This window comes from Arvicanthis niloticus, chromosome 29, assembly GCF_011762505.2.
Source record: "Arvicanthis niloticus isolate mArvNil1 chromosome 29, mArvNil1.pat.X, whole genome shotgun sequence".
Lineage (NCBI taxonomy): Eukaryota > Metazoa > Chordata > Mammalia > Rodentia > Muridae > Arvicanthis > Arvicanthis niloticus.
Genome location: NC_133437.1, coordinates 24,632,879 through 24,890,208, shown reverse-complemented (window position 1 = coordinate 24,890,208; position 257,330 = coordinate 24,632,879). Strand labels below are relative to the sequence as shown.

General features: G+C 48.0%; 9 protein-coding genes, 1 long non-coding RNA gene, 1 other non-coding gene and 2 pseudogenes across 31 annotated transcripts; 6 read left to right on the top strand and 7 right to left on the bottom strand.

The window, feature by feature from the left end:
- Positions 1-2,393: 2,393 nt before the first annotated feature.
- Positions 2,394-21,006, bottom strand: Napa (NSF attachment protein alpha). 3 transcript variants are annotated; one of them, XM_076927315.1, is made up of 11 exons: positions 20,678-21,006; positions 11,773-11,852; positions 10,184-10,300; positions 6,665-6,711; positions 6,138-6,215; positions 5,923-5,978; positions 5,768-5,852; positions 5,040-5,144; positions 3,988-4,056; positions 3,638-3,688; positions 2,394-3,062 (listed from the first exon to the last, which is right to left on the bottom strand). In XM_076927315.1, exons 1-11 carry the CDS (start codon positions 20,773-20,775, stop codon positions 2,961-2,963), a joined length of 888 nt encoding a protein of 295 aa, XP_076783430.1. In that variant the 5' UTR covers positions 20,776-21,006; the 3' UTR covers positions 2,394-2,960. The 3 variants fall into 3 exon arrangements, 2 of the variants coding, with proteins under 2 accessions (XP_076783430.1, XP_076783431.1); XM_076927316.1 differs by having other exon boundaries at positions 20,716-20,890; XR_013108148.1 differs by having other exon boundaries at positions 2,965-3,062; positions 3,638-3,739; positions 20,678-20,872.
- Positions 21,007-23,110: 2,104 nt separating this feature from the next.
- On the bottom strand, positions 23,111-71,497 carry Znf541 (zinc finger protein 541). 10 transcript variants are annotated; one of them, XM_076927302.1, is made up of 15 exons: positions 70,803-71,492; positions 46,728-47,131; positions 43,321-43,561; positions 40,095-41,946; positions 38,189-38,265; positions 37,777-37,936; positions 36,074-36,392; positions 29,633-29,696; positions 28,985-29,127; positions 28,575-28,678; positions 27,112-27,187; positions 26,561-26,649; positions 24,175-24,315; positions 23,856-24,037; positions 23,111-23,765 (listed from the first exon to the last, which is right to left on the bottom strand). In XM_076927302.1, exons 2-15 carry the CDS (start codon positions 47,032-47,034, stop codon positions 23,597-23,599), a joined length of 3,924 nt encoding a protein of 1,307 aa, XP_076783417.1. In that variant the 5' UTR covers positions 47,035-47,131; positions 70,803-71,492; the 3' UTR covers positions 23,111-23,596. The 10 variants fall into 10 exon arrangements, 9 of the variants coding, with proteins under 9 accessions (XP_076783417.1, XP_076783415.1, XP_076783418.1 ...); XM_076927300.1 differs by lacking the exon at positions 24,175-24,315 and adding an exon at positions 24,357-24,506 and having other exon boundaries at positions 70,803-71,491; XM_076927303.1 differs by lacking the exon at positions 24,175-24,315 and adding an exon at positions 24,357-24,506 and having other exon boundaries at positions 38,189-38,247; positions 70,803-71,490.
- A 228-nt stretch (positions 71,498-71,725) lies between these two features.
- Bicra (BRD4 interacting chromatin remodeling complex associated protein) lies at positions 71,726-149,304 on the top strand. 6 transcript variants are annotated; one of them, XM_076927295.1, is made up of 17 exons: positions 71,728-71,929; positions 96,045-96,085; positions 97,207-97,307; positions 121,376-121,476; positions 124,039-124,084; positions 124,204-124,246; positions 127,469-127,534; positions 130,822-132,792; positions 133,182-133,358; positions 140,554-141,189; positions 141,347-141,527; positions 141,756-141,865; positions 143,606-143,667; positions 144,667-144,815; positions 145,015-145,109; positions 145,280-145,382; positions 147,423-149,304. In XM_076927295.1, the coding sequence occupies exons 5-17, from the start codon at positions 124,044-124,046 to the stop codon at positions 148,526-148,528; spliced, it is 4,740 nt and encodes a 1,579-aa protein (XP_076783410.1). In that variant the 5' UTR covers positions 71,728-71,929; positions 96,045-96,085; positions 97,207-97,307; positions 121,376-121,476; positions 124,039-124,043; the 3' UTR covers positions 148,529-149,304. The 6 variants fall into 6 exon arrangements, with proteins under 6 accessions (XP_076783414.1, XP_076783410.1, XP_076783409.1 ...); XM_076927294.1 differs by lacking the exons at positions 96,045-96,085; positions 97,207-97,307; XM_076927296.1 differs by lacking the exons at positions 71,728-71,929; positions 96,045-96,085 and having other exon boundaries at positions 96,256-97,307.
- LOC143440465 (uncharacterized) lies at positions 126,905-139,774 on the bottom strand. Its single transcript, XR_013108147.1, has 3 exons — positions 139,645-139,774; positions 135,998-136,136; positions 126,905-127,036 (listed from the first exon to the last, which is right to left on the bottom strand). It is a non-coding gene; the product is annotated as an uncharacterized LOC143440465 (long non-coding RNA).
- A 3,277-nt stretch (positions 149,305-152,581) lies between the features above and the next one.
- Positions 152,582-171,434, top strand: Ehd2 (EH domain containing 2). The gene is made up of 6 exons (XM_076927291.1): positions 152,582-152,665; positions 155,839-156,298; positions 156,726-156,823; positions 162,367-162,779; positions 167,687-167,851; positions 169,650-171,434. The coding sequence occupies exons 2-6, from the start codon at positions 155,895-155,897 to the stop codon at positions 170,199-170,201; spliced, it is 1,632 nt and encodes a 543-aa protein (XP_076783406.1). The 5' UTR covers positions 152,582-152,665; positions 155,839-155,894; the 3' UTR covers positions 170,202-171,434.
- Positions 171,435-174,379: 2,945 nt separating this feature from the next.
- On the top strand, positions 174,380-182,343 carry Nop53 (NOP53 ribosome biogenesis factor). 2 transcript variants are annotated; one of them, XM_076927292.1, is made up of 13 exons: positions 174,380-174,631; positions 175,126-175,190; positions 177,161-177,269; positions 177,720-177,919; positions 178,252-178,322; positions 179,853-179,948; positions 180,264-180,368; positions 180,442-180,642; positions 180,808-180,983; positions 181,093-181,159; positions 181,653-181,729; positions 181,839-181,895; positions 182,289-182,343. In XM_076927292.1, the coding sequence occupies exons 1-13, from the start codon at positions 174,408-174,410 to the stop codon at positions 182,293-182,295; spliced, it is 1,455 nt and encodes a 484-aa protein (XP_076783407.1). In that variant the 5' UTR covers positions 174,380-174,407; the 3' UTR covers positions 182,296-182,343. The 2 variants fall into 2 exon arrangements, with proteins under 2 accessions (XP_076783407.1, XP_076783408.1); XM_076927293.1 differs by lacking the exon at positions 182,289-182,343 and having other exon boundaries at positions 181,839-181,899.
- LOC143440526 (small nucleolar RNA SNORD23) lies at positions 181,200-181,308 on the top strand. The gene has a single exon (XR_013108174.1). It is a non-coding gene; the product is annotated as a small nucleolar RNA SNORD23 (small nucleolar RNA).
- A 13,655-nt stretch (positions 182,344-195,998) lies between the features above and the next one.
- Selenow (selenoprotein W) lies at positions 195,999-201,030 on the top strand. Its single transcript, XM_076927290.1, has 6 exons — positions 195,999-196,150; positions 197,928-197,952; positions 198,050-198,103; positions 198,289-198,363; positions 198,449-198,547; positions 200,682-201,030. Exons 1-5 carry the CDS (start codon positions 196,122-196,124, stop codon positions 198,530-198,532), a joined length of 267 nt encoding a protein of 88 aa, XP_076783405.1. The 5' UTR covers positions 195,999-196,121; the 3' UTR covers positions 198,533-198,547; positions 200,682-201,030.
- An 8,324-nt stretch (positions 201,031-209,354) lies between these two features.
- LOC143440257 (argininosuccinate synthase pseudogene) lies at positions 209,355-210,131 on the bottom strand (annotated as a pseudogene).
- Positions 210,132-212,707: 2,576 nt separating this feature from the next.
- On the bottom strand, positions 212,708-215,758 carry LOC143440459 (homeobox protein Crxos-like). The gene is made up of 3 exons (XM_076927289.1): positions 215,383-215,758; positions 214,061-214,200; positions 212,708-213,084 (listed from the first exon to the last, which is right to left on the bottom strand). Exons 1-3 carry the CDS (start codon positions 215,402-215,404, stop codon positions 212,860-212,862), a joined length of 387 nt encoding a protein of 128 aa, XP_076783404.1. The 5' UTR covers positions 215,405-215,758; the 3' UTR covers positions 212,708-212,859.
- A 3,085-nt stretch (positions 215,759-218,843) lies between these two features.
- LOC143440256 (homeobox protein Crxos-like) lies at positions 218,844-220,715 on the bottom strand (the record flags this gene model as incomplete). The annotated part of the gene is made up of 2 exons (XM_076926956.1): positions 218,844-219,618; positions 220,506-220,715. Coding segments are annotated over 2 exons (399 nt in total), but the record flags the coding sequence as incomplete, so codon positions are not given.
- A 4,380-nt stretch (positions 220,716-225,095) lies between these two features.
- On the bottom strand, positions 225,096-233,129 carry LOC143440255 (large ribosomal subunit protein uL6 pseudogene; annotated as a pseudogene).
- Positions 233,029-251,818, top strand: LOC143440458 (cone-rod homeobox protein). 4 transcript variants are annotated; one of them, XM_076927285.1, is made up of 5 exons: positions 233,029-233,144; positions 239,249-239,476; positions 245,044-245,176; positions 247,227-247,378; positions 249,760-251,818. In XM_076927285.1, exons 3-5 carry the CDS (start codon positions 245,077-245,079, stop codon positions 250,405-250,407), a joined length of 900 nt encoding a protein of 299 aa, XP_076783400.1. In that variant the 5' UTR covers positions 233,029-233,144; positions 239,249-239,476; positions 245,044-245,076; the 3' UTR covers positions 250,408-251,818. The 4 variants fall into 4 exon arrangements, with proteins under 4 accessions (XP_076783400.1, XP_076783403.1, XP_076783401.1 ...); XM_076927288.1 differs by lacking the exon at positions 239,249-239,476 and having other exon boundaries at positions 233,031-233,144; XM_076927286.1 differs by lacking the exon at positions 233,029-233,144 and having other exon boundaries at positions 238,729-239,476.
- Positions 251,819-257,330: the final 5,512 nt, after the last annotated feature.

Here is a 257,330-nt window from a genome sequence, read left to right as displayed (position 1 = left end):
ACAACTTTAAAATCTAATTACTACTGTTTTGGATAAGCACATTTGATCTGCCAATTTATTTAAACTCATAAGCAAGCTGAAGCTGATGCACATACCTAATCTTTTTACTTTTAGAGACAGGATCTTACTTTATAGCCTTGGTGATTTACAAATCAGGCTGGCCACAAACTTGTGACAATCCTCCTACCTTTTATGCCAAGTGCCAAGATCATAGGCATGTCCTTCTAAAGTAGGTACTCTTAATATTTTTAAAACATTTATGTATATGCTTCTGTATGGACACACCTGTATGCTTCACCTTCTGGGTCCCAGCGATTGAACTCAGGTAGTTAGGCTTGGTAGCAAGCACCTTTATCTGCTGAGCCATCTTGCTGGCCCTAAGGTACTCTTAAATCTATTATATAGGCCAACTGAGGTAAGTAAATTCTCTAAGACAACAATGAAAGAAGCAGCCAGTATTAAACCCAAACAAATTACAATGTCATACTCAAGTAATATTAAAATAGTAAAGTGTATTCTTATACCAGGAGAAAGATAAGTTAACCTGTCCATCCTGGTGGCAGAAGAGACTACCTGCTTTATTGAACATTCATAGTGACAGTCTGCAGGACCCATGGCTACCTTGTCCACTCAGACTGCTCCTGGTGTCATCACACCCTTTAGAGAGTCCCTCACAAACTTCTCACCAGCACTACGCAAAGAGCTTTATAGAGGATGAGCCCAAAGCCCAGGGAGAGCAGGATCTGGATTAATGGTTCTCAGTGATGGAGATGGGCTATAAGCCAGGTGCTCCTAACTATGAGGCCTTCAGGGGTCCTATATCTGCCACTTCAATCAACCTCAGCACCTGGAATGCATAGACTCAGACACAAAGTAGACTCAGTAGATATGCTAAAACACCTGCCAACTGTGGGCCAGATAGACGGCATAGATTGAGAAGGGGGCTTGCTATGCAAGCCTCGCAGCAACCCAAATCCAATATGTGAAATTCATGTAAAAAGCCAGATGAAGTGGTGCACATCTGTAGTCCTAGTACTCCGTTGGAGAGAGAGAGCTGGAAGCTCATGGACCAGTTAACTTGAAGTACTAAGTACATTAGCAGAAAAAAGACCCTGCCTTGCCCAGCATGGTAGCCCATACCTTTAATTCCAGTACACAGGAGACCAGCCTAGTCTACAGCCAAAGCTACATAGTGAGTCCCTGTGTCAAACAGGACAGAAAAACAAGACTCTGCTTCAGTAAGGAGTTAAGGATTGACAATGTCCTCTAATCTCCACATGTGGGCCATGGTGTATGAGCATACACGTATTTAGAAACCTCCAACTATGTGGTTAGCCAGCATGTTAGTACTGAGACTTCCCCTGAGCTGTCTTTAGACATAGTGTGGCTATGAAGTGAGGAGAAGCAAGGAGCATTCCAGATTCCTGGTCTGGTGAGGAAGAACTCCCTGTGGACACTTAACAGTTGCTTCATGAACCATCCAGAATGGATGGGATGTGCAGGTCGACACGGCCTCTTGTTTTTTATTATTTGTGCATGTAACAGAGGTATCTTGTGCATATCCATGTACACGGGAAGATGGTTATCAATTGCCATGTTTTGTCACTCTTACTCCTTTGAGACAGGGTCTTTTGTTGAGGCTGCTGCCAGGCTTCTGGCCACCAAGCCCCAGCAATAGTCGCTGCCTCACCTTGCAGGCTTACATGCATGGTCACACCAGTGTTGTTTTTTTTTTTAACATGGGTGCTGAATATCTGAACTTAGGTCCTCCTGCTTGTTGCAGTTAAGTGTTCTTACCCACTAAGCTCTACCCACTTTCCTGGCTGTGCAGTTTGTTCTCTTCAGGCTGCTTCTGACTCATGTGGCAACTTATAAACCATGTTCACTTATATTTTCAACCCTAGTATGGATCTGAGCCACTTATGAAGCTTCCAAAACACCAGGATAGCAACCTCTGTCTAACCAGAGCACCAGGCTACAACCCTGATAAATGGGAGATTCTCACAAGCCTTGTTGGCAATCCCATGGTAAAAAATAGTCTCCAGTCTCAGGTTTCTTCAAAGCTGAGGGCCACTCAAAGTTATCAACTGAATAAAGCAGTTGGGGGCTCTGGAGGGACAGAGGAGCAGAGCAAGGTGTCTGGAAGGCCAACTTTTTCTACTAGGTTGTCTGCTTCAGTTAGGGCAATCCCACAGGAGGAGCCCAGTCCTGGCAGACCTCCTGTAGGGTGAAATGGGTATCAGGCCCATTTCATCATGGCCCGTCATCTCAGGCCAATCCATAGTTTCTAGCAAGCACTCTGATTCTGAGGCTCAGCCGAAGAAACCTCTAACTCCCCCAGGACAGCCAAGGCTCAAAGGGAAGGAGAGGGCAAAAGGGATAGCAGAAGAGACTCATGCAAAAGTGGCAGGTTTTATTGTCCTTCTTGGGCCAGCTGCAGTTTCAGGTCAATGGACAGACCTGGATGCAGGGAGAGAAGCAGGCGCAGGGCAGGACCAAGGCACCCTGTGAGCTCCAGGGCTGGGTCTAACCTGAGAGGTTGGCGTTGTAGGAACAAGAAAAGGCTCCAGGGGCAGGGGTTACCCCCAGCCAGGGAGAGAAGTCTTAGAGCTACCTGTGTTCTTATCTGTGCTAGGGGGCAAGGTAGGAGATTTGGAAACAGCCTTAGTACACTGCTGGTCAGATGGGACCGGATGCTGACCCCAGGTTCCTGAAGCACACAGAGAAGTCTGTATTGGAGAATCTGAACCCAGGTGGGTTTTCCAGAGCAGGACTCCTTTGGGGGCTTAAATAAATGGCAGGGTGACGGATGCAGCAGGCATAGGGTGACCAGCCATCCAGGAAAGCTCGCCTGGTGCCCTGGAGATGTGGCCCGCATTGCACCCACTCCTTCAGACTCCTGGTGGGAAGTGTTGGTTCCACCTCTGGGACAGACTGGGTGGAAGGCAGTGGCTAGAGGCCTAGCGCAGATCCTCCTCATCGCCCTGAATGGTCTTCTTGATGCGTAAAAGCATAGTGGTAAGCCACTGGTCCAGTCTTGAGATGGAGTCATATTCTTTCACCTGTGGCACAGAGAGGGTGAGCCATGACACACTGCTCCCTCCTGGAACCCTCCCTAGCCCCAGTCCCAAGGTTTCCAAGAGAGCAAGCACCCTGTCACCTCAGTCTGCAAAGCTTGGAGTATGAGTTGGCAGTAAAAGACTTTGTAGTCTAAAAGAACCTCTGAGTGTCCTGGATTTGTGGGTGGAACTGAGGCCTTGGAGGCATGAAAAAACTGTCTCTCCCATCTCTGTGCCAAGTGGGATATAGCCAGCTTGACCTCTGCCCTCAGGGGCCTGGTTACTAAGGGCACCTGGAGAGTAATGTAGCGGCAAGTACTGGCTAGAGAACCAAGGTAGACACAGTTGGACACAAACGTTCAGAGTGGAGTGAGAAAGGGAAACAATCCTGCAGGGCAGCCATGTGGTAAGAGCAGCAGCAGAAGAGTTCAGACAGCCTTGCTGTCCACAAGGGCTTGAAGACATTTTGGTTATCGGGATTAAAGGGGTGTGCTACCACTGCCTGGCTTAAGTAGGGTAGAATTTATGAGCGAGCACATTGGAGGAGATCCACTGGTCAGGACTTCTGTGCCACTCACCGACTCTGTGTAGCTGTCCACATTCTGTTCCTCATGGGCTTCTAGCAGCTTCTGCAAACAGGGTCAGGGTCAGCCAGACTCAGCGGATGTTGTGGGGTGTAACTGCAAGGAGGACCCCACACTGACAGGTTCTGGCCCAGTCAGGACATTGTGGTGCATGTGCAGGGGAAACCCCAAGCTCCTAGTCCTGCCCACTTCTCTCCACTGTCCCTGCATTAACTGTACTTGTTTCAGGTGGAGAACTGAGCAGAATGGCAGGAGGAAAACAAATCAAACAGAGCCCCTCTAAGCAATTTTAGTGGTTACCCCAGCTGAGACCCAGATCCAGGCGAGCCAGATCCAATGCTCACTTTTATCAGCTTGCATTCCCGGGAATCCGAGAAGGCTGGGAACAGCTCCTCATACTTCTGAACAGCAAGCTGAGCAACAGGAGAGAGAGTGAGAAAAGGTAAGAAAGACTGGGGCACCAAAAACACTGGCTGGCAGTTCTGATTTGGTGCTCCATGCCCTGGCCTCCGGGATCACCTGACTCACGCCTGATGGTGCCATCCCCAAGTCAACTGAGTCCAGTTGACAGAGGTGGCTGTAGGAAGGGGCAGGCTTTCCAGGCATGGACTGGGGAAGGAGGCAAAAGAGCCTACTGTACATGCCAGGCCTACAGCTGTGCTTTCACACATGGAACCCTTGTGAGAGTCTTGTGCAGGTCAAGTGGCAGTGGAAAAACTTACTGAGGATACTAGGTGAGTTGAGTGGGGTGCAGCCTGCTCTGACAAAACCTAACTGCGTGCTAATAATTCATCAGTGCAGCTGGGATGTGGCTCAGTGGCAGAACATTTGCATAGCAGGCATGAGGCTCAGGTTCCATGCCCACCACAGAAAGTAAAAACAGCAAACTGTTCTACTTCCCTCAAATGCACAGCTGCCAGCTATACTCAGGCAGGGAAGGTGACTGTGGGGCAGCCACACATCATGTAGCCTGTGAGGCTACCAGATGACTGAAAGCCAACACGCAGCTTCCAGATTCTTCCAGATCTATCAACCATTGCTATCCCTACCCCTGACCTCTTGCCCAGAAGCACTGAAATTCAGTGGGTAGGCACAGAGCCAAAGGTAAAGTCATGCCACTAGGAGTCCCAGGTCCTGGCAGGAACTGTGCCTGGGCCTCAACAGCTTCTGTACCACAGTTGAATGGGACTGTCAGGATATACATATAGTAACCCATAAAGGGGACAGGCCAGCAAGGAGCGAGCCAGCAGCTGGGAACTCACAAAAGCATCCAAACCACTTTCCATCCTAACCAAAGAGTAAGGGATAAATAGATGAACTGGCCTCTAACACTGAGGAACGTCTTGGCCTGCTGACAACGGCAGGCTGGAAAGGCAGCATGGCTGGGGGGACTCACCTTGGCATTGAGCATGTCGATGCAGAAGTGGCAAAGAGCCGCCTTGAAGAAGTAGTCTTTGGCGCTGTACTTGAGGAGGGGACTGTCCATGGCACTGGTCCCCACCTGTAGCCACATATCACCATGAGCTTAGGCAGACAACTCAAGGGTAAAGGTCATCGTGGCACTAAAGCCTGCTGGGAGCTAAACCCATATTCTACTGTGAGGTCTAGAGACCTCAGGATGACAGTGAACAAAGACAGCTCAGCAAGGCTACGAAGTGTTGCCTGAGTGACCAGAACATGATTAAGGGTGTGGGTGAAGTAAGGGAAGCCAGGTGTCTGTGGGCCTCTCCCCAAGTCAGTGGGGGAGGAGGCACCACTGCCAGACATACAGAAAATTGGCATTCAGTGGGCAGAGGGGTGGCAGTTGTGGGAGCATGAGAAGTAGTGCCCGCCCGCCCGCCCTCCTCTGGACCACAGCCTGGTTCCCCCAAGCAGAGTGTTACATGACATTTGCTACTTCCCATGGCTCAGGGTCCCCCCTCTGCTGATTCTTCTCCCTCCTGCCCTACTTTTTCTGCAGAGGATAACCAGCTCTGGGGACAGCTCCCATGAGGAGGGGCAGGACACACCTAAGACAGGTTGCAGGTGGAAGAAGCATTTGGTGGGAGTGGCCTGGGAGACAGTGCAGACCAATTGGGGCAGGCAGGGTGGGTGGGTGAGAAGCTGAGAGCAGGCAACACCCACCTGCTCATAGATGTCAATAGCCTTCTGGTACTGCTCCAGCTGTGCAGCGTAGCCAGCCACCTTCAGCAGACACTTGTTGGCTGAGCTGTGGGAAGGAGGGGCATGAAGGGACAGTAGCAAGTCCCACAAGGAGGGGTAGGCTGGGGAGGGGCTACCTGTTGGACTCTTCTCCTTTATAGTAGTCTGCAGATTGCTCGTAGTGGGCGATGGCCTGGGGAGACATTAGAATGGGGCCACTGAAATGGAGGACAAGGTGGAGCAGTGTCTTAACACAGCCTCCCTTGCCTTCTGAGACCACAGGCAGGGCACCATGGTGGGTGGGAACGGGTGCACCAGAGGCCCGGGCACTGCCAGCCTGATACTTGCTCACCTTCTCCACATCCACCAGCTCTGTCTCATAGATCTCAGCAATGGAAATGTGGTGCTTGGCTGCGATCGTGAATCTGCCCTAGGGTAGGTAGGGGGAGAGCACAGTAAAGGGATGTGACCAGAGATGTGTTCCACACCAAGTCTCACCCCAATCCAGTCTAGCCTCCTTGGCTTCCCACCTCGGTAAGGGGTGTGACCACACATATATGGAGATAACTTGTGAAGGGATGGACAGCAATGGGCTGACAAGAGCAGTAGCCTACTACCTAGCAGCTATCTCTCAGGATGGTAGCCTTACTAGAGGGCAAGACAGCATTTCTCAGGTCCTAGGGACACCAGGGGAGGGCCAAGCAAGGGAAGCATCTGCATGGGCCCTGCAGTCACAAGGATCATGAAGGGCACAGAGGCAGCATGCTAAAAACGGACAGCTCATTCTGCAGCTCAGCTCAGCGATCAAATCCCTGGCCCCTAAAGCACAGCATAAACAGGATGGGACAGAGCAAGGCAGGATCAGAAAGCAACCCTTACCATGTCTGTATAGATCTCAATTGCTCTCATCAGACAGTTAATGGCCTCTAGGGAGGAAACAGAAGATGGAGAGGTCATTATAACAGGTCCTGAAGACAGGAGGCAGACTGTATTCCCTGAGGGAAATGACATGCACATGGTTGCCTTGGCTTCAGGGCTCCTAGGATCTCCAGAGCAACCGGAAGGAAAGGATGGGAGCCCTAGGCCCCAGTCAACCTGGTCAGATTGGGTATTTCTGAATACAGAGATGTGCTGGGCACATCTCCCCAGGGAGGCCCTCTCCTTTAGGCAGCCATACTTCTAGCTTTCAAGCAGGATCAAGGCACAGTGGTATAGGCGGACTTCCATAGAGTTTGAATCAGACTCTCACAGCCCTGTTGTCAAAGGGCAAACTGATGGCCAGTGCTAGGCTGGGGCGGAGGCTACAGTGCTCAGCATCTGTCCTTGAAGACTTTACCTTGAGTAAGCCCTATCCTTGGTAAGCCATGGCTGACTGGCCTCTCCTGCAGAGAAGGCTGGATGCAACAAGCACTGGGACCTCTGCACCCCCAGCTGAAGAGCACTGTCCTCTTCTTAGTGTACTGAACACCAGGATGGCACCAGGCTGCCTTCGTTGTACCCTTTCTTCTTCTAAGATTTTAAATCGGGAAAAGGATTTTTTTTTTTTTTTTTTTTTTTTTTTTTTTTTTTTTTTTTTTTTTTGTGAACAAGTTATATGGAGGAGAGAAGCATGAGTGGGAGGCATTTTCTAGCAGATGGAAATGAACTCTCAGTATCTTTTAACCACCATCCCAGGAGGGAAGTACTGGACAACGAGTGGAGTTGGGGGAGTCATAGGGTTGGTCAAGGATCTAGACGGGCTACAGAACATGTGCTAGGAAGGCTCCAGGGCTGACAGGGGACTGAGCTCTCTTGGGATGAGGATGCTAAGGTTGCTTCCTGTGGGGATATCAGTAGCTAAGGCCTGTTGGCATGGGATCTGTTGGTGGGTGCCTCTGTGGGAACAGAGGCAGGTGAGAAACATGGATTCAGAACATGGATTTGCAGGGCTTTGGCTCCTTGCTTGGGGAACAGCTTGGAAAGTAGCAGGCTGCTGGCTGACACCCTAATCTGCTCTCACCACAGGGCTTACCTGATGCCATAGATCTGTTCCTACCCACCTGGGTGTTCAGCCTGTAGAGAGCAGGTATAAGGTAACAGAGCCCAGCTCAATTCTGCATCACCCTGATGTCCCTGGCCATACGTAGATCTAAGCAAGCACTGTTCACAATAAACCAGGAACAAACTGCCAGCTCCAATAAGAAGAGGGGATGGATGGAAAGGTGTCAGGTGTCTTGTACATAGTAGGCATCCAGGAAACAACAGTAGGCGTGGGGTTAGATAGAAGACATGTGAATTCAGACTATGTTCCTGCCTATGCACATACACACCAAGCTCCTGCTATAAAAGGGTTAAATTCCCAGGCCATCAGCTGCTGCTAATGGAAGCCTGGGTGAGATTCCTAAAGAGCCGATGGGTGAGACCATAGGACAGGTGACCGGACAGATCCCTCATGAACAAACTGGGTGCTCAAGCCTCCCCTGGCCTTCCGGCTGTTTCCCTGGACACTAGCCACACGGGGGAAGCACTAGAGCTCAGGGTAGCTCCCTTCTGGAGATCAGCAACTGTTATGCACACCTCACAGTAGGTCTATGCTATCTCTGAGGAGAAAACAAGGCCAGAAGAGTGATGGGGCTAGGATGCAGTTTCATGGTGCAGCACGAGGCCCTGGGGTTCTTGGGGAGAGGGCAGTGATGCTCAGGTTACCCAGCATGCCTTCCCCTGCTTGGTCACTCTGTGAGTCCTGACTGGGCGCAGACAGAATGGCTGTCACCTGTGCAAATGCACTCCTTTCCTCCCATCTGTGGGACTGGGACTGGGAAGGGCACATGGCAAGAGGGCTGCATGTCACACAGCTGTCATCTCTTCCTGTCCAGCATGAGGCCTAAACCTTAACATCAGCTTTCCGCTCACAGCGGTGCTTTCCCTACCCTGGAAGGCCTCTAGCAGTCTACCCTCTTCACGTTCACACCCTTGGCTGCAGCATCCTTACTATGCTTCCATGTTAGTCTGCACTTGTTGAGGCCAGGCCCATGCCTGGGTCTCCAGATGAAAAGGACATGACCACAAGCTGGGAGGTACAGTTCTGTTCAAAGAGCTCATGATGCTATGGCATCCTGTAGGTAGCAGCCATTACCACCCAGGAACTAGTTAGTCCTCCCGGCCACTCTGGATGGAACAGGAGCTGAGGGGCACAGATGCCAGGCAGTATCTCCAGGCCAACAAGTTCCCCAGGGAGCAGGAGGGGAAAGCATGAGGAGGGCTGTGTGGAGAAGAGGACTGCCCTGAGCTGCTTAGTGTATCTAAGTCCTACCCAGCCGAGAGGCCATCCGTCTCTCTCTGCTTGTCAGGCCTGAACCCCACCACATCACAGCTAAACAAACAGGAGTGACCAGTCAGCCCAGGGACAGAGTCAACATAGTCATCTGTCTAACTGGGAGTGGCTGTGACAATAATGGCAACTATTCACGGACACTGGAGAGGGTGGAGGGTGCATGCCTTCTCCCTAGAGGCGGGCCTTTATCCAAACACTGAGCACCTCCACTTCAAAAGAATATTCACTTCTTTTCTAGTCTCCTGGTGGGGGGGAATCCTAGATATTTTAAAAATTTATTTATGAGACTTAGTCTCACATAGGCCCAGGCTTGCCTCAAACTCACTTGTAACCAAGAGCTGAGGATGGCTTTGAATACCTGATCTTTCTGCCTCTACTTACTAAATGCTTAGATGATAGGCACATGCCACCATGACTACGTTAGACACCTCTGCTTGCTGAAGTTTAAAGTTAGCAATCTATGTGGCTCTAAAATTTTAAAAAAGCAGCATTCTGGGAACGACATACTCTCAGCACACCAGAGGACCAGGCTGGATCCCTAGCATCACAAAAATAAATGAATAAAATTATCGAAGCAAACTTCCCAGCCCAGGAAGTCTGACTCTGGTGTCTATGGGCTGTGCTGTGTCCAAACCAGGCTCCTGTCCCCATAGGCTCTGCTTTAAGGAACTGGGCTCTGGCAACTCTCTCTGCTTCTTCCTGGAGTGCAGGGAAGCAAGGTCAAGCTGATTTCCACTTTACTCGGCTCATCTTGGACTGGCCTACTCCCTTCTGCATGCTAATTCTGACAACTGAACAGCTTTGCCTGGCTCTCTGGCAAACAGTGGGTCTGAAATGGAACTCCCACTCCCAAATGCTCAAACCCCAGGAAGAAGTGATGGTTGCACACCAGGGTGGGAGAGGTGCCACCTGTGGGGCAGTATGTCAGTGCCAGCTAAAGACCAGCCAATTCTGAAGTTAGGGCTTGTTTTGCTCCTGGCCTATCATGTGTCAGTCACTGGCAAAACCCAGATCTGCATAGACACCTGAGGATGTGGGGACAGTACTCAACTGCTTTGCCATCTGTGGCTCACATAGGCCCTTACCTTGGGGGTCAGCTTTCTTGAAAGCGTTGCCAGCATCCACGAAGCAGGTGGCTGCATCATGCTTGCTTTGGAGCTGTAGGTGCAGTTGGGCAGCCTGGCAGAAAGCGTTCCCAGCAGCTAGAATAGAACAGATTGTCCCAGCTTCAGTCACTGCCCCAGGAGGCACTTCGGGCTCTCAAGAACACAGCTAGAGTCCCAGGTGGAGGCCAAGATCAGACCATTCCAGCCCAATGGTAGCCTTTGCAGAGCTTTCTGGTAGAATGAGGATGTCAGAAAGCTGTCTTGGGAAGCCTAGTCCCAGGTATACACAAACAACCAGGGTGAGCCCAGTACCAACCCCATACTCCACACAGCCTGTGCCAGCAACTCTAGAGTCACCACTTCCACAGAGAGAAAAGAAAGGCGGGCATAGCTGAAGATGGCAAATACACAATATCCAGGCTCTTGGGTTCAGAAACTCTCCCCTTGAACAGGGAAGCCCAGAACCTAAACAGAAAGCAAGGTGGAGATGAGGAGGGAATAAGGGGTGCTCTGGGAAGGTAAAGGTAAGATTAACCCATGTGACACTTCCCTACCCACTTCTTTCCTCAACTCCCCAAAGCTCTCAGGTGTACCCTTACTCTGAAAGGGAAACAGGACATGCACAGCAAGAGCCAGAGTCCATGAAGACAGTGCTCATGCCTGAGGGCCAGGACATCTTGTGCTTGTCTGCACTGTCAACACCCACAGGGCCCACGCTACTCTGCTCACAGACCTCCCCCAGACTGGCCAAGGGGAGGCAGCAGGTCTCCCCCACGGTGGGCAGTGCTTCAATATCACCTCTGCTCAGCTAAGGTGCTACCTCGAATGCTCCTCCAGTCCCAGCTGAGTAGGAGCCTCCACGCTGTGGGAGGACTGGCTTGCTTCTCACCTGAATATGGCAGGACACACAAAGCCTACCAGCTTTGCCCTACTATTATCTGATCGTATCATCAGTAACAGTAGCAGTATTTGTCATTGTCACTGAAGTGTTTGGTTTTCTGAGACAGGTTCTCTTTCATTGAAGAATAATCTCAAATCCCTAATGTAGCCCAGGGGAGACCTTAAACTCCTGATCCTCCTGCCCCACCTCTGGAGTGCTGGAACACATACTAGGCTCCTGAATTATTTTTAGGAGATCTCTAAATAGTTAAAAATAAAAGTTCAAAGCATGGAACAAATGGCCTAAGACTCCTGTTTTGAACATGGAGAGGGGCAGGCATACAACCTGTGATTAAAAAACAGGCTCAGAGTGCTGGATTTTGGGAACTCCACTCACAGGATGTGGCAGTAACTGAGTCTTCTGTCTTGTAGCTCTGAATCCTACCAATCAAACTTGCTAACAATGGAAGCCATATTATAAAATCTGGCTTAGCAGGCTCCACACAGTGATGGGCTGCCCCAACAGATCTCATTGGGAGGCAAGTGAAATGTCCTCCATGCTTCCTCTCAGAGAGACATCCTACCACGCCCCCAACTCAAGGGGCAAAGCATCCCATTTGGTCTCATGCTGTGGCCTCCTGAGGATGAAGAGGGGACTTCAAGGCCACACTGGGCCTGTGGGCACGCACCGCTCCAGTTCTTGGCCATCTTGAACATGTTCGCTGCTCTGGCATAGATCTCGCATGCTTCCTCTATTTTGGATGAGCCTCTGGAGGAAAAGGGAAGGGAAGAGGTGAAGAGACCATCCAGTCCTCTATCAGAAAGCAAACCTGTACTCTGCCCTGCCATTAGCTGAGCAGTGCCCTTAGCCCTGCATATAGGCAGTCTGCAGGGAGGAGGTTGTTAGTGCCATCCCTGGAGGGGAGTGTGTGGGTGCCCATGGTAGCACGATGCTGATTCCTGACCTCCCTTGCTCCATAGCCTGACTCTTCAGCCTCTTCTAATTCCTGTCTATGTGGTAGATGACCATTTAGACCTAAGAAATCTACAGATTCCTATACTTGAGGAGACTGCAAAGCATTCTGGGGGGATCCTCAGGACCCTGATCCTGTGCCTTGCACATGGCCATGGTTCCAGAAAGGCCTTAATACAGAGTATGTTGTCAAACTTCAGAACAAGGCAGATATGGCACATGACAGCCATATGGAGGAACACTATCACAAGACATAAATACAAAATGCTCCTGAAAGACACATATTTATATAAACACTGAATATTTCTGGAAAAATATACCCAAACCTAGTAATAGCATTGTTTGTTGAGGTACAGCCTGTAGAACTGGGGCTGGGGGTGGTGGCTTATCCACTGTACACATTTGCACTGCTAATTTGTTTTGCACCATCTGCACACTTTATCTCTTTCCGAAAATTTATGTATTTTATTACCTTATTTTTAACCAGGCTTTCTTGTAGCCTAGGCTGGCCTCAAACTGTGGCTCTTCATGCCAATACCTTCTGAGTGCTAGGATTCGTTATACACCACAGGTCCATGGGGTCCTGGGGATGCATGTGGTCTCATGCATGCTAGGCAAACTCAGCTCTATCTCCAGCCTGAGTGTTTTATTATCAGGATTTATATTTGACCCTGCAGCCCAGTAATGAACAACACCACTTGCAATTTATCCTAAGACACAAACCAGAAGAACTGCAAAGGCATTTGGCATAGCATTCTGGAAATGTAAAGCCACGCTCCTACGCTCACGGTGCCAGGGTAGAAGCCTGGGAGACACATAAGTAAAGAGGACTTTTGGTCTCTTTGCTGAGTCAGGGTCTTATACAGGCCAGGCTGGCCTCAAACTTACACAGTGGGAGGTGATCTAAGACTCCTCCCTCTATGGGCTTGCACCATCACATCTGACTTTGGCTGGACAAGCAAGTATTCTGCCACTGAGCTACAACTCCTACCTCAGTTCTTACAATTATTTTAAAATAAGTGGTACCTCTTTGGGCTTTACTCTTGCTTCTCAACCTCCAAGAGGTTCATATGAACCTTCTCCTGGGCTGGGGGGCTTGCAGGGGAGGGGAGCTTCCTTACTGGCTTAAACTTCTAAGTCCCTTCCATTCTGTCTTCCAACGAGGACATGAAGACTGTGACCCGACAACTGTTCAAACTCTCATCACCCATATGAGCAGTCGATGACATTCTCCAATATCCCATCAAACTAATTTCAAACCTTCTCAAACTGGTAGTGATTTAAAAAACAAAAAGGAATATTTCCTCATGAAAAGTCACATGCACTATCCTCACCACCTGTTCTGGAACCCTCCAAATCAACAGATGCAACGTGAATGGCACTTGGGAACTTGGCCTTATCACACAGCCATGGGGGCTATTGTGTTTGTGTGTGACCAAAGACAGTACAGTCATGATCAGTGTGGGGCAGCACCCATGGCCCTGAACATGCCTGCACATGTGCTCAGTACTGTGCTAGGCCAGCAATGGTCTGAAGATCTCCTGAATCCAAACAGCACCAGGTAAAATGTTTTCTCAGAGTTCACCCTCTTCTGCTCTGGCACCACATCCCTCTCCCCCACATTACTGGGACCCTGTCTTCTCTTGAGCCACTCCTGGCCATGGTGAGGTCAGAAATGTTCATGTTGCTGTTGGCACAGGATAAATCAGGAAGGCCCCTTGAACCTGGATGTAAAACACCCCACAAGGACCTTTGGAATGTTTTCTCTGGATGTGCTAGAGATACAAGCCAGAGCCTGGCACATGCTCAACTGCTGTGCCACTGGCACCCTGAGCCCTAGGAATATTCATATTCTGTGTCTCTGATGGAGTCTCATGTATCTCGACACCCAGGCTGGCCTTGATCTTGTTACATACTGAGGTTAGCCTTTATGCTTGATTTTATGTGGTGCTCAGGACTGAACTTGGGGCTTTGTCTATGTCAGGGAAACTCACTACCAACTAAGTTATATTCTTAGAGTTTTTTTTACACTTATTTTATGCATATGAGTGTTTTGCCTGCATGTATGTATGCATGCCATTTGGGTGCCTAATGCCTGAGGAAATCAGATGAGGGCATCAGGTATCCTGGAAGTGTAGTTACAGACAGTTGTGAGTCACCATGTGGATGCTATGACTGGAACTTAGGTCCTCTGGCAAGAGCAACAAGTGCTCTTAAATGCATCTCTCCATCCTTGGAATACTGTCTGAACAGTCCATGCTCATAGACATTAGCCACAGATCTTTCAAACCCAGGAATCTCCCAGTTAATCCTTTCTTGGTGGGTGGAACTAAGTTGTATGTGGCCCCAGATGCTCCTGGTAGAGCAGATGTGTCCAGTGTCACCAAGAAGCCTGAGGCAGAGTGGCAATGAGCAGTCACTGCTGGCTAGGTTGGCTTTAGCTCAGCACAACAGGCAGACTCAGCACAAAGTCTGTCAAGCTGCTGGCTGAAGCTCTCTGATCCCACGCTAAGCTGAGCTGACCTGTCTACTGCAGGGAAGCCAGAGGGATTTCTGATTGCTCTGGCCCCAGGCTGCCTCCTGCCCTGATACCATGGTCCTTGCCTTGCCTCTGTGAGGTGACAACAGAAGATCTCCAGAGTCCCAATTCCTTTTGCAGATAGGAGGATCTACACTTATCTACACAAGGGATAAGTCCACTTGTGTAGGTTACTCAGTAAATCCGGAAACAAGCTGTATGCACACTTCCTTAGCTGTAAAAACAAGTATCCGAGGATTTGATGATGACTCTTCACAGAGGAGGAAGCCTGCTGTCCACATATCAGCATGCTTGCTCACTTGCTTGGCACGAGGGTTGTACCTGATGGGATGAGGCCAGGGCTCAGTCCTCAGTGGCCAAGGAGCTACCCCGGAAGTGGGAGGGGCACTAGAGATGAGATGCGCAGCATGTGCAGAGGCTGAGTCAGAAAACATGGTTGAGGAGCTGAGGAAGGGAAGTCAGCAAAGTGAATAGGACAGGGCGTGGCACAACTAGGCTGGAGCATGCAGGACGAGGAAGAGCAGAGGGCTTGCTCTGGCTTGAGAGAGAGTGGTTGGAAGGAAGCTGCCCTCAGATCTACCGTGCTATGCTGCTCCTCTGCTGACTCACTAAGGCTTCCCATCCCAGCTTGGGGAAGCTGTTTCAGTCACCTCTTTACTGTGGCCTGACTAGAACTGCTGACCACTGAAAGGATGCCTCCTGCATGAGGCACCACAGGCTCTCTGGCAGCCTCCTGAAGGGCCTGGGTAGAGCTGCATGTGACAGCTGACAGGCCTCCCCCACTGACCTCCTCCAAGCTGCCTCGGGTGCACTCTTCAGCCCACAGTTCCATGCCTCACTGGGAATAGAGGGAACTGGTTGGGGCTGGCCTGGTGCAGGCTGTCTATAATTACCGCTCAGCTCTGCTCCCCCAAGAGGCGCGGAGGAAGCAGCCTCAGGCCTCCCAGGCACAGCTGCCATATGGAGTGCTGAATGGTGCCAGGGAAGAGCAAGCGCTGTTGGCAGCAACCAGGGGCTTCTGCAGGACAGGCATGGCCAGGCTGCCTCCTGCCTTTCTTGCTTCCAGAACCATGCCATTTTATTCTCCCTACACAATCCCAGTTTGGGTCTGGAGTCTGGGACTCTCCCTTCTGTCCTTCTGGCAGCCACAGCCACTGGTTCTCAGTTCTCTCCTAGGATTTAAGGCTCACTGGCCAGATTTTCCACCCAGGGTACTTAGTTTTCACTAATACGACGGACCCACGGCCTGCCCTGCCACAATCACCCATGGCTCCCAGCATGGCTCTCAACTGGTGACGCTGCTGGGAGACCTGTAGGAGCATGAGTAAGCTGACACTGCCTGTCCCTTGGTGAGTACCCCGGAGTCCTCCAGAAAATGAGGAAGGTGGACAGGTGCATGCCAGCCTTGAGTGTACAGAGAATAGCATGCACTTCTGGGCTGCTGACAGGACAACTCTGCTCCTTGCTGGAGTTGCCAAGCATCCTCTAGGTAAGAGACACATTATATAGCCAGCCCTCGCAGCTCAACACAGACAGAAGGACCCAGAAGGAAAGGATCACCAGCTTGCCACCATGTCCTCAAATCTTCTTGGAACCCTCTCACATGTCTGTGACCTTGGGCTAGTACCCCAGAGCCTGCTTCTCCTCAGCTGCACAATGGAGACTGAACATGACCTGGGAGAAATCTGAGAGACAGCACACTCAGTCCTTGGCCTAGGCACAGTGCCTGGGAGGTGCTCAGGTGGCTGCAGAACAGAGGAAACAATCCCCTCCACAGTGAGCACTTTCAGAGTGGCTTGTAGCGATGCACCCTTGCCTTTCCTGTCACAGGGACAGGGCTCATACCTTGCTGGTGATGTTGTCGCTGTCATTAGACCCCACAGAGTCAGACTAAGGAGTGTTTCCCCACCTCAGCAGCTCAGCGTGGGCTCTGAGGCCTCCTCCTTCCAGTGAGCTGTGCACACCTCCTGTTTCTAAAGTCCCAGGTCTCCCCTTCCTGCACCAATCTGCCAGTGCTGACAGGGCAGTGGCCTACATATCTGGGTCTGTACCCATGGAGTGAACCCATCAGGATCACGAATGTTCTAAAAACCTATACCTGCCTTCAGTATGTCCTAGCTTCCCCCATGTCACAGGGGAGGAGGCAATCCTTCCACATTGACATTGCATAAGGGAGTAACTTGCAAGTGACTCAAAGGGTACAGGGGGTTTATGTAAATGCTACCCCTTCTCATGGAAGAGATCTGCACAGATGCTGGTGTCTGTCTGTGGGGGTGGGGGGAGTAGTTAGGGGAGGACACACTAGGACAACACTGTACTTAACAGCGAGTCTACTGTCTCATGAAACTGACAGCTCAAGGAGAGGTCACAGACGTTGCTCACACAGCCTTTGTGTGCCCTGACAGAATCTCACTCGTCGTAGCCCAGAATGCCAGCATTTGCTTTCCCTAAAAAGTGCTGAGGATGGCCCTGTCCTCTCGGCAACTCCTTCCACACAGGAGGTACCAGCAAGTACCTCTGTGCAACCAGTTGGCAGAGGCCATCCTGTGACTAAGACAGGAGCTCCTGGATTCCCCCACAAACCTCACCTGCCCTGCAGACTGGGCAGGAGGTATCCTGCCGTGTATTTCAGCTGTGTATCCTGACAGCTGGTGAGCACGGTGGCTCCTACTGGGAAAGATAGTAAACTTCCACAGATGGCAAGGGTCGGAATGAGGCAGAGCCTGGCCCACAGGCTCTGCAGAATGCCTGTGGGCCCAGTTGGAGACACCTTCCCTCCTCAAGCAGGAGTCCTGCTCATTTCCAAAGCTGGCCTTGCAGGCACCTGGTGCCCGCAGGCAGCTCAAACGGAACCAGCTTGTCAACATGTCATCTTGAGGAACTGACTATTTGTATACAGAACACTCTGCCACCTCCTCCAGTTTCCCGCGCCTCCAGCTCAACTTGCAGCGGTGACACCAGTAAGCATCTCATAGTCACACTCCGAGTCAACAGTAATCACCATGCTCCAGATCAGCCTGCTTACTCCATGGAAGAGTGCGGGGAAGAGGGGTCACTCCCCAACCACACTGGCATCCTATAGGAAATGGTCTGCCCTGGAATTCCCTATGTACACCAAGCTGATGTCAAACTTCCAGAGATGTGCCAGCCTCCGGTTCCTAAGTGCTAGTCTTTTTGTTTTTGAAGAGAAGGCTGTAGGACGAAGTTAGGGATCAAGAAGAGGCCTACAAAACAGAACTGCCCTTCAGGAACAATTCAGTCCCTATGGTGCACAGCAGAGGAGCAAAAGGAGGTAAAGGGTATTCAGACTCTCAGGCAGGCATGCCCGTCACCAAGGGAAGGTGCTAAAAAAGGCTTTGACCCTAAACTAAATGGTGTTTCAAAGCTCCCTAGTGTCTACCAGCCCAGAAATCGAGGCGTGTGAAGATGGGTGAGAATAGCCTACTTGACCCATGAAACCTGAGCAGAGGCTTCTTAACTTGGGAAACTTTCATCACAGACATTCCAGAGAACAGAATAAGCCTCAGAGAGCAGCTCAGTGAAGGCTGCTTGTCTATTGTTTACCACACAGCCCCAGTTCCAAGAGGTGGGCCAGAGCAGAGCCCATGTGGTGGTGGTTTCTCTCCAGATGATCTTGGGGTACTTCCAAGGTCCCCAAGTTCAGTGGGCCTTGCTCACTTCCCTATAGTATGTCCTCCATTCTTCCTGGAATGACCAGAAGAAACTCACCTGCTCTTTCAAATGTTTGTAGACAACTACTGTGGGGGCAGGCAGCAGTCTAAGGGAGGCAGCACCCCAAACTAGTCTGCTAACACCCTCCCTACATGCACTGTTCACAAGCAGGCACGAGTGTCCTGGAGTCCCTGGGCTTCAGAGGCACCAGGCTAATGGAGGGGGTGTGGAACTACATGGGCCAGGTGTGACTACCTGGTGCCTCCTCTGCTTCCTGTGCTGCTAGACAAATAAATCAAGTTTAGACTGCCTCCTTTATCCTTTACCCACCTCCACAGTGATCTTGTGGGGACTACATAAGATTGACAGCCTGGTCCAGGCAAGGCTGGGCAGCAGAGTGAGCAACCGGCAGGCATGATCCACTCTCACTGTAACAGGATCCCACATACTGTCCTACAGCCAGCTGTTGTGGGTTGTTTTTTGTTTTTTTTTTTTTGTTTGTTTGTTTGTTTTTGTTTTTGTTTTTTTTTTTTTTTGCTAAAGGGTAAAAGAAGAAGCCACTGCAACAGGCCCTCACTAAAATCCTGCAGGGTCCCAAGTACCTCAAGTCCAAGCCCATGCTCAGGGGTCATCTACATCCAGACTCCCCTTCCCCCTTTAAAGTCACAGTCTGACTTGGAACTCTGCCTGTACTAAGCCTTCCTTCAGCAGGCAGGCTTCTGGGCCTCTTCTCAAGTTTGTCCCTTCTGCTGCTCTTCAACTGAGAGACCCCTAGATCTCCTGCTCAGCCCTGAGATGGGAGCCCATACTCTAGGAAGCCATGTCCCATCATTCTGAGCAGAAGTTCTGTCACACCAGAGAGAACTTTATTCCCTCATCCCTGCTGCCTAGACTGCCCACCCAGGCCACTGTTCCCAGCCTCACTCCTCAACAAGAGCCTCCCTCAAGCTCTCAGAGTTTCTTTTCAGCTCAAGAACTTTGTGTATGTGATACAAACTGGCCCTTACACCCCACAGCTCTGCTCTGATAGAGCTCTCAGTGGTTGGGAAGTGGTTAACAGGTGGGACACACAGCTGCTCCCCTGGGAGCTGCCCAACTCTACACTTATCTCTCTGTGCCAAAGAGACCAGACACTGAGCCATCAGGAAAACTACTGCTGAACACTGGGCTGGAGGCGACACCCCAACACCACACCTAACCTGAACTTCTTCCCTTGTGGAGACCAAAGAAACTCAGAAACACACACACACTCACTCTTTTCCTCAAATGAAACAAACATTCTCCTCTAACTGACACAGCCTATCATCAACTGGATGTCTGTGCAGTAGGTACAACGTTTGTCAAGTTCCTTTTCTAAACATTATCTGATGGAAAACAACAAGGGGTGGTTTCATCCTCTCCCTCCCCTTCATGTCTTTCCGTCCTCACTCAGCTCCTAACAGTCGCTTCCAGAACCCAGGCTTTTCTCCCAGCCTTTCCCCAACTTCCTGGTAGTCTTCCATCTTCTTCGAAACTTGTTTTGGAGGCTTCTGATTTTGTGTCCTACCCCTCTCACGGCTCTTCCTGACACTTGCCTGTTCCTTCAAGAGCCTTGCCTGCTCCCATGCAGTGTCATCTCCCCCTACCCTCCTACATCCCAAGGCTCGGGGCCCTCACGTTTTCCGGTCCTACCATCAAGGGTCTCCCCATGAGCATCTTACACTCTCTGAGCCTGCTTTTTCCTGGCTGGTGAGCCTTTCGGAGGGCCAGACTCAATTCTGAGCACATAGTTTATACTCATAACAAACTTCTGCAGTCAGTTTTCACCAATGAATCCTTTCAGGGACACCTACTCCCTTAAGATAAAGAAACCAAGGACCCGCATCCCAAGCATGAGTTATGCGGCTCCTAAGTTAATATGGCTGAAGATGGCAAACTTGCATAAACTCTGTGTGAGGTATCTGCCACCTCCTGGGTGTGTTCAAACCCCAGACTTGAGGAGCACCTAGTAGGGCCTCTACCCTACTGATTCTCTGTGTGCCTCATCCTCCCATTGCCATTTTCTTGGCCAAACCAGTGTCACTGTCCGTTCATGTCTGCCCCTCTACAACCAAGTCTCCACCTCTGGTCCAGGTCTCCTTGCCATCAATCATTCTTAGCAAAGCCCCACTCTCCCTCACACCTCGTAATCCTCAGCATTCACAGGGTCGCCCCTGCCTGGGTCCCCTCGGTCTGGTGTCCTCACCCCGGCCGCCTGGGCCGCATAGATCCACGGGCACCGGCCTGGGAAAGGCGCGGCCACCATTCACCGGGTGTCGTCAGCCACAGGGCAACGGCCAGGGCCTGCAAGGCCGCAGAGGGGCTCCCAAAGTGCAGAGAGCAGAAGAGCCCGCTCTTCCCCGCCTTGGGCCCAGCCTCGCCCGCTGCTCACCCAAAAAGGCCGGAGAAGAAGGACTGCGAGTTCTTCACCTTGCGCTCCGCTTCAGCCAGCAGCGCCATAGCCTCAGCCTGCTTCCCGGAGTTGTCCATGACGTCGCACAGCTGCTCGGCTCAGGCCCGACACAGCCTGGCGACGACTCACAGGCCCCGGACACCGCGCACCCAGCGGAGCCCCGCCCGCTGCGTTGACGTCACCCGGGCCTGCTACCCCACGTGAACCGTGAGAGCCAACCAGCGGGCTCAAGCTGCGAAGCACCCTCCTCCCGGCACGCCCCCTCCGGCTACCGCACTCCGCACCTTGACCCGCAACACGTGAGCACACGCCCGCGGTCTGACGCCGCTGGCCTCCTAGACCTACGTAGCACACTGCCACGTGACAGCAAATAAGCCAATCATAAGCCCGCACTGCCAAGTGCCCTCACGCACCCCCCCCAAGCGCGACCTTTGACTTCCTCCAACCAATCAGAAGGCTCTGCAGACTTGTTCCGCCACACCTCGGCGGAACTGGGATACACTAATCAGCAGACAGGGTTGCGGCGCTCACGTGACGCCTCGAAGTCCGCGCTCCAAGTTTGACAGACCCAGCAGTTTAGCTCCGCCTCCTGGCTCACTTTATGTCATAGTCACGTGGGAAAAAGCTGTGTAGTAAAAAAGAACCTTCTTACTCCCTCTGGCGATCGTCTCTAGAACTGGCTTGGGGAGTCCAGAAGGTCTCCATTTCTAGCTGGATGGCTCAGCGGCTAAAGACATTTGCTACCAACTTTAACAACCATAGTTCGATTCCTGGAACCCACATGGTGGAAGATGAGAACTGACTGCCCCCAGTTGTTCTCTAACCTACATTGTACTCTACAATGCCTTTGGAGTATCTTGCAGTGCCACAAACAGAATGGCACTGGACACCCAAACCCATGTAAAAAGCTGTGTGTGTCAGCGGGTAACTGTAACAGGAATGGTGGGTGGGAGACAGGCATATGCCTGGAGCTTGCTGGCCAGCCAATCTGGCAGAGTCAATGAGCTCCAGGTCAGAAAGAGATCTAATTTCAAAAAATCAGATGCAGAACAACTGAAGAAGACTCCTGACACCAACGTCTGACCTAAATACACACACACACACACACACACACACACCATTGTTAAAAATTAGTGAAAGAAGTCTAAATAAAGCATGGGCAGTCAGTTGACAGTGGTTCAGTATCTGTAGTATACACTATGCTATAGTAAGAGTAACGTCTTACTATATGAGAGAAACTGGGTATGTGGGAACTTTTGGTACTATGCTAGTTTTCTGTAAATCTAGTTATTCTAAAGATCAGCCCCCAGGGCCCTGCCCACAGTGATTCCAGTCCTAACAGTGTGCTGTGCTGCAGGAATCTGTATCTGTTCTTTACTGAACTTTACTGAGTAGCAGAGAACATTTGAGGAAAGTGTTATGTGAGTTGGGTGTTAGGGACAGGAAAAGGCAAGACACCTTCCCCTGACCCTCTCCCACTGAGCGCTTTCTCAGATGTACCTGTGCTCATGACTCTACTCTGACCCTGAGCTGGTGAGTCTGGATGGCCATAAGCTATGGTTCCACTTCCATTTGCTGCAACATGTCATCCTTTTGGAACAATGAGCTATGCAGCAATGGACGACTATATTACCCTCAACCCATAAGGCCAGACTTTGCATTTCTGCTCATGACGTTGGGTCGTTCAGGGTAGAGCAGTGGAATGCTCACTGCATAGGAATTCTCAGGTCACTGGGAACACCCAACAAGCAAAGTGCATTTCCTCATTTACGAGCTACACACATTGGGAAAAAGTGTTCAAGTAGGAAGGAAGACAGCCATTCTGGTTCCTGGGGGGTCCTGTACCCCTCATTTCCCTCAAACAGGTTATCTCAACAGCTCCAAAATCAATTCCCTCCCTGCCTTTAAGCTTTAGCTGAGATGTTGAGACCTTCTCTGTAGTGCTGGGATGGCCCTGGGACACAAGAGGTGAGGCATGGCTCTTGCAGGTTGGGGTTGGTATAGATGTCCCTGACTTTACATGGGCTGCAGCCAACGCACCACTCTGCCTGCTGTTAGGGTCCTTCTCTTTCATCTCAGGTTGAACAGTTAGATCTACACATGCTTTTCTGGCTTCAGTCTAACCAACCCTTCCCATTATCATAGCTAGATCATGCCTACTGTCACTACCTTTTCACCTGAGCGCTCATTCACAGCTGCTACAAGACCCCTCCTAAAATGAAGCTCGATGATGAAGGGGCTTTCACTGCTGTGTGTGTATATGCCCATCTACAGACTGAGAAGAGCTGGTGTGTGCTGCTAAACAGCACAGCTGACTGTGCCCACCTTCTCCCCTCTCTCTGCTCACTCCTGGACCCAGATACGGCCCCGAAGCTTCTGCAGAGCACACAGGCTTGGAAGTTGGAAGACAGCTCTTTAAGAACCCAATTTAATAAGATACAAGCAGACATGTAAAAAATACACCTAACAATATACAGTCATTGCAAGACTAGGGATGGTGGGAATGCAGGGAGGCCCTGCCCCAAAGGGCCCAGCTCACTGTATCTCAGGTGTCCTTACTGATTCTCTCTAACCAATGTCAGTCCCATGCCTACAGCTCAGATCTAAATGCCACCTAGACCAAACCTTCTGCCTCCCAGGGTCCCCTGCTCCAAGTGACTGGGACTACAAGTAAGCAACTATTAACCAGGAGAGAATGGAGCCTCTGGTTATCCACATGACTCCAGAGCTACCTTGAGAGCTTCTGCCTGTTGATGTCCAAATGCTAGCCAAACTTGCTAGCAAGGATAGAAGTGGGAGGACAGAGAGGGTAAGAGTTCCTCAAACACTTCTGAGGGGCCCAGGGCACTGGTTCAGAGATAGATCCCCTCTCCTTGCAGACGAGCTTCTAGCAAGAAGTCACCACTGCAGGGGGCCCATGTCGGCCCCCAGCTCCTCTTCTTCCTCCTCCTCTTCCTCCTTCAGTGGGTAGGGCTTCACAGGCCACTTCACCCTAACAGGTTCCACATGCTCCTGGAGGCGGTGGCGCTTCATGTGGGCATTCCGACTCTTGATCTTGTCGAACACCCTGAGGAGTCACAAGGATGTGGGTCAGAGACAGAGGAGCTAAGGAAGCAAGCCAGGCCAGAGAGTGAAGGCCCAGAGGGAAGGCCAGTACCTCTCACACTCTCTGCAAGGGAACACGCCCTGGCTCTCCACACTCCCTGGAGGCTCAGGGGTGCGCTTGGGGGCTGCACTTGGGCTGGAGTGAAGGATAGACTCCCTCCTGTAACTCTTGGTCTTTATCTTTAACTCAGGAGTTGGACGGTGGGTAGGTCTCTCTCGAGGGCTGCAAGTCACCTACAGAGAGGGTAAAGATGACTTAAGATACTAGTGTGGGACCGTGTCTTCTACAGGGAAACCTTCCCTTGAGAGCCTCCACCACCCTCTAACTGGACCACAGAAGCACCCAGACCACGTCCTCATGCATCTTCTACCTTGTCTTCAGTCCTTTCTACCTCATCCAGCTCTCTTCTGCCCCTCTTCTCCAGCCCAGGAGCTCGGCCACAGTCAAACTTAACCATCTTTTTCCAGATGTAGTAGTACTCAACACACTGTGCTACACTTTTAGTCTGGATCTAGTGGGAAGGAAGATACAGAAGCAGGCTGTGGGAAGTACCTTACATGTGAATTCCACCCTGGAAATCCCTTCCCCAACATCTCTGCCCATGGCTGGGCAAAGGCAGGGATCTTGGTCTTTCCAGGTGGTGAAGGGTCCAAAGTGAAGCCACAGAGTAGCCATCAGCACTAAGTCCAGCATGCTTCTTCCCTGTAGGAAGACACACAAAGACCCACAGGTAAGGAGGCTCACTGTGACATTACAGCAGGCAACAGCCATACTTGGTGAGATTAAGATTAACACAGAATGCCTTTTCTCTGTGGTGAGCTTTCAGCCACCACAACTAAACATAGCCTAGGAAGTCCTCCAGGGAAATTGGCCCCAAGGACAGTTATGACTGCACATAGCACTTAAGCCCAGTCACTCATTCTTGCAAAAATATGACTCCTGGGCTGAATGTCATATTGCTTGTCTCTGGAAGCAAAGGCAGCATGAGAGTTCTAGGACAGGCTGGGTACATAATGAGTTCCAGACCAGTAAGGGATAGAGAGCAACCATGTCTCAACAAACATGACTTCTGGTGGATGCCTTTAATCCCAACACTTTGGGAGGCAGAGGGCAGCAAATCTCTGTGAATTCAAGGCCTGTCTGGTCCAGAAAGTGAGTTCCAGGACAGCCAAGTCTACACAGAGAGACCCTGTCTTAAAAAACAAAACACCAATCAATCAAACAAACAACAAACCAATGACTTCTAGAGCCAGGTGTAGTGAGTGAAATAGGACCATAATCCTAGATCTCAGGAGGTTGAGGCAGGAGGACTGAGGGCCTGAGGTCAGCCTGGGTTACACATTGATTCTTTATATCAAGAAAGAAAGAACCTCTGGATGGTGGTGGAGGAAACAAAAGTGAAGAGCTGGAGGTGAGACCTAGTGGTAGAGAGACTGCTTACTATGAAAGAGGATGTGGGTTCCATTCCCAGCACCAAGAAGAGGAGGAAGAGGAAGGGAGGTAGGATGGAAGGAAAGTTCAGCTGCCCGGGAAACTCTTCCAGGAAATTAACTGGCCAAGTGAGTTCCTCACTCCAGAATACACTTTCTCCACATGAACTTGGAACTGCCTGTGTGCTGTCACAAACTAGAAATCAAGCAGCATATACTCTGCTTAGGAAATAGCCCCAAGTTAAAAGGAAATGGAACCTGGCTTCTGCTTCTGAGAAAGATAGAACAACAGGAACAAATTCACCTTCCAGCCAAAAATGATGAAAGAAACAGTGCTGGGAAGGGAGGGTAGTGAGCTCTGAGAGCAGACCTTTCACATGATCTTCATAACCACAGCATTTAAGGAGGGTAGTGAGCTCTGAGAGCAGACCTTTTACATGATCTTCATAACCACTGTATTTTATAATTGCCCAGACTGGACCCCCTCAAATGCCCATCAACTAAGAAATGATTAAATACAACTCTAATACATCCATGCAGCACAGTATTATTTAGCAGCAGAAAGGATGAACCATTAATAAATGCAACACAAATGAACTTCAAAGTAAGTATATTGAGTATAAGCAGCTAGATGAAGTGTAGAACACAAGCTGTTTGAATGCCATAGCGATACAAAACTCCAGAAAGTACAAACTTTCTTACAGACCAGGGCTGACCAGGGACATGGAGGGAGGCACAGTGGCATGTGTGATGATAGGCTGCCAGGGAAGAAAGAAGTACTGGGCATCACAGAGAAGTTGCTATCTTGCCTGTAGTGACAATCCTACAGATTCATACATATATAAAATATAAAATATTCATCCTTGTACCTTGCTTATGTGTAGTTATATGTATGTCATTAAAAAAAAAAAAAAAACAGAAAGAGAGCTGGGTGGTAGTGGCACACCCCTTTAATTCCAGCAGAGGCAGGTAGATCTTTGTGAGTTTGATGCCAACCTGGTCTACATAGTGGGACAGACAGAATTACATAGAGACCATCTCAAAAAAACAAACAAACAAAGCCACCAAAAACAAACAACAAAAATAGAAGAGAGTACTAGGTTTTATGTTCATGTATGTTTCAGCACATGCACAGGAGTAAATCAGGACATAGAAAGGCAGCAAGTGCTGAGCTGGAGTGAGCAGCACTTACTGAGGAAGAAGCAGGGCAGCAGCAGGGCAGCCTTCTAAGGTAACAAGCTGCTTATAAGGTACTGAATGTGCTGCAGGCAAGTAGGGACAGTTGTGCGAGGCGGGGCTTGCTGCCCCAGCCTTCTGTCATCTTACCGTCTTGTGTATCAGGTAAAAGTCCTTCTTGTGAGCACAGAATGCCTTCTTGAAGAGCCTCTTCTCCATTGGGGTCCAGATGTCTGAACCTGCCAGGGAGCACAGTCAGGGCAGGGTTTTTCTCAAGGGACCACAGCCTGACTGACATTATGAACACTGATGATGTACTATTTTCAGACAGTCTTTCCTAACGCTACAAAGCTGGGGGCGCACTATCCTCATGTTATAGATGTGAGCAACTGGCTGTGGTCTTAGTACCTAACAAAAGCAGGTGGGCTCAAGCTGTCTGACTTTGATGTGCTAGTCCATATCCCTCACCATCGTTAGGAACACTGATCTTGCTGGAAGAATGATGGAACAGGACTGGTGGGGTTTAGTGAATGAACTTAAGACAGTGCTTGTTGAGTACCCCTGGAAAGAACAGGCCCCCCAGGAAGACAAACAAAAGCCCTGGAAAGAAGGCCAAGGGGAAGAGGCAGAAGTGAAGTTTGCCATCAGCCATGGCAGAGATCAGCCAGGTCCCAGTATCAAGCAGCCCTTTCCCCAGTTACCTGTGTAGCGATAGTCAGCCAGCGGGTGAGTCCGGGGCTTCTGGGGTCCTCTGAGTAACAGAGTCTCCAGGGCAACCTGGAAGGACAGGAGGTGTGGGCCACTCACAAGGCCTGGGATCAGGGGCTGTCTCTATTCTTCTTTCTTTCATTGAAAAACAAATGTCTCTAAAGTCAATGTTCAAGGTGACTTACAGGTACTTGGTCCTTATGCTGGTGAACAATCTGTTGGCCCATGATGACCTCACTAAGCACCTCTTTGAATATCATTTTTGCCTTCAAAATATGACTTTTTTCATGAAGAACAGAGTGTGTGGGTTTGTGAGGCACATTCTCCTACCCACCAGAGGCTGCTGCCATCTCAGCCAACATTTCACTTTATCCCCTCTTCTGTACTCCATGCTGGGCTACTTCTTCCTTTCAGCGGAGCTGGAGCTGGAGCCTGGGCCTCACATATGAACACCACCGGCCTTTGACTTTTTGAGACAACCTCATACTGTAAGCCAGGCTGGTCTTACTTATTCTAAGAACTGGAAGCACAGGTGCGAGCAACCACAGCCCTCAGCAATATACTTTTAAAGCTTTTGACTCTCTGAAATTATAAGCCCTGTGAGGCATGTGCTACTCTAATCCCAGTGAGAACCAGACCTTTTTTAGGATCTGGTACAAAAAACAAAAATGAGAATTTCCACTGAGTGGTGGTGGCGCATGCCTTTAATCCTAGCATTTGGGAAATAAAGGCAGGTGGATCTCTGAGTTCAAAGCCAAACTGGTCTACAGAGCAAGTTCCAGGACAGCTAGGGATACTCAGAGAAATACTTTCTCTGAAAACAAAACAAAACAAAACAAACAAAAATACCCCCAAAGACTTTTCACTCAGAAAGTCTAAAGACTCCCTAGATAAGGACAATGAAGTATTAAGACAAGGACAGAGCCCTGCGTGACTGAGATCCAGTGGGTGCTCAGTATACACATGCCAGAGACTGCCCTCAGCTTGGCAGAAAGCATGGCCTAGGATTGAGTGAGTCTCAGGTCTTAAACACAGGTCCTCCTACACTGCCTCAGAACCCCTTCTCCTGGAGTAGTGGTTCTCAGGTTCTCAACCTTCCTAGTGCTGCAACCCTTTAATACAGTTCCTCATGTTGTGGTGACCCCCAACCATAAAACTATTTTCATCGTTACTTTGTAACTGTAGTTTTGCTGTTGTTATGAATCATAATATAAACATATTTGTTTTAAAATGGTATTTGGGTGACTCCAAAAGGGTCATGACCCATAGGTTGAGAACTGCAGTCCTATAGGGTCAATAATTACCAGACGAATCCTGTAACTGACCAGCCTTTACTCCCCGACGCCGATATTCCAGCCTCAAAGCACTGCAGACTTGGACCTTCAGCTTCCCTATGCTGGGCTATCCAGATCCCACAAAGCCCAGCCTCAGGTGTGCAGGGTGCCCAGAGTCTCACCTGAACACTGCCCTGGGCATCATGCAGGCAGTGCAGGGCAAGCTCCAGGTTGGTGCCCCCTCCTGGCATCACGCTAGAGCATGCTACGTTGCAGAGCTCCATAACTATGGTCCCAGCAAAGCCGAAGAGCATTAGGAAGAAGAAATGAAGTCAGGGGTGTGAGGGAGGTAGCCTTCCCCATAGCACAGGGGCTTCTGGTCAATTCCCCTTTCCTTATATTCCCAAGGTGTGGGCAGAGTAAATAAAGGGAACAAAAAGGAACCATAGGAACCCTGGCCTGGCACCTGCACTGGCAAGTGAGAGGTAGGAGAGGGAAACACAATGAGGGAGAGATGCTGGGCCAAGGGTACATTTCCTGGAGTTGGATGGGAAAGAAGGAGCCTTGGGATCTGACTCAAAGCCTCAGCCACCTCTGTCCTGGGTCTCTGGGTTGGTCATCACATCTCCCCATGGCTTCCAGACCAGAGAAGCTACATTCTCATCCACTCTGGCCAGCGGCTTCTCCTGCAGTTCTGGGATCTCTGCCTGAAATCTGCTTCCTACGTTGATATGTCTGAAACAAGGCCACACACAAACATTGAGATGCAAAGCTGCCTAAGCCAGGAAACAGCAAAGATGTACCATGTATTCTGCTCACAGCCACAGCCTACTCATGGCAGTTTGCTGCCATTTCTCAGACATGGTGGCTGTTTATTACCTTCATCGCCAAAAAGACACAGGCATTTCAGAACACTCTTTCTATGTGCTGACACTGACCACCTGTGTCCAGCCACAACCCACAAATGCCCTTGCCTCCTGCACTATGCTGTCACCATTTCTGTCTAGAAACCCAGTTCCACGGCAGAGATTCTGTCCCACTCCATGCTCATCTATGTTACAGAAGTAACACAGCAAAAACTTTTGACCTACTATTGGAGAAACCCACAACTTCTGTATAGAATATCTGCATCTGGTCTGTCCTTCCCTCGGAAGACAGGCTTGGGAAAGGGGCCCTGGAAGGCCAGGCTGGTGAAAGCACCCTCACTAGAAGGTCTTGGGCACTAAGGGTTCCAACTCACGGTTCGATGCTGATTTTAGTGTCATCCTTCACCACACAGATGCCAAAGGAGCCGTCCACTTGGTCTAGAAAACACAGAGGGAAGTGCCTCAACAAGACTGATCTAACAGTATCCTCTAGGCCTTCTACCTGCCTTTGTGGATATGGTAGACAAACAAACTGTAAGGCCCAGAGGGAAAGAAAGACCTCTGAAAAAAGCAAAGAAAAAAAATGAGTAATTTAAAATAAAACAAACAAACACAAAACACCTGAGATGGGCAGATGTCTATGAGCTCAAGGTCAGACTGGTCTCCACAGTAAGGTCCAAGACTTCCAGGGCTACACAGAAAGACCATGTCTCAAAAAATCAACCAACTTTTGAGACTGGTGAGATGGTTCAGCTGGTGAAGATGACACTAAGTCTGAAGAACTTAGATTAATCCTTGGGGCCCACATGGTGGAAACAGGGAACTGACTGCTACATACACTCCCTCATCTCATGTGTGACCACACTCAAGACAGACAGATGGACAGATAAACATAAATAAATAATAGATGGTTAAAAACTAATTTAAAAATTCTCACACATATTAAAATAGTTAACAGGCTACTGAGATTGTCAGGGCATAAAGACACTTGTCCTAGACCATTTGATTCAATTACCAGGACCCATTAAGTGGAAGAACAGCTCTGACTCATGAAATGCATTTTAAACTCCACACATGGCACCCATGCACATATGATTAAGCACATATAGTCAATCAATAAATATAAACTTTAAAAAGTTTTTAAAAAAACCAATAGAAACGACTTTCTCTTGATAAGAATCAGAGTCTGTGAGTCCTGAGCAAGCAAGGTTGACTCTCTTCCCCACAAGCTCCTGGCTTGGATAATTGATGCTTTCTCCCAAGGACTTCACTCAAAGATGGGGCTACCCCACAACATACAACTCACAGGCTTAAGGAAATTGCAGAAAGGCCTGTGAAATGATCCAGTGGGTAAAGGTGTTTACTGCCAACCCTGATGCCCTGAGTTTGATCCTGAGGCCCCACATAGCAGAAGGAAAGAACTGACTCCTACAAGATGCTTTCTGACTTCCACATGTGCTCACACGCACAAATAGATATATTTTTTTTAAAAAAAAGAAAGCAAAATTTTAAAACTGTACAATTAAAAATTCTTGGAAGAAAAAAAAACACCCCAAAATTCTTGGATGGTAGAACGATGAATTCTCATCAAGGAATAACTTTAAGAGGTGGAAATCTCGTGACAAAAAGTACAATGGCAAGCTGGAGAGATGTCTCAGCAGCTAAAAGCACTGACTGTTCTTCCAGAGGTCCTGAGTTCAATTCCCAACAACCACATGATGGCTCACAACCATCTGTAATGGGATCTGATGCCCTCTTCTGGTGTGTCTGACACATCAGTGTACTCATATACATACAATAAATAAAATCTTTAAATAAATTTTTTAAAAAGTACAATGGCCCAAGTTAAACTCATCAGGTTTGTCTGAGTTGGTAGAAGGGAACTGATCAGCAAACCTGGAGCAGAGTGAATTAAGAATCTGCAGAGGGAAAAGAATGCAGAAGGATGGACATCACTGAAGGCTGAAACCACATGCAGTGGATGCCCCAGACAAAGAACAGAAGAGAATGGAAAGATATTTGAAGAGAGAATGATAGGTGAGGCCCCAGACTTGATGAGAAGAAACAATATATACATCCAATAAGCACTGTGGTTCTAAATTGGACAAACACAGAGGCAAAAGTGCAAAGTCCAAGATTAAAATCTCAAAAGCAAAATGAGAAAAAATAAAAAACAAAAAATAAGCCCACCTCACCCTATGCAGAATTCCAGTACATAGTCGACTTCTAATAGATTAGTGGTCAGAAGATAGGGAGGGGCACAGCACTGTGCTGAAAATAAATGTCAAGTCTTGTACCAGAAAGTTAACCTTAAAAAGCAAAGTGAAAAGAGATCACAAGATTTGAAGAAGATTGGGGAAAATCTGTTGCTACCAATTTTGCTTATGAGAAATATTATAGGGGGATAATCTTCACCCTTAGGAGAAAGATACCAAGACATCCCACAGCACAGATGGAACCTGAACACGCCTGGGAGTAAAAGAAGCCAAGCATAAGGAACCACATACTGTGATTCCATGTGTTTGAAACCTTTGAAGCAGCCAAACCTACAGAGACGAAAATTGGATGAGCTTAGCCCAAACCTGGGCAAGAGAATGGGAGACTAAGAGTGGCAGAGAGTGGAGCTCCTTTCTTGGGTCAAAATGTTTGAAAAGCAATTATGGGATGATGATAGATGGTCCTGTATCATTACTAAGAACCACTGAACCATTATGAAGTTTAAAATAAGTTGTAGGGCTGGAGAGATGGCTCACATTGCTTTTGCAGAAGACCCAAGTTCAGTTCCCAGAACCTACATGAGGTAGCTTACAACTACCAATTTCTTCAGCTCCAGGAGATCTAATGCCTCTAAACTAAACTACACAGGCACTTGCACTCTCATGTGCATATAATACTCACAAACATATTCATTCATTCATTCATTCATTCATTCATTCATTCATTCATACATACACACACACATACATACACACACACATACACACACATAATTTTAAAAAATTAAGCTAGGATGGTAGTTCACACTTTAATCTCATAACTCAGGAGGCAGAGGCAGGCAGATCTCTGTGTAAGGCCTCCCTGTCTACATAGTGTGGTCCAGGCTATCCAGGACTACACAGTGAGACTCTGCTGCAAAACAAACAAGGATTAATTGTAAAGTATGTGAATTGTATGCCATTAAAGCTATTATTACCTTCATTAGTCTTTAAAAAGAGGTTGTAAAGAAGCAGTGGTGTGGCTCCACCCTCCAAAGGCTGGCAGAAGTAATTGTTCAGGTAATTACAAAAGGTAGTGTAATTTATTGTAATTTACTTTCTCTTCCTAATTAACTTAAATATCAGCTGCATAAGGCAATGTATATCATGGGCCCAAAACATCTAGAAATGTAATGTATGTTACAGTGACAGTACAAAGGACCAAAGCTGTCTTCTCTGGAGACGGCACGGTCAGTTTGGAACTCCTCAGCTAAACCCCCAGAATGCCAATAGAAAAACAAGAGAAAACAAAACTAAACGAAACAAAAACCTGTGTGTTGGGGGTGCATATTTGCAAACCCAATGCTGTAGGGGCAAAATAGAATCCCTAGGTTCACTCGACAGCCAGCCTACTTTGTTCTGTGAGCTCCAGACCAGTGAAAGACCCTGTCTCAAAAGAAAGAAGCATTGACAGGTTTATCTTCTAGTCTCCACACATGTGGTGGTTTGAGTATGCTTGGCCCACAGAGTGACACTCTTTGGAGATGTGGCCTTGTTGGAATAGATGTGGCCTTGCTGGAGGAAATATACCACTGTGGGCATAGGCTTTAAGACCCTCATCCTAGCTGCCTGGAAGCCAGTCTTCTCCTAGTGGCCTTCAGATGAAGATGTAGAATTCTCAGCATCTCCTGCACCATCCCTACCTGGATGCTGCCATGCTCTCACCTTGATGATAATGGACTGAACTGTTGAACCTGTAAGCTAGTCCCAATTAAATGTTATCCTTCTAAGAGTTGCCTTGGTCATGGTGTCTGTTCACAGTAGTAAAACCCTAAGACAACACACAGGTGTACCTGTATATATATGAACACACACAGAGACTGTATGCACACACACAAAGAATAGCACCCAATGGTAATGGCCCTATAGGAATTACAGAAAAGCATAGAATGGTAATGAAGTGTACAATAAACTCAGCAGTGCTCGCTTTCTTCTATTGCTTTGACTTCATGTGACCAAATCTATAAAATTGTACATAGAGTTGTGAAGACAACGGTTCAGAATGAAGTCTGCTGACAGATCTGCTTAGGAAACAGATGGAACAGAAAAGGTCCATGAGATGGAGAATGCAGTGTCTCTGCTCTTCACCATTGCTACATGAACACAGATCTAAATGGATTCTGCTAAGGAAAGATGTCTATTGCACAGCAAATGGTGGCATATGCCTGCCTTTCCACCACTTGGGAGACACAGGTAGGAGAATGGGGAGTCCCAGGCCAGCCTGGGCTGTATAGAGATCCTATCTCAAACAACAACAACAAGCAAAGCTATGTAAGACACATACTGGGAAAAATGAGACAAAAATGCAACAAGTCCTAAGTAAATGGGAAGATGGTCCAGTCCATCATAAATAGAAAGGTCTAAATTATTTAGGATAGTAATACTTTCTAACTTATCTACATATTAAACAGGGTAACTATCAAAATCACAACTGATTCTAAAATTCCACAGTAATGCAATGGACCCATGACAGCTAACACAATCCTGGAAGATAGAACAATGTAAGAGAATTCAAATACACCTATTTGAAAGCTTACACAAGTCTACAGTAGTCAAAGCACTATGGTACCAGCATAAGAATACACATGCAGATCATAGAGAAGAACTAGTCTGAGGAGCAAACACATGCACTGACGATTAATGGAGGTGTGTGTTTGTGTGTGCAAGTGCACATTTATGCAGAAAAGCATGCAAGTGTGTGTGTGGGGGTGGGGTATGGGTAAATGTCATATGTTATTTCTCAGACATCACTCACCATGTTTTCTGAGACAAGATCTCTCTCTGGCCTACAGCTCACTAAACAGGCTGGACTGGCTGCCAGGAAAGCTCCAGACTCCCTAGTGTGGAGAGTACAAGTGTATGATACTACACTAGCCTTTTTTTTTTTTTTTTAATTCACTAGGCTCTGGTGAATGAACTCAGGTCTCCATGCCTTGGTAACCTGATTTTAATAAAAACAATTTGCTAAAACCAACTTGATAGGAATGATATTTTCAGCAAATGATCCTGGAGTGAATGGAATCCATGCAAAATAATGAACTTTGATCTTTACTTCATACAATACCCGAAAGCTAGTTGGAAATTGATAAAAGATGTAAATTTAAGAGTCAAAATTATAGCTGGGCAGTAGTGGCACATGCCTTTAGTTCCTACCCTTGGGAGGCAGAGGCAGGTGAATTTCTATGAGTTCAAGGCCAGCCTGGTCTACAGAGTGAGTTCCAGGACAGCCAGGGCTAAATAAAGAGATCCTGTCTTGGAAAACCAAGCCAAACCAAACCAACCAACCAAACAAAACTATAAAACTCTCAAAAAAGATAGTATTGTGCATCTAGCTGATCAAGAGGCTGAGGCAGGAGGGGTGTGATCTCAAGGCCTGTTTGGCCTACAGAATAAAATGGCTCTTCATTACTCTGTGCCAGTCAACTGGTCACATATAAAACCCAGTGTACAAATGACACTAGGAGAATAAACAGATCTCCCTAGTTTATAAAGGACACACCAACAGCCAATGAACACCCAGCAAGATTCTAGGCACCAGTAGCCATTAGGATAACACAAATCCAAACAAAACAATAGGCACCTTTAATCTGACAGGATGGCTAGAAAGAATCGCAGTCTATAAGTGCAGGTAAGGGGCAGAGGTATCAGGACTCTCCTGATTGTTCGTAGGAATCCAAAATGGGACAAACACTCTGGCACATAGTTTGGCAGTTTCTTAGATGGTTAAACAGATTTCCATGTGACCCAGTATTTCTTTCTAGGTATTTACACAAAAGGAATTGGTACATAGACCCCCACAGGAAGTTATACACAAGTGTTCTTACAGTATTATTTACAATAGCTAACAGAAAAACAATACCCATACCTATCAACTGATGATTAAAAAGAGTAGTCTGGCCATTGGGTAGACTGTTACTCACCAACAAAAAAGAAGTTCTAACACACACTACCACCTAGTGAACCCTGAACACATCAAACTAAGTAAAATGGGTGACACATTAAGAGCCACACATTGTATGATGTCACTTATATGAAATACCCAGCATAGGCAAGGCTATAGGGACAGGAAGTAGATGAGTGGCTCCCTGAGGCCGGGAGATACATAGGACTGCGAGAATGAAAGCAAGAAGGATGGTGTTGCCACCCGGAGTACATGCTTCTGGAATGGCAAAAACCCTATAAAGATAGTGAGTGTGCAGGGAAGCTCAGAGGCCAGAGAGCAGCTCAAAGTACAAGCTTTAAATGGCTGATCTGCATGGCAGGCAACCATGGTGTGAGTCTCTGTCTCCATAGAGTAGTTGTAAAAATGAACAGAAGAGGGATTAGGCTGAATGGCCTCTATGTGTTCTTTCTGGCTGTTGGCAAACAAACAAACAAACAAACAAACTAAACATCAAGAAGAATCATCTTGGTATGTTTCTAAGTAGCAATAAGTCCCCCAGAACAGGCACATACAAGGCTGGAAATAATGGCTGGATCATATACCACAAGGCAGAGAGATTGTTGGCCATAAGAGAAGCACCTTAGCCTAGAACAGAGTAGCTTTCTGGCCCCACTCACCAAGTACAGGGCTGATGAGGTGGGGCCCAGCCCTGGATGTGGAGCAGAGGGTATTGAAGTACAGCCCAGAGCCCTCACGAATCGGGCTAAGCATAGGCGGTGGTGTGTAGGGAGAGCACTGAAACAAGCCCTTCAGGAGGTGGTCCACCAGGAACACAGGAGAGCGCAGGCAGCTCTGATGGCATCCTCCTGGGCCTGGCTCCCCAAGGGCAGAGGATGCAGGAGGGGCAAACAGGGCCTTGGGCTGGGGCCGTTTCTTCCGCTTTCTGTACTGACTGCTCTCCTTGCTGTCTCTCTCTTCCCCATCTTTTTCTTGTCCCTGAAAAAGAGAGGACAGAACCACAGGTGTCACCTGAGACCACCTGTTGCATCAACTCAGTCTTCAGCTTGTTCAGAGATGGGAAAATGGGGCTTGTCATAGGGACAGAGGAAAAGAGGATATGTATGTCTGCCATGGCCATACCCAGGGTTTAAGCACAAGAGGCTGAGTAGGACCTTCTGTTCATAGTCCAGCCCATATGAGCCAGAGCTGACTAACATACTCAGTATGGTGACATCCTGAGGCTCATACAGTCATATAGGGATATACAGGGGCAGTTCAGTGGCTCAAGTGACAAGCATTCCAAGAGTGAGGGTCAGATACAGGGTGTATACCTTTGATCTCAGCACATAGGAGGCAGAAGCAAATTGGATCTCTGAGTTCAAGGCTAGCCTGATTTACATAGCAAGTTCTAGGTAAGGCAGGGCTATAATTGAGACCCTGTCTCACAAAATAAATAAGCAAACAAAAAATCCCAGAAAACAACAAAAATATATATAATAAGGAAAAAAGAATGAGAACCAGAGACAAGAGTATTATGGCAACAAAAATGTGTTCTCCTAGATGCCTGTGTCTTTTATGAGCCAACACAGGCCTAGCACTGACACAGAAACTTCGGGCCAGGGTCCAGTAGTAAAGCGATGAGACTCAGGGAGATCCATCATTACAATCATCATGACCTTTCATATCTTCTACTGTTCCTTCCTCCCTGACAGCCTTCCTTTTCTTCCAGGTCTTAGCTCTGACATACCTTCCTGCCTGGCCCCTCAGCCTTCCTTAGTTTCTTCTCTTGCATCCCAGCCCTGCAAATTTTGGGTCATTGCTGACTAGGGTCAGGACTTGGGATGTCATTATCACTGCTGTCATCAGCACTCACATCATTTGGCCTGACATGAGCTCAGCCAGTGCTGACTGTGGATACAAACCAAGGCTTCTAGAGTGGGGACTTATGTGGGCTTTGGTTTGGGGTTTTCCTAGGACTTCCACAGCAAGTGGGAAACAGCAGATGGAGAAGCAGCCATCTTGGCTGAGCCCCCAGCTATGGCTATGCTTTCCAAGGACATTTTGGCTCTTGGGGGACCCCTGTCCCCAGCAGGCCTCAGTGCAAAACTGTGCCAAATACCTGAGCATAGAGAGTTAGTAGCTCTAAGATAAAGAGCAGCCAGGGAGAAGAAGTGACTCCTGGTGACAGAGAAAGTCTACAACGCTGGTTCAAGAGCCAGTGGGGCTGCTGCAGGCCTGCACAGATGGTCCTGGCCCTCATGTCACTCCATCGTCCTTGCCAGGATGCTGTCTTTAACCTGAGATGTATGACATTGTCTCTCCATCCATCCCCAAAGCCTGTCTAACCCTGGACTACAGAAGCCACCGTTTGCCTCTTCACCTGTTGATCCTGCTTCCCTCGAGGTGATGGCCACTGGTCACTATGGAAACACATGTGGCTGCTCAGCCCTTTCTCGGTGTAAAACATCTGGCTGCAATTCTTGCACACAAAAGTGCTCTTTGACTCCATCCAGTCTGTGGGACCCCCATTTGGCTGATGGCTGTAGACAGAAAAGGCAGAGAGAGAATGGGTGAATGAGGCTCTAACCCTGACTGCTTTGTTGTTGCTGTGTTTGCTTTTGGTTTGGTTTGGGTTTTTGTTGTTGTTTTTGTTTGTTTTTTTGCATGTAACCCCAATCCACTGAAAACTCATACTAAACAATAAAAATGAAAGACCATATTCAACTTTCCAAGGGTTGAAACATCCTCTGCAGGGGTATGCCTTGGTGGGGCATGAGGGCTTCTGAACTTACCATCCGCCTGCCAAGCTCTCTTCCTTCACTGGATGGGGGAGTCTGTAGATGTTTCCACCCTGGAGATGAGAAGACATCTGAGCCAGCAGAGCCCAGACAAGGGAATAGGGAAGACAGCATGGGGAAGTATGCTCGATGGTGCTCTGCGCAATGGCGTCTCAGATCTGACACCAACGCAAAGCAGAAAACCCACAGACACACTGGACTCATTAAAACCGAAAGCTTCAACCCCACAAATATTCACACATAAGATGAAAAGGCAGTCCACACAAGGGAAGAGAAAGCCACATGTTTGATGTACATACAGAATGAATCTCTCTCTCTCTCTCTCTCTCTCTCTCTCTCTCTCTCTCTCTCTCTCTCTCTCTCTCTCTCTGCAAGTCAGTAAGACAGCAGTTCCCAAGTGGACTATAAGCACATGGGAGGATTCTAACATCAGCAATGCCAGGGGCATGACAGTGGCAGCACCAGCAGACACCATTGCATAGCTGAGTGTGACAGCAAAGAGCATGAAGAAACCAGGGCACTTGTGTACAGCAGAGACACTGGAAAACTGCTGCTTTCTAGAAAGTAGTCTGGCTACTCCTTAAACACTGAGCAAAGAGACTCTGTAGGATCTGGTGATTCCAGCCCTTGGTCTAGCCAAGAGAAACAAAAACACATGCACCCACAAAAAAAGCAATACACAGCCTTCCCAGTAGGTCACGCACATGAGCCATAGTGGAAATAGTCCACTAATGAATGGCAAAATAAAATCTGGCCTGTCTATCCACTGGATATTGTTCAGCCAGGAAAAGGAGGAATAGGGTAGGTAGTAAGATGGTGGGGGCTGGGGGCTGGGGGCTGCGGGGAGAGGCACCTGCTGCCAAGTCTGCTAATCTGGTGGAAGGAGAAAACCAGCTCCCATAGGCTGTCCTCTAAGTTCCACATGGCCTCTGTGGCATGCTCATGCTCATACTAACACCTACCCTCAACAAAAAATGTGCCAAGTGGCACAGGTCTTTAATCTCGACTCTCAGGGGAGGCAGAGGTGGGCTGATTTCAACTGATCTCTGTGAGTTCAACCTGGATATTACATAGCAAGTCCCAGGCCAGTTAAAGTTACACACCCTGACTCTAAATAAATGTAAAAATTGTTTTCAATTTCTAAAAAAATGAAACACTTACAGATGCTGCCATATGAATGGACCTTAATCATGTGATACAAACAGGTAATGCCCACCACAAACCACCACACAACATCTGATTCTACTGACATGAAATGTCCAGAGCAGTTAAGCCATGGAGACAGAGGATTTGTGGGTACCCAGGGCTGGAAGGATAATGGTAGAGGCACCAAAAGACCAGAGTGATTACTAAGGGATGCAGGGTATCTTCTGGGAGTGATAACGTGTTCTGGCCAACAGTAATAGTTGTGTAAACTTGTAACTATACCAACGTCTGCCAAAGCACCAACTTTGTAAGGGTTCATTATACATCATTTGGCTTACAAAGATGTAAATGTTTACAAAGTGGTAGCTGTGAGATGGAGGGAATGATGTTGGTTTCACTAAGAGTAGTGGCTAAGTGCCCAGAGCAGATGGTCACTGCATGATGCACAAAGGACTTGGGTTCTGTGCATGTGTGGGGAATGCACAGCCATTGCACATAGTTAACAGTTAAGGGAGGAGGCCTGTACCTTTATCTCCCTCAAGAGTTGAAGGAGGGAAGTCTAGATGGAAATACGAGGCAAAGAAAAGCAGGGAAAATAGCTTAGTGAACAACAGCAATTAGTGCCTCTTATAAAGTCACATCTGAAGACCTACTGCAGTGGGGGAAGTACCTGGACAGTTAACCAATGCTATGCATCTAAGGAAATACACATAGCCCTACCACAGCCCAGGACATGATAGAGGGCTACAAATACCTGGATTCTGTTGAAGATTGTCAGCTTGGACTTCATGTCTCTGGGTGGATCTGCCACAGGCCCAGCCGATGAGAAGGAGGCCATGGCCACCTGGCTGGGAGAAGCTGCACAGCACACATCCATCTTCACTTTCTCCTTCCGGAAACCTGAGAATCTCTGGGCCCTAGGGTGCCCTGAGAAGAGCCTGTAGCCTCCACCTCGGGGGCAGGCTGGGCCCTTCTCACCTCTCATGGCCCCTGAAGCTAGGCCATTCTCTCCTTGCCCCTGTTTCCCAACCAGCTGGGTTCCAGCTGGCTCATCTCCACCTAACTGGGACTGCCTTGAGCCTGCACTGGGGATAATGTCCCCTAGGTCCAAGGTCCCTTTGGCCAACGAAGAGCTGTCTGGATTCCAGGAGGGGTGCAGAGCTGGTCCTGTGAGGGATGGTGGTGCAGAGGCCACTTTGGGGCCTCCTTTTGTGTCTCGCCTAGGGCCACCAGGAGATGTTTCTCTGGACACTGCAGGCATGGTTTTCCTCCTGCGGACTGGGGATCCCTCTGACTCTGAGTGTCCAGGGCCTATCTGGAAAGAGTCTACAGTAGGTACTGGTGGCAGAGTTTGTGGTGGCCATGGCCCCTGCAATGGCTTCAGAGTGGACTGCTTGCCCTCAGGCCCTGGTCTCTGGGCTGAGGCTGTAGCCACCTGGGTATGGGAGAAGATCCGCTGGGACTTAGCAATCATCTGGAGCACCTGCATCTGCTCATGGCTTACCAAAGACTCCTGTGACTTCATGAACAGCTGCCGAAAGAGAGGTGTAGCATCTGAGGGGAGCCCACCTGGGTTCTGTGCATCTTGGAGCCCAAGTTCGGTGGGGTTCTGCCATGGGAATGACTCACAGTCCGGTTTGCACTTTTTGGGAGCCCAGGTTTCATCTTCCCCAGCTGCCTGCCGGACTTCACTGGAGGCCTCACCAGGAGCCTTTAGGAGTGCAGGAGGAAATGGCAGCAGGTCCTCCTGGCTGGTGCCCAGGCTGGGTGAAGGCTCCACTGAGGTAGGGGTGCTGCTGGGCCCAGAGCCTCCCTCAGAGCCCTCCCGGGATGCCACTGCAGGGGGCTTGTGGACCATAAACACATTGCTTCCTTTGTTCTTGGGACAGGCAGGCAGGTTCCGGAGCCACTGGAAGTTGTGGCTGGAAGGCTGGGATCCTGAGGGGACAGAGTGACCTCTGAAGAGAGGCAGGCAGGCAGGCAGAGAGCTGCCTTCTGGCCAGCCCTCCAGGGAGGATGGCCGTTGAAGCCTTGGAGACTCTGACTCCAACTCTGACTCTGGTGGATCCGGATCACCGTTCTCAGCTGCTCTTGACTGGACACCTGTGAACACTTCAGTGGCAGCTTCCTTCCGTGGAGGATGAGTTTCCTCAGAAATCTCAGAGCCCAGGGTTCCTGGGGTCACTGGAGTGCTGGCTGGTGTACATAATGATGACCCCAGTGAGGTGGGGCAGGCACAGGCTGAGCTCCTTGCTTCAGTATCAGAAGGCCCCACTGCTGGGCCAGGAGAAGGAATCTTCTGGTGGACGATGCTGCTCACAATACAGCGAAGGAGGTCTCTGTTGGGCAAGACAGAGCCAGGGGACCTAGCTTCTGAGGGCCCCAGGGACCTCAGGCCACTGGGTGGAGGCTGGTTGGGAACATCATGGTTGTGGGTCGGGTCTCCATAGGCCTCCTCTTCTGGTGGAGCCTCCTTCAGGATGCATACTCCATGCTGGACTTCATAGTGGCGGCGTAGCGAGCGGTAGTCACAGTAGCTCTTGCTGCAACCCTGCTCGATGCACACAAAGGGCTTGGTCTTCTGGTGGGTGAGCATGTGTCCAGTCCTGTAATGAGACATGGAAGGGAGGTCACCAGGAAGGCCCCACACTGCAATAGAAAGTTCTTGGGCCCCCTACTTTGTCTAACCAACTGGGAGGGACTCACTTCTCTGCCCTCATCACTAACAAACACTGAAATCCCATGGAAGCCAGATCAGGTTTCCCAGAGTGGGTTCATAAGAGACAACAGTTCTCTAGAGATAAGGTCTGGGACCCTGGGCACAACAGGGATGTATTAAAGTATGCATGCACACACATGCACACACACCACTTTACTTTGGTGGCTCACAAAAGCATTGGGTGTGTGTATGGGGGGTCATTTTTAATTTCTGCTGTCATATAGCTCCACCAGCATTCCTGAGAAGCAGAGCTCTATATTATACATTTGAGGGCATGCCAATCTGGGGCTATCACAGTACTGTCTATGGTGACAGCTTCCAGGAACAGCTCCCCCTTCAGCCAAGAAACTAACTTACAGAGAGATAATAAGACATTCCTAGAGCCAAAAGGCAGTGTGTCAATAATCTGTGGAAGTGTAAATGCATGTAAATATATGTTGTGCCTACTACTGCTTATGTGGACAATAACAAAGTGAACAATGAGCCCTTACCCTTGGAGCCCTAACAGTCGAGCTTTGGACAATCCTAGTGCATATGGCTGGGATATTTTGATGACTACTGTCTTTCTATAGAGAATGTCCATGCTCTCATGAGGGAAGGACTCAAAAGATCTAATTCGCACTAGTCCTTTGCCTAAGGTAAGGCTGGGCCAGAGAGTGGAGAGAGAGGTAGACTTATCAAAACCTCTCCTCCCACCCATCCCTCTAGCTAGGTATTGTCCTCTCCCATTCTTGAGCCTCACAGCAACAGAGACATTAATAACAAGGGAACTTTGCTCTAAACTTGTATACAGCTCTTTTGCAGGGGTAGGGGTGTTGTAGACCTATTGTCCTTAGACACCCCCTAGGGACTTAGGGTATCTCTTTACCAAGTTAGCCAACTTCATTTGTACTGTTTTTTTCTTATGTAATCCAGGTGGGCTTCAAACTTGTAATGTATGTAGTTGAGGCTGGCCTTAGACTCTTGCCCCTCCTGCCTCTACCTCCTCAGTATGCCTGGTAATTCATCATATTTATAAACCACAAGAGTCATGTCTGCAAATAGAGGCTGGGATTTCCTCACTGGTGTAATTTTGGAGGCTGAGTAAAGAGACAGACAGTAGCAGTGTGAAGAGAACAGAGTTCACACCAGAGGACAAGGGACACACATCTGAGGAGCACAGAAGTGGGAACTCAACAGAGGACCAGATGGGTGGATGAGAGGGTAGGAGAAGGACAGGTGCATGCCCCCTGCCCTTCTCCTGGCCAGATTCTTGACATACAGGTGGTCCTGACGCTTGAAGGCCTTGCTGCAGACTTTGCACACGTGTTTCCTCTCCTGGCTGTGCGTCAGGTAATGCTTGCTCAGGGAGCTGGCGCTGCTGAACACTTTCCCACACAGGCTGCAGTCCAGGAGTGGATTCTGAGGGGAACTGTGCTGCCGCTTGCCTTTCCTTGTACTCCCAGTGGCCCTGCCTCCTTCGTCAGCCTCTTTAGTCACCTTGAGTGCGCCCAGCCCCAGGTCTAAACAAAGGGAGAAAGCACAGGTTACATCAAGATAGAATAGGGGAGTGCTAAAGCAATATACACAGAGCCAGTCCAAGAAGAGTCTGAGACTCTTCCACCTCAGAAGCTCTGCACAACCAGAAGACAAGGCTTAGCTAGAAGGGAATTGAGGTCTAGAGCAGGCCTTATCTATAGGACTGCATAGGGTCTTGGTGCAAGATGTGAAGGTATGGAGATGGCATCAGGTTGAGCTTCTAGGGCAGCAGTATGATAAGACAAGCAGGGGTGGAAGCCAACCTACCCACACAATGTCTAACTGGAGCTGCATTATCCAAATCAAAAGCACTTGCCATCTTGCTCTGCTCTTGGGTTTTCACCTTTTTATAAAAATGTCTACCTGCTGCTGCCTAGATAGTCACCTGAGTTTTCTAGAAAGCAGTGTTGTGAAGCTGAAAAATTGTGAGCAGAATGTTGTGAACCAATCCAAAAGGAAATTCAGTATGTAAAAAGCTGTTCTCCAGGAGCTGGAGAGAAAGTGCGCTGGCTACTCTTGCAAAGAACCAGAGTCTAGTTCCCAACACCCATGTCAGACAGCTCACAACTGCCCATTATTCCAGCTCCAGGGGATCCAATGCCTGCTCTGTCCTCCACAGACACCTACATATATGTATAATACACACCCACAGGCATTCACACAAACACAAAAATAAAATATTTTTAAAGCTGTCCATAGAAACCCTTCAACAATCCAACAAGACTATGGTATAACAACACATTAGAACATCTATGACAATAGCAATCAGTCCACTCTCACATAAGAATCCAAACACACCAAGCTTTTAAACAGCAAACACAATCATATCAATTATGTGTGTACTGTTGGATATTGGAACTCAGAGCCTTTAATGTATGCTAACTGTAAAAACAACAACAACATATACAACAACATATATCTGAGAAATTTCACCCATGACTTTGAAGATTTATGAGGTAGACCTATTGGTTCAGACCTGTAGTTCCAGCTAAGGCAGAACTGCTGAGTTCAAGCCAGTCTGTAACACACAGTGGACAGTCCCCACAAAACAAAACAAAAAAGTATGTGTGTACTACATAGCTTGGAGTGTTTTTTTTTTGTTTTGTTTTGTACTATATTTTCTATAATAAATACATTTTCCTTTTTTCCACAGAGACAGGATTTCTCTGTGTAGCCCTGGCAGTCCTAGGACTCACTCTGTGGACCAGGCTGAGTATGAATTCATAGATCTACCTGCTTGTGCCTCATGAGTGCTGAGACCAAAGGTGTGCACCAACATCTCCCAGCACATTTTACTTTTCTAATTAAAAAAATTAATATAGTCAGGAGTGGTGGCTCATACTAGTGGTCATCAGCACTTGGGAAACTGAGACAGGAGAATTACTCAGAGTCTGAGGACTGCCTGGGCAACACAGTGAGACCCTGTCTCAAATAAACAAATAAAAGTAAATAAAAATTGGGCATATATTACATGCCTTAGTTCTAAGTATTCGGGAGGCTGAGGTAGGAAAATCACTTGAATCCAGGCATTCAGGGCCAGCTTAGCTTAATCACTACCATAGTAAAATACCTTTCTCAAAAGAAAAAGAAAAAAGAAGAAATGGCATATGCATATTTACTTATATAGGCCGTAATTTAAGTTTTAAAAGCATAGAGTTGAAATTTAATGCTTGGGCTAGGGACAATTTAACAGCTGAATACAAAGAAAGGCTAAACTAAGCAGAATCCTAAGAATAACTGATGACAATTAAGGTTCCTGTGTCCAGGAAAATGCACACATCACCACAAGCATTTTTCAGTATCACCATGGCCCAAGGTGAGTGCCATGCCACAGCCCTGAGTCTGGCTAGTGCCACAGTCAGTCTTCCCATGTGAACTCTCCTAAGTTCCTAAGACTTGCTGCTCTGCCATCATTCCAACACAAACACAGGCCTGTCACTGCTTGGTAATCTTTGGAGTGGGGCCTGCAGAAATCTTTCACCGTAGCAAGTTCTTGGAGTACTTCCTCAGACATAATCCCAACAGATTACTGAGTTTCAGGGCATTTAGATGTGGACTTCCCTACGAACAGTGGGATTATAAACTCCCTGGAGCTCTACCCCAGTCAACCCATTAAAGCAACTTGCCAGGAACCAATAAAGAGGGTCAGAACCAAACCAAACCAAAAATAAATAAAAGAACTCTCTTCCACAGGAGGCCAACAGCAAACAAATGAGACTTACCTAAGCTGCTCAATTATTTCACCAATTCTCTCTTGTTCTTCCATGATTGAAGAGAAAACTTTGGAACTGAATCAAGGTCCTAGTTAAGATCAAGTATTACTGACAGTATTGGTTGTAAAAAAAAAAAAAAAACAACTAGCTGGGCATGGCACAATCTATAGTCCTGGTTCCTGGACAGACTGAGGCAAGGGGTCTGCTGGAGCCTCGGTGCTCTGGAAAGATGGCAAGACCTCTCTCTTTTAAAAAGACAAAGCAGGAACTAATCAAGCACCTAATACCTGTCTGGTGCATTATGGTCTATGGGAGGCTTTAGCAGTCTTCTCTTTTTTTCACTTCTCACCACTGTTGTTCTGGAGCAGGGGGCATGAAAGGATTGGGGGTCCCCTTATTTTACTGGTGAGTATATGAAGCCTGGAAAAGCTAGAAGAGTACAGAACAGAATGGACAGGATCCCCACTTATTCTGGAAGAATGCCCTTGAGATATGGCAGTGATAGAAAAGTCCCCTACAGCCCTGACAGTCTACCTTCACACAGATAAAAGGTTGGGACCTCAGTCTGTCACCGTGTCTCAGTGATAAAGCACCTGCTATGGAAGCCTGAGGACCCATATTTAACCCCAGACCCACAAGTTGGGAACAATTCCAAAGTAGGCCAAAAGCCTCCTGTAAAAAAAAGAGATTTTTGTTTTGCTTTTCTTTTCCTTCCTTCCCTTTAGTTTACCATGTTTGTTTTGGGAGACAGGGTCTTAATATGTAGCTCCGGCTGGCCTCAATTTGTAGTGTTCCTCCTGTGTTTGTCTTCTACATGCTGAGATTATGAGCAGGCATCACCATGCCCAGCTAAGGAGACCTTCCTAATCAATGCCAGCAGATTCAATTTCTGTCTCCCTGAAGGAACCGTAGGTGCTCAGTCCATAAGCAGCCTCACCTTGTAAGGAGGTCTGTGATTCGGAGTCTGCATATTCTTCCAGCAGCTTCACAGAGTCACTGTCCTTCCCTGAGTATAGGGACAGAGTGTCCAGATTGTCCTCCAGCACTTCACTGGGCATATCTGATGTGGAGAGACTGGGGTCAAGGTCCAAACCGCTTAAGCCAGCATAGAGCAGGTCCCGCGTGCTGGGGCCCAAGTCCCGGTTGAGTGTGTCACTGCAGTTGAGCCCTTGACTCTCAGAGAAGGATGGGAGATGCCCTTCTGGTGGCAGTGCTCCCTCTTCCCCAAGACTGTATGGCTCCATGGCTTTCCACTGACAGGTCCTGGCTAGAGCCCGTCTCCAGACAAGCAAAACCGTGTCCAGATTCAGGAAGGGAAGAGCCCTTGCTGGCAGCTAGCTTCTGAAAATAAACAAGGAAATATTAGAATTAAGAGGTGGTAGGTGTAGTAGGCAGAATGTGGACTTGAAAATGGAGTTGCCTAAATGGGTCTGTTCTTAGCCATTTAACCTTGCTGCACGACCTTGGGCAAGTTCCATGAGCCCCATTTCTTCATATGTCAACTAGACAGAAGAATAACAGATCAGGTGGACTGCAGAATCCTCTGCCTCCAGCTACAAATACTAGAAAGATCAGATAGACTTTAATGTGTGTCCAGGCAGAAAATATAAGCAAGGAAAACCACAAGGCCAGCAACAAGAAAACTCAAAGCCAGAGTTTGTGCAGGCACAATTCAGTCCACTGGGGCATTCAAGCCCAAGTTTAAGCCTAGGGATGCTTTTCCACTTGTCCCATGTGGCCAGGAGACACATGAAATGCCACTGCCCAAATGGAGGCTCACCATGTGTGTAAAACAGCCTGGACTGGCAAAGTCTCATACCCCACCCCCCAAATAAAAGTAAGTACAATGGGTTTTAATATAGAGTAAATGTTGAAGTCAGGTTGGGGGTATAGCTCAGTTAGTAGAATGCTTGCCTAGCACACTCAACGTTCTAGGCTCTACCCAGCATCACATAAACCAGGCATGCCAGTAGTCCCAGCACTTGGGATATGGAGGCAAGATATCCTTGGCTAAATAAGATAGTGAGGCCAGCCTGTGTTTCATGAGATGCTGTCTCAATAATCCTCCCACCCTGATCCCCCAAGAAGGAATAAAAGAGGAAGTATTACTAACCACCTTCTAAAAAAAAAAAAAAAGATTACAAGAAAGTACTATGAAGAACTGTGTTTAGACAGTGTACTCACACAGTAGATAAGCTACAATACACACCCAATTATGTTAGTCATTGAACTCAGATTCAAAAAAAATCAACAAGCTAATTTCTAGCAATAGACAAATTATCAAAACTCACTTAGAAGAATATGTGAATGATCTTATAACAAATAAAAGATTAGGGGATATGCAGCAGTGCCCACCTATACTCCTAGCATGCCAGAAGCTGAGTGCGAAAAGCCCTTGAATCCAGAAGTTCAAGACTGGCCTAGGAAACACAAGCAGGAGAAGAAAAGAGAATAGGGAGAAAGGAAGATAAGGATGGAGAGAGGAGAAAGACGGGGAGGGGAAGGAAAGGTAAGAAGAGGAGCATTATCGAAATGAAAGCGGAAGAAAGAGAAAGAAAAATACTAAATTTAAATTGAATTCAAATAATTCCCACTCATCTTACCACACAAACACAACACAAAACAAAAAACTGTATCAGGTGTTGATAGAACATGCCTTTAATTGCAGCACTTGGGAGGCAGAAGCAGATCTATGTGAGTTAAAGCCAGCCTGGTCTAAAAAGTGAGTTCCACGACAGTCAGGACTACACAGTGAAACCCTGTCTTGAAAACCAACAAAACAAAACAAAACAAAACAAAAACAAAACAAAACAAAACAAAACAAAACAAAACAAAACAAAAATCTTTATCAAAACTCTTAGTAATGATGAAAGGTTCAGAGGCCCAGCAGGCCTTTACAGGAAAAAATGACCTGCTGGATGGAGCACAGCTCCAACTTACCCTAGCCCATCCCACTCCCTGGCTCAGCAGTGGTCTTCAAGAGTTAGCTATTTGTCTGGTATGGATTTCTGGTGCTGGAAGAACAGAGTAGAATTTGTTCTTAAAGAAAAAGAATGAAAGCCTCTCATCTGACCTGTCCTGGTTCCCTGAACCCATGGCAAAGATCTTGACCTTGTTTTACCTAATATGGGAACTCCTCAGGGTGGAGATGAGCTGCAAGAGGGCAGCTGCTACAGCTTGGGGCAAGGGACTGACTTGCTAAAGCCAAAGAGAAAGCTGGGGTGTTGGTGCCCTGCAGGATAAGAACTCTGAAAAGCTTTCATCTTAGGTCTCTCACAGCGCTAGACACAATCATATCACACCATCCAGCAACCGCTCTCCCAGGAGCCAACCTGTATAGCTCAAAGTACATGACCACACAAAAACCTGCACATGCACAGTTCTAGTCATAGATGTCAAACCTGTTATTAAGAATCACAGGTGAATGGACCATTATTCAGTAGTGAATATTGTGCATGGCGATGCATGTCTTTAATCTCAGCACTCAGGAGGCAGAGACAGGAAGATCTCTATAAATTTGAGGTCTGGTCTACACAGCAAGTTCCTAGCCAGCCAGGGTCACATAGTGAGACCTTGTCTCAAAAACAAACAAACAAACAAACATGCAATAACCAGGACTGGATATAGCTTGGCAGTTTAAGAGAACTGACTTTTCTTCCAGAGGAACCGGGTTCAATTCTCAGCCCCCACATGAAAGCTTACGACCATCTGCAACTCTAATTTTAAGGGATCTGATGCTCTCTTCTGACCTCCATAGACATATACACAGTCAAAATACCCATACGTGCAAAATAAACCAAATTTAAGAGATTGGGAGCAATAAGCTAACAAGCCACAAAGGAAAGGATGGACCAGAAATGCAGAGATTATAGGAGTCAGCATAAAAAGGCCAAATATTGTATGACTCCACCTATGTGGCATTCTGGAAGACAATGCTTAACAATGATATTTGTCAGGTTGGGACACACAGAAGGCATTAGTGTGAGGGCAGTACTATTCTGTGTAGAGAGCTGTAGCAGTAATGGTGGAGACATCACATTAGTCAGGAACCACAGAACCACATAGGGTGGGCACTAGTGTAAACATGGACTTAGTTACCCTCTCTCTGAAGCAGCTCCATATAATTCTGGGAATTTAGAAGGCTATGAGTGTGTGCTCAGAAATGACCTGACAAAGCCCCATATGTCCCCTCTAGCCTGTTTTGTTTAAGCAGGGAGTGGAGGCTAAGGCAGAGCTCCTGCCTAGAAGTACTGAAGGGTGCTCCATACTCAGACAGGGGTCAGCTGCAAACACTGGTTGTTTTGGTTTGGTGGTTGTTGGGTTATTTCTTGTGGATATTGAGCCCTTTTATTGGAGGCTGAACAACTCTGTCACAGGAGTAACCTAAGACCAACAGAATCTTTGTCATTACCTTACTATTGAACTGACAGAACAGAACTGATCAAGCATGAGGGCCTGATTTCAACTCCTAGCACTCACATAAAAAGCCAGGTATGGCAGTGTACCTGGCAGTGCACACCTGTGATCACAATGTTGGGAGGTAATGCAGGCAAATCTGGGGCTTGCTGCTTTGCCAGTCTAACCAAATTGATAAGCTCCAAGTTCGGGAAGACTTTGTTAAAAAAAAAAAAAAAAAAACTAATGTGAAGAAGAGCGAGGATATGGTTTAGTATAAAGTGTTTGCTGTACAAGCCTAAGAGCCAGAGTTTAGATCCATATAAAAAGCTGGGCTAGTATGGGTTCTCACTAGCTATAGGTCCTTCATTATAAGAAATTTGAGACTTTTAACTTGCTATGTAGTGGCCTGGAACTCATAATCTTCCTGCCTGTACCTCCTAAGTGCTAGGAATGAGACCACCCATATTGCTTCTAAATAATAATCTCATAACTTTCTGTTTATACTCTGAAGATAATCTAAAAGAAAAGGGTCTAGTAATATGTGAATCACTGCATGACCCCTAGAACAGCTCTCAGCCCTTCTAATGCTGCAACCCTTTAATACAGTTCCTCATGTTTTGCTGTCCCCCCAACCATAAAATTATTTTTGTTGTGGGAGAGGGTAGGTAGGGGTGAGGCAGAGGCAGGCAGATCTCAGAGTTTGAGGCCAGCCTGGTCTACAGAGTGATTTTGAGAATAGAAAAATCCTGTTTTGAAAAAAATTATTTTCATTGCTACTTCTTAACTATAATTTATGTTATGCTACCGTTATGAATCATAATGTAAATATCTGTATTTTATGTTGGTCTTATGTTACTCCTATGAAAGAGTTGTTCAACCCCCAATTAAAGGGTTTGATATCCACAAGTTGAGAACTGCTGCCTTAGAAGGAAGCACTACTTTCTAATCTGTCTTTGTTCTCTATCTAGAAAGCAGCACTGCTTTGACTGTTGCAGAATAAAGAGAAGAGAATACAAGTAGATTCAGCTAACTGAGGTACAAGTGATCCAGTGACCTCTTCTGGACCCCACAGGCACCTGTACACGCATGTGCACATATACTCACATACACAAAAATAAATCTTTTAAAAAATGAGAAAGGGGGGGGGGACTGGAGAGATGGCTCAGTAGTTAAGAGCACTGACTGCTCTTCCAGAGGTCCTGAGTTCAATTCCCAGCAGCCACATGGTGGCTCAAAACCATCTGTAATGGGATTTGATGTCCTCTTCTGGTGTGTCTAAAGACAGCTACAGTGTACTCATATAAATGAAATAATTTTTTTTTTAAAAAAATGAGAAAGGGGGTTGGAGAATTGAGGCACTGTAGAGTATTGGCTAAAGTCAGAAAGGGCCAGCAGAGCAATCAGCAAGGGAGCCCTTTCCTGGAACATTAAAGATGCATCGATAAAGATAGCCATCCCCTCATTAAATTAGTGTATGCAATCTGATTAAACTGGCTGGGCTACCTTGTTTGCATTTCATTTGCAAATTAATTTTGGCTTTATAGCTGCATAAAGGCTGGGAGCTTTAAAACCATAAGTCTTGTTTTAGCATCATGAATGCCTTGTTGAATGGTTTAGAAAACAGTTTAATTCAACACTGGGGATTCAAAGTAATGCTTTTTTTTTCTTTTAAAAGAGGCCTATCACAAGCTGGGTAGAGGGCTGAGTTGGTAAAGTGTTTCTGGTGTGTGCATGACAGCCTGAGTGTGGATCCCTGAATGATTATAAAGCGATGGGCACATTGGCACACCCTATGAGTGGAGGGGTTGGGGATAGGGTAGAGACAAGGTCTCTAAATCTTATTAGCCAGCCAGCCTAACTGAATGGATGAGCTTCAGGTTTCATGAGAGAACCTGCCTCAAAAAAATAAAGGTAGAGAACAATTGAAAAAAGATGTGTCTTGTCATGTCATACAAGTGCATAAACACACATGTGTACAACTTACACTAAAAATATAACACCCACCAAAATAAATGCCCATCAGGTCAAACATGATATCACAGTTGTGATCTCAAGAGATACAAAAGATTACTGTAAATTTTAGGCCAGCCAGAGTAATGCAGTAAGAACCTATCTCAAAATAAACAAACAATGATTATAATAAAATAAAGCTGTGCATGGGAGCAAATGTTTGCAATCCCAGAACTTGGGAGGCATAAGTAGAAGGATCTAGAGTTCAAGGCCTGCCTTAGTTATTATATAGCAAGTCGACATGAAACCGTGTGTCAAACTACATACTAATGAATAAATAGGGTATATTATAAACTATAGACCATTTTCTTTGGCCTATACTTTTGTTTAAAAAACGAAGAGATATTTTTCCCAGGCACAGTGGTGTTTGCTGTAATCCCAGTACTTGGGCACCAGGGTCATAAAATCAAGGCTAGCCTGAGCTACATAGTGAGATTGTCTTAAAAAAAGCAAGGTCTGGAGACAAGGCTCAGTAGTAAACCACTTGTATAAATACACAGTCCTTGTTCTATTCCCAGAACAATTAGAGAGAATTTTCCCCACAATACAGATTTCTCTCATCTCTTAAAAACTATTAGACTTGATACTCAGTGAACAACAGGACAGAGCCAGGTATAACTGTCCTCTAGCCAGGGCTCATAGTCTCCTCTGCACATAGTCCCAATTTGTCTCCCTGGCAGGCCCTTGTAATAATCATTCTCATGATAACAGCATGGGCATTTTTGAGGTCTTACTATATGTCAAGTACTGCTGAGGTTAGTCTCATACCATTTTTAGTTCCCTCAACTCCTTTCTGAGGCATGTGCTACATTTTTAACCTTGTCATGGGTGACATAAAGAAAACCTAGATAATAGCTCATCCCAATGCAGAGTTAGAGTCCTGCCCTGAGCACGCTGATCTTGACACTTCAGCACTCCACTATGCTATCATCCCACACCTGACATTGGGTTCTGCCTTGCATTCGGAAGTTGAACAATCAAGGAAGACCTCCTCCTCCAGCCATACAGTCTTAACCAGAGGGTTGACTAATTTCCTGTGATCACTTATTTAAAGACTGGATTTTGTCTGATGACTGTATTTCTAGCACATGGGAAACTGAGGCAGAGGACTAAGAGTTTAAGGAATCTGAAGGATACTCACAAAGGAAAACCCTGGTATTGAGTCAACTAAAGGAGAAAAGGAGACATCAAAGTCCCTTCCTTCCCAGGAGTTGGTCCTTGCAGAGAATGCAAAGAGGCACTGAGATCTAGAATAGTAATCAGGGTGTGGTGGCACACACCTCAATCCTAGTCAGTGGGGTGGGGTGGGTGGAGGCAGGACCACCAAGGGTTCAAGGTCATTCTCAAGAGTACACAATGAGTTTCAGCCTAGTATCCTGTTTCAAAAAGGCGGAAAACACAAAATCTAGAACAACATTTTTCTTTCTTAAAAAATATAACATGTTTATTTTATGTGCATTGGTGTTTTGCTTGTAGGTATGTCTGTGTGAGGGTGGGTGTGAGATCCCCTGGAATTGGAGTTACAGACAGGTGTGAGCTGCCCTATGGATGCTGGGAATAGAACCCCAGTTCTTTGGAAGAGCAGCCAGTGTTTTTAATTTTTGTTTTTTGTTTGTTTTGTTTTGAGATGGGGTTTCTCTGTTTAGCCTCTGGCAGTCCTGGAACTCACTCTGTAGACCAGATTGGCCGAGAACTCAGAAATCCACCTGCCTCTGCCTCCTGAATGCTAGGATTAAAGGTGTACATTTTTTTAACAGGGTAAATACAGAAGACCCCTAGGGTCTCCCAAGAATCTTTCGGGAAGTTCAGTGGTCAAAGCTATTTTATGATAGTATTCATGTGTTTATTCTCAGTGAAGATACATGACATGGTGTCTCAGCTGAGTGCTGAGACAGATGAGACTCCACATGACTACAGAATTATAAACCAACATTATTCTTTGCACTAAATTTCTATTTTATAGTTTTAAATTGTCATTTATATTAATAAGCAACTGTTCATTTATTATTGTACTTTGCCATAAAGAACAGAATGTATTATTTACTTGTTTTAAGATAGGGTTCTACTGTGTAGCTTTGGCTGGCCTTGGACTTACTACATAGACCAGGTTGGCCTTTCACTCACAGAGATCTGTCTGCCTCTGCCTCCCCAATTGCTGAGACTAAAGGCAGGCACCCCTAATGCCTAGCCTATTCTTGTTTTTCTGACATGGTCTTACTATGTTTCCCAATCTGATTTCAGAGTCAAGCAATCTCTAGCCTCTAGTGACAGAGGAATTACAGGCCTGGCCTACTGTGCTCACTTGGATTTTTTGGGCCCTGATCTAGTTCTTCTCATATATACTTCATACAAACAAACAAACTTTCAACAAGCCACATTTGACTGTATTTAACTATGAATCTCCTGAGTGTCTGTGCTGTTCCCTAAGGTCTTGTCACTATCTTAATTTTTGCAATGCTGGGGATCAAACTTAGTGCTTTGTGCATGGTATACTATTTGCAAATTTACAAATCCAGAAATGTTTGAGCTAATACCTTCAATACATTTAATATCTCAGAAGGTTGGATGCAGATACCCAATAATTTAATTGAAATTCTAATAGAAAACATTGATCTGTATATTTCATATCAAAACTCTGGGATCCTCGAGTATGAAAAGTTTTTGTTGTTTCTTAAACAGTGTCCCATTGTGTAGCCCTCCTTAGCCTCCTTAGTTAAAGATTACTGGTATGTGCTACCTTACCCAAACTAACAGGTTACTGAGGATCAGAGGTTCAACACCTGCTATTCTAAAGAGAAAAAGTCCTCTAAGGTGTTTAGCCTGGTAAGTGTGTTTCCAATTGAAAAAACGCTACCTCTGGTGACAGAGTGTTTGCTTAGCATGCTCAAGGTCCTGGGTTGGATTCCCAGCACTGCAAAATTAACAAATTTCCTAAGACTAAGACTTCAAATCTGGGGGTGGGCATATCCATATCTATCTATCTATCTGTCTGTCTGTCTGTCTGTCTGTCTGTCTGTCTATCTATCTATCTGACTCTTGGTTCCTCAAGACAAAGTTATTCTATATTGCCTTGGCTGTTCTGGAACTATGTATGTAGTCCAGGCTAGCCTTGAACTCAGACATCTGCTTGCTTCTGCTTCCAGTGCTAGGATTAAAGCTGTGCACCACCATACCCAGCCCAAAACATATTTTCTGAGGTCTCACATCTTTTTTTTTTTTTTTTTTTTTGAGACATGAAAAAGTCCAGGCTGGCCTTGAACTCTCAGCAATCTTTCTGAGTACTGGGGTTACTGGTGTAGAAAATACTCTAGGTTTTTAACTGTTTTCTTGAGACATGGTTATATTTATCTCATTTGTATGCTTCAAACTCAAAGAAAAGAATGACCTTAAACTTCTGATCTGCTGGCCTCCATCTCCCAAGTATTGGGAGGATAGGTGTGTACCACCACACCAGGTTTTCTGTAGTGCTGGAGAGCACATCAGGGCTTCGTGCATGCTAGGCAACTATTCTCACACCTGCGATACATCTCCTGGCCTGCCATTTAAATTTTTGAGTATGGGTGTTTTGCCTGCATATATGTCTTTGCACCATATGCATGCAGTGCCCAAGAAGGCCAGAAGGTGGCACTAGTTCCCCCCAACTTGGTTAATGGATAGTTACTGAGCTTTTTGAGTGCTAGGAATTGTCCCCTGATTCTCTGGAAAAGCAGCCAGTATTCTTAGCCAATAAGCCATCTTTCCAGCTCCTGCCATTTAAACTATTAAATTCATTGCTAGCATTAGTAATTTAACTTTCACATAGAGACAGTTAATAAACCAGAGGCCTCATCTAAAACCAAAGTTCTTGCAAACTTGGACTGGTATTTTTGCTTGGCTTACCTGCACTAGCTGCCATCACTCAATGAAGAGAATACAATTTGAATTGCCATAATCCCTACTAGTATGATCTCTCACTTGCTTGTCCCCGTAGGGATGAGTTGTTACCCTGATCTGGCAGAAAAGGTAAAAAGTTTCTTTTTTTTTTTGTTTGTTTGTTTGTTTGCAATGAACATCTTCAACAAAAACATACTTCAATCTGATAAAAGTCTGCGTTCCTCAGAAGAGGTCAGCTAGCAAATGCCCTGTGTTCTCTTCCAATGACTTTCTTATGCTTACACTTATCCTTCTGCTGATTTTGCTTGCAACATGTATGGTCTTCACACTAGTGCAAGGATGCTCAGAAAGGCTGGAAAGTGATCCACACAACACAGCAGGTGCCTTTGAACAGGTACAAAAGAAGAAAACTCACCAGAAAAGCAAGTGAGTGACTCTCCAGGAAACAGGAGGGCCTGGCTTAGGCCCCACCGGGAAGGGGTTTCAGGTGATAATCAGGCCTTCACTATCTCCTCCTGGAAGGGTGAGGTGGTCATTTTTGAAAACTCATCCAATATCTTTTGCCCTGAAAACAGGTAGTGAAAAGCAGGGGAAGTCAGAACTTGGGTCTCAAAACAAGCAAGGACACAGGTATGAAACTGAGGAGAAAGACAGTTTGGGGAGGAAGTGAAGCAATACTAAGCTGGAGAGAAAAATGTGGAAGAAATTACTATGTCTAAAAAAAAAAAAAAAAAAAAAAAAAAAAAAAACCAACTTATTCCTTTCCCACCACCCCAGCCAGGTAAGAGGATCCTAGAGGGTCTTGTGGGGCAAAATCTAATTGGGGCAGAACTGATGAAAAGGAATTTTTGTTGGAAAAGTGAGAAGGGAGGGTTAGAGAGGGAAACACATTAGAAGAGAAACTGGAAAAAACATAAGATGGTTTCTTATAATTGTGTAAGTATTCCAAAAGGGGAGATTGTAGCCTAGATAATATTTTTTTGCTGGAAACTAGGGAGAGCTTGGCTGAAAAAATAGTACTTTTGCTAGAAAAAGCACAGGGAGAGGCATGATCAAGGAAGAGAGGAGAGTTTGATGTTCGTGTTGGAAGATCCTCGAAAAGAGATACATCTGGGTCCCCCAAAGAGGGACACCTGAGGAGGTAGGGGGCGGTCAGCAGAGGGGCCTGAGAATGCAAGGCCGCGGTGCAGAAGGCGCAGAGGTCGGGTAGGGCCCGCGGCGCGAGCTGGGGCACTGCGAGGGGGCAGTTGGGGGATCTGGCAGGGACCGGGTAGGAAATAAAGGTGGGTGCAGCGGGCCGGGGGCACCCCAAGAGTCTTCTCCAAGGAGGAAAGGGGCTGCGGGGGTGCAGAAGGAGCGTGCGCGACGCGGAGCTGAGCGGCGTCCTTGGACAGGAGCCACACAGGCCCGCGCTCAGGGAGGAAGATGAAGCCAAGGAGAGGGTGAAGAGGGGTTGAGGTGAGAGGAAAGGGCAGGCAGGCAGGGCTAGGGAGAAAGGGGAAAGGGGAAAGGGGCAAGGGCAGCAGCAACCGGGTTTTACCCGCCCCCGGGGGCTCGCGCGCCGGGCCTCGTGCCTCGCGCCTCGAGGGGCCTTCCCAGCGGCCGCCCGTCAGCCGCGAGGCGCCCGGACGACGCCCGGCGCGCACGCGCAGCCCGGTCCCTGCCCCTGGCGCGTGCGCCTGCCACGGTGTGGGCGCGCAAGCATGGCCCGGCGTCGTCGCGAGCGAGCGAGCGAGGCACGCGCGGCCCGGGCTCGTGGCGCGTGCCCCTGGGCCAGACTCCGGGAGGCTTAGGGGAATGGGGCGTGGCTTCTGCGGGCCTGGACCCGTGGAGGTCATGTGACCCGCCACAGGGCGGGAAAGGAGGCGGTTGGTCGCCATTTTGGGAGGCGGGCGGTTGGAAGACAGGGAAAAGGGGCGAAAGGGGAAAGGCGGCAGGGGGAGGGGCGTGATAGAAGAACTGAGTTCTCATTAAAACAATGCCTGGGAGCACTGGACACCCTCCAGTATAGATCCCTGGTGACAGCAGTGTTCCCTGAGTGATGGAGACTACTAACGCTGTTCTGTGCATGCTCGTGGGCAGGCTGATCCCTGGGAGCCGAGATCATGTGCCTGCTGCAGGAGTTGCAGGACTGGCTTATTTATTTATGTATTTATTTATATTTTTATTTTTATAACAATATCATGGATTGAATCCGGGGCCTCGTTCATTGTGAGACAAGCGCTTTTGCACTGAACCACATCCCCAGCCTTCAGAAATTCTAGGAAGGGGCACTACCACTGGCTCATGCCCCCAGCCCCTCACTGGGGGAGATTCTAGAGAAGTTCTTTGCTGCCGAGGTCAGGTCCTTAGTGGTAAATTCTGCCTTGGTGCTCTACCACTGAGATATCTCCTCAGCTCCCTTTAATAAAAAATTTCAGGCATGGTCATATTCTGTAGCCCAGGCTGGCCTCAGATGATCCTCCTGCCTCAGCACCTGAAGTCACTTTGATTACAGTCCTTCCCCTCTGTTCTTGATCAATTTTTTAAACTTGATCTATTTCCATCCCTGAATTACATGGTGGAAAGAGAGGAGAGAACCAACTCCCAAAGTTATCCTGTAACCTCCACATACACACTGTGGCACACATGCATAAACACACAGAGATGTACACATTACAATTTATTTTAAAAAATGCTTAAAAATACAGATTTGGTGCTGCAGAGATGGCTTAGTGGCTAGAGTTTGTTGCCATTGCAGAAGACCAGGGTTTGGTCCATAGCCTCCATATCAGGCAGATACAATAGCTCGTGTCTTCTTCGAGAGCAATACACTCTTTTTAACCACCATGCCATCTCTCCAGGTTTTCTAGTCCTCTGCAAGAGCAGCAAGAGCTCTTGAACTCTGAGGCATCTCTCCAGCTCCAATTAAAAAAAAATCCTCAAAACAAAACAAAAAAACTTTCTTTAAAAAACATAAATATGGGGGCTGAAGAAATGGTTCCGTGGTTAAGAGCACTGGCTGTTCTTCCAGAGAACTCAGTTTCAATTCCCAGCTCTCATGTCATAGCTCACACTGTATGTAAGTCTAGTTCCAGGGGATCTAACACCCCCTACACAGACATACACACAGGCAAAACATCAATGCACATAAAAAATTTTTAAAAAATCTTAGTGGAGTGGTAGTGGCATACACCTTTAATCCCAACACTTGAGAGGCAGAAGCAGGCGGGTTGTCTAAGTTTGAGGCCAGCCTGGTCTACAGAGGGAGTTTCAGGACAGCCAAGGCTACATAGAGATACTTCATCTCAAAAAACCAAAAAAAAAAAAGCAAAACAAAAACATAAATCTGTGCGCTTATTGAGGAAACCAGTATAGAGACTCTGAGAAAATTGAGATTCCTGTTTCAAAAGAATTTTGTTTTGTGTTGATTGATGTTCAACTCTTTGAATGAGCCAACAGTTCAACAGTATTTGCTAGGACTCCAGTGTGTGTCTAGTGATGTACTAAATCTAGTGGCCCTGATAGGTATGAGAGGGTCAGACACAGGACAGACAAGCTGACAAGCATTCACATGTGTGTCTCTCTGGACCTGTCTTGGCTTCAAAATTTAGCTCAGCAGAGACATCTTTTTAAAAACTTTAACTCACTCATTTAGTGTGTGTGTGTGTGTGTGTGTGTGTGTGTGTGTGTGTGTGTGTGACAAGCACAGGTACTCCAGTATGCCACAGTGTATGTATAATGGACAGAGGATAAATTTCCAAAGTTAGTTCACATTTTCCACCATGGGTGTTCCAGTTAACAAATCAAACTTAGTTGGCAAGCCTCTTTACCTGATGAGCCATCTCACTGGCCCAGATGGAACCATTTTGTTCAGAATTTCTATAATGAAGTTGAGACTTGTTTTTGACCAGAACTGAAATCCATTCATTGAACATAAAATTCATGGGGCCGAAGAGATGGTTCAGCCATTAAGAGCACTTGTTGCTTTTGCAGGCGACCCACATTCAGTCTCCATCACCCACATAGTTCACAACCATCTGTAACTCCAGTTACAGGGGATCCAATGACCTCTTCTGACTTCTTGAGCACAAGGCACAATACATAAATAACTGCATTCAAAATAACTCAGAAAATAAATAAATCTAAAAATATACGAAATCAAAAACATTAAAATTCATTCTGTGGGAGGGATCCAGGCGATGCCTCAGTGGATAAAATGCCTGCTGATCAAGCATCAGGCCCTGGGCTAAGATTTCCAGTAGCCATGTGAAAAGCCAAGCACAACTACTGGTGCCTGAAATCCCAGTTCTAGGAAGGCTGGATTGCTGAAGCTCTTTGGCCATTAAGTGATCTCTAGGTTAGAGAGAGACTTTGTCTCAAAACACAATGTGGAGAGCTGGGAATGGAGCTCAGAGTTAGTCAGTATTAGAGTGTGCATCTCTGCCTCGGAGATACACACACACACACACACACACACAGAGGAGAGTGAGGGGATTTCTTCTGTATATTTAAAATCACATTTTGTTTATTTTGGAGGGGCTCCCACATACACAGCATTTGTGTGGAGGACAACTTGTGTCAGTCAGTTCTCTCCTTTTACCATGTGGATCCCATGGATTGAACTCTGGTCCTTGGGCTTGGCAGCAAGCACCTTTATCCACTGAGGCATCCTGCCAGCCCCATCTGTGGTTTTATTTAACACATACAGCCATTAGCATTTGAATTAAAAATGGTCCCCTGCAAACACATGTGTTGTGTACTTCTTTCTCAGCAGATGGCACTGTTTGGGGAAGCCAAAGTGATGACACTTTGAGGGGACAGCTATTTGTCAGAAGTAGGTCACTGGCAGACAGACCCCTAGTTACAGTCCTTCTCTACTCTCTGGTCTACCATGTTGTAAACAGTCTCCAGCACATATTCAGATGGCCATAGACAGAACTGTTATACCCTAAGCTAAGTGGGGAGAAGATGGGGAAATATGAACATGGTGTTTGTATCATGTGACAAAACATGTAACAGAAACCATATATGGGAGAAGAGTTAATTTTGGATCACAGTCTTAGAGAGATTTCTTCCAACCAGTCTTGTGTCTGGTCTCAAACTCACTAGGTAGGAGGATAACTTTGACCTTTTGATCCTCTTCTACTTCCCTAGTGCTAGAAGTACAGGTATGCAACACCAGACCAGTTCAGTGGGAATGGAACGTGGGACATCATTCATGTTAGGCAACCACTCCACCAGTTAAATGACACCCTCAGCTTTTCCTGGTTATTTCTTTGGCTTGTTTGTCTTTAAACTTTTTAAGATTTATTTATTTCACATGTATGAGTGTTGTGCTTGCATGTGTTAATGTGTACCTAGTTCCTGTGGAGGTCAGAGAGGACATCAGATGCCCTGGAACGGAAGTTACAGATGGTTGTGAGCCATCATATGGGTACTGGGAATCAAACCCTAAGTCCTCTGGAAGAATATCCATTGCTCTTAATAACTGAGCTGTCTCTCCAGTGCCCTGAGCATAGTTTCAGTAGAGCAAGTTATCCATGGGTCCTTCAGCCACATGAGCATATTGGGGAGACAGGGCAGAAGAGGAAAGGCTTAGGGTACCCCATATTTGCATTCTGAGAATGTCAGGCCTTGGAGAAACCTACCAGTGTGGTCACTGACAAGGAAGGACCAAGGAAATAGAAAAACAATCGTACAATGTACAAGGTAAAGACCAGCTCCAGCAGCACAGGCCTCTTCTTGGCTATCTTCTCCTGGGCACTGCTCGGCCCCTCCTTTGGTGACTCATCTTTTGAATCACTTCCTGTAAGCACCCTTAGCTTCCTCATAACTGGTCTTCCCAGGTACTCGTCCGACCAAACTTCAGCTTCCTGTCTTCTCCAGGCTGGCTGAACCAACAGGAGGAAACTACTATGCCAGCCTGATGGGTTCTACTTGAATTTGAAACCTTAGACCTTTGGTGAGCATGGGACAGTCTCTCCCAGTAAACTGGAAAGAATTGAGCTGGTGTGGCCTGATATGCCCTCCTCCACTGACCCAGCCTGCTCTTCCCAAGCAGGGAGAAGTCATCGTTTGGAAATCCTTGCTACCCATCTGTGGAGCACAGAGCACAACCCATCTTCTCCTCCCTGTCTGCCTCCCAGGGGAAGCTATTTTAGGACCCAAGCTCTAGGGTCCAACTACTTTCAAAAGCTGATGTCAAGCCATGTGTGGTGAAGCACACTTTGAATCTCGGCACACAGGAAGTAGAGACAGGAACACCAAGAGTTCAGGGACCTCCTTGGTTTATACTGAGCTTGAGAGCAGCTTGAGATACAGGAAACCCTGTCTCAAAACACCAGAATACACACACACACACACACACACACACACACACACACACACACACGGGCACACACGGGCACACACGGGCACACTCCAGCGCGTGCGGAATTGTGGGAGAGGTAGAAAAAATATTTTTAAAAGAGTAGTTCTAGGGGATCCAGCGCCCTCTTTGGTTGTCCATGGGCACTGCATTCAGGTAGGTGATGTAATTCACAGTCATATAATACAGGCAAAACACCCATACACATAAAATAAAAATAAATAGAGCTTTAAGAATACAAGAATAATTTGGGCTGTAAGATTAACTCATCAGTTGTTAAACAGCACATACTGCTTTTCCAGAGGATTAGAGTTTGGTTCCCAGCACCCAGGCAACTCACATCCGCTTGGAATTCTGGCTCTGGAGGACCTGATTTTGGCCTCCAAAGACACTGCATTTGTGTGGTGTACACATATGAATGCATGTGAAACACTCATGCATATAAAAAGTAAAATATTTTAAAAAGCATTGATCTGAAACATTTTGTGTGAATTTGTTAATGGAATTTAAAAACAAAAGGTTAAAAAAAAAAAAAAAAAAAAGATAGTCTGGTCAGAGACTATGCCCAGAGGTCTGTCTTGACTTCTAGGTGATTCTGGATACTGTCAAATTGACAATTAACACTAACCATCAGTGTGTGTGCTCGCACACTCGAGTACATGCATGTGTGTGTGTGTGGTGTGTATGTATGTGTGTATGTATGTATGTGTGTATATGTGTGGTGTGGTATATGTGGGGTGTGTGTGTGTGTATGTGTGTATGTGTGTGTGCATGTGCACACCCACATTCACATGTGCATGCAGATGCCAGGACATGTATGTATGGAAGACAGGTTGACATCTAGTGTCTTTCTGTATTGCTCTCTGTCTTTTTTGTGTGTGTGAGAGACAGGGACTCTAACTAAACCTGAAACTTGCTCACTAGTCTACCTAGCAATCCCCAGAGGTCCACCTGTCTCTGCTCCCTCCCCCGCAGTAGGGTAGCAGACATATGGCATCACACCATCTGACTATAATCACACACACACACATTGTGTGTATTGCTCCCACAGTGTGGTTTTACTTCCCTAATGACTAATGATGCTGAACATTTTTCATGTACTCTCTGGTGCTATGCTAACCACCATTTGCAAGCTGGCCTCAGTCTCACAACCTCCAGAACCCTCATACTCATATTTACCAATCCGAGGGCCTAATTTTCATTCTTCCTCCTCTCAACAACCTTACTCCTACCACAACTATTCCTTTTGGTTTGTTTGTTTGTTTGTTTCTGAAATATTTACTTAGGCTGGGTATGATGTCACACTCCAATAATCCCATCACTGGAGAGGTAGAAGCAGATGGATCACCGTGAGATATTTGTGAACCACTGGGGACTGAACCTGGGTTGTCTGGAAGTTCAGCCAGTGTTCCTAACAGCTGACTTACCTCTCCAGCCCCATGGTGAGATTTAGCAGACTCAGGCAGATCTCTGAGCCTGAGGCCAGCCTGGTGTACAGAGTGAGTTTCAGGACACTCAGGGCTACATGGAGAAACCTCATTTTGGGGGCTGGGAGGGGGAGCTTGGGGAGAAGACCTAGGAAAGTGACTTGGTGATTAAGCCTTCTAGAGGACTTGACTTTGGCTTCCAGCAACTTACACCTGCCTATAGCTCCAGCTTCAAGAGATCCAGTGACCTCTTCTGGTCTCAAGGGTATCTGCACACTCCAAGCATTTATTCTCACAAACACACAGGCATATACATAAATAACAATACAAATAAATCTTAAAAAGCAAAAATAAAATCCCAAGGCTGGCAAGATGGCTCATCAATAAAAGGCTCCTGCTAACAGGGCTAAAGACTGGAGTTCAGTCTGCACACCAATATAAGGGAAAGAGGGAATGAATGTTTACAGCTCAATAGCGAGCCCACAACACACACACACACACACACACACACACACACACACACACACACACAGAGGAACACAGATACACACACACATGGACACACAGGGACACGGACATGCACAGATGCAAAGTGTCATTTAAGAAATGAAAATAAAATATAAAAATTAGTGAAGCTGGATGTGGTTGCGCATGAAGTTGGGAGGCAGATGAAGGTGGATCTTGATAAATATGAGGCCAGCCTGATCTACATGGTGAGTTTCAATCCAAGTGACATAGTGAGAAAACACACACAAAAAAATCGGTTAACTTCAAAGTAACTTTTATTAAGTATATTGTTATAATGTATGTATTTTGCTAGTATGTATGTATGTATGTATGTATGTATATATGTATGTTTTTGGAGACAGGGCTTCTCTGTGTAGCCCTGGCTGTCCTGGAACTCCCCATGTAGACCAGCTTGTTCTCAATTCACAGAAACCCACCTGCTTCTATCTCTCAAGTTCTGGGATTAAAGACATGTGCTACTACACCCACGTTATGTAAATCTCTTTCAAGGGCCTGGCTTAGTTACTTTTCTATTGCTGTGAAAGTTGTTTTGGTTTGGTTTGGTTTGGTTTGAGGGGGTTGTTGTTTGTTTGTTTGTTTTAGCTTCTGGTTCCAGAAGAATGAGAGTCCATCATCCTCACATCAGGGAAGGGAAGTTGAAAGTAGGTTCAGCACTGGACATGGAAGCTGGGACAACAAACTGGGCATGGTACAATCTTTTGAAACTTCAAAGCTACTTCCTTCCAGCAAATCTACGCTTCCTCCCAAACTTAGCCAAACAGGGCCATCCAACTGGGGACCAAGTATTAAAATACTGGAGAATATGGGAGACATCTCATTAAAGGACCACAATGACTCATTGATAAGTTAAATTTTATCATAGACACCTGTATAGAATTAAAAATAGAAACAGAAGACAAACTTGGCAAGTGTCAGACACCTGTAGTCTTGGAAATGTGAAGGCTGACCCAGGAAGATTGCTAGAAATGAGAGGCCAGCCTGGGCTACATAGTGACTTGAAGCCTAGCATGGGTTACAGAGTAACAACCCATGGAAGAGCTCTTGTTAGCAGGCACAAAATTCCAGGTTCAATCTGGTGACACCCAAGGTTTTAGTGCTTGGGAGGTAGAGGCAGAGAATCAGGAATGTATGTTTTTGAAGACAGGGTTTCTCTGTGTCCTGGAACTCACCAACTACTCAGGTAGACCAACTTGTTCTCAATTTCCAAGGCTAGCCTTGGCTACATGAGACCCTATTTCAAAATAATTGAGAAAAGGACTATTAAATGTTTAGTAATATCTGTTTTCAGGCATCCACAGAAGGCTTGGAATGTGTCCTTTGAAGATGAAGGGTGGACTGGAGAGATGGCTCGGTGGTTAAGAGCACTGACTGCTCTTCCAGAGGTCCTGAGTTCAATTCCCAGCAACTACATGGTGGCTCACAACCATCTGTTAATAGGATCCGATGCCCTTTTCTTGTGTGTCTGAAGAAAGCAATGGTGAATACATTAAATAAATAAATATATAAATCTTTAAAAACAAAAAAAGAAGATAAAAGGTATTACTCCTACTATAAATAATAAATCCACTCTCTTCTTTGGCTCTGCTCCAGCAGTGGTGGCCGATGGTTAATAAATACATTTACACTTCCGCTGTGTAATTTTCTCACACAAGAACTAAGACCTGGTCTTCAGAAGTTAATTTGTAATAATAATAATAATAATAATAATAATAATAATAATAATAATTTTGTTCTTAAGACAGGCTTTCTCTGCATAGCCCCTACTGTCTTGGAACTCATTGTGTAGACCAGGCTAGCCTTGAACTCACAGAAATCTACTTGCCTTTGCTTTCAGAGTGTTGGGATTAAAGGTGTGTGTCATCGTGCCTGGCTTAAATTTATATTTTATTTATTTTAATTTACAGTATATTTATTTAAGTAGGCGATACAAATTTCTAACTTTACAAAATTACAAAATGAGGTGGACAGTGGTGGCACAGACCTTTGATCCCAGCATTGGGGAGGCAGAGGCAGGCGAATCTCTGTGAATTCAAGGCCACTCTGGTCTACAGAATAAGTTCCAGGATAGCCAGGGCCACACAGAGAAACACTGTCTCTAAAAACCAAACCAAATAAAAACAAACAAAAACAGTTACAAAATGACCTAGGATCCACCCAACTCCTGTCCATTCATTTCCATTTTGTAAGTTATTCTGTGCAATTCATCAGCAAATTATTTGTGTCTTTTCATCCATACTTTTGGCATTTATAGAACTCCCCTTCTCCTTGAGTGGTTGCAAAAGCTGTTGTGTCACTTCGCGGTTTCCTTGTTTATTACAGTGACTTCCTGTCCCACTGTGGGCCTGGATCATAGCTGATTTCAGAGTCCTTCATTGTTGGGCAGCTAGATTGCATCTGCTTTTTAAAACATATTCATGGGTTTTTTTGTTTGTTTGTTTGTTTTGTTTTAGGAATTTTTACGAAAACATGCACCTCAGTTTCTTGGCTGGCCTTGATTAAGGAACCTGACAAACACCCCAAAGGGATTCTTCAGATCCGAAATCCCATCATCATTAGCGTTCCCTTACTCTAAGAGCTGTCAACCGCCCGCCCCGCCCTCCGAGGGCACGCCTCCGAAGCCCACCCGCTCGGCCCGATTCAAATCCAACCAATAGAAGCGTGTAAACAAACATATGCCACGCCCACAGCACGAATAATTTCGAGCACCAGGGCGCGAAGCCTATTTTATCTTGTGTGTGTGTGTGTGGGGGGGGGGGTTAGTAAGAGGTGGGGCGGAGCTGTGTCCACGCCTCCACATTGGTCCAATCAAAAGCCAGTCTCCGCCCCTCGCACTTGCGGCGCTGAGGACCCCAGGCCGGGCTAGGCCAGTAGCTGCCTGATTTTGCTGCCGGATTACTGCCTCTGATCGTTGCTGTCCTCGGAAGTGGTACCTTACAGCCACAGTGGAAGGGCATGGCTAGAGGACAGAGACTACGGAGGAATCGGTGCCTACTTTTTCTTATCTTCCCCTTCCTGACCACTAAGACCCGGGCCCCTGAAAGTCTCGTGAAAACTCTCTTCTCAACCTTATTTAAGGCAACCTGGAAAGGCAGGAGTGTTTCAGGACGGGAATCGGGCTTTGGTTGTTGAAGTGTTATATGCAAAATTAAAAAAAAAAAATGCATCAATCGTGTGACATCAGTTTCTTGGATAATCAAACAATTGGGGCGCAAAGTTTAAAGCTTCCATTGCCTGACAGGAGCCGCGGGGAAGTGTTTCTACTTTCAGTGGTAGAAGCCATTATTTAAAAACCGGAGGTGGAAGAGGGGCTGATGAGGTGGCTCGGCGAGTAATGGCGCTTGCTACCAAACCTTGATCTGAAATTTATCTCCAGAAACTACGTGTTGGAAGGAGAGAAACAACATACACACACTGAAAAATAGAACTGGGGATGTGCAGTTGGTACTTAACCTAGCAAGCAAGAAGCTCTGATTTTCACAGTACCATCCAGGCATGGTGGTTAAAGCTGTAATCTCGGGAGGTGGAGGCTGGGTTTTTTTTTGGGGGGGGGAGAGGGGGTCAGGAGATCCAGGTCGCCCTAGGCTACATAGCAAGACTGAAGCCCACCTAGGCTATTAAACGGATGCTATTGACACCATCTGTAGACAGATGGCGCTGATGAGGTTCTTCTGCGTAGGAGCTGGGCTGTAGTGATCTGAGTTTCTGAAAGGCTCAGGGCTCTGAGCATATGCAGAAATGTACGAGAAAGAATGGCTGGAGGAGGATTCAGAGAACAAAATGATGTCAGGCCCTTCAGGCAAAAAAGTTCTCCAATATCTGGACTAACTGTTCACTGTTGCTGAGGAAGCTGAGGCTGGAGGATGGCAAGTTCAAGACCTGAACTTCAGCAACTTAGACCTTGCCAAAATAAAAAGTGAACAAGAAGGCTGGGGATGGTGACTAGAGCCCTTGCTGTGTGAGACCCTGGGTTTAACCTGAAATAGAGGTTTTTTTTGTTTTGTTTTGTTTTAAAAAAAAGCAGCAGCCATCTGTGCTCTTTAAAAAAAAAAAAAAAAAGATTTATTTCTTCACCATCAAGACAGGGTCTCATTATGCAGGCTGGCCTTGAACTCAGAGACCTACCTGCCTCTGCCTCCCAATAGCTGGAACTAAAGATGTGCTGGGTCATGTGTAGCCCAGGTGAGCCTTAGATTTTATATGTGACTGACTGTTGTTGTTTTTTAAGATTTATTTTTATTTCAAACTATGTGTATGGTATTCCTGTTTGAATATATACACATGAATTCTAGTGCCTACGGAGGCTAAAAGAGGGTATTAACTCTCCTGGGACTGGAATTAAAGGCTATTGTGAGGTGACATGGGTGCTGGGAACAGAACTTGGGTCCTTTTGTAAGAGTAATTAAAAGTCTTAACCACAGAGCTGTGTCTCCAACCACTGATGCTAAACTTTTGATCCTCCTGAATACATCCAGAGTGCTGGGATTATAGGTGTGCAACCACCATGCCTAGTGTATGTGGAGCTAGGATAAACTCTAGCAAGTGAACTATGTCCCCAGCCCCACACAGTGCTTTTTTAATACCATGGGATCTTGTCACTAGCTCAGAAGCCTGGATGGGCTTTCAAGGATGATGGACATTTGATCTCCCAGGGCTGTACCAGCTGACTCACCTTGGGGGCTGGCTTGTCTTGGCTCCTCCACACCCAGCTAGGGACTTCCAAGTAGCATGTGTTTAAAGCCCTTGCCTAAGAAGTCTGGGGTATTAGTCATAGACAGTATCTTTTCAGCAAAGGTTTATTTTTGAGGCAAGCTCTCATGTAGCTCAGGCTTTGAACTTGCTGGACATCAGAAGATAACTTTGAACCCCCAGCAAACCTGTCTTGTGTACTTAGTGCTGAGTACCATCTTAGGGGTAGAAGATATACCACAGTGCAGAAAGACCTGGAACCTAGACAGATGTGGTAGCATAGCATGTGGGAAGCTGAGGCAAGGAAATAGCCAGTTCAAAGCCAGCCTGGGCTATGTAGCAAGACCTCTTTCTCCAAACACTAAATTAAATGAAATCTGGTTGTTGTAGCGCATGATCTAGTAGAGAAACTAAGGCTGTAACTTGCTTGCTCCCTGCTTCACCTAATAAACTAAGGTGGGTGTGCGAGGTAGTTCATGGCTCTCACTGAACTCCTGATGCAGCTAGTTAGAACACATTTTCCACATGAATGTATGCACTCATGTAAAGTCAACCCCTTGGCCTTAAGTCATCTACCTCCTTGTCTGTCCTGCCTCAAGTTCTGAGTTTTCCGGGGCTTGTAGCTTTAGTACAGACACCCAAGTGCCACCCAGGTCAGGTAATTTTGCACAGAGGACATTTTCAGCAGAGGGTTGGGTCCCACTTCCTGGATGCATGTTCTTGGACAAAACACTACCTTTTTGGGAGTCAAAGCTGCATTTCTACACTGTATGAAGATATCTAGATGGGGGCTAACCCCTGCTCCTTTGGGCAAACCGTGAGACTTTTTGAAGCAGGCTCTCATGTAGCCCCCAGGTAGCTGAGGATGACCTTGAACTACTGATTCTCCAGCCCACATCTCCCTAGTGATTCTACATGTCCAGCTCTCTGAAGGGCAGCTCTGATTAGAAACATCCTCGGGTCAATGACCTCTGGTGGGCTGTGGGAAAGGGTGAACACTCTCAGGGCTTCACTTCTGCAATGGATTCTACCAAGTCATCATATGAAGGGAGCAGCAGGCACTTTCTTTTCTTTATGATGGCTCTATAAAACCGGCCCATCACATAAAAAAAAAAAAAAAAAAACCCAAAGACAACACCAAAAACATTCATTACAAGCATAGAGCTCAGAGGACAACCTGTTGGTACTGTTAGTTCTCTTTTTCTACCAATGTGGCTCCTGGGGATTGAACTCCTTGCCAGGTCTGGTGGCAAGCGCCCTTACCCACTGAGCAACAAACCCACAGTCAGCATTTTAGAAAACAGGAAATAGAGGGCACAGACAGATGAAGTAATTTAATTTACATCACATCACACAAGTAAGTAGCCAAGGCCGATTTGTTCAGGGCCCATAGCCTCCAACCTTTTACAATTTTTCATTGTTGCACCCGGACCTCCACATACTAGAAAAACACCCTCATTACTTTAACTATATATATATTCTTAGACTTCACGATAGCAATAAAAAGAAATTAAGCTGGTCATAGTAACACACAAGTTTAATCCTAACACCTGGGAGGTGAAGGCAGGTGGAGCGCGAGTTGCAGGCCAGCCTGTGCTTCATAGCAACCCCTAGTTTACACCCACCCAAACAATTAAAATATATGCTTAAGTATTAAGGCTAGTGTCGCCATGGCATCAACGATAAGGCTTATAAAACAGATCGATTAGTCGTTTATACAACGCATTTATTCGATACCTACTGTTGTGCACCAGGTTTTCTGGAACTCGGGAGAAACAAGGGTATGTGAGACCTGAACGTTAAGAGATGAGGCCAGTTGTGTGCAGAAGAGCAGGCCGGGGCGGTCTGGTTGCGCAGGGCTAAAATGCCCGTTCAGCCAGTGCTCTGGGAATAGACCTGTGAATCCAAGCGTCGCCCAAAGGATTTTGAGCTTCGGATCTGCGCTGACGGCCAGGCGTGAAGAAGCAGGCTCTAGTCTAGAAGGGCTGACCATGGTCCTTGCGCCACAGCGGCTCAAAATCCCTAGGTTCGGAGAGACTTGATACGCCACGTCTGGAGTCCGGGTCAGCCCCAATGTCCGCATCGCCTGGCACCCTCTGGGTCCAAAGCGGGGAAGCATCACTGTCCCACCTCCTCCAGAAGCCTCGACCACACTAGCTTTGCAAGTCTTCCGAAGTGCCCTGGGGCGCATCCTCTCGCAGAAGCCACCATCTTGGGCCAAAGAGCACAATAGTCCCGCCCTAGGCTGGCCTGGCGCAGGGATACGGACACCCACCGACCCTCTAGCTCCTCTTCTACTACCACCAACTCGAATACCAACTTCAGGTTGCGGACCCACGGCACCCCAGCGGAGCAGGCGCTCTAGCAGCCGGGCCCAGCCAGGAGGAGGGGGCGGTGCCGAAACTCCGTACTCCCGCCCACAGAGTGTGCAGCTTTCTATTGGCTTCTAGATCTGCCGCTCTACTGCTCTTCTCTACGATTGGTTAGCTGCCACGCTAGGGGCGGAACCTTCTATGGCTCCTCCTCGTAGCTGGGAGGAGGGGAGGAAGAGGAGGAGGAGGAAGAGGAGGGGGGGCGGGACACAAAACCAGCAAGGATTTTTTTTTTTTTTGCATTTAATTAAAAAAAATTTTTTTTTTTTTTGCATACCCGAGGGGCGCTCCCCGGAGCGGGGCGCGGGGCCGGGCCGCGCAGGGCCGCTTCGTTGCAAGGGCGGTGGCGGGCCCGGGCGCAGCGGAGCCGGGCCCCGCCATGCGATCAGGCAGTGCGCTGACCGGCCCGGCCGGCCGGCCCCTTCTGGGTCCTCCCTGTGCAGCCCGTGCGGGGCCGTCCCGGAGACCCCGCGCCGACGGCTGCTCAAACATCAGGGTGAGTTTCTCACAATGTAGCAATTTCTCTTTAAATCTCTTAACTCTCTCTACCTGCGAGTCGGGGCTGTGACAGGGCGCAAAAGCGAGGGGGGGAGTGGGGCTCGGCGGCGAGGGTGTGTGTGTTGGGGGGGAAGAGCCAGAGCTGGGGCCGAACCCACTCCCCCCCGACACTCCACACTCAGCCCCCCAACCGGGGCGCAGCGCCCGCTGCCGCTGCTCAGGCTGGGCTTTTTTTTTTTTTTTTTTTTTGTGATCGGCGCCCACCACTATCTGCACACCCCCATCCCAGGTCTCTCGCGCCACCGCCGCCACCCCAATCTTGCAGAGAGCTCCCCCTTCATTGCGCCCCGATCTCAAACCTTGCGCCCCGGTTCCCTCCCTGGTCCTTCCCGGGATACAATGCAACGGAGGAGAGGGGCGAGCGCGAACGTCCCACGGGGGGAGGGGCGGGGACCCCCCCTCCCGCCTTGGGGACCCCCCTCCTTGTGCTCCCCGCCTTTTCTGGGGAGAGCCAAGGTCTATAGAGAGGCAGCTGGATCCATCTCCCCTCCTGTCGCGCGTCCCGTGCGCCCCCCTCCCCAAGTCCCTCTTGGGGGTGCCAGGGAGAATCGGGGAGGTCCTCTGTAGGCTTGTAGGGAGGGATGGACTGGGATGCAGACCACTGGGTTTTCCCTATCCATCGCCCCTAAACAATGAGAGGAGTTGACTTGGTTCTCCTATCCCCGGCAGGGAGCGTAGGGGACCCCCGCCCCCTCAGCTGGCTAGTCCTGCAGGAGGCCTGTTCCTAGGGATCAAAGGGAGGGAAAAAGGGAGCCTCCACGCCTGTCACCTTCTGGGATTTGGGGCGGCCCCTGAACTCCCAACTCCGTGGGGCTTGGAATGGGAGGCACCAGGCCCAACCCGGGCACCGCGCTCCGGGTGGTGACCTTTAGACAAAGGCAGTCCTTTCCCCGGAGTGATCCCGGCCAGGTCCCTGCGGAAGGCAGCCAGGCCGCGGGCTTGGAGGGAGAGGGATGGGATAGGATGGATGGATGGATGGATGGTTGGGTGGGTAGGTAGGTGGAGGAGGAGGAGGGAGGAGGTTGAGGACCATCTGGTTTTCCCATCGCTTTGGCTGCCCCACGGCTGCTTCCTCTGCTCCTGTCACCGGCAGCCGCGGGGAGACAAGGGACCAGGGAGCTACCCAGCCAGGCCTTGGGCCTCCGCCAGCCGGAGGACCCGGCGACGAGCCGCGGGAGGGCGCGGGCTCGGGCGCCCGCGGTGATTGGAAGGCATAGTGGCTCCTTCCTCTCCGCGCCCCTTTGTTTTGCTTTGTGGTTCTGAGCAGCTGAACGTCCCTGGAGGTGGGGTCAGAGGCTACCGGGTCAGCTCTCCTGGGGAAGTCTTGGTGACAGGCCCTTCTGTACCCCACCCCCAAGTTTTAAACCTCCATTCCCTTTTGTCGCTACCCACAACGTAGTGTCAAAAAAAAAAAAAAAAAAAATCTGGGGATGTGTGAACATCCAAGACTCCGGGCTGGAAGTCAAAAGATCTTTGGCACACAGCCTCTCCCAACACCTTTACTCTAAGTCCACTCTGACCCCAACCCCCAAGATGAGGAAACAGGGGAAGCTACACTTAGAGACCACCCCTTTCCTAGGCGGCCCCATGGGACTTATCAGTTGTTTACCTCAGTACCCTGCCTTCCTCTGTAGCTCCCCCACCTCCCAGAAGCCGGAAATAACCACTCTCTACCCTGGATTGGTTACTGCTAAATGCCTTCCATCCTGGCTGCAGTCTGAGGAGTGAGCACAATGAGTGTTCCCGTTTTCTAGGCAGGCTCACTGAGGCCTAGAGTAGTTAAAGGACTAGTTTAAGGTCACACAGTTGGGGTCACTTTGAGCCCCAAGTCACAACATCCTACAGTTTATACAGCCAAGCTCAAAACCAGTTGGCCCTCACTTTGTGTTACTTTGTCCCTTTGACTTAAGTGAACTTGGGTTTGGAAGACATCTGCCAGGTGTCTTCCCTGCAGAGTTGATTTGGCAGAGGAGGATGAGGGCTCAGCTCCATGGGTCATTTCACCTGTGTCTGGTGTGTATCAGGATAGGGAGAGCACATGTATCAGCTCAGGTCTAGCTGAATGAAGGCTTGGCATCAGTTGGGACCTAATGCCACCTGTCACCCACCACTTCATCTGATTGGGACTTAGCTTGATTGCTGTCGTTGGACTGTAGGGAGGGAAGCTGACCTGGTTGTCTGATTGGAACTGTCGTAGTGGTTTGTGCTCCTCTGGCCTGGCTCACAGCATACTGGAAGTTCTTTGACCTGACTCGGAGGTAGGAAAGGAGACGACATCTATTTAGTCTTAGATGTTTGGGATGAGGATGACCCGTGTGGTGGAGGAATATCCCATGCTAAGGTGCTCAGAGAGAGAATACAATAAGCAATGGCTGGGGTGTGTGCTCACTGGAGGAAAGCTTACTGTCCCCAGTAAGGGAGGTGATATGGGTGGTGTCTTGTTTACAGAAAAGTAAACCCAGGCCAGGGTATGTGTTCCGTGGCTGAGTTGTGCTGGCCAAGTTGCAGGGGCTCGTGGTGGGAGGGTTCGTCGTGAGGCGCAGGCATAGGGTCTGATTCTAGGTTTGTTGCTCCCCTATTGATTCTTCTTTTTGTAAGGATAACATAACTTAAGGTCTGGGTACACCAGGAAGAGAGGGGCTGCTGGAACGCTGACTTTAGAGATTCAGTGTTCCCTGAGAGGAGGTGCCTGTTTGGGGAAGATGGGAGAAACTTAAATTAGAGCTTCTTTCCTTCCCAGATGTCTCTGGCACCTTTGCTAACTTTTCCTGGGATATTGAGGTAGGGGTTCCCTTAGCCTGTGGAAGGACTAGGAGTCAGCATCAAACCTTTGGGTCACAGGGAGGATAGGGGGAAGGAGGTTCTAAAGTGTATGTGGGGTTTCCTAGCCCTAAGACCAGCTCCCCCTCCTCACTCCCCAAGGCTTTCTTGACTCCTAGTCTCAAGAATGCAGAGGGCGGCTGGGGTTGGGAGGGGGGATGTTAATTGGAAACAGAAAAACATGGCATTCCTTCGAAGGAGCTCGGGCTGCAAGCAGCCAGGCCTGCTATCCCCCACCACCCCTCCTGCAAGTCAGGAGCTGGGGTGGAAGGCCCAGGTCATCTCATCCTGGTCTCCTCCCCTGATTCTTGGATGCAGCCCAGGAGACTTGCACCTGGCTTCCTCTCCCCAGCAGGGCCAAACACCCCCCTTTACCCTCTCTTCACCTTTTTTTTATTCCCCCAGCTATGAAAGATACAGCCACACCATAGCCTCAAGCAAGGTTGGGAATTGTTGAATTGAGTGGTCCCCAAGGATTCCCACCCCCCAATTCCTTCTGTGCCTGTAGCAGCCCCTGTTTAACTGTTCCCAATTGACTGAAGCCTTTGTGTCCCCAGGACAGACAAGGTCCCCCATGAGAGGGCCCGAGGAGCTTTCCGAAGGCATTTTAGTTTGGGGATAAAGAATTTTGTGTATGAGTTATATGTATTCAGGTGGTGGCTGGGGAGGCAGAGTGTCTTTGTTTCTTCAGTTGTTTCCAGCTAAACTTGCTTGGGGGGGGGGGTGCTGTTTGGGGGATCCGCCCCAGGATCAGTGCTGCTTTTGCTGGAAGCCAGGGCAGTAGGAGAATCCTGCAGCAGGGCTTGATTAGTTCTGTCTGGGTGGCCTAAGAAACTCCAAGGAGGAAGTTTGAGCTGTTTTGCTCTCTCTGCCTGCTTCTGATTTTTTTGTTTACTTTTTTTTATTTATTTATATACTACCTCCAATTGCTGAGATTCTATCACACCAGACATTTTTGTTGTTATCAAGACAGGGTTTCTGTGTGTAACAAACCCTGGCTGTCTTAGACTTGCTTTGTAGACCAGGCTGGCCTAGAAGTCACAGAGATCTGCCTGCCTCTGCCTCCTGAGTATGGGATCAAGGGTGTACGAATCTTCCAGGCCTGGTGAGGTTCATTTTCTTAACTGATAAATACTTAAAGGTCAAATTTAAAAAAAAAAAAAAAAAAAAAAAAGCCTGAAACAGAAGGTTATGGTTGTTTGCCTGCCTTCCTTCCTCCCCCCAGCTTCCTCCCTGGGAATAACTTCTCAACTCGGACCTGTGTGTGTGTGTGCTTGTCTCCCAAGAAACTCATTTTGTAGAGCTTGTACCACATTCTCCTATTGTTCAGCCCTTTGCTTTTCCACATTATCTTCCTAGAACACCTTCTGTGTGGCTTTTCTATCTTTGGGGGGGCTCTGTGGTATTCCACTGACCAGATAAGACTTTGTTTCCTATGATGGTGTGGCTGTGTTACCATGTATTGCCAACCTGCTGGATGGAGGCCTGGGATTTGTTTCCTGGTGGCTCTCAGAGAGAGACGTCTGGGATGCTGCCCTGTAAGGAAGTCATTGTCCATGCTGGCTGTTCTCTCATCCAGTCTGTCTGCTGAGCTGCCTTAACCAGCTTGGCAGTATTTGGTCCCAGAACATCTTTGCTTTATTCCCCGGCTCAGAGCCTGTATCACATGTGTAGTCGTGCAGGGCAAGACCTTGGCTCTGGAACCCAGCTGTGGGTCTGAATTTCATGTCTGTAACTTGCTACCCAAATGGGGCTTGCTGGCTCTAGTCCTTCTTCTCCTCCATGAAACCCAGGACCAGCCTTAACTGGTAGCTGTGAAGAAATGTAACTTGGGTGAAATTCATGAGTCACTGTGTCTGGGGTCTGTACCATCTCAGCCAGTTCTTTTTCCAAGCAGCCTTTTTCAACCTAGCTGGGCTGGGAATTCTATAATAGGCCATATTTCTCAGTGTTGGATCTGGAATCCAGAGTTTCATTGCATGCTAATGAGCCATACCTTTAGCCCCTCACTGAGGGATTCTAGGCAGGGGCTCTACCACTGAGCCACGCCCCCAGCCCCCTCACTGGGGGATTCTAGGCAGGGGCTCTACCACTGAGCCACGCCCCCAGCCCCTCACTGAGGGCTTTTAGGCAGGGGCTCTACCACTGAGCCATGCCCCTAGGCCTTCACTGGGGGATTTTTGGCTGGTGCTCTACCACTGAGCCACGCCCCAGCCCCTCACTGGGGGATTCTAGGCAGGGGCTCTACCACTGAGCCACGCCCCCAACCCCTCACTGGGGGAATCCTAGGCAGGGGCTCTACCACTGAGCCACGCCCCCAGCCCCTCACTGGGGGATTCTAGGCAGGGGCTCTACCATTGAGTCACTCCCTGACTCGTCTTTTATTTTAAATTTTGTTGCTCACACAGTCCTTGAACATTTTAAAAAAATATTTTCATGTATATGTCTGATCATGGTTGTATGTCTATGAAAGCCAGAGGACAGCTTCACCTTCCATCTTGTTGGAAGTCAAGTCTCTTTTACTGTTTGCCCCTGTTCTAGGTACTCCAGACTAGTCAGCCCAAAGGCTTAGGGAAGGCTCCTATGTCAGCATTCCTATCTCACCATAGGATGAGATCACAGATGCTCGCCACCTTGTTTGGCTCTTACATAGGGTTCAGGGACTGAGTTCAGATTGTCTGCCTTGCACGGCCATCTCCCAGGTCCCAGGGTTTTGTGAACCATGTTTTGGTCAGCTCCCCAGTAGCTTGGATGGCAGCTCTGTGCCACAACATCCAAGTCGTCTTATATCTTACACAGACTGTGCCATTGAGCTCCACCCAGCCCCCCCAGGATTGGCATTTTATTTTACTTTGTATGTATAGGAGCTTGTAAGTGTGCATATGTGCACATTTGTGTGCAGGTGCAGAGGCCAGAGGGAGGGCCCAAGCCTTATTATTCCTATTATTCCCCTCACGGTATTCTTTGAGACAGGAACTCTCAGCCCGAAACTAGTTGGCAGGAATCCCTGTGTTCAGTCTCCCTCCATTCCTCTTTTTCAGTGCTGGAGCTTTGCATGGTCATACGTGGCTTTTTATTTCAGTTTGGGTATTTGAACTCAGGTCCTCATGCTTGCACAGAGTACACTTTTACTAGCTGAATCATCTCCCCAAGTCTTGCACTTAATTATATATTTGTTTATTGTGTACATGGGGGTACAGGAGTGAGTTTTGCATTTATTTATGTATGTTTATTGTTTGTGTGGAGGTGCAGGAGTGTCACAGTGAATGTATGGAGGTCAGAGGGCAACCTCCAGAAGAGTCAGTTCTCTCCTTTCACCATGTGGGGCCTGGGGACCAAATTCAGGTCATCAGGCTTGGCACTGTGTGTGTTTAAAGTTTTTATTTTTTAATTTTCTTTATAGGGGTCTCACTATTTAGCCCTGGCTGGCTTGCAACTTGCTATGTAAACCAGTCTGGTCTCAAACTCACAACAGAGATCTGCCTCCTGAGTGCTGGGATCAAAGGTGTGCACTACTAAGCCTGACTTTTTAAAAAAAAAAAAAAAAAAAAAAAAAGTGTTGTTCCAGCCAGAGAGTAGGTTTATTAATGGTGCACTCATCTTTAAAAGTGTTGGTAATTATGATTATTTATGTAGAGTTAGAGGACAGATTGTAAGGAGCCATCCATCATGTGGTTTGGGGGATATAATTCAGGCCATCAGTCTTGGTGGCTTGTGCACTGAGCCATTGCAGCAGGCCAGGTATTGGCACTTGAAGTGGAGGGCACCAGGCATGATGGTCACATGCCAGCCAGCCTCAGTTGACTTGTGTGTTGCAGAACTGCCTTCTCCTTGGATGGCTGTGATGTTTAAATGGCTGAACTGCTTCCAGCGTAAGACTCACCTCTGAAGGAGGCTTCTGGGCTCACTTTGTAATAATTATTTTCACATTTTGATTTTTTTTTTAATTACTTTTATTTTTAAATTACATAGACATGGGAGGTGGTGGGATTTGTGCATGTGAGTACAGTGCCCAGGAAGGTCAAAGCTCCCTAGAGCTGGAGTTCATCTTGAGCCATCTGAAGTGGGTGCAGAGAATTGAACTTGGTGAATTTAAAGTCTTCTGAACATACTTTTAACCCTTGAGCTATCTCTCCAGCCCGGATGCTCATTTTCTATTAGAGAAATTTGAAAGGAACCACTTAGAGTTCAAAGTAGCATTTCCTGGAACAGTTTTTTTGTGTTTGTTTGTTTGTTTGTTTGTTTGTTTTTGTTTTTTTCCTGATTCTTTTTTTTGGTCTGTTACCCCTCCTCCACAGTGCATAAATCATTTTTAACTTTTGGTGGGGTGTTTTGGAGGGATCATATTCTAATTCATGGTGTTATTTGTTGTGTTATTTCTGGGGTGCAGACTCCATTTCCCCTTCTCCAGGGGATGGCCTGTGCTTCGAGAGGTGGGTGGTGGCATTAAGTCCATTTCTCAGGTGGGGAAAATGGATCACAGATCATGAGGGTTTGGGCTTGCTTATCCATTCTCCGAGTTTCCCATTTTGGGACTTAAGTGATTTCTCCATCTTGATCTTACCCTATCGAGTGCTGTCTAATTGCCTAGGTTTGGGGGTTCATACCTTGGGTGTGTGCAGTGTAGGGCACAGGTGCTGATATTATCGGCAGAAATTGTTCCCACTTGTTAGGCTTGGTAGTGTGGGCCCAAAATCCCAGCTACTTACAAGGTTGAAGCAAGAGAATCCTGAGTTTAAGTCCTACCTGGGCTCCAGAGGAAGGTCAAGGTCAGGCCAAGAAATTTAGTGAGACTTTGTGTTAGAAACAAAAACAATCTGAGGATGAGAGGCTGGGGCTGAGACCCAGCAGCATGTGGGAGGCCCTGATTTTGATCCATTGGAACATGCTCACACAAAACAAATGCTTTAATGGAAAATAAGAATTGTTCTCATCAAGGAGAGTGGAAGAAGGGGACTGTACCCTTTGCATGGTAGTTTGTTCCTTGGGTGCCCGGGTCAACTGCCTGGGGTTTAGTTAGACCTGGCTGTGCCCCTTCTAACTCTGTGGCTAGGTGACAGGGCTGGTCTTTTCCTTAAAACCTAGGGTAGGGAACCAGAAGCATGAGACTGATAAGACTCGCTTCTCTCGAGAACCCCATTGTTAACTGCAGTCTTGTGTGACCAAGTGCTCTGCATGTGCCAGGCTCCACACCAGCGCTGGGAGTGAAGTGTGTTGGTTACAGCTGGTACCAGCTCTAGAGATGGGGGACAGAGTCCCTCTTTCTGCAGTTTGATTGGGTCAGAGAAATAAATGGCCGATGACTCAGGACACCCTTCCACCACACACTCCCCTCTTGCCAGCCTCAGCTGCTTTTGCACCCTTCTGGTTACCAGCTCCGTCCTTCCCTTTGCTTGGAGGGAACTCATGATTCTTCAGTGACCCTTCCCTAGTTTCTTCTCTAGCAGGCTCAGGGGCCCAGTGAGCTGAGATACCTGTCTAATGCTATGGGACTGTTGTTAATGACCCTGGGGACCTCAAAAGAACCTTTGGGGAGCCTTGCTATCTCAGCATTCCAGGGTACCTAAAGATGAGGTTCCTCTAGCATCCTGAACCAGCGGTGGACACTTCAGCAGCTTGTCCTGATACAGGGTGGGCTGGCTTCCACAGCTTGGATCCCACCAATGCACTGGACCTTAACTTTTCTGTGCCTCTCTTGGGGTAGTGCCTTGAATGCTTGGTGTAGTGGGGAGAGGTCTCCTCAGGGGGCTTGGTAGCTCCTGAGGTTCCTCATGCTGGCTCCTCTACTTCATGGTTTCAGTTATTTAAATTGAGCAAGAGGGGTGAATACAGTGCTGTATGATGCATTGAAGCTGGGCATGATGGTACATCTGTTTTCCGGCACTTGGGGGGCTGAAGGAGGAGGATTGCAATCTAACCTGGGCTACAGAGCAAGACTGTCTTAGAACAAACACTGTAAAAAATCCCAATGTTGTAACACATACTTGGATCCACTTGGTAGGTGGGGGCAGAAAGATCAGGAGCTCAAAGCTATCTTCAGCCATGTAGCAAGTTTGAAGCCAGCCTTGGGTACAAAAAAACACTGCCTCACAAAATAAAACAAATATGAACAAGCAAAAATGGATCAAAAGTACCTTCCCAGTTTGGAGAGATGTAGTACTTCACAAGCACGTGGACCTGCATTAGAATCCCAGCGCTCACATCAGAGGCTGGGCATGGCCACTTCCATGTCAGTAACCCAGGCATAGAGCAGAGTTAGTACTGGGGGCGTTATATTGGCATTTACTGGCTGTTAACTTAGCTCCAAGTTCAATGAGAAACCCTGCCTCAAAAGAGTGAGGCAGATGCCTGGCAGTGGTGGCATGCACCTTTAATTCCAGCACTTAGGAGGCAGAGGCAGGAGGATCTCTGGGAGTTTGAGGCCAGCCTGGTCTACAGAGCAAGTTCTAGGACAGCCAGGGCTACTCAGAAACCATGTCTTGGAAGAGGCCTCGTCAGTGGCAGAGAATGGTGGAGTAGGGCACTTCGTGTTTCCACTAACCTCAGCCACCAACACACACATGTACACAGACACAAAATACACAACACAGGGTGGGGTGTGGCTCAGTCTGCCTAGCTGTGAACAAAACACTCTGGGTTCAATCCCTAGTATCTCAAACTGAGCATGGTGAAGCAAGTTTATAATCTCAGCACTTGGAAGATGGAGGCAGGAGGATGAAAAGTTCAAGATTATTCTCAACTTCATAGAAAGTTTATGTCCGGCCCGAGTTACTTGAGCCCCTGCCTCAAAATAAAATTAAGCTCCTTGGATAGACCATCTTCAGAGAAATAACATTCATAAACTTCTAGTAGACGGTTTAAATTGTTCCATTATTTAACTTTTATCGTTGCTGTGTGCGTATACACATGCCATGGTAGAGCTGTAAAGGTCAACAGACAACTGTGTAGTCTCTTTTCTTTCATCTTTATGGTGTTTCAGGACTCAAACGCGGATCTCCATGCTTGTGCAGCAGTCACCTTTACCCACCAACCCATCTCACCAGCCCTAATTGTTCTAATTCATTTCTGTTGTTATTAATCTCTTGCTATGCCTAACTTACAAATTAGACTTCAGTGTGTGTGTGTATGCGCATATAGAATCTAGAATTTTCACATATTGTTTATATATTCTTGTTTGTTATTGGTATAAATAAATGATATTAGTTGGGTTAATTTATATACTGATTAATATATGTGAAAGATCATATTAGTAATGTTTGGAATCATCCTCTAGAGGTCTTGGACTTTCTGCCCCTCAGGAATGGGGAACTGTTGCAGATCTTCTTTCTTATTACCATTTCTTGCCAGAGTGTAATTTACATACAATAAAATATACAGAGTCCACCCTTGTCTTCTGACAAGTCTTAGCCAGAGCCTGCCACAGTGTAAGTCACACCTCATCAAGACACAGCACATTCCTGGCCCCACCCAGCAACTGTCCCTGATGACCGTCATCCTGGCCACAGCCAGTATTTCACAGTTGTGGAATGCCACCTGTAGAGTGCTGTCCTTCAGTGAGTTGGTAGACACGAGGTCTCATGTAGTCTGTCCCTCCTGCTACCTCCTGAGTGCTGGGATTACAGGGCACCACCAGGCCTGGCTGTCCTTCAGGTTGAATGCCTTCTACGTGTGTTTATGACATGAGTTAGTAAGTGAGCGGGCATGGACTTGCCAATGCATATATATGTATGGAATTCAGCACCTGGGGTGCCCATCCTTTGCTTCCCCTAGTTTGAGGTAGTGTTTTCTGTTTTGCCAAGGTAACAGGCTCATGAGCACTCAGGGGTTCTTGTGTTTCCACCTCCCATCTTACCACAGAATCACTGGAATTGCAGACATGTGCTACTGTGCCCACCCTTACTTGGGACTCAGGGTGGGGGGTTTGAACTCAGATCCTCACACTTCTTCAGCCAGCCCTTTACTTACTGAACCATTTCATCAACCCCTGGGGTGAGCACATTTCATTCAGTATCGGTTTTTGTAGACCCACTACATAGATAAGGGGTATGTGGTATGTAGCTGTTCACATGAACATGTGTATCCTTTTGGATAGAGGCCAGATGTTAACAGCAGATAGTTTCTCAATAACTCCACCTTTTTTTTTTCCTTTAAATTTTATACTTACATTTATTGTGTGTGTGTAAGTATAGGCATGTATGTTTCTTGGTGTGTAGTGGGTTCCAGGCAGGAGCTCTATCACTGAGCCACGCCCCCAGCCCCTCACTGGGGGATTCTAGGCAGAGGCTCTACCACTGAGCCACGCCCCCAGCCCCTCACTGGGGGATTCTAGGCAGGAGCTCTACCACTGAGCCACGCCCCCAACCCCTCACTGGGGGATTCTAGGCAGGGCCTCTACCACTGAGCCACGCCCCCAACCCCTCACTGGGGGATTCTAGGCAAGGGCTCTACCACTGAGCCACGCCCCCAGCCCCTCACTGGGGGATTCTAGGCAGGAGCTCTACCACTGAGCCACGCCCCCAACCCCTCACTGGGGGATTCTAGGCAGGGCCTCTACCACTGAGCCACGCCCCCAACCCCTCACTGGGGGATTCTAGGCAAGGGCTCCACCACTGAGCCACGCCCTCAGTCTTCCTTTTTCTTGGGACAAGCTCTCACTAAGTTACTCTGGCTGGCAATTAAATTGCAGACCTACTTTGGTCTCTTAAGTGCTGGCATCATAGGCTTCTGCCAGGGTTGGCTTGAGGCTCACTATTTTATTTGTTAGAGTTCCTGGCTTCTTATTTGAATGAACAGAGATTTCTGGTGTCCACCCAGACCTTTTCTTTTCTGAGTATGTCCCTTTTCATGACTCTATACTTTAACTTAGATTTAAAAAAAAAAAAAAAGCAAAAAACCAATTTTTTTAAGATGTATTTATTTTTTTTTATTTATATGACTGTCTTCAGACACACACTAGAAGAGTGCATCGGATTCGATTACCGATGATTGTGAGCCACCATGTGGTTGCTGGGAATTGAACTCAGGACCTCTGGCAGAGCAGTCAGTGCTCTTAACTGCTGAGCCATCTCTCTAGCCTCCCCTCCCCCTCAAAAAAAAAAAAAGAAAACCTTTTCAAGTTAAATTTGTGTGTGTGTGTGTGTGTGTATACACGCCACTATATATATTGAGGTCAGGTGATAAACTTCTCTCCACCACGTGGTCCACAGGGAAGGAGTTCAGGTGGTTAGGCTAAGTGGCCAGCGCCTTTCCCTGCTGAGCCATCTGGCTGGCCCTTACTCTGATAATTAAGAAGCTTGGAGCTAGCTGTGCCCCCTTTTGTTGCTGGAAAACATCGAGACAACTTCTGTGCGTAAATATCCCCTCACCAGCACAGCAGAAGTACAAGATAATTACCTAATTCTATATAAATATAGGGAGGGACAGGGGTTCCTCACCAATTAAGAACGCTTGCTGCTTTATTGTGAGGACCAGCATTGGAAACCTAGCACCTGTGTCAGGTGGTTCAGAAGTGCTTACAGCTCCAGTTCCATACACTTACACAGCTACACACATACATAAAGAAAAACAAAGTAAATTATACCGTGTTTGTGTGCTGGAGGAGGCAGACCAGTGACTCAGTTTCTAAAGTGCTTGGTTTGCAAGAATGGGGACCTGAGTTCAAGCCCCAAAACCCTGGCTAAAAAAAACTCACGTGTCATAGTGCATGTTTTTAGCCCTGGCACTGGGAAGGCAGAGACAGGTGGATTCCTGAGGTGCTCTGCCCAGCTAGGCTACCCTAATCCGTGAACCCTGATTCTTCATGATACCCTGTCTGAAGCAAAGGTGGAGGGCCAGAGATATGTGGTTAGAAGGAAAGAACCGAGTTCTGAGAGTTGTCCTCTGACCTCTATACATGTGACATAAAAGAAAATATTAGGAATTATTTTTTTTAAGTGGGCAGTGCCTGGCGAATGACATCCTAGGTTGTCCTTGAACACACATTCACATACACATGTATGCACACACAGAGTGGGCATAGTGGTTCAGGCCTGTAATCCCAGCACTGGAGAGGCCGAGGTGGGAGAATGGGAATTTCAGGCCAACCTGGGCTACATAGCAAATTCCATCTCAAAACAGAAAAGAACAGAATCCCAAGTGATGTATGTACTAGTCCAGGTCCATATGTGCATCTATATACATTACATAATCGGTTATAATACATCCAGAAATGGAATTGCACACACAGACTATATTCTACATCTACCTGCTCAGGCTTCCCCATCACTCTCAGCTGTTCTGGCCTGCGGTCACTCACTGTGTACCTGTGTGGCTCCTCCTTTGCTGTCCTTTGTGGCTCTCTGGAGATTTTGCTGGGTTTAAAGGCTTGTGTCCTTCCTATGTCTTTTTCCCCCAGCTGCCTTTCAAATACCACATGTGCACTCTCTGTCTGTCGCTTTTCTCTGTCTCATGTTCAATGGCTCACAGACACTGCTTGGCTCAGTAGGAGAGCATTTTGCTTTCCCTTTTAAAAACCTTTTTATCACATTTATTTGCTGGTTTGTGTATATGAGGGAATGCATGCCATAGCACATGTGTGAAGATCAGGATTGATGTGCAGCGGTCGTTTTTTCTTGTTTTACCCTGTGGGCCTGGGGGTCAAACTCGGGTCCCCATGCTTAGCTGCAAGCACCTTTTACCTGCTCAGCCAATTTTACCTGCCAGAAGAATATATTTCTTGATGCATGAGACCTGGATTCCTCCCCGGCACTGGAGTGATGATTTGCAGGGTTGGGGAGAATGGTAAATGAAGTGAAGTAGTTGAAAGAAATCTACAGTTTAGATTCCCAGGTTACTTCTGGCCATCTGTCTGTTCCAGAAACAGAGAATTGACTTTTCCAAAGCCCTATGCCAAATTGCTACCCGAGTTGAGATTTGCTGCTAGTTAATTCTAATATTGAAGTGTCCATCTTCCTGGCCTCTGGTGTGTGGCCTTCTTGAGTATGGTGAGGCAGAACTTTGCCTTCCAGGCAGGTGAGGAAGAGGTTCTGGATCCATATTCCCGGACCAGTTCTGAAGGAGGCTTCCATCTGGGTTATGCACCATGGCAGGCTTCTTGAAGTAGTGTTCTCTACAGGCATTGGGCACAGTGACTGGCAATAAGAAGACACCCTTAGACTGAAGAGTTTTGATCAAAGCCACCAGGAGCTTTTAAAAGGAGGATGAGCCTGGCAGATGGAACTGGATATGGGTGTTGTGGTTTTGTGGATGGAAAAGGAGTCAGAGAGCGAGTATCTAGCATGAGCCAAGGCCACAGGGGTGAGTAGCTCATAGGTGGATATGAACGTGGTGTGAGGGGCAGCCCTTCCATAAGAAAGCCCAGACACCCGTGGGTTGGCAAAGGGAGGCAAGGGTGAGGGTGTGTGAGGGCAGCTCCCAAAGAAGGGACTCACCTGGCTGAGAATCAGTTCTTCTCCCCATGCTGTGTGCTTGCGGGGAGGAGAGTCTCGCCCAGGTGTGAAGGTCAGTGCCTCCTCCTGAACAAAGTAGGGAGTTTCCAGAAGCCTCTTGGCTCAGAGGGACTAGGGTCAGGTTTCCTGGCTTAGAGCAGGTGTTCTAGAAGCTCTGGGTCAGGAAGGGTACCAGCCTGGACCACTGTTAGAAACCGAGGAAGATGGGAGGGTGGGCCCTGTGGGGAGGTTCAGTGAGGCTGTAAGACAGAGTTCAAGGCTATCCTCATTATATAGCAAACTCCCTGAAACCCTGTCTCAAGAAAAGTCAAGGAGTGGGCAGTGAGGTGGTTGTATATAAGATGCTTGCTGCCAAGCCTGACCGTCTGAGTTTGGCTATGGGATCTGCGTGGTAGAGAGAGCCAGCTCCCACTCCACTGGTTGCCCTCTGACCGCCACATGACACACTGCACACCACGCATACATGCACATACACACATAAATATAAAAGGGGGTAGAAGGAAAGAAGGAAGGAAGGGAGGGAGGGAGGAAAGAAGGAAGGAAGGAAGGAAGGAAGGAAGGAAGGAGTGAAGGAGTGAGAGCTGCCTGGGTGGGTAGAGGGCAGGCAGAGACAGCTATAAGCCTGGAAGAAACGACAGTTTTGCCACCTCTTTTGGCTCTAGGTTCTCTGAGGTAGAAAGCCCTGTCCTTCCATCCAAAGTCCTTGTACCTGGCTCCTTTGCCTGACCTTATCTCCCGCCCTTTTATCTGCTTTCCCCACACCCAGGCTCCCAGCTCCGTCACTCTCACTACATGGCTGTGTTCAGGGCCACTTCCCCATGCTGTACTGCTGGTTTCTTAAGCAGATGTCTGCCCACAGCCCCCTGCCCTGTTGGCACAATAGTCTCCTACAGTCCCTTCAGGACCTAACACTTAATCAAGTCCATACTTACCAGGCAGAAGAGGCTACACCCAACTTTCACACAGGTTGTGGGTATAGAGGACACCCATACCCCGGTCAAGTTTTTAAGAGTCTGAACAGATTTCTGGAGTGTATGAGACGACACTCTGGATCACCAAAGCTCTGTGTTCCTCCTTGATATAACCAATGTTGTAGACACTTCAAAAGTCATTCCCTGGCCACCCATGTATAGTGGCTGTTGGCATTAAGGGACAGTTAAGGAAATCCAGGGGCATCTGCCCTGTGAGTTGGGTTAAGGGTGAGGAATGTAGAATTCAGTTTTGGATTGACTGCTGATCCACACCACCCCCTGGGAGGGTGGCTGTAGAATTTAATTCAGCTGTGGCATTTAGTTCTGATGACTTAAGGACCCTGCCAGTTGCTCTCTGTCCCAGCTGTTGTTGCTGTTATTATCATCAAGATTTTGCGACTTGATATTGTACCTGCCCTGAAAGAGACAAAGTTAGGCTGTAGCTCAAGGGCCTCAAGCGTTAATGTACTGACATACTCCTTGTAGAACCTGGTAGCCTGTGGTCTCTGAGACACCAGACAGATTCCTTCTTTCCTTCCCTATGGAAAGGTGTATTTTGGCTCACAGTTCCAGGATGAAACTCAGCAGGATGAAGTAAGCATGGCGGCAGGAATGTGAGGCACCTGCAGTCAGTCACATTGTCTACACAGTCAGGAAGCAGAAAGAAATGAACACTGGCACTTGGCTCTCTTCTTTTTATTTGGTTCAGGACTGCAGCCCGGGAATGGTGTTCCCCACATTTGGGGTGAGTCTTCCCACCCCAGTTAAGCCAGTCTGGGAACACTCACAGTCTCACTCTGGAATCCTGTAATTCTAGATCTTCAAGCTGACAGTCACTATCAACCATCACAAGTTCACTTGTCGTCAGCTAAACACCCAAAGATACCAATTAAAACAGATTTTCTTACACTCATTTATATGAATGTAAGAGGTGCTCATGCCATACATAGCACCATGTCAGAGAAAAATGTCTAAGAGTCAGTTCTGACCTTCTACTCTGTGGGATCTGAGATTTGAACTCAGATTGTTAAGCTTGGATGCAAGTGCCTTTACCAGCTTAGTCATCTCACAGTCCCCAAAGATAGTGAAAGATTTATTTATTTTTAATTGTGTGTGCACACCCATTCAGCCCTTGCAGAGGCCAGGTGTGGGATTCCTTGGAGCTGGAGTTACAGGGGGGTATGAGCCACCTGATATGGGTTGTAGGAATTGGACTGGGGTCCTCTGAAAGACCTGTGTGCCCTTTTAACTCATGAGCCATCTCTACAGCCCAAAGGTAATACTTTTAAAAACAGATTTTAACTAATTAATGTGTGCGTGTGTGTGTGTGTCTGTGTGTCTGTGTGTCTGTGTACATATGTATATAGGTGTTCCAAAAGGCCAGAAGAGGGTGTCAGATCTCCTGGAGCTGAAGTTACAGGCAGCTATGAGCCATGTAACATGAATTCTGGGAACTGAACCACAATCCTCTAGAAAAGCAGTAAGCACTCTTAACTTCTGAGTGATCTCTTCATCCCCCTGGTTTGTTTTATTTTTATTTTTTTAAGACAAAATATAGCCCAGTCTAGCCCTGAAATTCCTGGTTGCTGTAGTCATGAATATCATACCAGGTTATGTTTACTATAGTCTTCGATAAGGTTGCATTTAAATCTGTATTGCTGTTTCTCTTTTAGATATCTCTTTGTCTCCATCCATACTCTTTTCTTGCTTCCTACAGGTTGAATATTTTGCTTTGTTTCCACTAAGGATCAGATCACACTTACAGTTTCTAGCATGCTAGGTAGCTAAATGGAGTCCCCAGCCCCTCCCAGATGCTCTACCACACCCCTAGCCCCTTACTGGGGGATTCTAGGCAGGGGCTCTACCACTGAGCCACGCCCCCAGCCCCTCACTGAGGATTCTAGGCAGGGGCTCTACCACTGAGCCACACCCCAGCCCCTCACTGGAAGATGCTAGGCAGGGGCTCTACCACTGAGCCACACCCCAGCCCCTCACTGGAAGATGCTAGGCAGGGGCTCTACTGATGAATCATATTCTCATTTCCTGAATTAAGGTAAGGATTGATATCAGGCTCTGCCTCCAGTCCTTTGGGTGTCTTGTATTGCACATTATTCTGTGTTGAGCTGGCGAGTGAGTGAATTTTTTGCTCTGCAGTTTTCAGTCTGTGTCTTTGGCCAGGACTTGGCTTTGATTCTGAGTGCTGGGATCCTGTAAGAGTGTGGGGGATGGTTAGAGCCTGGGAGTGACCTGACCTGACATTTCTTTTCCATCACTGAACCTCAGATCTCTTATGCAAGAGAGTTTCCTGGGAGAGGCATAGCTGAGGCAGAGGCAGCGTGCCCTTACACTCCAGGAGGCTTGCCAAATTGCATTCCAGGAGGGCTTCGCCATTCTTGCCCCTCACACACACAATCAGAGCTTCTGAGTGGCCGGTTGGTGACAGGCCTGTGCTAGACTTTGGGAACACCAGCAGGCTGGGGCTAGCTGCTTTGTTCTTGAGCCTCTGCTGTGGTCATAGAAAAGAGAGAGGGCTTGGTGCGTGGGTGTAGCAGAAGGAGAAGCAAAGGAGAATTCTAGAATTGTAGCCACATGCTGTGGGTTGTACCGGTGTCCCCAGTACTGAGGAGAGAAGGCAGGAGGATCAGCAGTTCGAGGCCAGTCTTGGCTACAGAATGAGACTGTCAATGGGAGAGAGAAATAGAAACAGGCCTACCTGTTTTATAGAGCCTGTCTAGCCTAGAAGCCATTGGCTTGCGCATTGGCCAACAAAGACTTTTCTAGTAGCAGGAACCACGACCCACATCCCAGCTCCAGCAGATGGTGGTGCAAGCCACTGAAATGACTTCTCAGGCCACAAGACCTGACCTGGAGGCAGGATGGAGGCAGACACTCTTTTCCTTAGCTCCATGTGAATATTTGTACATCTGGCTGGAAATACTCGTGTCTGGTTGCTGGGTGACCCCAGAGCCCACTGTAGAGACACTCTGGGAGAATCTGAAAAACTGCCTTTTGAGAGGTATATGTCATTAGGAAGGGTTTGATTGGTTCTTGCTACATTTAAATTTATGTTTATGCTTTATTTATTTTATGCAAGTGTACGTGTGTGTACATGTGTGCACATTATAAGCCATGAGAAAGTCAGAGGACAAGACCCTTCACCATATTAGTCACAGGGCTCCATCTTGGGGGTTCAGGCTTGACTTTAAGCATCCTTACGCCCTCTTACTGGTCCCTGTTTGTTCTGTAGACAGTAGTAACTCAGATAGCCCAGATTAGCCTTTAACTCACTATGTAGCTGAGGATGGCCTTGAACTTATATTCCTAATAGATTCTACCTGCCTTCCCAAATGCTGCATTACAACCTGTGTTACTGTGCCAGGCTGCCTTGGGAGCCTTTGAAGGCTGGTGTGCTTGTATGATGCAGAATCCCACTTTTCTCTTTGTATACCCCCAGGGTTGTGTTGCATGCTCTGCCTGGTGTCTTCAGGTCTTGCTGTGTTTACTCCTTGGTTCCCCAGGCCTGACAGATTCAGGATGAGCAGGGACAGTGTCTGATGGACCTGTGGTGTGGTTTCAGAAGCTTGCTCTCTGAAGGCTCAGAGCTTGAGGCTAGCTTGTAAGCCTAGCTTCCCTGGTGTTGAGGGAGGGAAACAGAAGCTCCTTGCTGGGTTAGATTAGAAACCAAGTGTCATGGGCAAGTCACGTGGGTCATATAGTTTTATGGGAAGCAAGCAAGGCCAGACCTGTAAAGGGTCCTCAAATGGAGGGATCCTTGAGGAACAGCCAAGGAAGGGGGGGGGGGGTTTGCTCCTCACCCTCTGTTACTCCCACATTCTCTCTCCTAGTCTGATATGTAACTGGATAGGTTCAGTTTGGACCTCATGTCCTTACCCCCAGAAGCCCACAAAACTCAAAATAAGAACACAGACCGGGGTCTAGAGAGATGGCTCAGCAGTTAAGAACATTGACTGCTCTTCCAGAGGTCCTGAGTTCAATTCCCAGCAACCACATGGTGGCTCACAACCATCTGTAATAGGATCTGATGCACTCTTCTGGTGTGTCTGTCTAAAGACAGCTACAGTGTACTCATACACAAAATAAATATAAAGGGAAAAAAAGAACTCAGATCATTCCCCATGAGGTAATTATGTTAGTTATCAGAAGCTCCGCCCTGGGGATTACTGGTATGAGTCTGGCCTAGGTATCATCTTTATTGTGTACACTGGCCGGCCCCTGGTTTTGTTCTTTGTCTTCATCTGTCACTCATCCCTCCCTCCTTGCCTCTCTGGCCTCCATCCCTCCTCAACCAAGACTGAAGGTACCACTTCAGTCCTTATTAGTCCAGGTTGGAATTTACTATGCAGTTGAGGCTGGCCTCAAGGTCACAGTGATCCTCCTGCCTCAACCTCACCCACTTTTCAGCCTATTTAAAACTACATGTTTCTAACTCTTTTTCCTAGAGGCTTTTCACTCATAGCTCTTAACAGTTTCTGGCATGTTATCTACTTTACATTGATGTTGATTTTACCTACAGCCACGTTTGCACTTATGAGTAATGTAATATTTAAATAATTTGATATAGCATATCACATACAGTTTTGCATTTATAGATATAAAATCATATGTTACATTTTAGTCAGTTGATAAAAATCAAATACGCGTAAATTAAATATATATATATATATATATATATATATATATATATATAAGTATATATATAAGTTTGTAATTTGCTAGTTTATAGTACCATTTCCTATGTCCTCTCTCAACCTGCTTTCAGAAATACAAGTGCTAAACTGAATGTGGTGGAGCATGCATAGAATCCCAGGACTTGGGAAGCGGAGCATGGGGTTCCTGTTTCAGAAACGAAGTAGAAGGGCGTGGGAAGTAATGACCTCATGTTTAGAAGTACCCATGTTGTGTGGCTCATAGCTGCCTGTAACTTGGGCTTCAGGGACACGGCCCGTAGGCCCTTTGTAGCAGCCACACTAACCAGCATTAGTGTGCACGCACCCCCATGCACATACTCCCATATGCAAACACGAACGCATAAAGTAAATCTTTAAAGACAAACTGCCAGGTGTGGTGTTATGTACCTTTAATCCCAGTAGCCTGCAGGCAAAGGCAGGCAAGCAAAGCAGATCTCTGTGAGTTCAAGGCCAGCATGATCTACATAGTGAATTCGCCAACAGACAAACAAACAGGGGGCTGTTGAGACCCGCACTAGTCCCTGTTCGGGCGCCAAAAATATTGGAGCCTAGGCTGGCCCACTTTGGGCGGCCAAAAATGTTGCGGCCTTCTCCACTCCACGCTTGGCAGCCACTGTTTCCTGGCCCAAGCTGACGCTCCGGTCTGCGGGTCAGGGTTCAGCAAGAGAGAGAGTGAGGACAGACTCGAAGAATGGAGGGAGACCAGACAGAGTGTGATTCAATCCTGTTTATTCTTCAGTTTCTCTTCTTCTCTCCAAGTCCCAAGTCCTAAGTTCCTAGTTCCTAGTTCCTAGTGCCTCCAAGTTCAAAGTTACTTCTTCCAAGTTCTCTTCCAAGTGCCTGCTTCTCTGTCTTCTCTCTGCTGTGTCTGATTCTCTCTTGAGCCAAGTGTCTTCTACTTAATGTCAAGTTATCTGTTACTTTCTCTGTCTGCCTCTATCCTTTTATATGTCTCACTTCTAAGCCATGCCTTTTGGTCACACCTTTAATCATGCCCTTAGGTCTTGTCTCTAAATCTGATCTCTACACTTCTAAGTCATACTCTTAAGTTACACACCTTTAATCTCACGTACCCAAGGTATCTAAACCAAGATTATCGGAGTGTGCTCAGCTGTTGTAGGCTATTGTAATCCAAGTCTCATGTCAGGGTATATGGCTCAAGATGGCTGCAAAGCTGATAGCCGCTTTCTGCTAAAAGTTGGCCCCCAACAGGGGGTCTGTTATTTGGCTCAGTGGATAAAGATGCTTGCACCAAGCCTGACCACCTGAGTTTGATCCCCAGCACCCACATAGCAAAAGGAGAATCTACTCTGGAAAGCTGACCTCTGACCTTTAATGTGCTCCATTCTGTGGCATGTGTACCCACCCACATATATACACAAATTAATAAAATTAATGTCCTAAAAATCCTAGCTAGGCTCCAGGTGGAGTTGGTGCACGCTTTTAATCCCAACAGTTGGGAGGCAGAGCAGGCAGGGAGGATCTTTGGGAGTTCAAGACCAGCTTGGTCTACAGCACTAGTTCCAGGACAAACCCTGTCTCAAAAAAAAAAAAAAAAAAAAAAAAGAAAAGAAAAAGAAAAAAAGAAAATCCCAGATAGGCTAGGCCTGGTAGTACACACCGTTAATTCCAGTAGTTAGGAGGCAGAGGCAGGCAGATATCTCTCTCTCTCTCTCTCTCTCTCTCTCTCTCTCTCTCTCTCAATCTCTGTCTCTTTTTTTTTTTTTTCTCTGTGTAGCCCTGGCTGTCCTGGAACTCACTCTGTAGACCAGGCTGGCCTTGAACTCAGAAATCCACCTGCCTCTGCCTCCCAAGTGCTGGGATTAAAGGCGTGCACCGCCACTTCCTGGCCACAGGCAGATCTCTTAAGAGTTCAAGGATAGCCAGGGCTACCTGGTGAGACTCTGTCTCAAAAGTCAACCTGATAAATCAATGTAAACTGTAAATGAACAGATAGCTTTGTTGTATTTTAGACTGTTTCTTTAACTTCTAACTGGACCCAAGCATGTAGCCCCATGCCTCAAAATAATTGACCAACATATGAGTGTTGACTATAAAAATATCTTTAGTCATTTAATTATTTTGTGTAGGCCGGTGTGCCAAGTGTAAGTGTCAGAGATCAAACTTGGGTCATCAGGCTTTGTGGCAAGCACCTTTGCCCACATGTGCCAACCCATGAATGTTGATTAAACAGCAAACTTAGATGAAAAAAAGTGTGTTGAATATACAGGAGAGAGTTGAGAACATTAGAAAAAAGACCCAAAGGCTTCAAAGCCAAGCTAAGTGGGCAGGGTGAGTGTATGACTGAAACCACTTCCATCATGCACATCCTGTGTGACTTGGAGTCCCCAGTTTACCCAGTCTGGTCCTCAGGACCTTTTCTGTAAGAAGCATGGGAAAGAAGTATTTATTTATTCAACAGCTATGCATTGCAAATTGACAGTTTCTTGGTGAGCGCCATAGCTGTTACCTGGGGTGAGCGGCTCTACTTCCTTCTGTAAGCTGGAAAGGTACCCAGTTCAGGGGTGGCCTTAAAAGATCAATTAAAAGCTGAGCATGGTGGCTTAGGCACTAAGGAGGCTAAGGCAGATAGATCATCATCCGGGCTATACAGTGAGATACAAAGAGCCTCAGCCTGAGGCCCTCTTCATGTCCATAGTGGCTGATAAATGGGGCTGGACACACTAGCCTGGATCATGGAGTAGAGGACAGAGACATGTGTGCAGTAGGTGGAGAGTCATTGTCTAGCATGTATGGAGTTCTGGGTTTGATTCCCAACAATGCATAATGGTACACATAGCTGTAATTCTGGCATTCGGGAGGTAGAGACAGGAGGATCAGGAATTCAGGGTCATGTTTGACTACATATTGAGGGTTTTTTTGTTTGGGGGGTTTTGTTGTTGGTGGTGGTGTGGGGTGGTAGTTGTGGTAGTTTTGTTTTCTCGAAACAACATTTCTCTGTGTAGCCTTGGCTGTCCTGGAACTCACTCTGTAGACCAGGCTGGCTCAAACTGATCCACCTGCTCTGTCTCCTGTGCCACCACTGCCCAGCTCCATATTGAATTTTAGGCCAGTCTGGGTTACATAAGGCCCTGTCTCAAAACAACAAATGATGAAATAATGTATTTTATATGGTAACCCATGCTCGTACACACACACACACACACACACACATACACACAATTTTTTTCCTTTCTCTTCACTTGTTTAGCTGATGATTGAAGCCCATCAGCTTCGGTTCAGCAGTTAGAGCCTCCCGTTTGACGAACAGAGAATGGTGGCAGAACTATGAGGACTATAACAATGGAAGCCACTCATGGCCTGTTGATAATGCTGTCTCAGTATCCCATGGTCTGGACTCCAGTCTTAGAAGCTTGAAGGGCCACTGGGATAACCCTGAAGGCCAGAACACAGAAAGAACTCAGCCCACTGTTCCCAGGATAGGCTTTGCCCACTGTCCACCCCCACCCCGCTGGGCTGACTTCATTTCCAGTGCCCTCTAACCCCTTTCACAGTAGCGTGGTTGTTCCTGCAACTCTCCAGATCATTCTTTGCACTGGCTGTTTCCTTAGCCTGGGATACTTTCTTCCTGGTCTCTGCTTCAAGGTTACCATTGCTGAGAGAGGTCTGCCTCCCATGAACACCATGTTTAAAATTGACTTGCCACCCCCCCTCCAGGGGGGAGGCGTTCAGTAGGTAAAGGCACACACTGCTCAGCCTGGTGACGTGAGAACTCCATATGTGTACTGCATGTGGGACCCCCCCACATCCTGCACACAAACAGTAATTAATAATAATGGGCTAGACCTGACAGTGAAGGCATTAATCCCTGCATTGGGGAAGGAGAAACAGGAGGATGTTTGTGAGTTCACGGCCAGCCTGGTCTACAGAGTTCTAGCCAGATGGGGCTCCATATTGAGATTTTTCTTAAGAAAAGGGAGGGGTGGGGAGAGGAAGGGAGGAAGAGAAAAACAATAGTAATGAACAGTTTAAAGTTGGATGGTCCCTCCACTCTTACCCTAACCCGTTCTTAGCCCTTCACTTGGTTGATGAATTGGGTTAATTTGTTTTCTATTTTATAATTCTGCTAATTTTTCCTTTACCAGCAATTTAAGCTCTGATGGGGTCTCCCAAGGTCTGGGACATAGTGAGTATCCACTAAATATTTGTGAATTGAAGGATACAACTGGGTTCGTTTTCTCTTTCTCTCTCTCTGTCTCTCTCTCTCTCTCTCTCTCTTTCTGTCTTTCTCTCTCTCTCTCTCTCTCTCTCTCTCTCTCTCTCTCTCTCTCTCTCTTTAGTATTTATTTGTTTACTTTTGAGACAGAGTGTTAACATGAAGCTCTCATGAAGTCCTAGAACTCCCTCTGTAGCCCTGGCAGGCCTCAGACTCTCAGGGATTTGCATGCCTCTGGTTCCAGAGTGCTAGGATAAAAGCCACCACACCCAGCTTCTTTTGCTTCTAATCCAGTCTGAGTGTGGGTAAGTGTAGGAGTGCAGGTCCCTAGGAGGATGAGGATCACTGTGGAGCAGGAGTTCCAGGTGTTGTGAGCTGCCAGATGTGGGTGTGGGACTCAAGCTCTGGTCCTCTGCAACAGCAACGTGTGCTCTTAACGTGTCGCCCTTAGCAACATCTCTCCCGTTTGCTTGCTTGCTTGTTTGTTTTTAGTGCCCACTGTTATGTGACAATATTTTTCCTGGGGAGATGTAACACACATGTCTACTTTCCCCAGATTTAGATCCCCGTGACAGTCCAAAGTATGGATACCACCAAAGTTCAGTTTGGTGAGCCAGTGAGTTTTTGGAGGGTTACTTACAGGAATATGGGTGGGGAGCAGATGATTCAAAGACAAACTGCACCACCAAAGCTCACCCCAGCATGGATGGCGGCTCACAAAAGCTGGGAACCTGGAGCACAGTGCACAGCCTGAGGGCAGCTCCATACCTTAGTTGGTCTAAACCTCTTCCAAGCTGGTCTGGTCTCTGATTCTTCTTTTCAGCTTTTCTCCCTATGAGAGTCTTATTGCTACTTAGCTTCCTTATTCTGGGGTACTCTGAGTTTTTATTGCTTGTTGAGGCAGGGTGGAGCCTAGTGATTCTGGTCAGTTTCAGAAACTTCCAGAAACTACTTTGAGTTGTTGGCTTTCCTGCTTACTGTAGGATGGAATGTTTTACTCTCAGAGGAAACTGTTAGACAGTTCTCTCTCTCTCTCTCTCTCTCTCTCTCTCTCTCTCTCTGGTTTGTTTGTTTGTTTGTTTGTTTTTCAGACAGGGACCCTCTATGAAGTCCTGTCCTGGAGCTTGCTATATAGACTAGGCTGGCCTCAAACTCACAGAGGTCCTTTGCCTCCCAAATGCTCAGATCAAAGGTATGTACCACTATGACTGACTGACTTTCTCTTTTCTTTCTTTCTTTCTTTCTTTCTTTCTTTCTTTCTTCCTTCCTTCCTTCCTTCCTTCCTTCCTTCTTTCCTCCCTCCCTCCCTCCCTCTCTCTCTCCTTCCTTTCTTCCTTCCTTCCTTCCTTCCTTCCTCCCTCTCTTTTCTTTCTTTCTTTCTTTCTTTCTTTTTTCTCTCTCTCTTTCTTTTCTTCTTTCAAGATGTTTTTATGTATATGAATATACTGTCACTGTCTGCAGTAGAGGGCATCAGATCCCATTAGAGATGGTTTCTGGGAATTGAACTCAGAACCTCTGGAAGAGCAATCAGTGCTCTTAACTGCTGAGTCATCTCTCCAGCCCTGGAAGATGTTTCTTAGAGTCAGAAATTGGATGGCCCATGGGGTGTGGTGTGGCAGGAGAGGCAGGGCTGGGAGGTGTGGGACACCACAACCTCCAGAGCCCTTCCAGCTGTGCAACAGCTGCTTGGGAACAGTATGGGCTTTTCTCTGCTTGGTGTTTCCCACTCTTTGGTTGAACACGAGAACCTTCTGTATACTACACAAATCACTGAGCCACGCCCCCAGCCCCTCACTGGGGGATTCTAGGCAGGGGCTCTACCACTGAGCCACACCACCAGCCCCTCACTGGAGGATTCTAGGTAGGAGTTTTATCACTGAACTATGTATCATAACCACCATTACCATAATTTTGAAAAAAAAATTTTATTTTAAGATATCTCATTAAATTGCCCAGACTAGATTTGACTCACTATATTGGACTCTGGAGTCCAGAAGAATTGAACTTTAACCTTTTTAAATTTAATTAAAATTTTTATAGCACTTTTATTTATTTTGCATGTGTGTTTGTACTCTGGAGCAAGTGTGCAAGTCAGAGGACAATATATAGGAGTTCATTTTTCCTCCCACCTCACTGAGGCATGGTTTTTGCTATGGTGATGTGTACTCCAGGCTTGCTTGCTGGGAGCTTCTGGCCAGCTGTCTTTCTGCCTCTCATCTTGAAGACTGTTCTGGGGTTACAGACATGTGCTTTTAAGTGAAGGGTTAGAACTTCGGTCACCAGGTTTGTTCCCAAGCACTTTGGTTTCCAAGCCACCTCCCCAGCCCAAGACTTTACTTTTTATTAAAGTTTAAGCTTTCTTTTTTGATGTGTTTACTGAATTCTGCAAAGCCAGCTCCTCCCCCACTGCCTCCTATGGCTTCTGGTTGGGCCTATTTTAGGCTTTGGGGTGAGGTTGGGGCTGGCAGGTCTGTGGTTTGGCTCTTCTCGCATCACTTGGCTAGCTGTTTCAGAGAGAAGGCAACCCCAGAAGTGCAGCCAGGCCTAGAGGTTGTTGAGAACCGCACTAGCCCCACGTTCGGGCGCCAAAAAATGTTGAGGCCCGGGCTGCCCCGCGTTTGGCGGCCACTGTATCCCGGCCCAAGCTGCCCCTCCGGTCCGTGGGTCAGGGTTCAGCAAGAGAGAGAGTGAAGACGGACTCGAAGCATGGATACCAGACAGAGTGTGATTCAATCCCGTTTATTCTTCAGTCTCTTTTCCTGGTCCAAGTCCCAAGTCTAGCTGTACTCTCTAAAGAGTCTCCCTAAAGAGTATATTTCCTCTAAGTGTCTCCTAAAAGTGTCTCCTAAAAAAAGTGTCTGATTCTCTGCTGTCTGCCTCTGCCTTTTATCTGTCTCACTTCTAAGCCATGCCTTTTGGTCACACCTTTAATCATGCCCCTATGTCTTGTCTCTAAATCTGATCTGTACACTTCTAAGTCACACTCTTAAGTTACACACCTTTAAGCTCACACTCCTTTAATCTCACACACCCAAGGTATCTAAACCAAGATTATCGGAGTGTGGTCAGCTGTTGTAGGCTATTGTAATCCAAGTCTCATGTCAGGGTATATGGCTCAAGATGGCTGCAAAGCTGATAGCTGCTTTCTGCTAAAAGTCAGCCCTCAACAGGAGGTCATGGTCCCTTGTGCCTCCAGTGATGGGGCAGGCTGTGCTCTGTGGTAGAGGATGTGAACTGAGGGAGTTTGCAGCCTAGAGACTTGGGTTGGCATGAAGAGTTGGGGTAACCACTGAAGGGATTCTGACCAGCTTGAATGTGGTGAGCATGGTTCTGGAAGGCCTTGCCCTTCTTTCCCATTCCCTCTGCCTTGCTAAAAACCATTAGATTACATTTTTAAAGCTAGGCACCAAAGTCTATTTTCTTATTTGCTCACTTCCTCCTCCTCAGACTGACTACCAAGGTCCAGCTACCAAAGTAGTGAAGTCTAGCAATCAAAAGGCCCCATTGGGTCACCTAATTAACAAGCTCCAATCAAAATATATTACCGAATCCCAGCCTATTCTAACACAGACCTCCCCTTTCTCCCTTCTTAAACATTACACCTGCAAGGTCATTGGCTGCTGGGTTGGGTTTTTTGTTTTGTTGTTTTGTTGTTTTGTTTTGTTTTTTTGCCTGAGTCAGAAAGCAGACACTTTAACTTCTCTTCCTTGCTTAATGAAGAATCTCTCTGCTGAAAACCGGGTGTTTGGGTATGGTTTGTGCTTCATCCAGGATCCACATGGAACCCCCGCTGTGCAGGGTCCCCTGACAACCATGGTTGTGTATCTCATTCTTTGGTCTGTAAGCTTTTATTTTGTTTGTTTTTGCAATTGTGTCTCATTTAGCCCAAGCCGGGCTTGAACTTTTATAGGTGAAAATAACCTCAAACTCATCCCCCCTTAAGTGCTGGGGTTATTGGCCTGGTTTACGCCATTCAGGGGATGGAACCCAGGCTTTGTGCATGCCAGGCATGCATTCTCCCTCCCCAGATCCCTCACTTAAAATAGAATTTGGTTTATTTATTTATTTATTTATTTTTTATTTTTTTTTTTTTTTGTAAGGTCTCATTCTTAGCCCAGGTTTGCCCAAGAAAACCAGCCTCAGTTACCACTCCTGGCTTTAAATATTTTAAATAATTTTAATTCGTGTCTACAATCCCACCAGCACTCTGTAGGCGGAGGCAGGAAGAATACCACAAGTTCAAGGCTAGCCTGTGCCACCTAGTGAGACCCTGTGTCAGAAAATCAGCCCCCTTGCTGAAAGCTCTATTGGGTCTTAATTCACCTACCATAAAACATGTGTAAAGCACACAGTTATGTGGCTTCCCTCTCCAAACTCTTGCACAATCATCCTGTTCACTGGTGCAGGAACTCTCTTCACTGCAAAGGGAAACTCTAGACCCGCCCAATGCTTACTTCCTCTGTTTCCCGCCCCTTCCTTGGCAGCCCTTCGTGTGTCAGCACTGCCTTTCTCTCCCCTCCTCCGTATACTTAAGATAAATAACACAGTGTAACTGGCAGTCGGTCCTCAATGCAGTGTCACATGGTTGAGGCGCAGGTGTGCTAGCCACAGATCATTTCCTGGCTGAATGGTATTCCATTGGATGGGTTGTGTGGATACCCTGGTTCTTAGTGGAGGAGAGTGGGCTGCTTCTGTGTTGGGTTTTCAGGAATAAAGCTGGCGGGAATATTGATGTTTAACTTTTTTGTGGGTGTGTTTCTGTTTCTCATGGAAGTAGAAACTGGGAAGATTATGTCTGAGCAAAGATGTTCAAGGAAATGAGAAAGAATGCCCTGTATATTTTTAAACAGGAGGGGAGTTGTGCACAGAGACTGGTAATAATAGCAAAGGCCCTGAGGCAGGGAGTGTGGCAGAAGCTGCCTTCAGGAACAGTCAGAAAACGGCCAGGCTGGCATTAGGACTGAGGATTCTGGCACTGGCCTCCCATGTGTAAAGACCAGAGGGCAACCTCTGGTGCCTTACTCAACTGCTCTCGACTGTATTTATTTAAGATTTTTTTGTTTGTTTGTTTGTTTACATTTTACATGTTTTGCTTTTGTTGTTGTTGTTGCTTTTGGTTTTTTTGAGACAGGGTCTCTCTGTCTTCCTGGCTGACCTGGAACTCACTCTGTAAATCAGGCTAGCTTTGAACTCACATAGATCTGCCTGCCTCTTCCTCCTCAGGGCTTGGATTAAAGGTATACACTGCCATGCCTAGCGATGTGTGTGTGTGTGTGTGTGTGTGTGTGTGTGTGTGTGTGTGTGTGTGTACGTACGTGCACACGCATATGTGCATGAGTATGAAAGTCAGAGGACTTGTGGAAGTTGGTTAGGTCTCCTCTTTCATCAGATGAGTACTGAGATAGACCTCAGATCATCAGGTATGCATGGCAAATACCTTATTCACTAGACCTCATCCCCAGTCCCTGGAGATTATTTAAGTGTCTAGAACCTTCCTCAGAAGGTATCTGTATGATGGACCTAGAAACTGAGCACAGAGAAGGGAAGGCCATTTGCTCCAGGTTATACAGAAAGCAAGCTTTAGGGCAGAGTTAAGCCCAGGGCATGTGGTCCCACAGCTGAGCCAGCTGACCTATATGTGTTAACATGATTGTGTATTTCTAGAAAAAATAGAAAAAATAAAATCTCCAACAGGCGATTCCCAGGTTAGATGTAAACTGTGGCTCATGTTGACAGAAAACCAACCCCTTTCTAGCTATTCCTTCTTGATTTGGGATGTGGTTTTTTGAGGGGTGGGAGGAGAGTTCGAGACGGGGTTTGTCTGTGTAGCCCTGGCTGTCCTGGAACTAGCTCTGTAGACCAGGCTGGCCTCCCAAGTGTTGGGATTAAAGGCATGCACCAGCAACACCCGGCTTTTGGATGTATTTTTGGGACAGGGTCTCATGTGGCCCAGGGTGAATTTGAATTCTCCCTCCTCATGACTCCATCTCCATGCCTGCCAAGTATGCCAGTTGTCCTGACCATGTTGTACATGTGGGCTGCATGCTGTGACACATACACACTGCTTTTCGTGGGCTCTCTCTCTCTCTCTCTCTCTCTCTCTCTCTCTCTCTCTCTCTGTCGTGTCTTCTGTCTGAGGTATTCTCCCAGCTTCCTCTTGAGTTTTGGGGAACAGTCTGTTTATGAGCTGGAATGTGGCTCACTTGATAGAGAACTTGCCTAGCATTCTGGAATCCCTGGGTTTGATCCTCAACACCGCATAAAACAGTGTGCCCTGCGCCCATGCTGGAGCCTAGTCATCCTCCACTTTATAAAGCAACTTCAAGGCTAACCCTGTATGTCTTGTCTGTCTAACTGACTTTCTTTGGTGTTGTGTTTTGTTTCGTTTTGAGACAGGGTTTCTCTGTGTAGCCTTGGTTGTCCTAGAACTCACTCTGTAGACCTCAAAGTCAGATCCACCTGCCTCTGCCACCTAAAAGCTGGAATTAAAGGTGTGTGCTACCACCACGTGGCTGAGATCCTGTCTTTAAAAATGTTGGCTAGGCATAGTGGAACATGCCTTTAATCCCAGCACTCAGGAAGCAAAGACAAGTGGATCTCTGTGAGTTCCAGGCTAGCCGGGGCTATAGAGAGACCCTACCTCAAAAGACAAAACCACACAAACAAACAAACAAACACAAATTGTGATCATCATTTATATGCATCTGCAGTGTTCTGAGGTGGGAAAGCCCCACTCTAGAGTTCTGCTGTGTACAATCTGAACAGCTATATAGTTAACCCAGGGGTCAGAAAGTTATTTCCCAGGCATCTGGATACAGACAATAAACAAGATAGGTATTTACTAGATTAGATGGTGAGCATTACAGATAAGGAGAGTGAAAGGTAGAGAGTGAGGTCAGAGATGATCTCAGAGAAGAGGTGGCATGTGAACCCAAACCTGAAGACGGTAAAGGGGTAGGTTGTGTGGTCTTGGGCAACATCAGTCAGTGCAAAGGTCCTGTGGCAGCTCAAAGGAGGCTGATGGGTACCATGCTGAGTGTTCGAACGGGGCCATTTCCTGTGAGGTTGACTATGAACCCTGAGGTAACTCTAAGCCACTCGGGGACATGAGGGGACTCAGCTTCTATTTACATCCCTGTGAGAATCAGGCAGAAGCTGGGGAACCCATGCAGAGGCTGCTGGAGAAGGTCTGGGGAAATGTAAGCTTGGCATATTTTTGACTTTTGGCTGACTGAAGGAATGGTTTCAAGGAAGAAAGGGGTGCTTGTTCTACAAAGAGGGATGAGGAAGAGCTAACCTCAGCTCTCTGAACCTGGGAGGGCCTGCTGTGACCCTGGGCAGGCTTGGAGAAGTTCACCTCCATTTTTATTCTTTTGGGTTTTTTCTTAAATTTGTTGTTATTAAATATTGAGACTCTGTGGTATTATATGGCCCAGGCTGATCTATATTCACTCTGTAAGCCGGACTTTTATCAAACTCATTGCAATTCTCCTGTCTCAGCCTTCCAAGTGTCATCACCTCAGTTTTTAGTCTTTAAAATAGCATAAATCAAAGCTTGGTGTGGCCCGGACACATTGGTTACTTTCCATACTTGTTTAATAACATTTTAAAATTGTGTTTGTGTGTGCATGTGTGTGCCATGAATGTTGGTGTCTGCAGAGGCCAGAGGCATTAGATGCCCGTAGAGCTGGAGTTGTAGACAGTTGTGAGTCGCTGGAAATGAACTTCGGTCCGTCCGGAACATGCCCTTAACCACTCAGCCATCTCTCCATGCCTATTTATTTATTTATTTATTTATTTATTTATTTATTTATTTTGGTGAAAAAATAACTTCGGAGTTGGCAAGATGGCTCAGAGGGCCTGCCACCAAGACTCGGGGTCTGAGTTCTACTCTTAGAGATCCACAGAGTGGAAAGAGAGAACCTGGTCCGACAAGTTATCCTCTGATCACCATACCCAGTTCTCCACAACACAAAATAAGTCAAGAAATGTAATAGAGAAGGTTTAGCAAAAGTAAATTCAAACAGAACTATTCACTCTGGCCGTTACACAGTAGCTCCGCACGGTTACTCTCTGTGACACTGTTTAATTGAGATACATTTGCATATCCATAACCCACCCAGCCAGGCATTCAGCCCTACCTTAGCGGAGTCCTTTTCACCATGAGAAAATTTAGAATAACTTCCATTTCCCCAGGAAGACACTCATGTCCCTTAGCTGCCCACCTCCCCATTCTGCATCCACACTGACCTCTGAAGAGTGCACACACATTCACTGCCTATAGTAACCAGTGCCACATGTTGAGTGGGAGCATACCCACACATTATGTTTTGGGGTTTCTCATATAACTGGGGAGTAAAACCAGGACCTTCTGCATGGTAGGCAGGGGCTCTACCACTGAGCAATGCCCCTAGCCCACTGGGAAATTGTAGTAGGTGAGCACACTACTACTGAGCTGTGTCCAAAGCTCTTCACTTTTTAAAAAGAATCTTTACTTTTAAAACATCTTACTATGTTAGTCAGGCTGACCTTGAATTCACTGTATCACAGACAGGCCTTGAGTTTGAGAGCCAGCCTCCTCGGCCTCCTGAGTAGCTGGATGACAGGCTCAATAATCATTCTGGTCTGGTGGTTATCTCCATGTCATAGTATTTATCAGACCCCCTCTCTGTGGGTGAGTGACAGTGCTTTGTCTAGGTTACCCACTCATGGTTGGTAGATGTTTGAGTTGATTCTCCTTTGAGTTTTCACGAATACCACTGTGAGTATGTGAGTTCTTCCACGAGCATGTGTTTTCATTTATGCTCTTAATGTAAGAACGGATGGGACACCTGGCTCAGAGGCCAGCTCACCAGCCAACCTCCAGATGACTCCCAGTGGCTGACCAGCTTATATTCCCACTGGCCGTGAATGAGAACTCAACTTGCTGACCTTTTCATTATTCATGCCTGTTCCTGTTGGAGGGCATATGGGTTGTGTGGTGTTGGGAACTGGAGTGTATTTTAGGGTCCACATCTCCCCCTTATTCCTAAAGGTGAAATTAGGGCTGGAGAGATGGCTCAGTGGTTAAGAGCACTGACTGTTCTTCCAAAGGTCCTGAGTTCAATTCCCAGCAACCACATGGTGGCTCATAACCATCTGTAATGGGATCTGATGCCCTCTTCTGGTGTGTCTGAAGACAGTGACAGTGTACTCACATACATTAAATAAATAAATGGTGAAATTAACATCGGGAGTATCTGCCTGCCTGGTTCATGTTTGGTTCTCACTGTACATTCTTGAACCTTCTTCATGAATGAACATGGCAGTCTTCCACTGTGCTCCCAGCTGCCTGTGGGCAAGATACCCTCCTATAGACTCCTTGGGGTCCTGCCCTCCATGTGATACATGAGGTCTCATTGGGTGAGTGCTAGGTTTGGAGTCCCTGCTCCCTGGTGTTAACCCCTAGTGGGTATTTCTCCACACTTTTCAGTTGACTTTTGTTTTCTTAAGGTAGGAGTCACAGGTGTTCTGGGCTGACCTGAAGCTTGCTCTGTAGTGGCTGATGACCCTGAACTTCTGATCTACTCCACCTATTAAACACTGGGATTATTCCTAACCTGGTGTTGGCTGGTGAGAAGCCCTGGTGGAAGCTGTATGTCACCCTCCTGAACTATTCTCAAGGGCCAGCAAAAGAGGACACCTGAGGAACTGCCGTTGCAGCAGGTTCCTGCAGACATGGAGTGTCTTTTTTGTGGACCTAGTTTCCTGTTGCTTGGCTCTTTCAACTGTTCTGCTCCCTGGTGGCCCTGGCTGGTTCTGCTGACCCACCTTCACCATCAGTGACTATGGATGGAAACCTGGCATTTGTCTTCCCAGACAAACTGTGTGTCTCTAATCCCCTAGTGGCACCCTGGGCGTGATCCATCCTGTGACCTTTCACCTCCTTTCCTTCAATAGCTGGCAAGTCCTCTTGGGATTCCCTGTGCCTCCTGTCTGAGTGGGCAGGGTACAGTTCTGACAGGCTCCTGTGGATGTCCCATGCCCTGGTCCTGGTCATTTTGGGTCAGGTGCCCTTCATGTTCAGCTCCAGCTGAGATCATGCTGGGCATAGCCCTCCGTCATCTGGTTGGTGTTCAAAGTGTCCAGAACAAGAATACTGACCCGGAGTTCCTCCCAAGGGAGGTGGGCAGGAGCTCAGATACATCATATTTATGGCATGTCAGCCACCCTTTTGGAGAAAAGCAAATTAGGAGAGGGAGTGGCATATTAGGGTTCTCTAGAGGCACAGGACATATGGAATGTCTTTCTATATTGAGGGAATTTATTATGATGACTTACAGTCTGTAGTCCAACTCCCCAACAATGGTCAGCTGTGAATTGGAAGTTCAAGAATCTAGTAATTGCGCAGTCTCACAAGGCTAGTTGTTTCAGCTAGTCTTCTATAGAAGTAGATTCCAATAGATGTATTGGCAAGTAAATGCAAGCAGGTGAAGAGTGAGTCTTCACTCTTCCAATGTCCTTATGTAGGTTTCCAGCAGGTGTAGCCCAGATTAAAGGTGTGAACCACCATGGCTGGATCTGGGATTTGTTTTGTCCCAGTCTGATCTTGAACTCCGAGATTTGCTTGCCTCAGTCTCCTGGGATTAAAGGTGTGTGTACTACCTTGCCTGGGCCTAAGCTTTTCATGGCCACTATGCATCAAGATCTCAATGGCAAGATCTGGATCACAGGTAAGCCCTCCAATTCTGGATTGTAGTTCATTACAGTTATAGTCAAGTTGACAACCAGGAATAGCCATTACAAGGAGTATGTATCATGAAGAAGGCTTGCCCGTCTAGATGCAGTTGGTTTGAGATACTGACCTGGTGACAGCTGGGAAAGGGGAGGAAGGACTAAAGCATTGCAGGAAGTGAGAGCAGTCACAGAGACTCGTGCCTGGCCCTGTGCATGGGAGGAAGACTGAGCAAGCCAGTATGGCTGGGGGGGTGGGATGGAAGAGAAGGGACCAGGCAGACCATTTAGAACTGGTTGCTGTTTAAGAACCTGAGATTTACACTGGGGAGCTGGCTGACAGAGGTGAGCCAGCCTGGGTTCTTTCTGTGTGCTGTACAGGAGAACGAGGTGACAGAGGATAGGCAGCAGGGTTGTGCTGCTACAGCAGGACTGCAGCTTCCGTCCTAGAGCTGTGGTGCGGGGGGGGGGGGGGGGGGGGGGGGGGGGGGGGGGGGGGTGAGGGGAAGGGGGGGGACCTAAGCCCTCAGAGAATGACTGCCCAGGAAAACATCCAGTCAGAGGCTTTTCGCAACAGAGTTTTTTCTGGTTTGGTTCCATAGACTGAGGGGACTGTTGCTTTGCTTTTTTCTGTACTTGAGATGAGACCCAGGTCCCTGAATGTGCTGGGCAAGCATTATGCCACTAATCCCCCAGCCCCTCACTGGGGGATTCTAGGCAGGGGCTCTACCACTGAGCCACGCCCCCAGCCCCTCACTGGGGGATTCTAGGCAGGGGCTCTACCACTGAGCCACGCCCCCAGCCCCTCACTGGGGGATTCTAGGCAGGGGCTCTACCACTGAGCCCCACCCCCAGCCTTTGGTCTTCAGAAAAAGGTTCTTCCTTTACATCCCAGGCTGACTGTGAACTCTTCACCATATCTGCTACTCATGTGTTTTTTTCTTATTCATGGATTGAGGCTTTTCGGACACTCTTCACATTTAGTCAGTCACCTGTCTGCCATCTTTCTTTCTTGTCATGTCCGTGACTCACCCAGCCCCATATTTGATGTCTGGTGACTTTAAGGAGCACCACATGGGAAACTTGTACAATGGACCCAGAAGAATAGCTGATGTTTTTTTCCTGACTAGATCTGGTGATATAGGTTTGGAGAGGCAGACACAGGAGCTAAGTGCCCGTTCATTGCATCGTACCAAAAGTTTGGGGCCTGGGGGTGTGACTCAGAGGCTAGAGTGGCTGCCTAGCAAGCATAAGACCTCGAGTTCAATTCCCAACATCACAGAGCAAAGACTGTATTATGGTTGTGTAAGTGTTTGCATGTGTGAGAGTGCTTGTTTGTGTTTACGTGCATGCCTATGTGTGTAAATTTATGTAGCTCATTGTTACCTTCCACCCTGCAGTTTAGGGATCAGACTCAGGGGATCAGGCTTCTCTGGTGAGTGTTGTAATCCACCAATTAGTTGTAATCTTGCTAGCCCTAATTCCTTGATTTCTCTGGGAACACTGTTAGGGACCTTGTATTATTTTTTTTTAATGGATTTCTTAAAAAAAAAAAAAAGATTTACTTATTTTTATTTTATGTGTACGTGTTTACCTGCACATATGTGTGTGCAGTGTGTGGATGCCTGCTGCCCATGGAGGTCAGAGTAGGATATCAGATACCCTAGAACCGGAGTTCCTGGTGGTTGAGCCACCGGATGGGTGCTGAGTAGCAAACACAGGTGTTTTAAATTAACTGTACAAACCAGTGAGTCCCACAGTGGTGGTGAATAAGTGTCCTTATGCCTTCCTCTATACCTCCTGCTTCAGTGCTTCCTCCCTGCCCCCAAACTCTCTGCTTCATTTCACAAAGAAATACTTAAATTGAGGTTCTGCTTACAAGAGACCTTGTGCAACTTTTTTCTTCCTGCCCACATTGCCTCCCACTCCCTCTCGACTTCTCTTTAGACTAGTTCCCCCCCCCCGTCCCCTCCAAACACACACACACACACCCTCCCGACTCCTTTTTGTGGCTTTAATTAAAGTTGACAGTATGACCCAGAAGTGGCCAGAACGAAACAGTCAAAACCAGGACTGGGCCACTCGAGGTCTGACCCCCAGGAACTACAGTTTCATCCCTGAGTCTTAAGATAATAGAATTAGGAGGAAGGAGGCTAAATCCAGCTGTTTAGAGGTGATTAGCGGAGATCAGAGCTGGGACTCAAGCCTCTCCTGCAGCTTGTGCTGTGGTTGCATAAGGAAACAGAAACTTGGCTTGGTGGCACGTGTCTGTAATCTCAGCCACTGGGAGAAGACGGGAAGCTCAGAGTTCAAGACCAGCTAGAGTTACGTGAAACTCTGAATGGGGGTAGGGGGGTGTAGGGGGCAGGGATATAGCTCAGTTGGTAGAGTGTTTGCCTAATGTGCACACCTTCTCCAGAACCATGTTCACTTTAGCCTTACAGCTTCAATACTGCTCTGATCTAAATCAATCTACCGTTTTTCTCTAAAGTGACCTGCCTCAGGTATCTCATTATGGCAACAATAACCAGACTAATACATGGCATCAGGTGAGGAAGCAATGTTTTCTTTGCCACAGGTACTGTTCCTTTTCCAGTACATGCAAACAGTACCTTGTTTCCCTGCATGCTGGCTGCCTTCTGTGGAGCATTAATTCATATATTAATTACATGATCAAATGAGTTTGTTTGACATTGGGGGTTTGGGTATGAGGAACACTGGAAGTCTTATCAATGAAAAAAGAACACAGAGCCCAGGTCCTGAGCCTGGAAGTTACTCATGCCTAGAATCTTCCAGTGAGGGACTGGGGGCATGGCTCAGTGGTAGAGCCCCTGCCTAGAATCCCCCAGTGAGGGGCCCGGGGCGTGGCTCAGTGGTAGAGCCAATGCCTACTATATGCTACTATATGCTCTGACTCCTTCAGTACAAGCATTGATAACAGTCATCTTTGCTTTGGCTAGTATGCTCACATGACCACAAAATTTGAATAGTGTTAAGCACCCCCAACCAAGTTGATCCAGCTGTTTTAGTGTTTACCAAAAGTCAGAAAATGCTTCACTTTCCTTGTCCCTGGTAGTGTCTCAGGTCCCCATGTAGTTAATCAGTGTGTGGAGTAGTGTGCCTTTCCTTCCAAAGCTCTTATTATATGCAAAGCCATTGAAAAATATACATTCTTCTGCTTCTTTCACCCTTTTTTTTTGTTTGTTTGTTTGTTTGTTTTTGAGATAGGATTTCTTTGTATAGCCCTGGCTTTCCTGGACTCACTCTGTAGACCAGGCTGTCCTCGAACTCACAGAGATCCACCTGCCTCTGCCTCCAAGTACTGGGATTAAAGGTGTTCATCCACATTTTTAATTATTTTTAATAGTGTTTAGTTTATGTGTATACATATGTGTCTGGTGGGAGCATGCACATGATTGTGGGTGTCGGGGTGTCCAAAGGTCACATTCTGTCCCTTAGAACTGTAATTACAGGCAATTCTGAGCAGGCTGGGAAGTGATATGGGGCGTTCTGTAAGTTCTGCAGACCAGACGTCAGCTGTTGAACCATCTCACCGGGATTTCCTCACACCTTAAAACATGTTTACAATTACATTTATTTATTGTGTAAGTGTAGAAGCATGGGGGTCCCCATGTGGAGGTCAGAGCTCACCAGGGAGCGGGGAGAAGACGCTTGTCACCAAGCCTGATGATCTGTGCTTAATCCCTGGAACCCATATACTGGAAGAGAGAGTTGAGTCACGCAGTGTCCTATGACCTTTATGTGTGGTGTGTGTTGTTCTCTTCATCAATATAAAGTAATAAAATGAATAAAAGTTGCCTTCGGGCATTGGCAGAGGAGTATAACTTCAACCACAGTTGCTCTGAGAGCATTTTTGCTCTCCAAAGACCCTCGTGGCTGTGAGCTCCCAACCCTGCCATCAGTAGGGTTCCTGGATGCCACTAACCTGCTTTCTGGGTCTGGACCCAGAACACTACATCCCAGTGCTGTGATCTGCTGGCCTTCAGGTCTGGCTTCTGTTCTATTTCCTGCTTCCTGATGCCTGTGCCAACTTGTCTCCTGGCCCCTCGGCTTCTTACAGTTGCATGATACCTTTATATGGACCTTCATTGGGCTGATTCATCTGCTGATTGGCTCATGATTTGTTTTCACCTCTGACTCCCAAATACAACGTGCTATAAACACGTGTGCACATTTTTGTGTGGACATAGGTTTCTCCTTTTAAGACAGTGTCTTGCTATGTAGCTCAGGCTGGCTTCAAACTTGTTCTGTAGATCAAGTTGGCTTTGACTATGTGATCCTTCTGCCTCAGCCTCCTAAGTAAATTGGTTTAGATTACAGGCCTATGGCGCCACACTTGACTCCACAAAGTGTTTTTCAAAGCCAGCCATACTTGGTTCAATATTTGAGCAATAAGATATACAGCCTTTTAAAGAATAGCTTGGTGAATATGTCAGTGTTATATAAGTGAGCATCACAAAAGCTAGATTCAGAGCATCTGCATCATTCGAGAAGACCCACTCCCTGAGGGCTCCTGATGGTCCATCTTCCATCTCCTCTCTTGAGACTTGCACACCTTTGGTTTTTCCCCAGTTCTAGAGATTGTTACAAATGGCCTCAACAAGGCATGTCAACTCTGGTCTGGTTTTCTTGGTGTCGGTTTATGTCAGGTCCATCCATGTTGCTTCCTGTGGCAGAAATACATTCCCTGATTGTCTGAGCAACACCCAATCCCATGCCTGAGCTTGGTGCCAAGACAGGTGAAAGACAGTTTCGAGGTTGTAGCTTTCTTGTTCACTGGCTAAGCTGAGGATAAAATCCAGGGCATTGTCCATGGTAAGCAGGTGTTCTGTCACTGAGCCACGCCCCCAGCCCCTCACTGGGGGATTCTAGACAGGGGCTCTACCACTGAGCCATGTCCCCAACCCCTCACTGGGGGGGATTCTAGGCAGGGGCTCTACCACTGAGCCACGCCCCCAGCCCCTCACTGGGGATTCTAGGCAGGGGCTCTACCACTGAACCACACCCCCAGCCCCTCACTGGGGGATTCTAGGCAGGGGCTCTAACACTGAGCCACGCCCCCAGCCCCTCACTGGGGGATTCTAGGCAGGGGCTTTACCACTGAGCCAGGACCCCAGCCCCTCACTGGGGGATTCTAGGCAGGGGCTCTACCACTGAGCCACGCCCCCAGCCCCTCACTGGGGGATTCTAGGCAGGGGCTCTACCACTGAGCCACACACTTGGCTTTTCACTGAGGGATTCTAGGCAATCTGATGGACTCTTATTTGTATGAATTAGGAAAAGAGACTTCTTTTTATAGGCAGTTGCCATCATGTCCAAGCACAACCTGAATTGTGTACACTCAACATGTACAACTGTATACAAGGAAATATGTGTGTGTGTGTATGTTTGTATATATGTATATATATTTTAAGTTTGCTGTGCATTATATATGCAATATATAAACTGGACAACAATAATGTTCAGTAGCATTCTAATAAATACAACCATTGTGATTTAAAACAAAAATTAGCCGAGCAGTGGTGGTGCATGCCCTTAATCCCAGCACTTGGGAAGCAAAGGCAGGCAGATATCTGTGAGTTCTAAGCCACCCTGATCTACAGAGTGAGTTCCAGGACAGCCAGGCCAACCCAGAGAGGCCTGTCTTGAAAACACCCACCCACCCATTCTCAAAAAATAAAAAATAAAAACTGGGTATGATGGCACAACCTAACACTTGAAGAAAAGGGGAGCAGGATGGAGAGTTTGGGGGTATCCTTGACTACATAGCAAATCTGACTGAGGCCATCCTGGCCTGCGTGAGACTGTCTTAGTAAAGGACTGAAGAGAAAACAAAACAAGCAAACAAAAAATCAGTGTGTGTCTCCCAGGCTGAGTTCTATCTCTGACGGGGAAGATGGCTAAGGTGGTAAATGGCAGGAACCTGGGCCGCCTCCACTGCTGGGACTTTCAACCCCCCTCACTCATGGCTGGACTTGGGGCCAGGCTGACTTGCTGGCATGAGGAAGGGACTTTGGAGGTGCTTGTGTTCGTGTTCCTGGACAGTTGTGTGTGTTGTCTGCTACTGTGTTGCTGTGTCTCTCAATGTCCAGCATGGTGGAAGGCCAAGTCACTCTGATCGCCTCTGTCTTCCAACTGACGGGTAAAGATCAGGACTTTAACTAGCCAGAGATAGCCGGGTTTGCAGATAATCCTAACAGTTGAGAGAGGTTGAAGCAGGAGGATCCTGAGTTCAAGGTCAGCATGAGCTATAAAGTGAAACCCTAGCTCTACAGATAACTAAGTAGCTGTTTGGAATCAAGCAGCCCCTGAGGAATTATTAAATCCAGTCTCGTTCTCTTTCTTTCTTTTTAAATTACATTTTTAAATGTATTATTTGTGGGGAGGGCGAGCAAATATCACAGTACAAGAGTGGCAGCCAGAAGACAGCTCTCAAGGTTCTGTTGACTGGCAAACGCCTTCACATCCAGAGCTACCTCACCAGCCCCAAACCCAGTCTTTCTCCTTGCCACATACCTTCAGGTGGGGTTCCTACCCTCAAATTCTTTACTTCATGGTGGCAGAATAGCTGTCACAGCTCCAGTCGTGTCAACTCCATTGGAGCCGGAAAGCAAGCTCTTTCTTTGTTTACTAGAAGAACTTGTTCTGTGACTCCCGCTGTCTTACGGAAGCCAAGCCTGTGCACTTTAGTGTGTACTGTGTGGTACCATGGCTATTGTAGCTTCCGGGGAAGCCGAAAGTGATCATAAAGGAGGTAGTATGCCCCCAAGCTTATGCCTCATGTGTCCCAGAATACACCTAGTGAGTACACATGGGACCAGTTGTGCTTTCGAGTGTTTCCATTCTGTGTGCTCTATACTGGTTTTGTTGCTGTGTGTGAGTGTGTGTGTTTGTGTTCCCCTCCCCCCCAGGGATAAGTCTGTCTGTCTGTTTTGGAGAGAAGGTTGGGCAAATTCTACTTTTGAAGCCCAGGCTGGCTTCCTTGAACGAGCAGTTCTCCTGCCTCAGCCTCCACAGTGCTGGGAGGTACACCCACCAGTCTATCTGATTGTTTTAAACCAAGCCTGCTGTTCTGCATTCCCAGCAGTCAGAGGCGGGCCATAGTATGAATGACAGCTCACAAAGGTCTTTGTTGTTGGAGCAAGCAGGCCATCCACAGAGCAGCAGGCAGGCTTTTGTGAGTGAGGGAGCCAGGGAGGAGGAAGCCAGGAGTAGGGGTGCTTTGGGTGCTGGTGGTGGGAAGCAGCAGGTGGACTTGCAGCAGCAGTGACTGAGTTCTGGTGCACTCCTTGTAGGGAACATAAGGATCACTACCATCATTCTGGGAAATGAACAGTAGCCATTCTTTTGTGTTTACTGGAGCCTTTGAATTCCAGATCCCGCCAGAAGGCTGGCTCCCCTGCAGCTCCCGATGACAACGCAAAACTCCAGTTGCATTCCGAGGGGAGGAGGATCCTCAGGGCTTTCTGGAAGGACACCCTGTTACTGCTCTCCCAGACTGCTTGCAGTTGGCAGGCCTGCTGGGGAAGACTCAGAGCTTCAGAGTCATGGGGTTTGAGTTCAAGTTCTGGCCCCACAATGTCCTCACCCCCTGTGTTTCACTATTCTCTTACTGGAAAGCGTGACTCAGTTTTGTTTCTTTGTAACTGTCACTGTGAGGACAGGGTTCGTACTAGGCCTGATGCCCAGGACACACTTGGACAGTGTGGGCTCAGTGGTGTATCCGTCAGCTTTGGTTAGAAGAGATACAGAAACAAGTGAGACTTGAGACTCACACTAACAGAGCAACAGTAATGAACGGGCCCCACATATATTGGTCAGCCTCAGTAGAGAGAGGTATAGGAATAAGTGAGCCCCAGGTCTCTGCAGTTACAGCATCAGAGATGGGTGTACTCCCAGCGTGAGTTGGCAGTGGCTTTTGTCATATATCCACTCTGTCCTGAGACTGAGGCAGAGCCACGACATCGTGGGTTCCATCTGTGTCACTCAGCCCATGTGCCTGACTTCCACAGCAGGTCTTGTCAGCGGGTGCTGCTATTTGGTGTCAGTAGGTTTGCGTACATTTTTTTGCTTTTTCAAGAGGTTTTAAGCAGATGGGCTAGCTGGGAAGGGTGAGAACCCTGGGTGAGAACCACTGGCCATGTGCCCCTCCCTGCCACAGCCGTGAACCTCCCAGGCATCTTTACCTCTCTACTGACAAGAGGCATTCAATGGATGCTCTTTGAACAAAAGAATGCAGTTGTTTACTTAACATCCACTGAGCAGGGCGGTGGTGGCGCACGCCTTTAATCCCAGCACTTGGGAGGCAGAGGCAGGCGGATTTCTGAGTTCGAGGCCAGCCTGGTCTACAGAGTGAGTTCCAGGACAGCCAAGGCTATACAGAGAAACCCTGTCTCGAAAAACCAAAAAAAAAAAAAAAACATCCACTGTGAGTTCATTTATTCACTCTACATTCATTGAGCCTCTTTCTACCGCCACAGATTCAGGGATCTCAGACAGGAATCCGACGACAACCCTGCCCTGGTAAGGCCCACTTGCAGCAGGGAGAAGAGGCCATCAAACATGGGCTAGCTGACCCTACTGTGGGTTTTGTTTTGTTTGGGGGATGGGGCAGGAGATGATTACATTTTTTATTTATTTTATTTTTACATTTTATGTGTATGAGTGTTTTGCCTGTGTGTATGTCTTCGCACCATATGCATGTAAGGCAGGAGTAGGGCCTGGAGTTACAGATGGTTGTCAGCTGCAGTGTGGGTGCCGGGGATTGAACCTTGGTCATTTGGAAGATCTTGACCACTGAGCCATCTCTCCCGCCTCAGTCTGATTTATCTACGCGTATACACTTGTAGAGGGATTGCCAAGCTTTGTGGTGGGTGACTATTCACTGAGCCCTCTTACCGGCCTCTTTTTTTCTGAAGCAGGCCTGTGTGCAGTCTAGGGGAGCCCTGACCTCACTATGTGTCTGAGGATGAGCCTGAAGTCCTGATCTCCCTGCCTCCCAGGTGCTGGGATTATAGCCACCATGCCAGCTCCTGCCTCTTTTCAGCTTTCCAGACTCAAGGTCTGTCTGTGACAGTGGTTCTCAACCTTCCTAATACCATGGCCCTTTAACTCAGCTCCTCTTGCTGTGGTGACCTCCAAAAGAAACATAAAGGTATTTTCGTTGCTACTTCATAACTGTAATTTTGCTACTGTTATGAGTCGTAATGTAAATGTTTGGAGGGCTAGAAGTTTGCCAAAGGGGTTGTGACCCACGCTCAGGTTGAGATCTGTGTTCGTGTTAGCGCTTCCTAAATGTTCCATCATACAGATCCACAGCTCATTTATCTATGAGCTTCCTGTGAGCTGTTGTGGAAACGCTATGGTGGCCTCTGGTGTACCAATCCCTGTTTAAGACTTTTGATTTCTTTGCACATACACCCAGAAGTGGAGTTACTGTGCTGACTGCTAGTGCTATTTTTAATGTTCTGAGGAACTGCCAAACCCTACCACAGCAGCCAACAGAATTGCACTCCCTCCAGCAGTGAGCAAGGGCTCCAGTTTCCCACAGCCCTGCCAACACTTGCTACTTCCCAGTTTCTTCAGGGTAGCCACTCTGAGGGGTGTAGGACCTTGTCTCCTTGAGGCTCTGAGTGCATTTACCCCATGATGAGTCATGCTGGGCATCCTTTTGTGTGATACTGGCTGTATGTTTTCTCTGGAGATCATCCCAGGATCCTTGTGTCTGCTAGGCAGGGGCTCTGCCACTGAGCCACGCCCCCAGCCCCTCACTGGGGGATTCTAGGCAGGGGCTCTACCACTGAGCCACGCCCCCAGCCCCTCACTAGGGGATTCTAGGCAGGGGCTCTACCACTGAGCCACGCCCCCAGCCCCTCACTGGGGGATTCTAGGCAGGGGCTCTACCACTGAGCCACGCCCCCAGCCCCACACTAGGGGATTCTAGGCAGGGGCTCTACCACTGAGCCACGCCCCCAGCCCCTCACTGGGGGATTCTAGGCAGGGGCTCTACCACTGAGCCACGCCCCCAGTCCCTCATTGGGGATTCTAAACAGGTCTACTACCTTTGAGCTATACCTCCACCTCCAACCCCTCATGGGGGAACAATCTCCCAGTCTTCCATCTCCTCTCCCCTCCCCTCCCCTCCCTCCCTCCCTCCCTCCCTCCCTCCTTTCTCTTCTCCTCCCCTCCCCTCCCCTCCCCTCCCCTCCCCTCCCCTCCCCTCCCCTCCCCTCCCCTCCCCTCCCCTCCCCTCCCCTCCCCTCCCCTCCCCTCCCCTCCCCTCCCTCCCTCCCTCCCTCTCTCTCTCTCTCTCTCTCTCTCTCTCTCTCTCTCTCTCTCTCTCTGGTTGGAGACCAGAGAACAACCTATAATAATATCATCCTTCCTTGAGAAAGTTTCTCACTGAACTTGTTGCTCACCAACACATGAAGCCACCTGGCCAGCAAGCCTCAGAGATCCTTCATCTCTGCCTCTCTCATGCTGAGGTTACAAATGTATGACACCACACCCAGACTTTTAGGTGGAATTGGTGCTAGTGATCAAACTCGGGGCCTCATGCTTGCAAAGCCCCACTTTTCCTAACTGAGCCCTCTTCCCCAGCTCGCTTTCTTCCTTCCCTTCCCTCCCTCCCTCCCTCCCTCCCTCCCTCCCTCCTTCCCTTCCTTCCTTCACTTCGTACTGCAAAGCTAGGTGTGCTTGCATGGCTTTAATCCCAGCACTTGGGAGGGGGAGGCAGGTGAATCTCTGTCAGTTCCAGGAAAACTACATAGTGAGACCCCGTCTCAAATACAACAAAGACCTGACCACCACAAAGGAAATCCAGGACTAATGAAAGTTCAGCAGTTAGCCGTTCTGTGTGGTTGCTCTGTGAGGCAGGATGATCAGGATGACCGTTGGAATTAGAGAAAGTGAGGCCAACCTCGGGAACATAGCAGGGTGGTACACTCTTGTAATCACAGCACTTAGGAGGAGGCTGAAGCAGAGGGCTCCCAAGAGTTCGAGGCCCCTGTAGTTCACATAGTGATACCTCCTCTCAAAAAGCAAAGCCAGGCGGGGCAGTGGTGGCGCACGCCTTTAATCCCAGCACTTGGGAGGCAGAGGCAAGTGGATCTCTGAGTGTGAGACTAGCCTGATCTACAGAGTGAGTTCCAGGACAACCAGGGCTACAAAGAGAAATTCTTTCTCTAAAATTAAATATACATACATACATACATATGTATGTATATATATATATATATATATATATATATATATATATATACACACACACACACACACACACAACAAGGGTGGCAAAATGACTCAACAAGTAAAGGTACTTGTTACCAAGACTTATAACCTGGGTTTAATCCCTCGGACCCACACGATGGATGGAAGAACAGATTCTTGCATGTTGTCCTCTGATCACCGCACCTGCTGTGATAGTGGAGTGTGCACACACTCCACCTCCACCAATTACATAAGTGTAAAGACGACAAAATAAAACACTGTTTTACAGAGGATTCAGTGTTTCCCTTTAATTACCCTCTGTGAACCCATTTGGAGATAGTTGTTTGCAGAGCTTGGGCCAAGCCAGAAGCAGGGTGTAGGGACAGTGATAGTGAAGCCACCGTGGGAGCTTGTTAAAGCCTTGCAGACCCCTTGCCATCTGTTGCAGGCAGCATGCCTGGAACCCAGGAGGAGAGGGCCTGTGCTCCAGGGCCTTTGACAAGTGCTGTGTCTCCATCGAGTGGGGATTGACTTGAAGGTGACCTAGCCAGAGCTGTTGTCTTAACTTTCCTGCCATGTTACTCCAGTTCTGAAGCCATAGAGAGAAGGCTGAGGGCCCAGGACAATTTATGGGAATTGGGTCTCTCCTTCTACCGTGTGGGTACCATTTGTTTGAACTCAAGGCACCAGGGTTTATCCACTGAGCCATTTCTCCACTGTGATTTTTGTTTCTTGAGACAGAGTCTTGCTATGTAGTCCAGGCTAGCCTCAAACTCACCATCCTTCTGCCTCTGCATTCTAGGAGATGGGATCCCGGGTGTGAGTCACTGTGCCTGTCGGTGTGGCCGGGCATTTTATTTTCTGATGAGTTCTTTGTTTGAAGTGTGCCCTGGACATTTGTCAGCCACAGAGGCTGTAGGGTGTCTGGCAGAGAGGTTGAAGTATGAGGTGAGCTCCATTGGTGACCTCAGCGAGGGGGCACCAGTACATCTGAGATAAGGTGCCGTTGCCAGAAACCAAGGCCCTACATTGAATGGTTGGTGGAGCAGTTGTGACCACAGGCCTGCATGAACCAGACTCTTTATCCACCAGGACACAGATGCCATGTTTCAGGGACTATTGTGGCTGTTTAATACAACATACCTGTTTCAAATAATAACTGGCCATAGGGCCAGAAGTTGTAGTACACACCATTAATCTCCATCCTTTGGAGGCAGAGGCAAGCCTTTATGAATTCCAGGCCAACCAGGGCTACATAGTGAGGGCATGTTCGTCCCTTATCCTCTAGCCCCCTTCTCCACTCCAGAAAATAGATAGGTTCTAAAAGGCTGGTGGTGTGACAGCTCAGTGGTAGAGCCCCTGCCTAGAATCCCCCAGTAAGGGGCTGGGGGCGTGACTCAGTGGTAGAGTCCCTGTCTAGAATCCCCCAGTGAGGGGCTGGGGGCGTGGCTCAGTGGTAGAGCCCCTGCCTAGAATCCCCCAGTGAGGGGCTGGGGGCGTGGCTCAGTGGTAGAGCCCCTGCCTGGAATCCCCCAGTGAGGGGCTGGGGGCGTGGCTCAGTGGTAGAGCCCCTGCCTAGAATCCCCCAGTGAGGGGCTGGGGGCGTGGCTCAGTGGTAGAGCCCCTGTCTAGAATCCCCCAGTGAGGGGCTGGGGGTATGGCTCACTGGTAGAGCCCCTGTCTAGAATCCCCCAGTGAGGGGCTGGGGGTGTGGCTCAGTGGTAGAGCCCCTGCCTAGAATCCCCCAGTGAGGGGCTGTGGGTGTGGCTCAGTGGTAGAGCCCCTGCCTAGAATCCCCCAGTGAGGGGCTGTGGGTGTGGCTCAGTGGTAGAGCCCCTGCCTAGAATCCCCCAGTGAGGGGCTGGGGGCGTGGCTCAGTGGTAGAGCCCCTGCCTAGAATCCCCCAGTGAAGGGCTGGGGGCGTGGCTCAGTGGTAGAGCCCCTGCCTAGAATCCCCCAGTGAAGGGCTGGGGGCGTGGCTCAGTGGTAGAGTCCCTGTCTGGAATCCCCCAGTGAGGGGCTGGGGGTGTGGCTCAGTGGTAGAGCCCCTGTCTGGAATCCCCCAGTGAGGGGCTGGGGGTATGGCTCAGTGGTAGAGCCCCTGCCTAGAATCCCCCAGTGAAGGGCTGGGGGCGTGGCTCAGTGGTAGAGCCCCTGCCTAGAATCCCCCAGTGAAGGGCTGGGGGCGTGGCTCAGTGGTAGAGCCCCTGCCTAGAATCCCCCAGTGAAGGGCTGGGGGCGTGGCTCAGTGGTAGAGCCCCTGCCTGGAATCCCCCAGTGAAGGGCTGGGGGCGTGGCTCAGTGGTAGAGCCCCTGTCTGGAATCCCCCAGTGAGGGGCTGGGGGCGTGGCTCAGTGGTAGAGCCCCTGTCTGGAATCCCCCAGTGAGGGGCTGGGGGTGTGGCTCAGTGGTAGAGCCCCTGCCTGGAATCCCCCAGTGAGGGGCTGGGGGCGTGGCTCAGTGGTAGAGCCCCTGTCTAGAATCCCCCAGTGAGGGGCTGGGGGCGTGGCTCAGTGGTAGAGCCCCTGTCTAGAATCCCCCAGTGAGGGGCTGGGGGCGTGGCTCAGTGGTAGAGCCCCTGCCTAGAATCCCCCAGTGAGGGGCTGGGGCCGTGGCTCAGTGGTAAAGTGAGCACTTACTTCAAACATAATTATCTGGGTTCAGTCCCTAAAACAAAGAATAATGATACAGAACCAATACTGGGTATTTTATATTAAACTGAAGTATCAGTAAGTGATTTGGTATACTGTGTGCTATGGTGTATGTATGTGTATGCACACCATAGGCCATGTTATTCTAATAATATGTAAAGTTGCTTTGTGTGACTTTAAGATTGAGGTTTTCCGTGTTTCCTTCTCCCCTCTCTTTCCATTCCCCCTTTAAAAACTAAATAACAGAGCTGTCCTGGTGGAACACAGTATAATCCTGGCACTGGGGGCTGAGGAAGGAGGATCAAGTTCACAGGCTAGCCTGGGCTACATGATTATTCTTTGTGTTAAGTAAGCTAGTTAATAATGGATCTTAGTTGTAATTCAGTTTTGAAGCGGTGATTGTTTACTTCTTTTTAAGTTGTTTTGAAACAGAATCTTCGTATGTAGCCCAGGCTTACGTACAACTCTCCATCCTCCTGCTTCAGCCTCCCCAGCATTAGGATTATAAAAAAATAGGCTCCCTTGTCTTTCCCGGCCTCCTCTTTCCTGTCCTCACTGCTTCCAGATTCTTCCCTTCCTCCCTCCCTCTCGCCTCTGTCCCTCCATGCATGTCTTTTGGCAGCTCATGACCATTTTCACTCACAGCTTCTCTCCTTTTTTTCCACAGCTGGCCCCACAAAGGACATCAACAAAGTCCCCAGCCTGGGGCCCTGCGTAGACCTGGAGTGGCCACCCCACACTTCCCTTCATGATTCGTTCATAGCACAGGTAACCAGGGAAGACCCCCAGTTCACTCTTGGAGGTGCAGTTGTTCCTCTGGGTACTTGTGGGGCCCGCTGGCATCTGACTTGCAGAACCTGGTTTAGCAGCCTTCTTTAGTCCCTCCTCTCCAGCCTACATCCCCATGTACAGCTGTAGGAAAGATGTCCCGCAAACTTCACCTTTTCTTTTATATTCTATAATGAGAGGATGTGAGTATAGCTCAGTGGTAGAGCCCCTGCCTAGAATCCCCCAGTGAGGGGCTGGAGGCGTGTCTCAGTGGTAGAGCCCCTGCCTAGAATCACCCAGTGAGGGGCTGGGGGCGTGGCTCAGTGGTAGAGCCCCTGCCTAGAATCCCCCAGTGAGGGGCTGGGGGTGTGGCTCAGTGGTAGAGCCCCTGTCTAGAATCCCCCAGTGAGGGGCTGGGGGCGTGGCTCAGTGGTAGAGCCCCTGCCTAGAATCCCCCAGTGAGGGGCTGGGGGTGTGGCTCAGTGGTAGAGCCCCTGCCTAGAATCCCCCAGTGAGGGGCTGGGGGCGTGGCTCAGTGGTAGAACCCCTGCCTAGAATCCCCAGTGAGAGGCTGGGGGCGTGGCTCAGTGGTAGAGCCCCTGCCTAGAATCCCCCAGTGAGGGGCTGGGGGCGTGGCTCAGTGGTAGAGCCTCTGCCTAAAATCCCCCAGTGAGGGGCTGGGGTGTGGCACAGTTACAGAGCACCTATGAGGCCTACAGCATCCACAATAATGACAAAGAAAGGAAAGGCCTGGAAGATAGTTTAGTTGGTAAAGTAGTTAGTTCCCTCTGTCCTGAGCTATATGTTTCCACAACTCGGGAACTGTGGTCCTCATTGTATCCAGTTCATTTCATGGTATTGCAAGGGAAAGGCCAGCATGAGGCCAGTGGATTGATGCACTGGAAGAAGGGAAAGATGAATGGGTATGTTTTCCTGGGCATTTCTAAAGTGAGTGCATAGGAGTTTAGAAAGATAGTGGAGACAGAGGCACTGAGATGATCACATGGATCTGTGATAGGAGAGGAGGATAGGAGGATGGATGCTGGAAGGATGGAGAGGGGAGGGGACAGAGGCTTAGAAAGTCAGGTGGACACCAAGGAGATAGATCAGTTGGTAAAGTGCTTGTGAGGACCTGTATTTGATTCCCAGACCCCACATAAAGAGCAGGGCGTGGAATCCCAGCGCTGAGGAGGTGGGGACCATATGCTACCTGGGGTTATCTAGCTGGTTATCCTGGCCTGATTGGCGAACTCCAGGCCAATGAGAGACCCTGTCTCAAAAAGGTGGACAGTGGGGATGTGGAGGGCCCTTTGGAGGAATGTTCTAGGGCTGAGGGATGTGCTTAGATGCTCCCAAGGTATGGGCAGCTGATTGCCATGCAGGAATTTTATATGTTGGGAGGCAGTTGGGAAAAAGCAGACACCATCCGTTCCTATTGTGGTACAGGGGTGAAGCAGCCTCTTCCTCCTCCCCGGGGGGCTGACCAAGCTAACCTTTGTCATGGGCTCTGACAATGCTAGCCAGTGGTGAGCGCCAGATAGCTCCAGACAAACGTTAGCCGTCCGCATCCTCATCATTCAGCCGTGGAGGCCAACCCCACACTGCCACCTCTCTGGCCCAGCCTCGTGACCCTCCCTGCTCCTGCTCCCTCAGTCCCCACCGCCATACATCATGCCTGCCACCTTTCTTTGCTTGAGATCCACACTGCATAGGTCCAAGGGATTTACCCAGGAATGTGGTGGCCCTTTCTCTTGATCTTATCCCATCCTCCCTCCCTTGTTCTGTCCCACTGGCCCCTACCACATCTTACGGACCACAGAAAATAGGATAGGCTCAGAGACATGGCTAAAGAACTCAAACTGAAGCCTGCCTGCTGGGAGTCTAGTGTAAGCCACACACCCTGGGAGAACAGCTCAGGTTATTTTGTTTTTGAGACAGGGTCTCACCATTCAGGCCTGGCTGGTCTCGACCTCACAGACATCCTCCCAAGTGCTGGGATCAAAGGTGCAGGCCGTCTTACACCCAGCGAGTCTGGAGTTTGACTCTGAACTAGACTATATAACTCGAAGTAGAATGGCACCCTGGAGATCGGGACAGATGTGTCTGTTCCCTAGGGTTCATGCATGTACAGCCTACTCACTGGAAGATTGCGCCTCCAGTTTCGGTACCTCCAACTCCTTACCCTTAAAGTGGGGGTGCCATAGTTTATTCAGTTAGACCTAACTGCAGCACTTAGCCTGTGTAAGGCCTGTGCCCCATCAGAGACCTTTTAATCTCAATTGATGCCACCTTTATCATCACTGTCAGATGTGGGGGTTGTTGGGCATTAGGACAGGAGGGTAAGAATGCTGCCCCAGCCCTAGTCAGGATTTCTGTGTGGGAGGATACCTGGAAGGTGGTTCTTGTACCCCTCCATCTAGCTCTGTGCACTCCAGAAACAGTTGCTCTGACCCCCTACCCACACTACCTCCAGGTGCCACCTCATGAAGGGGCAGCTGGGCCTTAGACTGCTTCAATCTAATTGTGTCTCCCTCACCCTCTTCCCACCCCCACCCCATCTAGTGGAAATGGATGATGAGGATGGGAGATGCTTACTAGACGTGATTTGGTGAGTAACGGGCTCCCCCACCCACCCACGCCCGTCTCCCACGCCCGTCTCCCACACCCTTCCCCTCCCTCCACTCCTCAGCCTAGCTCCTTAAGGTCTCTTTTCCCTCTCTCTTGCAGTGACCCTCAGGCCCTCAATGACTTCTTGCATGGATCCGAGAAGGTAAGTGCCACAGGCACAGAGGCGTTCCTGGGGCATGGGGCTGGGGGATCCAAAGGAAGGTCCAGGCCCCTAAGTCTCTGCTCTCTTGCTGTGTCATCTTCCTGGTTAATCAGATAAGTCAGTCATTTAAAAAAAGGGGGGTGGGGATGGGCAAAAAGATCTCCCACATTTTTAGTTTGGAAATGATGCTGTATTGGATATACATATTTTCTTAAAATATCATACTATATCAAAAAATAAAAAATAAAAGGTCAGGTATATACCTTTAATCCCAGCACCCAAGAGGCAAAAGCAGGCAGATCTCTGAGAGTTATCTACAGAGGGAGCTCCAGGACAGCCAGGGCTACATAGAAAGACCCTGCCTATAAACAAACAAACAAATAAATGCCATTTACTAGTTAAGGTTTAAATGTATCATGCAGCAAATGACTAGAAAGAAGTGAGAGGAGCTAGAGAGATGGCTATATGGATAACATATGTAAGCATGGAGACCTGAGTTCAAATCCCCAGCATCCATGTAAGAAGCCTGGCATGGCCATGTGCACCTGTAACCTCATATCTTTGGGAAGAGGGTAGAGACAGGAGGCTCGCTGGGGCTTGTTGATCCCACTCTTAGCTCCAAATTCAGTTGAGAGGGCCTGTGTCTGAGGGTAATAGGGCGAGGGTGATGAAGGTGTGGGGGGTGTTGGGCATGATGAAGGAGGGTAAGAATGCTGCCCCATCCCTGGTCAGGATTTCTGTGTGGGAAGGTACCTGGGAGGTGATTCTTCTACCCCTCCATCTAGCTCTGTGCACTCCAGAAACAGTTGCTCTGACCCCCTCCCCCCCCACTGCCTCCAGGCGCCACCCTGTGAAGGGGCAGCTGGGCCTTAGACTGCTTCAATCTAATTGTGTCTTCATCACCCCCCAAGACAAGACAGTGTCTTCCTCTGGCCTCCATATGTGCTTATGCATGTGTATAACATATGCATGCATGCACGCATACACACACACACACACACACACACACACACACACACAGAGAGAGAGAGAGAGAGAGAGAGAGAGAGAGAGAGAGAGAGAGAGAGAGATTAAAGAAAAATAAAGCCCAAAGCTGGAGAGATGGCTCAGCAGTAAAGAACGTTGGCTGTGGTGGTGGCATAGGTCTTTAATCCCAACACTCAGGTCAGGGCCAGGTGATCTGTGAGTTCGAGGCCAGCCTGGTCTACAGAGCAGGTTTCAGAACAGCCAAGGCTATACAGAGAAACCGAGTTTTAGAAACAAAACAGAGTGCTGGCTGATCCTATAGAACCTCCTCTGGCCTCTGACACCAGTCACACATGTGGTGCACAGACACACATTTTTTCTTTTCTTTTAAGAAATTAAGGAAAGATCTCCCTTAGCTGGTGTGGTCAGAAGGGGTCACTCTGAGGTGGTGGCATTAAAAATGACCACAGCACTCTATCTAGCAGGGGTAAAACTGAGAGAGCTGCTAAATTCAGAACTATTATGAGACAGCACTGAGTGCTTTAGACCTGGTTAGGTGGTTTTATTTTATTTTATTTATTTTGTTTGTTTATTGTGAGGCAGTGTCTCTCTTTGTAGTCCTGGCTGTCTTAGAACTTACTAGGTAGATCAGGTTGGCCTTGAACTCAACGAGATCCACCTGCCCTACCTCCCCAATGCTGGCATTAAAGTTACCCACCACCATGCATGACTGATTTATTTATTCTGAACCTGACAGCAGTTCTTGGGGACTCAGATTTAATTTGTGTCCCAGGAAATCTGAGAAAATGTGGCTGTCTGGGGGGACCAATGTAGAACTATTTGTATTCTACAATGGTATGAGAGATTACCTCCACATGGCGACTTAGTGCTTGTTAAGCTTTTGCCTTGTTGAGAATCTGGGTCAGGAATGTCTGGGTGGTCCTGGCTCGGGAACTTCCCCTGAGGTCACAGCAATCTGTGTATAAGAGGAGCTGCAAGCATCTAAGGCAGTGATTCCCAACTTGTGGGTTGTGACCCCTTTGGGGGTTAAATGACCCCTTAAACAGGAGTCAGTTAAAACCATCAGAAAATGCACTGCCATTCGTAACAGTAGAAAACATACAGTTATGAAGTAGCAACAAAATAATGTTATGGTCGGGAGTCATGACAACTTGAGGAACTGTGTTAAAGGGTCAAAGCATCAGGAAAGTGAGAACCACTGTTCTATGGGCTTGTCTGGAGTCAACTATGTATTTAACTCCCTCCTGTGGCCACTGCCAGGAGGCCCTCGTTCCTTTCCCATGGACCCCTCTCTCACTGTTTACATGTCCTCAGGATATGGTAGCTGAGTTCCCTTGTCACAAGCTGCCCATGATAGAGAGCCAGGAGGAAGCCACAATACCTTTTATGACCTAATTTCATGAGTCACACTTGGGAGCTGCTAAGTAAGAGCTTGTAAGTTCAGTCCCCAGCACCACGTACAATGAGGCATGGTGGGGTACACCTGTAATCCCAGCACTCAGGAGGTAGAGACAAGAGATCAGAAGTTTATTTCCAGCTTTAACGGCTAGCATGTTTGAGGCTAGCTTGGACTGCAAGTATCTGCCTTGAGGAAGGAGCCACTAACTCCAGTGTGCACCCTAATGGGAGAAGTAAGCTGTGCCCCTTGAAGGAGAGTACAATGGTACGGTAGAGGGAGGCCAGGCATGGTACTGCAAGCCATGAGTCCCTCCTGCACTCTGGAGGAGGCAGGTACATCTCTGTTCTCTATAGTAGGCTCAATTCCAGTGCCAAGATTCCCCAGGACTCAGCAGGTCCTGTCCCCTAAAAAGCAAACACACAACTACATATTAAGTTAGGTAGAAGGGAAAGACTCAGTAAGAAGCGTGGGACAGGTGTCAGCGGGTGTGTCATTGCCACAATCCCTCCCCCCCCTCCCCCCAAAGGATGTGCTACTAGGAAGGCTGTGATTTCTGTACAGGAGCACAGTTTGGGTGCATACCAAGAGGCCAAAGTCCCAATATCAAGGCAGGCACGTCAAGGGGGCAGAGTCTTAGAAGCCAAGCAGGGGACTTGGACAGTGACTGGAAGTACCCTGGGTGGAAAGCCTGCATCCAGCTCCATTCTTTAGGACAGATGCTATGTTTCCTCCCACACCCTCCTCTTTTGTCTCAGCCACAAATTGATTCCTGCTCTAGTCTGGTCCTGCCCTGTTTATGTTTGACCTTGGGTTGTGGGGGGTGGTTCTCATTGCAGCTGGACAGCGATGACCTCCTGGATGCCCCTGTGGAGGCCCAAAGTGCCTTCTATGAAGGTCCTGGGGTAAGTGGCTGGCCATTGGTCATTGCCTATACTGCTGGAGCAGAAGGAGGTGCAGAGGCTGGAGGGCAAGCCTGGGCATGCCCTGGATGAGGGTTCTGGAACCAAGCTGTCCCACCACCCTGGCCATAGAGAGGGGCAGATGCTGGCTGGCTCTAGTGCTTTTAGGAGATACCATGTGACCCTGGGGGAAGGGCTCCTCCCCGGTGGCTGCAGAGAGCACAGAGTATGTACTCTGCTTGACTGTGCCAAACCCTCAGTTGTTTCTCTAATGTGCAGGAGGTGCATGCGTACATGCGTGCATGTTTGTACATGTGGAGGCCAGAGGCTAGCCTTGGGTACTATCACTTGCCAGGAGTCATCCAGCTTGCTTTATAGGGGTCTCCTACTGCCCTGGAACTTGCCACAGCAGGGTGGCCAGCCAGTCCCTCAAGTCTTTCCTGTCTCTGCCTTCCTACCACAGGGTTTACTGGAGCCTCCACTTTTTAAAAATTATTTATGCTTATTATACGTTAATGTTTTTGCCTGCATATATGTCTGTGCATACTTGTTTGTTTTTTAGAGATTTATTTATTATGTATACAGTGTTCTGTCTGCGTGTACACCTGCAGGCTAGAAGAGGGCACCAGATATCATTATAGATGGTTATGAGCCACCATGTCGTTGCTGGGAATTGAACTCAGGACCTCTGGAAGAGCAGCCGGTGCTCTTAAGCTCTGAGCCATCTCTCCAGCCCCAGCCAGTGCTCGTAACTACTGAGCCATGTCTCCAGTTCCACCTGGCTATTTTTGGATGGGTTCTAGGGATTGTCAGACTTATGAGGCAAGTCCTTTCCTTGCTGTTCATCTCCCAGCTTCCTCTTTCCCTTTTCTTCCTTGCTACTCTGCTGCTCCTGCCCTCATTTTTTTCCCTGGTCCCTGTCATTGTAACTGTCATTGTAACTTTTAACGTGTTACTTTATGTATCAACCATAACGTCATAACCTTTTATCATAATGAATAGGTTTAGAAAAACAACTTGGATTTTTATAGACCCCGTTACGGCAGTGGCCACTCTACTCTGTCTTATTATTTCAAGACTTTTATTGAAACGTATGTATTTTGGTTTTCTGAGATAAGGTCTTATGGGATCCTGGACATCCAGAAATACACTAGGTATTTGAGGGGTAATCTTTAACTTCTAATCCTCCTGCCTCTACCGTCATGTGTTGGGATTATGGTCATGCACCACCAGCCTGTGCTGGGAAAATACCCCAAGTTCATGCTCTCAAGGCAGGTACCTAGGCTACATGGCCAGCTCCAACTCTGAATGTTTCATTAGTCTGAATCTGAGGAGTTGGCCTGCCTCGAGCCTATGTATTGCCTACGGCTCTCTGCACCGTATGCCTGTTGATCTGTGTTTGCCACTCTGATTATGGTCACATTGAGGAAGCATTGAACCCTGCTGAGGATGGCCTCAGGGCCCCCCCCAACAGCAGTTGCTGTGCTGTATGAATGGTCCCCCCCAACCTACCTCACATCAAACTTTGGAGTCAGACACGATTTGTGTCACATGCTTGCCTTCCTGTGGTAACCATATGGGCCAGACGGAGGTCTGGGTCATTACCCAGAACTCCTGAGAAAGTTTGCTCTTATTTAAAATAATAATAATAAAACAAAATTTAAAAAAAGGACCCGAAGTCAGGCATAGTAGTGCCTCCCATGATCCTAGCACTTGGAAGGTGGAAGCAGGGGGATCAGGAGTTCAGTCATCCGTGGGGTCTGGAGGGATGTTTCAGTGGTTAAGAACACTAACTGCTCTTGCAGAAGAATAAGGTTTGGTTCCCAGCACCCACAGGGTAGCTCACAACTGTCTGTAATTCCAGTTCTAGGGAGTCTGACTTTTTTCTGATCTTCATAGATACCAGGCACAGATATGTTGTGTGTAAGTTCACATAGGCACACATACACACATAAAATAAATACTTTAAAAAAATTTAAAAAGTCAGCTTGGTGGTGGTGGTGGTGTCTACCTTTAATCCCAGCACTTGGGAGGCAGAGGCAGGCGGATTTCTGAGTTCGAGGCCAGCCTGGTCTACAAAGCAAATTCTAGGACAGCCAAGGCTACATAAAGAAACCCTTTCTTAAAAAAACAAACAACCCCCTGCACCCCCACCCCCAAAGGTTAGCTATCTTTAACTATAGAGCAAGTTCAAGGTCAGCCTAGACTACACAGTTAGTTCTAATCTAGCCTAGACAAAAAAAAAAAAAAAAAAAAAAAAAAAAAAAAAAAAAAAAAGTCATCCTGAGCTATGATGGTTTGAGACTAGCCTAGACTATATGAGACCTTATCTCAAGAGATTGAGAGCCCATTCTGATATACCTTTAGCCCCGCCATTCAGAGGTAGAGATCTGAGTTCAAAGTCAGTCTGATGTACATAGGAAGTTCAAAGATAGTCTCAACCTCCCCCTTCCAAAAAGAAGAAATTCATTAAATACTCTTGTGAGGGATATCGGAACCACAAATGAGTATGGTAGGTCTCTGTGACTATAGTTTTCTTTGTTTGTTTGCTTATTTTACTTACTCTGTGTGTGCCTGTGTATGTGTGCATGTGCACATGCTTGTACACATGAGTTTAGCAGAACATATGTGTGGAGGTCAGAGAACAACTCTGAGTTAGGTTTCTCCTACCACCCTCTGGGATCCAGGGATCTCAGATTGTCAAGTCTGCATGCAATCACCTCTTATCCGCTGAGCCGTGGTTCAGTTGACTCTAAAAACTGTGGGCGGATCTCCATGAGTTCAAGATTACCCTGGTCTATATAGTAAGTTGTAGGTCAGCCAGGTTACGTAATGAGGCTCTTTTCTTAAAAAAACAAAACACTTCTTTTGCTTATTAATATGACGTGTGTGTGTGTGTGTGTGTGTGTGTGTGTGTGTGTGTGTGTGCGTGTATGATCCTTGTGTGAGTTGGGATACACACATGCCATGGCATGCATGTCGAGGTATAAGGACAGTTTTAAGATGTCAGAATTACCTCTTTCCACACTAGGAACTGGAACAGAAGTTGAGTCATCAGGATTGTGAGACCAGTGCTTTTACCCACTGAGTACTCTTGTTCATGTTCATCCCGGGATTCCTTTTACCTTCTACTTATAGGTGCAGATGGGGAAACTGAGGTCAGGTTAAGCAAGCCGCAGGTTGCAAAGTGAAGCCTGCAACTGAGCCAGGGTTTGGTCTGTGCCCAGTCTTTGAGACCGTGTGTTTCTTTGTTGACCTCAACTCTTGCTTCTTCTCTTGACTGCTCCCAGCTCCATGTGCAGGAAGCTGCCGGCAACCACCTAAACCCTGAGCCCAGCCAGCCTGCCCCCAGCGTGGACCTGGACTTCCTAGAAGATGACATCTTGGGCTCCCCTGCAGCAGGTGGAGGGGGCGGCGGGGGCCCAGACCAGCCCTGTGACATTCTTCAGCAGAGTCTTCAGGAGGCCAACATCACAGAACAGACCCTGGAGGCTGAGGCTGAACTGGACCTGGGCCCCTTCCAGCTGCCCACCCTACAGCCCGCTGACAATGGGGCAGGTGCTACTGGAGCTGCAGGAGCTGCTGCAGTGACTGCAGGACCCCAGGCTCTCTTCCCAGGCAGTGCGGATCTGCTGGGGCTGCAAGCTCCACCCACTGTACTGACCCACCAGGCCCTGGTGCCACCCCAGGATGTGGTCAACAAGGCCCTGAGCGTCCAGCCCTTCCTGCAGCCTGTGGGCCTAGGCAATGTGACTCTTCAACCCATTCAAGGCCTCCAGGGCCTTCCCAATGGCAGTCCTGGGAGTGCTACAGCCGCCACCTTGGGTCTGGCACCTATTCAAGTGGTGGGCCAGCCCGTCATGACTCTCAACCCACCCACCTCCCAGCTCTTGGCAAAGCAGGTGCCTGTCAGTGGCTACCTGGCCTCAGCAGCTGGTCCTTCAGAGCCAGTAACACTGGCATCTGCTGGTGTGTCCCCCCAGGGAGCCGGCCTGGTCATCCAGAAAAATCTTCCAGCCTCAGTGACCACCACACTCAACGGGAACTCAGTGTTTGCCGGGACAGGGACTGCCACTGCAGCAGCCAGTGGGGCACCCTCGGGACAGCCGCTGGCGGTGGCCCCGGGCCTTGGCACATCACCATTGGTACAAGCACCCAGTGTGATTTTACACAGAACCCCTACGCCCATCCAGCCCAAGCCTGCAGGGGTACTGCCCCCCAAACTCTACCAGCTGACACCCAAGCCCTTCACCCCCGCAGGAGCCACCCTTACCATCCAGGGTGAGCCAGGCACCTTGCCCCAGCAGCCTAAGGCCCCCCAGAACCTGACTTTTATGGCCGCAGGCAAAGCTGGCCAGAATGTGGTGCTGTCTAGCTTCCCGGCACCGGCTTTGCAGGCCAATGTATTCAAGCAGCCACCGGTCACCACCACGGGGACAGCCCCGCCACAGCCACCCGGGGCCCTCAGCAAACCCATGAGCGTCCACCTCCTCAATCAAGGCAGCAGCATCGTGATCCCAGCCCAGCACATGCTGCCTGGCCAGAACCAGTTCTTGCTGCCAGGCACCCCAGCCGTACAACTCCCCCAGTCACTCTCTGCCCTGCCGGCCAACGTGGGAGGCCAGATTCTCACAGCCGCAGCACCACATGCGGGCGGACAGCTCATTGCTAACCCGATCCTCACCAACCAGAACCTGACAGGCCCATTGAGTCTGGGCCCAGTGCTGGCACCCCACTCTGGGGCACACAGCGCTGCCCACATTCTCTCTGCAGCTCCCATCCAGGTGGGCCAGCCTGCCCTCTTCCAGATGCCCGTGTCGTTGGCCACTGGCAGCCTGCCCACTCAGAGCCAGCCAGCTCCCACTGGCCCCACAGCCACCACCGTCCTCCAGGGCGTCACCCTGCCTCCCAGTGCTGTGGCTATGCTTAACACACCTGATGGGCTAGTGCAGCCTTCCACCGCAGCCGCCACCACTGGGGAGGCCACACCTGTTCTGGCCGTTCAGCCTGCCACCCAGGTGCCCCCTGCAGTCACCACACCACTGCCCATGGGTCTCCAGCAGCCACAGGCACAGCAACCTCCACAGGCCCCTACTCCACAGGCCCCTACTCCACAGGCGGCCACCCAGCCTCAGGCCACCCCTCCTCAGGCCAGCCCAAGCCTGGCATCCAGCCCAGAGAAGATAGTCCTGGGGCAGGCGCCCCCTGCGGCCACGACGGCCATCCTCACTCAGGATTCCCTCCAGATGTTCCTGCCCCAGGTATGGGGGAGCATTGAGGGAGGGAATGAGGTTGAGTGTCAAATGGCTGAGCTGAGGCAGTTAGTGGGAGCTTTCGGTGATGCCCAAAAGTAGGGCAGACCGGTAGGCCAACTGACAGACTGGAAGGGGCATACTTGGTGATTTCACAGACAAGGGAGAGTATCTCCGTGAGGGTGTAGTACGATATAGATGGGGTGGTGAACGGTGGGTGGAATGATGGATAGGCAGACAGCTGGAACACAGAGGGTGGGCAGACAAAGGTTCCGGGGTCTGCCTGCCCTGCACCTCTTGTCTACTGTTCCCCATGAGATTGAGTGGGGGTGGCAGACTCAGATGGGAGCCCATGGCCTCTGGGGGCCTTCTGACCCTGTGTGGGTGGCCCCTTGCAGGAGAGGAGCCAGCAGCCCCTCTCTACAGAGGGTCCCCACCTCTCGGTGCCTGCCTCCGTCATAGTCAGCGCCCCGCCTCCTGCCCAAGACCCAGCCCTGGCCACGCCCGGCACCAAAGGAGCTGGCCTCGGCCCTCAGACCCCCGACAGCCAGACTTCCCCAGCTCCGGCTCCCCAGGTAGATGCATCCTGGCAGCCTGGTCTCCTTAAGCAGCTCCCCGCTCGCTCTGCCCTGCCTGCCTCTGTCCTGCTATCTTGGGAAACACGCTGTCCTTTGTTCTTCATGCTCATGTTCCCTGAATGTCTCCTAGCCACAGTGCACATTCGAGACCAGGGCCAGCCCTGGAAGAGTCCAGCTCTAGACAAGCACATTAAGTCACAAAAGGATGGGAAGTGACCTAACTGTAGTGGGTAAAACAATTCCTTTACATATCAAAACATACTAAAGTCAGACCTGATGGCACCTGTCTGTAACCAGCACTCGGGTGGGGTGGGGGTGGTGATAAGATCATATTATTCTGGGCTGCATGAGACCCAGTCTCTAGAACAACTAGAAGAACCATAGTGAAATCCTCAGCTCCTCCTGAACAGGACTCTTGCATTTCTTTTCCAATATGGGTGTAAGCATGACCACCCTTGAATGTGCTGTCTCCCAGTTTTACAGAATGCAGTGGAGTGTTGTGACTAGGCTCACACCTTGTGTCTGTTGTTTAAATGGCCTCAGTGGCTGCTTTTTATTCTTTCACATGACCCAGTAGTAGACCATTGTGTGAGTTTGCTATTTTTTAGCAAGTCCTTGTTGGTGGGCTTTTATTTATTTATTTATTTATTTATTTATTTATTTATTTATAAATTTTTTGGTTTTTCGAGACAGGGTTTCTCTGTGTAGCCCTGGCTGTCCTGGAACTCACTCTGTAGACCAGGCTGGCCTTGAACTCAGAAATCCACCTGCCTCTGCCTCCCAAGTGCTGGGATTAAAGGCGTGCGCCACCACCGCCCAGTGTTGATGGGCTTCTAAAGTCACTCCTGGTTTTTCCCTTGTTATGAACAAGGCCATGGATAACATCTTTATGTGGCATTTTGCAGCATAAATTATTTTGTGGTCTGAGGTTTGAACTGAGAGTTTTGTGCATGCTAAGTAGGCGTTCTGCCACTGAGCCACACCCCCAGCCCCTCACTGGGGGATTCCAGGCAGGGGATCTACCACTGAGCCACGCCCCCAGCCCTCACTGGGGGATTCTAGGCAGGGGCTCTACCACTGAGCCACGCCCCCAGCCCTCACTGGGGGATTCTAGGCAGGGGCTCTACCGCTGAGCCACGCCCCCAGCCCCTCACTGGGGGATTCTAGGCAGGGGATCTACCATTGGATTCTAGGCAGGGGCTCTGCCACTGAGCCACGCCCCCAGCCCTTCACTGGGGGATTCTAGGTAGGTACTCTACCACTGAGCCACGCCCCCAGCTCCTCAATTTGAGACAGAGTCAACTTGCTAAATTGGCCAGGTCAGCCTTTAATTTGTGGTCTTTCTGCCTCAGTGTCCCAAGTTGCTGGGCTCACACGTTATTCTACATAACTTGGAATAAGTTCTTTAAACTGAATTTTCTGGGTCTTTAAAAGATGCATGGCTTTCTATTGTAACATTATCTCCAAGCTGCCCTCTGTGGTTTAGCTTTGTCAGCGGTGTAGCTTGCTCCTGGCTTCTCCTAGCCTAGCTAGTGTGTTTGAAGTAAGTGGCCAGTGTGACGGTTGTAGAAGAGGTGCCTTGTATTGATTTTTAAATTGTGTTTCTTTTTATTGTCAATGAAATGGGGCAAGTTTTTATACATTTAAGAGCTGTTTGTTCTATGAAACTGTCTCTGTCCTTTGCCATTTTCCAATGAGGGTTCCTGGTCCATCTCTTGTTGATTTGTGGACACACTCTAGATGTGAGGAAAGTGGGCCTTCAGATCATATATTGGCAAGGATATGGATGGCAGAGTCTGTGTGGCTTGGCCCCTGGACAGCCATGAGTTGACATTTAGATTGCAGCTCATATAAACTTGAACATGTTTTCTTCTGTCTAGATTGAGGGTGAGGAAGAGGGCTTATGTTGAACTGGTGAGCTAATGTGTACTCCACACATTAGGAGTTTACTTGTGTCTGCTGTAGTCTGGTGTGTGTAACTCCATGTGGGTGTGTGTACTCCAGTCTGAGGGATTGGATCCCTGGAGCTGGCATTACAGACAGTTGTGACCCACTGATGGTGGGTGCTAGGAACAGAACCTGGGTCCTCTGGGCAAGCAGCAGTGCTGTCCAGCTCTGTTCTTCTGTACTGTTTAAATGCTGGCCTCAACCCATGAATGTCCTGAGCTGGCAGTGCATGTAGTTGACAAGCCTTGGTCCGAGGGAATTGAGGAGTGTTGGGGAGAAGAGCGCTCTGGCATCTGGCAGCACTTCTGGGCCCTGTGCAACTTGCTTATTTCTCTTTGCATCAGTTTCCTTACCTCGCAGGTGAGGATGGTAATGATAGCAGCTACTTTACAGAGTTAGGACATGTGCACCAACTCATGTATCTGTGAGGTTTTGTTTCTTGTCTTTTCCTCCCCAGACAAGTTTCTCTGTGTAGCTTGACTGTCCTGGAACTCACTCTAGACCAGGCTTGGCCTCAAACAGAGATCCACCTGCCCCTGCCTCCTGAGAGCTAGGATTAAAGGAGAGTGCCACCACTGGTCAGCTTACTTGCTAGTTTTTTGTATGCTGTGTTCTTACACCAGGCCTCACCAACACTGAGACAGCTCTTAACCAAAAGGAGCCAGGCAGCTAATTGTAGTGGCACATACCTGCAAGCCTGCCTGTCCCCTTGGGAGTCAAAGGAAGAAGACTCAGGGTTCAGGGTCATCCTGGACTTCAGAGTGAGTTCCAGTTTAGCTGCAGGACATGAGACTTAGCAGTCATGGTTCCAGCCTTGAATCCCAGCACCTAGAAGGCAGAGTTCTGAGTTTAAGACCAGCCTGATCTATATAGTGAGTTCCAGGCCAGCCTGGGCTACAGGAGACTCTTGTCTCAAGTCAAGAAATAAGGTGTCAGGCAGGGCTGCAGTCATGTAAAAACTTGTTGAGGCTGGTGAACCTGTCTCCCAGCTCAGCCTCTGTGGGCGTCTAAAGGGACAGGTCCCAGCAAGCTGTGGTTGGCTTCCCCACAGCATATGAGTAGCAAGAACCAGCTCTGGGTGGGAGTTGAAGCCTGCTTATGGCATAGTCTCAGAAGAGACATATGTTCATTTCTGAGGAGTTCCTGGTCACAGAAACTAATCCTGGGGTGGGGGTTAAATATAGGTAGGTGGCAAAGGTGGGGGTGTTTTAGAATCTGACAGTGAGTTTTTTTCTACTGGACTTATTTTTATTTTTTATGTGTGTGGGTGCTTTTGCCTGCATGGATGTATTTCACCACTTGTATTCCTGTTGACCACAGAGACCAGAAGAGAGTGTAGATCCCCTGGGACTAGAGACAAGTGTGAACTGTTGTGTGAGTGCTAAGAATCAAACTTTAGTCCTCTGGAAGAACAGCTACCTTGCCAGCCACTACCATCCTTTCTTCTCCCCACGCCATACAGGGTCTCCCTCTGTAGACCTGACTGTTCAGGAACTTGATCTGTATGTAGATCAGGCTGGCCTTGGATTTGTTGATCTGCCTGCCTCTGACTTTCTATCTTCCTTTTAACGTTTGCTCTGTGTGTGTGTGTGTGTGTGTGCAAAGCTAGCAAATTTAGTGTGTATGCAGGACTGCTACCTGATTCAGTTTTGTACTCCACTTGATATGTTTTAAATTTATTCTTAAATTTATTTTGTATGTACATAATTAGAGAGCCTGTGTACCTACAAAGGTTAGAGTCTGTTCTCTTCTCTCCACCGCCCCCCCCCCCCAACCATGTAGATTCCAAGATTTGAACTTGGGTCTGTAGGCTTGTGGACAGGCTAAACCATCTACCCACCATTCAGAAACTAATTTAAACACTTGCTCTGCCAAAGTCTTGTTTTATGTAGCTCTTTCACGCCCTCGTGTGGTCATTCATTGGAAAGGCATTTAGGGTAACAGAACTGGACTTGGGCATCAGAACACCAGTTTGCTCTCTTACACTGGTTTATACTGTGGTTTTTCTATTTGTAAATAAGGCCACAGTGGATAGTCCTGTGAGTAAGAGTGGGGTTTTCTGTCTGTCTTCCTTTCTTTTCATTCTTTCAAGATTTATTTTATATGCATAGGTATTTGGCCACATGTATATCTCCAAGCACCATGTACATAACCTGGTACCTGGTGCCCAGTGCAGTCAGAAGATGCTGTCCAATCCCCTGGAACTGGAGTAAAGAAGGGTTGTGAGCCTTCACGTAGATGCTGGGACCTGAAGCTGGGTCCTCTGGAAGAGCACCCAGTGCTCTTAACTGCTGAGCCATCTCTCCAGCCTTCTTTTTATTCTTTATTTTGAGACAGTATCTCAAATTTGCCTAGGCTAACTGTAAAGTCACTCCATAGCCCAGGTCGGCCTTGCAATTCCTCTTCATTATCTCTAACCCCGTTTTCTTCTCCATTTCCCTCCAGTGCTGGGCACAGAGCCCAGGGCCATGTACATTGTAAACACACACTCTTCCATCGGGTTACCATCTCAGACCCTTTTTATAAATAATTTTGTTGTTTCTACTGATGTCTGTGTGGGTTTGGTCCCTCGGGTGGCTTTGCCTAAGGCTATTAGAGATGTCGAGTACACGGAGCCGCACTTACAGGTGGTTGTGAACTGCCCGGTTTGGGTGTTGAACCAAGCTTGAGTTCTCTGGAAGAGTGACAAGCTCTCGTAACTGCTGAGCCATCTCTCCAGTCCCCACTTTACTCTTTGTGGAAAAATTAAGCTGGGCAGTGGTGGTATACACCTTTAACTCCAGCACTCAGGAGGCAGAAGCAAGTGGATTGCTGTGAGTTCAAGACCATCCTGGTCTAGGGAGTGAGTTCTGGGACAACCAGAGCTACACAGAGAAACCCTGCTGCAATAAAAAATTAAAAAAGAAAGAAAGAAAGAAAGAAAGAAAGAAAGAAAGAAAGAAAACAAAAAAAAAGGGTGAAACATTGTATCATTTGTGGGAAGATTGAGTAAACCAATCAAAAATATTGATAATATTCACAACAGTCATAACTTCAGTTCCAAGGGATCCAGTGCCCTCTTCTGGCCTCTGTGGGTTAGACATACAGGCAGGCAAAACAAAAAAATCTTTAAAGGGCATCAGGACATCTCTGCTTTGCTCTGCCCTGCCCTGCTTTGTAGACTTGGGCTTTCAGATACTTCTGCTCCCCACCTTCCTTCTGCATACTTACGAACCTTTGGATTCTCTGTGTTGTATAAACCTGGAGAAGCAACAACTAAGATAAAAGTTTCTTTTGTTTAGCTGACGGTGACCTTGAACTCTCAACCCTCCTGTCCCAAGCTCCCAAGTGTCGGGATCCACTGTGCCCTTGAACTACTGTGCTGGGCTGATGCTGTGCTGGGGATGTGACCCCAGTCTTTGTGCATGGTAGACAGACAGTCACAGCTAAAGTACATTCCCAAGGAACTGAAGCTTTGAAATTCCTCAGAACAGGCTGCCTTGTGCAGCATCGTCAGGGGTCAGTCCCTTTGCTCTGTTGGCAAGCCCAGAGCTGTTAATGTGCTCTCTGCTTGGAGCTGGCAGGGATGGGAGACCAGTTGCTTGTTCTAGTTTTTTATAGGTGTATTTTGCCTCTTAGTTGCCAGAGGTTAATCAGTGCTGAGCTTGGAAGGGTTGCTCAAAGTGTCCCAGACTTAGAGGTCAGATGCTCTGGTGACTGACTCCATGGGGAGGTTAAAGCAGTGAAGCTAAGCCTCAGACTGCCTCTTAGTATAGAGCTGCGATTCTCAGCCTGTGGGTCGTGACCCCTTGGACTTGATTGACCTTTCACAGGGGTCAAATACCCTGCATATCAGATTTACATTCATAGCAGTGGCAAAATTACAGTTTTGATGTAGCAACAAGATAATTTTATGGCTGGGGATCATCACTATAACATGAACTGTATTAGAGTCACGGCGTTAGGAAGGTTGAGAACCACTGACATAGAATGGAGTCCTTAGGCTCTCTGGTCTTGGGTCTTTGTGTGTGTGCCCATGTGCTTGTGTCTGGGCATATACACAGACTGTATATGGAGGTTAGAGGACAACTTGTGGGACTTGGTTCTTGGTTCACTCTTTCCACCGTGTGGGTTCTGGGGATCGAGCTCAGGTCATCCAACTTGGCAGCCAGTCTTTATCTGCTGAGCCATCTTGCCAGCCCATGATCCCGGATCTTACACACAGACCTTCCCATCGGTGGGTAGTCTTGTGAGGCTGTGAGCAGGACTGGAGCCCTATGAGGACCTTCAGTCCAAGCCCTGCCTCTCCTTGGTGGAGACTCCCTCTCCCTCCACAGCTGTCAGTGCTGCCACTTACCTGTGAGGTGGGTGAGAGCAAGCCACGCTGTGAGACATCCCATTAGCCAGTGCTGGTGGCCTGGTCCATGCTGCGGGTCACTGTCCAGATGCTGGCCCAGTGTTGGAGCTGGCACTCACTGGTTGCATAGTGCATGTTGAGGTCATGACTTCAAGATGACAGTTTCAAGGGGTCACTCTGTGGCCAAGGCCTGTGTGGGAAAAAGTGTGCAGGCTGGGTGTTATGGCTGATGGCCCAGGCACCATGTGGAACTGTCATACATACATACATATATATATATATATGCAGCTGGGGCCATGGGCACACTGAGACAGGCAACAGAGCCCAGGTCCAAGTGCAGTGCCCAGAACATCCACCCACACACTCCCATTTCCCATGGCTGGCCATCCCTCTTGCCCTTTGTCCTTGCTCCTGGGTCACAAAGCCTCCCACACTGGCCAGAAGCCACATGTCCTGAGTGGCGTCTGTGTGATGTCATGCAGGCACCTCCCTGTGCTACGCTCCTCTTGCCTCCTGCTCGGCAGCTTGTGGTGCCCCCGCGACCCCCAACGTCCCTGTCACTGCTTCCTCTGCTGCTGCGAACCCGCACACCCTGCAGGGCTTGCCTTCGTCTGCTGGGTGGGAGTGCACATGGGACCTTACAGGGAACATCGGAGGGTAGACTAGGGTGGGGGGTGGCATTTGGGAACAGAGGTGTGAGTTAGGATGCAGGGGTGGCCGGGTGCAGTGAGGAGCTAGGAAAGGTGAATAGTTAGTTGTAGTGGGATCCGGCCTCAGGCAGAGACTGGGGCCTTTGGATGGGATGATTGAAGTCTAGGTGAAGGGTGGCTAGGGTTACAGTGTCTTAGGAAAATAGAAACCTAGGATAATATGAGTCTGACTCTGCCTCTACCGCCCTCTTCTACACAGATCCCTGCAGCTGCTCCACTGAAAGCCCCTGGCCCCGCCTCCTCCCCATCACTACCTCACCAGGCCCCCCTGGGAGACAGTCCCCACATGCCCTCCCCACATCCTGCCAGGCCCCCTTCCCGCCCACCTTCGAGACCCCACTCACGCCCTCCATCCCAGCCCCAGAGCCTGACCTGCCCCCCCTCAGAGCCCACCCTGCACCCTTGCCCTCCACCCCAGGGTCCCCCAACTCTACCTGGCATCTTTGTCATCCAGAATCAATTGAGTGCCCCACCACCAGCCAGCACCCCAGCCCCCACAGCCCCAGGCCCACCCCAGCCCCCTCTGCGACCCCCATCCCAGCCTCCTGAGGGCCCATTGCCCCCAGCCTCCCACCTCCCTCCTGCCTCCACCCCCTCTGCTGTGGCCTCCTCCTCTGAGCCTTCTACCAGGTTGCCAGTCCCCACACCCCCTGACTTCCAGCTCCAGTTCCCACTGGGCCAGGGACCCCATAAATCCCCTACTCCGCCACCAGCCCTCCACATGGTCCCTGAGCCCACGGCACCCCCTCCTCCACCACCTCGGACCTTCCAGATGGTAACTGCCCCCTTCCCAGCGCTGCCCCAGCCAAAAGCACTTCTGGAACGATTCCACCAGGTAACCATCAGCAGGGACACCTAACTCCCCCACCTCCCAAAACTGGCCCCTTGCCTTTTCCTGTCTTGCCTACCATGTGTCCACACCCCTCCCTAGTGCATCTGGCCACCCCACTGTGATCCCATGTCCCACCCCTCAACTACCTGCCCTTCCTCAGGTGCCATCTGGGATTATTCTCCAGAATAAGGCTGGGGGTACTCCCACCACCCCACAGACATCCACCACCCTGGGGACCCTCACGAGTCCTACTGCCTCTGTGCTAGTCAGTGGACAGGCACCACCTGGGACTCCTGCCGCCTCTAGCCATGCCCCAGCCTCCACACCTATGGCCACCACAGGTAGGGTGAGGAGCCTACCTAGGCAAAGGGGTCGGGTAGAACTGTGTATCAGAGCCCAGGGTGTCACCCACCCTCCTGGTACCAACAGGTAGAGGAAGGAGGGTGGACTGCCCAGGTCTCAGGAATGAGGCACTGGTGGGAGAGCTGTGGGATGGGAAGGGGGCTCACAATGGAAAGGCCTTCATTCTGGTGACCCCTGGGCCCTCTCCTTCCCTCACCTCACCCCAGGCCACCCTCCTCTACTTCCTGCCGAAAACAAAGCTTTTGCCAGCAACCTTCCAACCCTGAGTGTGGCCAAAGCTACTGTGTCTGGGCCAGGGAAGTCCCCAGCGATGCAGGTAAGTAAGGAACCTCGGAGCAACTAGGGATCGAAGAATGAGCTGGCAGGAGAGAAGTGAAGATATGACACTGGGCAGGGGCAGCTAAGATGGTGAGAAGAGCTAGCTAGGAGCAGGGGTGTGTAAATCTCTGTAGGGCCAGAGGTGAACCACCAGTACAGCAGTTTAAATGTGGGATAGAACCGTGGTAGAGCCTCTGCCCAGAATCCCCCAGAGAGGGGCTGGGGGCGTGGCTTGGGGTGGAGCCCTGGCTTGTATAAACCCCTTGGATTTGACCCTTGGTATAGTAAAGTTTGGACTGACCAGTCATCACAAACTAAAAATATCAACACTTGCCGGGCAGTGGTGGCACACGCCTTTAATCCTAGCACTTGGGAGGCACAGGCAGGCAGATTTCTGAATTCGAGGCCAGCCTGGTCTACAGAGAGTTCCAGGACAGCCAGGACTACACAGAGAAACCCTGTCTCGAAAAACAAACAAACAAAAAAATCAACACTAGACTCACTAGAGGGAGAGAGGAGACAAGGAAGGATATTAATCATGGTGAAATTCAAAGACCTACCCTAGGCTGGCACAGAGTAGACACTGGTGGGAGCCCAAGGGCTTAGACCTACTTGTTAATAGCCTTCTCCCACACCCTAGGCCACATGTCCCAAGCAGGTTTGTTTTCTTGTATCCTTTTTCCCTTCCTCCCTCCCTTCTTCCCTTCCTTCTTCTTCTTCTTCTTTTTTTTTTTTTTTTTTTTTTTTTTTTTTTTTTTTTTTTTGTTTTTTTCAAGACAGGGTTTCTCTGTGTAGCCCTGGCTGTCCTGGAACTCACTCTGTAGACCAGGCTGGCCTCGAACTCAGAAATCCGCCTGCCTCTGCCTCCCAAGTGCTGGGATTAAAGGCGTGCGCCACCACCGCCTGGCCCATTTTTTAGTTTTCTTTCTTTCCTCCCTCTCTGTTTGAGGCAGGATCTTTGTGGCCCTAACTGGCCTGGGTTCACTAAGCAAACCAGGCTGTCCTTGAACTCATAGCTGTCCGTCTGACTCTTCTCTCCTTGGTTGATGGGGTGGGGTAGGGTGGTGAGGGTATCTCTGTATCTGAGGCTGTCCTTGAACTCCCACCTGTGCCTCCCAAATGCTGGATTTACATGCCGTCCTGTTTACTATCTGTTGCTATGATAATAAGACTGTAGCCAGCCCGTTGGTGTCGCACACCTGTAATCCCAGCCAGCACTTGGGAGGCAGAAGCAGGTGGATCTCTGAGTCTGAGGCCAGCCTGGGCTACAGAGTGGAGCTCCAAGGTTACACAGAGAAGCCCTGTCTCAACAACAGCAAAAGATTGTAACCTAAAAAAGCCTAGGGGAGGAAAGGGTTTGTTTAGTTTACACTTCCAGTGTCACTGAGGGAACTGCAGCAGAGATCACGGAGGAGTGCTGCTCACAGGCTTGCTCATTCTCGGGCTCTTTCTTACAGAGCCTAGGATCACCTGTCTAGGAATAGTAAAGCCACCCACAAAAAGCTGGGCCCTCAGTTAATCAAGATAATCCCCAAAAGGCCGGGCATCCTTAAGGCTTCTCTTGGATGGCTCTAGGCAATGTGAAGTTGACAGTTAAGGCTAAGCATGATGCAGGAATAGGTACCATACCTGGCATTCCCACCTGGTTTCTCTTAATGGACAGGGATGCTTGTAGCTGAGGAGGCAGAGAAGGCTTCTTCCTAACCACACCAGTCACTGATCTTTCCTCTTTCCACAGTATGACAGCAAGTTGTGTAGCCTGAAGAAACAGCCCCTACTGCAACCCAGCAAAGAAGCCTGGTAAGAGACAGCTACCTGCCTCAAGATCTACCCCGCCCCCACTGCTCCACAAAGTACGGACTCTGACTTGCCATAGTTGTGTGTGGATTCCCTCTTGAACTCAGTTTCCCTTCTGCCAGGGCAAGATAGAAGTAGGGTCACTGGGGGACACTGGCAGGCTGCTGACTTCAGGCCCCTGGGCTCCATCTACAGTTCGATGTCAGGGGCACTGTTTCTTTAGCTTGTCAGGTGTGGTGGGGAAGAGCCAGTTAGAAAGTAAATGTGTGAATGGTTTCCAGGCGTGTCCAGGCAGGCATGTGAGTTAAGTGCACAAAAATTTGCAGGCCAGGGAAGATGAGTAAGGAAGTTTTAAGGGCCTTGGTTGGTTCATTGATTAGGTGTCGACATGGCTGCCTGTTGGGTGAGGGCCAGTCTTTGAGCTGTTTTTGGAGGAATAAATGGTGTTTGTAAACACTCACTGGTTCCAAGACCACAGCAAATAAACAGTATCAGGAACTTTGCCCCCATGGTGCCAGAGGGCTGGTCTTCTAGCTTGTCTGATGGGAACACAGTTGTGTGACACCTACCGAACCTACTGCAGTAGGGATTCTGTAGAAAACCACAAGAAAATGAGTAGGCTCTTAAAATGTAGCCCGAGCAACCCTATCCCCACACTCTTTCTTAGGCCAGAGGCTGTGGAGAGGTCCTGCCCCCTGGTGGCAGGAGGCAGACTAGCATGGACCTTAAGGTTCCCACCACACTCCCAACCCCTCCCTTTCTCCTTTGGCTCTTCTAAGCAGGAGTGATGTCCCCTCACTCTTCCAGGCTTCTCTTTCCCCTTCAGTTACTTGTTAACTTTGGTCCATAGCCAGGGAAGCCATGAGATGAGTGGAACGTGGGGAGCCAGGTTGGCGCTGCTTGCCTTTGCAGTGTTAAGTTTGTAGCTTGGGCTGAGGTCTAGGATCAGTTTCTCTGGTCCTCACCCCCAGCTCTGTATGTGTGGTCTAACCCCACCCACAGCTTCCTGGAGCATCTGCACAAACATCAGGGCTCTGTCCTGCACCCCGATTACAAGACAGCCTTCCCCTCCTTTGAGGACGCTCTTCATCGCCTCCTGCCCTACCATGTCTACCAAGGCGCCCTCCCCTCCCCCAGTGACTACCATAAAGGTGAGGCTTCCCACTGCTCTTCCCCTGTGTCCCTAAGTGCTCTCAGCTCATCTACCAGCCCTCAGTATTCAGGCCATAGAGCATGGAATGGGGTGAGCATTGCGTGCTTGCCCACCGTTGGCCACAAGTGCCCTGTGTCACCTCCACCCCATTCCCCACCAACTTTCCCCCACCCCCCGTGTGACTTTTCTTCCTCCAGTGGATGAAGAATTTGAGACTGTCTCTACGCAGCTGCTCAAACGCACCCAGGCCATGCTCAATAAATATCGACTTTTGCTTCTGGAAGAGTCCAGGGTAGGATTCTCAAGCTGTTGGGGTCCCACCCCTGCTGTGAACTGTTCTTGTGGGGGTGGGGCGGTCTCTTAGCTGGGTGGGAAGATGGAAAAGAGGCAGATGGTCAGAGCCTGACCACATCCTGCCATCCATTTGCTTTTTCATATGTCCTTTATATCAACCCACCACAGAGAGTCAGTCCTTCTGCGGAGATGGTTATGATTGACCGAATGTTCATTCAGGAGGAGAAGACCACCCTTGCCTTGGATAAGCAGCTCGCCAAGGAGAAGCCTGGTGAGAGGGGAGGGGAGGGTGAGGCATCCCCTACTTCCTGGTGCTGAGATTTCCAGCAAGCAGCCTGATGTGGTGCATAGGAAAGGCAGAGGCTGAATGATCTCTGAGAGTTTGGGCCCAGCCTGGTCTATAAAAACACGAGGATTGCAGGGCGGTGGTGGCTCACACCTTTAATCCCAGCACTTGGGAGGCAGAGGCAGGCAGATTTCTGAGTTCAAGGCCAGCCTGGTCTACAGAGTGAGTTCCAGGACAGCCAGTGCTACACAGAGAAACCCTGTCTCGAAAAAACAAAACAAAACAAAAATCACGAGAATTGTGTTGAGTGGCTTTACCTTTCTTCGCCACCAGGAGGCGCAAGAGCCCCTCCTGCCTCCTTTGCTCTCCGCCCTGCCTTCTAGAATGAAGGGCTTTTCTGCTGGCCTCAGCCCGATGGAAAAGCGAGAGAGAAGAGCCAGAGCTGAGGCACAAAAAAGGTTTCTGCCACACCTACTCTGTGCCCATTCTGTGTTTGCACCACTTTTAAGCCTCCCCCTTATTTGTTGCACTTTAAACATCTTGCAAGCCTTACCCTTTCTTCAAGGAAAGCATGCAGCCACACCCAGTCCCTGGCTTTTCCAAAAGACCCCTTATGCCTTCTGTATTCAGCTCCAAGTACTATTATTCTCCTTAAACAACACCGGCAACATTCAGCTTCCCACTTCCCCAGCCCTGGCCTACTCAAAGGAACCAGGACACTGGTGTATAATCTCTCTGAATCCTAAGGGGTATGTTCTAGGCCTTTCTGTAATCAGGAAGGTGATGTGTCTTCTGAGTGTACCTAGTGACTCGGCAGGACTCTGTGAGCATGCACAAGAATTTCTGTAACAAGTCTGATAGGCAACATGGGAATAAGTCAAAGCTGTAAACAACCTGCCAGGGGCTGTGAGCATGCCTTACAGGGAGCACGCCTAGCATATCAGAAAACAAGGAAAGAACCTGGGAGCACTTGGTTTTGAGGTGCTAGTGTTTAAACTCCAGCCCCTCACTGGGGGATTCTAGGCAGGGCCTCTACCACTGAGCCACGCCCACAGCCCCTCACTGGGGGATTCTAGGCAGGGGCTCTACCACTGAGCCACACCCCCAGCCCCTCACTGGGGGATTCTAGGCAGGGGCTCTACCACTGAGCCACGCCCCCAGCCCCTCACTGGGGGATTCTAGGCAGGGGCTCTACCACTGAGCCATGCCCCCAGCCCCTCACTGGGGGATTCTAGGCAGGGGCTCTACCACTGAGCCACGCCCCAGCCCCTCACTGGGGGATTCTAGGCAGGGCTCTACCATTGAGCCACGCCCCCAGCCCCTCATTGGGGGATTCTAGGCAGGGGCTCTACCACTGAGCCACGCCCCCAGCCCCTCACTGGGGGATTCTAGGCAGGGGCTCTACCACTGAGCCACACTCTAATCCTGTTTTATTTGTTTTAAACTTCATTTTTCTAGAAACAGGGTCTCACTAGGTCTCCAGGCTGGCTTTTGTACTCCAGAGCCTCCCCTTCAGCCTCCCGAGAAGCCAGGATGACAGATGTAGGCCACTGCACCCTGCTTGGGACTGTACTTTTCGTTTTAAATTCTTATTGTTCATTTCACACACATGTAACCTTGGTTGCTGCGGAGCTTTAGGGGGGGATTGGGGGTTGTTGATAAAGCAACCCTGCAGAGTGGATGACTCAAGGCTCAGCCTGGTCTAGATCAGTAATTCTCGACCTTCCTAATGCAGCGGCCCTTTAATACAGTTCCTGACCCCCAACCATAAAATTATTTTAGTTGCTACTTCATAACTGTAATTTTGCTACCGTTAGGCATTGTAACGTAAATATATGATACGCATGATATTTGATGTACAACCCCTATGAAAGGGTTGTTCAACCCCCAAAGGGATTGCAAGTCACAGGTTGAGAACCACTGGTCTAGACTCACCCTGGACCGGAAGACAAGATGCTCTGTGTACAAGTACCTCAGGCATCTTAGCTAACAACCCAATGGGTTTTCTTTGTCCCAACTCTGCAGATGAGTACGTGTCTTCCTCCCGCTCCCTTGGCTTCCCTGTCCCAGTGTCTTCCGAGGGTCACCGGCTCCCCAGCCATGGCCCATCATCTTCGTCCTCCACATCTGGAACATCTGCCCAACCCCCTCCTCATCTGCCCACCAAGCTAGTGATCCGGCACGGTGGGGCTGGCGGCTCCCCGTCAGTGACCTGGGCCCGGGCATCATCATCTTTGTCATCAACGTCCTCATCCTCATCCTCTGTCGCCTCATCCCTGGACGCAGATGAGGACGGCCCCATGCCCTCTCGTAACCGGCCACCCATCAAGACCTATGAGGCCCGGAGCCGCATTGGCCTCAAACTCAAGATCAAGCAAGAGGCAGGGCTCAGCAAGGTGGTGCACAACACTGCACTGGATCCTGTACACCAGCCCTTTCCTGCTCCAACCCCTGCAAAGGGGGCGGAGCCTCCACCACACCCAGCTCCGCCCCCACTCCCACCTACCACCCAGGCGCAGATGAATGGCACTCTGGACCATCCCCCACCTGCAGTACGCAAACCCACGGTGCCTGCGTCCTGCCCACGTCTACCACTGCGTAAGACCTACCGAGAAAACATGGGCGATCCTAGTGCCACCGAGGGTGCACAGGGACGGTCGCGGGGTGCGGGCAGCCCCACCCCACTGCCTGCCAAGGTAGACGAAGCCACCAGTGGGCTGATCCGGGAGCTGGCGGCAGTGGAAGACGAATTGTATCAGCGGGTTCTAAAGGGCGGCCCACCACCCCCAGAGACCCCAGCCTCTGCTACCAGCCAGGGCCCTACTGAACCCGGTTGGGAAGCACCCGTGCTACCCCCAGCCAAACGACGGAAGTCCGAGTCCCCAGATGTGGACCAGGCCAGCTTCTCTAGTGACAGCCCGCAGGATGATACACTCACTGAGCATTTGCAGAGTGCCATCGACAGCATCCTTAACCTGCAGCAGGCCCCCGGCCGGACACCCGCAGGCCCGTACCCCCATACAGGACCCACGCCTGGCACCCCCACATCCCCAGCGCCTCTGCACAGGCCTGATGCCTTCCCACCCTCTAGTCACAATGGTGGCCTCGGCGCCAGGACGTTGAACAGATAACACTGGGCTGCTCCTGCAGCCCTCATCGGGTTCCCCCCAACCCCACTTCCAGGAGAGCAGCCTGACAGCCGACCTCCACCTCTAGGGGGTACTAACCCAGTTCCCCTGACAATTCTTGCCTAAGTTATTTGAGTCACAAAGGCCTCCCCACCTTCCTGCTTCCACGTTGGCTAGAGATTTGGGATGGGGCGTGGGTTTTCTAGGGGAAGGTGGGCTATAAGGTACTATGTCCCCCTAGCACAGGGCAGGACGGGGGATACATGAGTGTTGCCCAGGACTGGGCTACTAGGTTGATGCACTGGTAACATCTGATACAAGGTCTTGCCCGTTTGGCTTCATGGATCACTGCCGGGGCACTCAGAGCTGGGAGAGACCTTCAGAGAGGCTCGACTCTCATCCTATTGCCCACAGAGCCTGGAAAATCAGGAATCAAGGACTCAAGCCAGTGTCCCAAAGTACCTGCATCCCATCCATACGTGCACTCGCCTGAGTCATCCTGTGTGTGTGTGCGTACACAAGAGAGAGATTCCCACCACCCCCATCCCTCCAGAGGAACAAGACACGGGGTCTTCCTTCTCCTAAGCAGTCTTCCCTGTATTCTTCTTGCCTCCAGCCCACCACACCACGTTTTGAAATCTCGGAGACAAAACTAGTACTGTAAGATAAAGATTTTTTTTTGTACTGTATTTATTGTGTATAACGATTTTTTTAAGGGAGAATTCTGTACGTCTAGAACTCTTGTAAATTAAAAGCTGATCCTTTTTTTTAAAACTATACTCAGGCCCCCTCTGGCCCCTGTTGGTTTTGGGTGTGTTATTTTGGGAATAGTGTTGGTGGGTTGGAACCAAGCCACTAGAGAAGAATATCATATGTTGTGTGAACGTCCATATTCTAAGTGCTGCAGGGCTGGTGAGATGGCTCAGCAGATGTGGTGACATTTTCCATGACCCTAATCTGATCCCTAGGAACACGAGAAGGAAAGAAACCATGCCCTCAAGTTATTCTCCAACCACTACATATGTGCAGTGGCACATGTGCCCACACACAGGGGTTTTTGTTTGTTTGTTTGTTTGTTTGTTTTAAATTAGAAGGTAGTTTGGAATTCCCTGCCTCCAAAAACCAGTGCTATCAGTTCTCAGTATTTGTACTGTGGGCTTTGCTTGAAAATGCTCTGGACCATTGGTCCAGGGAACATGGGATTGGGATTGGGACCCTGGCAATCTAGGGTCAATATTATCAACCATTCACGCAGTACTTTGTTTTAGATAGTTTTTTTGTCCAAAGACATTTATGGGGCTGCAGAGATGGCTTAGTGGCTAAGAGTGCTTACTGTTCTTGCAGAGGACCGGGTTTGGTTCCTAGCACCCACATGAATGCTCACAACTCCAGTTCCAGGGATATGACAGCCTCTTTTGGTCTCCTTTGGGTTGCTGAACTCATGTAGTACACATAAATTCACATGGGTGGGCACAGAGACACATAAAGCATAAAGACACTTAGGGGTGTGGTGTATGTGCCTATCCCAGCACTCAGGAGGTGGAAGCAAGAGAATCAGGACTTCAAGATTCTTTTCAATTACTTGGGGAGATCAAGGTCAGCCTGGCCTATACAACAAGACCCTGTCTTAAAGTGCAAATAAATAGAAACTGAAGAGATGGCTCAGCATTTAAAAGCACTGGCTCCTCTTGCCAAGGACCTGGGTTTGATTCTTAGCACCCACATGATGGCTCATAACCATTTGTAACTCATTCCGTGCATCCGATGCCCTCTTGTGGTCTCTGAGAGCACTGAATGCACATGGAGTTTATGCAGGCCAAACTTAGGTCTTAGGGTTTTATTGCTGTGAAAGAGACACCATGACCAAGACAATTCTTGGTTTTGGTTTTGGTTTTGGTTTCTTTCTTTCTTTCTTTCTTTCTTTCTTTCTTTCTTTCTTTCTTTCTTTCTTTCTTTCTGGGATTAAAGATGTGCGCCACCACTGCCCTGTTTGTGTGTGTGTGTGTGTGTGTGTGTGTGTGTGTGTGTGTGTGTGTGTGTGGTTTTTCAAGACAGGGTTTCTCTGTATAGCCCTGGCTGTCCTGGAACTCACTCTGTAGACCAGGCTGGCCTCGAACTCAGAAATCCGCCTGCCTCTGCCTCCCAAGTGCTGGGATTAAAGGCGTGCACCACCACCACCCGGCGACCAAGACAATTCTTATAAAAGAAAACATTGGGTGTTGGCTTACAGTTTCAGAGGTTTAGTCTGTTATCATAGCAGGAGGCATGACAGCACACAGGCAGCCATGGTGCTGGAGGAGCTGAGAGTTCTGTTTTGGTTGGAAGGCAACCAGGAGACTCTCTTCTGCACTGGGTAGAGCCTGAGCATAGGAGACCTCGAAGCCCACCTAAACAGTGACACACTTCTTCCAATAAGGCCACACCTCCTTCAATAAGGCCGTACTTCCTAATTGTGCCTCTCTCTAAGGCCAAGCATTGAAACACATGAATCTCCAGGGCCCAAACCTATTCAAACCACCACACATCCATACACATAAAAATAAATCTTAAAAATGTAAATAAGTGCATAAAAACTGAGAAAAAAAATCTTGACTAGTATGCAGGAAGCCATGAGTTTTATCCCCAGCATGCCATAAACTGGGCATGGTGGTACACACCTGTAATCCCAGCACTCTGGAGAGTGGTCACTGTGGGTAGGCAACGTTTCCAGAAAAGCAACCGTTTGTTTGCTAGGTGTGGCAGCATACACCTGTAACACCAGCATATGGGAGGCTGAGGCAGGAGGATCATGAGGGTAATTTGGGCTACTTAAGTGGGACTCTATTTTAGAAAACCAAAATAAGGCATGTGTCATAGGGTTTCTACTGCTATGAAGAGACACCATGGCCAGAGCAACTCTTATAAAGGAAAGCATTTAATCCTGGCATGGCTTACATCAGCATGGCAGGAAACATGGAGGTATACAGGCAGACATGGTGCTGGAGAAGTAACTAAGAGTTCTACATCCAGATTGGCAGGCAGCAGGGAGAGAGAGAGAGACTGAACCTGACTTGATCATTTGATACCTCAATGTTCCCCTTTGAGACCCCTGCACACTTTCTCCAACAAGGCTACACCTACTCCAACAAAAACACACCTCCTAATAAAGCCAGTCCCTATGAGCTTATGGAGGCCATTTTTATTCAAACTATCACACCATGTGATGTAGCTATGAACTGATGCTGAGAGTACATGCCTGTATTACCGTGCTAGGTATATTCTGTGCTAGGAATAGAACCCACGGCTTCATGCATCCTAGATGGTCACTTTACTAACTAAGCTACATTCCTAACCCCACAGCCTTGAGGGTTTTTTTTTTTTTTTTCCCCTTGTATTTTTGCTGTTGTTGTTGGTCGGTTGGTTGGTTTTATACTAGAGACACGGCTTCTTTACTACATAGCTTTGGCTGGTCTGGAATTTGCTATGAAGATCAGGCTGGACTTAAACTCATAGAGATTCACCTGCCTCTGCCTCCCAAATGCTGGGATTAAAGGCGTGTGCCACCACACTGGGCCCGTGCACTTACATTTTAATAATTTACTTTCATTTATATGCATTGGTGATTTGCCTGCTTCGCACATGTATATGTGTGTAAAGGTGTCAGATCTTGGAGTTACAGACAGTTGTGAGCTGCCGTGTGGGTGCTGGGAATTGAATGCAAGTCCTCTGTCAGAGCATTCAGTACTCTTAAGCACTGACCAACTAACTAACTCTTCAACCCCTGCTCTTAGATTTTAAAATCACTGTTGTTACGGTTACTTTTGAGACAGAATCCTACCGGGTGGTCCAGGCTGGCTTCAAACTTGCATGCACCACTATGATCAGATAAATTATTGGTAGGCTTGCTGCAGCTTCTGTCAACGTATTTGCTAAGAGAGGGAGCCAAAAGCTGGAGGATGAGGCTCACGTTGAACTGACTGCACGCTCGAACCTGTGCGCGTTTTCACAGTGCCCGCCAGGGGGCGGCCGAAGCTGGCGCGAGCTGGGACAAGGGGCCCGGCCCGCCCTGTCCGCCGCTCCTCCCGCGCGGCCCCACCCGTCTCACTCCACTGCAGACAGGACAGGGCTCAGGCCGCTTGCTCTGCGCTCCCCAGATCCCTGGTGAGTGCTCCCCAAATTCCACCTCTCACCTTCGCTCCGCTCTGTAACAATCTGTGCCCTCTCCTTCCAAATCGTTCCCAATTCCCACAGTCTTCTTCCAGGACCACCCCTAGCCCTCCTCAAATCTCTGTGATTTCCCTCAACCTCCTCAGGTCTCCCCAGCCTCTCTTTAGTCCTCCCGTCTCCTATAGCTCCTCTACCCTGCCCCAAGTTCTCCCAGTTCCTACCCAGCCTTCATCTTAGAAGACTCCCTCCTTGAAGTGGCCTTCTACCCTCCACACCCATCTCTGCTCCCCTTGGTCCGTCTTGCCACCCAAGAGCCTTCTCTTGCCTCTCGAAGTGCATAGACCCTTCAGCCAACCCTAAGCGTCTTTTTTGAGATGTCCCTTAGCTGCCTCCCTGCCTGGGACACTCCCAGGGTCCCCTCTCTTCATCTGTATCAGAGGGGCCTTTCATCCGTTATCCCACCCCTCCTGTTCTCCAATCCATTTTCTTCTCACTCTTCCTTGAGTCACAGTGATTTTGTTTTGATTTGCAGGGTTTGTTGGTTGGTTGGTTGGTTGGTTTGGATGCTTAGATTGTCCCATCTTTAAGCCAGATATGGTGGCACACTCCTTGAATCCCAAGATGTAGGAAGCAGAGGCAGGCAGATCTCAGTCTAAGGCTAACCTGGCCTACGTAGTTCCAGGCCAGCCAGAACTGAGAATACATAGTGAGAATGGGGGGGGGGGGGGGGGGGTTGGTGGTAGTGGAGAGTCGGCTGAGACTCAGCACTGGCTGCTCTTCCAGAGGTAGAGGTAGAGGACAATCTCGAACTTCTAATCTTGTGTCTACCTTCCTGGTGCTGAGATTACAGATATGCACTGTGCCCCACATGGTAGCTCACAACCATCTGTTACTTCAGTCCAGGGGAATCCAAAACTCTTCTCTGGCCCCCAAGGGCACTACATGCACATGGAACACAGACATACATACCTAGGAAAAAACACATAAAATATTTTTTAATGAAAGAAAAAAAAAGGAAAAATTGTCTTAGCTTTGGACAGAGAGCCACTTCAGGCTGAGTGCTGGGTGGCCTTTGAGCTGACTCAGACTGGCTTGTTCCTTCCCAACCCCCCAGCCCCGGCCCCGGCCCCGGCCCCGGCCCCGGCCCCGGCCCCGGCCCCGGCCCCGGCCCCGGCCCCGGCCCCGGCCCCGGCCCGGCCTCGGCTCCGGCCTCGGCCCCGGGACAGCTGTTTCTCGAGGGAGCCCTCGATTCTCTCTGTGAGGAATGACACTTGGAGACTCCAATCTGACCAAAAGCTGGCTCTTCAAAGTTGCTAAAATAAGCGTCTACCTATGGAGCGAGGAGAGAGAGAGACTATTACTGACAGCCAGGAGATGCCTCGGCCCAAACTTTACAGACTAAGAAAGCTTGTGGGGGTGTTGAGGGGCTACAGAGAGCACAGTCTGGCTTCGGGGGTGCTCACTACTGCAAGGTTGGTGACAACTTTTCTCTGACTAAGATTCTGAGACCTAAGATGGAAAGCCAGCTGGAGCGCCTTCTAGCTCCAGCTCCGTGATCCTGTACAAGCTACCGATGCCTCCCTGAGGCTCAGTTTCCTGTGTAAGACAGTGTGGGTGAGGCTGAGGAAGAGCTGAGTTTGTAGAGTGCTTGCCTAGCATGCTTGGAGCCTTAGGTTCTAGCCCCCAACTCCAGATAAAAGTAGGCGTGCCAATGCTTCACTATGATCTCAGCACTAGGGAGGTAGAGACAAGAAGATCAGAAGTTCAAGATTATCCTCTGTTCAGGTGCATCATGGAACACACAAGACAGGATCGCAAAAGGAAAAGACTTAACATGGGGGTAATGATAGAGCCACCAGATAAAGTCATGAAATTAAGGGACCTAGCACAGGGCTATGAGTATGGCTCAATGATAAGAGCCCCTGCCTAGGATCCCCCAGTGAGGGGCTGGGGCGTGGCTCAGTGGTAGAGCCCCTGCCTAGGATCCCCCAGTGAGGGGCTGGGGCGTGGCTCAGTGGTAGATACCCTGACTAGAATCCCCAGTGAGGGGCTGAGGGTGTGGCTCAGTGGTAGATACCCTGACTAGAATCCCCCAGTGAGGGGCTGGGGGCGTGGCTCAGTGGTGGAGACCCTGCCTAGAATCACCCAGTGAGGGGTTGGGGGTGTGGCTTAGTGATAGAGACCCTGCCTAGCATCCCCCAGTGAGGGGCTGGAGGCGTGGCTCAGTGGTAGATACCCTGACTAGAATCCCCAGTGGGGGGCTCAGGTATGGCTTAGCTCTACTGTGTTTGCCTAGCGTGCTCAAGATCCTGGGTTCCGTTCTAGCACCATACCCCAAATATGAGCTGGTACAGTGTCTGGCCTACAGTTGTCATGCTTCTTTCCAATGATAAGACTCCTCTTGACCTGGGTGCACCTAGGTAGCTTCTACAGCCTTGTTTCTCATCCCTCTGGATCTGCATTCCCACCAGATAGTCCTCAGTTCTTAGCCCCCAAGATCCTGTCCCACCCTTGGGACTTTGTACATGCCATCCTCTGCATAAGACCGTTGTCTTGCCTGTGCTCCACCAAGAAGCTCAGAAGTCAGCCTTTCCCGGAGCTTTGCTGACCCTGTGGTCAGTTTCCCATGCCTTCTTTGGATGCCTGGAATTCTGCAGGTATCACTAACTATTGGGTGCCCAGGCCCTCAGTTGTGGACCCTGATTGGGAGGCAAGTGGACTTTATGGCTCTTATCTTATCTTGGACGGTAGCTCTTGCAGCACGGAGTGAGCCGTTCCAGTGAAAATATGTTCAATGATGGGCGTGTGGTGTAATGGTGCATGGATTTGGGAATGGGTTTCTTTGGATGTGGGTCTTTTGAGATAGGGTCTTACACCACGTTGCCCAGGCCAGCTTTGAACTTCTGATCTTCCTGCCTCAGCTTCCCAGGATTACAAATGTACTGAAACATACCCAGCTCAGGGATGCTTTGCTTCCCCAGCAGTTTTCTTCTTTGCTATCATCTCTCGTTATTTTTCATAACACTTTCTCTTCTTGACCCCCGCCATGGTCAGTCTCATGCTAGCCCCTCTCCCTCCCTCTTCCTATCACCGGGATGCCCTGCTCCTCCCCGTACCTATGGTCGCTCTCTAGCATTCTTCCATTGTGATCCCTCCTCTTCTGGCAGGTGAGCTCTCCACCCTGTAGTCTCCTTGGGTGACCCAGTGGGCATCGAAAGGCACCATGTTCAGCTGGCTGAAGAAAGGCGGGGCTCGCGGCCAGCGACCTGAGGCCATCCGCACTGTGACCTCGTCCCTCAAGGAGCTGTATCGCACAAAGCTACTGCCGCTGGAGGAACACTACCGTTTCGGGTCTTTCCATTCACCGGCCCTCGAAGATGCTGACTTCGATGGCAAACCCATGGTGCTGGTGGCCGGCCAGTATAGCACTGGCAAAACCAGCTTCATCCAGTACCTTCTGGAGCAGGAGGTCCCTGGCTCCCGCGTGGGTCCCGAGCCCACCACCGACTGCTTCGTGGCTGTCATGCACGGCGAGACGGAGGGCACCGTGCCTGGAAATGCTCTCGTTGTGGACCCAGAGAAGCCCTTCCGCAAACTCAACCCTTTCGGAAACACTTTTCTCAACAGGTGTGGGAGCTGCCAGCCAGGAGGGGGGCGAGGGACGTCTGTCTCAGAATACTTCTGTCCTTCTCAGCTCCGATTCTCTTCTTTCTGCCTACTTCTTTCCCTTCCCTGCGTCTGCTCCCTCCCCTCTTGGGGCCTGAGTTCCAATTGTGCCTCTGCCGCTGAATGCTGGGCAACCTTGGTCAAGTGGTTTAACTTCTCTGTGCCTCTTTTGTTCATCTGGAAAATGAAGGTAACGACAGTGGTGACTTGGGATATCCCTAGACACAGATAGAGTTTTATATGGATCCCATGATGCCTCTGGACTTTCTTCTTTCTGGGATTTCTGTCCCCTGCACCTACCTTTATGGTACCGTTACTGTCCCTTCTTCGCATCTCCTTTTGCCCTCCTTTGCATTGACCCCTGACCTTCTGTCTCCCCACACCCCAGGTTTATGTGCGCCCAGCTCCCCAACCAGGTCCTGGAGAGCATCAGCATCATCGACACGCCCGGCATCCTGTCAGGTGCCAAACAGAGAGTGAGCCGGGGTGAGTGAGGAGGAAGCCCAGACTGAGGGAGGAGGCTGGGGCCCTGGATCCTTGTGTCTTGGGGAAGAGGTTGGTGTCTGTACACGCAGGTCTGAGGGAGGAGGCTGGGGCCTGGACTTCAGTGTGTACAGGAGGTGCGTTGGGAAAAAAAAAGAAGCAGCAGCAGCAGAAGAAGCCTGCACCTTTAGATTTAATAGAGGAGACTGGGGTTTCCTTTGATTGTCCCTCTGCAGGCATATGGAGCTACAGAAGTCAGGCATTCCTTCCATCCCTGGCTGGTGGTGGGGCGGGGAGACACGGGTAAACACATGCAAACAGGCTGCAGCCACATGTCTGGGCGGGCCAGGAGGATGGAAAGAGAGAGAAGAAGAGGGACAGAAACTGGGAGTACGGGGCAGGAGATACTCAGAGAATCCAGGAAGGGACAGGGCTGGGCAGGGAGGTCCTGGGCCCCACGCTTGTCCCCCTGAGCTCCTGGCTCAGAGGTTGGGCCACAGATGAAGCTGAGAGGGAGAATCTGGGTGGGGGCCAAGGCCTGGCCTGGAATTTATAAACAGCTGTGCAGGGGGAGCAGCGGGGAGTAAATTCCAGCAGAGCCTGCAGTGAGCACGTCCCCACCCACTCTGCCCACCCTCTTAGTCCCACTCCTATCCGAGTCTCTATCCCCTCCCCCACACCTCCCTCATTCCAGTATCTGGGTCCACAGCCCCTCTGTCCATCCCTGCCACCACCCTCATCTCTAGGCCTCGGCCGAGGAATTAGGGCAAAGGAGGCAACAGTGTGGGGCAGAGGGGACCCAAGGCCAGGCAGGAGGCAGGGCCAGGGCAGGGCTTTGGCTCCAAAAGTGCCAGTGCCCCTGGCCACTCTCCAGCAGAGCAACCCTGAGGGAGAAACACAGGAGGCAGCTGCAGAAACGGTCACAGTGCTCTGCCAGCGGGAGGAGGGGAGCAGGGGGAGGAATTCCTGGTGTGCTTAGCCTGTGGGTTGGGCCTAAAAGATGGAGGGAGCCCAAGGCCCCAGCTTCCGCAGGAGATGAAGAAGGGTGGAGATGGGGATCCCCTTCCTCTGGCCCTGGAGGCACAGGAGGTGGAGCCTGTCTGTCCAGGGGGACTTATGGGGGTGGTGAGAACTGGGGAAATCCTGGGAAAAGTAGTGTGTGATGGGTGTGGGTTGTGTCTGTCTGTGGTGGTGTGTGCTGACAGGCGCAACATGGAGGCCATGACTCTGAAGTTGTGTGAGTTGATGGAAGTGTGTGAGTTGCTGGCTACGGGTGCTATGTACCTCTAATTGTGATTTTATGTGATCTGGAGAGAAGGTGTGGGGCAAGGGGACATAGAGGGATCCTGTGAAGCTGTTTTATTGCAGTGTTGGTGGTGCCTTGAACACAGTAGACAAGCATGCCATGGCCCCAGCCCCTCATGGGGGATTCTAGGCAGGGGCTCTACCACTGAGCCACGCCCCCAGCCCCTCACTGAGGATTCTAGGCAGGGGCTCTACCACTGAGCCACACCCCCAGCCCCTCCCTGAGGATTCTAGGCAACGGCTCTATCATTGAGTTACATGACTCTATACACTTATGAAATACGTGTGCACATGTGCATGCACATGCATGTCTGAATCTGTATTTGTCTGTGTGGGTTATACCTGCGCATCTTGAAAGGTATAAAATTGCCAGAGAGAACTAACTCATGTGGCAGTACACATTCTAGCGCTGGGACAGGAGGATTGGGACTAGTTTGAGGCCAGCCTGGACATCACGGTAATAACTGCAGCACAGTGTGGGTTCAGATGGGCCTCTGTGCTGGAAAGTGCACTAATTTATCTGTTTGTGATGGTATACACGCCCCATATCTGTGCAGATCCCAGACTCTGACACATAAATATGTGTCTGGGAGCCTGGGTCTGGCTCGGGTCTGATGTATCCAGCTGTTTGATGCTAGTGTGCATTGGCAGAGGTGTGGCTGCCTGGGGAACCTTGCCCTGGTGTGACTGTTGCCTTGGGTGTCTCGCTGGCACACCTCCAGTCTGGACTCTACTGATTTTTCTCATTGCCTTGTTTTTGACACAGAGTCTTGTTCTGTAGTTCAGGCTAGTCTGGAACTCACTATATGCTCCAAATTGACCCCCAACTGGTAGCAATCCTCCTGCCTCCCTCAGCTGCTCTTGCACTGAGATGACAGGCATGCACCAGTACTCCAGACTTTGGTCCCTGAAACTATAACTTATGCAAGCCACTTTGTATCTCTGTGCCTCAGTTTCTCGCCTGAGAATGGGGAGAAAGCTGTAGGGACTTCTGAGAAGGGTTAAATTAGCTGCATGGGGCAAATAGGTGCCTGGGTGGTGGACAAGGAGAACTGTTTTTCTTGGGTGAACATCACGTCTCTCTGCCACGTCTCCATTCCCATGCTGACTCAACCTCCCCGCCCCCCTTCCCCTCCCTTTCTCCATCCCTCCCTCTCCCTCTCAACCCCATGAGACATATTTTCCAAATCCAGGCCAGGGTGTAAGTAGATGCTAGTGGGGGTGGGGTGGGGGAGGCCCAGTTGCTGCCTCTAAAGTGACCTGGCCCTTCCTTCCCCAAGAACAATGTCCTTGCCCCTTCCCCTCCCACCAGCAAGGACCAGGCAGCCCCCTGAGCCTTGGCGAGTGTGGAAAGCAGCTACTGACTCCTGCTCTTTTGTCTCCTGTGTTCATGCCTTCTGTGTCTCCGTTTCCTCAGCTGGAGAATGGAGTCATAAATCGCCTGCCTATAATTAATTGTGTTTTGCTGAATGAGTGAGTCTGTTCTACCTCCAAGCTCAAGTCAGGACATCAGTGATGTCCCCTTGTCCTGTCATTTGCTGGCTCTATATAACCTCTCCTCCAGGAAGTCCTTTAAGATCCACACTTAGGCCAGATCACGGGACTCTAGGAAACTCTCCACAGCTTCCAGGAACCCTACATCCTAACCTGACCACTCTGAAGACGAATTTGTCCCCAGACTCTAAGGGCAGAGTTGGCGTCACTTCAACCTCCCTTTCTGCTGGCACAGTACCACGCCATCTTCAGGTTTTCCCAGAGAGAAGCCTTTTTTTTTTTTTTTTTTAGACAAGGTTTCTCTGTGTAGCCTTACCTGTCTTGGAACTCTGGCCTTGAACTCACAGAGATCTGCCTGCCTCTACCTCCCAAATGCTGGGACTAAAAGCATGCTCAACCATGCCCCAGCCTGGCTTTTTTTTTTTTTTTTTTTTTTTTTTTTTTTTTTTTTTTTTCATTTTTTTTTTTTTTTTCATTTTAGGGGATAGGCAAGTTCAGAAAGGTTAAGCTGCTTGCCTAATGTCACACAGTAAATGGGAGCAGGGCAGTGATTCCTGATTGATAGGTCAGGGTAGGTCTTATACTCTCAGCTCTCCTAAGCCTTGCTCATCAGTGAATGCATAAGTGAAGGAGTAAAGGTGAGAAGTACTGAAGGGCCTGAATAGGAAAAGAAATGAATGAATGAATGAATGAATGAATGAATGAATGAGGGACTAGATGCACACCAGTCATCAAACATATATGCTGTCAAGAACATGGCACTACTAGAGAGATGGCTCAGTGGGTAAGAGTGCAAATTGCTCTTGTAGAGGAACCATGCTCAGTTCCCAGCACCCACGCTGGGCCACTCACAACCACCTGTAACTTTACCTCCAGTGGATCTGACATCTATGGCTTCCATAGGTACCTGCACCCATGTGCACCCCCCCACACACACACACACCGACAGACAGACAGACAGACACACACAGGAGCAGACAACCACACAGACACATACAGATAAGACACACACAAGTACATATGCATACACACAGACAGACACACACACAGACAGACACACAGACATATAGACATAGACAGGCAAACAGACATACACATGGGAGCAGACAAACACAGACATACAAACAAACACAGACAGACATACACAGATACATACATAGACATTCAAACAGACACACACACAGATTCATATGCATACACACAGACACGAACACATAGACACACAGGAGCAAACATACAGAGACACACTCACAGACACACATACACAAACACACAGAGACACACAGACATACACTGTTACATAGACATACACACAGACAGGTAAACACATAGAAACATACACAGATACCTAGACACATACACACACACACAAGAAAATTATCCTAGCATCTTGACCTCTTGTCACTCAATTGCTGGCACATCCAACAAGTCCCAGGAAAGGCCCTTGTCAGGGGCATGTCAGGTGTTGGGAGTGGGCTTGTAAATACTGGGAGTCTCTTTGAGATCATTTTAGGACTTTTCTTTGAGACAAGGTCTAATATATAGCTCTAGGTGTCCAGGAACTCACTCTGTAGATCAGGCCTGAAACTCAAAAGAGATCCACCTGCCTCTGCCTCCTGAGTGCTGGGATTAAAGGTGTACACTACCATCTCTAGCCACTTCTAGGAATTTTGAAGTGTGTGTGTGCTAGAGGGCTGGCTCTGTGGTTAGGAGCACTTGCTGCTCTTGCAGAGGACCCAAGTTCATTTCCCAGCCACCCAAGTCAGCTAACTCACAACCACCCAAAATTCCTGCTGTAGGCAGTCTGTATGACACACTCTGGCCTCTGGAGGCACCTGTACACATGTGCACATAAACCCACACACACATACACACACACACAAATGACAAAATTTTAAAATGTATATAAAATGTATATGCATATATGTCCTAGTGTGAATGTCCACATGAATGCAGGTGCCCGAGGAGGCCAGAAGAGAACACAGGACCCCATGGCACTGGAGTTACAGGAGGTGGTAAGATACCTGCTGTGGGTGCTGGGCACCAACTAAACTGGGGTCTTCTGAGAGGGTAGTGTGTTCTCAGAATTGCTGAATCCCCAACTTTAGCATCCAAAAGTATTTTTATTACATTTTATTTCTTGTGTGGCTCTAGGTGGGTACATGCCACAGCCTAGGAGAGGAGGTCAGAGGACAACTGCAAGTCATCCCGCTCTGAGCCATCTCACAGGGCCCACACCTCAGGATTTTAACTGCCCATAAGTACATCCATATTAAAAGGAATCCCTAATGTCTGCCTAGGGAATGAATGAAAAAGCCAAGGATGTAGGAACCAGGGGGGGGTAAAGGGGTGGAGGGGGAGGCAGTGACAAGGGGTGGGGGGCATGGTTGCCTCATCCTAGGGAGCAAGGTGGCTTGAGGGTCTGGTCAAAAGCTGGGTGCTGAGAAGTGGCAGTTATGGGACACTATTTGGCATGCACAGGAATTACATAGTTAGCAGCCTGTCAGTGGTGGCCCATGCCTTTAATTAATCCCAGCACTAGAAAGGCAGGTGCAGGTGGATCTCTGAGCAGCCTGGCCCACAGAGCAAGTTTCAGAACGGCCAGGGATACATGGAAAAATTCTGTCTTGTGAAAAAACAAAACAAAACAAAACAAAACAAAGCGAAAAACCGTACTGAGCATCTGAACCACCCAGTGTCAGCTCTAAAGAACTGTTCCTTGTGTCCCTGTCTCCCGCTTGCTCCAGGCTACGACTTCCCAGCTGTCCTGCGCTGGTTTGCTGAGCGTGTGGACCTCATCATCTTGCTCTTTGACGCTCACAAGCTGGAGATTTCCGACGAATTCTCAGAGGCCATTGGTGCCTTGCGTGGCCACGAGGACAAGATCCGCGTGGTACTCAACAAGGCAGACATGGTGGAGACGCAGCAGCTGATGCGTGTCTACGGGGCGCTCATGTGGGCACTGGGCAAGGTGGTGGGCACACCTGAGGTCCTTCGCGTCTACATTGGCTCCTTCTGGTCCCAGCCGCTCCTTGTGCCGGACAACCGGCGTCTCTTCGAGTTGGAGGAACAGGACCTCTTCCGTGATATCCAAGGCCTACCGTGCCACGCGGCGCTGCGCAAGCTCAACGACCTAGTGAAGCGGGCGCGGCTGGTGCGGGTGAGCACATCCGGGTTCGCGGGAGGATCTAGGGAAATTTAGGAAGGATTGAAAGGGAGATCAGGAGATGAGGGAGGAAGTTAGGAGGCTGTATGAGCACTGAAGGAAACTGAGGAGGACTTGGGGGAGGAATTGAGGAGGACTTTGCGAGGCTATGGAGGACTGAAGGAGTTATAGGAGCCCTAAATTGGAAACCTTGAAGAGGCTGGACAGATTTATCTTTTCTCTTTCTTGTCTGCTTGTGCAGCTAGGTAGGCACCACCTAGGTCCCAGTTAATTCTTCTGATGGATCGCTCTGGTGCAGCATGGACTGTGCAGACGGTCCCAATGCCACCATTGCCCTGAGTTTGCATGCTTCCTTCTTTGTTACCATCATGTCGTTGGCCTTCTCTCTCCTATCCCACTGAACAAAAGCCGAGTCCTCTCGGTGGCTGTCTTACTCTTCTATAGCTGTGGAGAGAGACACCATGACCATGGCAACTTATAAAAGAAAACCTTACTAGTGCTCCTGGCTCCAGAGAGTTAGTGGCCATGACCATTGTGATGGGGAGCCTGGCAGCAGGCAAGCATGGTTGGTGCAGGAGCAACAGCTGAAAGCTTAAGACAGCACAAGACAGAGAGCAGGAGAGTGCTAACTGGGAATGGTGTGGTCCTTTAAAACCTCAAAGCCTACCCCCAGTGACATACCTACTCCAACAAGGCCAGGCCTCTGAATCCTTCCCAAACAGTCCCATAAACTGGGGACCAAGTATTCAAATACAAGAACCTAGGAGTGTTCATTCTGATTCAAATCAACACAGCAGCTCACTCCTTTTCCTACATGACCTCTCACTCCCTTCCCATCAGCCACTGCACTTCACACTGGCCTCAGTCCCACCTCAGGGCCTTATACTCACCTGCTTGCGCTTCTGGGTCGCCTTCCCTTCCCCTTGACTTTGCACATGGTTCACTCAAATGTCACCTTCTCAGGAAGGTGCCACTCCTTTAATGAGCACATCTGCTCCAGATTTATCCCTAACCCTATTGTGACCTCCCCCACACACACACACACACACACAACCCCTGTGTTGCCATCTCATGTGAGCCTGTCAGGGGCCCCTGTTTTCTGTCTCTTCAACTCCATACTCAAGTACTCAGATACCTGGCGTCTTAGAACTCTTCAGTGAGAGTCTCTAGCGCCTGGGTCTGAATTGCTCTGTAAATATTTATGGAATGAATGACACTCTGGGGAACTTCAGCTTGAACAAAGTCACTTCTGTGCCTAGCCCTCGGCTGGGACATGCTGGGGATGCAGCAATGGCCAAAGCTGTTCTTGCCCTGCCCGGTGGGGCTCCAGGTCTGAATGCCCCGGGACAGTTTCAAGACTCAGTCTGTGAAGGAGAAGACAGACAGATCCATCCCGTAGCAGTGACAGCCAAGCAAGGTCCAGTCTCAGGGCCTCGTAGAGGAGAGGGCATCTGGGGGGATGCGAAGTGAGACTGAGGAGGTGGTGGGAGTCAGAACACTGCCGATCCTATGGACTATGTCAACGATCTTATGCTTTGTTTTAAGGGTACCAGGGAGACACGGAAAGGTTTAGAGCAGGGTGACAGGATTGCACTCAAGCTGCCTTCTGGAGAGAGGATTCGTGTCTAGGAAGAACCTAGGGGGATGGAGGACATAGTCTGCCTCAGGCTGGGCTCCAGAGAGGAAGAGGGGGGCAAGGGCTTTGCTTTCAGAGCCGAATGGAGCATTCACAAAGGAGGCTGCCAGGGAGGAGGTGGGGCAGGAAGCTGGACAGGAGAAGAGGCCAAGAGGGTTCTAGGTGGTAGAGGCATCCAAGGTGTGGTTTAAAGAGCCGGAGAGGAGTGAATCACCACTTCCAACCCCACCGCAGGAATCCTCTAAGGGAGCACCAGGTGCCCAAGGCGACTGCCCCAGGCGACCAGAGCTGTCCTTAAGTCACGGAGTCCCCATCAACATCTCCCTTTCCCAATGCTTTCCTCCTGTTCATGCTCTTTTCCTAGTCTTCTTTCCCTTCCCACCTCTCCCTCTTGCTTTCTCAGTACCCCCTGGCCCACCCTCACTTCCGGCTGCAGGGACACTCTTGGGAAGCAGAAGCCAGAGCTGGGGCCCCGCGGCACCGGGACCAAGGAGCGGGGCCGGACACCTGGCGCCCCGGCCAGGAGGGAGGTGGCTCCGGAAACTCAGTACAAACCCCGGCGTCCGACCTGCGCCCCGGCCCTGCCCACGCCACCCCCTTATCTCTTCCTGCCACCTTCCCATGCTTCCTCTCTGGAAAAGCCATCAGCGCTCCTGCCTGCCTCCTTCTGCAACGGGAGCCATGGCAGGACCGCCCCTACCACGGTCCTCTCTGACTCTGTCCCTCCCATTTGGGCCACCCTGGAAGGCCACGCCCCTTGAGTAGCAAGCCACGCCTCCCCATTGCCAAGTCCTTGCCCATCCTCAGGCCGCGCCCGTCATTAGCCCATTCTCAGGCAGAAGCTTCCAGTTACCTCACTCTAGCAGGCCACATCTCCTCCCCAATGGTGGATTCTCACTGGCCACATCCCCACGCATCCTTCATTAGCCTGCTCTGGCAGGTCCTGTCCTTCCCAAGTGGCCCAGTATCTCAAACCCTAACTCTCCCCGTTGGCCAGCCATTTTAGCCCCTCTCCTCTCTACTTTCCTGGCAAGACCTGCTCCTCCTTACTGGCTTTCTCTGCTCAACCATGCACTTTCTCCTTTGACTCCCGGTAGCAGGAAGTGAATTTCATCTTGACCACACACACCCCTACCCTGATTGACCTCTCTGACCTGTAGGGTATGCTTTCCTTTAGTCCTGCAAACTCATCCTTAGTTCCCCCGATGCCTCTGAGTCTCAGTCTTCATGAGAAGACTTCATGATGCCATCCCATTTCGTGGGCACACCCTCCCACACCCCTTACAAATGACCCAGGACACACTTGGTCTGGTCACCAATAACCGCGCACATGGCTTTAACCTCCCTTGAAAACGGTCTCCTTTGGTGGCGCGAGGCCATTAAGGCCAAAAAGCTGCTCATTCAGGGTTCTCTGTAACCCACCCCAGTGCCTCAGTTTCATCTTTGTACAAGGCAAAACGTGGATGACCGCTCTGGCTCTGCCCTTTGGTGGAAGTCTAAACCACTAGAAGGTGTGATTCCAGAATGCTGTATGCTTGTAGACAAGATCTGGGAAGAATTTCATTTTTTTAAAATCGCCGTTGAATTTTTTTTTTGATTATTTTATTTTATCCTGTGTGAGCATGATATATGTGCTGTGCATGCATTCATATGCCACATTCTACCTATTGAGGCCAGAGGACAATTTGTGTGAGTTCCCTCCTTCCACGTGTGGGTCCCAGTGACTCAACTCAGGGTTGGGGACAAGCATCTTTACCCCTGTGTATCCATAACCCGGCCTTATTGTTCTTCCATTTGAGCATGCATATTCAATGGAGCTGGCTATAAACAGCAGACACGCCCGCGGTTCAGTATTCTGCCACCCTTGATTATTTTTCAATAACTTATGAGAATATGGTTCAAAGGTTCTCAAGTTCGGTGGCTTTTTCCCACAATGATTTCCTGAGTGCATATTGTCGCAGGACTGGAGACAGAGGAAACAGATAAGGCCTGGCCTGGCAGAGCTTGTAGTTTGAAGGAGGGAAATGGAGTGGTTAGATAAAATAATGATGACTCCAGCCCAACTGTGAAGAAGACAGGCTGGAGAGGAGCAGATGGCAATGATAACAGGCACTTGGTTTTCATGGACAAACTCAGTGGGAAGACTGGGACAGAGCTCCAGGCAGAGAGCGTGGTCATAAGCACAAGCCCTGGGGAGGACAAATGTTGGTGTAGTGGTCATTGAGAAATGCTGGTGAGCAGTGTATGAAGGGGGGAGACAAGAGAGAGGCTGTGGGTGCAGCTGTAGGAACCAATCAGGGAGGGGAATGGGCTCTTGAGACTCACTGAGGGGGTAGCTGGAGAGGTGCTCAACATTTTAGAGCACTGGTTGCTTTTCTAGAGGATCCAGGTTTGGTTCCCAGCACCCACATGGCTGCTTACAATCAGTTCTAACTCTAGTCCCAGAGGATCTGATATCCTCTTCCGGCAACTGTGGGTACTGTACACACATGGTGCTCAGACATGCAGATAAAACACCCATACACATGTAAAAGTTTTTAAATGTAAACAACAAATGGAAGTCTTTCTAACCTCAGCATTAGGGAGGTTGAGGCAGGAAGATTGCTAGTTAAGTCCAGCTGGACTACTTAAAGATTCTTAAGACACTCAAATGTCCTGTCTCTGGCCTCCATGGGATGGGTGGAGTTTGGACATCCTTTTCCAGAGCTAGGCACAGCTAAGGGCAACTTGCTCTGGGTTGAGCCCAAGAGCCTTGGAGAGAGCATCAGGCTGTAGAGCTGGGTAGAAATGTGAACAGGAGATAGGCAAGTCTCAGCTCTGGGCTGGTATGTGGGTGAGGCCAGCTTGCAGGAGCTTAAAGCTGGGAGGAGCTGAGATGGTTTAGCAGCAAGGGGAGCTTAGGTTGAATTTCAGTAGATAAGAGAGTGGGGAATTACCTGCCTGTAACATATTAGAGAAGTTCCAGTCAGGCATGGTGGCTTAAAGCTGTACTATCAGCATTGAAGAGGCTGAGGCAGGAGGATGGTTGCAAGTCTGAATCCAGCCTGGGGTACATAGTGCAACCTTCTCTGACAATCCCAAGAGGAAAGCTGTACACAGGGATGCACACTTGTCATCCTGGAACTCTGGAGGTGGAGGAAGGAGGACAAGGAGTTCAGGGCCAGGCTGGGTCAGAGAGACCCTGTCTCAGATAGAAAAGAATGCAGATTCCCAGGCCCTGCCCACTCCCAGCCCCCTCCTGGTGACTGTACATACCTTTCTACAGGTGCACGCTTACATCATCAGCTACCTGAAGAAAGAGATGCCCTCGGTGTTCGGAAAGGAAAACAAAAAGAAGCAGCTGATCCTCAAGCTGCCTGTCATCTTCGCAAAGATCCAGCTGGAGCACCACATCTCCCCTGGAGACTTTCCCGACTGCCAGAAGATGCAGGTAGGGGACCCACTCCAGAAGGGAGGCAGGGTGTTGAGGACAGAGTTTCCTGGGGGTTCTGAGAATGGGGCCTGGAAGGCTGGAGGGCTGTGTGGCATTTTTATCCAGGGGAACCTGGCTTTATGAGTTAGGGTTACAGAGTGCAGAGAAAACCTATAGTAGTAGTTAACGTGGAAGCTACTTTTCCCCCTTACTAAGTCGCTTGAATATACTTAGGGTCGGGCAACCTACTATGGAGCCTAAGACCTAAACTGTATTTCTTTTTTCCATGCTTGCCCATAACCAAGAGTTCTCATGGTATTAATGGCTATAGAAACTCCAGTCTTTGTGCCTGTGTTCCAGACAGCAAGAAGAGAGAGCAAGAAGAGCTGGGCAATGGCTCAGAGCTTAAGAGCACTTACTGCCCTTGAAGGGGTCCTAGGTTCCTAGCTTTACACCCACACTGCAGTTCACAACCATCTATAACTCCAGTTCTGGGGGGATCCAATGCCCTCTTCTGACCTCCACGGAAACCAAACACACATGTGGTGCACAGGCATATACACAGGCAAAGCACTCATACTCATAAAATAAATATTTTAACATAAGTAGAAAGAGAGAGGAACTAGGCAAGGTCCTGTATGCCTGTAATCTATACAATCGGAAGGTAGAGACAGGAAGACCAAGACCTCAAGGAAGTCTTAGCTACAGAAGTAGTTCGAGGCTAGCCTGGGCTGCATAGGACCCTATCTTTGAAAGGAGAAAGTGTCTTTCTTTAAGGACACTGCATTTTACTTTGATGTAAATGGTTCAAGTTGTAATGCCCAGCATGCTAGCCACTGACTATATTAAAGATGAGTTACCCTCAGCTATGTTGACCTTTGCCTATTAATCCCAGTGCTGGGGAGGTATGCAGAAGCAGGATGATCACAAGTTCAAGGCCAGTCTAGGTTACATAGAGAGTTCTAGGCCAGCCTGAGATGAGATGCATAGTCAGGCCCTGTCGATAGCTAGCTAGCAAAAACAAAAGAGACAGGAGAGATGGCTCAATGGTTAAGAACATACATGTTCTTTCAGAGAACCCAGATTCAGTTCCCAGAATGAATGGCCCATATGGTGGCTCACAACCATCTGTAACTCCAGTTTCAGGGGACGTGATACTCTCTTCAGGCCTCTGTGGGTTCCTACATATATACGGTACACACGAACTAGTGCAAGCACATACACAAACATAAAAATAATAAATTCAAAAAACCAAAATGGAATTATAGATTAAGCTACTTTACACAACCACATGCAGCTTGTGGGTACCGTATTAAACTGGGTAATGCAACTTGTGCTTAAAGGCAATTGGCTGGAACTTAGTCACATGGCCTGCTGGCTGTCCTTCACGCTAAGAAGTGTATGTAGCCTTCCCTGTAGGCAGGCAGACTCTCAGGAGATTTAGCATGCCCAGCTACTTGGAAAGCTGAGGCGGGAAGATAACAAACTGAAGGCCAGTGCTCACACCTTATAAAGATCTTGTCTCAAACAGTTTAAAATAAGCAAAAGAGAATTGGTGGTACATACATGTGTGTGATGACATTTGTAAAGTGAAGGCAGAAAAATCAGAAGTTTGAGAATATCTCTTAACACAGCCAGTTGGGGGCGTTGCCTGGGTTAGGAGAGACTCTGGCTCAAAGGGGGAGAAACATAAAACAGGACTGGGCTCATTAATGATAGAGTATCTGCCTAGAACCCCCCCCCCCCCGTGAGGGGCTGAGGGCGTGGCCTTGTGATCGTGCCCCTGATCTGTGAGCGTTTCCATTCCTCCTACCAGGAGCTGCTGATGGCACATGACTTCACCAAGTTCCACTCGCTAAAGCCGAAGCTGCTGGAGGCGCTGGACGAGATGCTGACCCATGACATTGCCAAGCTTATGCCGCTGCTTCGGCAAGAGGAGCTGGAGAGTGTCGAGGCTGGAGTGCAGGGTGGTGCATTTGAGGGCACCCGCATGGGCCCCTTCGTAGAGCGGGGCCCTGACGAAGCAATGGAAGATGGCGAGGAGGGCTCAGAAGATGATGCTGAATGGGTGGTGACCAAAGACAAGTCCAAATACGATGAAATCTTCTACAACTTAGCGCCTGCTGATGGCAAGCTAAGTGGTTCGAAGGCCAAAACCTGGATGGTGGGCACCAAGCTACCCAACTCCGTGCTGGGGCGAATCTGGAAGCTGAGTGATGTCGACCGAGATGGCATGCTGGATGATGAGGAGTTCGCCTTGGCCAGCCACCTCATCGAGGCTAAGCTCGAAGGCCATGGGCTACCCACCAACCTACCCCGCCGCCTGGTGCCGCCTTCTAAGCGGCGACAGAAGGGCTCTGCTGAGTGAGACAGTAGCAACTGCTGGCTCACCCTCCCACTTTGCCCTGCTGAGGCTCCCCAGCTCCAGCTGGCTACACAGCTACACGCAGATTCCTGCTCTGGCCCACTTACCCTGCCTGCCCACCCTGCCTGGCTACAAGGACTCGAGGGGGGAGCTTCTCTCCCACACCAGACATCCAGCCAAAGCACTTATAGAGGATTGGGGGCCGGAGGGGGGAGTGACAAACCTCTGTCTGTCCTTCACATACACAGGAGCTTATCACAGAAACACACACACACACATCCATCCATCATTCATATAAAGACCTTTTTTTTTTAATTTTATTTTTTTGAAAGTGTCTCACATAACCTAGGCTACCCTTGAACTTCTTATGTAGTTGAGGATGACCTTGAACTCTTCTTCATCTTCCTGGCTCCACTTCCTGAGTGCTGGAGTTTCAGGCATGAACTACCATGTCTGGTTGATGCAGTCCTGGGGTATGAACCCAGGGCCTCCTGCATGCAAGGCAAGCACTCTATCAACTGAGCTACGTCCATGGCCCCATCCAAATATTTATTGAGCACTTACTGAATGCTGGGCCCTGGTGAAACCGACTCTCAGGAGTGTGACATATCCACATGGTCACACAAACACTGATACCAGCAAGACCCCTTTCTATAGGTAAGCAGCCATGCTAAGACTCCCTACTCCATTATGTCTCAGGTGTTAGACTCATTGGGGGTTCAGAGCAGACACCCAGCTTCCTTGTTCCTCACATGGACCTCTCTTTTGCTTTCCTACCCACACATCCTAAATTCTGACCATATCCACTTCACAAAGATTATGCAGCAGATAGAAAAACCGAAACTTCCTGGCTCCTTCGAGTATGGTTTCCATCCCCCGGAGCCCAGAGTCTCCCCAGCATACGTGTGGGATTGGGAACCAAAGTATCTGGCCCTTCTGCCCACCTTCGGGTCATATTTAAGTAGAGTCCCTATCAAAGACAGAGACCACGGGGTGGGAATAGGGGATGCTTTTCCAAAGCCCAGGTTTTCATGGATATCCTGGGGGACTGGGAATTCTTGGTGCTATAACCTTTCCTCCTCTCTACAGGGGCCCCACACACTTTTTCTTCACCACCTTAGTACATGATCCTGGTGGGAAACAAAAAAGATGGGGGGAGGGGGTGAGGACAGCTAGAGGGGTCTGAAAACCCAAGAGTGTCACCTACAGGGCCAATAAAGCCAAAGCTGCTGTTTGTGTCGCTGTCAGGCTATCTTGGAGCGGGACCCCTAAGGAAGAGGTGCCCGGGGGACCATTCTGGCTCACAGGGGCGGTGCAGCTTGTGACTCAACTCTGCGCTGACTCAGTCTCGGGCTGGGGGCCAGTCCTGCATATTTTCCGAAGAAAAGTTACTCAGGGCCCTCCCCACCCTTGGGACCTCCCTCCCGCCTTCCGCCGTAGGGCCTGGGAACCCAGTCCTGGGCGTGGACGAGGGCCAGTGCCAGTTTGTGTACAGTTTGCCCTTAGTCTCCAAAGCACATGAATCGAATGCACCAGAGTAGATCCTGTAGCCCGAGACCACCGAGTCCTGGGGGAGGGATTAGTGTGGGAGTGCACAGGACACTGACCTGGCCCACACCCGGTGCGCCAGAGACTTGCTGAACTGGAGAGCCTCCCGTCCACGTCCACGTATGCCCTGCTCCGCAGCCTTGGGCGCCCTCTGGTGGGAAGGCAGTCAGTGACTCAGGCCATCACCTCAATACCCTGCCCAAGGATGAGCTGATTTCTGCTGCGTGACCCTGGCGAGGCCTGTTCCCTCACCTTGCCTTATTTTTTCTTTAAGAGTCCGAAACAGAGGTCCATTTTAATTCCAGCATGCCGCAGGAGGCCAATGTGAGCCTGGAGTGGGGGTGGGGCACAATGATTGCACACGCCTTTAATCCCAGTACTCCCAGTACTTCGTAGGCAAAGGCAGGTGGTAGCTCTGTGAGTTGGAGGGCAGTCTGGTCTACAGAGCGAGTTCCAGGACAGCCAGGGCTACACAGAGAAACCCTGTTTCGAAAAATAAACTAAATATGTGGTATGGCTAGGGATATAGCTCAGTGTTACAGTACTTTCCCTGCTTACACGGGGCTCAGCTTTCCACTCTTAGCATGACCGGAAAACAAGAATAAAACCAAAACCCTCTGTAGAGCTCTTTGGATAACTACCACTTTCCAGGGGCCTGGCGATGGGGGATGGGTGTGGAGACAATGGTAGTTGGCTTCCACTCAGATGCTAGGCACTGCCTTAAATGTGTATTAAACGTTTATTTTCAGAATAACAGCATTATTACTCCTGTTTTACAGCCAAGAAAACTAAGTCATTGCATAGTACTTTACCCAAAAGCAACGATTCTGAGTCTTCCTCCTGAGCCTTTGAATAATATATGAATCTCATATTGGTTGAATATCACGTTCTGTGTGTCCTATTTAGACCTACCTAAAGTTCTTCGATTTCCAATATTCTAGGTTTGGGACTTTATAAAACTTTACTCTTTATTGTCATTTATGTGTGTGTTTGAGTGCATGCATGCACAGGCCTGTGGCTCCCAAGGAGCTGAAGTTGCAGCTGTGAGCCACCATATGGGTCCTGGGGATTGAAGCAGGGTCCTCTGGAAGAGCAGCCAGTGCTTTTTAACAGCTCAATCATCTCTCAGGCCACATACTCAGCTTTTTATGTTAAATTTAAGAGCTCTTAAGTTTTGAGGACTCAAATTCAGGTCCTTCTTGTTTGCCCAGAAAGCTCTCTTACCCATTGAGCCATTCCCCAACCCTTGTTTTGCATTTTGAGACAGTCTCTCTACCCTGAACTCATTCTGCTGTCCAGGATGGCCCATGAGCTCGCCATCCGCCATCCTACTGCCTCAGTGCCTCTTGAGTAGGTAGGTAGGGTTAGTCGTGAGCAGCATTACCCAGCTCTCTGTTCTCCACTGCCAACGTTCCCTCTCTCCTTCTCTGCTCCCTTGACTCTGCTCCCCATCTGTCTGCCTGTCTATATGTCCAACTTGTCTGCCTCTGTCCCTTCCCCAAGTCCATACTACCTCCCCCAACAAACCTTTACACTAGATCTGTTTTATGGTGTAACTTCTCAGGCCTTCCAAAAATACCCCCTTGCCACATTATATTTCATAACTGTGTAAGCACATCTGCCACAGCATTCCCACTGAAGACTGAGAACAAACTGCTTGCAGATGTTGGCCCTTTCTTTTCCATCATATGGGTTTGGGGGATTAATTTGAGGCTTGGCAGCAAACTCCTTTTCCTATTGAAGTATCTTGACAGCACCACGCCCAGCATCTTCTTTAATAAAAAAAGAGTTAAAGAAAAATTGACTGGACTTCACCCCATGGCAATTACTATTTGGGAAGGAGGGGTGTCCTTCAATGGCATAGGTACTGGTCAGTTGCCTCTGATCTAGTAACTAACTCTTCACTCATGCTGATACAACAATCCTAATAAATCCTAAATAAAATGCGTTACAAAACAACTGCAAAGACACAAAGGAGAAGGGCGTTTGGGGGGAAGAAGGGTGGTTCAATAGGAGAAGGCAATGAGAAGCGAAAATGGCAAGGCATCAGTGAAATTGTGTAATTAAAAAAAAATAGTTTGAGTAAAATTACATGGTAGCAGGTAAGGTGCATTCCTCAGAGGACCAAGAATCAATCTGAAATTGCAGGTCCAAGTTGCAAACATAGGAGCACTCCGAAAGCAGAGGCAAGCAGATGGCTGACTTCGAAGCCAGCCTGGTCTATAGAGTGAGTTAAAGGACAGCCAGGGGTATGCACAGAAACCCTGTCTTGAAAAACAACAACAACAGGGCAGTGGTGGCGCACGCCTTTAATTCCAGCACTTGGGAGGCAGAGGCAGGAGGATTTCTGAGTTCAAGGCCAGCCTGGTCTACAGAGTGAGTTCCAGGACAGCCAGGGCTACACAGAGAAACCCTGTCTCAAAAACAAACCAAAAAAAAAAAAAAAAGGTGGGGGGAAGAAAAACAACAAAAATTTTAAAAAATAAGAAAAAAGACTGAAAGGGGTGATTTGTCCCTTACCAAGATGTAAAGCGACGTAAAACTACACTTTACCAAGAGGGTCGCAAACAGGAAGTGCGTCATAGACGCGTCACTTGAGTTGCGGCGCACGTTCCAAACCGGATATGGGCGTCTGCGCGACTAAGCTCTTCCTTTAAGAAGATGGCCGCGGGTAGTAACAGGAGCGGTGAGAAGCGCGGCTCGAAAAGCCAGGCGGACTCTGGCTTCCTGGGGCTGCGACCCACCTCAGTGGATCCCGCTCTGAGGCGGCGGCGGCGGGGACCCAGAAACAAGAAGCGCGGCTGGAGGAGGCTCGCTGAGGAGCCGCTGGGGCTAGAGGTAGACCAGTTCCTGGAAGACGTACGGCTACAAGAGCGCACGACCGGGTACGTGGGGCGGGACTTCCGGTGGCTAGGTCTGGCTGTTCGCGGGCGGTGCAAGACCAACCGGGCATCCGGCTCGGCGTGGAAGACTTTCTCGTTCCGTCCTTAACAAATAAGTATGCAGGAATCCCAACAGATTTTACATTTTCTTCTAGTTTTTCTTTTTTTTTTAATTTGAAACAGAGCCTAACTAGGTAGCTCTGGACGGCCTGGCACTCGGTATGTAGACAAGGCTGGCTCAGAACTCCGTTTCCTCTGCCCCCTGCGTGCTGGCATTAAAGCCTTTTGCCGCAAAGTTTGAATTTCAGGTGAAGGAGAATAAAGTACGCGCACCCCATTGTGGTACATTTTAAATCCTGTGTGAAAGCTCCAGATGTAGCCCAAGAAGGACCCCATGGTTTGAGGGGGAGTTGGGATGGGCCCCAAACCCCATTTTAGGAGGGTCCGTTATCTTTCCAGCATTACTTTGGCAAATAGTTCGTATTTTTGTCCTTCAGTGGCTTGTTGGCAGAGGCTCCAAACGAAAAGCTCTTCTTCGTGGACACTGGATTCAAGAGGAAAGGTGAGGAGTGCTTCTGTTAAGCTGTGTGCTGCTGGTTCTCCGAGTCTTGCATCCCGGGAGATCAGCATTAATGACGTAATTTAAAGCAAAACGTTTTTTTTTCCCCCCCTTATTTTGGAAACAGCCTTACCGTTTATACCATATTGGCCTCAAACTTAGGTCTGCTTGCCTCTGCCTCCTGAGTGCTGGAAATAAAGGTGTGTACTACCACAGGAGGCTAGAAGGGGCGGTCTTTAGTATGAAGGATTTCTTTGAATGGGTGGGGGGCAAGCTTGAGATTGTTAAGAAAGGCGACCCGTTCTTCATTTTTGTTTGGTTTTATTGAGCTTCCACTCCCCCACCCCAAAGAGCATGATAGCAAGCGTGAGGACCCACAACTTTATCTGAGTTCGAGGCCAGCCTGCTCTACATAGTGAGCTCCAGAACAGCCAGGGCTACACAGTGAGACCTTGTCTCAAAACAAAGAGAACAAGAGGATCTTTCTTAACCAGTATAGGAAGGAACATGTCTTGGCAAGATGGCATTACTATGCCAGAACTTGGGTTTGGACCTGTTGTGACTCGAAGACAAGGGCAAGTTACGGATTGCTTTGATGAGTAACAGGGCTTTCACCAGTGTGGCAGAAAAACACTCAGATGGGCAGCCTGGTTCAGTAGGTACTGAAAACAAGCCTGTGCCTGGTCCAGCAGGACAGCCCATGGCTTTGCCGACAGCCAGGCACTTCAGTGTGCATGACATGAGTCAAGGGGTCCTGTTAATGAAAACACAGGAGAACCCAGGGGAAGCTGCATGGGGGCACAGGAACTTTTTCTTTTTTAAACTAATTTTTACGTTAACTTATAAAGTAATGGTTTCCATCTGTCCCACTCAGGCCAGTGCATGTAGTTTTAAATCCAGGGTCTATGTGCAAAGGGAAACATGCCTTTTATCATTCTGAGTTACACTTGATTTTGTTTAACTCAGTAATTTCTAGGTTTTGTTTTGAGACAAGGTTTCCTTCTATACCTAGGCTACCTGAAAGGTCACTGTGTGGCCCAGGCTGGCCTGGAACGCCTCAGCCTCCTACGTGCTTAGATTACAGGTAGGAGTCAACAGTTCAAGCTGCAGAGTTTTATCCATAAAGGAAATTGGCATTCACTTTTTGTTTTTACATTCATTTTTAATTGTGCGTGAGCCTGCACCATCCAGGTTGTGCCCTGGTACGTGTGTGTGTGTGTGGGGGGGGGGGGGGTCAGAGGGCAACATGTGTTATAGGAGTCAATTCTTCCCGCATGTTCCTGGGATTGACCTCAGGTTGCCAGGCTTGACTTCAGGTTGCTAGAGCCTGGCCACTACACCATCTTGCAGTTCAGTATTCAGTTTTTCACGGTGTGTTGCTCCTGCTCTTATTTGCGGTGCTGGGTGGAACCCAGGGCCTTGTGTGTGTTCCTCAGGTACTCCCATGCCCTTTGGAGTTAGGTTCTCTCTGTTTAGCGCAGGCTGGCCAAAGACTCAATCCTCCTGCCTCAGTGTCCAGAGCTTCAGTGTTACAGGTCTGCACCACTGTCCTCAACCTCCTTCCTGTATTGTGCAGTATCTGATGTTCTCCTGGTGGGCTTTGGGAAGTAGAAGGCAGAGTGCTGAGAGACGGCTGCAGCTGGCATCTCAGTACCCTGGAGGCCTGCCCTCTTCCCTGTTAGTTCTGAGGCCTTTACCTGCTGTGGCTATGAGTCCTTCCAGATAGATCTGTGGGGGCTTAATCCCCATCACAAGTCCTGCCTCTTGCTGGCGTAGGCCATGGTGGGTCAGATCTGAGGCCCTGGGTTCTTCTTATGGGATCTTCCCTTGTAAGTGAACAAGAATGGTCTGGGAACCTTAGGCTGTATGCATAACCTAGGTTGAAGGCCATCAGGCCCTGGTTGACCTGAAGTTGAGGATTGGTTTATGAAGGGAGAAGGAGGCTTAAAGTAAAGTCTCTTCCCCTGCTGCAGAAGCAAGCAAGAAGAGGACCTGGGTCCAGAAGAAGTCACAGCGTCTTCAGAAACCCCTACGGGTTGACCTTGCCCTTGAGAATCATTCTAAGATCCCCGCTCCCAAAGAGTGAGTCCTTCCAGTCCTGGCCCCTGAAGACTGTAGGGAGGTGGAGTGGTGGAGGCATTGGGAGAGCAGACTAGAGTATAGCTGGGTCTCTGGAGAATGGCTTAGAGGATTCAGCTCTGGTATTAAGGCAGCAGAGGAGCCTGAACCAGATAGGGGCTGTGGGGTGGAGAAGGTGCTGGACATACGTGAGGTCGGTTTAGCGTCAGCCCTAGGAGAGGACAAGCTAGTAGGCCCAGCTGCCCTGAGGTGGAGTCTGGGGAGGTCTGGTTTTCTGAATGTGCAGATCTAAGTGCAGCAGTGGGTATGAGGTTCTGTGCTGAGCCAGTTGACAAGAAGGCTGTGCTGAGGTAGGCAGGAGAAAGGCTGCTGAGCAGCAAGAACAGCCCAAGATGGAAGGGGCTCACTGTGCTCAACTATTAGCTTACCAGTTGTCACTCTTCCTGTACCCAGCATCCTCGCACACCAGGTCCCCAATGCCAAGAAGCTCAGGCGAAAGGAGGAGCTATGGGAGAAACTGGCAAAGCAGGGTGAGCTGCCCAGGGATGTGCGCAAGGCACAGGCCCGGCTTCTTAGCCCTCCTGCACCAAAAGCCAAACCTGGGCCCCAGGACATAATTGAGCGGCCCTTCTATGACCTCTGGAACCCAAACAGTGAGTGATTCTGCTCTCTTGCAAACGGGCGAGACTGGTGTGGGCGGTTGTCCATATTGTAAGCTGTCCAAGAATGTGGCACCCAAGGGCATGCTCTGTAGATGTGGGGAGTCTGAGGTCTTCAGTGCCGTTCTTTCTTACTCGTGGGGCTCTGCCCTCCTACTTCTGAAGTCCTGTCTGGGTGTGGTTTGAGGCCCTGGGGGTCTGAGCAGCTTCCTTTGCCTGGATGTCAGTGTCATTTTTAGCATTGTGGAGGGGCTGGTAGGCTCCCTGGGGCGCACACCCCCTTCTCTGCCAGAAAGCTCACTGCAGTTGCTCTCTTCTCCCTGCAGATCCTCTGGATAAGCCTTTGGTTGGTCAGGATGCATTTTTTCTGGAGCAGACCAAGAAGAAAGGTGTGAGGGTAAGTCTGCATTGGCAGGCAGTGGGATCCCCATGCCTGTCATCCTGGTGGCTTGTCTCTGTCCTAGCTTCCATGATGACCGAGCTTGGGAAGGTGACCTCACCTCAGTGTCTCCAGTTCCTTCCTCAAACTGTAGAGTGCGTGATGACAGCTTGTGTAGGGCAGCTGGGGAAGAGATATCTGAAAACAGCCCAGTGCCCACTGCTGTGTTGGAGGTTGGTTTGTGGCTGTCATCTTGAGCTCTAAATGCCTGCTGCTAGGGACCAGGTGCTATGGAATCTTAGCAGTTTGGGGGTGATGTGTTCTCCCTGTGGGTCTGGAAAAAAACTTGCCTTCACATCCGTGTGTTGCGTGTCTCCAGAAAATGAAAGGTTAGGAGACAGGCTTCAGGGAGGCCAGAAGCCAACATTGGAGAAAAGTCCCTGGGCTAGAGACCTGGAGGAGCAAACCAGCCATAGGCAGAGGGGCTTCAGGCACAGAAGCTTCCCGGCAGAGCAGGGCCAGAGACCCGTGCAGCTGAGGGTATGCAGTGGGCCCTGAGTCAGCATGCATGTGTGGGGAGCACAGTCCTAAGACAGAAGTCCCAGAACTCAAGGGGCGAGGTTGGGGAAGTCTGGCTACTAGGGAACCACACTGCAGGGCCTATACCGGGAAAAAGACTAGATGGGGTGGCCAAGAGCTTGGCATAGAGGGCACTCTGGTCACCTGAGGTTTCTGATGTGAAGATCTGTTCCTCATGTCCTCTGGGAACTTTTAGACCATGTAGGCATCAGAATTGTCACCCATACTTTGCTGTGACAGCAGAAGGCCTATAGCACAGCCGGCATGGCAGTGTGCCAGGGCATATAGAGCATCTAGACCCAGCATGTCACGTGTTTGCAAATGCTGTGCCCCACCCCTGCAAGCTAAGTAGTGGTGCACCTCCTTTAATCCCAGCACTCGGGAGAACAGAAGGCTCTCCAGCCTAGCCTACAGAGTGAGCTCCAGGACAGCCAGGGCTACACAGAGAAAAAACCTATTTTGAAAAAACAAAACAATGAAAAAAGAAAAAGCAAAAAGCAAATGTTGCCCCATTTCCCTCATGAGTCTTGTGGCCTATTGTAGGAGAGACCTGCAAAGCCTTTCCTGTGGAGAGATTGCTCACTCCAAGGACAGGTGTCCCCTGTGCAGGGTGTGAGATCCTATAGGTGGCTGGCTATTCTGTAGCCTCCATCCTGGGCTCATGAGCCCTGAGTCCTTTATATTTCCACAATAAAACTGTGAAACAGGCTGATGGGCAGGTAACAAGGAACCTTTGCTCCATGGGAGAAGGGCCTGGTATCAGTGCCCCCCTTGGTGGAAGGCTGAACACAGAAAAGGGTGTAGGGTGAAGCCTTTGGTAAGACTCAGTTCTCTGAGTCCTACCTTGTCAGGCTCCACCTCTTAACAGTCTCACCCTGGTGTCGGGGCTTCAGTGTGGGCACTTTAGGGGCACCCTGATGGTTCACGGCATGGAGTTCATCCTGCTTACCTGCTCTTGTCTTCCTCCAGCGGCCACCACGCCTTCACATCAAGCCTTCCCAGCTGCCTGCAGTGGAGGTGATTCCTGCGGGAGCCTCCTACAACCCAGCCTTTGAAGATCACCAGGTTGGTGTGCAGTGGGTTCCTGGCCTAACCCGGTGCAGGTTTGACTCTCTGGAGTCCTCGTTCCCATTTGTCCTCCCTGGTAGTCCCTTTTTCCCTTACCTGAGGCCCCACCTGCTTCCTTCCCTGGAATTTGTCTGTTCAGGGACCAGACCATCTAATCAGAACCCAGCATGGTGTCTGGGTGAGAATAGCTCACAGGTCTCTCCACTGGGTGTGTGTAGAAGGTGGAGCCACATGGCTAAGACTCAGGCATGGGGTAGAATCAGAAGGGCATCCCTGATACTAGATTCACCCCAAACTCTCACCTCTGCCCAGGCCCTGCTTCGAGAGGCCCATGAGGTAGAGCTGCAGCGTGAAAAAGAGGCAGAAAAGCTGGAGCGACAGCTGGCCCTGCCCACCTCAGAGCAAGCCGCCACCCAGGTGAGCCCCATCCACAGCTTGTCACCGCCTATCACCCCATCTGCCCCCGCTTGCTGACCACCCTGTTCTTTAGGAGTCCGTGTTTCGGGAGATGTGTGAGGGCCTGCTGGAGGAGTCTGATGGCGAGGATGAGCGTGAGCCAGGCTGTGCTGAGCAGCCAGAGGCTGGTGATGGGGCCACTGAGACCTCACCCACTGCTGCTGCTGGTCCTGAGAAGAGGATGGAGAAGAAGACAGAGCAACAGCGGCGGCGGGAGAAGGCTGCTCACAAACTGGTGAGCCACACAGGGCCTTCAGACAGAGGTGGTGGCAAGGCAAACAGCTGTTGAGTGACCCGATACGGGTGCCAGCAAAGGAGAGGTCATGGCTTTGTGAGCCCCTGGGTGAGGAAGGCCCTGGGCAGAGTGGCTCTAGGCTAAGCTCTTATTCTCTGTCCACAGCGGCTGCAGCAGGCTGCACTGAGGGCAGCCCGGCTTCAGCACCAAGAACTCTTCAGGCTGCGTGGGATCAAGGCCCAAGTGGCCCAGAGGCTGGCAGAACTGGCACGCCGGAGGGAGCAGCGGCGCATGCGGCGACTGGCGGAGGCTGACAAGCCCCGAAGGCTGGGACGGCTCAAGTGAGGCGCAGGCTAGGGCCCTAGGAAATGGAGGTCTGCGGGCTATATCATGTTCCTTTCTTGGCTGTCAGAGCCAAGTCCTGAGTATCCTCAACCCTCTGTTCTCCAGGTACCAGGCCCCTGACATTGATGTGCAGCTCAGCTCTGAGCTGTCTGGCTCACTCAGGACACTGAAGGTACTTACCATGAGGGTGGCGGGGTGCTATGAGGACCCTGTGCCCAATGATGATAACCATCCTTGCTCCCCGTGCCCACTGGGGCTGTGGGCGACACCATGGCTGCCCTGGGCTGGGCCAGTTGGGCCATTGCCTGGGGACTGAGGGCACAGGGTCAGGGATGAGATGGGGAGGGCAGGTGCTGGTGTAAGCCTCTGATCCTCAGAAGGCTTTTGTCACAGCCTATCTTGTGTCAGTCCCTAGTGAGCCTCCTCAAGCTGTGCACATCTGGGGCCTTGCCTGGCTTTGGGGTTCCCACTTTTTGCAGCTGTAGCCTCTGTCCTCTGAGCCTAGCCAGGATGGCACACTTGGCTTCAGTGCAGTACAGAGTCCCCTGGAGCTCAACAGGGTGTACTTGGGGTGCTCTAGAGGCTTTAGGAAGGTGCCGAGCTCTGTCTGAATCCCAGTGCCATCTAGAATCCTGCTAAAGTCTCTCTGTCCCTCTGTCCCACAGCCAGAAGGTAACATTCTCCGAGACAGGTTCAAGAGCTTCCAGAAGAGAAATATGATTGAGCCCCGGGAACGAGCCAAGTAAGATCTGCCACAGTGGGAAGGACGGGAGGGGATTGAGACACTTCTACACTCCCCCACCCTCCACCCCCAAGATGAGAGATACTCACCACATTTTCCCCTTCTCCAGGTTCAAGCGCAAATACAAAGTGAAGCTGGTGGAGAAACGGGCCTTCCGTGAGATTCAGTAAGTGAGGCCCACCAGACTGTGGCTGACTGGCATTCTGTGAGCCATGGTCTACTTTTCCCAGTGGTAGCTTAATCTTCCTCCCTTTTGAAAGCTGCCAGTGTCCCAAACCCCATGACCAGTCAACAAGTGGGGACCCAGGAATCTAGGGTAGGGGTGAAGAGGGTGCCTAAGGACCTGAAAGTCTCAAATCAGAAGGAGGAGCGTTAACTGAGAAGGCTGTGGGGTGTGCCCCTACGCTCACGTGCCTCAGCCCTGTCCTCTGTCTAACTGAGAAAGGCTGTGGGGTGGACCCCTCCGCTCACTTGCCTCAGCTCTGTGGAGCGTTAACTGAGAAAGGCTGTGGGGTGGACCCCTCCCCTCATGTGCCTCAGCTCTGTCTTCTGTCCTCAGGTTGTAGCTGTGCAGATGTCGGAGCCCTGCCCGTCAATAAAGTGCTGTGACCAACCCTGGGGTCTTGTTATTTTCTTACAAGCAGTGTCCTCTCCCCTAAAGCCTATCCACCCCATTTCTGTTCTTCCTCTGCTGCCCAGGACTTAGATAGGACAGCTCCTCTCCACCAAGCCTGCCTCCTGAACATGTGGAGACCACAGCTCCATACACACTCTACCCCTAAGCCACGCCCCAGCCCCTTACTGGGGGATTCTAGGCAGGGGCTCTCACCACTGAAGCCACGCCCACTTTCCCTGGCTCATCAGTTTCTTCTGTTCCTTAAGATCTTGCTCAAGTATTAGATCTCACTGTGGTCTCCCATAACCTCTGTCTTATTTTAAGTTGTAGACCTTCCTAATACTCTGTAGTTCCTTTCCCTGGTTACATCTGTCACTGTTGTAGTCTTTGTTTGGATGGGGTCTCATGTAGCCTCATACTTTATGTAACTGAGGGTCAGTCTAACTGATCCTCCTGCTTCCTCCTCCCAATTCTGGGATTGCAGGTTAGCACCACCACACCTTGCTAGTGTGTATAATTGATGCAATTTTAAGTTCCAATAATCTCAGAACAGTGTGACCAAGATCAATCCAAGCTTTTTAGGGGATCAGGGTCCCTCTTCATTTCCTGTTTAGAAACACCTTTGGCAAAAAACCAAGTTTACATTCTTCAAGGAAAAAACTGGAGCTGGAGAGATGGTTCAGTAGTCAAGGGTGTTTGTTGCTTTGGCAGAGGACCTGGGTTCAGTCCCCACCCAGTACTCCTGTCGGGTCCTCACAGCATGTGTAAAGTTAGGTTCTGGGGATCCAATGGTTCTTCTGCCCTCATATTTGTGTGTGTACATACACACTCAGGCACACACACACATAAATAATAAATTTTAAAGTTTTTGGTTTTATTTTTGCTATGACACACTGTGTGTGTGTAGACCAGGCTGACTTCAAACCCGTGGAGATCAGCTTGCCTCTGCTGGAATCAAAGCTGTTATGCCACCACAGCTGGCCCTAAGTTCTTTTGTTTCTAATGATTTGTTTATCGTGTGTTTTCCCTGTGGTATGTCTGTGTACCTCATGCCTGGTACCCACAAAGACCAGAAGTGGTGCCCTGCTACAGCAGCCAGTGCTCGTAAACACAGCTGTCCCTCCAGCCCTAAATCTTCATTACAAAGAATATAATAAACAAGCTTGAGATTCCAGTCTGTTTCCAGGACAGCCTGGGCTGTATAGAGAGACCCTGTCTCAAGGAAAAAAAGAAATTGCAGTTTGTTGTGTGTCTGTTTTTGAGACAGGGTCTCCTTCAGTTGGCCCAGCTGACCTCACGACCTCCGCTTTCCTGCTGCCAGTAGAGCTGTGTGCCTGCCCTGGGGGTTGATGGGTCAGCGGATTCCTTGTGCCTCATGCTCCTGAATGCTTGAACAATAGGTCTTGCCTGGCTCATCAGGTTTTTTATATATAAGGTATTTTAATTGAGTGAGGTTTTCATACATGTATACAGTGTATTTTGATCATATTCATCCTCGTTCCCAAAATCCCTCCGAATTGCTGGCCATCAGGGCCGGCAGGGTTCTGAAACCCGAGGACAGTGAAAATGAAATGTGTAGTCAGGCATGTTCTGTGGACATGAGCACATACCCAGCTGGTAACAAATGCAGTTACAGTTATGAGAGACAGATTAACCATAAGTCTGTTAATCAGACACAGCTTCCTCTGAAGAATTGTGCAAGCAGGACCTGTTGCTCTCTACACTACCAAACGCTTGCTCAGTGTGATTCTAGCTGTTTCTCTAGGGATATGTCCCAAAGTACTACATGTGGAGGATCAATAGAGGGACAGGGCTTTCAGCCTGCATGATCCTGCCCTTGCCTGTGACTGACAGTAAAATTAAATATCCCTGTGAGTATAAACAGCATAGCAAAAGCAAGGAGAGCTTGCAGCACACGTGTGGCCTAGGTAAGCATAGAGACCACTAAGATGGGTCCTTGGCAAGTGGGAAGGAGTCTCCATGGTCCTTGTCATGTGGAGTCCCATCAGTGAAGCATTCCCTGCAGATGCTGCATGGCCACTGCTACCACATAACCCCTATTTCCTGCTCTAGAGTAGAAGGGGTTTGGAACCAGAATATGTCAAGTGTCTGACCTCCAAGCTACAGGTGAGCCAACCTAGAAAGCCCCCTGGGCCAGCCTAGAAAGGGGAACCTCTCCAACCTCCCCATGTGCCCATTCAGAAAGCAGCACTGCCCTGTCTTTCTAGGATCTGCTACTTGCTACAGTGGGATTTCTCATTAGGGTGAAGGGTAAGAGACTCCAGCCAGAACTTCGAAATAGCCAGTATCTCCAGAACCTTGGTTCTCCTTGAACTCGGGAGGACCCTGGAACAGGAGTCAAATGTGCTATGAATCAAAAATGGGCTCTCTAGAAGAATAGCCAGTGTTCTTAACTGCTAGGCCATCTCTCCACTGGGGTGTGTGTGTGTGTGTGTTTGCTGCTCATAGAAGCCAAAGGGGGAGGACCTTGAGATATCTTGGAAGGAGAAACAGGCATTTGTAAGCCACCAGAACTGAAAAACTGTCTCTAGTCTCCCACCTCTTTTTAAAGTTGAGGTGGGGTCTCAAATAGTCCAGGTTATCCTTGAATTTCCTGGTCACAGTGGAGGGCCTTGAACTTCTGATATCCCTGCCTCCTTGGGTTTACAGATATACGCTAACTACTGTGCCTTGTTTTATGAAAGATGCTGGGGTTTGAGCAGGGCAGTGGTGGTGCACGCCTTTAATCCCAGCACTTGGGAGGCAGAGGCAGGCGGATTTCTGAGTTCAAGGCCAGCCTGGTCTACAGAGTGAGTTCCAGGACAGCCAGGGCTACACAGAGAAACCCTGTCTCGAAAAACAAAACAAAACAAAAAAAGATGCTGGGGTTTGAACCCAGAGCTTAAGTGAGCACACTCCTAACAGCCACAGCTTTGAGACTTGACTTAACAGGAAAAAAAAAATGTTTGGTATAAAAATATTGAAGCCACTGGGGGAAAATGATAATGAATCTGCTGGAGTCCTACCACCCCTGAAACTTGGCACAGAGTTTGTTGATTGCATGCCAGAGTGGATGGTTAGTCTCACGCAGCACCAGAACACAAAACCCTCTGGCCAGCACACACTTCCTCCCATTCTCACAATGCCAGGCCTTAAGCTTTCTCCCAGATTCCCCGGTTTCCTCACAGCCCCCAGGAGTGAGATCAGCCTGGAAAAAGGACTCTGTTTATCTTCCGAACTTGCCCCTCTGCCCCCTCCCCTCCCACCCCCTCCTAATCAACGGTCTGCAAACAGGGCTGGAGAAAATGGCCCAGTTGTAATCACTTTAGCATGTAGGTCATTCAGTGACATGGGCGGTATCCTATGCTGTACTGGAAATAGAAAGGCTAAGTCACCTTCAGGAAGAGGGTCACACATCCCTGCAATAGGATCCAGGTTTGAAATTGGAACATGGGTTGGCAGCATGCAGGGTTGGGAGGCACAGCCTAGAGTTGGTAACCAGGCTCCCTCCCTCCCAGGTTGCTCTGATGATCATGGCAGATGGAGCATGGGCCATTTACTGCATGTGGAACACAGGCATTTCCTGCAGCCCCACTGAATCTCCTGAGTTTGCCAGGCTGCAGGCTCGGTGACCTGGTGACAGAGACCACCACATCTAACCCATGCTATCACCCACATGGTGGTGCCTCAGTGACCTCCTCTGGCCCTGAGCTTCCTTCCCACTTCCATTGAGTTTCTGGATTCCCAGTCGTTATGGACGTTCTGTGTCACAGGCTGACTTGAGACTCCTTAGATACTTGGAAAGTATCCCTTAAAAGATGTTTTTTTAATGTGCTCCAGCAACTTTCCTACCTCTCCTGTCCCTGCCATCTGTTCCAGCACACACATAAAGCAGTTTTCTACTCTGCAGAACATTCCTTTCTAGGATGGGAGAGAGGAAGAAGTGACAAGAATAGCCTTCAGGATAGGCTTTATGGGGTTTGTGTGGGAGTCCCCCCTTCACCTGTTTATTTTACAGTGCTTGCTCTTTTTTTTTTTTTATGATTATGATGTTCTTGTCCTGGAGAAACCTTTCCAAAGGTCATTTAAAACAAAAAGATCCATAAATTTTAAACCACTGAGCAGCTCTGCCTGACAAGACCCTATCTACAGCCCAGAAACATTCTGAGAGGACTGTAACACTCCTGACAGAATTCAAATTCACCATTAAGAGCTGCTACAAACAAAATCACAAACATCCCTGGAGGAAAATAGTCTGAAGAACCGAGCCAGCTGTGAAGAAATACAGTGAACTGTAGTCACAGGGAGAAATTCTTAGTCCTGGTTGCTCCAGAGATCTTACTGCCTATGGCTCCTGAGTGCTGAGATTGAAGGCATATGCCACAATCAAGAAGCAATTCTTGACTTCTTTGGCAACCAGTCATAAACTAAAAAGGGAAGATTTATAATGGCTACCTTCTGAAGAGACAGGTGGCTTACTAACCTCCTGGAAAGAATCAGTATAGACTATAGCAAGAATGAGCTAGCTGACTCCTAGAGTCCCAGCTAGAACATAGGGGCTGGGGGCGTGGCTCAGTGGTAGAGCTCCTGCCTAGAATCCTCCAGTGAGGGGCTGGGGGCGTGGCTCAGTAGTGGATCCCCTGCCTAGAATCCCCCAGTGAGGGGTTGGGAGTGTAGCTCAGTGGTAGAGCCCCTGCCTAGAATCCTCCAGTAAGGGGCTGGGGGCGTGGCTCAGTGATAGATTTAGTTCTGGGAATTAAACATGTATTTTTTTGGAAAAGCAGCAAATTCTCTTATCTGCTATTAACCATTATCCCATCCTTGAAATATTTGTTTTGGTTCATGGGTTTAGAGGCTCAGTCAGTCCATCATAGTGGGGAGGGCATGGCTGAAGAGAATAGTTCAGGCAAGGTGACTCAGAAGCAGAGAGAATGAACAGTGGAAGAAACCAGGACAAGCCCTAGTGATAATTTCTCCAGCTACGCCACACCCCCTAACTTTTCCCACCTCCTAGATATCAGTCACCAGTGATGCATGGGGTCAGAACCCTTGGAATTTAATCCTTTCTGGAAACTCCTCACAGACATACCCAGAAGTGTATTTTACTTTTTTGTTGTTGTTGTTTGTCATGGTCATGTATAGGTGTCACAGGACAACTTTTGCAGGAGTCGGTTCTTGTCTTCCACTATGTGAGTTCCAGGGTTTGAACTCAGGCTGTCAGGTTTGGCAGCAAACACCTTTACTTGCTGAGCCATCTTGCAGGCCCACCATTGAGATTAAAGTCATACATTTCAAAACTACTTTGCTAAGTGAGAAACCAAAGGTCAAGCATCTTAGGATCCCATTTGTAGGACATATTCAGAATGGGCCAATCCACAGAAGCAGAAGTTATGTGTGGAGAGGTGCCTCCCTCCCACATTTCCTCTGACCCCAATAACCACAGTCATTGACTGTGTTGTTTCTGAAAAATTCACACTGGACCGCAGGTGGAGTAAGAGCCAGAATTTATTTTTAGCAGGAGGGAAATCGGAAGCATGGAGCAAGGCCTGCCACTGGCATCTGAATTGGCAATTGGCAGCATTAATTTAGGATTTCCCTCCCCTGGGAGAGTTGGGGTGGTCTCTTTCCTGGAGTAGGCAGAAGCTTTCTTAGACGCTTCCAGACCGTACTGGGACTAGAGAGATAGCTCAGCAGTTAAGAGCACCGATTGCTCTTCCAGAGGACCCAGCACCCACATGGCAGCTTACAACAGTCTGTTTAACTACAAGATCTGTCACCCTCACAGACATAAATGCAGGCAAAACACCAATGCACCTAAAAATAAAAAAATAAATAGTTTTACAAAAGCTTCCTTTCCTACAGTTCAGTCTGTTGCAGATGCATTAAATCAGAAATGTTTTGTACAGGTGAGCTGAGGAGCTCATGATCTTGCCTGGGCCACACAGCAAGCCCCTGATATATGTGTGTGTATTTGTGAGTGTGTGTGTGTGTGTGTGTGTGTGTGTGAGAGAGAGAGAGAGAGAGAGAGAGAGAGAGAGAGAGAGAGAGAGAGAGAAAAAAGTGGTAGGCATTCTGATTGTCTTCTGGTAGAGGAGGTTACTAGGGGAAAGGGCAATGGTGTTTTGTGTATGCTCACAGCTTGTGGATGCAGATAGCTGAGGAAGGCTATCTGCTACCCAGTGGGTACCTGCAAGACCCAGTGGGTACCTGCAAGACCAGCTTCCATATTCTTCAAATAATCCTTTTCTTTCTCTAATCTGATCCACTTGCCTATTTCAGACACCAGCTGACCTTGCTTTAAAAATGAAAAGGCCAGGCTTGGTGACACACTTTCATTCTCAACAAATTGGAGGCAGAGGCATAGTGACTCTACATAGACTCTGTTCAAACAAAAAACAAAAAGGCATATTATTGTTATCTATGTGTGCGTGCGTGTGTGTCTGTGCCTGTGCTTGTGCATACAACTGCAAAGGCCAGAAGAGGGTGTTAGATCTCCTAGAGCTGGAGTTACAAGGGTCTTGAGCTGCTGACTTGGTTGCTGGGAACAAAACTCCAGTTCTTTGAAAGGGCAGCAAGCCCTCCCAATCATGGAGCCATCAGTCCAGCCCCTGATCTTGCTGCTTGAACTCTTATAAAGGGGCTGGAGAGATGGCTCAGTGGTTAAGAACACTGACTGCTCTTCTAGAAGTCCTGAGTTCAGTTCCTAACACCCACATTGTGGCTCACAACCATCTGTAATTCCAGTCTCAGGTGATTCACTGCCCTCTTCTGGCCACCACTGGCACTGCAGTCATGTAATACACATGTAAATGCAGGCAAAATATACACATAAAATAAAAATAAATTCAGAGTTGGGCAGTAGGGGTGTACACTTTTAATCCCAGCACTTGAGTGGGAGGAGCAGAGTTTGAGGCCAGCCTTGTTTACAGAATGTCTTCCAGGACTATATACAGAGAAACCCTGTTTTGAAAAAACCAAAATCATTATCACCATAGCAATCAGTTCAGAAACATATTTTAACTAAGATAAAAAAGGGGTAGTGTTTCATAGATTGGGTGTGGTGTCAAACATCTGCAGTCTCAGAACCTGGAGGTAAGAGGCAGGAGGATGAGAACTTCAAGGTCATTCTTGACTACATAGTGAGTTCAAGGCCAGGCTAGGTTACATGGTTACGTGAGATCTGATTTGAGAGGGGCAGGGGCTGGGGGTCGGGGAGAAGAGAGGAAAGGAGAAGAGGTAAAGGGAGAGAGAGCTGAGGAGGGAATAAGTTGGGTGTGTTTCTGCAAAAGCAAGAATCCCATGTGATCTTGGCTGGGTGGGGAGGTGACAGGTAGCAGATGACAGAGGGACCAGATCCTGCAGAGAATGTTGACTCTCCCTGAGGACTTTGCCAGTGGAGAGAGAGCAAGCTGTGGCCAGTGTGACCTGGTGCCCTCTGGTGGCTGTGTTGAGGACCAGGCACACCGTTAGTCCTAGCACTCAAGAAAGGCTGAGGCCGGTGGATCTGTTGAGTTTGAGGCCAGCTTGGCTACATATATAGTTCCATGCCAGACTCTATATCTATGTTTTTGTTTGTTCTGGTTTTTAAAACAATTTTGACTGTTTTTTATTCATATGTACGTAACGCATGTGTATGCTACATGTATGCAGGTGTCTGTGGAGGTTAAAGCTCTTGGAGCTGGAGTTACAGAAAGTTGCGAATTGCCTGACATGGGTGCTAAGAACTGAACTCAGGACCTCTGGAAGAAAAACAAGTGCTCTTAACCACTGAGCCAGCTCTCCAGCCCCTGTTTTTTGTTTCATCAATACAGGATTTCGCCGGGCGGTGGTGGCGCACACCTTTAATCCCAGCACTTGGGAGGCAGAGGCAGGCGGATTTCTGAGTTCGAGGCCAGCCTGGTCTACCGAGTGAGCTCCAGGACAGCCAAGGCTATACAGAGAAACCCTGTCTCGAAAAAAACCAAAAAAAAAAAAAAAAAAAAAAAAAAAAAAGACAGGATTTCATCAGGCTAGAGGGATGGCCCAGTGGTTAGGAGCATGGACTGCTCTTCCAGAGGTCCTAAGTTCAATTCCCGACAACCACATGGAGGCTCACAACCACCTGTAGTGGGAGCCAGTGCCTTCTTTTGGTGTGTCTGAAGACAGCTACAGCACATTCATATACATAAAATAAATAATTCTTGCTGGGCAGTGGTGGCACATGCCTTTAATCCCAGCACTTGGGAGGCAGAGGCAGGCGGATTTCTGAGTTTGAGGCCAGCCTGGTCTACAGAGTGAGTTCCAGGACAGCCAGGGCTACACTGAGAAACCCTGTCTTGAAAAACAAAACAAACAAAAACAAAACAAAAAGAGACAGGATTTCACTGTGTAGCCCAGCCTGGCCTGGAGCTCACAGACTTCTGCCTGCCTTTGCCTCCCAAGTGCTGAGATTAAAGGCGTGCGCCACCACTGCCCGGCGCCCTGTTTTTAAAAATAGAAAAACTTGACTGGAGAAATGGCTCAGCAGTTATGAGCACTGACTGCTCTTCCAGAGGTCCTGAGTTCAATTCCCAGCAACCACATGGTGGCTCAAAACCATCTGTAATAGGATCTGATGCCCTCTTCTGGTGAGTCTGAAGAGAGTTACAGTGTACTCATATACATGAAATAAATAAAGAAATAAAGAAGTAAAGAAATAAATATTATTTAAAAATTAGAAAAACCCAGTATGGAGAGATAGCTCAATGGTTAAGAGCACTTGCTGGTCTTCCAGAGAACCTGGGTTTGATCCCAGCACCCAAGAGGATGCACAACTGTCTGTAACACCAGTCCTAAAAGATCCTATGGCTTCTCTGGGACTCCTTGAGCACAAAGCATGCTCACGGTGCATATACACACATATATATGCAGGCCAAACACCCATACACTTAAAAATAAAATTTAACAAATCTTTAAAAAAAAAAAAAAGAAAAAGAAAAGAAAAGAGAACCCAACAAAAACGGGTGGTGGTGGTACATGCCTTTAATCCCACTTTAATCCCAGCACTTGGGCGGTAGAGGCGAGCAGATCTCTGTAAGTTCAAGGCCAGCCTGGTCTACAGAGAGAGTTCCAGGACAGCCAGGGCTACACAGAGATATCCTGTCTTAAAAAAACAAAACGAATGAATGAATCAATGAATAGAAAAAAGAAGAGAACAAAATATCTTTAATAACCTCTTATATGATTTGTGTTTGTGTTCATTGAGTGCATAGGCATATGTGTGTATGTAGTATGGCTGTCTGTATGTTTTGTGTGTATAGGTCAGAGGTCAATGTCAGATATCTTTCTCAGTTACTCTCCATCATAGTTTTTTGGCTTGATTTTTGGTAGTTCTGAGGGTTGAACTCAGGACCAGACGCACCCTGAGCAAGCACTCTGCCATTGTGCTACTTTGCAACCCCTCCACTCCAGTGTCTTTTTTTGAGGCAAGGTCTCTTATTGAACCTAGAATTCTGGATTTGCTTAGGCTGGGTGGTCAGCTCGCTCCAGGGCTCTCTGCTTGTCTTGCCTTCTTAGTGCTGAGATTACAGGTGCCACAACAAGCTTAGCCTTTGTGTCAGCACTGGGGGTCCACTCAAGTGGCTTTTTCTATGATTAACTTCTCATCTTTGTCTCGAATTTGCTTCAAGTGACAATCACTCGGCTAGTACCCAACGCCTTCCCGCAGCTGCAGCTGCCTCCGTGGTTCCTTTTAGGTACAACTGCAGAAGCCACAGGAGCTTGGTGAGACAGGCCTTGGCCTAGCTCCCAGCAGCTCGGAGCTGGGAACTATGGTGTTAGTGAGTACGAGCACTCTAGTTTCTAAACCACATTCCCAGCCCCTCGCTGGTGGGTTCCAAGCAGGATCTCTGATCTCTTCAGATGAACCACATACATCCTCAACTGACACTGTTTGGTTTTGTTTTTCAATGGGGGAAATCTATCTTTTTTTAAAAGGATTTTTCAATTTTATGTGTAGAAATATTTTGCCTGCATGTCTGTATGTGGACCATGTGCATGTATGATGGCCACATAAAGCCTGAAGAGGTTGTGAGCCAACATGTGGGTGCTGGGAACCAAACCTGGGTCCTCTGCAAGAACAGCCAGTGCTTTTAACTCTGAGCTGTCTCTTCAGTCCAAATCTTTTTTTGATATATATATATATATATATATATATATATATATATATATATATATATATATCTGTTTTGTTTATTTACTCATTTCAGAGCTCAAGGAGAAAGCTAGGGTTTTAGAGATGACAACTCAGCGGTTAAGAGTGCCGGTTGCTATCCTGAGTTCAATTCCCAACATCCACATGGTAGCTCATGACCCCAGACCAGAATTCAGTGTTTTCACATCTTGCTAGTAATCCAGGCTTGGCAAACCTCCACGGTGACAGAGCACTGGCAATGCAGACTTGAATTCAAACCTCTCACAGAGGACACTAGACACACGCTAGAGATTCCTTGTAGTATTTTGGAAGCAAGAAGATTGGAATCTGATTTCCCTTTCTGGAGTGCATGAACACAGAACACTCATAAACATAAAATAAATAATTTTTTTTTTTGAGACAGGGTTTCTCTGTGTAGCCCTGGTTGTCCTGGAACTCACTCTGTAGACCAGGCTGGCCTCGAACTCAGAAATCCGCCTGCCTCTGCCTCCCAAGTGCTGGGATTAAAGGAGTGCACCACCACTGGCTGGCAAAAATAAATAAATCTGAGAGAGAGAGAGAGAGAGAGAGAGAGAGAGAGAGAGAGAGAGAGAGAGAGAGAGAGAGAAAGAGAAAGAAAGCTAACAGGCAGTTACTATAAGTTACAGATAAGGATGTGTGTCTCTGTGTGTGTCTGTGTGTTGTGTGCTTGGCTGGCTGGGGAGTTCATGTGCACAGTGTGTGTGCAGTGAGTATTCTCAGAGGTCATCAGAGTCCTTGAAACTGGAGTTGCAGGGGGTTTGTGGGGGCTGCAAACTGAACCTACATTCTCTACAGGAGTAGCCAGTACTCTTACCCATCGAACCACCTCTTTAGCCTGTGAGTAATTCATCCATAAGCCAAGTAGCTCCAAAAGTAGCCAGTGGCCACCAGACGTGACAGCAGTGTGGATCGGTTTTCCTTTCAGTCCTCAGTGTAACCAGCTACTTGATCCCTGATTTCTGGCCTCCATGATCATGAGATGAGGCGTGGTTGCAGTGTGAGCTACTGGGGTTAGGACACTTTGTAAGGGGAAGTAAACTGGTACAGCTTGTGCCATACACAAAGCAGATTTTTTTTCAGAAAGAATTGTTTTCCCTCCGTGTTGCAGCTGACTCTTGGAGGAAAAGCAAGATTCAAGGCTGAGGGGGTTAAATCAGCATGTGCAAAGGCCCTGAGACAAGAATGTGGCTGAGGTCCCTATTAGAACCTCAATGGTCCCTGTCACTGGGACGTTGGGAGAAAGGGTCAGAGGGGCCCTACAGGACCAAAGTAGCATGGATGAGCCGTGCTAAGGTTTGGGATTTTGTTCCAAGGATGTTGGGAACCACAGGAAAACTGGAGCTGTGGAATATTTATACTTGTCTCAGTCTCTATTCCTTGTTCTTCAAGACTGGCTCATTATTCCTTTCCAGACTGTGATCACAAGTCCTCAATCTGGAAACAGAGAGGATGGGGCACTGAATTTAGCCTGTTGGAGATGCCCGGTGAGGAACACAGAAGGTTCCCGGCTATCTTCACTGAGTTTTCCCCATCACACACAGCAGATTCTGGTTCATTCTTTCCAGGAACCCAAGTGCATGAACACTGTTGGGGGCCGACTTTTAGCAGAAAGCGGCTATCAGCTTTGCAGCCATCTTGAGCCATATACCCTGACATGAGACTTGGATTACAATAGCCTACAACAGCTGAGCACACTCCGATAATCTTGGTTTAGATACCTTGAGATTAAAGGTGCGTGAGATTAAAGGTGTGTAACTTAAGAGTGACTTTGAAGTGTAGAGATCAGAGTTAGAGACAAGACCTAAGGGCACGATTAAAGGTGTAACTTAGAGGCGTGGCTTAGAAGTGAGACATATAAAAGGCAGAGACAGAACAGATCAGAATCAGACTGAGATCAGATGAATCAGACACATCAGACATTAGGTAGAGTCTGCCCTCACCCTCCCTCTTGCTGAACCCTGACCCGCAGACCGGAGCGGTAGCTTTGGCTGGGATACAGTGGCCACCCAAACGTGGGTTGGCCCGGGCCTCAACATTTGGCCTAGGCTGTGACGTTTTTGGCTGCCCCAACGTGGGGCTAGTGTGGACCCCAACATTATTTTGGTGCCCAACGTGGGGCATCTTAGGCCCCAACAGAACACGACATCCTTTTAGGGAAAAACAGTTTTCTTACGGCTTTTAGGCCCCTGAATCCTCAGTTGCCAACTGACTCCTGTGAAGTCAAGTGGGGAGTGGTTGATTCAACTTTCATTTTTCTGTGGGAGAATCACAACCCACCATCTGCATGAAGGGTAGGGTACTGATGGGGAACCAGAGGGTAGGTGGGAAGATTGCCTTAGTTGATCCCTAGTTGACCATTGGTGGGGACAGCCAGTTGAAGTCAGTTAAAAAAGTCAGGTGACAGATAAACATCTCTGATGGTGAGCCATCCTTGGGGGAGGTGGGGGTGATAAAGGAAGGGGAGGAAGGGGGTGGGCATGCCATGCTGTTCATAGGGTGTGGAGGATATAAGAAACTAGAGAGCAGACTGAAATCCTGTGTGAATGAGTATCTCCTGTTATCGAATCTGTTCAGTTTCCAAGAAGAAGTGAGGTTCAGGAATCCTAAATCTTTAAATCATTTTGTCTACTTTTACCTTTTTTTTTTTTTCTCTTGAGACGGTCTCTCTATGTAGACCTGTCTGTCCTGGAACGCTCTGCATAGGCTAGACTGGCTTCAAACCCACGGAGATTTCTTGACTGCTGGCATTAAAAGCAACCCTTGGATTTTATTGTTTTGAGACAACTGCTCCCTTAGCCCAGACTAGCGTCACTCCCTACGTAGCAAGGCTAACCTTGAACTCAATCCTTCCCACATGCTGGGATTACAGACTTGTACACCCAGATAATAGGGTGCTAGGGACCCAACCTAGGCGCTACGGCCCAAGTCCCATTCCAGGACTTTCTATATACCCTTGTGCTGGAAGGCAGCAGGAAGGCGCAAAAAGAGGGGCTGCATGGTTTGGGGGTGCTCTGGGGGTCTGTGATGAGACAGCGGAGCCTAAAGCGTACACTGGGACTCTCAATTTCATTTTTTCAGACCTAAGGTCCATTTACTCTGAATCAATTAGGGCTGCGGGGGTGGGTGGGAGGTAGGGGGTGGGGGAGGGATCCAGTCCAATTGCCAGTCTCCCGGTGCGTGCCTCAATTTCCCTGCTCTGCCCCTCCCAGCCACACTGTAACTGAACTTCAGTCTCAACCAATCCTCAGCCTCCAGCCGCCGCCCTGAGGGCTGAACCATTGTGGCACGGAGAAGGGACAGCGAGGGGCTCTCATGTTACTGGTCCCAGGGACGCCGTCTATGGAGAAAACCCCGGATAGCAAGAGAACAGTATGGAGTCTTCTGTTGAGGGTCGCGCCCGTGGCCACAGCCCCTCGCTGTGCTCCAGAACCTCGGTCCTCTCATCACCCTGCTTCCCCCCACGCACTTGGTTTGCTCCGAACCCTGAGGTAGTCGGCTGTGCACACGGCCCCACGCACAGAGCTTGAGGTCCTTGTTGCTCGTGGGTCGGGTCCTCGCGTGGTGCGGGGATTCGGCGTGCGGCAATGGCGCTCACCGTTCGAGTCGTGTATTGGTAAGTCCCGGTGACTACAGTTCTCCCCCTTTCCTGCTCCGGGCTCTTTGTGCCAGGGACTCCCTTCTCTGCTCCCATCCTTTGTGCCAGGAACACCCCCATTCCCCCTTTCTCTGCTTCTTAGCCAATCTACCAGAGTCTGGTGGCCGAGTACGATGACTGTATTTCAGACCCAAAGGGAGGGATGGATTTCCAAGCGGGTGGGATGGAGGTAACAGAGCCCGATCCCCGGCGTCTGACATCTGAGTGATACTTTACCAGTGAAAGTGGAAACTGATGCTTGGGTCCTCTTTGAACACGTGACTCAGCACTGAGGGGGAGGGGAAGGGTAGCATCGGGTTTCTCTGGGGACCTTTAGCTTCTGACAGGGTGTTTCACTTCCCCCTCTCTGAGCAGCACTGGGTTAGAGAAGGCTGAAGGGTGTCCTGCTGGATTTAGGGAAGTCTAAGATACATGGTGTGGTGGAGTTGGGGGTTGAATCATAAGCGTTGTTGGGAGGTGTGGGGATGTCCTGTACCTGGAATATAGTGTGAGTTAACAGTGGTCACATCTGCCAGTGTGTACATGAAAAAGAGCAAATTGAGCCACGGAGTGGTGGTGTTGGTGCACACTTCAAATCCTAGCATTCTGAGGCAGAGGCAGGTAGTTAGTTCCAGGCCAGCTTGGTCTGCTTGTTAGAGGCAGCCAGAGTGATGTAGTGAGATCCTGTGCCTCTAAAAGAAAAAAAATAATATGGGATAGATTGCAGGGGTGAGGATTTAGCTCAGTGGTAGAGTGTTTGCCTGAAGTGCACCAGGTCCTGGGTTGGGTTCCCAGCAATAGAAAAACAAAACAAAAACCCAACACCTCTTACTGGCCTCTGATCAGTGGGTACCAGTGCTGTTAAAACCCCAGTCCTTTTCAGGCCTCAGTTTCCCCTTCTATAGTGTGAAGGGAGGGGTGATGTTGGTTAGTTACCTGTCAGCACTATAATCGTGCCCCTGCTAGAGGCAGGCATAGAAAGGCCAGCCATTTTCTCTAGATGGCTTTTTCTCCATCTGCATCTGACACTCAGCTGGCATGCAGTAAGTGACTAATAAGTGCTTGCTAAATGCATTCTGCACCCCTGAAGTCCCTTGAGGGCTCGCCCACCATTCTGTCTCCATCTTACAGGGGAGGAAACTGAGGTTGGAAATGAGGCCCTACTACTAATGACCCTTTAACTCGAATCTGGGCTCCCCGGTCCACCGAGCTGTTTGTGGTCTCCTCCCTCTCAACCCCCTGATTGAGTGGTCTGATGAGTCCCCAGTTCTCAGGATGTCTTTCGAAAGCCTGCTTTGATGTGTTGAGGCTCCCATGAGGCCACTGCACCAGATTCCAGGCACAAAATGGCCTGAAGTAGGGGATGTGGGGGTGGGGAGCTTATGTTTCATACTGGGTGCTGGGGAGAGTTAGAATTCCTGAGTGACAGCCAGGCGGGGGAAGAAGTGGGTGGGTGAGAATCTGCTGAGGCAGCATTTGTCCTAATTTACTTCCCTCTGTTTCCCTCCCCGTGGCCTCCTCTCTGTCTTGGCTCTCTTGTTTGGGGTGGGGTTTCTTTGTATCTCTGCACTGTCGCACACTTCTCTCTGTGGTGAGCACGTCTTCCCCTCCTTTGAGGGTCTTTGTCACCTCTGCATTCTCCTCTGGATCTCTGTCTCTTCATTTCACTGCCATTGCCTGCCTCCCTTGGGTACCTGTACTGCCTTGGATCCATGCTGCCCTGGTGGACTGTGACAACACCGGATTCACCTGACAGTGGAGCTTGAGGCTATAAGCCCAAGGTGAGTGAAGTAGGTCAGGGTGGGTAGGTACACCATCGGGAGGGTTTGCTGGGCCTGGCTGTGATAACTCCACCCCCACCCTGTACCCTTTTTCCAGTATCTCCAGCTCAAGGAGAAGCTAGAACATGAGTTCCCCGGATGCCTGGACATCGTGAGTCTTAGAATGGGCACAGGATCACACCGTGCCTTGTCTGTCCCTTGGGACTGGGAGGCAGTGAGACTGGGTTAGGCCAATCCTCTATCCTTTTGACCTGTGTTCTTCACTCCCTGGGATGTGATGGAGAAGGTATCCTTAAGAGGTCATCTTAGCCTCCTCTTAATGCCTTCTTTCCTCAGTGTGGCGAGGGGACTCCCCAGGTCACCGGGTTCTTTGAAGTGACAGTAGCTGGGAAGTTGGTTCACTCCAAGAAGGTAAATCCAAGTCCTGCCTTGTAGGGGGTCGGTGTGGGCTGGTCCATGTGTGGAGATTAGTTCAACTCTCCTCTCTCCTCCTCAGAGAGGTGATGGCTATGTGGATACAGAGAGCAAGTTCCGGAAACTGGTGACCGCCATCAAAGCCGCCTTGGCTCAGTGCCAGTGAGCCTTAGAGGCAGGGGTAAGGGAGACTGCTGGGAGGGGAGTTGCCACCTTGAGGTGTTGTATCTTTTCCTGTATATGGACTCTCCAAGTGGAGAGTGAGACATGGCCACATCCCAGGGGTTTCTGGAGCCAGGAGGTCATACCTGGTAGGTTGCAGAACGGACTGGGGAGGGGAGGGAGCAGGAGCTTGCCTTAAGTGCCCTTCTTGATTCACCAATGGGAGATGCTAAAGGAAATCAGGCTTGTGGTTGAGAATGTGGCTCAGTTGGTAGAGTGCTTACCTACTATGCAGGAAGCTCAGACTTCCAACTTTAACACACAGTAATGCAGGGGTAAAGTGACTTACGCCTATAATCTCAGCACTAGGGAAGTCAGGAATGAGCATTTCCAAGGCTGAGGCAGAAGGATTGCCATGAGTTAGAAGCCAGCAAAGACCTCATGAGACCATGTCTGAACAAAACAAAACGAGGCTAGAGAGTTGTCTCAGCACTTGAGAGCACTGGCTGCTCTTGCAGAGGACGTGGGGTCAGTTCCTGGTATTGACAAGGTGGTTCATAGTATATATCATATCTACAACTCCAGCTCCAGAGGAGCTGACAACCCCTTCTGGCCTCTGAAGGCACAGCACACACAGGATGCACAGACATACATGCAGACATACACTTCCTACACATAAAGAAACAAAACATGTACGAATTGCCACGGTGGGAAAGGCCTGTGATCCCACCCAACGTTTTGAAGGTAGAGGCAGGAGGATTAAGAGTTCAGTTATCCTTGGCTTCATGGTGAGTTTGATGCCAGCTGCAGCCATGTGAGACAGCCTTTAAATGAAAAGGCTGCTAGGGCTATACATGGTTTGGGTTAGGAACACCTGTTGCTTGCTCTTGCCTAGGTTCAATTCCCAGCACCACACGGTGGTTCCCAGTGCTTCCTAACTCCAGTTCCAGGAAATCTAATGTGGTATTTTGACCTCCATGGGCATCAAGCACTCGGGTTCTTACAGGCAAACCACTAAACACATAAAATAAAATGAATAAATCTAACAACAGCAAAGTGCTGACAAAGAGCCCTGGTAGTTTGGCCCTGAGGCACCTGTGCCTTTGACATGACATGGGCTCATGTGGGAGCAGGCCAAAGGCTTGTGTCTAACCTGGTGTCTTCTAGAACACAGCCCTGTTCCCTCTTCACAGCACACTCTCAGTTTTATTTATTAGTACTGGGAATTGAACTCTCTCACACATGCTCTACCACTGAGCCACACCCCCAGCCCCTCACTGGGGGATTCTAGGCAGGGGCTCTACCACTGAGCCACGCCCCCAGCCCCTCACTGGGGGATTCTAGGCAGGGGCTCTACCACTGACCCATGCCCCCAGCCCCTCACTGGGGGATTCTAGGCAGATGCTCTACCATCAAGCTAGCTTAATTTTTTCTTTTCTTTCTTTTTCTTTTTTTTTTTTTTTTTTTAATTTGAGACAGTTCTATCAGGTTGGCTTAAATTCCGAGTGGAGCCTGGGGTTACCTTGGTTTTGATTTCTTGCCAGTTGTTGCAGATGTGCTCTAAACTGGGCCACCTCGTGCTGCTGCCTGCTTGTAGAGGAGGCCGAGTTTAGACAAGCAGGCAGCACGAGGTGGCCCAGCCCGAGCTAAGCTCTGGTTTCTGTTTTTTTTTTTTTTTCTTTTCTCTAGACAGGGTTTCTCAGTGTAGTCCTGGCTGTCCTGGAACTCACTTTGTAGACCAGGCTGGCCTTGAACTCAGAAATCCACCTGCCTCTGCCTCCCAAGTGCTGGGATTAAAGGCGTGCGCCACCACCGCCCAGCTAAGCTCTGGTTTCTGACTCCACAATCTAGAAGACACTTCCTTCCATCCTCTCCGCCTTGGTGTTAGCTCCTATCCCTTGGCCTAGAATTGAGTATCATGCCCCATTTCCCATGGACTAGATGTCTGCTGTCAGCATGCAGAATCAGGAGTCTGGTTACAGTTTCTGCTCAGCTACACAGCGTGGCTCCTCTGTGAGAGGAACAGTGGAGAGGCTGAAGTAGGATTGTTATGATGGTAGGAAGATAGTATGCCAGCCACACCTGGCTCAGCCTTCCGTTTTATAGCCCCTCCTCTGCCTCTCAAGCTGACCTTTCCCTCTCTTTCTCTGCAGTCCTGAAAACTCCTGGCCGGCCTTCCTTGGCAGCCGCTTCATGACAGGAAGGACTGAAATGTCTCGAAGACCTGTGGTCTTTCCTTGATGTTCCTGCGGCCGCCAAGTCAGGCCAGAGATGGATTCTGTGTGTGGTGCCTCCTCAGAATCTACCTGTGCACGCACGCTGCCCTGCCCTCCTGCCCTCTCCCTTATCTCTCTTCTCTTCCCTACCTCTCTCTGAATTCCCCCATGTTTCCCACCTACCCTCCTGCTTTGGTTTCCCTTCTCCATCTCAAGACTGCAAGAAGATAGGCAGCCATGGTGCCAGGTGTTCCCGGTTGAATAAAGGTTGGATACAGCGATCCAAGGGAGGTGTGGTTTATTTTGGCTCGCCGTTTCGGATAACAGCCCTGGATGGGGAAACCAAGGTAGCATGGACTTGAAGAAGCTGGTCGCATTGTATCTGTAGTAATCCAAGTTCCGACTCTGGTTCCATCCACACCCCTCAGTGGTTAATAGCACTGACTGTTCTTCCAGAGGACCTGGGTTCAATTCTCGGTATTCACAACCATTTATAACTCTAGTTCCAGAGGATCTGAAGCTCTCTGGCCTTCTCAGGCACTAGGCATGCACATATATGCAGGCAAACCACCATTTATGTAAGACGATGAAATAATTTTTTAAGAGATAGTAAGTCCTACATGTAGGAGCCAGAGGGGTCAAAGACCTCACAGAAAAACTCAGAATGGAGCTTATAGGGCCTCACAGAGACTGAACTGACAATCAGGGAACTTGTGTGGGTCTGATGTAGGCCTTCTGCATAAGTGTGTTGCTTGGTGCTTTGGAGCAACTCCTAACAGTGGGAGCAGGGACTGTCTCAATCTTTGCTTGGTTTTGGAACCTTTTCCACCTACTGGATTGCCTCGTCCAACCTTGATATGAAGGTATGTACCTAATGTTATTGTAACCTGTTAGGCCATGTTTGGTTGATACCCTTGGGCGGCCTGCTCTTTTCTGAAGGGAAACAGGAGTGGGGGGGGGGGGAGGGAGGGGAGGTGGGGGAGAGGGACTGGGAAGAGAGGAGGGAGGGGAAACTGCTGGAGTGTAATATATGAGAGAAAGTTTTAAGAGAGGTGATAGCCAAATCCCCGTCTCCCAGAGGACTCTCAGTCTTGTCAGGCTGACAGACAACTGGCTGGCCTTGAGTTTGCTATGTTGTCAAGAACAATTTTTTTTTTTTTAAAGATTTATTTATTTTATGTATGTGAGTACACTGTTACTGTCTTCAGACACACCAGAAGAGGGCATCAGATCCCATTGCAGACGGTTGTGAGCCACCAAGTGGTTGCTGGGAATTGAACTCAGGACCTCTGGAAAAGCAGTCAGTGCTCTTAACTGCTGAGCCATCTCGCCAGCCTGTCATCCATTCTTCTTCTTCTTCTTCTTCTTCTTCTTCTTCTTCTTCTTCTTCTTCTTCTTCTTCTTCTTCTTCTTCTTCTTCTTCTTCTTCTTCTTCTTCTTCTTCTTCTTCTTCTTCTTCTTCTTTTTTTTTTTTTGGTTTTTCGAGACAGGGTTTCTCTGTGTAGCCCGGGCTATCCTGGAACTCACTCTGTAGACCAGGCTGGCCTGGAACTCAGAAATCCGCCTGCCTCTGCCTCCCAAGTGCTGGGATTAATCATTCTTCTGTTGGGGATTTTTATGTGTGTATTTTGTTTAAACACCTGTGTTGGGTTCTTTTGGTATGTACCAAGGCCTTGAATTGCTGCCTCTACAGTACCATTCTCTCATGGCAAAAGTCATATCAGGATAGTTGTAAAATCCACTTCTGAATTGAGGGACTTAGTTTTCCTCTGGTCAGGAAGGGCAGGGGCACTGGAAAAGTTTAAATTTTGTGTCTAAAACGGCCCAGATTCTACATATTTGGAGAAGAAACGATGACTGGCCAGAGAGCTCAGGAGGTAAAAAGTACAAAGACCTGCATTTGGTCTTTAGCACCCATGTGAACAGCTAGTCCTGGTGTTGGTATGCTTGTGCCTCTGATGCTGATGGAGAGGTGGAGATCTCTTGGGCACTGTGAGCTCAAAAGTCCAGCTGAGTCACTGAGTCCCAGGCCCAGTGAGAGATGTCTCAAAAACCAAGGTGGATAGCTGGCAAGATGCCTTCGTGTGAAGGTGACTGCTGCCAAGCTTGGCACAAATGACATTCCTGGAACCCATTTGGTAGAAAGAGCATCAGAGGCTTATGACCAGCCCAGACTCCATGAGACAAGGTCTTCAAAAAGCAGAACACGAACCTGGGACTGGGGGAGGCTCAAGGGATTCTATAGGATATGGAGTCCAAACTGGCCACCTCCAGGACACCCACTGGAGAGATAAGGACAGGAGCCCACCCACAATACCTTTGGCCCAAAATGTGTCCTGCTTACAAGATATGTAGGGACAAAGATGGAGCAGAGACTGAGGGGATGACTGGCCCAACTTGAGACCCATCCCGTGGACAAGCACCAATCTCTGCCACTATTAATGATACTCTTGTGCTTGCAGACAGGAGCCTGGCATGGCTGTGCTCAGAGGAGAAGGGAAGGAGGTTGGGGGGAAGGAGATGTGGGAATGGGAACAGATATTGGGATGTAAAGTAAATAATGAAAAAAAAATTGTGGAAAAAAAAGCTGGGCAGTGGTGGCTCACACCTTTAGTCCCAGCACTTTGGAGGTAGAGGCAGGTGGATTTCTGAGTTCGAGGCCAGCCTGGTCTACAGAGTTCCATGACAGCCAGGGATACACAGAGAAACCCTGTCTCGGAAAAAAAAAAAAAAAAGTAAATAATGACCTCTCCCCCCACGCAAAAAACAAAACAAAACAAAACAAACAAACAAAAAAAAACCCCAAAGTCCACAAACCCTGAATTCCAACAGTGCCCACTTGTGGTCAGGCCTGGGAACTGCACCAAAGCAGTTGGTACTACCTAGCCCAGCAACTAGTCTCCAGTTTGCCTATTTCAGAAGGCGGTGCAGTTGGAACCACACAGTCTATAGCCTGTTCAGTTTCCCCTTTTCCATTTAGCAAAGGCTTTACCTCAGGCCTCGTTGGTACAGGCTTGTAATCTCAGCTACTTTGGAAGCTAAGGGCAAAGACCTCAAGTACAAACCTGGTATCAGGCTCCAGACTAACACTCTATCTGGCCTTGTGCAGAATACCGTTATCATTATAGAAGGTTCTTTTGGGAAGCATTGGTTTACATCCTAAACTTAATCTTTTTTTTTTAAACTTTAAAATTTATGTGTATAAACATTTTGCCTGCATATGTTGAGTGTGTATCATGTGTATGCCTGGTGTCTGCTGAGGCCAGAAGAGTGTATCAGAAGCCGGGCGGTGGTGGCGCACGCCTTTAATCCCAGCACTTGGGAGGCAGAGGCAGGCGGATTTCTGAGTTCGAGGCCAGCCTGGTCTACAGAGTGAGTTCCAGGACAGCCAGGGCTACACAGAGAAACCCTGTCTCAAAAAACCAAAAAAAAAAAAAAAAAAGAGTGTATCAGATCTCCAGGGACTGGAGTTACAGATGGCTGTGAACAGCCATGTGGGTACTGGGAAGTGAATCCAGTAAATAATGAACAGCCAGTGCTCTTAACAGGGGAGCCATTTCTCCAGCTCGGACTTAGGTTTTTTTTTTTTTTTTCCTCCCCAAGTAAAAAAGAGGGCTGGTAAGATGGTTTAGCTCTGAGGGGATCTCAGAGTTTGTCAGTCCTATAAGCGTTTTATACAAGCCGCCAGTCCCCACTCTCTTTCTCCAGGAGCCTGACACACGTCTGCCCACACCAGACCTAATTCTGTCCTCCCCCGACCCTCGCCCCCACCTACATTCTCTCCTCCCTGCCGCCAGTCTGGATTTAGGGGATTGTCGCATTTGCTAAATGGGACCAGACGGGATCAGAGAACCAGCTGCGAGGAGAGCTAGGGGCTGTGAAGGCCACTAGGGGGCAGCAGAGACTCTCCAGATCCGCAAGGAGCCGGTTCTGAGATCCAGAGACACTTTCTGGGGTGGGGTGGGATGGGAGTGTCACTGCACAAAGGGACATATAAGCTTACTGAGACTGAAGCAGCAAACACAAGGCTTACATGGATCTGCAACAGGTCCTCTGTGTATATATCATAGCTACCAGCTTTGGGTATTTTATGGAACTCCTGAATGTGAGAACGAGTGGGTCTCTGATTCTTGTGCTTGCTCTTGGGAACTCTTTCTCCTGTTGGGCTGCTGTGTCCAATTTCGATAGGATGTTTTTTGCTATATCTGATTACATTGTATTTTGTTATGTTTGGTTATTATCTCTTAAAAGCCTGGTTTTTTTCAGTGAGAGAAAGAAAGGGGGAGGGTTTGGAGGGGAAGGAACCCTGAGAAGAACTGGGAAGAATAAAGAGAGGAAACGATACTCAGGGTATAGTGCGAAAAAGATTTCTTTCTTTCCTTCTCTCTTTTCTTTTCTTCTCTCTTTTTCTTTTCTTTCTTTCTTTCTTTCTTTCTTTCTTTCTTTCTTTCTTTCTTTTCTTCTTTCCTTCCTTTCTTTCTTTTGAGATATGGTTTCTCTGTGTAACCTTGGCTGTCTTGGAACTCTATCTGTAGACCAGGCTGACCTTGAACTCAGATCCACCTGCCTTTACCTCTCAAGTGCTGGGATTAAAGGTGTGTTCCACCACTGCCTAAGAATCTACTTTCAATAAAAGGAGAAAAATAAAACAAAATACTGCCAGTTGGACAGGGTACCAGACATGTACATAGTACACAGACACATGGAGACAAGATACCCACACACATAGAATCATAAATATTTTTGTTAAATTATTATTATTGTTGTTGTTTTGAGGCAGGGTCTTAACTATGTAGCTCTGGCTGTCCTGGAACTATGTAAACTAACCAGGCTAGCCTCAAATTCAGAGATCTGCCTGCCTCTGTCTCTAGAGCACTGGGATTCAAGGTGTGTGCCACAATGCCCAACAATTTGTGTTTATAAGATAAAATACTATAAAGTATAAATCAAGATGCTGGTAGCTGGGCCTAGCTGGTCACACATGTGGGTAACCTCAGCACCCTGGAGGCCAAGACAGGAGAACAGAGAGACTCTATACTGCCCTGAAAGGCAGTCTGGAGATTGCAGTTGATTGCTTAGCAGAGAGACGAGAACACCCTTAGTTGGAATCCCAGCACAACACTGCAGAGGAAAATCTGTCTGCTCAAAACCCAGCTGCTACTTCAAAGAGGGCAAGAGGTGGTTTATTCCGAGGCAAAATTGAATGGCAAGGCCTGGGACTGAGGTACAGCGAAATTCTGGTAATCGGGAGGTGGAAGTTGAAGAATCCCAAATTCAAGGTCAGAGGCTGGGCTCTGAGAGATCCATTGTCACAACAAACAACCACCAAACCAAAACAGACTGCTCAGGACCCACTACACCCTGGAAGTAGTTCTTGGAAGTTCATTTCTGGGGCTGTTGATCGAGCAGATTAAGCGTGAGGGCCCTTTGCTTTAGCTCTGAGATTGCCTACGGAAAGTGTAGATGTGTAACTGCTAGAATAACCACACACACACTCTAGAAGGTTAATGGTCCATTGTGATATCCCCTCTTTTCTTCCCCCCTCTCCTTCCTTCCTTTTTTTTTTTTTTTTGAGGTGATCTTTCTGTGTAACCTTAGCTGTCCTGGAATTCGCTCTGTAGACCAGACTGACCTCCAACTCACACTTGCCTCAGCCTCCCAAGTGCAGGGATTAAAGGCATGTCGACACCTGCAAAACCCCTCACCCTTGAGGCAGAAATAGGAGGATCTATACCAGCCAGGTGTAGTAGTTCACAGTTACAGCACTCGAGACCAGCTTGGGTTATGTTACAGTGAGTTCCAGGCAAGCTTGGACAGTGAGACTCTGTATTAAAAAAACAAAACAGAGGGCTAGAGAGATGTCTCACCAGTTAAAGAGCACTGACTTTAAGTCCTGAGCTCAATTCCCAGCAACCACATGGCGGCTCACAACCATCTGTAATGGGATCTGGTGCACTCTTCTGCCTCTTCTGGTGTGTTTGAAGACAGGTACTGTCTACATCTCTATCTCTATATCTTTTTTCTTTTTTTGGTTTTTCAAGACAGGGTTTCTCTGTGTAGTCCTGGTTGTCCTGGAACTCACACTGTAGACCAGGCTGTCCTGGAACTCAGAAATCCACCTGCCTCTGCCTGCCAAGTGCGGGGATTAAAGGCGTGCGCCACCACTGCCCGGCTCTATCTCTATATCTTAAAAAAAGAAAAAAAAAAACTTGCAGAAAAAGAAAACTGTTTTGGATTAAAACAAACAAAAAACACTCTCAAGCACAAGCCTTTGCCTGAATGGTTATGTTTTGTTCTGGTTTGAGGCAGGGTCTAATTCTTTAATTATAGTCTTGTTTGTTATGTAGCCCTGGCTGGCCTAGAACCTAGAGATTTTACTGCCTGCCTTATGGAGAGCTAGGATTAAAAGTGTATGCTACTACACTCAATTGTGCCTTGAAAGTTTAAATATTAAAAACAAAAAACTTTGAACTGAGCACAGTGGCACAAGCCTTTAATCTTAGCTCTGGGAGTAGAGGCAGTCAGATCTCTGTACATTCAAGGTCACCTGGTTTACATAGCTTCTGCACCAGCCCCAAAACAAAATAAGACCTTATCTTACAAAACATAAACAAGCCCAGGCCTGCTGGCACTTGTCTTTAATCCCAGCACTCAGGAGGCTGAGGTGTATCTCTGTGAGTTCAAGACTATCCTTGTCTACAGATCGAGTTGAGTTCAAGGACAACCAGAGCTACATAGAAAGGCCCTGTCTCAAACAAACAGACAAAAAACTGTGGCACACGCCTTTAATCCCAGCACTCAGAGGCAGAGACAGGAACAGAGACAGGCAGGTGGATCTCTGAGTTCCAGGCCAGCCTGGTCTATAAAGTGAAGAGTGAGTTCCGGGAAAGTCAGGACTACACAGAGTAACCTTGTGTTGAAAAAAACCAAACAAAACCAAAACAAAAGCCCATAAAACAAACAAACAAAAACAAACAAAGGAAGAACAAGCCAATTGTGGTGGTACCTGCCTTTGTTCCCAGCACTTGGGAGGCAGAGTCTTAATGAGTTTGAGGCTAGCCTGGGGCTGCATGAGACCTTTGTTATTGTTTTGTTTTTTGTTGAGTCTTGGCTGGCCTGAGGTCTGCCTCCTACTGTCTTTTTTTTGTATGTGTATATATTTGTGTGTGTGTGTGTTGTGTGCACATGTGTGTACACATGCAGAGGCCAGAGTAGGATATTTGTGTCTTTCTCTGTTCTCAACCTTCTGAGACAGAGTTCTTCACTGTTTAAACAAAAACAAATGGGCTTTATGTTTTTCATTAAACACCTGGCAGGGTATACAGCCCAGTAATTCTCAACCCTCCTAATTCTGCAATTCTCTAATACATTTCCTCATGTTGTGGTGCTCCCTAAACCAAAAATGATTTTCTTGCTACCTCATAACTGTAATTTTGCTACTATTGTAAATCATAACGTAAATATCTGATATGCAGGATATCTAATATGCGACCCCAAAGAGGTCACAACCCACAGGTTGAGAAGTGGTGTAGATGCTCTGCAGCTTGCTCTTTCTTTTTTCTTCCTTCCTTCTCTCTCTCTCTCTCTTTTTTTTTTTGTTGCCCCCACCTCCCAGAATCCCTCTCCCCACCCCGCTTGCCCTTTTCCTCTGAGAGGGTATGGTACTCCTGGGTATCTCCCCACGCTGGTACATCAAGTCTCTGCAGGTTAGGTGCATCCTCTCCCACTGAGGCCAGACAAGATAGTCCTGTTGGGGACCAGATTCCACAGTCAGGCAACAGCTTTAGGGACAGCCTCAGCTCAGGTTGCTGGGGGATCCACATAGAGAGGGAGCTGTGTCTCTGCTACACATGCTGCAGCACTTTCTTGAGAGTAATTGCATCAGGCAGAGTGGAGGGCAGAGGAGAACCTGAGCCCACCTACTGTTCACAGCTCCTTAAAGAGACAGTGAAGATGGGAGGCCATGACTCCCGAATGGCTGTCATGCCATCTGTTGCTGTGTCCCAAGGCCCCCTTCAGTTCTGTGACCTGGCTGAGATTTTGCCGACACTGGCTTGGCAGGGTTCTAAGAGGATTGAGCTGGGTGATGAGTTAGGCTGGGTCAAGGCCAAGGAAATGTGGTATCTGGACATCCTGCCAGAGGCTAATGAGAAAGGCGGAAGGGGGACCAGGCATCAGAATGGCTCTGTGAAGCCATGTTTGGAGTTGCCAGCCTGTAATCCCAGCACAATGGAGGCTGAGGTAGGAAGACTGCCTTGAATTCAGGTGTAGTCCGAGCGGCTTGGCAGACTCCTCACCCCCATTTTTTAGACAAATGTAACTTTTAAAGATTGTCATTTTACTGTTCTCTGCAGCGCCCCCCCCCCCCATGCTCTCCTTTTATTCAGTGAGCACTTTTACAGGCTGTAGGGGATTAAGGACCAAAGAGCCCCCAGGTGGTAGTGGTGGTGAGCAGCCTTTGCCAGGAGATGGGAGAACAAGCCACAATTTACCACAATTAGTTTTTGAAGCCTGGGAGAGCTGCAGAGCCAGGGGGCCAGCTTCTCTGTCAGAGTCTATTTGGTGGTGACCTTGCTTCTGAAGACCTTGCTGTAGATCCCGCAGCCCGAGCTAGCTGATGAAGCCAGTGGCACCAGTGGATCCGTTATCACCCAAGCTTGTTCGTGCTCCCAGCTCTTTGTTGTGTACAGAGTAGGGTTCTTAGCTGCACCTGGCCTTTGAAGACAGACACCTGCAGCCTCCCTTCTGCCCACTCTTGGTTCTTGGCAATGCAGTGGCAGACAAATACCCAGAGACCCGTGTATACTGTGAAGGCCTAGGTCCTGCTTCATTTCTCACACTGCCCGGTCCATGGTGAAGGCTTCTATGTCTAAATGAGCATGGTTAAAGGATGGTCCCTGCTGGGGTCTTGTAGACACAGTGGGATTTCATCCTGGTGAAGCAGTTCTCTATGATGTCAATTTGACCCAACCCGTGCTTGCCTGTAACTGGGTTCAGGTACAGCTCTAACGATGTGGTTACCTTCCCAGGGACCCCTTTGTTTTGAATTCTACTTTAAGAATATCTGGGCTATTTGGTGCTTTGGCAGGATCCTGGGTTCTTGGGGTTCTCATCCATCCATTAGGGGCCCTTGGGTCTCACAGGGATGATTCCATGTTGCTTCAAACACTATTACTGGGGTCCCTGAACTGGGTGATAAGACTCAAGCATCCTCTAGGGGGCAATGACTTTAATCTGGGAGTGGGACAGTGAGTAGCAGGTGAGCTCAAAGCAGATCTGATTGCTTCCCTTTCCTATTTCATGACACACATACTTGACTCCCTCAAGCTGGGTAGCTTCCACCAGTTTGTGGGCTATACAGGACATGGCGAGAGAAGTAAGGACCATCTATTAATCAGGCATGGTGGTTTTACAAGGTGCGAGTATGTGTCTGTAATCCCAGCACTGGGGAGGTGGAGGCAGGAGAATCGAGAATTTAAGATCATCTAGTTGTATGAGAACTATTTTTTTTTTTTTAATTTGGTCTGGGGCTTGGGGCCTGAGGGATAGCTCAGCAGGCGAGTATGTATCTGCTACCAGAGGACTCAAGTTCAGTTCCCAGAACCTTTAGCAAGCAAAGCACAATAGACCACACAAAAGACTTTAGCTCCAGGGCTGGTAGCCTTCTGAAGATACCTGGATGTGTGTGCACACACCACCACACACACACACACACACACACAGAGTCACACAACACAACACCTACCCCCCACAACAACCCCGCACTCCCACACATAACAAAGAAAGACATCCTCAAAGTCCCCTCAAACCTTTAATATCAGCATTTGTACATGAGAGTCAGGGGAATCTCTGAGTTTCAGGCTAGCTTGGTCTATGCAGAGACCCTGTCTCAACACCACATTCCTCAATAAAAAAGACTCACAAGTTTCCTACACCTCAAGTTTCTCCCTTTGTCCTCTAAGTCTCCATGACAACTGTATGGTTTATTTCCCCTGTATCTTCCCTAGCAGGAGACCCTTAATAAGCAGCCTCGTCACACTGTGTCTGCCCCCAACCTTCCCACAGCCTGTCACAGGTCCTTCTAAATCCCCACTAATGCGTCCTGTTTTGCTGAGCCCATGTGGCTTAAGAGGATTGAGTATTTGCTAAAACAGACGAGGCTGATGACAGAACAAACCAGCTGTAGGGACTAAAGAATAGTCACTAGGGATAGCAGAGGGAGACAGAGAGGGACCCAGGGCCCTGAGAGTGCTGCAAAGAGAACCCCAGAACTCAAAATAGACAAACCAGAGATATAGACTGAAAGGAGAAAACCGTAAGGTATCTTTTGACCTCCACAAAACTGCTGTGCCATTGTGCCTTCATAAGTATAGAACTACCATAGGGCTCAGCTTACCCTGTGCCCTATCCAGAAGACTTTTTTTTTAAGTTACTTTGAGTATTGCCTTTTATGTATATATGTATTCCACGAGAAGGCATCAGTTCATCTGAGAGAGTGGTTGTAAGCCACCATATAGGTGCTGGGATTTGAACTCTAGTCCTCAGAAAGAACAAGTTCTGGCAACTGCTGAGCAATCTCTTCAGCCTAAGGGCTGTACATCCTACTAGAGATAAGGGCACAGGAAACAGCAATACAGGGAGGATGAAAATATAGCACATATACACAATGGAATTCTTACCAAGCTGTAAAGAAAAATAAAATCCGTAGTGGATTGAACTGGACGGAACTGGAAAATACAACCCAGATACAGAAAGACAAATGACACATGTGTGTGCATAAGATGTATGCAATGTCTGCAGAGGCTAAAAGAGCATCAGATCAGTAACTAATGTCACTAACAGTTGTGAGCTGCCGTGTGGTTGCTGTGCCATGTGCCTGGAAGGCAGCCAGGGCTCTTAACCATTGAGCCATCCCCAACCCTTGTACCATTCTTTTTTTTTAAAGATTTATTTTGTGTATGTGAGTACACTGCAGCTGTCTTCAGACACACCAGAAGAGGGTATCAGATCCCATTACAGATGGTTATGAGCCACCATGTGGTTGCTGGGAATTGAACTCAGGACCCCTAGAAGAGCAGTCAGAGCTCTTAACCACCGAGCCATCTCTCCAGCCCCTGTATCATTCTTACAGCCTCTTTCTGGTTCCTTTCTCACTGTTTGGTTTCTACCCACCCTTCCACATATTTGCACATATAAAAATTAGAAGCTTGTTATTTTACTGTTCTCTCTCTGCATTCCCCCCTACCCCTCCCCCCCCTCTCCTTTTATTCAGTGAGCACTTTTACAGGCTGTAGGGGATTAAGGACCAAAGAGCCCCAGGTGGCAGGTGGTAGTGGTGGTGAGCAGCCTTTGCCAGGGGATGGGAGAACAAGCCACAATTTATCACAATTAGTTTTTGAAGCCTGGGAGAGCTGCAGAGCCAGGGGGCCATCTACCTAACAGTATAAAACATCCAGACATTTACACACACACACACACACACACACACACACAAAGGCAGGGCCCAGGAAGGATAACAGACACCAAGTGATCTCAAACTGGATCAGGGAAATGAGAGATAGGGACTTTGAGCAGGGGACAGGGCAGAACTCTTGAGTCTGGGTCACTCTAAAGTGTATGTGCAAATGCCACAGGGAAACTTGCTATTTTCATTTGTTTGGTTTTCATGAGACAAGAGTTTCTCCCTATAAACTGCACTGGCTGGCCTGGAACTCAAGAGATTCACCTGCTTTTTCCTCCTGGATGATGCTGGGATTAAAGGCAACCACCACTTTGTTTGTGCATGCTACCCTCAGGCTTACAGTGTTTAAGGGCATCCAGGGTAACCTATCTACAAGGGTGTGAAAACAGAAACCTCAAGATAGCCACCCCCATTCTGAAGTCTATCCTAGGATATAAAAGCTCCATACTGGGCTATGGAATAAGATATAATTTTCTCTTTTAAAGCAGTCATTTTAGTTTCTATAAATTCAAACTTTATTATTAATATACCTTCCATAGACATAAACCCCAACATCCCCTGCCCCAACAAGGAAGTTGAAAAGGCGGCAATCCTGTGCCGTGCCAGCTGTGCTTTGGTACCCAGAGAGTGTGAGATTCTTCAGGGCTTCCAAAGCTAATCCTGTGCCGTGCCAGCTGTGCTTTGGTACCCAGAGAGTGTGAGATTCTTCAGGGCTTCCAAAGCTTCCGGGAGTCCAGGGTCATTTTGAGAGGACTCCTCGGGGTCATTCTGCCTGGTGGTCGCTGTTGATATGCAGTGGCGATAGAACATTCTCCGTTTCCTGTAGGTCTTGGAAAACCAGTTGCGAACGCTCTTATTCTGCATCATGTAGAACCAGGCCTGGAGAGGTAAGGAGAACATGGAGATCTCAAAGTAGGCCTCGGTCTCGGTTGTGATCATGGACTCCAAAAGAAGAAGGGAGCCGTTAAAGGCAAGGCCAGTTACCTAGGGACTCTGAGGTTGCCTGCTTGGGGCTTTTGTTTTGTCTGGAAGGGAAGGGGTTGGGTGGGTGTGGTCTGGGCAGTTCCTGAGGTCTGCAACTTTCAAGGCTACAATCAGGGCTGACTGGGACACAAGTTTCATGTAGTCCAGGCTAGCCTTCACTAGTTGCAGAACCTAAGATAATTTTTTGGTTTTTCGAGACAGGGCTTCTCTGTGTAGTCCTGGCTATCCTGGAACTCACTCTACAGACCAGGCTGGCCTCGAACTCAGAAATCCGCATGCCTCTGCCTCCCAAGTGTTGGATTAAAGGCGTGCGCCACCACCACCCTAAAATAATTTCAATCTTCTAAGAAACAAAACAAACTCCATCTCAGAACATTCTGGTTTTGTTGTTGTTTGTTTTGACGGAGTTCCTCTGTGTATCCCTGGCTGTCTTGGAACTTGGATCTGTAGACAAGAACTTGTCTGTTCTTGCCTTGAACTCAATTACGAACCTGCTTCTTTCGCCATGCTGGGATGAAAAGGGTGTGCTACCACCACCTAACTTCCATTTTCTCTCTCTCTTTTTTTGAAACAGTAGCCCAGCCCACCTTCCAATTACATTATATAGGCCAGGAAATGATGACTCTGACTTCCTGGTGTGCTAGTCTCTCTTTGCTGACCTGTAACTTGCTGTGTAGAGCAGGTTCTCAAACTTCCAGAGATCTGTCTGCCTCTAATAAGAACCACCACAGTAGTTCAAGCCCTCTTGATGATGCTGGGTCTATGGGTACACAGGGATTGATTGGGGAGACCCAAGGAAACTCCAGCCCCATGCAATCTCTGTAATTGGAAACGGAGCGCCACCCATCATGTTGGGGAAGAGGAATCTCACCTTGAGGTGTCTTTTTCTCAGTTTGAGTGCATCAGCCAAGACCTCCAGAGTCTTATCCTGCGGTCTGGGGTCTAATCGGAAGTGCCTTTTTAGCACTCGGAACTGCTTATAGGTGAACTCAAAGCTTCTAACCATGGAAGCTGAGGGAAAAAAAATACATGAGAGGAACCGTTTTTACCCTTCCCAGGTGACTGTGTTAGACGGCCAGTCTCTAACCAACTCATACCCACATACATGAGGGTTACTTTAAAAAATAAGCTGAATGATGGCTCAAAACCTAAAACCTTGATCCCAAGGGTCATAGAGGGTCTTTTGAGTCTTTCCCTTCCGGGCCTCACTTCCTCACTTGAGGTTCTCAGATCCCTCAATGGAACCCAAATATTGAAGGGGCCTGTGGAAGCCCCATCCCTTCTTTGGCCCATCAGAGCCTGAGGAAGCCTCAGCTGTTACTGTTCTGAATGAGGGAGGGGGATGGGGAGCTTGGAATCACTGTGGTGCTATTTCTTGTATTCTCAGTACTCAGGTTCAAGCCCAGGAGTTATGGAAGTTCGAGTTCATGCCCTGGATTTTTTTTTTTTTTTTCCAAGAGGAGGAAGTTTATTCAGGAGATAGGGCAAAAGTGGGAGGAAGAAGATGGAAGAGGACAGAGGAAGAGAGGAGGAAGAGAAGTAGAGGCCGGCCATGACCACGTGGAGAGAGAGGAAGTGGAGGGGGAGGTGGGAGGGGACAGAGAAGGTAGAGGCAAGAGAGTGAGAGGCCGGGCGGTGGTGGCGCACGCCTTTAATCCCAGCACTTGGGAGGAAGAGGCAGGCGGATTTCTGAGTTCGAGGCCAGCCTGGTCTACAGAGTGAGTTCCAGGACAGCCAGGGCTACACAGAGAAACCCTGTCTCGAAAAACAAAACAAAACAAAAAATAAGAGAGAGCATGCCCTGGATTTTGTGCTGTAACTTAACCACTCCTATCAGCCTCCCCACCCCCACCCCCAAAATCACCAAAGAAAGGAAAAGCCAGACGCAGGAATTTGGTTAAATTCACCCACCACACAAGTACCAGGCTGCAGCCCAGGGCCACGTTCTTACACTCCCCTTTACCCAGTAGCTAACTGACTATCACCGTGATTCTGGTTGAGATCAAATCAGTAAATTCAGCTTCCCACCTACATACATTTCAACCTTTAATCCAATTCTACTGCCCATATCCCTTTACAAAGAGGCTGGTCCTCTTTTGAAAAGACCCAGACTAGATTCGCAAAGCCTGAGTTCCGGGGAACGAATCCCTGCCCATTCCTCAGTATCTAAACAAAAATGACGCCCAAACTCACTAAAATGTGGAGAGGGCTCCATCTCAGTTTCTCCTTTTATCACTGTAGCTCACTTGACTTCCCGACTTCAGCTTGAGGACCTCCTCCAGGCTTTTTTTCCCTCTGCTTAAATCCCACTTTCATGCTGGGCCCACCCATTTAGGTCGCTCTTACCAGCAGCTCCTCCCACTACTTGCCTTCTGCCACTCCCCTCTGCTCCCGGCAGGCATTGCCTTGCTGGGTCTCAGCCGGATATTGATTCCCGGAAATGGGCCTCCAGCTTGCAGGTTCCTTCCTAAAGCTCTACATCAAGGGAAGGGACCAACCAGAGTTCCTTGTCCATGACGGACCCCTTCCTCCACATACCCTGTCCCTGGTCCCCAAGGACACTGGGAATGTTACTTCATATTTACAAGGCTTCCTTGGTTGTCTGGACCTGAGCGGTCTGGAAGCTCCCCTGCTTGGTAGTTTCTCTTTAGGGTGTGTCCTGGGGCTAAGGGCAAATGGAGTCCTGAGAACAGCTGCTCCTGTCACCACATGGGGAGACAACTCACCTGCCTTTCCTTTATTTTTTCTGTTTGGTGTTTCGGACAGGTCTCAGTATGTCCCTCAGCTGCCCTTGGAGAGGTCAGCTCAACTTTGGAAAGGTCATGGGGTGCTTGCTAGACAGGAGAGGCTAATTAACATTCCTGATTCAGAGGACGCTGGCCCTCCCATAAGGAAAGAGGCTGATGAACATTCCTCAGACCAAAGAGGAGGGAACTCTCCTGCGGGTGGGGAGGGCCCAGAGCACGTAGACACATTCCGAAGGACAGACCAACCCTTGCTACCTACAGACAAGGGAGGTCCTTGCCACCTTGTTCCCTAATGACCAATCAGTTTAAAGAGTCGAACTGTTCTGTCAGTCACGTCTTGCCTAATGGCTGCTTCCCTAAAAACTGTATAAAAACTGGCTAGGTGGGCTGCCCAGGCTTGCCACCACTCCTTCAGGTGCAGGATGACCCCCAACCCTTTGGAACAATAAATTCCTCGATTCTCAGATCCGTGTGCTTCACTCAGGGGGTCCCCGGTAAGCTAAGACTGGACTCAATATGTAAACCACATTGGCCTCCAAGTCTCAGAGACTTGCCTGCCTGTAATCCAGGGTGCTTGAATCAAAGGCTATCCTAGATTTCTGGAAGTCTGAACATAGACTGACTCTGAAGAGCTGATCTTCCAGATTTCCCCTCCCAAGTGCTGGGGTTACAGGCATGTGCTATAGACCGTGACTATGTCTTGACCCTGGCTTCAGTCATTGAAGCTAAAAAGTATGAATTTGAGTGCGCTACTAAATGTGAGCCCCAGCAATGTGCTAGGCCACACCGCCAGTGTTTTTTGTTTTTTTCCTTCATAAAAAGTTTGACCAGTAACTCTGGCTGGGCTGGAACTTGGATGTGTAGACCAAATTGTCCTTAGACTCTGCCTCTGAGTCTGGAATTAAAGGCAGGTACCACCACACCCAACTTTTCTACTTTTTAGATAAGCCTTTGTTAAGAGGCTAAGATGTTCAGGTTGTGGTTGTGCATGCCTTTAAGCCCAGCCTTTGGGAGGCAGAGGGAGGCCAATCTCTGATATCAAGGTCAACCTGGGCTACAGAGAAAATTTGTCTTGAAGAAAAAAAAAAAAAAAAAAACCACACACATTTAAAGTGGAGGGAGTCTTGGCTTTTCAGAAACAAGCATAGAATATTTATAGATGCTGGGCAGTGGTGTTGCACGCCTTTAATCCCAGCACTTGGGAGGCAGAGGCAGGCAGATTTCTGAGTTCGAGGCCAGCCTGGTCTATAGAGTGAGTTCCAGGACAGCCAAGGCTATACAGAGAAACCCTGTCTAAAAAAAAAAAAAAAAAAAAAAAAAAAAAAAAAAGAATATTTATAGATATTGAATAATTTATCAAAATATTAACTGACCGAGTTCATGAAATTCATCCATGTCTCAGTAACTAAAGTTGTCAGGAAAAAGAATTTTCATGTCATTCGTGTCTGTTTGGAGGATTCTACTGGGAGCCAGAGGTGGGCCATGCCTTTGATGCCAGCACCGAGGGTGTGGTGGAAGGAAGACAGGTGGATCTCTGAGGTTTGAGGGCCAACCTGGTCTTCATAGAGAATTCTAGAGCAGCCAGTGTTACTTAGAGACCCTGTCTCAATAACAAAACCCAAACAGTGAGGTTGCTTGGTTAGGACTTGGAAACTGTGGTTAAAGCAAAATCATCTTGGGCTGTCTTGGCCACACAAGCCATGCCTGGCTCCTCACCTGACCTTCTGGTTTATAGCCAGGTAAATGCTTCACCTTTTCCAAAGTATTAACACAACACTGACTTCCACCAAACCCAAAGAATGTCATCTGCAGGCTGGGCATGGGGGAGTACACCTTCAGTTCCATCAATCAGGAGGCAAAGGCAGGCAGATTTCTGTGAGTTCACGACCAGCCTCGACTCCACAGGCAAGATGTTCCATGCAGAGGTCTCTATTCCTGCTGTAACCCATTTATGGTCACACCAGTGTAGTTGGTACCTATGCATTAACTTCTTGATGAAACATTCTGTGTGGGGCAAATCAAGTTCAGGCTTTTTCAGTCTTCTCATCACTTGGGGGACTCAAACCTGGTTCCCATCACTCATGTGCTCAGTAGGACCATTTTTACTTTAGTTGAATGGATGTTCTGCCTGCATGTGCACTTTATACAGTGCTCTGGAAAGCCAGAGAAGAGGGTGTCAGAGCCTCTGGTTCTGTAGTTCCAGACATTTCAAACCAACTGGGTGGTGTAAATCAAACCAGGGTCCTCTGGAGAGCAGTGTTTTTTTGTTTTTTGTTTTTTTTTTTTTTTTGTTTTTGGTTTTTGTTTTGTTTTTGTTTTTGGTTTTGTTTTTGTTTTTGGTTTTTGTTTTGGTTTTTTGAGACAGGGTTTCTCTGTGTAGCCCTGGCTCTCCTATAATTCACCACTGGCTGGCCTCAAACTCAGAAATCCACCTGCCTCTGCCTCCTAAGTGCTGGGATTAAAGGCATGCACCACCACTCCACTACCCAGCTGAGAGCAGTGATCTTAATGGCGGAGCCATTTCCCAGCTTCCAGATTAACTCTTAAAGACCTTACATTCAGAGATAGCACAGTGGTGGTCTAAGCTTTGTATACCAGAACTTAGTGAGGCAGAGACAGGCAGATCTAGAGTATTATTTCAGATTAAGTTGCAAATTTCTGGCCAGCTCGAGTTACTACAGTACAACCTCACAGAGCATCGAACACAAACAAGAAAGCCTAGCTATGTGAGGTGGTTGTGGATGCAAGGCTTTGGCAGGAAGCCTGAAGCCCTAAGCTCCAACCCAATATCAGGAGAATCTATTTAGGTGTGGTCCTTTGTCCTGTCTGCTATACAACCAGCCGACTTCCACATGGTATTTTTTAAAAGAAACAACACAAGATTTTTTTTTTTTTAAAAAAAAACAATTTTATTGATCAACAATTTCACTTTATCAATGAGCCACTCCCCGGTTTAAAGCCCACACAGGTCCTCAGAAGCACCAAAAGATCAAAATCCATTAAAAACAATCATAAAATACTCATTGGCACAAAATGAATGATCAAGGTCACAGAGGAAACCAAAGTTAGCAGTGTTAACCAGTTAGTCTCTTGGGAAATGGTTGTTCTGTCAGTATATGTTAGTCTGTAATCATGCCTTGGGTAAAGGAGGCAAGAAGTCAGTGTGATACTGGGCTACATTATATTGAGTTGATAGCTAGCCTGAAGTATAGGCCACCTTTGAGGGGAGGCTGTTACAAGAATGGATCCACACCTGTGGGGTGTGGCCCTGCAGGACATGGTGCAGGCCCTAGTTGGAGACTCAACCTTGGCCACACCATTTCTGTCCAATGCCATCTGTCCTGGCACCCAGGTATTCAAACATTGACCCGGAGGGTTCTGGAGTGCATCCACCATTTGATGAGTTTGGTGCAGCCAGGAGTCTGAAAGGGAGGGGGAGCTGGGGGAAACAGTTTTGTGCTCCATGTAGGAGTGGCTCCATGGGGAAGTAGGATCAGCAACTGTGCTTACAGCTGGTTGAGCACTCAGGGGGATTGATGGGAAGAAGCCTGTACTTCCAGCTAGGTTGGTGGCAACAAAGGGCTTTGTGGGAAGGAGAAGAGGTATCATCCCGGGCAGAAGGCTGCAGCCTGGCCAAAGGAGGGCGCATCTCCTGCTCCAAGGATCTCTCGATGAACCAAGCCTGCAGGGAAGAACACATGTAAATAGATGTAAGGAGGGACCCTGTGCTCCCTAGGCTTTGAGGTGATGCTAGGGTGGAACTAGCTTCCCAAAGCTGCCACCCAAGTGTTCTCCAGCCTTCTTCTTTCACCAGGGACCCAAAAGGAGGCCCCCTAAGGAATATTGAGGAGCCTCAAGGGTAGGGCCTACCATCCAGGGATGCAGCCTGCTAGAGTGCCTAGCCTGTATATGGTTCTCAACCTTCCTGATGCTTGAGCCTTTTAATGAACTTCCTCATGCTGTTGCCCCCACCCAACCCCCAAACCATAAAATTGTTTTTGTTGTGTGGGAGAGGGTAGAGGTGGAGAGGGTGACTCACACCTTTAATCCCAGCACTGGGAGTCAAAGGTAGGCCTTCTCTGAGTTTGAGGCTACCCTGGTCTACAGAGTGATTTCCAGGACAGAGCAACCCTGTCTAAGGAAAATTATTTTCCCTGCTATCCCACGATTGTAACTTTGCTACTGTTATGAACTGCTGTGGTTTGAATATCTGTTTTTTCTGTTGGTTTGATCTGACCCCTGTGAAAGAGTTGTTCATGTCAGAAAAAGAGTTGGGTATCTTCAGGTTCAGAAATGTTGCCTTAGAAGAATCCACACTATCTTCCAATAGGAGGCAGCCTGTCTGTGTTTTCTATCCAGAAAGCACCAATATGACCCCCAACCACAAAATCATTTTTGTTGCTGTTTCCTAACTGTAATTTTGTCCCTGTTATGAATCTTAATTTGAATATCTGAAATGCAGAATATCTACAATATAATCCCTGATAATTTTTTTTTTTGACACCAAAGGGTTCTCAGTGTGGAGAACACTCCTGTAGATGCATATAAGGTTGGGTATGGCAATCTGACCTCAACTTGTTCCTCTTTCAGTTTGAGTCTGGTGGCCATGATCTTTCGAGCCTGGAGGTCTGGGTAGGGTTCCATCTTGAAGTGTTGTTCCAGCTGCCAAAGCTGCTCCCAGCTGTACTTCTGGTCAAGGGGACCCAGGGTATAGGAGGCTAAGACAGAGAGGGAAAAATGGGTCAGGAAATCTGTATCATGAGAGTGGAGAGTGGAGAGTCAGCCCTTGCTGCCAAGCCTGATGATGTGAATTTTGATCTCGAACTCATGGTAAGGGCTAACTGACTGAACAAAGAGGTCCTCAGACCTCTATATTCTTGTCTGGGCACATATATACAAAGTTAGCAACTTTCAGGAGATTAGCCTTCCTTACAACCCCAAGTTCTGATTTTCCTCTTGGGGAGCTGATGCATCAGTGACATACCTGTGACCCACTTTAATTCCCCACTTTCCAGTTCTACCCAGTTAAACCTTTCTGGAGCTCAAGGTCTCAATCTTTGAATAAAAGGCAGAATGGACAGTCATACATTTAATCTCAGCAGTTGGAGAACTGAGGCAGGAGGATGGGGAGTTTGAAACTAATGATCCTGCTGTTGGAATTGTAGACTGCCAGTAAACTGAGTTTGTGTGAGTATGGTGGCTGCAAGCCTGTAATCCCAGCACTCAGGTAGAAGGAATTCCTTACAAGATTTCAACATTGTCAGGCCCAAAATAGCCAGGCCTGGTGGCATTTACCCAAAACCTTAGCACTTGGGAGGCAGAGGTATATTATATCAGAGTTTAGGCCAGTGGGATCTATGGGAAAAAATGCATCTCTAAAGATACAAACAATTGTTCAAGATTATTTCCAACATGCCTGTCTGAGGTCCATGACATCTTGTCTCTAATAAACTTAACTATTAACACCATTCCAGAAGGAAAACCTGCCAAACAAAAATCTTACAAAATAAAAATCAAAACTAAAATAGTTAACATGAGTTTACAAATAGTTCTCTTCATAATAGAGCAGCCTAAGTCTAAGCAGACAGGTTTTGTGGAGAAATCCCACCACGAGTCTCATAGTATGCTGGTGTTGCATTGGCTCGCCTTTCCATAAGTCTGAACCTTGGAGGAGCAAAAGTGCCATATGCTCAGATCAGTCCTCCAGACAACGACACACAGACCCCAACTCCACCGAGATGGCCTCACTTTCTACAAGGCCCGGTCTGCTCTGGGGACAGATGGGAACTGCAAAACCCAGACTCGATCATAGCAATCCTGCCCACCAGACACACAGGATGCTAACAGGCTCCATAGTACCCAGACTTACTCAGGGAACGTGGAGATGGCTCCATTTCATCTGTAGCTCACTTCAGGTGTGATTGAGGGTATGTTCTAAGAATTTAGGATTAAATCTCAGCTCCATATTGGGCCCACTCAGCAGGGACCCTCCCACCTGTAGCCCCTCCCACTAGTCAGGCTCCACTGAGCCTCGCCTTTAACCTCTCCAGCTAAGAGGAATGGCAGGCTCCACCCAGGGTCTCCTTTTCAGGAAATGGACTCCAGTCAGCCAGCTCGATACACTGGTGTTCTTCCCCATTCTTTCCCGAATCCGGATGCTCCTCCTCCACAACATGGAAGCACCATCCTTGTGTGGCTGCCCTTTGCCCTCCATTTGTCCGGATTTCCGGACAACCTCTAAGATTAACTAAAGTGCCTGGATTTGGAGGCTCAGGTGACTGCCTTGAATTCCTTAGGGTTTCATTTAAAACTGAGGGCAAATGGATTTTCAAGGGACTACAGGGCTGATGAGTTCTGGAACTCACTTTGTAGACTAGGCTGTCCTTGAACTCAGAGAGCCACTGGCCCTGCCTCCCAAGTTCTGGGATTAAAGGTGTGCGCCACTTCACCAGCTCATTTTTGTCATCTGTTTGAGCTGTTGTCATGTTGCCCAGGGTAGGTTGGAAGTTTCAGAGTGCTGAGATTATAACATACTTCAATCAACCCTCTTATGTGTAAACAGAAGTGTCTACCGGGGCCTGGGGAGCCAAACATATGTTAAAGACCTGTTCATAAGGGTTGGAGATTGTGGGGAGGTTGGAATGCTGCAGATCAAAGCCAGATTTTCTTGGGTAGCTTTAGTCTCCTTAATAGCTGTTTCCACCTCTGTGTGGAAATCTCAGATGGAGGAGGGAGGAGTGTGAGCTCAAATCCATCCTTGGCTACAGAGTAATTATTGCAGCTTTTGGGAACCAAAACAGGGTTGGTGTGGTGTTTGAGGGGCTAAAAATGCTCTGTGTTTGACCTAATACTCCTTCTTCTAGTGAGTGAAACCTTTCCTTATCGAACGCCTTAATACAGCACTAGTTTCCACCAACCCCAAACCAACCCAAAACCGTAAGGATCTCATGCACAGCAACTTCTTCCCTGTACTATATCCTGCCCCCCTGATCGGTACATTTTTTTAGGCACTATCCTGATTTCTTCTGCGTTTTCTTCTGTCCCATGACCACATATAAGAGTTCCCCTAAACTACTTTCCCAGTATCCACCCTGGGCAGCCTGAATCTGTCACACACTTAGCTCTGAATAAACGAGACTGGGCTTAATTAATATCGCACACCTGAAATCTCAGATGGAGGAGGGAGGAGTGTGAGCTCAAATCCATCCTTGGCTACAGAGTAATTATTGCAGCTTTTGGGAACCAAAACAGGGTTGGTGTGGTGTTTGAGGGGCTAAAAATGCTCTTTTTTCCCCCCTTGGGTTAATGTGTATGAATAGGAATGCCTAGGACTTAGAATCATTTCCTGGTAAGTATGCAGATAGGTAGGACGAAGGACCTTGGCTAGTTAATATAGGTGACTTACAGCAGGGCTGGCTTCTTCCTTATGCTCCTGACCCCAGACAAAAAAGCATGGCAGCTTAAAACAGAGGCCATCTCTGCCTGATGGACTGGCTTAATAAGTTCAAGGCCAGGTCAGGACATGTTTAAGCTACAGTTGTGGGTCAGTCAGTGATCCTGTTTGTCTTCAAACTGACCAATCCTAAATTAGGCAAAGAAGGCAATTTGACAACTTCAAAACAAAACAAAAACTAGCCCCTTAAGGAGAAGCTGAACCTCTGCTTTTTGAGTTTAGTACATCCATCCTGTCCTGTGTCCCTCTCCCACACATAGAGGGTCTTTTCTTGGTCTGCTGCCTGTACTTCCTCCCCCCTAATAACAGTTGCTCTTGATTGGCTGATTCTGCCTGCTCCTGCTTGCTGCATTTGAGTGCATTTGCCTGCTGCCATCACTAGAGATTTTTCCTGCCTTTTAATTCGCTAATTAGCAGAGAAAATGAACCTGAGCAAGACCCCTAGATGGCAACAAATATTTTGCCTGCACACATGCCTGTGCATCACACATGTGCCTTGTGCTCTTGGACGCCAGAAGAGGGTATCAAAAGAGGAAAAACACACATAGATATCACCACAACCAAATAACAGGGATCAGCCATCAATAGTCTCAATCCCCCCAATAAAAAGACACAGACTGGGCTGGAGAGATGGCTCATCGGTTAAGAGCACTGGCTGCTCTTCCAGAGGTCCTGAGTTCAATTCCCAGCAACCACATGGTGGCTCACAACCATCTGTAATCTGATCTGATGCCCTCTTATCATGTGTCTGAAGATAACTATAATGTACTCATGTACATAAAATAAATACATAAAAATAATTCTTAAAAAAAAAGACAGAGACTAACAAAAGGATGGGAAAACAAGATTGTCTTTCTGCTGCATCCAAGAAATACACTTTTTTTCATTTTTAAAAATAGCTGTCTTCAGACACACCAGAAGAGGACATCAGATCCCATTACAGATGGTTGTGAGCCACCATGTGGCTGCTGGGAATTGAGGTCCTGGTTGCTCAGGACCTCAGGAAGAAGAGTCAATACTCTTAACCACTGAGCCATTTCTCCCACCCCCAAGAAAGAAATACACCTTAATGTCAAGGTTAGACATCACCCCAGGGTAAAAGAATAGTAAAGATATTCTTTTTTTTTTTTTTTTTTTTTTTTTTTTTTTTTCGAGACAGGGTAGTAAAGATAAGGAACCTAAAAAGCAAGCTGATGTAAGCATTCTAATATCTAACAAAATATACTTCAAACCAAAATGAATCAGAAGAATAGAGAAGGATATTATGAAGGGCAGTCATGTCGTACGCTTTTAACCCCAGCACTTGGGAGGCAGAGGCAGGTGGATTTCTGAGTTCCAGGCCAGCCTGGTCTACAGAGTGAGTTCCAGGACAGCCAGGGGAACACAGAGAAACCCTGTCTCAGAAAAACAAAAACAAAACAAAACAAAACAAAACAACAACAACAACAACAACAAAGAGGACCACTCAACCAGCTTCTTTTAGTAACCAGCTTCTCTTTTTTTCCTCCTTGGGTTAATGTGTATGAATAGGAATGGCTAGGACTTAGAATCACTTCCTGATAAATATGTAGATAGGACAAAGGGCCTTGGCTAGGTAATAAAGGTGACTTACAGCAGACTGGCTTCTTCCTCATGCTCCTGACGCCAGACTAAAGCAAAGCAGCAGTCAGGTCCTATAATTTTTTTTTTCAATATATAAGTCCTTTATTGCCCTCAAAGAGCCCAAATTGTACTTGTGATCAGGATCTTGTTTCTGGAGCTAAGAAACTGAGGTCTCACTCATCAGCCTGCTGCACGGTTCCCTTCTCAGACACATAGATGCCATTCAAAAACTTTCTGATATCTTTGTCTTTAACTGTTATAGCTAGCTGAATCAGAACCGCTGAATCTGAAACAAGTTCAATATCATTTCCTTTAAGGATTAATTCATCCTTCTGGGCTTGGGAGACAGAACAAGCAGCACCGTTCCTCATCCGAACCCTGCGGATGTATTTTTCACCCAAGAAATTTCGGATTTCAACCAAAGACCCATTCTCCTGAATGACGACATTGATGGGGAAATGAGCAAACACTGACCTCACCTTGTAACAGAAGGGTGTCAGAACATGACACCCTTGATCATGTTCTGAACATGACTGCAGATGGTTCTGACATCTGGCCAGTTCCTTTCTGTTACCCCGCCATTTGTCAACCTGGAGCCTTTTCTTTTTTGTTTCCAAGAAGACTCAGCTCTACACTGATGTGATTGAAGTCCCTCCGAGGAGTTCCCCTGGGGCCCTTCACAATGACTGTGTGCCCCTTCAGAGTGATATCGACATTTTCTGGAATGTTGACAGTCTGATTGCTGAGAATGGTCTTTATTCTCGCAGTAGATGGGGCAAAGAGAGCCGGGTCCTACAATTTAAATCACATATTGACCCTCACACAGTGATAGTGGCAACTTTCAATATCACATTCCCACCAGTTAACAGGTTCTACAGACAAAAAATAAACAGAGAAATACCAGAGTTAATAGATGCTATGCACCACGTGGATCCAACACATACCTGCAGAACATTTCACTGAAACACAAAAGAACATACTTTTTTTTCTCAGCACCTTACAGAACTTTCTCCAAAAACTGACCATATACTTGGATACAAAGCAACTGTCAGCAAATACAAGAAAATGAAATAACACTATGCATCCTATAAGACCACAATGGGTTATAGCTGGCCAGACTTCAACAACAGAAACAACAGAAAGTTTACAAACTTGTAGAAGCTGAGTGACTCACTATTGAATGAAAAATGGGTCAAGATAGGGATAACGAAAGAAATGGAAGGACTTTCTAGAATGGAATGGAAATGAACACAAAACATAACCAAACTTATGGGACACAATGAGGGCGATTTTTAGAGGCAAGCTCATAGTACTATATGTGCTTACATAAAAACAAAGCAAACAAGCAAAAAAAAAAAAAAACCTGGAGAAATCTCATAATAGCACACTTGAAAGCTCTACGAGGAAGAGGAGGGGGAGAAGAAGAAGCAGCAGCAGAGGAAGAAGAGGATGAAGAGAATAAAGAAGAAGAAAAAGAAGAAAAAGAAGAAAGGACACTCAAGGGGAACAGAAATAATACTCAGGGCTGAAATCAATAAAATAGAAACAAAAAGAACAAAGAGTATGTCCTTTAAGAAAAAATCAACAAGCCGGGCAGTGGTGGCGCACGCCTTTAATCCCAGCACTTGGGAGGCAGAGGCAGGCGGATTTCTGAGTTTGAGGCCAGCCTGGTCTACAGAATGAGTTCCAGGACAGCCAGGACTACATGGAGAAACCCTGTCTCGAAAAACCAAACCAAACCAAACCAAACCAAACCAAACCAAACCAAACCAAACCAAACCAAACCAAACCAAACCAACAACAACAAAAAACCAAAACCAAACCAAAACAAAAAAACCCAAAACAACCAAAAACAAAACAAAACCCCCAATTTTCCCAATTTAAAATGAGGTACATATCTAAACAGAATTCTCAAAAGGAGAATTTCAAATGGCTGAGAAACACTTAGAGAAATGTTCAACATCTGTAGCCCTCAGGGAAACACAAAGCAAACTACTTTGAGGATTTCACCCTATGGCTGTCAGAATGGCTGAGATTAACAACACACGTGATGGCTCGTGCTAGTGAGGCTGTGGAATGGAAGGAAGACTCATCCATTGCTGGAGGGAGTGAAATCAGTGTGGCAGTTCCTTGGGAATATGGGAATCAATGTACCTCAGGATTCAGCTACACTGCTCTTGGGCACATGCCCAGCGGATGCTTCATCCTGTTACATGCTCATTGCTGTTCTATTTATAATAACCAGAAACTAACTGGAAACAGCCTAGATACCCCTTAACAGAAGAGAATAATGGAAATGTAGTATATTTACACATTGGAGTCACTAAACACAAAGAAAGAAATCATGAAATTCACAGGTAAAATGGATGAAACTAGAAAAAAAAATCAACCTGAGTGGAGTATCTCAGACCCAGAAAGATTAATATGGGATGCATTTACTTATATGTGGATATTAGCTGTTACATCAATGATAACCAAGCTACAGTCCCTAGAACCTCAGCAGTTAGGTACAGGAAGTAGAGGAGACAGGGAAATAAGAAGGGGAATAAGGAGAGAGACAGCTGAAAGTAAGAGCCATTTGAGGGGTCGTATAGAAACCTAATATAGTACAAGCTTCCTAAAATATATACACATATGAAGGTGATTTAAATGAAATTGCCGAATAATGGGGGAGACAGAGCCTCAACTGGCCATCTCTTATTACCAAATGAAGCTTCCAGTACCAGGACTGGCCTATACTTAATTGAATTGTTGGTCAAAGGTGTCCCATGGGAATCCCCAAACAACCCAGGCTGTTGACAAGACACAATCACACTGCTGAAGACAATACTCATCCAGCTCAATCAAACATGGAGAAGTCAAAACTGGTGCTTATACAGAACCTTCACCTCTATGTTCTAGTGTCTCTGGTACAGGAAGATATTCTGCACACTACCAAAAGAGATATGTAAACAGTAACCCAGCCACAAACCTTTGATCTACAGTGGTGTCCTGCCTGCAAGATATGCTAGGGCAGTGGCAACATGAAGTTTGTGGGCGTGACCAACCACTATCTGACTTAAAGCCTACTCCATGAGATGGAGCCGGTACCTGACACAGCTTGTATGGCCAAGTACCTGGACTAGATAACCAAGGAACCTAGGGAAAAGCCAAACACTACTGTTAAAAAGAAAATCAATACAATGACTCCTAATTTCTCTCTGTTACTCATAGATCAGTGCCTTTCTCTGTTGGGGTCCACACTAGCCCCACGTTGGGTGCCAAAATAATGTTGGGGTCCACACTAGCCCCACGTTGGGGCGGCCAAAAAATGTCGCGGCTAGAGCAAAATGTTGAGGCCCGGGCTGCCCCGAGTTTGGGCGGCCACTGTATCCCGGCCCAAGCTGCTGCTCTGGTCTCCCGGTCGGGGTTCAGCAAGAGAGAGAGAGTGAGGTCGAACTCGAAGAATGCAGACCATACAGAGTGTAATTCAATCCCGTTTATTCTTCAGTCTAAGTCCTAAATCTTGAGTTCCTAGTGCCTAGTCCCTAGCTCCTAGTCCCTCCAAGTTCCAAGTTACTTCTTCCAAGTGCCTGCTACCTGTCTTCTCTCTGCTGTGTCTCCCTAATGTCTGGTGTGTCTGATTCTGACCTGTTCTGTCTCTGCCTTTTATATGTCTCACTTCTAAGTTACACCTTTAATCGTGCCCTTAGATCTTGTCTCTAACTCTGATCTCTATACTTCTAAGTCAAACTCGTCACACACCTTTAATCTCACGCACCTTTAATCTCAAGGTATCTAAACCAAGATTATCGGAGTGTGCTCAGCTGTTGTAGGCTATTGTAATCCAAGTCACATGTCAGGGTATATGGCTCAAGATGGCTGCAAAGCTGATAGCCGCTTTCTGCTAAAAGTCGGCCCACAACATTTCTCAGTCATCATCAGAGAAGCTTCCTCCTGCAGCATATGGGAACAAATACAGAGACCCATGGCCAGACATCTAGCAGAGAGTTGAAGTTCTTGGAAAACTCAGCCCTAAAGGGGTGTCCCCACCCTTTAATATATATACATACATATACATATATACACACACACATATACATACATACATGTCCATCCATCTCCCAACCCCTGCCTTGCAAGGAATTCTGCAGAAAAAGAGGCAAATAGGGTGTAAGAATCAGAAGAGATGGAGGGCACCAAGGAAACAAGGTTCTCTAAATTGACATAATCAAAGCTCATGTGAACTCACAGATCCTGAGGCAGCACGCACAGGGCCTGTACCAGGGCTTCTGCCTATTTACTACATATTCCTGTTAAATTTTTTTTGTGGGATTCCTGAGTGTGAGAACAAATCCTGCCTTGTGCCTTCTCTTGGATTCTTCAATGTCTCTTAATTGTGATGCTTAGTTTTTACTTTTTTGACCAAGCCAACTCAGTCAGTCAACAGGTTCTCCAGGGCAGGATCGAGGATTAAAAAGAAAAAAAGACAATTAGACAACATTGTAGCATGACCCCGGGCCAGTTCTGAGGCTGAGGCGTGTTTATTTTTTTTTTTCCCAATCTGCTTTTATACCATTTTAATTACATGAAAGTAATAAGGTCAGTTCTAGGTTGAGGAATAAGCAAGACAATAGATGCAAATAGTCCAGGTACAAGCAAGGCAATAAACAAAGTCCTGTGATCACTGTTTCTAAGGCTTTATCAGGATGACCAAGATATCTGAGCCTACTTCCCGATCCTAGACCAAAATCAGATTCTTGCCTGAAGCCTACTTCTTTCTTTGTTCTAGCTAAAATTAGATTCCTGGCTAAATTCACTTCCTTGTCATGGCCCAAAGTCAAATTCCTGCCAAGTGGCCCCAAAAGCTCTCCAAACTTTATTATATTATTATATTTCATTGAATCATTATCCCTTAAAAGCCTGTTTGTTTTCTAGTGAGACAGAAAGGGAGTGGATTCAGATGAGAGGGGAAGTGGGGTATAACTGGGAGGAGTAGAGTGGGGGAAGCCATAATCAGACATTTTATGTGGGAAAAAAAAGTCTATTTTCACTAAAAAGAAAAAAAAAGTAATTCCTTGTCAGATGTGATGAGCACACACCTGTACTGAAGAGGCAGGCAGGCAGATCTCTGTAAATTCAAGGCTAGCCTGGTCTATGCAGGCACAAACAGATAAGCCGGTGCTACCAAAGTGAGACCTGCCTCAACAAAATCACACAAACAAAAAGGGGAATTGCCTGGAGGTCTTATCCCTAACACAACAAAACAGAAAAGGACACCAACCAACCAATCAACCAACCAACCAACCAAAACCCAAAACCCTACCTAAGCAACAAAGTCAAAAGAATGTGTTTCCAGAAATCTCTGAGGTCCTGGGGCTATCTATAGAGGTCTGTCCTTGGGTGGGGCAAGGCAAGAATTATGGTAAGGACACCTGCTCTCAGCAGCCACCTGTTCCTCCTCTATGCTTCCCAGTGACACCACAGGAGCTCTCAGAACCACCAGGGAGGGTTTCCTCATCTATTCCAGCCAGCTCCACTCATTCTCTCGGCCTTCATCAGTGTCCCATTGAACGAATACATGTGCCAGGGCCAGCAAGATGGCTCAGCAGGTAAAAGGTGCTTGCCACCAAGTATCCCCAGGACCCCATGGTGGAAGAACAGAACTGGCTTCTGCAGGTTGCCTTTTGACTTCCTTGTGAGCACCCTGATTTCCACAAACAAACAAACAAACAAACAATGTAGTTAATCAAACCAAATCAGACATGTCATGAATTCATAATTCTGGATGAGAAGACAACCCCTATAGAGAGGGGACACATTTCAATTATTTGGGTAGCAGCACCTAGAGCTAAGGTGATTCTGAGGGAGAGCCAAGTTAGGGAAACACTCTGTACCCCCCTCCACCCAAGTGTAGAGATTGAGCCTAGGGCCTTGCTCTTGCTGGGCCTTTTAGTCCCAATCTTCTTTAAACTTTCTAAATCAAAAAAACAAAAACAAAAACAGAACAAAACAAACAAACAAAACCTAAACAAGGATGGTCCTTTAATCCCAGCACTGGGAGGCAGAGGTAGGTGGATCTCTGTGGGTTCGAGGCCAGCCTGGTCTACAGAACAAGTCTAGGACAGCCATGGCTCTGTTATGCAGAGAAACTCTGTCTTGGAAAAACAAAACAAAACAACAACAAACCCCCACAAAAAAAAAAAATACCTTCTCCTCCCCCACCAAAAACCCTTCCAAACTAAACCAGAAAACCCACTTTTCACATGCTTTCTGTAGGACTTTTCACATGCTTTCTGTAGGCTAGAAACCTAAAGAAGAGGCCCCTGGCCTGAAGGATTGTTTCCTAATGAGTCTGTGTGGCTCAGCCTTCCTACTAGGCTGAGCAGTAGTGAGGGCTAGAGCTTCCTGTCAAGTTTCAGAGCGTCAGACACCTCCTTTTTTGTGTCATTCTGCTAATGAGATCTGCTCTGATTCCCCTTCTGGCCCAGAGGCCCTAATCTCTCCTAGCAGGGGGCTGGGGAGAGGGGAGAGAGGGGAGGTCCCTTCATGACAAGAAGTGACCCAGTGGTGAGCAGAGATTACAGTGTGCATGTGGCTGTGTGTGCGTGCGCACACGCTTGAGTGCATGGCCTGGTGTTCAGAGAAGCAGAACCGATTTGAGTGGGGACTGGGACTCAGAGTGATATTAATACCTAAGCAGATGAGGGGAGGGACAGAGAGGGAGGGAATTACTGAAGGGGAGAGAGACATGGCGGGAAGATGTGTATGTGTGGAGTAGCAATGGAACCTTCAGAACAAGGATTGCAAGAAGCAAGGAGAGGCTCTGAGACCAGGCTGCAGCCTCAGGCTTAGGTGGACAGGCAGAAGGGTCTCGAAACAAGGGAAGGGCCCACAGACAGTGGCAGAGTGACAAGGGAGGGAGACACAGTGGGAGATGAGAGAATGCAAACTTGCTTTACAAAGGGAACTAGAGACAGAGTCAGATACAGTGAAGGGCTGGAGGGATGGCTTGGGCTCTCCAGGAAGACCCAGACTCCATCTCCAATACATAATGGTATTTTATAACCTGTAATTCCCGTTCCAGGGATTCTGATGCCCTCTTCTGGTCTCTTCAGGCATGAGGCACTCACTGGTATGAACACGTGGGTGCAGGCATGATACCATAGATGTACAATCAATAAATCTAAACAAAATACACACAGAGAGACAGAGTCAGACATACAGAGACACTCAGAGATCAAAAGACAGAGAGAAAGAGAGACAGGGAGGAAAAGAACCAGAACCGGAGTTGCAGAGAGATAGCCAGAGACAGAGATTAGAGGTAGAGTCTCACAGAGACACAGGTGGAGACTGACAGAGACAGAAACTCAGGGAGAGGCATAGACAAAGACACAAAGAAACTCAGAGAGACAGGGTCTGAAGTAGTGATGAAGACATAGAGGCAGAGATGAGAGAGAAGATACAGAGCAATGGAGAGAGGGCAGAGATATAGAGAGATGGAGTTGGGGACTGAGGAAGGGAGGGAAGAAGGGAGAAAGACAGAGACACACAGAGGGAAACTGAGGCAGAAAAAAGGAGAACCATCAGGAACTACACATTTGAATTAGTTCACTCATCCAGGGCACAGGTCTCTCTTCCCAGTTATTCCAGCTGTGTTAGGAGACTTACAAGTTCAATGCTAGCCTGGGCCACAAAGAACAATCCAGAAAGCCCTGTGCCTTTTTTTCTCAGTCTCTCAGGAGCACTGTACACTTCTCTCTATGCTTCTGAAGACATTTCTTTTGAGATAATAGCTGAAGCTGGAGGGACAACAGTTAGACCTAAGGAAAGACTTCCCCAAGGAGTGGGGGCTTTTGGTTGCAGGCAGAAGTTAGACCTTCCCTCCCTTCCTCATCAACCCTAATTGCTAAGATGTCACTGTGGGGGTGGTGGCGGTGGGATTAAGCAGACGGTGCCCTTCCCCCAGCCAATGTCACCTCCTGTTGCCCAGTGAGTCCCCCACCTTCCCTGGGATTACCCTTGGAGATCCAGGCCACAATAGATGACATCACTCCCAGCTCAGGCTTAAAGTCACCCCATGTGAGGGGACCTATTTCCTCTAGCCTCTGCTGTCTGATGACACCATCCAGGACCTGGGCATCCAGGAGAGTCCCCATTTCTTCTTTCCAAAGGTGAGTCTTTGCAGGAGAGACTGCTGAGCAGAGCAGGAAAGAGAGAGAGAGAAAGAGAGAGAGAGAGAGGGAGAGAGAGAGACAGAGAGAGAGAGAGAGACGGAGACAGAGACACAGAGAGAGACAGACAATGACAGACAGAGAGAGAGACAGAGAGAGAGGGAAAGAGAGGGAGACCGAGAGCGCGAGAGTGAGCCAGCGTGCGAGAGAGAGAGAGAGAGAGAGGAAGGAGGAAGGAAGGAGGGAAGGAAGGATATTTTATTCTCACCCATGTTTTCTGGGCCTGGTCTAGTTTGACACAAAGATGGATATGTGATGCTTTCTGAACAAATTAACATAGGGTAGAGATTCAAGTACGTGTTCATGGAAAAAGGCCACTTAAGGACCATGGTAGGAGGGAGTAAAGTCATACCAGTTGGGGACCAGTCGTTGGGATCCAGGAGTGGCTTTAGGGAGAATGGATTTTATACTCTGAGGACATTCAGAGGTAGAATGTTTTATCTAAGTACACATCCATGGTGTGTGAGCATGTTTGTGTGTATGTATGTGTACAATGTGTGAAAGTGTGTGTGTCCATGTAAGAGAGCACCTGTGGAGGACAGAGATAGACATACTGGTTGTCTTCTTAAATACTTCTGTTTGCTATTTTTTCCTAGAACTCTCTATGTAGACCAGGCTGGCCTTGATTTGATGGGTCTTCCTTCCCCTGACACTCAAGTACTTAAGGCTAAAGGCGTCACCACCATACCCAGCCCACTTCAGACAAGGTCTTTCACTGAATCTGGATCTCCTGTCAAGCATAGGCTGGCTGGACAGTGAGCCCTGTGCATCTGTTTGTCCCTGTTCCCCCAATGCTGGGGTTATAGAATGCCCAGCTTTTATCTGGGTGCTGGGGATCTGAACTCAGATCCCCACGTATGCACAGAAGGTGCTTTGTCTATTGAGTTACCTCCCTGCTCCACCACAACCTTTTGCATTTAAATTTATTTTTTTGAGGGGGAATCTTATGGAGGATAGAGTGGTCTTGAACTTGGTCCGTAACAGACAGAGGTTGGTCTTGAACTCCTGGTCCTCAGCACCACTATTCCCACTTGTATTTTCTTTAACTCTTTGGGATTTTTCTTCTCTGTTTGTAAGGCATATTTTTTATTACACATATATAAATGTGTGTGTGTGTGTGTGTGTGTGTGTGTGTTTTGACTCCTTTGTTGAAGTAAGAGGACAACTTGCTTGAGTCCCAGTCAGTTCTCTGCTTCCACCATGTGGGTCTTAGGAAACAAATTCAGGTGTTTGGGCTTAGTGGCAAGCATCTTTATGGTTGAGCCCTCCTGTGGCCCCTGAGATTTCCTTTTCATTTGTGCATGAACCAATGCATAGATCATCCTCTCCCTGGAGAACGTTGGTTTTTTTCGCTGCCTGGCCCTTGGGTGCTATTTGACTGTTGACAGGATGCATCCTTGCTCTGTTAGATTGTTTATTAGTTAAAACATGAACTGGGGCTGTACCTCAGTTAAAAGATAAGCACTAACATGTTCTACATGGCTATTTGCTCACATACAAATGGGAGAAAAATTACGCCTAACATTTTTTCTTTTTAAAAAATATTTATATTTTTATTCACTTTGCATTTGGATCACAGCCCCCCTCCCTCCTTTCTTTCCAATTCCACCCTTACATATCCCTTCTCCCATTTCTCCCTCCCCTTGGATACCTCCTCCACCCTGGGACTTCTCAGCAGGTCTAGGAACGTCCTGTTTCACTGAGCTCAATCCAGGCAGTCCAGATAGTGGGGAGGGGATCCAATGTCAGGGAACAGAGACTGAGACGGCCCCTGCTCCACGTGTTAGCAGAACCACGTGAACACCAAGTTCCACACTTGCTACAAATGTATAGGTCTAGATCCATCTTCTGTATTAAGCTTAACATTTTGAGACCAATGTGGCTGCTAATTTCTGTTCAATGCCAGCTCAACAAGTAAACTGGAATTCTTTCTCTGAAGCCGAGAGCAGGGCTAGTGTTTCTAAAGACTCAAGTTACAGATACTGAGTTTTGAAGGAAAACACCAATATTACTGATTTTTTTTTTTTTTTTGGCCTCAATGGCGGCAGCAACTTTTCTAGGGTCTATGGTCATCCAAATGAAATTATACAGACATGCAGCAGGACATACTGGTGTATGCCTTTAATCCTAGCATTCGGAAGGTAGAGGCAGGCAGATCATTGTCAGTTTGAGGCCAGCCCTGTCTACAGAGTAAGTTCTAGGCTAGCCTGGACTTCATAAACTTTATATCAAAGGGAGACCTTGCCTCAAAAAATGTGTGAGTTGAATGGCTCCGTGGTTGAGTACTGGCTGCTCTTCAGGAAGACTGGGATTTCGATTCCAAGTACCCACAGGGTAGCTCACAGCTATTTGTAATTACAGTTCCAGGGTACCCAATACCCTTTTCTAGCTTCTTCTAATGGCACCAGGTGTGTTTGTGTTCATAGAAATACATGCAGACAAAACACTCATATAGATAATATTAATCAAAAACACCAACACAAAGAAAATAACCAAAAAAATCCCAGAAACAGCAAAGTTCAATATTACTGCTGTGTCTATCTATCTATCTATCTATCTATCTATCTATCTATCTATCTATCTATCTATCTGGGTTTTTTTTTTTCCGAGACAGGGTTTTTCTGTGTAGCCCTGGCTGTCCTGGAACTCACTCTGTAGACCAGGCTGGCCTTGCACTCAGAAATCCGCCTGCCTCTGCCTCCCAAGTGCTGGGGTTAAAGGCGTGAGCCACCACCGCCCGGCTGGTTTGGTTTTTGGAAACTGAATTTCTCTGTGTAGCCCTGGCTGTCCTGGAACTCATTCTGCAGGCCAGGCTAGCCTGGAATTCAGGAACTCATAGAGATCTGCCTGTCTTTGCCTCCCAGTTGCTGGTATTGAAGGCCTGGGCCACCATACCATGTTAGGTATCTGTCTATCTATCTATCTATCTATCTATCTATCTATCTATCTATCTATCTATCGACAGTCTTTTATAGTCTATGCTGGCCTTGGATTTGCTATATAGTGAGCATGACCTTGAACTTCTGATCCTTCTACTTTCATCTCCAGAGTTCTAGGATTATAGGAGTGAGCCATCATGCTACTGTTTCTTCTCCTCTCTCTCTCTCTCTCTCTCTCTCTCTCTCTCTCTCTCTCTCTCTCTCTCTCTGTGTGTGATATGTATGCATTTAAGTGTGTATATATTTGAATATGCCTGCATATATGTGGAGGCCAGAGGATGACATCAATGTTTTCCTCCATTCCCTCTGCCTTGTTGCATTGAGACAAGGTCTCTCAGTGAACTAGATGCAGGAGATTTTGACAAGGCTGGCTGCATAGCTAGCTTTTGGGATCCACCTATTTCTGCCCTTCCTAAGGCTATATTTACAGGCACACAAAGCCATGCCTGGCTTTTTACATGGTTGCTACAAATGTGAATTCAGGTCCTCATGCTTTTGCAGTAAGCACTCTTATCTACTTAACCATTTCTTTGGATCCCACTCCACTTTACTTTTGAGACAAGGTCTCATGTATCCCAGGGCAGCCTCTAACATGATAAGTAGCCTAAAATGCCATTGACCCTCCAAGCCGCCACTTTCTGAATTCTAGATTATCCTGTGTGCCACCATACCCAGTTTATGTGATGCTGGGGATTGAACCCAGGGGCTTTGTACCAGCTGACCTATACCCCAAGCCTCCTATTGTCATTGTTAGATGAATCTGCTTATGAATCCCAGGTTGGCTTTGAATTTGAGTCAATCCCCCTGCCTCAGGCTCTGAGTGCTGGGAGGGCAGATGTGAGCAAGCCCCACACCCAGATAGAGAGGGAGAAAGAGTCAGCAGGGTGTTAGCAGGGTGATGCTGGTTAGAAGTCAGAGAACAACATGCAGGTGTCAGGTGTCTCCTTCTACTGGGAAACAAACTCAGGTTGTCTGGCTCAGCAGCAGATGCATGACCCATTGAGCTGTCTTACTGGCATTATTATTTTGTGTGTGAGTGTGTGTGGTGTATATTCATATGTTTGGGGAAGTATGCACACCTCTTGGGTTTTAAGCTGACTTACTCTATTACTTTCAACACTATTATTTTGAGACTTGTTTTCTCATTGAGCCAGGATCTAGGCTGATGGTCAGCCATCTTTGGTGATCTCTTATAAGGTCTGCCTCTCACAATCTTAGGGTTCATGTGGTCAAGCCTGCCTCCCCAACTTTGTATTTGAGAAAGAAGAATCTCTCTCTGTAGCTCAGCTGTCCTGGAACTCACTATGTAAATGAAAATGGCCCAGAATTTAAAGAGATTCACCCATCTTTGCCTCATGGGTACTGGGATTTAAGGCATGCAGCACCATGCCCAGCACACTGAGTTGGGTGCTGGATATGAACGCAGGTCCTTGGTGATTGTGGTGTGACAATTGTTCTTATCCACTGAACTACCTGTCCAGCGCATGTACTAGCATGTATTGTTATTATTATTATGATTAAAAATATTATTTGTGTATTTGCACTTGAGTGAGGGTGCCTACCAAGGCCAGTGGAAGGCTGTGGCTCCCTTGGAACTAGAGTTACAGGCAGTTGTGAGCTCTCTGATATGGGTGCTGAGAACTGAACTTGGGTTCTCTGGAAGAGCAGCAAGCACTCCTAACCATTGAGGCAACTTTCATCCTCTGCATCCCCCACCTTTTTAGAATATGTTTTTATTATTAAACATTATGTGTATGTGTGTGCATGTATGTATGCACTAGTGTGCACATGTGTGTTTGTGTGTGTGCGTGTGCTTGTGGATAAGAGTGTGTATGTGTGCAGCTGCCTTTGGAGGCCAGGAATGTAGGATCCTCTGGAGCTGAAGTTACAGGTAGAACCACACAATGTGGGAGCTGGGAACTGAACCTGGGTCCTCTGAAAGAGCAATGAATGCTCATAACTGTTTAGCCATCTTCTCAGCCCTTCTTCTCCTCCTTCTCCTGTTTGTTTTTTGAGACAAGGTTTTTGTGTGTCATCCTGGCTCTCCTGGAACTCACTCTGTAGACCAGGCTGACTGCCTCTGCCTCCCAGGTTCTGGGATTAAAGGTGTGCAACACTACATCTGGCACCAGCCCCTCTTTATTTAAAATAAAGATTTGTTTATGTGCATATGCTTGCATGTTTGCATGTTCGCCGTGTGCATGCAATGTCTACAGAGGAAGAGGGAATTTGATGTGAGTTACCATGTGAGGCTGAGAATAGAATCTGGGTCCTCTGCAAGAGTAGTCACTGCAGGGCTGTCTTTCCAGGCCCTATATATTATATGTTTAAAATTAGTGCCTTGTTTAAAAAAAATCACAAACAGTGGCATAATGTGCATGTTGATAGCACTGGCTTTTATTCTTTGAATATACATAGTATATAGTAAATATGTTTATAAACTATATATATCAAATGACACTAAATACAAATATAACAAACAAATTATATGATCTGTTATTATATATATCAAATTTTATATATATATATATATATATATATATATATATATATATATATATAAAATGACACTAAATACAAATATAACAAACAAATTATATGATCTGTTATTATCTATAATTTGGATATACATTATATGTAACACATGCCCTTAGTATCAAAGTGTAACTTTGACAGTAATCTCAGCATTTGGGAGGTAGAAGCAGGAGTATTGCTATGAGTTTGAGGACTGTGGGGAGCCAACAGAAGGCGGCTATCATCCTTGCAGTCATCTTGAGCCATATACTCTGACAAGAGACTTGTTTCAACAGCCTACAACAGCTGAGCACACCCTGATAACATCTTGTTTTAGATACCCAGGATTTTCCCTTGGGTGTGTGTGTGACTTAAAGGTGTGACTTAGATAGTCACTTAAAGGAGTGACATGGAACTGGAAAGAGAGAAGAGAGACTTGAGAATAAATGGGACTGAGTCACACTCTGTCTGGGCTCCATTCTTTGAGTCTGCCCTCACTCTGTCTCTTGCTGAACCCTGACTAGAGCAGCAGTACTAGCCGGGACAATTTAGCCCCCAAAGCTTAGGGCTCTAACAGTTTTGGCCCTTAAGCTTTTGGCAGTGCTGGTTCCAACATTTGGCATATCGGTCCTTGGTCCTTGACACTTCGGCGCTTAACGTGGGGCAGCAAGAATGGTCCTTGGTCCTTGACACTTTGGCACTTAACATGGGGCAGCAAGAACGAGAGACCCAGTGAGGGATCTTATTGGAAGAAGGATCTGCTGAAAATTCAGAAGTGAAACTAAGGTGATCTCCGCGGGGAATCTGCCGTTGAAAAAGGTAAGTCATGATAATGAAAATGGGGCAAGAAATAAGTCAGCCTGAACTCAACTCTCTTTTTTATTTTGCTGTTTACTGCTCATGTGTGTTAATTGTCTGCTTTTGCTTTGTTCCTTAAATGCTATCTTTCATGTTCAAAATAAAAAACATATTTATCCGAAATTAGAATCTAAAATACAACCAAAGGCTGATGATTTGTCAGAGCCAGATTGTGCTGACCTAGAGGAAGAGGCAGCCGAACATTACGACCCTGAATGGTCCTCTTCCCAAAGCCCCCCTCCCTATGCGCCTCTGCCTCCAAGTGCTCCCACAATGGAGATGGTGGTTATAGATCCCAGAAGGGAGTTACAGGAAAAAATATCTTTTCTTAAACAACAAATAGAGTTGGAAAAAGAGTATCAGGACTTAATCCTTTCGTTAAATTAAACTTTAATTTAACAAAAATTAAAGACAGGGAAGATGTCTTGAGAGGTGAACTGTGAAAATCCCCCGGCTCCTTGCGTTCCTCTACCAGGAGTCCAAAGGCAGTCCCTGTCCCCTAGCTTAAGATTAGCCACAGGTCATCCAGAGAAGGGAGACGCTGAGCCTTTCCCTGTATCCGAGACCAGAGACAATCAAGGGGTTGCTTGGAGACATCACACAGGGTTTAATTTTCATATTATTATTATTTTGATTTTTTCAAGACAGTGTTTCTCTGTGTAGTTCTGGCTGTCCTGGAACTCACTCTGTAGACCAGGCTGGCCTCGAACTCAGAAATCTGCCTGCCTCTGCCTCCCAAGTGCTGCGATTTAATTTTCAAATTATTAAGGAATTAAAAAATGCAGTATCGCCAGGTGGTGGTGATGCACACCTTCAATCCCAGCACTTGGGACGATAGCTCAACGATTGTTACTTCCATTGTTCCCTACTAATCACAAAGAGAGGGAATCAAGGCTTTGGTCCCTCTGATGCATACTGGGTACAGCCTATAGTTAAACAAAAACCTGTGATGACACGATGGCTGCATGGAAAGGCATTCCAAGGCTTGGTTGACACAGGAGCTGATGTGACTATCTTAAAACAAAGTGATTGGCCTGCCACCTGGCCTCTGACCCCCAACCTTAACCAATCTAAGGGGTATTGGCCAAAGTCAAAATCCACAACAAAGATCTAAGGTGCTGACATGGAAAGATAAAGAAGGCAATACAGGGAATATACAACCCTATGTCATCCCGGGCCTCCCCATTAATCTCTGGGGCAGAGATCTGTTATCCCAGTTGGGATTGATTATGTGCAGCTCTAATGAAGTAATCATGGCTCAAATGGTAAACTCTGTCTTTTCCCCAGGGAAAGGATTAGGAAAAAGTGAAGAAGGAATTACTCATCCTGTTGAGGTCCATGGTAACACTGGAAGAAGAGGCTTGGAGTATTTTTGATGGGGGCTACTGGTTCAGCTGCACCCCTAGGACGTTGTGCAGATCCCATCACCTGGAAGGGGGACTCACCTGTCTGGGTGGATCAGTGGTCCCTAACCACTGAAAAATTACAAGCTGCTCAATTGTTAGTGCAGGAGCAATTACAGGCAGGACATTTAGAGGAGAGTAACTCTCCCTGGAACACCCCAATATTTGTCATTAGGAAAAAGTCAGGAAAGTGGAGATTGTTGCAAGACTTGAGGGCTGTTAATACAACCATGATTAGGATGGAAGCCTTACAACCTGGGCTGCCCACACCGGTGGCCATACCTTTAGGCTATTATAAAATAGTTATAGATTTAAAAGACTGTTTTTGTACTATCCCATTGCATCCTAACAACAGAAGGCACTTTGCTTTCAGCGTTCCCGCTATAAATTTTAGAGAACCTATGAAGAGATCAATGGAAGGTCTTGCCTCAGGGTATGGCTAACAGTCCTACCTTGTGCCAAAAGTTTGTGGCTTCAACCATAGAGGGTGTTAGAACCATGTAGAAGCAAATCTGTATGATTCATTTCATGGGTGATATTTTAATAGCAGGAAAAGATGGGAAACAGGTACTCCAGTGCTTTGATGATCTTAGAACAGCTTTACAGACTGCAGGGTTACAAATAGCACCAGAAAAGGTACAATTACAATATCCATATGCTTATTTAGGATTTCAGATTAATGGTCCACGTATTATTAATAGCAAGGCCACCTTGAAGACTGATTCCGTTAAGACACTTAATAATTTTCAAAAATTATTGGGAGACATTAATTGGCTACAACCATATTTGAAACTCACGACAGGAGAATTGAAGCCTCTGTTTGAGATTCTCAAAGGAGATCCTGACCCTAAGTCTGACAGGGCTCTAACAGAGGTGGGTAGAAAAGCCTTACAGAAGGTGAAGAGTGCTATTTCATCCCAATTTGTAACTCATATTAATTATTCTAAGCCTTTATATTTTCTTATTTTTAACCCTAAACTAACTCCTACTGCAGTTTTTTTTTTTGGCAAAATGCACCCATATTATGGGTTCATCTTCTCTCATCCCCTAAGAAGGTTCTTTATCCATACTATGTTGCTGTAGCTGATATGATTATGTTGGGCAGAGATAATAGTCAAAAATATTTTGGAGATTCTGCTATAACACATTTGTAAACAGAATAGAAGAGGCTTATACTTTTTACTCCTTGGACAGAGGGAATTATGTGTTGCCCTTAAAAAAGAGTGTTGCTGTTATACTGACTATTCAGGCATTGTTAAGTCTATTGTCTCTCGTGTCCACGCTGTTCAACAAACTGATAGCTTTTGTATGACAACAGATAGATGCTACTCAAATGAAACCCATACAGGTCCATCATTACAGTCTGGAAGTAGGGGATTCTAAAACCTCTGTCATCAAGACTGATGAGGATTAACCCCTAACTTATGCGCTAAGCTGGATAGTCAATGAAGGCAGGCACGGTTTCTGTAAGTTTTCCCAGCCTTTCCTTTTGAAAAAAAAATTTAAAAAGGGGGATCTGTGGGGAGCCGACAGAAGGTGGCTATCATCCTTGCAGCCATCTTGAGCCATATACCCTGACAAGAGACTTGTTTTCAACAGCCTACAACAGCTGAGCACACTCTGATAACATCTTGTTTTATATATCCAGGATTTTCCCTTGGGTGTGTGTGACTTAAAGGTGTGACTTAGATACAAGATTTAAAGGTGTGTCTTAAAGGTGTGACTTAGATACGAGACTTAAAGGCATGACTTAAGAAGTGAGACTTATAAAAGGTGAGAGGCAGACAGAAGTGGGGACTTGGAGGCACTGGGGACTAGGAAATTGAAACTTGGGACTTGGATTAGGAACAAAGGACTTGGAAAGAGAGAAGAAGAGAGACTTGAGAATAAACGGGACTGAATCACGCTCTGTCTGGGCTCCATTCTTCGAGTCTGCTCTCACTCTCTCTCTTGCTGAACCCTGACTGGAGCAGCAGTATGCGCCAGGACAATTTAGCCCCCCAAGCTTTTGGCAGTGCGGGTTCCAACATTTGGCAGAGCGGTCCTTGACAGAGGATAGTTTGGGCTATTTAGTGAGTTCCTGTCTCATTAATGGCACATGTGGAAGATAGCTTATTTGGTAACCTGCATGCTTTACAAGTATGAGAATCTCAGTTTGTTCCCCAGAAGCCAGGTTAAAAAATGGGCATGATGTTGTGTTTATAATCCCAACATTGGTGAAACAGAAACAGCCGGATCCCTGTGGCTCGCTGGCCAACCATCCTAGCTTACATGGCAATTTCCAGACTAGTGAAAGACCTGATCTTAAAAACCAATGAAGAAACTGGGGATGTAGCTTAGGAGGTAGATTGCTTGCCTAGCATTTGTGAAGACCTGGGTTTGGTACCTAGCACTGCATAAACCAGGTATGGTGGTACTGACTTGTGATCTCAGCACTTGGGAGCTGGAGACATGAGGATAAAGAGTTCAAGGTTATTCTTAGCTATCTGGCAAGTCTGAGGCCAACCTGAGCTATATAAGACATTCTCTCAAAAATAAAATAAAAAAAATGAGGTGGGTAGCCTGATCAATAAATTGGGGGTTGAATTTTAGCCTCCCCTCCACTTATACACACACATGCACACACACATATATACCCCATACATACACACATACAATCCCCCCTATATACACAAACACACACATACACCCTCACACAGAAACATCTCTCCACACTCCCCTACAAATACACACAGCACTCACAAACACATACATACAAGCGCGCGCGCGCACACACATACACACATACATACACACACACACACACACACACACACACACACACACACACACACTTAACCCCTGGGGGTGATGGCTAATACAAGTGGTCTCAGCAGTTGTGAGGTGGAGGCAGGAGGGTCAGAAATATGAAATCAGCTTTGGCTACAGCCTTGGCTAGTTTAATGTCAGCCAGGACTACATGAAACACTGCTGCACAAAATAAAAAAAAAATTTTTTTAAAAAAAATTTGGATGTTGTGGTTTAGTCTACAATTGAGTTCCATGCCAGCAGCCAGGGCTGTAGAGAATTTTAATCTAGTAGCATGGCTAATCTGGCAAGGGATTGTACCTAAAGAAATAGATCTGTGTGATCTGGCTGGAATACATTAATCCCTTTGGCTGGAATATAGTCAAGCCCTTAGTACACACCTATAATTCCAAACAATGATGTCTAAATTAAGGGGCTGATAAAGTGATGAATCAGAGAAAGATTTGACAGAGTGAGTCAGAGATAGGATATGTATAACTTTCATAAGAACAGACAAGAAAGAGGCAACTTAAGAACAGTGCAGGGAGAGGAGTTGAATTGATTTGAGTTCAGTTGCATTTGATACAGTTTAGTTGAATGCAGTGGAGTTCAGTTGAGTTTGTGCAGTTCTGTTCAGTTTGTGCAGTCAGTGAAGTCAGTGCAGTTCAGTTTGTGGAGTTCAGAAGCAGTTTTTCCAAGCAGAACAATTCAGTCAGAAGAAGAGAGAAGCCAGTCTGAATCAATCAGCTTGTAGAGGAGTTTGAGATAGACAGTTGAGTTGAACCAGCCAGCCAGAGTTCAGAAAGAACTAGAAAGGATGAACTTATTCAACAGTATGTCTCAGAGGCTGAAATATTCTAGGCTTAGGTTGAACAGATGGAGGGTAGAAGCCAAAGCCTTCAGAGTCTGGGCTTGCAGAAAATTGGATTGTATGGAGGCTTGAAGCTTTCAGGCCTAGGCCTAGGGATAGTTAGATAGAAACACTCTGGACTCACCCCAAGTTATGTATTCACACACCTTGGGCACAGCTCTAATCTCATCACTTCATCTGAGGAAATAAAAGTGACAATTACACAAGGCTATATACTGAGTCCTAGAAGCTCATTATGTAGACCAGAACACCAGGATGGCCACAAAGTCACAGAGTTCTGCCTCCTCAGCTGGGAGAAAATGAATGTATCAGAAAATTTGGCCTCTAAATTGAGAGAGAGGGGGCAGGATTTTGATGGGCAAGGTTGGTTGGAACCCAAAGAAGACCTGAAGCAGGATGTGAGTCTCAGTTTGTAAATGCCCAGGCATTGGGCAGAGTAGTCTGTTGGACACCCCATTCTCTTGTAGGTGCCCTCATCTGGGCCCCAGTCTCTGAAGATCATGATGGCATATATGAACCCGGGGCCTCACTATTCGGTCAATGCCTTGGCTCTGAGTGGCCCCAGTGTGGACCTGATGCACCAGGCTGTCCCATACTCAAGTAAGTGTGTTCTCCTTCTCACCTCCAGTCTGTCTTTTAAGGATCTCTGAGGTTCATTGCCCCCAGGAGAAAAAGCATTCACGGGGTGGGGGTGGAGGGGGCAATCAGGCTTTGTACCAGCTCTATGTCCATTTGCAAAGGAGTTTGGCATTCCAGGGACTTTTACATATTTCCCAGGAATTCAGAGGAGTCTATAGTCATCATATTGACTCCCTCTGGAGGGAGAAGAGGAGAAGGGAACTGGTCTGGAAGCAGAATCAGTAGAATTTCCATCTGTTTGTAAAGCTTTTTCTTTTCTTTTTCTCTTTTTGGAGTAGAGGTTGTTGGGCCGGAATCCAGGGCCTTGTGGCTTCTAGATAGGCATATTAGCATGGAACTATGCCCCACCATAACTGCAGGATTCTAGGCAGGGGCTCTACCACTGAGTTACACCCCCAGATCCTTACTCTATAACTGAGCATGTCCCAGCCTCTTGACTCAAGACTCTAGAGTTCTGAGACTGAAGTCCTTCACCATCATGTTCTCCTATGATATGCTATTATTTAACATCTCTTGTGTCTATCTCTCTCATCTGCTTCTTTCCCTTCCTTCCTTCCTTCCTTCCTTCCTTCCTTCCTTCCTTCCTTCCTTCCTTCCTTCCTTCCAACAGGCTCTCACTATATAGCCCTGGCCTGGAACTCACCATATAGACCAGGTTTCTTTACAAATTCACAGAGTTCTGCCCGTTTCTGCCTCCTGAGTGCTGGAATTAAAGGCAGGAGCTACCTGATCTAGCCTTTCTCTTTCTTTGTTTTTTTTTTTTTTTTTTTTTTTTTTTTTTTTTTTTTTTTTTTTTTTTTTGGTTTTTTTGTTTTTGTTTTGTTTTTTTTTTTTTTTTTTTTTTTTTTGGTTTTTCGAGACAGGGTTTCTCTGTGTAGTCCTGGCTGTCCTGGAACTCACTCTGTAGACCAGGCTAGCCTCGAACTCAGAAATCCACCTGCCTCTGCCTCCCAAGTGCTGGGATTAAAGGCGTGCGCCACCACCGCCCGGCTTCTCTTTCTTTGAAGAACAAATAAAACACTATTTTTGCATGAAGGGCAGGGAGCAGGGGGCATGTTTGCCATGGCTCCCTTGCAGAGGTCTGAGGGCAACCTTTGGGAGCTGTTTTTTTTTTCCTTCTACCATTGGGTGTCAGGGATTGAACTCAGGTCCTCAGGCTTGTCCACAAGTGCCTATACATGCTGCACCATCTTGCTGGCCCTCTTTTTTTTCATTAAGTTGAACCATAGAGGCTTACCACCTTTATAAGCAGAAGTCATGGTTTAAGTTGAACCATAGAGGCTCACCACAGGGTTTCTCTGTGTAGCCCTGGCTGTCCTGGAACTCACTCTGTACACCAGGCTGGCCTTGAACTCAGAAATCCGCCTGCCTCTGCCTCCCAAGTGCTGGGACTAAAGGCGTGCGCCACCACTGCCCAAAGGCTTACCACTTTTAAAAGCAGAAGTCATGGATATTGACAATGTCACGTTTCAACCAAATATATCTTTGAGCATAAAGTTTCAAGAGGGGTGTCTGGTGCTGTGACCCTTGCCTGTAGTCCCAGATATTTGGGAGGCTGAGGTAGGAGGATCTCTTGAGCACATAATTTCAGGGCCAGCCTGGGCTATGTAGTGAAACCCTGTTGTAATGAAAGAGAAGGGGAGGGATAAAGGAATGGGAAGAGAAAAGGGAGGATAGAAGAGAGAGAAGGAGGAAGAGAGGAAGAAGGGGGAGAGAGGAGAAGGAAGAGAAGAAAGGGAAAGAGGGGGTAGGAATGAAACAAGGACAAAATGAGGGGCAAATCCTTGCAGGGCTAAAACCAGTTCCTGCCAGTAAATGAATGACTGGAATATATCTCTTAATTTCTCCGGGGACTGAGCCGCCACTAGGAGGCCAGGGAATCGATCAAAGCCCCTTGTTTAGGCTGATGGATGTGCAGAAAGGACGTTGGGACAGGCATTCCTTTGTACCTCATGGCCTCTGGCAAGCAGACATAGCTAACCTAAGGGTTCTTTAATTTGCCCCCACTTAGGTGCCCCTAGGAAGCAGCGTCGGGAGCGGACCACGTTCACCAGAAGCCAGCTGGAGGAGCTGGAGGCCCTGTTCGCCAAGACCCAGTACCCGGATGTGTATGCACGTGAGGAGGTTGCTCTCAAGATAAACCTGCCTGAATCCAGGGTCCAGGTAAGATGATCTGCTTCCTGGACCCCCGTACCCTTACTTAACTTTCTGATCCAGAGTGGATGAAAGAGAGAGGCCAAGGGTAGCAACCATATTTATGAAGTGGCCTAAATGCCCCTCCAGTTCTCCATGTCACTCTTCTTATATGATGCCACACTGTCTTCCAAGACTTCTCCTTCTCTTTGCACTCTGTGTTTCCATTTAAGGTCTCACATATGCACAAGTGACCTACCACTGAGATACACCATCAGCTCTCTTATTTATTTTTTTTTAATCTTAAAACTGTTTATTTTGATATTTATGTATTTATATGTCTGTTTATTTATTTATTTAGTTTTTTGAGACAGGGTTCTTTTGTGTACCCTTGGCTGTTCTGGAACTCACTCGGTAGACCAGGCTTACAGAGATCTGCCTGCCTCTGTCTCCTGAGTTCTGTGATTTCAAGGGGTGCACCACAGCTGCCTGGCTAAAACTAATTTTGAGACAAAGGTCTTATGATGTAGACCATGCTGGCTTTGAACTCACCAGTGATCCACCTGCCTCTGACTCCCAAATGCTGAGTGTGTGTGCATATTTTATTTTTAATTATGTTCATGTATGTGTTTGTACATATGAGTGCAGTTCCTGGGGAAGCCAAAAGAAGGCATTAGATCCCCTGGAGTTGGAGTTACAAGCAGTTGTGAGCCATGTAATGTGGGTGCCGGGAACTGAACTTAGGTCTTTAGTAAGAGCAGTATGTGTTCTTAAACACTGAGCCATCTCTATAGACCATTTAGTTATCTTTTTTTTTTTTTTAATTATTCTTTGGTTTAGAAGAAGGGAAAGAAATGTGGAAATGATGTATTATAATTTCAAAAAAACTAAGTAAGCAATAAAACTTTATTCTTTGGGTAATTTCATACATGGATGCAATGTATTAGGTCAGATCTACTCCTCTTTCCAATGCTTTCTCCATTTCTCTTTCAGCTTCATTCATGCCTTTTTTTTTTTTTTTTTTTTGTCCTCTTCTTCCTCCTCTTCTTTTAAAACCCACTGGGTCAAATTTGTGTTGCTTATATGTGCATGGGGCTGGCACCATCCTCTTGAGCACTGCATTGTGAGACAGAGTTACACATAAGTTGCACAGGCTGGCCTCGAACTCACTTTGCAGCCCAGGCAAACCTTGATCTTCAGATCTTCTTGCCTCATCCTCCTGGAGAGCAGGATTATAGCAGGTCTGTCCTGTTAAGCCTGGCTTCAGAGGACTTGTTCCATCGTCGTGGTTATTGAACAACCAGTCAATTAATCAAGTCTTCTTATAAACCAAGGAGACTCACATGGATCACAGTGCTTTAAATTCCAAGCTAAAGTGCCAGTTTTCTGGCTGAAATGCTACCTCCTATCCTTCTTGACAACTTCTTTCAGGACGATCAATTCTAGAATATCACACTAAGCATAGTAGGCTCACACCTGTAACCCCAGCATTTGGGAGGCTGAGGCAGGAGGATTGCTTTGAGCTTGTGGCCAGTCTTGCTACATAGAGTGAGCCCCCACCTCAATTCTATGGTTTACCCACTTAGGCCAACAGTAATCTTACTCACCAAAGTAGAATAGTAATCCTTCTGACGTTTCCTTTAAGTAGTAAAGGTTGGGTGATACATGATTATTAGGTGACTGAGAGGATTAGTAGGTAAGAGAAATGTGTGTGTGTGTGCACGTTCTGTAGTGTGGGGGATTGAACCTAGAGCCTCGTGTATGCCAGGCAAATGCTCTATCACTGAGCTACATCCCTAGCTTTGGTATTCTTATATCTATATACAAAATTGCATGCATATGCATACATGAAATTGGCTGAGTATATGCATATATGTGTACTTATGCATAGATATGATTGCATATGTGATATATGAATATAATGCATGTACGATTACACATAGTCATGAATAGGAGCATGTTAATATAATGTGTTCATATGTGCTATGTTCATATGTGTATGATTGCATGTATATATGTGAGGACAATGCACAATTGCATACATATTCATGGGATCAGGTGGGTGGCTGAATGCATGTAGGTATGTATGTGTATGTGACTGCATACTTGTTATGTGAGAATCATGTATGATTGTATGCATGCATGTGTGATCAGTCAGGTAGGTAGATGATGCGTGACGACTGATATATGCATGTATGTATGATTGCCTGCATGTATGATACATGTGTGATCAGTGCATGTAGGTTTATGTGTGCATGTGTTCATGCATGATTGGATAAGTACACAGATCATGAACAGAGCTGCCCTATCATTGGATGCAGAGTGGTGATGTGTGGGTCTTACCATCAGCTCTATCTTCTCTTGGCACATGAGTTTACTCCCCCCTCCCCCCATATTTCCTCTTTCTCTAGGTCTGGTTCAAGAATCGCAGGGCAAAATGCAGGCAGCAGCGACAACAGCAGAAACAGCAGCAGCAGCCTCCAGGGGGACAGGCCAAGGCTCGTCCTGCGAAAAGGAAGGCAGGCACATCTCCCAGACCCTCTACAGATGTTTGTACAGATCCTTTGGGCATCTCAGATGCCTACAGCCCATCTCTGCCTGGCCCCTCAGGCTCACCTACCACAGCAGTAGCCACTGTGTCCATTTGGAGTCCAGCTTCAGAGTCTCCTTTGCCTGAGGCCCAGAGAGCTGGCCTAGTGGCCTCAGGGTCCTCTCTCACCCCAGCCCCTTATGCCATGACCTATGCCCCTGCCTCTGCTTTCTGTTCTTCCCCTTCAGCTTATGCATCTCCAAGTTCCTACTTCAGTGGGTTGGATCCCTACCTTTCTCCCATGGTGCCCCAGCTAGGCGGTCCGGCTCTCAGCCCCCTCTCGGGCCCCTCTGTAGGGCCATCCTTGGCCCAGTCTCCGACCTCCTTGTCAGGCCAGAGCTACAGCACCTACAGCCCTGTGGACAGCCTGGAATTCAAGGACCCCACAGGTACCTGGAAATTTACCTACAATCCCATGGACCCTCTGGACTACAAAGATCAGAGTGCCTGGAAGTTTCAGATCTTGTAGAAGAGGCTTTATACTCCCACTTCCAGTGGAATCACCCTCTGTGGACTCCAGCTGCCTCCTCCAGCTTAGATTCCAGGAGAGCAGCCCTCAGCAGGCAACAGCAAGTAGCAGTCCTGCCAAAGGCTGTGAACAATCCAGCTTCAGGTGTAGTCCTCCCTCAGCTCCATGAGAGAGCTTAGCCCGTTTATAGTCTACCCCAAGCAATGAAAGAGACTTCTTCCTCTCTCAAGACAGCCCAGCAGCAACCATGGTTGTGTCATGGTGTGCATATCTGATGCTTTCCCCCAGTCTTCAGTAAAGGTGCTGAGAACTTGCTCTGGAGAGAAAGGAAATCTGTCTTGCAAGTGACTTGGAGAATGTTTGGGTTAGAACTCGTGGTGCGCTAAGCCAGGTGTGGTGACTCAATGTTCATAATCCCAGCATGGAAGAAGTTGAGGCAGGAGGATGGCTAGGAATTTGAGGCCAGCAAATCTGGCCTCAAATCTGGACTGTGAAGTGAGACCTCTAAATTCATTTGGAAAATTTATACAGTTAAAGTTAATAAACATCAGGTTTACCTGGTAGGTTTAGGGGATTGTTCATTTGAGCATGTATATATGATTTAAATGTATATATGATCTATGTGTCTGTATGTATTACAGGCATGAGACACCAAACTGAGCTGGGATGCTGCAGCTTGTATTAAAAAATTCAAAAGAAGCTTGATGTAAATAGTGGGGAGGACTTGAAAGATAAGGTGCCCCAGGCAGAGGTTCCTAGGGTCAGATTAAGGAATTCCAGATGCCTATAGGAGTTGAATCTCAAGAGGCTGGAAGTCCTATTCATGGGCAAGCCTGGGTAGAGGTCTTTTAGACATCCATAGAGTATGTTCAATATTCTTTTTTTAAAAAAAGATTTATTTTATTTATATGAGTGCACATTAGCTGTCTCCAGACACACCAGGAAAGGGCATTGGATCCCGTTACAGAGGGTTGTGAGCCACCATGTAGTTGCTGGGAATTGAACTCAGGACCTCTGGAAGAGTAGTCAGTGCTCTTAACTGCTGAGCCATCTTGCCAGCTCATGGACAATATTCTATTTCATAAGCCAGGAGTGGTGGCACATGCTTGTGATCTCAACACGAGGGAGGTGGAGGCAGAAGGATTATGACTTCAAGGTCATTCTAGGCTACAATGCAAATTTGAGGCCAGCCTGGGCTACATAAAACTCTGTTGCACTCTGACCCCTGCAAATCTTACTAGCCAAGCCACAAGGCTGATAAGGCAAATGGACGTAGAATGACAAGGCCAGGAGTTCCCCTTGTTTAATGTTAGCATCTTTGTTCTCTCCTTTCCTACTTACTAGCCTCGCAGGTCTCCATTCCCTGGCTACCCAGAGTGAAACTGATTAAAAATGTTGGATCTCACTTAAATCTGGGTGTTTTTTCCTCTTTGTTTCTGTGTGATTTTTTTGGGGGGGAGGGAGCAAACTTGGTTAGGTAGAAAGAAATTACGATTTGCTTTGCTCTTTCTGCCCATACTATCTATGCTCCTGGATATTTTCTGTTACGGCAATGCTTTTCTCTGTATCTTCTAAAAGTCCTAAGGAGGAACACAGAACCAGGGCAGCTAGAAGAGGCTGTCAGTATAGGTCAGGATACAGCCCCTGCCTAGAATCCCCCAGTGAGGTGTTGGGGGTGTGGCTCAGTGGTAGAGCCCCTGTCTAGAATCCCAGTGAGGGGCTGGGGGTGTGGCTCAGTGATACAGTACTTGTCTGGAATGTTGGAGGCCCTAGGCTTAGTTCCTTGTACAACAAAAAGAATATAAGTCAGTCTTAACTGTAGGTGTCATCACAGCAATGCCTGATACAGATTATTATAGGTGAGGAAACTGCAAGGGATTGGGAGTCAGTTCACCCACCATGTCCTTCATCTGGTAGAATTTCTTATTGGTCTCTTCTTGGGATGCACAAGCCCTTCTATTAAAAAAATATTTATGTGTATGGGTTTTTTTTTTTTTTTTTTTTTTTTTGCCTGCATATATGACTGTACCATGGGAGTGCCTTTGGAGACCAGAAAAGGGCACCCAATTCCCTGGGACAGGAGTTACAGTTACAGAGGATTGTAAGCGGCTATGTGCATACTGGGAATCAAACCTGGGTCCTCTGGAACAGCAACCCATTCTCTTAACCACTGAGCCATCTCTCCACCCCACCACCTTCTTTTAAAGGCAGGGCCTTGCTACATAGGTATGGTTGGCCTCAAACTCATAGTAATCTGCCTCCCATCTGCTGGGATTACAGATACATGCTTGGTCTTCTGTACTCTCTGGTCATCTCCCTTCCCTTCTTTCCATTTTTGTCCCTCACCCCTGTAGCTGTCTGTCCCTCTTATTGTTTCCCCCTTCCACCCCAGGCATTCTGTTTCCTGTGTCCCTGGACAGGACTAATTTAGTAAATGCTCCAATCCTCTTATGACAACAGTCCAGCCTCAGCAGAAAGGCAGGGGAATTATGGAGGATTAGGCTCAGCCTCAGGACCCGTGGGGGAGGGGATTCTGTGGGGAAAGCCATTTTCTTTTTAAACTATAGGACATCTGTTCATCCCATCAGACCCACATGAACACAGCTCTATTTGTGTGCACCATAATGATACAACCACCGGCTCACTGCTTATTTGTGTGCATATGTGTTTGTGTGTACACGTGCTTGCACATGCAGAGGTCAGAGGAAGACATGGGATGGATACCTTTCTCTTTCACTCTGCCTCCCCCTTTTGATCTCTTAGATTTATTTATTGTATTTAATGTGATTGAGTGTTTTGCCTGCATGTAGGTATGTGCACCATATGTGTTTAATGACTTCAGAGGCCAGATCAGGCCTAGAAAAAAAAATTAAATTACATTGGTGTGTGTGTGTGTGTGCACGCGCGCGTGCGCATGCATGTGTATGAGGAGTGCACGTGCACACAGTGAATGTGGAGGTCAGAACATAACTTCAGGTTAGAAAGTTGGTTCTTTCTTTTAAAAATTTTATTTATATGAGTACACTGTAGCTGTCTTCAGACACACCAGAAGAGGGCATCAGATCCCATTACAGATGGTTGTGAGCCACCATGTGGTTACTGGGAATTGAACTCAGGACCTTTGGAAGAACAGTCAGTGCTCTTAACCACTAAATCATCTCTCCAGCCCCTAGTTGGTTCTTTCTTTACATCATGATGGAATAACCGGTTGATAGGCTTGATGGGAAGCATTTTTACCCATAAGCCATCTTGTCAGCTTGCAAAGAATCAAGTCTCAATATTATCTAAAGAGGTTACCAGTGACCTGGAAAATATGACTGGAACTAATTTTACAGAACATATAGGTCACAACTAAGGCCATTATACCCTGAATGCAACATATCTTGTCTGATTCTTTGAAGCTAATCAGTTAGTAATTAGTATTTGGGAAGGAGAACACTCAGGTCTGGCCAGCTTGGATTCTAGAGAGGGCATGGATGAAACTCCCATTTCCTGAGAGCATCTTGCTCAGACCAAAGCCACGTTAACTAATGTTTAAAAGGGATTTATTTGTTTTGCCTGGAATGGTGGGCACACCTTTAATCCCAGCACTTGGGAGGCAGGTGGATCTCTATGAGTTCAATTCCAGTGTGGTCTACATAAGAAGTTTCAGGAAATCCAGAGCTTTATAGTATAAAAATAAAAGACATGAGAGCTAGGCAGTGGTGGCCCATGCCTTTGATCCCAGCACTCAGGAGGCAGAGGCAGGTGGATAGCTTTGAGTTTGAGGCCATCCTGGTCTATAGAGTTTTAGGACAGCCAGGGCTACATAGAGAAACTCTGTCTCCAAAAACCCCAAAAGAAAAAAAAAAAAAAAAAAAAAAAGAACAGATAAATTATTCTATTTTCTTGTATTTGTTTCTTTGATGTCACGGTTGGTAATTGAACTGAGGTTGTTTCTCCAAAGCTGGGCAAGTGCTCTGCCACTGAGCCACATGCCAGGGAAGCTTTTTAACTGTGTGTTAGATTTTGTGCTGAGTCTTCAACCTCTATGGTGTCAATGACCTTTCCTCAGGACTTGCTATACAGAATATATAGCCTTTTGTGAGATGGTATCATCTCTGCATCCCTGGGCTCCTGGGCTGATGGTCCTGGACTCAAAAAACAAAAACACAAGTTAAGCAAGCCAGTAAGCAGCACCCTCCATGGCCTTTGTATGAGCTCCTAACTCCCGGCTTCTGCCCTGGCTGCCTTCAATGATGAACAGTGATATGAAAGCCTAACCCAAATAAACCCTTTCTTGCCCAAATTGCTTTGGCCATGGTGTTTCATCACACAGCAATAGTAACCTCAACTAAAAAACCCTCACATCCAGCAGACCTCCCCACCCCATGGCCCTACTCAGTCTGCAGCTCCCCTATTAATCTCTAATTGAGAAGATGCCCTGCAGGCTTGCCTGCAGCCTGATCTTATAGAGGCATTTTCCTAATTGAGGTTCCCTCCTCTTAGATGATTTTAGCTTGGGTCAAGTTGAAATAAAACTATGTAGCACAACTCCCCCCCCCTCAACTTGACACACAAGCACATCACCATCAAGTCACAACTTTCCTTCCTCATTCATCCTCAAGATCACACATTAAAAACACAAAGTACTTTAGAAGTCCTGCAGTCTTTACAAATCCAAAGACATTAAAAGTTCAGTTCCTGTAGTACCTGTGAATCAGAGGCAGGTGGATCTCTATGAGTTCAAGGCCAACCTGGTTTACAAAATCAGTTCCAGGACAGCCAGGGTTTTACACAGAGGAATCCTGTCTTGGGGGAAAAAAAAAAATTCAGTCTCTTTAAAATACCCAGTCTCTTTCTTTTTTCTTTCTTTCGTTCTTTCTTTTTTTTTTTCCTGAGACAGGGTTTCTCTGTATAGCCCTGGCTGTCCTGGAACTCACTCTGTAGACCAGGCTGGCCTTGAACTCAGAAATCTGCCTGCCTCTGCCTCCCAAGTGCTGGGATTAAAGGCGTGAGCCACCATTGCCCGGCTACCCAGTCTCTCTTAAAAAAAATTTTTTTTTTTTAAAAAGTATATCCTGCCAGGCAGTGGTGTCACATGCCTTTAGTCCCAGCACTTGGGAGGCAGAGGCAGGTGGATTTCTGAGTTTGAGGGCAACCTAGTCTACAATGTGACTTCCAGGACAGCCAGGGCTACACAGAGAAACCCTGTCTCGAAAAATCAAATATATATAGTTATACATAGTCTCCCAACTGCAGTTTCCCTTCCCTTCTCTCCTTCCAGGCCCTCTGTTCCCCCAACCCCCGCCTTCTCTTCATCCACTCCTCAATTTCTCTTCAGAAAAAGGCATGCTTCCCAGAGATATCAAACAGCCATTGCATACCGAGTTGCAGTAAGACTAGGTACCTCCTCTCCTTTCAAGGATAGAAGAGGCAACCCAGTAAGAGGCAAGCATCCCAAAGGCAGGCAGCAGAGTCAGAGACAGCCCCTGTTTCCCACTTAAGGAGTCCCACATGAAGACCAAGCTACATAACTGTAACATATATGTGCAGAGGGCCTAGGTCAGTCCCACACAGGCTCCCTGGTTGGTGGTTCAGTCTCTGTGAGCCCCTATAGGCCCAGGTTGGTTGATTCTGTGGGTTTTCCTGTGGTGTCTTTGATCCCTCTGGCTCCTACAATCCTTCCTCCCCTCTTCCACAGGATTTTCCAAACTCCACCTAGTGTTTGGCTGTGGGTCTCTGCATCTGTTTCCACCAGTTGCTGGATGAAATGACAATTGGGCTAGGTACCAATCTATGAGTAGAGGAGAATACCATTAGGAATCACTTCACTGATGTTTCCTTCCCCACAATTTGTATTTGGTTCTATACCAGGTCTCTGGGCAATCCAGCCTCTGGGTCCTGGCCCTGCAGGCATTGTCAGGGTTTGGCTCCCTCTCGTGGCATGAATCTAAGGATCCAGTCTATTTAAAAATTCCAAATGTCTTTTAAGAGCTCAAAATCTTTCAACTGTGTGCTCCTGTAAAAATCAAAATTAAGTCAAAGCTTTCTTACAAACAAGAGGAAAGAACCAGCACATAGTCATAATCAGATCACAGCAAAACCAAACTCTCAAAGATGTAAATAATAAAATGTCTCAGGCTGATCCTCAGCTCTGTAGCACAATTCCTGCTGTAGTCCCCCTTTCCTCTCTGACCTAATCCCCAGTGGATCACAAAGGCCTCCTCCTCTTACCTTCCAGCAAATCACCCCAGTATCCCGGCCTCCCTAGCAGGCATTTCCCTGTGCACACATCAGCTGAGCAGGCCATAGTAACAGGTAAGCTAACTGGTACCCTTCACCAATCTCTCTTCTATTCAAAATTCAACTCCCCAATCTCATTCTTAGCTCTGCAACAGACACTAGTCTCCACACTCATCAGATCCACAGAAAAATTTCTACCAGGCAACACACAGCTATCACAATTGTCTAAAATTGTGAAACAGAAACCAAGGCAGAAAACATCCAATCAGCAAAGACAAATCCAGAAATCAGCACCTAGATCTATAATCAATCATCTCAATCCCAGTGTAAAAACACATCCAATAACAGTCAGGGCAATATGTTTACATTTGAGCCCAGATACACTATCATAGCAGGCTGAGAATATTCCAACATAGCTGAAGCCTAAGAAAAGACTTTGAAACCACCTGTCTGAAGTTGACAGAGATCCTTAAAGAAGTTAGCAGTGTTCTTTGTATGGGGTTGCAATCCCCTTAACTCCTTCAGTTCTTTCCCTAGCTCTTCCATTGGTGTCTCTGGACTCAGTCCTATGGTTGGCTGTGAGTATCTGCATCTGTATTGGCCAGGTGCTGGTAGAACCTCTCAGGGAACAGCCATATCAGGCTCCTGTCAGCAAGTACTTCTTGGCATCCGCAATAGTGTGGGGATTTGGTGTCTGC

Bases quoted from the DNA above. Each gene is read 5' to 3' on its own strand.
- LOC143440458 (XM_076927285.1), top strand. From the start codon at position 245,077: ATGATGGCATATATGAACCCGGGGCCTCACTATTCGGTCAATGCCTTG. The intron at 245,177-247,226 runs GTAAGTGTGTTC...GCCCCCACTTAG, and splicing joins CCAGGCTGTCCCATACTCAA to GTGCCCCTAGGAAGCAGCGT. The intron at 247,379-249,759 runs GTAAGATGATCT...CTCTTTCTCTAG, and splicing joins TGCCTGAATCCAGGGTCCAG to GTCTGGTTCAAGAATCGCAG.
- Nop53 (XM_076927292.1), top strand. From the start codon at position 174,408: ATGGCCGCGGGTAGTAACAGGAGCGGTGAGAAGCGCGGCTCGAAAAGC. The intron at 175,191-177,160 runs GTGAGGAGTGCT...CCCCTGCTGCAG, and splicing joins CACTGGATTCAAGAGGAAAG to AAGCAAGCAAGAAGAGGACC. The intron at 180,643-180,807 runs GTGAGCCACACA...CTCTGTCCACAG, and splicing joins AGAAGGCTGCTCACAAACTG to CGGCTGCAGCAGGCTGCACT.
- Napa (XM_076927315.1), bottom strand. From the start codon at position 20,775: ATGGACAACTCCGGGAAGCAGGCTGAGGCTATGGCGCTGCTGGCTGAA. The intron at 5,853-5,922 runs GTAGCCCCTCCC...TCCTTCCCACAG, and splicing joins AAAGGAGAAGAGTCCAACAG to CTCAGCCAACAAGTGTCTGC. The intron at 3,689-3,987 runs GTGAGCATTGGA...CCCTGTTTGCAG, and splicing joins GGGAATGCAAGCTGATAAAA to AAGCTGCTAGAAGCCCATGA.
- Znf541 (XM_076927300.1), bottom strand. From the start codon at position 47,034: ATGGAGCCATACAGTCTTGGGGAAGAGGGAGCACTGCCACCAGAAGGG. The intron at 38,266-40,094 runs GTATTTGTAGCC...CTGCTGGCTCAG, and splicing joins CAATCTTCAACAGAATCCAG to ATGTCTTCTCATCTCCAGGG. The intron at 37,937-38,188 runs GTAAGTTCAGAA...TTCTGTCTACAG, and splicing joins GAGAGCTTGGCAGGCGGATG to CCATCAGCCAAATGGGGGTC.
- Ehd2 (XM_076927291.1), top strand. From the start codon at position 155,895: ATGTTCAGCTGGCTGAAGAAAGGCGGGGCTCGCGGCCAGCGACCTGAG. The intron at 156,824-162,366 runs GTGAGTGAGGAG...CGCTTGCTCCAG, and splicing joins CAAACAGAGAGTGAGCCGGG to GCTACGACTTCCCAGCTGTC. The intron at 167,852-169,649 runs GTAGGGGACCCA...TCCTCCTACCAG, and splicing joins CCGACTGCCAGAAGATGCAG to GAGCTGCTGATGGCACATGA.
- LOC143440459 (XM_076927289.1), bottom strand. From the start codon at position 215,404: ATGGAGCCCTCTCCACATTTTA. The intron at 214,201-215,382 runs GTGAGTTTGGGC...TTTTTCCCTCAG, and splicing joins GGAGCCCTCTCCACATTTTA to CTTCCATGGTTAGAAGCTTT. The intron at 213,085-214,060 runs GTGAGATTCCTC...TTACCTCTCCAG, and splicing joins TGAGAAAAAGACACCTCAAG to GCCTGGTTCTACATGATGCA.
- Bicra (XM_076927294.1), top strand. From the start codon at position 124,044: ATGGATGATGAGGATGGGAGATGCTTACTAGACGTGATTTG. The intron at 144,816-145,014 runs GTGAGGCTTCCC...TTCTTCCTCCAG, and splicing joins CCCCAGTGACTACCATAAAG to TGGATGAAGAATTTGAGACT. The intron at 145,383-147,422 runs GTGAGAGGGGAG...CCAACTCTGCAG, and splicing joins GCTCGCCAAGGAGAAGCCTG to ATGAGTACGTGTCTTCCTCC.